Source organism: Macrotis lagotis, chromosome 2 (assembly GCF_037893015.1).
Source record: "Macrotis lagotis isolate mMagLag1 chromosome 2, bilby.v1.9.chrom.fasta, whole genome shotgun sequence".
NCBI lineage: Eukaryota > Metazoa > Chordata > Mammalia > Peramelemorphia > Peramelidae > Macrotis > Macrotis lagotis.
Genome location: NC_133659.1, coordinates 190110762 through 190343998, shown reverse-complemented (window position 1 = coordinate 190343998; position 233237 = coordinate 190110762). Strand labels below are relative to the sequence as shown.

The following is a 233237-nucleotide window of genomic DNA, read 5'->3' as shown; positions in this document are numbered from 1 at the left end:
TTTTTAATTTCCAAATTCTGTCCTTCCCTCTCTTTCTCCCTGTCTGACAGTAAGCAATCTGATATTAGTTTATTCATGTGCAATCATGTAAAACATTTCCATATTAATCATTTTAAGAGAACTCAAGAAAGAAAGAAAGAATGAAAGAAAGAAAGAAGAAAGGATAAAGGAAGAAAGGAAGGAAGAAAGAGGAAGGAAGGAAGGAGAAAATAGCATGTTTCATTCTATATTCAGATAGTTATCACTTCTTTCTCTGGAGATGGATAGTATGCTTCATCATGAGTCCTTTTGGATTGTCTTGGATCATGGTATTGCTAAGATTAGCTAATTCATTCACAGTTCTTCTTTATATGATATTGCTGTTACTTTGTACAAAATTCTCCTGTTTTTTCTCACTTCATCATATCCTGGTTTTCTTTTCAAGAGTTTTCTGAATCCTACATATCATTTCTTAAAAAACAATAATATTCCATCACAATCATATATACCACAACTTGTTTAGCCATTCCCCAATTTATAGGCATCCCCTCAATTCCCAATTCTTAATTAGTTCCATTCTGTTACTTTCTTTAGAGCAGCCAAGTGGCACAGGAGTTGGAGAACTGGACCTAGAGTCAAGAAGACTTGAGTTCAAATTGAGACTTTAATACTTAATAACTGTGTTACACTTATTCTCTGTCTCAGTTTCCTTACTTGTAAAATGGGAATAATAATGCATCTACCTCTCAGGGTTGTTGTGAGGATCATATGAGTTAATACTTGTAAAACACACTGCAAACCTTGAATCACTATGTAAAAGCTAACTATTATGATTGTTTAGCACACCTACTTTTGAAATGAGATAAATACATTTGAAACATCTTATTCTCCACCTTAAATTTCATTTAGCACCATGATGATTTTCTTTATAGGTAATAGCTGATGTTAGGTAAGCACCAAGAAACAAAAAATAAAGTAGATATGAGGTTCCCCAAACCTATAATGCCTTCTCTATTTTTTGTGTATTAAAATTCTGCCCATCTTTCCAGAAACGGTTTAAATTTGTCTCTTTCGTAAATATTTCTCTGACCACTCCAGTTAGAGTCCATCTTTTCTTACAATGAACAATAGTGTGCATTGTTAGTACTATTCAGTTGGCATTTGTTATGGACACTGCCTTGAAATATATATTTATTTTTAATATGGAGAAATCAAATATCCCAGAGGGCAAACATTAGGTCTTATAATTCTTTATCTTTTCTAAGTATCTACTATAGTGTTTTGCACAACACAGGCTTTCAGTAAATGTTTTGGGGTTGATTGATATTTCAATTCCAGTCTGTTGATTTACCCTTTACCCACATTGCTAACTCTCCATTCCTTGGTGGATGGGCTACGTGAGTCATCTATCACTCATCCACTGACCTGGGGTTAAACCCTTCTGAATTTAGGCAGGCTGGCCCTTGGAAAACAGACTTATAGCCTCTATTAAAAGCTTTTCCAACTAGGTAGTCTCTCCCAGAGCTTGTGGTTTAATGGGCATAGTCTTGAGAACCCAGGATTGTCTTCCCTACTACAATGGGGATTTCAGTGCCCTGGTTGATAGATGTGAGATCATTGTAGATGTCCCTAGCTGGAAGGTGGGACTCACTTGGATGTGAAGGGTATTATGTCTCCAAGCAACTATAAGTACAACTTTCTTCCATAGCAAGTTCAAATACTGATGGCAGTGTTATAAGACTGGAGGTCTATTAAGGTCTCTGGGGTGGGAGATGAAACTCAACAGAAAGGGGAGGAGCATTATATCAATTGTTTATAGGCAACTTCAGGTTTTTTGTGTTACTTTGCATCTCTACAGTAAAATCAAGGTTTCCTTGTCTCTGATATCTGTTGTCATTTTGTAAGTTTGCAGAGAAGCTAGGGACCTTTTTATCCATATCTGAAGAGGTTTGGTCTCTATTTTGAGATTTCCAAAGGAAACTCTGGGTAGAGGCAAAGAAATATGATTAGGAGGTGTCAAAGCAGTCAACCTACAAGATTAAACATGAAGTGCTGGGCCATGGTACGCTTCAGTAAGTATCAGTTAGTCAATTCACAAAGCATTTATTAATTACTTTATTATGTGTTTCAGGAACTATAGTAAGTGCTAGGGAGGTAAAATAGATGCAAAAATACAGTCTCTGCACACATATTGTTAAATGGGAAGACAATATACAAATAACTATATACATATAATATAGATACTGTTATTGGAAGGCAATTTGAGAGAAAAAGCATTAGAGTGTGCACACTTCTCTCTCTCTCTCTCTGTGTGTGTGTGTGTGTGTGTGTGTGTGTGTGTGTGTGTGTATGTGTGGTCAATGAAAAGACAAAAGAAAGAGTAAGGTATCAAGAGCAGCAAGAAGGTAAGTGGCTCTGGATTATAGAATATGTGGAAAAGACTAATATGAAAAGAGATTGGAAGGGGCCTGATTGTAAAGGGCTTTTACTGCTAGACAAAATATTTTATATTTGATGTTGGAGATAATAGGGAGTCACTGGAGTTTACCAAGTAGAGAGGTGACCTCGTCCAATCTTTTATGTAGGAAAATCACTTTAGCAGCTGTCTGGGGGATGGATTGGAGTGGGGAGAGATTTGTGGCAGGGAGATCAAGCAGAAAACTATTATATTAGTCCAGAATAGAGGAAACAAGGGCCAACACTATGCTCTATAGTGTTCCATAATATGAAAGTATTTGAGACTTCCTTCCTTCCTTCCTTCCTTCCTTCCTTCCTTCCTTCCTTCCTTCCTTCCTTCCTTCCTTCCTTCCTTCCTTCTTCCTTCCTTCTTTCCTTCCTTCATCTCTTTCTCGGCAATCGAGGTTAAGTGATTTGCTCAGGGTCACACAGCAAATGTGTTTGGGTCTAGGTCCGCCTGATTCCATGATGGGTGTCTATCTACTGTGTCATCAAGCTTCCCCACAAAGGTCAATATTTCAAAGTTTTATGATTTATTCGATGTAGAGCAGTACAATATAAGAACTGTGAAATAATTAGATCTGGTGTTGCCAAGGCAACCGCAGGCAGGATTCGAAATTCAATAAATCTAGGAGCTGTTTTGGAGAGAATTAATTAAATGTTTGACCAAATATAACAGGCTAATTTTTAAATTGATGATTTTGTATGTCCCACAAATGATGCTATAAATATCCAAATGGCCCTTGGTAGATAAAAAGTTCCCCACTCCTGATGCAGAGTCTTCTTCCACTGACACATGTCACAACTCTCCAATGGTTTTTTGAGAGGGCAGTTGCTGCAACTGAAAATTTACTATGCTGGTGATAGGTCTCTCCAAATCAGCTAGGCTTGTTGAAAAAAAATAAACACACTGAGCCAGGATTTAAAATCTTTCCAGTTGTGCAAGGCCTTCATAGCTTACATTGATTTTAATGAGAGATACACCCTGGAAAACAGGCCCTCCTCCTCATGCCCTTAGTACAGAATGGGCTTCTCAGAAGATTGGAAACCTGAACTGTAGAAACTAAGTTGTGGGCTTCCCTGGCAATGATATTAAAAACAGAGGGTGTGGTACTCTGGCCCTGAGCAGAGTATCCATGTGATTAGCACAAAGGCCATTTTTTCCTGGTTTCCCACATAAATTGGGAGCTGTTAGCATGGGTAGCCTGGGATCATTCCTCAAAACAGGCTGATCTAATTCTCAGGAATCAACCTCTAGCAGTTCCATATTGCCTGCCCCTCAGTTGAAGCTTTCAAGAGCCCCTATATTCCAGCTCCAACTTAACTCTCCCAACTTACCTTACTCTACTCCTAGGGTCCTATCCTTTTAGGGGGAAACTGGAATTGAACCAGAGATCTCTTGATCTACAATCAAATGCTCTACCACTACTACTACAGTGATGACAACAACCAAGGCCCCTAGAGGTCATTCAACCCAATCCCTCATTTTACAGATGGGTTAACTGAGGCATAGAGATATTAAGTGACTTGCCCAGGTTAAGCTGGGATTTGGACCCAAGTCTTCCTGATGCCAAGTATAGAATTTTCTCCATCACATCAGCTGTCTCTATGTGTCTCTTCCCATGTCCTATTTTCTAGTCAAACTGAGCTACTTTGTATTCTGATTTTGCACTCCTCTCTTCTATCTCTGTGCCCTGATTCATATTGTTTTCCATACCTAGAATAAATTTCCTCTTATTTCTCTCTGTTAAAAGTTTTCCTTCCATCAAAACCCAGCATGAATTTAGAGCCAACTCCTCCATGAAGTCTTCCCACATGTTTTTGTTGTTCAGAATTTTTCAGTTGTGTCTGACTCTTTGTGACCCCATTTTGGTTTTCTTGGCATTTCCTTCTCCAGCTCATTTTTCAGATGAGAAAACTGAGGCTAATAGAGTTAAGTGATTTGTCCAGGGTCAGGCATCTAGTGGTTTGCCATTTCCTTCTTCTGCTCATTTTACAGATGATGAAATTCTCCAGGGTCACACAGTTAGGAAAGTGTCTGAGGCTGGATTTGAACTCAGAAAAATGAATCTTTCTAACTCCAAGAGTGGTATTCCATTCATTGTGCCAACTGATTACTAAAAAGTTCACCCACTCTCCCTATGCTTATATTATCTTGTTTAAAAATTATATGTATGTGTTGCTATTCTAATCACTTTCTACATTACAAAAAATAAACAAGGAAAATTTTTAAAAAAGAATAAGCTGAATATGAAATAATATTTGATCCTAGAGCACTAGAATTTACTGAGTAATGACATGACATGATTGTGTTAGGAAAACCACTTTGGGGCATGCTTGTGGGTGAGATTGGAGAAACAAAAGACTTGAGGCAGAGATGACAATTAGGAGACTGTTCAGGAGAGAATGGATGAAGACCCGAATGAATCACGGAGACTGTGTGAATAGAGAGAAGGGGATAGTTGCAGAAGGTATTATGGAGGTAGAAAGAATGAGATATCTGGCAGCTAAAAAAAAAGTTATCTGGCAGCTGATTGGATATGTGGGTAAGGAGTTGAAGAGAACACTAATGCTAGCAATCAACATGATTGAAAGATTGGTGATATTCTGAAAAAGAAGGATGAATTTTGGTGAATTCTGCATCTAGCCATGTCTGTTCATTTTGTGTGATTTACTTTGACCTACCCCCAAAGGAAAAGAGAGGCAGAGAGAGCAGAATTTTCTATTTGCTGGTCATGGCCTGGAGCAAATGGAGGCCCAAAGAGTGACCTGGGGAGCAGGTATGTTGAAGGAAGTGAGATTTCCCCAAGGGCACCTGTGCAGCTTCTACTGTGGGTGTCCGTTTTCAGTTAAGTTATAAATGCTCAGACATGGTAAGGCCTGGATCGGAAAGGTGGAGGCTTGGAGATTTCATAGTGGAGGAAGGGGATAGAATGATGCAGTACAAGAGAATAAAGGTAACTATGGTTAGATTAAGGCAGCTAGGTAGCACAGTTGTTAATATGTCAGGTCTGGAGTCAGAAAGACTCATCTTCCTGAATTCAAATATGGTCTTGGGCACTTAATAAATGTGTGACCCTGGGCAAGTCATTTAACCCTATTTGCCTCTCAGTTTTCCCCATCTGTGAAATGAGCTGAAGGAAATGACAAACCACTCCAGTATCTTTGCCAAGAAAAACTCAAATGGGGTCACAACTAAAATGATTAAAGAAACAATGGTCATATTTGGAGACAAGCTCCATGACTAACCCAGGGTTAACCCAGGGTTACACAGCAAATAAACAGTGAAGATTTTGTTTTTTTCTGACTTCAGATTCAGGACTCTTTTCACAAGGTTCCTGTGCTAGATGAGTCCATAGTCTATCAGTAGAGCAAATATTGGTCTTACAGCTTTAAATCTTTGATTTAATGGTCTTCTATCCTATCTAGAATAAATGGAAAAGAGAGTCCAGAGTGCTGGGAGAAAACTTAAGAAACTACTGAAGTGGACAACTGGCATGAGAATTAATAATTAGTAGTGTGTCAGTAAACATGTCACTAGGGTCCAAACTACATTTATCAAATACTTCATTGATTTATTCATTCATTCATTCTTTCTTTCTCTCAATGGGCATTGCCTCAATCAAACTGACACCTAACTTAAAAAGGTCAGTCTCCCTCTGCATCTGGGACCATCTCCAGTTGTTTTGATCTATATCCTGCCACTGGATGCAAGTGGATTCAAAGGAGAAAGTGAAGCTGGTGATGCCCTCACTTAAATCCAATTCACTTGTATATCATGGCATTACCTCCCTGATATCATGATACTCTAAGCACAAACACCACCACCAACAGCAACAACTTTCAATAAGCATTTATTTGGATTTTTGCAGGGTTTAAAAAAAACACAACAAAATGAATGGATATAAAGAGAAGTTTGGAAACAGAGAATTAAAAAGACCATTTTTTACCCCCATCAGTGGATAACTTCTGTCTTCCAGGCTCTGTTGTCATTGCATTGTGTACTGATAGAAAGGGAAAGATACAGAGCTGGGCAGCTGATGCAAATTGTAAAGGAGGTGTGTGTTTCTTAATTCTCTTCTCTCACCATCTTCTCTATAGAAATTCCAATGCTCCTTCTATAGACAAATAGCATTTCATAGCAGAACAAGGGGTACCAAACCTAAGAATATTTTCAGTTTTCAGTTGGTAAGCAAGCTCTACCAATTTCACAGAGAAGTGAATGTTGTAATGAAGAAGAGCGAGGAATTTATTAACATTTCAAATTGTTCCTCTTTCTTCCACCTTTTCTTTTTCCTTTCCATTTCTGTTCCCCCTTCCCTCCTCTCCCTTTTTTCCTTCCCCTTCTTTTTCCTCCTCTATTCTCTGTCTTTTCATTTCCCTTTTTCCTTCCCTTCTCCCTCCTCTCATTTAACTTCCCTCTTTTCCCTTTTTCTTTCCCTCTTCTCTCTCTCCCCTTTCTCTTTTTCTCTCTTTTGCCCATCTTTTCCCCTTCCTTTATTAGTTTCCCCCTTTTTCCTCCCTCAATATCTTCCCACCTCTTTCTTCCTTCTGTCTCCTACTCTCCCACATTTCTTTCTACCTCTTTCTCTCTTCTCTCCTCTCCTCTCCTCTCCTCCCCCACCTATTTATCTGGTCTTTATCTCCACCCCCTCCCCTCCTGTGTCCTTTGGCTCAGTGAGCCCATCAAAGTATCACTAGAGAATCTCCCTTTCTGGGGCTTTTAAAAACAGTGTTCAACCTTAAGCAGATGGGAACCTGTCAGAGCAGCATGGGGATAATTATACTTTCAAACAGTGGGAGGCTTCTCAATGAATAGGAATTTAGGCACTTTCCTGCAGCTGCATCAACAAAGCCTTATAATTTAGTCAGCTCACACTAGGCATGCAAGACTCACCTGGCTCAGTACATGGACAGAAGACAATCAATCTAGCCCTAAGGGACTCAGAGACAAGATATTAGTTTTCTTAGACCTGGGGGGCTCTGTTAAATGTTTCGATTGCCAGTGTTTCTGTCCTTCAAATTAGACATGAACTCATCAAAATTTTTATTTCCCCCCAAAATGGTATAAACACTGATGCTATCCACTTCTTCTGTAATGCCCTTTTCTTCTTTCCCTTACCACTCTTCCCATTGTCCAAAACCTAGTCCAAGCTCTATTTCCTCATTTCCCTAATTCCTCCAGTATTCATAGATTCTACTTCTTTAAACCATATATATATGGTTTAATTATATATATTATATATATATATATATATTGATTTACATCCTCGATTTTTTTTTTACTGATGGAGCAAGTAATCAAAAGAGTTTAGAGACCACTGCTATAAGCTATAAGGTGGACCATTGGAAAGTCTACCGTATAAGGAATAAGAAGACAGACTTTCAAATCCTGATTCTAGAGTCATTTCAACTCTCTGGGCTTCAAGTTTCTGCATTTAGAAAAGAAATGCTGATTAACCTCTAAGGTTTCTTCTAGCTCTAATTTATGACCCTTCTAAAAAGTGCTCAATCATTACATCAGACATCCTGAAAAAATGATTTGACTATGATAGCTGAGGATCCTAAGATTTAGAATTGGAAAGTACTTAGATATTATCTGGTTCGTTTATTTCTTTTTACAGATGAGTAAACTAAGACACAGGTGAGTTTTCACATAGTTATTAAATAATGTACCTCTGAATCCAAATCAAGTATTCTTGCCACTATATCACATTGCTTTAATGCATTTTAATTTATTAAGAAATATATCCTGGGGGTGGCTAGGTGGCGTAGTGGATAAAGCACCGGCCTTGGAGTCAGGAGTACCTGGGTTCAAATTTGGTCTCAGACACTTAATAATTACCTAGCTGTGTGGCCTTGGGCAAGCCACGTAACCCCATTTGCCTTGCCAAAAAAAAAAAAACCTAAAAAAAAAAAGAAAGAAATATATCCTGAATGATTTATGGAATCTGATGCTGAGTAGAACCAAGAAAACCATGTATACATCAACAACAACCTTGTGAGATGAACAACCTTCATGGAAGCAGCTCCTCTCAGCAGTCAATTGAACTAAAACAACTATATTAGACTGGCTATGGACTATGTCATCCCCATCCAGAGGAAGAGAAACCAAACAAAACACAAACAAAAAACTCATCCCTTCAGAATCTGATGAAACTTTATAAAAATTATCTCTTATGTATTTCTTTCCCTTAAACCTAATTCCTCATACTGAAAATTACTAATCTGTAAACATGTTTATCAAAATATGTATGTACAATGCTAACCCGACTGTTCGATGCTGAAGAGGGTTGAGAAGGGAGGGTGAAAAGAAATTTTGTAACTTAAAAATATACATGTGCATACTGATGAAATTAAATAAATAAAATTTTTAAAAAGAAATATATCCTGAATTTAAATACCAAAAATAGAGCATTTCCCTATTCAAAACAGAACACAAAAAAGAAGATCTCCATTTTATGCTGTTTGGTTTTTTTAAGGGGTTACTTTCAACTTTGTATTTATCTTTGCTTCTTTCTGAACTTTCTTCAGTTTTCCTCTGTGTGTTTTAAAAGTTTTATAATTTTCTCTTTTTTTGGAATCCTTATTGCTAACCCTGCCCCTTCCATCAGTCTCTTCTTCCATTAAAGGAAGGAAGGAAGGAAGGAAGGAAGGAAGGAAGGAAGGAAGGAAGGAAGGAAGGAAGGAAGGAAGGAAGGAAGAAAAAAAGAAGGGGAAAGGAAAAAAATGAAAGAAAGAAGTCAACCAAAACAAATCCAGAGTGTCCGTATCAAAAAATGTATGTCTGTTTCTGCATCTTCTGTCTATAACCTCTCTGTGAAAAAGTGGTTTAGTTAAGATTTCATTATCAGTGTTCTGGAATCATAGTAATTCATTGGATGATCAGAGTTCTTAAGTTTTTCCAAGTTTTTTTCTTTATACTTTTTTTCCTGCTATAAAGTATTTTACTGATTCTGCTCATGCCTAAATACATTTTAACCAAAGACCATGATAACTGTGAAAAATTCTGCTGTGAATGATATTGGTCTAATTATCTGAGCTTTTGTTTTTATGGAAATTATAAATAACATTATGGGAGGTGTGTTTTTTGTCTCTAACACAATTTAGCAATGAGGTACTGACTTGTTCTCTCTTTGTGTCCATGTTTTAATCTTGTCTCCTAAATAGATTATAAAACCTTAAGAGCAAATGCATCTCTTTAATTCCCTCAATATCTAGTAAAGAATAGGTGAGTACATAATAGGTCCTTGATGAGGATTTGTTAGGTGATTGATAGATGACTGCAGAGTCCCAACAAGGGTGCATAAGGATATTTTACCTCTTTTAAGTGTTCTTCTTTAGAAAGTCTACTTTTTCAATTGGATGGTTAAAGCCATTCTTCAACTTGAAATGTTACCTGAAGTTTATAGCTGTTAAAGAGCTATATAGTTCTTTCCAAAAGTGACTTTATGTTAATGGGAGTACAACATGGTTCTTCACGTATTAGAAGGAGAAGTGGGATTCAAGAGATCTGGGAACAAAAATCCTATGTCTGCTGCTAAATCACCTTGAGCAAGTTACTTACTCTTTAGGACTCAGTTTTCTTTTCTGTGAAATGAAGGGGTAGGGCTTTAATCATCTATGTGGAGCTATTCTAGGGTTTTATTCTAATAAGCAACTGAAATTGATACTAAGATCTTTGAATTACTTTAAGGAGAAGTAAATGTTATTCATATAAACCTGTAGAAATCCAAACTCTTCTAACACCTACTTGTTGATCCATGTTCTTGCTACAAAGGAAATAACAAAAGAATTTTAAATGCAGTCCAGACTGGACTGGTCTCTGGCTGGTAAATGGATGGAACTGAACAAAGCGGACCAGAGGCAGGTGAGTCAGGAATCCAATAGCAGTTTAATGCTATTCAGAGTGAGGAAAACAGGTTTGCAAACTGAAGTCCTTCCTGTTGAGAAGAAAGGTTTGTGGCTTGTAGCAGGGATAGGATTTTTAAACATGAAAACCACAAAAAGGCAGGCCTCAACAGTCATTCTTAGGTCTTAAAAAGGCAGGTCCTCAGGTAGGTCCATGTATGTAGGCATTTTGGGGATAATAGAGGCATTCTTGGGTACTGGGGGAACAGTCTCTAAGTCGATTGTGTGGAATCTTAAAATTTATTGAGTAGTGATTTTTCAGTGGGGTTCAGAACCAGAATTAGCATGATGGTGATAGGAGTGCAACACTTGGTTTGGTTTATTTAGCAGTTGCAATCACAGGAAGTTTTCAGAGTGTTGGGAGATATGACTGATCTCTTTCTGCTACAGCATGTTATCTGTAGCTCTTGCTCTCAGGCCAGAATCTCCTGGGAAGCAGGAGAACTCCCAACAAATATAAATAGTTATTGATTAATATGAAAATTATAAATTCCTCATTGATCCCCTGGAGCTGGTCAAAACAATACATTTTGCCAAAGTGAGATCATTCAGAGGACAAAGAGAAAGGATTGTTGTTATGCATGGTCTGCTTGCTCTGGAAGCCACTCTGGAAAACAGGGTGTCTCCTAATATCTTGACAGAAGAAAACTATATACTAAAGAGTACCAGTCATTTATAAGGTAACAAAGTTGGCCTCTATCCAACATTTTAACTGAGGATCTAATCAGAGAAAGTAAAGTATTCACAATGAGATGTTAAACTAATTATAACCATGACAAGTAATCTTTCAGAGGATGAATAAATGGTCCTTGATTGAATTGGAAAGGATATGTTATTGATCAAAAAAGATTACCCACATCTCCCAGAGGACTCTTAAAGGATAGTCAAACTGTTCTAGATTTAGCTCTGGGGAGTTCTAGTCAGGAACATATTTGTAGAAATGGCCCCTAGGTCTATGCTAGAGGGTAGTAAAGGGGGAGGGGATTTATTTATTTTTTGCTATCCTTTATTTTCATTAGACATGGCCTCTAGCAGCAGAGCTGTGTTTCTGGTGTGAGACACTTCATCCATATTTCAAGAATTAGTGAAGACAAATTAAGGCACAATTGAGCCACAGTTTTCAGGGAACAGATACACAAACCCTTCAGGCAGACATGGATACAGAAAAATAGTCACTCTGGCAGCACAGAAGAGCAGATTGGGAGTTCAAAAGAAAACTAACTATAGCAGTAGAAAATCGAGCAACATTGAGGACTCAACAAGGATTTCTGTTAAGAGGTTTGTTTCATATGATAGATGGGGAAAGATCAGGAGACTTTAGAACTGTGCCTGTCTTCTCTCTGCCATCTTGGCTGGAAGTCCCCCCTTGGCTGGAAGTCCCCTCAACAAGGAGAGAAAGAAAATAACCTCTGCAGTACAAGAAGTTTGATTTTTTCTTAGCCATATATTTTCCTATTTTTTTGCCTTTTTACCACTGTTCTCTAATCTTGTGATCAGGCTTCGCAACAATGCTATAAACTTATGTGAGAATAAGTTACAAGTTTATGGGGGGGAAGGTTTGTAATTATTGCTTTTATTATATCATTTTTGTAAAAGCTTTGGCTTTCAGTTAATTGTATTTAGCAGATAGTAAAGAAAAAATTCATCAATAGGGGCTTTCATCTGGATACGTTTACACAGTGTTCCCTAAAATATAAAAGTAGCAGCTGCTAGCTGGATAAAGAGTTTAGAGGCAATGTTATACTTTACTAACCCAAACTGTCTATGGTAGAAATGGGAGAAAAACTATTTTTAGAGAAGGCCTTACAGAATTGAAATGGTTTTACAAAGAAAGCTAAAAAAGCCTTTAATAAAGAAAGAAAAAGGGGCAGCTAGGTGGCGCAGTGGATAGAGTAGTGACCCTGGAGTCAGGAGTACCTGAGTTCAAATCCAGCCTTAGACACTTAATAATTACCTAGCTGTGTGGCCTTGGGCAAGCCACTTAACCCCATTGCCTTGCAAAAACCTAAAAAAATAAAAAAGAAAGAAAAGATGAAAACTCCCTGAATTTTTGCTATTGCTTAATTACATTGTACTCCTCCTGGTCACACTCTTTAGTCTGCATTTTTTTTTCCTATTTAATAATATTAAATTAAGATCAAACTGAGGAATCCAGGTTATAAAGAACAAACTGACTATAGGGTTTTCTTTTTTAAAGTTTTTCTCTGGCTCTTGGCTTCCATTTCATTGTATGTTCTTTCCTTGCAATTTAGTGGCTGAGTCATCTATTTGGGTGTTGAGGGTTGAGTTAATTCATGATCTTTTACTAAACAATGAAAGTACTTTTTTTGGGGGGGAGGGAGAAATATTCTTGGGTTCTCTACTAAAGTGTGGGCTAGAGGGTATGTCTACCTTTTTCTTTTCCTCAAGCAAGATGGGGGACTCTGGTTCTGGGTTGTCTTATAATTCTATAGGATATCAGGATTAGAGGACCCCTGTTATGTTGCTTAGAGTGTCTGAAGTTACTTTACATCAGATGTGAGGAAGGAGTCAATGCATCTATAGTCTGTTATAATGAAGCAGCCTTGTGCTAAATCTTTGTTTTATCTTTGCATTTCATTTCTTTGGTAAGATATCTATCAACTAACAAGCATTTAGTTTAAGTACTTGCTCTCTATTAAGCCTCGGGGATACAAATAGAAGAATGAACCAGTCTCTACTCTCAAGGACTTTATGTTCTAATGGGGACAACATCATGAACATAAGAGTATTCCAAAAGTCTTCATGCAGTTTTAAGTTTTTGTTGAAAGCTATGCTGACTCAGTTACACATTAGTCCCAATCCTGCTTATCAAACAGTTTTGGGGGAGACACTAGTGGGGAAAGAGACATTGTCTGCAACTTTTTGTATTGCCTGCTCTTTGTCACATACTCTTACCTGAAAATTGTTGAATTCTTGCTGAAAGAACTGAGATTTAGGGGCCCCACAACTTTCGCTGAGGTGAACTTCTCTGGATTATCATAAAGTTACCTCTAAAAGTTATCCCCATCTTGAAGACATTGTTGATTTCCAGTGATCAATCTGTCAATGAATTGCTACCTTGATGTATTTATAATAAACTCCTTTTAATTCTCTGTCGTGAGTTTTGCTTCACTAATCAGATCAAAGCCCAAATGAAGAATTTTCATTTCAGTACTTTGATAACTTAAATTTATTAAGCTTGATCAGCTTAAAAACTGAACTAAGGCTTTTTAGAACATCCTGTTTATAAATGTATTTGTAAGATATACAAAATTAATACAGAGTAATTTTGGAAAGGGACTCGAATCAAGAAAGACTTCATGCAGTAGCCATGAATTCTAAGAGGCAGACACAAGGAGGGCACTCATGATAGACAGAATATCATTTGTACTACAACCAAAAGACCAGTATAAGGGTATGTCAGGGGTAAATTTTTAAAAAAAGCCCTGTGCTAAGGGGTGTGAGTGTGGGTAAGAAAGAAGTACAATGATACACTTTTAAGCTTAATTTGTATTAATATTTCTTCATCATTTTAAGTTTAGATAAACAACAAAACAATAAGTCAAACTCTTAATTTATAGCCTTTGCTTATTTCCAACAAATACTTGCTCACATTGAAAATTTAACAATCAGCTCTCAAGGGTGCTCCTGCACAAACCCTGAGTAATGTGTAAGAAGAATGGGAAAGTAAGAAAGGAATAAAATGTAAAGAGATTGAAATGTGAAGTAGAGGAGCTTATATTTCGTCATAGAGGCTATAGGAAGTCTCGGAACTTTATTGGAGTGGGGGATGGGGCCATGATCAAACCCACGCTTTAGTTGAATCACTTTGGCAGCTATGTGGAGTGTGGTTTGAAGTGGAGAGGCACTTGGAGTCAGGAGGAACAATGAGGAAGCTATTTCAATAATTGATTAGGGTCTGAGCCAGGGAGGGGGTTGTGTGAGTAGAGAGGAGAGAACTTATACAGGAGAAAGATGAGGTGAGAATGAGTTGAAGATGTCACTAATGTTGCAAACCTACGTGACTGGAAGGTTAGTGGTGTCTTCCACAGTAAAAGACATTTCAGAAGAGGGAGAAGAGCTTTTCAGGGTTTACCACTGCCCAGATTTTTACAAACACCAAAACCACCTGCTTTTTGTAATCCCTTAACATATTGTTTTTTTCAAAACAGTAAGAGAAATAATTAATGTAATTGAGCTTAAGGAAAAGGGGAAAAAATTCAGTGTCTGGCCTGACCTACTTACAAGACCATCAACATGTGATATTGAAACCCTCCTCCTTTAAAATGAGTCACTTAGGAAATTCTCCATGGTTTGAGTTTTGGAGAAGAAATTCTGGAAAATCTTTCCCTTGTACTCTAAGTTCTAAGAAAGATAAGAATGAGTTATTGTTTGCTTTTTGTTGTTGGGTTTTTTTTTAACGAATGATTGTAGAAAGATAAAAGTGAGTAAGGAACTATTTTTAGAGCTTCTCTCCTTCAGAATAGTGAACTCCAGCCTAGCATTTATGGCAAGGGTCCTGAATTTGGAGAGAGAAATCCCTGCATTTGGAATAATTACAGCTAAGACAGTACAATAAATAGGATGCTAGACCTGGAGTCCTGAGTTCAAATGTGGCAAAAGACCCCTACAGCTGTGTGACCCTGGGCAAGTCACTTAACCTTTCTCTAACTCAGTTTTTCCATCTATCTAATGGGGACTATAATAACACTTACATCCAAGGGTTGTTGTGAGGATAAAATGAGATAATAGTTGCAAAAAAATGCTTGCTATTATTAAAGCCTGAGTTTAAATTCTGGACATTTCTTCTCCTGCTCATTTGATAGATGAAGAAACTGAGGCAATTAGGGTGAAGGAGCTTGTCCAAAATCACACTTAATAGGTGTCTGATACCAGATTTAAACTCAGGAAGATGGGTCTTCCTGACTTTTGACTTGGCACTCTTTGCACCTAGCTGCCACCTAGTTGTCAATTCACTGGGACCTATCCCTTAAATCATAGATGGGAAGGAGAAAGGGGCTTCCACACTGGGAATTACTCATTCTGAGGAAAGTACAGATTCTTCTGAGATTTACCTATCAGTGGTCTGATTAAGTTTCATAGCACATGTCCAGAGAAGTTGATGTTAATTTCCATTCAATCATAGTAGTGGATAGAGCACTACCCCTGGAGTAAGGAAGACCTGAGTTCAAATGTGGCCTCAGGCACTTAGTAATTCTTGGGCAATTTACTTAACCCCATTGCCTTACCAAAACAAACAAGAAAAGAGCTACTTCAAAAACAATACATTCTTGTTTTGATCAAGGACAATACTAAAAGACTTGTGATGGAGAATGCTATTCATATCCAGTGAAGAAACTGTGGAGTTTGAAGGCAGACCAAAATTTACTATCTTCAATTTTTTTTTATAAAAGTTCTCTTAAGAATTATTGCATTTTTTCTCTCATCTTTTTTTCTCTTTCATTTCTATGTGATTCTTCTTTCACAACATGAATAATATGGAGCTATGTTTAGCATGGTTGTGGATGAGGAGCTTATATTATATTGCTTTTTATCAGGAGAGGGGAAGGGAGAGAGGGAGGAAGAAAAATGTAAAAAATGATTGTTGAAAACTACCATTACATGTAGTTGGAAAAATAAAGAAATGAACAAAATAATATATTCTTTGCTATGATAATATACATATACAGTTATTAAAAGTACATAATCACATGTATATTATTAAATATATAACATAAATTTGTATATTTGTACATTATATTAAAATAAAAGTTTCTTGTGTGCAGAATCTTTTTCATTTTTGTTTTTGTGTCCTCAGTGCTTAGCCTAGTCTCTGACATTGCTTAGCTTAGTAGGAACTTAATAAATGCTCATTGAAGCATTTGGTATGAAGTGGTATGAAAGAGAGATTATAAGGAGAAAGAGGGGCTAGTAGATAAGTTGTTATTGTTGTTTGTTTGTTCTTGGTATAAATCCCACCTGGTTATAGTATATGATCTTTGTGATATATTGCTATAATCTCTTTGCTAATATTTTATTTAAAAGCTTTAGTGTATAGATTTCTTTCTCTGTTTTAGTTCTTTCTGGTTTAGAAATTAGCACCATATTTATGTCACAGAAAGAATTTGATAGGATTTCTTCTTTGTCTATTTTTCCAAGTAGTTTATGCTGTATTGGAATTAGTTGTTCTTCAATTGTTTGGTGGAATTCACTTGTGAATTCATCTGGTTCCAGTGGTTTTTTTCTTAGGGAGCTTATTGAATTTCCTTTTTGAAAATAGGGCTACTTAAATATTCTATTTTCTCTTCTGTTAATCTGGGCAATTTATATTTTTATAAATATTTATCCATTTCACTTAGATTGTTAGATTTATTGGCATATAATTGGGCAAAAATAGTTCCTAATAATTGTTTTAATTTCATCTTTGTTGGTGGTGAACTCACCCTTTTAATTTTTGGTGCTGGTAATTTCATTTTTCTTTTTTTAAAATCAAACTGATGGTTTATTTATTTTATTGTCATTTTATTAGTTCAATAATCTTTTTAATTTTGATTTATTGGTCTCTCTCCTTTAATTTTCAGGATTTCCAATAAGGGTGTTTAACTGCAGATTTTAAATTTGTTCTTTTTTTGGTTGCATTCTCAATTCATCACTCTTTTCTTTGTCATTTTATTGATGTAAATTTTTAAAGATATAAAATTTCCTCTAAGTATTGCTTTGGCTATATCACATAAATTTGTGTATGTTTTCTTGCTTGCACTCTTTTTAATGAAATTATTGTTTGTTCCAGTGATTTTTTTATCAGAATTTCATCAGTATTAGATTATTTAGTTTCCAATTAATTTTTAGTCTGTTAATATGACCCTTTGTTGGATATAACTTTTATTTTATTATGATCTGAAAGGGATATGTTTAATATTTCTGAGTTTTTCGTTTAGGAGTTGTGAAGTTTTTATGCCCTAATACAATGGTCAATTTTTTTATAGGTGCCATGTGCCGCTGAGAAAAAGGGTGTATTTCTTTCTGTCTTCATTTGGTATTTCCTCAAAGATCTATCATATCTAATCTTTCTAAAAATCTATTCATCTCTAACTTCTTTCTTGCTTTTTACTGTGGGTTTTTATTTGTTAGATATATCTAGTTCTGAGCAGGGAAAGTTAGTCCCCATTAGTATAGTTTTATTATTTCCTTATTTTCCTTTCCTTCTTTAAGATTTTTGACACTCTTCCATTTGATGCACATGTTTAGTATTGACATTTTTATTGTCTATGGTATCATTTAGCAAAATATAATTTCCTGCTTATCTTTTTTAATTAGGTCTATTTTTGTTTTTGTTTTGTCTGAGACCATGATTAATTGTTTTTAAAAATTTAAGCTGTAGGGGCAGCTAGGTGGCACAGTGGATAGAACACTGGCCCTGGAGTCAGGAGTAAATGAGTTCAAATCTGGCATCAGACATTTAATAATTACCTAACTGTGTGGCCTTGGGCAAGTCACTTAACCCTATTGCCTTGCAAAACAAAAAAATTAATCTGTAGCTTATTAGATTTTGTTCCATCCCCTTCCCTTAACTCTGTGTGTCTCTGCTTCAAGTGTATTTTTTTTTTGTAAACTGCATATTGTAGGATTATGTTTTTTAATTCATTCTGCTATGCTATGGGTGAGTTTATCCCTTTTACATTTATGGTTATGATCACTAACTGTGTACTTCCATTCATCCTGTTTTCCCCTTCTCATTTATCCTTCTCCCTCTCTCTTCTTTCACTCTGTTCTTCCTTATAAGTGTTTGCTTCTGACCACTGCCTTCCTCAATCTGCCCTCCCTTCTATATCCCCCATTCTCTTATCCCCCTCCCCTCCTATTTCCTTGCAGTATAAAATAGATTTCTATACCCAACTAAGTGTATATTTTATTCCCTCTTTGAACCAATTTTGATGAAAATCAGGTTCAAGTATTGCCCACCCATCCCTTTTTTCCTCTTTTCTGTGATGATGTTTGTCCTTCCTTTTTTTTTTTTTAGGTTTTTTCCTTCATTGACCTTTTTGTATATCTTTTTTTCTATTTGGCAAATGGGGTTAAGTGGCTTGCCCAAGGCCACACAGCTAGGCAATTATCAAGTGCCTGAGACCGGATTTGAACCCGGGTACTCCTGACTCCAGGGCCAGTGCTTTATCCACTGTGCCACCTAGCCAACCCTGTCCTTCATTCTTAAAGAATGCCATGTCATCAGGAAACTTGAGTCCATGACAAGCACATGAATTAAATTTGAGTGAAGGGGCACTGTGCTAAATTATAATCCTCACTTTCTCCAGAATCATCTGGATCCAGTGGCCAAATGTGAATCAGGATGGCTGGAGATGGCCCTGGTTGTGAAGCAATAAGGGTTAAGTGACTTGCCCAAGGTCACACAGCTAGCTAGTGTTAAGGATTTGAGGCTGACTCTAAGACCAGTGCTCTACCCACTGTTCCACTGAGTTGCCCTTCCCTCTTCTGTAAAACCATTTCTCAACTCTTTTATGTGAGATGTTTTAATTCATTTACCTCTCCCCTCTTCTCCAGGTGCATCACTTTTTTTACCCCTTAATTTTCTGGGGGGATATCATCCCATGAAATTTAACTCAAACTTCAGTTTTCTGTTTACACGCCTTCTAATTGCCCTTATTAGGAATTACAAGTATCATCTTCTCATGAAGGAATATGAATATTGAACCTTATTGAATCCTGAATGATTTCTCTTTCGTTTACTTTTTTATGCTTTTCTTGAGTCTTGTATTTGAAAGTCAAATTTTCTATTTAGCTCTGGTTTTTTTTTTTTATCAGTTCTTGAAAGCTCTCTATTTCATTAAATAATTCATTTCCCCCCAAAGGATTATATATATAATTTTGCTAGGTAGGTGATTCTTGGTTATATTTTTAATCCTTTATTTTCCAGAACATCATATTCCAAACCCTCTGCTTCTTTAATTTAGAAGCTGGGTTTTTTTGTATTATCTTGATTTTGGTTCTATGATATATGAATTGTTTCTTTTTGGTTGCTTGCAAGATTTTCTCCTTGACCTAGGAACTCTGGAATTTATCTATAAAATCTGGAATTTTCATTTTGGAATCTCAGGAGATTATCAATGGATCCTTTCTATAGCTATTTTACTCTCTGGTTCTAGGATATCAGAGCAGTTTTCCTTACCTATTTCTTGAATTATTATCTAGGTATTTTTTTGATCATGGTTTTCACGTAGTCCAATAATTCTTAATTTTTCTCTTCTAGATCCATTTTTTCAATGAGATGTTGAACATTTTCTTTATTTTCATTATTTTGATTTGATTTGATTGTTTCTTGATGTCTCAGGGAGTTCTTAGTTCCCATTTGTCCACTTTTAATTTTTAAGGAATTGTTGTCTTCATTGACCTTTTGTATATCTTTTTTTTTTCTATTTGGCCAATTCTTCCTTTTGAGATGTTACTTTCTTCAGTATTTTTGTGCCTCCTTTATCAAGTTACTGACTTTTTTCATGATTCTCTTGTACAACTCTTATTTTTTTTCCTATTTTTTCCTCTACCTCTTATTTGATTTTTATTTATTTATTTTTTACTTCCCCTGATTTTTTTACTTCCACTGTTTCTTGTAAACAACATAAGATTTTGGTTTTTAATCCATTCTGCTAGCTGCTTCTATTTTATGGGAGACTTCATCCCTTTCACATTTACAGTTAAAATTTCCTTCCATACTATCTAAGCTTATTCATACTTTTCTTTTTTCTTTCCTCATCTCTCCTCACCAATGTTTTGCTCCCTTTCCTCTTAAACTATTCTTTTTAATTTTTGTTTTAACTTTACTTTTATCTTTGCCTTCCCTTTGATCAGTCCCTTCTTCCCTTTTCTTTCCCTTCTTCCCTTTTCTTTCCCTTCTTCTTCTCCCAATTCCCTGTAGGATAGGATAGATTTTTTTTTTGGCAAGTGGGGTTAAGTGACTTGCCCAAAGTCACACAGTTAGGTAGTTATTAAGTGTCTGAGGCTGGATTTGAACTCATGTCCTCCTGACTCCAAGGCAGGTGCTCTATCCACTGCACCACCTAGCTGTGCCTGTTATTTAATTTTTAAAATCCTTTTTGAGCTCTTTTAGAGTCTGAGACAAACTCACATTTTTCTATGAGGTATTTCATGTAGCTGCTTGATTTCATTGTCTTCTGAATTTGTGTTTTATCTTTCCTGTCATAATAACTTTCTATGGTCAGGTGTTTTTTTGTTTGTTTGTTTGCTCACTTTCCCCTTTTAAATATATGTTAAAGTTGGGTTCTGCTCCTGGGGTTGAAGGGGTATTGTCCTAAGTTTCAAGTTTTCCATGCTTCTGTCTTTAGAGCTAGTTCTGGGTGGGGGTGGGGGGGGTGTCTATATGGTTTCAGTTCTTCTTTTTTTTTTTTTGCAAGGCAAATGGGGTTAAGTGGCTTGCCCAAGGCTACACAGCTAGGTAATTATTAAATGTCTGAGACCGGATTTGAACTCAGGTATTCCTGACTCCAGGGCCAGTGCTTTATCCACTGCACCACCTAGCTGTCCCCACTGAGCCACCTAGCCATCCCTATGGTTTCAGTTCTACCAAAGAAGCATGATGTAAGGAGAGGTGAGGTTATTGCTCTGGTCTATGAACAACCTTAAGTTATCTTTTCTGTTCTAGAACCATGATCAGGGTCCCTTGTTAATGTTCTTCCTTACCCTAAAACTGTGACCCAGAAACACATATAGGCACTGCAAAAGAATCCTACTTGCATTACCAGCAATGGGTCCCCAGTAATCTCCTTCTGACCAGTTGTTTGACCCCTTATCATCTGTGGGCTGAAAGCCACCTGCCACTGATTTGCTTGCCTGTTCTCAACCCCACCTCCACCCCACCCCAAGACCTGCTACAGCTTCCCTGGCTCAGCCTGCACTGGTGTGACCTTCCACTGGACTGTACTCCACTCTTATCCCAGTGAGACTTTCCTGCCCACCTTCTAAGTTCTAAGTTGACTTGTGATGGAAAATTGTTTAACCCTCATTCTTCTATTGTTTCTGCCATTCCAGAATTTGTTTTGAGACTATTATAACATTGTTTGGAGGAGAATTTAGGAGACCTCAGAAGAGTCTTGATGTCACCATCCTGTTAACTATGGGGAATTTGTTAGTTTGTTAAAAGGTATTTTTATTATAAATAGTTATATTTATATGTTCATATTAGATTTTTGTTATACAGTGTTTCCTCCTTCATGTTTGAGCACTCTTCAGTCTCCTTTGATGGCTGATCCTCCATATCATGGTCCTTGTCTATGGGTATTCCACAAGGCTCTGTCACGGGCCCTCTTACCTTTCTAAACTCATCTCTCTTGGTGATTTTATTAGCTCTAATGGGTTTAATGATCATCTTTATGCAAATGAATCAGTGATTTATATATCTAGCTACACTCATTTCCTGAGTGCCAATAGCAGCACATCACTGTTTATTGAACATTTTGAATTCAATGTCCCATAGGCATTTCAAATTTTTCATATTCAAAACAGAATTATCTTTCTCCTCAAACTCATCTCAATTCCATATTTCTATTCAAGATGTCATCATTCTTCCAATCTTCTAGGTTCATAACCTCTGCATTGACTTTAATTCCTCACTTCTCTCACACCTCACATTTCTAATCCCTTGCTAATCTTTGTAATTTCCCTTGCATCTAGGCCCTTCTCTATATAAAGCCATTATTGTAGTGTAGGCCCTTATCACTTCCTTTCTAGGCTCTTGATTGGTCAGCCTGGCTCACATCTGTCCTTATTTCAGTATATCCTCTGCAGTGAGTTTCTATAAATATAGATCTGATCATACATTATTAACCTTTCTTTCATTACTTTCTTAAGTCTAGTTGCTCAATAAAGCAATAAATCAAGCTCTGATTTTTAGTATTTGCCAATGCAGATTAAACTTAAAAATGTGTAGTGCATACATTTTCTCTCAGAGAACTGATTATTCAACATCAACATCAGCACATCTCTGCTCTTAATTATGATGATTGAGGATAGGACAGAGAAAAAAGGACTAAAATTGTTTCTTGAAAGAACTGAATTTAATCTTATCTTATTAAGAAATGTGAAAAGAATTCTGGAGGATTGGTATCCTGAGATAGTTGAATGACAGTACTATGTTTTCAGAATGGACGAAAAAGTAGTTGCAATGATTAAAGGTGACTTGTGCCATCCAAAGGTAATTTTTGCCATTCAAAATTTGTTTTGAGACCTTATCTTGATATTACTTGGAGGGGAATTTAGGAGAGCTCAGGAGAGTCTTGATTCTACCATTTTGCTTTTACCCATGGGGAATTGGTTAGTTAGTGTTTATTCAACATTTACTACTAGCACATCTCTGCTGTTAACTAAGATGATAAATAAATATTTGTCTTTGTTTTTCTGTTTGTTACGCTTTGCTTTTAATAAATAGGGTAGATAGCAACCTTGTTTTTATTTAAATCTAGGAGATTAGGAAATTTTGAATCAAAATGGAGATGAGCAAATGCTTATGGGAAAAGAGGTTTTTCCACTTTATTAAGTTAATACACTGGGGTGAAAGCTTAGAGCTAATTATTTAATTAATGAGAAAGATGCAATTTTAGTAATTAGTGTTGAGATATCAGAAAATTCTCCTTCTTTGATTACTTTAGAGTTTGAGTTGAGAATGAATCAGGAAAATTAATCAGTAGCAGGTAGGGAAGAGAAGACAGAATAAGCATTCATATATTCCCTTCACTGCCAGGCACTGTGCTAAATAGTTTACAAATATTATTAACTCATTTGATTTTCACAACAACCCTGAGTAGTAGGTGCTGTTGTTATCCTTATTTTATAGTTGAAGTGTTTCTCCTGTTAGTGGAAGCAACTGGCAGGCACATGCTGGGGCCAGATGGAACTTACTCTTGAGAGTCTATTATTAAATTTTCAGCATGCACATTTATACTTTGGAAATCAGAGATTGGCAAACATTACAAATCAGGACTTGGTTTATCATTTTTCTGATTGTTTAGACTTAAGGAAGTGATAAATAAAATGTAAATTATACAGATAAACTTAAAAATATCTCCTGAATACATTTTTTTCAAAGAGCCAGTTGTTAAATATTCACTAGCATACCACTGAAACTTTCTATGATTTAGATAGCATGAAACATTCAGAAAAAATCCTTAACTGGACTAGTTGAGCAGCTGCAGTGTTACAGGGAAGGGTTGGGAACAGAGAGAAAGTTTTGGACTGGAAGAAGGGAGAGACCACAGGTGCTAATCTTATCTCAACCATGATTTGATGCGACTTTGGGTAAATTTCTTTGGTTCTCTGAGCTTGAGGTTCTTTCTCTATGCAACTATCCTACAATGTATAAAATGATATCTAAGTTCCCTTCTCACTCTGGAGGTGGTGTGGTTCAATGGGAAAGGTCTAAGGAGATTTGTAGGTTGGGGAATGTGACATATAGAAAGATGATCAAAGGTTTAAGGGAAAAGAAGTTTCTTTAGTTGATTAAAATAATAAACTGGGGTACAAGGCTCTGGAGACAAAGAAAGTGGATTCAAATAATCTAATAAGTGTTGCTTATTAGATTTGGCAATCATAGGCAAGTCATAACCTTTCTGGGCTTTAGTTTCACTACAAAATGAAGACCAGATGGCCTTTGAAGTTCCTTCTAGTTCTAGATTTTTGCTCCTATGTAAGACCTGATAGGATTTGTAATTTCTTAAGCTTTTCCTACCAAGATTACAACTATGTGCAATTTAATAGATAAGCATTAGATAAAAGGCAACTAGGTGGTGAAATGGATAGAACTCAGGATTCCTGAGTTTCAAATCTGGCCTCAGACACTAGCTGTGTGACCTTGGACAAGTCACTCAACACTGTTTGCCTCAGTTTCCTCATCTGTAAAATGAGCTGAAGAAGGAAATGGCAAATCATTCTAGTATCTTCACCAAGAAAACCCTAAATGGGGTCATGAAAAGTTGAACATGACTAAAACAACTGAACAGTTACAGCAGTGGTTCAACAATTACCTTCAGAGAGAGAAAAGTGACTTGCCCAACATCACACATTTATATTATCAGAGGTCCAATTTGAGCCCAAGTCTTCCTAACTACACCTTCAATAGATTATACTGATTTTCATTATGAATAAGTTCATTTGTAGGATCTGTGATAAGGAGTTTGTAGGACAGTTGAATTCAAGACAGGGGCAATCATCATTTTTTTTTTTAACTTTCCCAACTCTTCGTTTGCCTGTAAATCTTACCATATTTTTTGGAATTATCTAGAAAGACACCTACTTTTTCATCAGATCCTTTCATGGATACATACTGCATCCAAATGAAGCTAATTACAAAATGATAAAGTTAGAGGTTAGACCTGGAATTTCATTTGTTTAGAGAATTTTTCTTATCAATGCAAGATGAGCAATCTCTTTTCTGCAATTTATAATCTTAGAAAGCTGTGTAGGGTACTAAGAGATCAAGTTACTTTTCCAAGCTCACAGTTAGTTCAAGTCTGAGTCAGAACTTGAACTCAGATCTTACTGACTTCAAAGTCAACTCTCTATCCATTATACCATGTTGCTCCTCAATAATGAAGTAATAGGAATTTCTGAAGGAAAAACCTCCAGGAGGATGAGTTCATTATCCACAAAGCATTCTTTTTTTTTTAATTTTTAAATTTTTTAAAAATTTAATATTTATTCTCATTTTGTACAAATAATGTTTTTTATACATTAATAAAATATTCTTGTTTAAGAGTAAACAAAATACCCCCCCCAAAAAAATAGGCCCCCTTGAGTGATAAAGTAAAGGGGAGAGAAAAAAATTAAAATTAACAAAAAATAGTAATAATTGTAGGTATGGCCAGGTGGCACATTGGACGGAGCACCAGCCCTGGAGCCAGGAGCACCCAAGCCCATATCTGGCCCCATACACCCAACAATCACCCAGCTGTGTGACATGCAAGCCACCCCAACCCCACTGCCCTGTAAAAACCAAAAAAAGGAAAGGAAAAAAAGATCTAAGATAAAATAAAATAGTGACAATAGTAGGGGGTGGCTGGGTGGCAGACAGAGTACCGGCCCTTGAGCCAGGAGCACCCAGGTCCAAATCCAGCCTCAGATACCCAATGATCACCCCACTATGCAGCCCTAGGCAGGTCACCCAGCCCCATTTGCCCCCCCCCAAAATAATAATAATTAAAAATGTGCTTCAGTCTGTGTTCCAACACCACCAACTCTGTCGCAAAGGATCACATTCTTTATGATAAATCCATCATGAAAGTTACTTCCATATTTTTCCAACGTTGCCATTGCTGATAGCAACTCCCTCCTTTCATATTTCTCCACTACCATGTACTATATTTTCTCTCTCCTTTCACTCTGACTCTGCTGTAGGGTAGCTGAGTGGTGCAGCAGACAGATCCATGGCCCTGAGGCCAAGAGGCCCCGAGCCCTTATACCACCCCTTAGGCCCAGCATCCACCCAGCCCTATGGTCCCAGACAGGCCATCCGATCCCAGCCCCTTCCAAGAAGTAAAAAAGAAAATGTGTTATATCTGACCACTCTCCCCCCATGGTCCATCCTCTCCTCCTTTATTCACATCCCCACTCCTTCCCCCTGCTCCCCCGCTTCTTACTCCAGATGCCTATACCCCATTGAGTATATATGCTGTTTCCTCTCCTAGCCACCTCTGATGACAGTGAAGATTCCCTCATTCCCCCCTTGCCTTCCCCCTTCCATATCATTGCAATAGCTCATTGTACAAAAGAAAAATCTTATTATATGAAGTATCTTGGCCTATTCCCCCCTCTCCTTTTTCTTTCTCCCATTACATTTTCCTTTTTTCTATTGACTCCAGTTTTACACCATATTTTATCTTCAAATTCAGCTTTCTCCTGTGCTTCATCTATAAAATCTCCTTCTTCCTGCTCTGTTAATTGAGAAGGTTTATATGAGTATTATCAGTGTCATTTTTTCTGTATAGGAATACCTGAAGTTCATCATCATTAAGTCCCTCATATTTTCCCCTTCTCCAATCTCTATCCTTCACTTGAGTCCTGTATTTGAAGATCAAACCTTCTGTTCAGCTCTGGCCATTCCAACAGGAACATTTGAAATTCCCCTGGTTCATTGAAAGTCCATCTTTTTCCCTGGAAGAGGACATTCAGTTTTGCTGGGTAGTTGATTCTCAGTTGCATTCTAAGCTCTTTTGCCTTTCGGTATATTATATTCCAAGCCCTATGAGCTTTTAATGTAGTTGCTGCTAAGTCCTGTGAGATCCTGATTGCAGCTCCACGGTATTTGAATTTTGTCCTTCTGGCTGCTTGTAATATTTTCTCTTTGACTTCCACAAGGCATTCTAAGAAGGAAGTTCAATGTAATGTATTTTCTGCCTCTCCAGCCCATTCAATTTTATATGGAAATAAAAATACAAATAAATCTACTATTTCTATAGATAAAATATAGAAATATGTTATGAATATTGGTAAAATTGTCATACAGATAAATTTGGGGGACTCGAATTTGATAACTTTCTGGGATCCTACCATCCAAATTAAGAGTTGTACCCTCCACTCTGACATTTTGAATGAAGTTGATATCTTTTATTCAGATTAATAATTGTGAGGTTTTACAGAGAACCTTTCTGAGTTTTTCTATGGTGACTGGAGTGGTGAAATGAGATGATAAGAGATGATTATTGGTAGAAATAACAATCAAAGTTTCTTGTCCTTGAGATAGAGATCAGGGTGTAACCAGGGTGAGGTGACATTACCTTTTCCCTGGGACATTTACATTTGGGGTTGGACATGTTTCCTTCAGATGGCAGTCCAGAAGCTGACATTCTTCTGCCCATCAAGGAACAAAGGTACAGATGTCATACAGAGGGTCCTATTGCTAAGGTGTTCCTCTCCCAGGGACTTCTTTCTCCCTGTGTCCCCTCAGGGGCCAGTCTCTCTGAAGATGGGATAATTCTACATCTGCAGTTAGACTGTCATTTGTCCACCCACCCAACTGACCTCCTGTTCTATCAAACTATCATCTACCCTGTTGCTGTTCCCTCTAACAATTGTCCTTGTGCTATGTGAAAAAGAAAAATTCTAGTTACAGGTCTGGTGGAACTATGTATTAAGCTTAAAGTATAATTAACCACTTCATCTTGAAGCATAGATGCTTCTCAGTGGTAATCTCCAAACTAGCTTGATATTTAGTTTTATTAAGTAGAATTAGTTGTCTTTTCTATGATACCTGAGGATGACACAATTCTCAATAAATTTCCATTTTTTTATGTGGTAAGCAGCATATTTATTTACAAATGATTCCAAGGTTGGAATTTGGCAATAATGAATTTGGCTCAGGAGACCACAAACTTTTCTCTTACTTTGGGTTTGTTTAACTAGATTTTTTGGAACAAAGAAACAGATTAACCCAAACACTGTTTAGTTGTGCCAGCCTATCTTACCAGGCTGATTATACAACATTCCCTTTCACATACTCTAGGGATTCTGCATTCCAGCCAGATTGGCTTACTTGCTATTCTCAGTATCCAGCATTCTATCTTCTTTCTATGCCTTTGCCTCCAATGACCTTCTTTAGGGCTCAGCTTAAGGGGTCCTTACTACAAGTCTCTTCCTGATTTCCTCAGTTGTAGTGAAGCCCCATACAAGATTATATTGTATTATTTATATTTGCTTATCAGTGGGTACCATTTCACCCCCAGTAGTAGATGGTAAAGCCCTTGAAGGTAGGAAAGATATTGCTTATCTCTTGTATCCCCAGTGACTGGCACACAATACTTGCTTAATCAATGCTTATTGAACTGAATTTTTTAAAAATATAAATGCATTGGAGAGGGTTGGTCTGGAGTTCTTGGGATCTTATCATGATTTTAGGTTCCTTCAGATGAGTTATATTCTCTAGTCTCTTGCTAATGGTTACATTAGAACAGCTCCTGAATGATTCTTTGTTTCCTCTGATGGGGATGTCAAGGGGATTGTGTCAAGATGATTGGTGACTGAACCAGAAACATTTGCTCATTTTTGAGGTTACAAAGGATTGAAGAGAGATGGGTTCTGGCCTCTTTTGATATAGCTTCTTTTTTCAGATATAGTTAATACCAACCCTCCTTTGGTCTTTCAAAAAGACCTGGAGAAGGTTTCTCTCCCTTTCCCTCATTCCAAGCAACAATGATAGCTGCATGCACATGGCAGGAATAACATGTACTTTCAGAGGCCATCCTGAAACTTGACCTCGAGCCACTGATTGGTTCTCCTAGTTTTGAATTTCTTTCCCTGAGCCCACATCAGTGAATACCACTCCTCAGAACTGATTTTTCTTGGACCCAACTCCCATGTTCCCAAACTAACCTTGTGAGTTTAAGAGGTTGGCTACACAGTGGAAGGTGTTTACTGCAAGAATGTCTTTTTTGGAAGAGATGACCACCATCTGGATAATGTTATATATGAAAAGCATGTAGATATATCCAATAGAGTTAGATGCTTCTAGACTAGCTGGTTCAATTAGGAAGATAACTTCTGCGAGTTGCTCTGACAATTTAGAGTGTTCTATGATGAATGTATAGTATTGTTCAGCAGTTTCACCAATCTACCTTTGGGAGAGTATAATAGAAATGATGGATTATTGTTTCCTGTTTTTAATATTTTTAATACCCAACTGGGAGTCTTTTGACTATTAAGCCTTTCTTAATAGCTGTCCAATCCTGATATGTACCACTTCACACAGTGATTGTAAAGCTTTTATATTAACATATTTTGGGGAGACTAGAGAGAAACCATATCCAACCTTGTTTTAAAAGATTGCTCCTTGGGGCGGAGCCAAGATGGCTACAAGAAAGGATAGCATCTTAGGCGCTCTCTGATAAAACTCATAAACTAAGGACTCTAACTAAACTTTCGAGAGACAGAATCCACAGAGGGACTCAGTGAGACAGTTCTCCTACTCAAGGTAACCTGGAAAAGAGCAGAAAGGCTCTGCTCCCCAGGGTTGGGGGGGGCAGCCGGCCAGAGGGGTGGCCCGCCAGCGTGAAAGAGCTTCAGCCTCCCAGAGGCAGCCCCAGGGTGCTGGGAGCCGCAGCTCACAGCAGCAGAGGAGTCTCCTGACCTACACCCCAGGAGCACCAGGCACAAATTGGGGGAACAGCGGGGGACCTCTCAGGGCACATAGGGAGCAAGGTGGCAGATAAGATCCAGGAAACAGAAGCAGGCAGAGCCAGTAAACAGGAGCCCCCAGGGCATGATCCCATTGAACCTAGGGAGGGGAGTGAAGAGGGAGACTGCAGAGCTCTGTCCTCTGCCCCTGGAATAGGACTCTGAGGCTCTGACCGCATTCAGATCCTGATTGCAGTCTAGGCCCCCCCATAGAACAGCAGGGCCACCTCCACCTCAGCCCCATGGCAGAGGGGGGTGCATATGGTCATTCACAGACCAGGAGGGAGGACAGAGCCTCACATACTGAGATCCTTGTGGGAGTGTCCCAAAAGCTCAGGAAGCACCCCAAAACAATGCTCAGGCTGGGAAAATGAGCAAGCAGAGAAAAAAGAGGAACACCATTGAGAAATATTTTGCAAATGAGCTCAAGAAGGATCAAAATACTCAGTCTGAAGATGAGGAAACACAAGCTCCTGCATCTAAAGACTCCAAGAAAAACAGAAATTGGGCTCAGGCTATGACAGGGCTCAAAAAAGACTTTGAAAATCAAATGAGGGAGTTAGAAGAAAAATGGGGAAAAGAAATGAGAGAGATGCAGGAAAAACATGAAAATGAAGTCAGCAGCCTAGTCAAGGAAATCCAAAAATATGCTGAAGAAACTAGCATGCTAAAAACCAGCTTAGGTCAAGTGGATAAAACAGTTCAAAAAGTTATGGAGGAGAAGAATGCATTAAAAAGCAAAATTGGCCAGATGGAAAAAGAGATAAGAAAACTCTCTGAGGAGAACAAATCCTTCAGACAAAGAACAGAATTCAGGGAGATCGATGAATTTACTAGAAATCAGGAATCAATACTTCAAAACCAAAAAAAATGAAAAATTAGAAGAAAATGTGAAATATTTCATTGAAAAAACAACTGATATGGAAAACAGACTTAGGAAAGATAATTTAAAAATTATTGGAATACCTGAAAGTCATGATCAGGAAAAGAGCTTTGACATCATTTTCAAAGAATTACTACAGGAAAATTGCCCTGATATTCTAGAAGCAGAGGGCAAAATAGAAATGGAGAGAATCCACCGATCCCCCCGAGAAAGAGATCCCAAAAAAACAACCCCTAGGAATATTATAGCCAAGTTCCAGAACTCCCAAGTCAAAGAGAAAATATTACAAACAGCCAGAAGGACACAGTTCAAATATCATGGAGCTGCAGTCAAGATCACACAGGATTTAGCAGCAACTACATTGGAAGCTTGTAGGGCTTGGAATAGAATATACCAGAAGGCAAAAGAGCTTAGAATGCAGCCAAGAATGAACTATCCAGCAAGGCTGAATGTCCTCTTCCAGGGAAAAAGATGGACTTTCAATGAACCAGGGGAATTTCAAATGTTCCTGTTGGAATGGCCAGAGCTGAACAGAAGGTTTGATCTTCAGATACAGGCCTCAGGGGAAGCATAGAGATTGGAGGAAAAGGGGAAAATATGAGGGACTTAATGAGGATAAACTGCATGTATTCCTGCATAGAAAAATGACATTGATAATACTCATATGAACCTTCTCAGTTAATAGAGCAGGTAGAGGGAGCTTTTATAGTTGAAGCACAGGAGAAAGCTGAATTTGAAGATAAAATATGGTATAAAACTGGAGTCAATAGAAAAAAGGGAAATGTAATGGGAGAAAGAAAAAGGAGAGGGGGAATAGGCCAAGATATTTCATATAATAAGATTTTTCTTTATTACAATGAGCTATTGCAATGATATGGAATGGGGAAGGTAAGGGGGAATGAGGGAAACTTTGCTCTCATCAGAGGTGGCTAGGAGAGGAAACAGCATATATATTCAATGGGGTATAGACATCTGGAGTAAGAAGGAGGGGGGAGTAGGGTGAAGGGGGGGATATGAGTCATGGAGGAGAGGATAGACCATGGGGGAGAGTGGTCAGTTATAACACATTTTCTTTTTTACATCTTGCAAGGGGCTGGGATTGGATGGTCTGTCCTGGACCATGGGGCCAGGTGGATGCTAGGCCTAAGGGGTGGTAGTGGGGCTCAGGGCCTCTTGACCCCAGAGCCGGGGATCTGTCTGCTGTGCCACTCAGCTACCCTACAGCAGAGTCAGAGTGAAAGGAGAGAGAAAATATAGTACATGGTAGTGGAGAAATATGAAAGGAGGGAATTGCGATCAGCTATGGCAATGGTGGAAAAATATGGAAGTAACTTTTGCCATGGACTTATTATAAAGAATGTGATTCACCCGCGACAGAGTTGTTGGTGTTGGAACAAAGATTCAAGCACATTTTTTATTATTATTATTTTGGGGGGGGGGTGCAGGGCAAATGGGGCTGGGTGGCCTGCCTGGAGCCGCATAGCAGGGTGATTGTTGGGTGTCTGAGGCTGGATTTGGACCCAGGTGCTCCTAGCTCAAGGGGCCAAGGCTCTGTCTGCCACCCAGCCACCCCTACTATTATTAATATTTTATTTTAGGTCTTTATTTTATTTTATTTTATTTTTGGTTTTTGCAGGGCAGTGGGGTTTGGGTGGCTTGCATGTCACACGTCTGGGTGATTGTTGGATGTGTGGGGCCAGATGTGGGGTTGGGTGCTCGTGGCTCCAGGGCTGGTGCTCAGTCCATTGCACCACCTGGCCATACCTACAATTATTACTATTTTTTTAATTTTAATTTTTTTCTCTCCCCTTTATTGCTCAAGCAAGTCTATATTTATGGGGGGAGGGGGTATTTCATTTACTCTTAAACAAGAGTATTTTATTAATGTTAAAAAAACCATTATTTGTACAAAATGAGAATAAATATTAAATAAATAAAAAAGAAATAGCGTAAAAAAGAGAGAGAGATTGCTCCCAAGATTCTGGGGATGGGGCATTATGAGCCCTCAGAGTAATAGAAAAAAATTTGACTTCTCTCTTTGGAGTTAGGCTCTCCAAAGACTTTACCTGGTTCATTTTAAGTCTGGAACAGTAGCTCTCCTTATCTGAGAACTGAAGGTAACACAAAATTTAAAAAAAGTAACCACAAGGACTTAATCAGATTTATTTTATCTCTTGATAATAGTGCAGAATCCATAAATTACTTCTAAGTAATTATAAAGTATATTGCTGCAGTACATTTCCAGGCTGCTATCTTGTAAGTTAACAAAAGTCATATGTAATCAATAGCCAGAAGCTTACTTAAATCTTTTCCAAAGTCTAATACTTAGCATTGGAAGGATGTAAGAGATTAGAAATGACCAAGAGGATTGTATACAGAGTAACAGAATGTCTTCCATAATCATTTATACTTTTTATTTGGAAAGGAAGGCAGTCCAAGGGCAATGTCAGTATTAACACTGAATTATTATCAATTATTATTAATATAACATTGGATTCTATCTACAATAAACCAGGACACTTCATGACAAGGGACCTTCCATCCTCAGATCCTTCCAGCTCTGGGAATTGAAATAGGTGGAGACTTGCTTCTATTAGGAAAAGAATGACTTAGTTTTGTTTTGCTTTTAATCCCAAACTCTGATGAAGATTATTGAGTCCTGAACCTACAGACAAGTAAGAAATTTAGGATCCTGTTCTAAGATTCTTTTGTAGTCAAGCCCTCAGTCCTTGCAAAGATCTATAGTCAGATATTTCTCCATTGTCTTGATTTAAAGAACTGGGTCACACAGGGATCTGAGCACAGCTAACAGCCCAGGCCAATGCAATCTGTGGAGTTAATTAATATATACATGTATATTACATAGTCCCTTTAAAACTGGACTTTAAAAAACCAACCAAAAGCAAAAGATTAGGTATCTCTAAATGATCCTGGGGCAAGATGCTTCACCCAAATCTTTAGACCAGGTTTTGAAGATATTAAAGCTTTAATCACAACTGGCCTTAATGGAAAACTAAAGAAGTGCTTCTTCTGGTAAACATACTATAGTCACCGACTCACTCATTCACTCAATTATACTCATGATTTGACCCCAGAAGTTCAGGATGCTTTTTGATGTATATTGTAGATAACCTGATTTTTAGGTAAAAATATTAAGTACTGAATTGTAGTAAAGATTATTAATAATTTTACTGTTTGAATCTAGCTTTACATGAGAAGAAAACATATGTGTATTTCCTTGAAATCAGATTAGTTTAATACTATATAACTTAGGTCCCTGGGTCACATTAACCCCAGAAAATTTCAAGAGACCCAAAGATTGATGTTAGGCTTTTCCAATTAATTTCTAGTTTTCCTTATAATTAAATTTTAATTACTATATATGATATTTGACTAATCTATTATGCCCTAGTTGGAAAATTTATTACATGCTAGCCAATCTACTGCTTCTTTGTTCCTTTGTTTGAATCCTATATAATGTGCAACTTTAGAGACTGTCCCTATGAAGGACAACTTAATAAACTTCCTAAATTTCTTTTATTTAGAAATCTTTTGTTCTCAGTTCAAAATTCACAGAGGGATGGCTTGCCTCCTGAACATTTTACTCCTTTCCCCTTAATAGGAGTCTAGTATTGTTCAGAACTGATTTTATCTCTGTACTGACATTTTCCTAAGAGTTTTTGGAATGTGGAGGGCCTTTTTCTTACAAACAATTCTTATTGAAGATTTCCCAAGGATTTCTTGGTGTTACTGGGACATAGGTTATTGTTTAAGAGAAAGATGTCTCAGACCTGATGCTTTGTTTTCTGCGACAAACCCTTAATACCTCCAAGTCTGGGACCACCATGAGAATACCCATCAGATCCTTAGGAAAGCAACTCAATATTTCTTTATAAAGAGGAAAGCGAGCTCATTTGACTTCAGAGAAAGAAGTCCCTGTCCATCTCTGACCACTCTCAACCAAATCCAACTCTCCTCTTAAATTCTGTCTTTAGGATTAGTGTGGTGAGATGCATATCAAACATTGGGCTTGGCACCAGAGGACCGAGGCAGAAAATGAAGCCCTGCTTTTTACGCAGTGTGTGTCCTTGAGAGGGACTGTCTTATTATTTTTTGTTTTTATTTTTATCTTTAGCACTTGGCACATAGCTAACTAATGCTTAATAAAGATTTGTTATATGTTTGCCTTCCTGAGAACCAGATATTTCTGAACCCTTCTCTGGCCTCAGTTTCCTTATTTGTAAAATGAAAATGTTGAGCTAGTGATCTCTGATATTCCTTCAGAATCTTAATATGTGATCCTATTTCCTTAGTTTCACACTTATGGAATTGCATTTTATGAAAATAACACCAAGAAAGCTTAAACTTAAAACAAAGCCACAAAGAGAAGCTGGGAAGTTTTTGGGAGCCATTCAATATACCAGAAACATAATGTACTCAGTAAGATCAAAGAATCATGGCACTGAAAGGAACTTCAGGGTCCCCCTTCCTTTCCATTTTATAGATAAGAAAATGAAGGCCAAGGAAAGATTAGTGATTTGACCAAGGTCATATAGATCATATCAAAGGAAGGATTTGAACAAGGATCCTCTGACTGGAGCCAGAGCTCTTTCCATTGTACAAGGTGACTTTCCATAAGTGGTCATTTCTAATTGTCAAGGAATAGAATTCTGAGATTAAGAGGAAAAACTCAAGTTTCTATCATGTCAGTGGTTCTCAACCTGAATTACTCCCTGTACCTTATTCATATGACTTACTTTAAGCTAAAGTCTGAAAAGAGGTGGTTTGAAAAATGGAGAATGTCCTGTTAAGGATGTCATAGGTGGTGGGTAAACAGACAGTTCACCCAATCACCTCCTGTGTGTAGAGAGCACAGTGATAGATTTTATGAATGAATATGTCCTCTGTTCTTTCTTTAATGCATACAGATGGGTAGGGCTGGCATGTTGCCCTATATCTCAGTTTTCTCTGACCACAGGCATAGCAGATGCTTTGCTTAACCTGGAGTGGATGGTGTCAAGAACCTCCTGGCTCCCCTGTGGAACATTATACTTGGCAGAGTTCCTCCATCAACTCATTAATCCAAAGCTTGAGGCTCTTACCTTTACAGAATCTAGAATAGTACTATTCAGATTGGAAAAAGGCATACTGGAGGATGTGTGGACCAAATGATGGTTCAGATCATTCAGGGGATTACATGCCGCTTTTTGAAACCCTTGTCAGATTTCCATACCTTCCATGGTGGTCACCGATGCCTTGCTAGTATGGCATTAAAAAAATCAGTCAGTTAGCGGAGCCCTGCCCTCCTACTTGATCATTTGAAATGCCTTAGTTGTTCCTCTAATGAATATTGACTTCTTAGATACTCTTTTTCTTCTTTAGAAGCTTGAAAATCATCCAACTTTCTCTATTGCCTTTGTTTAGTTGGGTTTTTTTTTTGTAATTTAGTTATGCCCTCCCTACTGTTCTGCTTCATTAAACACTAGTACCAAAAGTCTGCCACATTTCCTCTTTTATTTGTCAGTTGCTCCTTCACTGAGGATAAACCATGTAGCTACTGGAAAAAATCAATGTTTTTTGTTGGATGATTGTTTCAGTTTGTCTCCTCCCCACATATATCTTAGAAAGCTCTGCCAATGGATAATGAGCTAAAATCAGAATGAAAAGCAGGAGGAGTCTGGGCAAGGTTGCTTTTTGAAAATTACAAAATTCTTTTAATGACCATAAGACTCACCCTGAAAAAATGGTCCATCTTATTTTTAAATACCTGTTCTCTTCCAATGATATTCTATGGCTGCTGGTCAAGGAGCAGTATAGTTTCAGAAGAGTTAAGATTACCAAGGGCAACAAGGAGGCTCATGGTGGGTGGGAGATAGCTGCAGCACATTATAAGTCAGGTATAAAAAGAAATTGTTCAAAAGGATGTTCTTACAGAAGCATATGATTGAAAAAGATAACCAGAAATGTGTTGAGAGGGTGGCATATCCAACTTAAAGGCCCCATGATATAACATCAACAGAACACAAAACATCAACAGAAAATAAGGAAGACTGGATGGAAGGACAATAGCTATATAATGAGTGTGTATTTATAGGAAGATGCCAGGAATGGCACTTGAATCTTCATCATTAGAAGGAATGGTCACAATGTTAAAGTACACGTCCATACCTAAATGAGAATGGTCTTACTGTTTCTTTTTTTTTTTTTTGGAGGCCGGATTTGAACCCAGGTACTCCTGACTCCAAGGCTTGTGCTTTATCCACTATGCCACCTAGCCGCCCCCCTGTTTCTTTAATGACAACACCATGAAACAAACACAAGGACATTGAAGACTTTAATAATTGTCATTAAAAGGGTGAATGGTGAATTTGTAATTTTGATGCTCCAAGGAGGGTATTACCATCCCAATTAGGACAATCTTTCAGATAGAATTAGGACCTGGATTCTTGCTGCCAACAAAGTTCATTTATCTGAGAAAAGTTATATCAGTTTTTTTGGTCAAGTTATTTTTGGCAAAGGTCCTTAAAGAAACTTGGAAAGGAAACTTGAAAAATAGTTCATGAGCTGATTCAGTACAAAATAAGTAGAAACAAGAGTACAATTTACATGATGACCACAATAAGGTAAAAGAAAATATATGTCTAATCAAATGAATGACCAATCATGACTTCAGAGGATTTATAGTGAGACACTACCTTCTTTTCTTAGCAGAGAGGTGATAGATTATAGATGTAGAGTGAGGTATACATATGGAGTCATTCATGACCAATGTGTTTGTTTTGCTTAAAGGTCTAGGATAAGATGCTAGGGTAAGGTTTGAGGGAGTAGGATAATCATTGGAAAGCAAAAAGTATCAATAAAACACTTATAGAAAAGGGGAAAAAAAGGTCTTCATAAGTGAGGCAGCAATTTAGCCTCTGGTTGCCCCTGCTGAGATAATGACCAAGCTATGGTGCCCTGTTATCTCACCATAGCTTATCCTGCCTCCTTGGCCCCAGCTACTTTGGCTTTCTAGTTTCTGAGTAGAATTCAGCAGAGGTTCCCTGGTGGGTTTATTTCAAGAAGCAAGCAATAGGAGGGAGGTAGGGGTGGGGCTGAACATCTAGCCACCATATTTATCTTCAATGGCTCCATGAATGTGACCAAAGAGAAAGAAAATATCAATTAGGCCCTGCCTTTGGACAGAATCACTGGCAAACACAGACAGTGGATAAAATTTGAGTCAAAGGTGGCCTCAGCATAAATAGCCCCAAGTAGGAAAATATGACCTTGGATTCCTAATTCTTGAGCTCATGATCCACATCCTACAGAAAGCCTTTCTTAATCATCCTCTTCTTTATTACCTTCTTCCTTCTCCTCAAATTGTCATGTACAGTTATCCCTTTCACATAGCAGGGATTAGGGGCATGGTGCTCCTGCAATATGGAAAATCTTCATAAAGTTTCTTGGTCCTTCCTTGGTACCAGAGAAGAAGTCTGAATTATTAGGTATTAAAAGATAAACTATGTTGATGTTATTCAATACTATACATATATTTTATGCATTTCTGAATTTCTAAACTTTATTTTGTATTGTCTGCTGGCCTTCACATATCATCTGCAAAACTTCCCCCAAATTCCCATTTAATTTGCTGACCTGATATGAAATCCTAGAGGAGCAATGTGGAAGGGATAAATATATATATATATATATATATTTGATGTATCCTCCTCAAATAAAAGGTAATCTCCCTCAGAGTTATCTGTTTTTTCACATGGTTTTTGTATCTCCATACCCTTGCCCCAAATGGGAATTTAATAAATGCTTATTGGGTTGGATAAGATCATCAAATCAGAACTAGTAGAAACCGCAATCGTCTTCAAGTCCGGTCCTCATTTTACACGAGGAATTTGAGGCCCAAAGTTTAAATGACTTCCCTTGGATTTACAAAGCTAGTAAGGAGTTGAGTTGTTATGATACTTAGTTTCCAATAGTCTCCATCCACCAAACCGCATTCTCAATAGGAGTGGATTTTTTGGGGGTGGAGGAAGTGAGGTGTAAAAAACAATGTTTCATATCAGATCATGGCATGAGGCATTTCCCTTTCCAACTTTTTCAAACTAATCTTCTGGAAAGGAGTCATTGGAAAGAAAGGATGGGAATTCCAAGAGAAGTCCTCCCTGCTCATTTTGCCCTTGTTTGACATCCTGCTCTATTTCCAGTGTTCTGGTAAGAGCACTGAAATGCAGCTTGGGTTTAGCAGTTGAAGAGCAATGCCAGTTTCTGGCAGGCTGATCCAAAGAAGCCAATTATGTGCTGGATCCATTGCATTGAGGACCGGCTCTCAATCTATGGATTATAGAGACCCAGCACCATTCAGTCCTAATAATATTGTAACAAATTCTTGAACCAAGAGAGGTTCTGTAGGGTTTACAAACCCTCTCCATTCCTCTGCAGGAAGAGGATGGAAGAATGGTTGCAAACTGACATATTTCAAGACTCAGATGGGGTTGCTGCTATACATCATTGATTCCCCTGGGAAAATGAAGGCAGACTATTATTATTCCCCACAAGATTGAGTGAAGTGCATCATTTCCTGTTTCAGCTTCTGTGGCTTGGCTGTCATGTGGTTGATCTTGTAAATCCTTCCTTGCCCTGTCTTCATGCCCCAGGATATGTTAAGAGGAGTTTAATAAAAGAGGAACAATATGGTCTTGACTTTAGGATCTCATTGGATCTTCCCATCCTCAAGAGAATGGAGCTCATCATGAAAGAGAGAAGACTCCATAATCAAGGCCAATGGTTTGGGGTTTGTGGGCTTTGTTTTTGATAGGAAGTGGAAGGAAGGAGAGGAGGAAATGCTACTTTCAGCACTGCTCTGCCTCCATGAAGCCTTCTTTCTCTTGTCCTGAATGTTCAACTTCCGTGTAGGTCCCATGACTGGTTCGGTTGCGAAATTTCATGGCTGGCCAGTGATGAGGTCTCCGCTGCAGAGTCAAAAAGACACACACACACACACACACACACACACACACACAGACACACACTCAAAGTCAGAGCACAATCTGTGGAGATCCAATCTCAATGGAAATAGCAAAGGCTACTCAGGGAAATGAGACAAGAATTGGGAGTGTTTGGAAATATCAGAGAGAACATTTATAGCATGATTTCTTAATGGGGCAAGAGGGGTGGGCAGTCTGGACTCCTTTTCATACTAATAATTTTAAGTGGATGAAATAAAACACATAGGTTTCCTCTGTAAAGGAAATAAAGTTGAAATATAGTTATTAAAATAAAAAGTTCACAGACACCAGATTAAGAAGTCCTGCAAGGAGTCTGAAAAAAGAGCTAATTTAATTTAACTAATTTAATAATTTAACCAATTTAATATATTTAATATTATTTATATTATATTATATTTATATATATAATTTAACTAATAATTAATTTAATAATAGCTAATGTTTAACTAATACGTCAAGGTTTGCAAGGTTTACAAATATTATACCATTTTGCCCTCACAATAACTATTAAGAGCATACTCTTATTATTCTTATTTAACAGATCTCCAATTTAACAGATGTCTGAGGTAGGATTTGAACTTGGGTCTTCCTGAATCCAGTCCAGAGGTCTATCTGTTCTGCCATGCTGCTTCGGCAAATTGGAATGCCAACAGAAGAATCAGAGATGGTTCAAAGGAAGTTGAGGGAAATAACTAGGTTTTTGAGTAATGGGGAGAGTTAATTGATGATTATTGTTTAGGGATTTGTTGGAGGCTAAGATTTTACACATTCACTGTTTTGAGCAAGAAGAAAATCTAGGTTGGATAAAGGAAGCTAAAGTTAGGACAAGCTAAAGAGAGAAGAATTTAGTTAAGTAGTTCAAAGTGATCAGGAATGAAACATTTTTTAGAGCTACAGTCTATGTATTCATTGGAACTGTAAAATAGCATAATCATCAGTATTGTTATGAATGTTATTTATTATTGTTGTTGTTCTTTATATTATTATATCTGGCATAATGGGTTAGTGTTGGGCTTGAAGGCAGGAAGATCTGGGTTCAAATTCAATTGCAATTTGATTCTTAATATCCTACCTAAATCATTCAATTTTATTTTGCCTCAGGCAACTCCCTAGAACAAGTAGACAACAGGTGGCATAATGAATAGAGCACTAATCCTGGAATAAGGAAGACATTCTGGGAGGGAGATGGGGAGATTAACCCCATTTTACAGTTGAAAAAAACAAAGATTAAGTGATTTATCAAGGGTTCACAGAGTTGGTGAGCTTCAAATCTTAAGAGTCATGAGTCTTCCTAACTCCAAGTCCTCTGTACCACAGAGCTACTTACCTAGTTTATGCTTTCAAATCAACCAAAACTTGTTTTTGAGCCACTAAAGGTGCACTTTAAGGGAGAGACAATTTCCTACTTCCTTCTTGCCTGCTTCTCAGGGTGGCTAGGTGGCGCAGTGGATAAACCACCAGCCCTGGAGTCAGGAGTACCTGGGTTCAAATCCGATCTCAGACACTTAACAATTACCTAGCTGTGTGGCCTTGGGCAAGCCACTTCACCCCATTGCCTTGCAAAAACCAAAAAAACCCAGTGCTATGACAGATTTAGTGAGGGTTTCTTATTTTTATTTTAATAGTAATATGATGCTCAGGAGTTTAGGAATCAGGAGCAGTGGTTATGAATGGTATTATCTGCTCTGGTCCCAAATAGAATATGGACATCTGATATTTAACCTGCTGTTAAATCCCAGACTTACCTCAATGAAGAACAAGGCAGCATTAGAAGTAGGATGAGTGTTGATGTAAATCCCAGTCAGGATAATGACTGCAACTAGTAGAACAGCCAGCACAATGCCCACAATGGTCCCTGCATGCACTGGAGGACCTTTCCTTTTAGGGGAAAGATTTTCCTGTAGATCTACAAGGAAAGCAGAATAGAAAAGGTTTATAAAATGGTTGGAAGGGTACCGGTATTCTCAAATTCTACATTTTTTTGTATTAACCTATGAGATTTCATCCATATAGGAAAAGTATTCCTCTAAGAATAGACCTGAAGGTAATACCACTACTAGGTCTATACCCTGAAGAGATGATGAAAAAGGGTAAAAACATCACTTGTACAAAAATATTCATAGCAGCCCTGTTTGTGGTGACAAAGAATTGGAAACCAAGTAAATGTTCTACAATTGGGGAATGGTTTAGCAAACTGTGGTATATGTATGTCATGGAACACTGTTGTTCTATTAGAAACCAGGAGGAATGGGAATTCAGGGAAGCCTGGAGGGATTTGCATGAACTGATGCTGAGTGAGCTGAACAGAACCATAAAAACATTGTACACCCTGGGGCGGCTAGGTGGCGTGGTGGATAAAGCACCGGCCTTGGAGTCAGGAGTAGCTGGGTTCAAACCTGATCTCACACACTTAATAATTACCTAGCTGGATGGCCTTGGCCAAACCACTTAACCCCCTTTGCCTTGCAAAAACCTAAAAAAAAAAATTATACATCCTAACAGCAACATGGGGGTGATGATCAGCCTTGATGCATTTGCATGGACTCGTTCATTCCATCAGTGCAACAGAGACAATTTGGGGCTGTCTGCAATGGAGAATACCATCTGTATCCAGAGAAAGAACTGTGGAGTTTGAACAAAGACCAAGGACTATTACCTTTAATTTAGGGGAAAAAAAAACTTGATATCTTATTGTCTGATCTTGCAATCTCTTATACTTTATGTTTCTTCCTTAAGGATATGATTTCTCTCTCATCACATTCAATTTGGATCAAAGTATACATAGAAGCAATGTAAAGACTGACAAATTGCCTTCTGTGGGGGGTGGGGGGAAGAAAGTAAGATTAGGGGAAAAATTGTAAAACTCAAAATAAATAAAATCTTTATAATTCAAAAAAAAAAGAACAGATCTGAGGGAGGAGTTACAATGAAGCCACACCCAAGAGGAGGCAGCTGGAAAGTAGTTGGGAAGGAGCAGCATAGGATGAACCTCCCCACATAAGAGACCAAGAAAAAAGAAGGAACAACTCAGTTTCCTCAGTCCAGTTGTAGTGGGAACTTCGGCCGGCAACATGTAGCTGTTTGGCTAGTGGCCTGTGTAATTTCCATCCTATGTATACCTTGGCTCAGACATAACTTGGGTTCTGCAAGCCTGGTGGTTTGAATTATTGAAAGATTAGAGATGGGGAGGAAAAGTAGGGAGGAAAAAGGGAGGTTGAAGGGGGAGGAGAAAGTTGTCAGAAGTGCTCTCCAGAACTCCTGCTGCTTCAATTCCTGATTGTGGAGGTGGAAGTTGTTTTTATATTCTTTTCATGTTTGTATTACATGTTTTATTGGATTTTTGGTTGGATTTTTATGATTCACAAGTATATCCTGCATTTTAAACAAAAGAAAGTCTTGAACCTTAGGCACAAAGACAGATGTAGACTTAGCCCATAGAACTGCTACCAACTGCTTAACTAGGCAAGGACTGAAAAGATTAGAGCTTCTGGAATGAGCCCTCAGAAGGTTAATAAGCCAAGCAAAAGGGTGGATATTTACCCAGGATACTTATAAACATAGACCTAAACTATATGTTAAAATACATATTTAGAAAGAGATATGGTCTCTGTTTTCTGGAAAAGGGTATTTTAACTTTTTTTGTGTGTCTTGGACCCCTTGGGCAGTCTAGTGAAAATAATGGGTTCCTCAGAATACTGTTTTTAAATTCATAAAATAAAATGCATATGATTATAAAGGAAACCAGAGGTTAGTGAAAGAAAAGATTTTAAATTTTTTTCCATTCAACTTCATGGATTCTCCTAAAATCAATATACAGATTCCAGGTTAGGAATCTCTGTCAATATAAATTAACATGTGATAAACAAAAATACCTGTTCACCTCTACATAAATATTTGGTAGGATAAGAAAAGTTAAAAGGACACACTTTCTATGTGATCTATCATTGAAGTGTTCAGGTAGCCAGAGAGCTGGGTCTAGAGTCTGATTGACCTGTGTTTAAATTAAAATTCAGACTCTGTGTTACCCTGGACAAATCACTTAGCTTCTGTTTGCCTCAGTTTTATTATTTTGTAAAATAGGAACCTAAGGCACAAAGACAGATATAGTCTTAGTCCACAATAGAGCTAACAGATGGGTAAAGATGAATCATCCTCTTTTAAGATCAAAGGATTGGGGGCAGCTAGGTGGTGCAGTTGAATAGAGCACTGACCCTGGAGTTCAAATCCAGCCTCAGACACTTAATAATTCTCTAGCTGTGTGACCTTGGTCAAGTCTAACCCCCATTGCCTTGCAAAAAAAAAAAGATCAAAGGATGATAAATTTAGAGCTGCAAGGGAATTTAGAAGCCACCTATTCCTAAACCCTTGTTTTACAAAGGGACCAAGTAAATTAAATGACTTTCCAAAATCACAAAGGTAGTAAGTTATAGTGAGATTCAGATCCAGACTTTCTGACTGTGATTCTTGTATTCTTCCCCAAACCAAAGCTGTCTCCCTGAGGACTCCTATTTGTTGGTCTCCTATCTCTGCCAGATATTATGCAAATAATAAGGAAATCTCAGAACCCAGTTCTGCTCTGGTCCCCATAATCTATGATTCCCACCTTTCTAAAGACAGTTCCTGATTAGCAGCTGAGAGAGATTACTGAGTCAATTCTCCTAACTACTTTCTCTTGCCTTGGCTAGAAATCAGACATTGTGTACAGAGTTTCTGACTGTACTATCCTGCCTCCTAACCAGAGTATGTGACTGAGGAGAGGATCTGGTTAATTGCCCTTGCTCTCCATTTGTTATGATCCTGGAGACCTGTTTAAATGATCCTGTATCAACTACTCCCTTCTCAATTTTGGGAATCCAAGATAATAGTTCTTCATTTTGGGGGGTTAATTGACTGACTGTCAGTCAGGTTCTATGTGCATTGAGAGACTCCAATAAGGAGGTGACAAGCAGCCTGGAACTGGATCCTATTCTGCTCAGGTGTAGTATCCGATTTAAGGAATCACTCATCTTCAAGGTGCTAACTTTCTAGATAATTATTAGTGGGTACATGGGTACTAGTGGGAAGAGTAAAGAGTGGTCATTGGGTCCTGGGCACTTATCCTTCAAATAACCTTGCAGATTGCAAGGTTTTCACATTTACTGCCAACACAGATTAGGAACTGAGGGAATCCTCATCTCCTCTAAAGAGCTAAATCTATATCCTTCATTGATTGAGATGTTGGTGCTGATGAAAACCCATTAGCCATCTGCCTAGAAATGGCAAGAGGCAATCTTATCCCATCTTATTCAATCTGCCTTCTTTTCATTCTGGAGCTATACATATTCAATCACACAGAGGGTCATGAAAGCAGAATTATTAGTGAAATTTAAAGTAGGGAAATTAGAAATGACCTCAGTGGAGTAATCTCCTTAAAGTCCCTGGGGGCATAGCTTCAGGAAGACAGACAGAAGGTATCCAGAGGATTTAGTCCTCTCCAGACTTTGGGGGAAAAGGCAAAAGGTGTGTATGCACCTTGGGTACAGCCCCAGTGTTCCAATGTTAGCAGAATACAGAGGAATTAATCAACCCAACAATAAGCACTAATTAAATAACTATACAACATTAGATTCTAGGAAAATAAAGGCAAAAATTTAAAAAGACTTTACCCTTAAGGAACTTATATTCAATTGAAAGGAAAAAACTGTGCATGTCCATACAAAATATATTTAAACCAAACACAGACCAATAAATACTTACCCTCTCTTCCTCCATATGGATTCAGCTTTGTGTCATCTTAAAGAAAGGGACAAGAAATAATGAAACAATTATATTTTATTTTGTAGATTTAAAAAAAAATATTTAAAGTGTCAATTTCTTGCTCCCTACTCCCAGAGAATGATTTTTAAAAACTGTGCTAGATTTAGGTCTTGTTTTTTTTAGGAATGTAGGAGATTCACATAAATGCATTTTCTAGATACTTCAAGTTTATTCCTCTAAGTACAAACTTATTTTTAAAAAATGTTCTCTCTCATATGTATATATATATATATATATATATATGTAAATACATATGTATATATCCCTCTGAGTTTTAAAATAGAGAATACTGAATATAATTTAATCTGGCTTTTATGGAATCATCATTATAAACATTGTATGTTTTAAAGGCTGCATAGGACTGACAGCACTATAATGCAATGATGTCCTCGGGGAATTGCCATAAACAGGGGACACAAGGCAGCTGAGCTGTGGGGCTGGAAGGCAGCAGCTGCTGCTAATAGTCTAATGTGGACACCAGAGCTCTCCCATTCCGAGGCTGCCTACGGGCAGAAGAGCAATGAAGCCAAAACTTCTGGGATGGTGTTTCTGTTGGCCCACTAAATTGCAGCTGCACAGCCTCAAGTGTTGAAAGACACAAGAACAAGAGAGCCACTACTTAAGATCTCTGTACAGCAGAGCAACAGGAGGGTCCTAGAGACCTGGTGTCCATGGAGAAGTCTTGCATGCCAGATCCTGGTCTTGACCAGGAAAAACAGCCACTGTGATCTAAGTAATACTACCGAAGACCTCTGTTATTTTGTGTCTCCCTTTGTCAGAGGTCAAGGGGTCTTTGTTGTCAGAGGTTGAAGTTTATATATCTGTATATTTGTGTGTATATGCATATGTATTTATATGTAAATTCATACCCCTATGATATATGTATACACACATATATATTCAAATAATGTGTATTTGCATATATTTTGCAACTTGTTTATGTATTATACACACACAAACATATTTATGTATGCACATAAACACATTTGTGGACACATATTTATGGAAACAATATTTATGTATACATGTATATTTGTATATACATATACAACTGATATTTATATATGTACACATATAATTTATGGAGATGTGCATATTTGTTTATGCACACACATATACATTTATATATACTTCTGCATATATGTATAACTTATATACACACATACATATCTTTTCCCATAACAAATGACCCCAGAATGCTATTCTTTTAATGCTATTCATTTTAATTTCTTCTTCCTCTGTCAATTGTCAGTTCTTACCAATATCCAGCATAATCAATCCTGCTGCTTTCATACCCAGTTAACTGAGTGGAAAAGATCTTTCTGTGTCTCAAAGCAATGACCAGTTTCCAGTTATTTGCCATTTAGTGGTCCCTGGTTTGGCTGGCTCACATAAGTTACTTCTCAGAGAAGTGATCCTAAGACTTTCCCATCAACTGGCATCAAACTTTTTGCCTCTTTGAATGGTCAGATGCTAAGGTAGACTCTGTATCCACCCAGCTGTATCCTTCCACCCAACTGTATTCAAACAGTACCCTTCCACCTCTTCACTCTCCTTCTCTGCAGTCCTTCAAAGCTGAATTCTCTCAAACCCGAAACTTTGTAACTTCTATACACATACAGAAGGGGCCTGTTGAGTGAGATATATGTCACTGGCTCCTTCACAAATCTAACTTTTTGTCCTATTCATAACACATGGGAAGTTGACTAAATACTTATTCATTAACCAAGATTCCTTGAAAGTTGGGGGGGGAGTGGGAATAATAATTTAAAATACTTAAAAAAGTAATATAGTCAACTATGATATTTCTTTTGCAGGATGAATATAGCTTAATATTCATTACTGCAATTTGTAACTATTATTAGAGATCTTTAGCAATGAAATGGGAGTGATACTTCTGACTCCAGGATTCAGAAGAAACCTAGGAACAGATTAAAAATGAAATGTACTATCCTTTGCTGGTGGAAATGATTATACTGGTCCATTGTCAGCAGAACAAGCCCTTTTCTTTGTCCATTTGAAGGAGTAAGTTTATAATAATTAGCCCATACTTTCTCTTTTGTATCCCTTTTCAAGGTGGTTGGCTGGGGTTTTAGTGCAGACCTTGGTTTTCCACAAAGGATAATACTAATCAACTTACAAAATAGTAAAACCTGTGTCTTTGGCCTTTTTCTAATTTTTTAAAAATTCCAAACATCAAATAAAATGAATCTCTATCTATCATCTATCTATCTATCTATCTATCTATCTATCTATCTATCTATCTATCTCTCTCTCTCTGCATATATGGGTAAGAAAAGGTTAGAATAGCAAAAAAAGAGAATTTTACATGGAACTTGGAATCTATTTTGCACAGATGTTTCCTAGGTACATAGCATTTAGAGCTTAGAGATTAATTTGTCCATCTGGTCATTTTACAGAAGAGTAATCTGTGGCACAAAGAGGGAAAGAAACTTGCTCAAGGTCGTGCAACTCATTGATGATAGAACCAAAAAAAGAACTCAGGTTCTTTTATTCCCAGCCTGATCTATTTTCCATCATATGCATACTAGAAGGGCAGCTAGGTGGATAGAATAGGTGGCCTTGGAATCAGGAATAAGAAAGTTAGAATCTAGCCTCAGATACTTGCTAGTTACTAGTTGTGTGGCCTTGAACAAGTCACTTATCCCTATTGCCTCACATCCAGAGTCATCTCCAGTTGACCTGATTCATATCTGGCCACTGGATCCAGATGACTCTAGAGGAGAAAGCGAGGTCAGTGACTTAGCACAGCAATCCCTCACTCAAATTTAATTCATGTACTTGTCATGACATCACCTCCCTGATGTGGCCTTTCATTCGAGAATGAAGGACAAATAAGGGCAGCTAGGTGGCACAGTGGATAGAGAACTGGCCATGGAAGAGTTCAGATCTGACCTCAATACTTAGCTATGTGACCTTGGGCAAGTTACTTAACCCCACTGCCTTACAAAAACCAAGAGAGAGACAGACAGACAGAGACAGAGAGAGAGAGAAACAACAATACTACATGCTAGAAATGGAGTCAGAGTTTAAGGATTTATCATCCCCTTCCTTGGAATTCCTTCCTTCTTCTCAACCCCCCTCTCCCTCTACTGAAATCCACTGAAATCCTGCCTACCCTTCATTCTAAGTCTTCTCTTCACTGAACTGTCACTGGGTTCATAGTCAGTAGCACACAGATTAACAAAGATGGTATTCTAGTTGGATAGTATTCTATTCAGCTAGTTTGCAAGATATTTAAAGGGAAGGCACCATGGCATATAAGCTTTTGTGCATCCCCTAGAATACCTAACACAGTGCTCTAAGGAGCCCTCAGTAATTATTTGTTGCTTAACTGACGGACTTCTTCACCCAAATGAGAACTCAACTCTTTTGTTAGTTCCTCTGGCTAAGGATTATTTCCCAAGCAATTAATCAGTAATTCTGATGCCCAGAACAAATTTTAGCAGGGGGAAAAAAAGATGAGGGGATTGGAGGTAAGAAGCATGAAAAAGCTCAAATTAATTTTTTAAAAAACCAAATTCATTTAGGGAAAGCTGTGGAAATCTCTTGGACCTCAGGTTCTTCTCTTCAGGTGAGAGACCCCAGGATATAGTTGTTGGATGAAGAAAGGGAGCAGAGCAGGGTTGGGTTGGGGCAAGCAGGGGCTTTCATGGGATGCTTCTGCTTTGGGAGCCAGAGGAGGGAAGGAATTATAGTTATTCTAGTTAATAAGGTGCTATATTGAGTTGTTTCTATATACCATAATATGTTTATATGTGTCTGTGTCTCTGTGCGTGTATGTATGATTGCAGAATATAGAAACATATAGAATTCCATGTTTCTATAAAGAGTGTCATCAGTGCCTTCCACATTTTAAGGCATTAGGATGAAGTCCAGCTAGCCCTGCCCTAGTTAGCCTCTAACATTTTCTTTTTCTTGTGTCTTTCCCCATAGTACTTAGAATAATTTTTTGTGTTTAATTTATGCTTAAGCCCTAGTTATTACTGGGGAACTTGATGGAGATAGAATACATTAATCACTTACATCATCTTCCTCCCCTCTCCCATCTTTGTCTACTATTTTCCTCTACCTAAAATCAATATTTTTCCTTCTTTATTTCAAGTATTAATGCTGTTCCAATTGATTGATTGATCTCCAGGACTTGTGAAGATGTCCCTCAGATAGATTTGAAAAAAATTTCTGGAGTATGCATTACCCTGCTATTTCTCAGATTCCAATGATAAATCCATAATTCAGATGTCACCTCAGTGATTCTCTCTTGGCTTTGCCCTTTACAATTTTCTGGATGCAGGTCAATTTTGCTGCTGAAGGCAAACCTCACAAAACCATGTCTAGAGCAACTGGCATAAAACAAGCTCTCAAAGCAACTTTCAAAGATAATTTTCATTGGGTAGAATGATGGTAAAGATTCTAGGATACAAACCTGCACAGAGAGACCCTAGTCATAGCCTCATGGGAGAGTGCTAGGTCTGAATTAGATTAAGGAAGAGAAAATATGTCATCTGGTAGCTTCCTATTTTAACTAAGTGATCTGGCTTAACTAGGTACTGAGCTCAGTTTGGGTTTTTTTTTTTTACAAGGATAGAATGTGAAAGCTATGACATACTCTAAATTCTGGTGACCTGGTCAATGCCCCATTCGTCTGTCCTAGCTATGGCTCTGCTTGGATGTACCTTCTGTGGTGAGGTGGTCAATGAAGGAAGAGGCAGAAGTAGTGAATTCTCCATCAAAATGGGTGAAGGTCTCAGAGGATGAGGTATAATGTTCTTCCTGGAAATCCTCACATGTCCTGCCCTCTGCCTGAAAAAGAGAGCCAGTCTCTGAGGATTCTCCTTTGCACAGTGGTCTCAATTCTGCTTAAGACAATGGGATTTTGGAGTTTAAAAGAGACCTTAGCAATCATAGGATCAGAGATCATAGAGAAGAATCCCAGAAATCATCTTGTTCAACATTCTCACCCATTAAGAGACTAATGGGGCAGCTAGGAAGTACAGTGGAAGGCCAAGTCAGGAAAACTCATCTTCTTGGATTCAAATCCAGCTTCAGATACTTTCTAGTTGTGTGACTGAGTAAGTTACTTAACCCTGTTTGCCTCAGTTTCTTGATCTGTAAAATAAGCTGGAGAAGAGGATGGCAAAACATATTTATGCCAAGAAATCCCTAAATGCAGTCACAAAGAGTTAGACATGACTGAAATGGCTGAACAACAATAAAGAAGCTGATTTAGAAGGGAAAATTACTTGTTCAAGATCATGCAGGTAGTAAGTTACAAGAGTCTGGGATTGGAACATAGGTCTGAACACCCAACCAATATGTTTTCTGAAGAATTCATGGGTAACTTCCCTTTTGTGTGGTCTGAGCTGCCAGAAAATCTAGGACCAGATTTAGTGCCTAAGGGCTTTCAGTGTCTTATTCAGCACAATTTCATCTGCCTTAAGTCATTCAAGAAAAGAGGTAAGGGTCAAAATCTTAAATAAATAGAACGCATTTAAAATACTAACAGCTGTAGTCTTCCTTAGAAATCTCCTATGCCAGAAATGACCTAATGTCATTCATATAGATCTTTAAACTCCAGAACAATCTGACGAGATAGATAACACAGGCCTTATTTTCCTATTTTACAGATGAGGAAACTGAGGGCGAGTGGCAGAATCAAAATTAGAACACAGGTCTTGGGGTGGCTAGGTAGAGCAGTCAATAGAGCACCAGTCCTGGAGTCAGGAGTACCTGAGTTCAAATCCAGTCTCAGACACTTAATAATTACCTAGCTGTGTGGCCTTGGGCAAGCCACTTAACACCATTTGCCTTGCAAAAACCTAAAAAAAAAAAAAAGAACTCAGGTCTTTAAAGGATTAATAGAGGTGGAAAGAGTGGGGCATTTAGTATGCCACCCCCCCCATTTTAAGATGAGTACACCAGTTTCAAAAAGTTTAAGTAATTTATCCTTGGAATCACACAGCTAGTAATTAATCAACAACAATTTATTAATAGATAATTAGAAACCGGGGATACAAATACAGACAATGAAATAATTCCTCTTCTCAAAAAGCTTAATAAATGTTGAATCGGAATTTGAATCCAGGTCTTCCTGATTCCATGTCCAGAATGCCATCTGCTATGCCACAATGTCACTCAGTTCATTTTGATAGAAGAAAAGAGGTAAGATAAAGTGAGGTCAAGTCAAGAATCTGAAGTCAAGACCTGAGTTTCAATTTTGCCTTAGATCCTCATTTCCTGTCTGAGCCTAGATAAATCACTTAATCACTATCTCAGTTTCCTCATCTGTAAAATGAAGGAATTGGACTTGATGGGCTCCATGGTCCCTTTTAGCTCTATTTTATTTTATTTTGCAAGGCAATGGGGTTAAGTGGCTTGCCCAAGGCCACACAGCTAGGTAATTATTAAGTGTCTGAGACTGGATTTGAACTCAGGTACTCTTGACTCCAGGGCTGGTGCTCTATCCACTGCACCACCTAGCTGCCCCCTCTTTTAGCTCTAAACTGATGATCCCGTGATAGTTAAGGAAGAGGGCACTCTCAATTTGTTTTTAATCTTATATTACAAAAGAAATGTGGATGGTTCTGCCCAACTGATGCCTTATATTTGAATGTCTCTATCCTGGGATATGGTTGACTGGAAACAAGGTTCCAGTATGTACACAGAAACCTTTAATTTCCTCCTTTCCCCTACTCTAAATTTGAGTGACCCATCTGAAGATTGAGTCTATGACCTCTGATTCCTGACCATAGTTGCCATCTAACCAGCTGAGTGCCCAGTGTACTAGAAGACCAAGTAAGTTTGATACTGGTCAAGCTGCAGTCATGGTCTCTTGGTCTGCCAAATATGATTCAGAATCATTCCTCTCCCTCCTTCCAAGCTCTCTGGGTAAATTTTCAGCATTGGACTATAAAATGGAATATTACTGATGATGTTTCTTTGTTCCATGGAACAATAGAATCATAGGAATTTCAGTGTTCCAATCTCTGTAGATCTGATTGGCTCCAAGACAGCCTATGAGGCAAGTCATAAGTGGAGATATAAATTTAAAAGCAACTAACAGAATCAACCACTAAACAACCTATCAACAAACCTCTTCCTTTCCCTACATTCCAACCCAAATGGTCAGGAGTAAATCATTTCTCTCTCTCTCTCTCACCTCTTGGGCACAGCCGTATGCCAACCACTCCTCCCGATAGCGGTCAAAGCCACTGGAGCACCTGTAGGGAAGAAGATGCCACAGAAAGATTGTTGCTTATCTACTCATATAGTAAATGAATTCCTCTTTCATTTCACTTGAGGCAGAGAGGCCAACACAGTGAAAAATGTTTTCAGCAGACCGAAGCTAGGGTGGGGTGATCTTCCCAAAGGAAGTTGGGGCACAGACCAATGATAGGAAACTACTGGCCACGTGCAGGGATTGAGGCCACTGATCCAGTCTTCCTCCTCTATCCTATGAAAAAAAAGGCAAAAAAGAAGTTATTGTGTTCCTTACCTCTTTTCTCCCACCTAGAAATAGTTCAGTTGCTATCCTTAATATTCCATGAATTCCATGGGGTAATTATACCCTAGTTTACCTAATAAACCCATATACCAAATCATTTAGCCTTTCACCAAGTTAGGAGAACCTATAACTGCTTTATTTATAGTTCTTTGTTGCCATAAAAGTATTACTATGGATAATAATTTTTGTTTTGTTTTGTTTTGCAAGGGGCAGGACCCATTGCAAAGTAATAAAAATATAAAAAATAATTTTTAAATTTATTCATCCATTCACTTACTTATCCATTCATATATTTTTATTTGTTTAAATAAATATTTATCTATTTGCAGGAGATTTATTTATTTACTAAAAGACCAAAAGCTTCCACCTTGTGGAGAGATAAATGTGGAGCTGTGAGGGAACTTATCTAGGCACTGAAGTAAATACCAGACTCAAATTCTGTGGCCTGATGTTTAATTGAAGTTCATTGCATGAGTATATTATGAATCATAATCTTGATCTTGAAAGGCACATGGCATAATGAATTGGTCATTGAACTTGGCTTCAAATCCCACTGCAGATACTTAATAACTGAATGACCCTGGGCAAGTCACTTAATCTTTCTGTTTCTCAGGTCCCTCATCTGTAAAATGAGGGACTTGGACTCAATGGCCTCTAGAGTCTCACCTAGCCCAGCCCTATAATTCTGATCCTATGAGTTGACAAGGAATCCTTCACAGAGGATCTAATGTTTGTCCTTCATTTTTGAAGGAGACCACGACATCAGGGATGCCATGGCCAGTATGTGAATTGGATTTGAATGAGGGGAATGCTGTGCTAAGTCATCAGCCTCACTTTCTCCTCCAGAGCCATCTGTGTCCAGTGGCCAGATATGAATCAGAATGACTGGAAAACAGCCCTGGATGCTGGGCAATCAGGTTAAGTGACTTGTCCAAGGTCACACAGCTAGTAGGTGGCAAATGTCTGAGACTAGATTCAAACTCCAGACCTCTTGAATCCATTGCTTTCTCCACTGCACCACTTAGCTGCCCACCCCAGAGGATCTAATCTGGATGCTTTACCCTTGTGGCTCAGTATGGGGAGAAGTAAATTTGTTGACTAATCTAAGCTGGTTAGAACTACTTATTAAGAGATACCCTAGAGGTGGTGGCTAGGTGATGCAGTGGATAGAGCACCAGCCCTGGAGTCAGGAGGACCTGAGTTCAAATCCAGCCTCAGACACTTAATAATTACCTAGCTGTGTGGCCTTGGGCAAGTCACCTAAAACCATTGCCTTGCAAAAACCAAAAAAAAGAGATACCCTAGTCTGAGTTAATAGTAATTTTATTATAAAGAATAAATTTATTTATATAACAAATATTATAAAAATACAAATAATTTAATCATTAAAAATTTATGTACACACACACACATATATATGTATATATATATACATATATATATATATATATATATATATATTCTGGACTGATTAGAAGATGTTGGCTCAGGAGAAGAAGTATGGACTTGGAGTGAAGACCTAAAATTGAATCCTGCCACAGACTCTTCCTAGCTTTGTAATACTGGGAAAGTCACTTAACCTCTTTCAGCCTCCATTTTCTCATCTGTACAATGAGGTTAATAATAACACCAGGACTAAGAATTCTAGGATTGTTGGGAGAATTAAATGACATAATCTATGTAAAGTGTTTTGTGAATGTAAAAGTACTACATACATGCTATCTAGAAGGTGCTTCTCTCATTGGTAATGGGGGTACACTCTGAATTCTTTTTCTGGGTGTGGGAGTGGGCTATACAACCATCAACACTCTTTTTTCAGGCATACTGGTAACCATTGGTTCATATCTGCAAGGTGTTTGGTTAAGGAGGGAAGCTTAGGTTGCAGCCATGGGAGAGGATGGGAGATGGGGGAAAAAAAGTAAAACTTCTTTTATCCCAAGTGATCTGTGGTGTGGCATTAGTCCCACTGGTAAATGGGTACTAGGCTGGGCTGGGCTTCGTTGCCCAAAGCAGCTTAAACCTATGTCGCTTAAGAGTCAGTTTAGACAAGATGGTAGTGTGCCAAGAAATGTTGAATATCCACACTGAGGCATCTAGCTTCCCCAGGAAGTATTAAAATCAAATGAAGTTTGAAAGGGAAATGAGGCTGTGTCCAAGGTTATATTTTGTACCTTTCAAACCTAGCTCAAGACTATAATCTAAAGTGAGGCTTCTCCCTGCTTTGGCTCAAGTACATAGTAAGTTAAGTACAAAATATGAGATTGCTTCCATAGCGATGTTTGTTTGCAATTTCCATCAAGAATATTAATTGTAGATTATTACCTTTAATTAAAAATGTTATCTTATTATATAATTTTGCTATCTTATATTTTATTTTTTCCTTAAGGATATGATTTCTCTCTCAACATTCAACTTAGATCAATGTATATCATGGAAAATGTAAAGACTAACAGACAGCTTTCTGGGGGGAGGGGGGAGGGGGAGGGAACCAAGATTAGGGAAAAATTGTAAAATTCAAAAATAAATAAATAAATTTTTAAAAAGAGAGAATATTCATTGTAATGAATTATTATTGTTCTATAAGAAATCATAAGGGGGAGAAACTAGAAAAGCCTGGAAAGACTTGCATGCACTGATGCTGAGTTAAGTAAGCAGAACCAGATCATTTTACACATTAATAGCAACATTGTGTAAAATTGTCAACTATGATGACTCACTCATCTCAGTATTACAATAATTAGACAATTCTAAAGGATTTGTTTTGGAAAATATAATCCACATCCAGAGAAGGAACTATGGAATTTTAAAACAAATTTTTAAATTTGTTTTATATTTTATGAGTTATTTTCCTCTCATGGTTTTTTCCCCTTTTTTGTTCTGATTCTTCTTTCACAAATATGATTAATATGGAACTATGCTTAACATAGTTATTCATGTATAACATATTAGATTGCTCTCTGTTGGGGGAGGGAGAAAAGAAGGGAGGGAGGGAAAAATGTGAAACTCAAAACCTTACAAAAACAATTGTTGAAAACTATCTTTGCATGTAGTTGGGGGAAAAAATAACTATTCATGGATAAGCAATTCCAGAGCTGTAACTAGGCACTTTTTGTTTTCTGCACTTAGAACAAATTTGATAAGCTGTGCCCAGAGCAAACAACATGAAGTATGTATGCAGTCGCCCCAGGTAGGTGGGAAGTAGAAACTGGTAGGAGGAGAGATTTGAATCCAGGAAAATATCTAATAGATTTCCATTTTAATTATTCTTGCAAACTTCACTCTAAACTCAACTGTATCCCCACTACTAAAGTACTAAATAGGCTGTCAAAACCCTCTAAATTCAGTCCCCTGGGACAAAGTCCCAGTTGACCTGTCCTAGTTACAGTTCTGGGAAATTCAAGTTCATAAGTGTGTCTCGTGATCTCAAATCTAAAGGGACAACCAGAAAATGAAATCATTGAAAGCTTTTAAAAACAGCTACACTGTACTTTTCTTTGGAGGAAGAATCCCAATAAGGCTGCAGGAACTTAGTGTATTCTTCATACCTTCCCATAATAAGAACAATCCTGCCAAAAAAGAAAATGTGCCATCACTCATTAGTAACTTGGGGGAATTAGCTCACACTTCTCCCCAATTCTCTGACATTAATGACCAAAAATAAGAGTTGTGCTGGGAAGGATGAAAAAGCTGGAAATCAGAGGTTCCCACAGAGACCATTCATTAGTCCAGCTGTGTTGGAAGGCACCAAAAATGAGGATGGAAAGGTGAAGAAGATGAGACAAAATGAATAAAAAATAATTCTCAAAATCATAATGTTGAAATTTCTTTTCTCTAATTTTTGATGCCAGGGAAATCCACAAAGTCTGTGTTTGGGTCCAACAACATCTGTGCAGGGAAAAATAACAGGAAAAACCAAAGATCTAAGAAGTGATTATGAGTAAGAAAGCTCCATACATACCCTGCAGTTTAGAGCTTCAAGATATTCTTTCTCAACAGGAGCATTCTGATTATGCTATCTGATGATAGCTCATCACTGGGACATGTGCTGGGAGATGTTTTTTCAGGAGTGCCAAGACTCTGAAGTCATTCCTACAATCTCTTTAGGTCAGAAACACATCTATCCCAGTTGGAAGGATCTTTAGAAGTCATGTTGTCATCCAACCTCCTCATTTGACAGAAGAAATGAAGTCCCTTAACCCAAGGTTGCTGTCAGTTTGTGGTACTCTCTTGAAGCAGCATGGTGGAAAGAAAGTTCACCCCACCCATCACCTTTCCTATTTTGACTAATTATTCTAGGTGCTTAGCACTGTTGTTTCTTTGGTCCTGAAAGACTGCAGTCAGAGCTCTCTCTATTTCAAATCATGGGACAAAGTCCTAGTGACCTCTCCCTAGCTATGACTCTGCTCTTGACCTTGTTCAGTGGACTCTCTGCTATACTCTTTTGGTCCTTCTGAATAATGGTACACATTTTTGAGATGGTTGATTGGTCTTGACCACTGTCAGTATTTGAAGAGCAGGATTTTTCCTCTATGTCAGGCTATCTGTGCTTTCACAAGGATCAAACTTGCCAATTTAGTCTTACTGACATTATATCACACTGACCCAAACTGGAAGAAGTACTGAAGGAATGAAAGGAAGATACTTTAATATTGATGGAATTAGTTGAAATTAGGCTCTCATGATCTGACCCCAGAGTAGAAAGAGCAATAGATTTGGAGTTAAAAGAGCTGGGTTTGAATTTCATTTCTGCAGTCGGGAAAGACCTATAAAACCCCCAGTTTCTTTATGTGTAAAATGTGGCATTTGAATTAGATGACTTTTACATTCCCTTTTTACTTTAAAATCCATGATTCCCAGAATGAAAAGGAAGACATTTGAATCTGTAGTAGAGGGCAGATGAGATGAGAAGGCAGAAAAAGAACACATTAGAATGAGTCCATGCAATATTCTAAGAAATAGATGTGAGGAGAGACCATGTTGAGTATCTCACCCATGCCACCAGATTTGTCTGTCCCTTGGTTTTCCATTCTTTCTTTCTTTTTTTGAGAGTCAATTGGGCTTAAGAGTCTGAGGCTGGATTTGAACTCAGGTCCTCTTGACTCCAAGGTCTGTATTCTATTTACCACACCATCTAACCACCCCCACCTTGGTTTTCAGGAAACAGGATTTCCCACATCTTTATAAGAGTTATTGACTTGAGAGTAGTCACAAGAAGAGACTTGTATATCCCCCACCCCCACCCCAGGAGGGACAGAGAGTATGGTATCAACAGATTTTTCTATTTAATAGTAAACTTACAGCCTTGAATTTCTTCTGAGTGAATTACATTCTAATTATATTGTACTCTAGTTGAAAATGTAGGTCTCACAGAAGCCCCTCTCCTAACTATAGCCTGGCCAATTTCTCTCAAATTTGAGATTGACTCAAACCTCATTAAACTGTCATGATTTCTGGCTGAGTTTCTCTTCTTCTCCCTCTCCTCCTCACTCACTCCCCCACTTCCTCCATCCAACCCCCTCTCAGCCTTTACAAGTCACAGCCTGGGACCAGGCCTACATGTAAAATAGAAGTGTAAATAGTAGTTTTGCTTTGTTATAACATTGTATTCTGTGTTCTGTCACAATCACTTCCATCTGAGATGCCCCAGGCCAACATATATGTGACTTCAAGTAACAATATGATGCCTTAAAACACTGTATTCTCTGTCCTAATTATTCCATTACAGAACTGTACCATAGGAATATTCATCCAAAAACAGGGTGAGGGAAGACGGGGAAAGAGCCCAAATGGATTTGTTTAAATATATTTATGGCACCATTATTTGTAATTGAAAACAAAACACCTCAAACTAGAAACAATTGTCCAGCAATATGGAAATGCCTTAACATGTTGCCATATGTCAGCAGAATGGAATCTTATATCACAATTAGGAAAAACAAATATAAAGAACACAAAAAAAAATATAAAAAACTCAATGAAATAATGGGAGGTGAAGAAAACAAGGCTAGAAGATTGACTACAGTTACATAGAAGGAATATCAAAAAACAAACATTGGGTAAGGGCTGATACAATAGTTATTATCCATACATCATATTCTGTCTCCTGCCTCAGTATAAGGTATTTCTACATCTGGAAAGCTCTCTCTCCTCAGTTCCTCACCTTCCCTTCAGAGAATACTTCATCTCCTCTTTGGGGGAGCATTGTAGGAGAGGAGATTGGACCCCCCCCTTTCATCTCATCTAGTTGGAAGTATGGAATCCATGGGTTAATTTTTTTCTTCTTTTTTTTGCAAGGCAATGGGGTTAAGTGACTTGCCCAAGGTCACACAGCTAGGTAATTATTAAGTGTCTGAGGCTGGATTTGAACTCAGGTATTCCTGACTCCAGGGCAAGTGCTCTATCCACTGTGCCACCTAGCCACCCCTACATGGGTTAATTTCAAGAAGGATCAGCACCAAAGTGTTAACCTGTTTCAGTTTTCTGACATGGGCCATTTTGTCCATCCTTGGTCTTCTGTTCCAGGGGCCTCATCATATTGTTGTTGGACTTAGTGTGAATACTCAAACAACTTTTACCCCACTGTAGATCAGAACTCCTGAACTCAAGTGATCCATTTTGATGGATTCCCACTCCCCAGAAGCAAGGACTTGAGGTGTTCTAGTTTCTTTCAAAGCATAGCTCAGGTTTCACTTCCTTCATAATACCTTTCCTAATCCCTCCAATTATCAATACATTCTCTTGAGATTTTGTGGTTGAGTAGTTTTTCCATTGTGTCTGACTCTTTTGTTTTTTAGGTATTTTTTTTATTTTTGCTAGGCAACGGGGTTAAGTGGCTTGCCCAAGGCCACACAGCTAGGTAATTATTAAGCTTCTGAGGCCAGATTTGGACTCAAGTACTCCTGACTCCAGGGCCGGTGCTCTATTCACTGTGCCACCTAGCGATCCCAATGTCCGACTCTTCTTGATCCTGTTTGGGGTTTTCTTGGCAAAGATACTAGAGAAGTTTGTCATTCCTTCTCCAGCTCATTTTACAGATGAGGAAACTGAGGCAGAAAACAGAGTTAAGTGACTTTCTTAGGGTCACATAGCTGATGAGTTTCTGAGGCCAGATTTGACTTCAGGTCTTTCTGACTTCTGACCTGGCTTTCTACCCACTGTACTACCTAGCTTTCCAAAGAGTTGTAGATATAATTTCAATTCAGTACGTAGTTTTTGTTGTTTGCCCTTTATCTTTGAAGAGGACCAATGTGGGGTGGAGCCAAGATGGCAACAGGAGAAGAGACTCTCCTAGGTGTTCTCTCCAAAATATTTCAAAAATTTTAAAATTATGACTCTAACTAAATTTTTGAGAGACAAAACCCACAGAAAGATCCAGTGAGGCAATTCTCCAGACCAAGGGAACCTGGAAAATAATGGAAAGGCTCCACTCCATGGGGTTAGAGGGGTGGCCCACCAGAGTGAAGAAATGTCAGTCTCCTGGAAGCAGCCCCAGGGTGCCTGGGAGCCGGGGCTCATGGCAGCAGGGGAAGTTTCCTGATCTACACCCTGGGGAGCACAAGGCACAAATTGGAGGATCAGCAGAGGGGACCTCTGCCAGAGCGAGCATGTGAAGCCAGCAGCAGTAGATAAGGTCGTCCAGATTCAGGAAACCAAAGTAGGAGCCTCCAAGCAACTGAGCCTTGAGTGCTCAGTCCACCCAAAGTAGGTGAGTGGAGAGAGACTTCGGAGGTCTGTCCTCTGTACCTGGAACAGGACTCTGGGGCTCTGACCACATTCAGATCCTGATCATAGCCTAGGCCCCCCAACAGAACAGCCCCCCCCCACTTCAGCCCCATGGCAGAGGGGTGCTCTTGTGGTCATTCACAGACCAGGAGGGAAAGCCAGAGCATCACATATTGAGATCCTTGTGGGGGGGGTGTCCCAATAATACTCAAAAGCTCAGGAAGCACCCCAAAACAAAGCACAGGCTGGAGAAATGAGTAAACAGAGAAAAAGAGGAACACCATTGAGAAATACATTGTCTATGATCCCAAGAAAGATCAAAATACTCAATCTGAAGATGAGGAAGTACAAGCTCCTGCATCTAAAGCCTGCAAGAAAAACAGAAGTTGAAAAAAAACAAGAAAAACAGAAATTAGGTTCAGGCTATGACAGAGCTCAAAAAAGATTTTGAAAGGTAAGCGGGGTGGCTAGGTGGTGCAGTGGATAAAGCACCGGCCTTGGAGTCAGGAGTACCTGGGTTCAAATCTGGTCTCAGACACTTAATAATTATCTAGCTGTGTGGTCTTGGGCAAGTCACGTATTTGCCTTGCAAAGACCTAAAAAAAAAAATCAAGTAAGGGAGACAGAAGGAAAACTGGGAAAAGAAATGAGAGAGATGAAGGAAAAACATGAAAAAGAAGTCAGCAGCTTAGTCAAAGAGATCCAAAAATGCTGAAGAAAATAACATGTTAAAATCCAGCACAGGTCAAATGGATTAAAACAATTCAAAAAGTTATTGAGAGAAGACTGCTTTAGGTTTTTGCAAGGCAAACAGGGTTAAGTGACTTGCCCAAGGCCACACAGCTAGGTAATTATTAAGTGTCTGAGACCAGATTTGAACCCAGGTACTCCTGACTACAGGGCTGGTGCTTTATCCACTGCGCCACCTAGCTGCCCCAGAAGAATGCTTTAAAAAGCAGAATTGGGCAGATGGAAATTGAGATAAGATAGCTCTATGAGTAAAACAAATCCTTCAGATGTAGAATGGAGCTAAAGGAAGCTGATGACTTTACAATAAGTCAAGAAATAATACTTCAACACCAAAAGAATGAAAAATTAGAAGAATATGTGAAACATCTCATTGAAAAAACAACTGATCTGGAAAACAAATTCAGGAAAGATAATTTTAAAATTATTGGGATACCTGAAAGTCATGATCAGGAAAAGAGCCTTGACCTCATTTTTAAAGAATTCCTACAGGAAAATTGCCCAGATATCCTAGAAGGAGAGGGCAAAATAGAAATTGAGATAATCCACAGATCTCCCCTGGAAAGAGATCCAAAAAAAATCAACCCCCCAGGAATATTATAGCCAAGTTTCAGAATTCCTAAGTCAAATATTACATGCAGCCAGAACACAATTCAAATATCGTGGAGCTGCCGTCAGGATCACACAGGACTTAGCAGCAATTGCATTAAGGGCTCATAGGGCTTGGAATATAATATTCCAAAAGGCAAAAGAGCTTGGAATGCAACTGAGAATAAACTACCCAGCAAAACTGAACATCCTCTTCCAGGGGAAAAGATGGACTTTCAATGAACCAGGGGAATTTCAATTGTTCCTGTTGAAACAGTCAGAGCTGAACAGAAAGTTTGACCTTCAAATACAGGACTCAGGTGAAGCATAGAGAGTGGAGGAGAAGGGTGAAATATGAGGGATTTAATGATGATGAACTGCATGTATTCCTGCATAGAAAAATGACACTGATAATATTCATATAAAACTTCTCATTTAATAGAGCAGGTAGAAGGAACTTTTATAAATGAAGCACAGGAGAGAGCTGAATTTGAAGATATATTGTAAAAATGGAGTCAATGGCTAAAAGTAAGTGTAATGGGAGTAAGAGAAAGGAGAGGTGGAATAGGCAAAGATATTTCATATAAGTTTTTTTTTTATTGCAATGAACTACTGCAGTGATATGGAAGGGGGAAGGCGAGAGGGAATGAGCGAACCTTTACTCTCATCAGAGGTGGCTCAGAAAGGAAACAGCATATACACTCAATGGGGTATAGATATCCAAAGTAAAAAGGAGAGAAGGGGGGACAGGGGGAAGGGGGGGATGTGAATGATGGAGAAGAGGATGGATTGTGGGGGAGAGTGGTCATATATAACACATTTTCTTTTTTACTTCTTGCAAGGGGCTGGGATTAAGTGGCCTGTCTGGGACCACGGGGCTGGCTGGTTGCTGGTCCTTAGGGGTGGTATATGGGCTTAAGGCCTCTTGGCCCCAGAGCCAGTGATCAGTCCTCTGTGCCACTCAGCTACCCTACAGCACATTTTAGAAAAGGGACAGAGTGAAAGGAGGGAGAAAATATAATATATATTAGTGGGGAAGTATCAATGGAGGAAGTTGCAATCAGCAACAGCAACAGTGGAAAAATATGGAAGAAGCTTATGTGATCCACTGGAGACAGAGCTGGTGGTGTTGGAACATAGACTGAAGCACATTTTTTTTCTTTCCTTTACTTTATTTCTCATAGGGATCTATATTTTTTTGGGAAGGGGATATTATGTTTACTCTTAAACAAGAATATTTTAGTAATGTATAAAAAATCATTTGTACAAAAATAAAAATAAATTAATAAATTTAAAAAAAGAGGACTAATGATATTATAAGTGATGTCTTGACTTATGCATGAATTGAAATGAAGCAAAGTTGCACAAAGTCATCAGCCTCACTTTCTCTTGTAGAATCATCAAAGTCCAATGACAAGACAAAAGTCAAAATGAATGATGATGGCCCTGGATGTAGTAGATGACCTTGGCATCTTTGATGCCTGACCAAGTTCTAAGTTCTCATTGGAACAAATTGTTCTCATTTACCTATTTTGATGGGAGAAGTCTTCAGATGTTTAGGGAAGAAATCTAACTTACTGACAGATTTGAGGTCTGTTCATTACTATCACCCAGGATTGCCTGTCTGCTGAAATTGTTTGCTAGGGTGTGGCCACTGAATATACTACAAGTTTTGGAACCATAGGTGGGTTTGGGTGAATTGAATGGACACCAAAAATGGACAAGTAACCCTGAAAACAACTTGGCAAGCCTTTATACCAGAGGTGCTACTTCCTGAATACCCCACATACCCTAAATGCCTAATAGATTTATTTGGATACTTCAATGGCTTTATGATTTCATCTATGAGGGTGCTCTCCATGCTTATAGATAATAACTCATCCATATTTTTTCCACATGTGATACTTTAAATTTATTGTTTTTTTTAAAGCTAACATAATCCTCTCCCCAACCCACATGAATCCAACCCATTTGGCAAACAGGCAAACTGTCTAATGAGGAAGAGTAAAAATGTACCTATTGGGAAAGGAATGCAAGTATACTAACTTGCAAACTTTCTCCCTCTTTTCATCTCTGGACTAAGGACAATGTCAGTGTTGTGCAAGGACAGCAGATTACAGAGCATTCAGTTTCTATTTATGCATTAAGATTTTGGAAAGGAAGAAAGGAAATAGTGACTGAAGATATGACAGCTTCATGGGAACTGTGACACTGTCAATTTGAAGATTGCCTAAAGGGTTTTTTAAAAGTTTCTATTGCTTTCCAGGCTTACAAAAAATTAGTTATCCAAAAAACTGTGTTTTTCCCCTTTCCCTTGTTTATAAAAGTAAATTCCTGGTCAGGAGATTAGGGCTTGGATTCCCAATCTGCTATGTAAGGAACTGGGTTTTGAATGGGAAAATGAATTTGATTTCAAGAGTTTTTATTCTCAAGCTTAAATTTCTTTCTGTGCTTCCAAAAACAAACCAATCAAAGTCTGTCTGCTCTTTTTCACTAACTTTTTGAGGACTGGCAAAATCATTGAATTGAAATAGAAAAACAAATAAAATAAATATTAGAAATATTCTCAGTAATATGCCTCTCTTTGTTCTTTGCAGATGTGGAAGATTATGGAGGTAGAACAGAGCATGTACTGTCAGACTTGAGTGATAGGTTGGTTAGTTTTACTAAACTGCCTTTTCTTCCCTCTTTTTTATTCTCTGTTGTAAGAAGTGACTCTCTGACTGGGGCAGTTGTTGTTCAGTCATTTCAAGTCATGTCTGACTCTTGACCCCATATGGGATCTTCTTAGCAAAGATATTGGATTGCCATTTCCTTTTCCAGTCCATTTTATAGATGAGGAAACTGAATCAAAGAGGGTTAAGTGATTTGCTCATGGTCACATAGTCACATAGTCACATAGCTAGTAAGAATCTGAGGTCAGATTTGAACTCATGAAGATGAGTCTGGTTCCAAGTCTAGTGCTCTATCTGCCGCCTAGCTGAGGCAGAGAAAAAGGACACAAAGGTGAAATATCAGAACAAGGGAATATCAATAAAAAATAAAAAAGGAAACAATCTCAACAACCATTGCTCAAATACGTGCATTCCTACTTTCTTCTTCCCTAGAGTAGTCTGAGAAAAGATTTACTTAACTTCCCCATTCCTGTTTTCTAAGGATGGTATATCTGCAGAAAGTCTGTTCCTTGGCATTGGTGAATCATAGCACAATAGAGACCTCTCTCAGAGACCAATGGAAGCCCAAGTTCAGATCCTGAATCAGGTTCCTGAGTAACTTCACCCTTTTCCTAGATGGTCCTGAAACAGCAGTCACTGGGGTTCTTAAACAGTTTATCTATTAGCTTGTCATCCTAACCCTGTGTTCATTCTGCAGAAAGTTCTTTTGTGAAGTCTCCAGGCTAATATTTCTGCTTTGGAAGTCTGTTAGATTTGACTCAGGGCAGGACAAACTCCCTCATACCCAAGTGGGCACTTCTTCATTACGCCAAGTAATAGGACAAGAGGAATTGGCAAGGGAGTGTTAAGGTCATGGAGGAGGTGGTGGGCATACCATTTTCCTCTCCCCTTACCCCTACTGCCTGCACAAAGAAGACATCAGGGCTCAACTTGTCCACGCTACCTCTGGAGGATGTGACACCAGCTGCAGTTGAAGGTCAAATCTGAGGAGATGCACACTTCACAGCTCTGATGTTGCAGACAGGCTGAAAGAGAGAAGGCAGAGGCATCAGTCCCCTGCTGTCATGATCACTTGAAGTGGGTCACAGGAGTTTCCAAAGCAGATTCACAGAGTTATCAAGTATTGGAGCTATCGATGAACATATGATACTGATAAAGAAGCTGGAGCTGTGGTGCCATGAAGCTGGTCCATTACTGTCAAAACTGCCTCCATATATCTGTTCTTCCTTTCAAATGATCTTTTATACATTTCTACACCAAATTTATTTCTATAGAAAGTCTTTTTAATTCTCCTTTGTTTGATTCAGTTAAGAATGAGGTTAATGAGATGCTCCTTCCTCCATGTTTGCATACACACTAATTGTATGAAGTAAATTCCTTCTCCCCTATTTCTTTCCTACTGTACTCCATTTCTCCTTCTCTTTTTTCCATCTCTCCTAAAATAACAAACCAAACCAAACCATCAACAAAACCATTTCCAATGTTTATATGCAGATTTACTCCCAGTAGAATTACTGCTAGGATCTTTGTTGTTTCTCCCTCTTTAATATGCTAAGAATTTCATCATCATTTAGCCCTTTTAGTTATTTAAATGTAATTATCTTTCCAGGTTTCTTATTTGTCCATTCCTGTTGGGTAATACTCAGTTTTACAAGGTGAGCTTTTTGTGGCTATTTCCAGTATTGCTTTCTTTGATTTGGAAGCTCTGAACTTTGACTAAGATGATCCTGGGTGTTTTCAAACTAATTTTTTAGGACGTTATTGTATTGTTTCTATTTTCACTTTGTTACTTGATTCTAATAGATTTGGGAAGTTTTAAAAATAATTTATTGAAATATGTTATTAAGATTTTTTGTTTAATCATGATTTTCAGAGAAACTGGTTAATTAATTTTATATAAATTTAATTATTAAAAATTATTTGTTATTAATTAATTTTTCCTTTATCTATTTTCCAGGATTGTTGTTTTTGATAATAGAAATCTTTCATTTCTTTCATTTTTCAATCTGTTGACTTTGTTTTAATGTTTTTGCAGTCTCATGGAGTCATTGAATTCCAAATGCTCTATTCTATTTTTTTTCAGTGAATCCAGCACTTGGCTAAGTTTTTCTACTGTTTAATTTTTTAATCTCTTCATTTTTCTATCCATTCCTATAGTCTTTACAATTATCCTCCCTCCCCACTTCCCCATTGTTTTCTTTGAGATTCTGCTTGTACTTGTTGTGGAATCACTTTTCCTCTTTGCTTACCATTTCAACTTCTCTTAATCCATAGAATTCATTGTTTTCATTTTTTTTCCTATTTACTCTTACCTTCCTTGGTAGGGCCCTTCCTGCTAAAGCTGAAAAGCAATTCATCCACTAGAACTTAAGTGCATTTGTCTGGTATAACCTCTTTCCCACTGATCTCTGGTCATCATTTTGTGCCATTCTAGAATGAATGAGAAGCTTTGATTTTTTTAAAATTATATTCTGCTTGGTGCCCTTTTTGATTATTTGTTAGGGTATGTATGGAATGTGGTATTTAAAAAGCTTGAGTTTTTAGGTAATTTGTAATTTTATTAATAATGCCAATATTTAAAAAAAACTCTTAAATGCCAAATACTCCTCATGGCAGGGAATTCACAGTTTATACATCCTTGGGAGAGCAGATATCAATCAACTCCCATTGGTTAACAATTAATGAGAGAAGGTAGCTAGGTGGCACAGTGAATAGAGCTCTGGCCCTGGAGTCAGGAGGACCTGAGTTCAAATTCAGCCTCAGACATTTTAGTTGTGTGACCTTGGGCAAGTCACTTAACTCAACTGCCTTGCCAAAATAAAAAAAATTAATGAGAGAATGAATATTATAATTAGAGGTAGACTCTATTACAATGCAGGTCTTGAGGATATATGACTTAGATCATCCAAGAATTGGTCAATGAATCTTAAAAATTTCTACATCACCTGTCCGAGAAAAGGGAGAATCCATATTTTCCCAGACCTGTCTGAGTAAATATCTTGAGAAAGAGTTAATCTATTAGCCTAAACTTCGACTTTCTTTTATTGTACTTGATTAGATCTCAACCATTTTGCCTGAGTGAATCCTTGAGAAAGATTTCCCATAATAGTTAATTTTTGGATGAAGAAGTGGAGAAGGAAAAAAAAACTTGATCCTGATTCAATAATTAATTATAATATTAGAGAGAAATACTCATTTCCCTTAGGGGTGATCTCAGCTCCTCTACAACCTTTCACATTTCAATCTTAACTGGAAGTGTGACATTGAATTGTTCATAGGGTCCATGAGGTGTGTTACAAGACAAAGGTCAAAAGTCCTGGATCTTAATCATCTGCTGGCTCTTGTGGACTGAGTGAGGGTGGGCAACATGATATATGGGATGGGATATAACAGAATAGAAAGAGGGTCTTCTGGGCCTTGGTTATATGGCTCCTGTAGGATGGATCAGGGACAAAGAACAGTCCAGGATATGTTAGACTTTTGTCAATCTCCCCACTGATTCCTTATGGACTCTAGATGAAGGGTGGGGAGCAATAGAGAATGTTGGACCTTGGATAGTAAACTCAGAAGCAGCCACCTATTAGCAAGGTAGAGGATAAGGAGCAAAAGAAGATACTGGGGGGCAGCTAGGTGGTGCAGTGAATTGAGCACTGGCCTTGGAGTCAGGAGGACCTGAGTTCAAATCCATTCTCAGACACTTAATAATTATCTAGCTATGTGACCTTCCGCAAGTCCCTTAACCCCATTGCCTTGCAAAAACTAAAAAACAAAACAAAACAAAAAAGAACCAACAAAAAAGATGTTGGTCAGTCCTGCTACTGTCTCCTCTAGGCTAGATGGGGTGGGGGTAAAGCAGGGAGTAGAAGGCAAGGCCATATTAGTCATAGGTTATAATTCTATGAACAAACTATACATAAGATAATAATGCTTTAAGGTTTGCAAAATTCTTTGCATATGATCTCATTTGATAATAGAAAAGATCACTAGATTTGAAGAGAACCTAGGTCACATTCTTGATTTCTGCTACTTATTATCTGTTTAACCTGGGGACAATATCCCCTCTATGGGCCTCATCATTAAAATGAGTTGGGTTAGATTCATTGACTTCTAAAGTCCTTTTCAGCTCTAAATATATGCTCCTATAATAATAAAAGCATCACATAGTTTTAATAAAATTCACTACTCTTTATTTCTGCTATGGGTTTCAGGTACCTTGTTGTTAAAGATTTACTTAATTCACTGGGGAAACAGATGATTTAAATGTACAGAGAGAATGTCCCAGAAATATAGTCTCAGGAGAGTTTGATTTATTCCTTAGTACTTATGTATGGAAATTAGTCTTATACATCTATGCCCTTGCTACCAATTGCTGCTTTTTTTTCTTTGAAAAAATAGGCCTTGTCACAAAAAAGAGGTCTGAGGAATAAGCTTTGTAGGATGACAACTAACACCCTCTTTTTCCTTTCTACCCATGAACTCCAAAACCCCATCTCCTCAAAGTAAAGTAATTCTATGAACTGATTACCTTCCTGCCTTCCCATTCCTGGGAGCTCAGGCCTAAGTTTCCCAATCTTTCCTGGGATTCCATGTTAAACATGTTTTTTTTCTCCCTTTTTTTTTTTGTTTTGATTGTTTCTCAATATATCCCTGATTCTGAAATGCTTTTGGAGATCTTTTTGGATTTCTGCAGTCCTTTTGGACAGGAGCCTGAGTAGATCAACAGTTTCAGCTGTACCTGTTGGTAGATTTCTCCTCCTACTCTGCAAGACAGAAGGATCATCACAGGCAGGAGGGTCCATGTGCTCTGAGTCTAGTAGGCATGAATATGTGCTTTCTGAAGGGTATGGGATGGAAACCAAATTGAAGCTAGAATCGTTCTCTCTTCCTTCTCCTCTTCCCTCCTTCTTCCTTCCTCTTCTCTTTCTCCTCCACTTTCTTTCCTCTTCCCTCCTCCTCTTCTTCCCCTTCTTCTTTTTCTTCCTTCTCCTTTTTCTTCTCCTTCTTCCTCTCCTCCTTCTTCTCTTTCTCCTTTTCCTTCTCTCTTCTGACTCCTTTTTCCTTCCCTTTCTCCTCCTCTTCCTCACTTTTCTACTTTTCTTCCTTCTCTTCTACTTCCTCTTTCTTTTTTGTCTTTCTTCTTCCTCTCCTTCTCCTTCTCCTCCTCTCTCCTTTCTCCCTCTCTTCTTCCTCCTTTTCCTTTTCCTCCTCTTCTTCCTTTCCCTCCATTCCCTCCCTCCTTTTTCCTTCCTCTTCCTCATTCTCCTCTTACTCTAATCTCACCCTTTCAGGCAGAATCTGGGGCCTGGAACAAATGAAATGATGCTGCACCCTTAAATACAATTTAAAAGACAAATGTATTGTGTGTTGAGGAGACGGTACTGTTGGGACTTTGTGAGACAGAGACACTATGGGGAGAAGAGAGGAGCTTCTTTGACTGCACTATCCAGGGGTAGGAAGCATTCAGTGTTTGTCAGATTATTATATTAATTAATTGTTCCTGCTAGCTAAATGCTTAGCTCAGCTGCTTCTATGCTGCTTGGAGAAGTAGATTTATTATTACTCTTTAAATTTTTGCCACTAGGGGCAAAGTCCTGGAAAAGGAGGTATATAAGAAAGAAATGAGGCAAAAAAAAAAAAAAAATGAGTCATGTTAGGATTAAAAGGGATTAGGAGAAATGTTTCTACCCACTTGGGCCTATGATGAAATTAAAAGCTATATCCAAATAGGAATGTTGCTTTCCCTTCCTTGCTCCCACCTTCAGGCCTGACTTTGCCATGAATATCCATCAGTGATGCAACAGCTTGGTCTTGTTTGAGTTGGGGATACCACCAGTTGTAACTATCATTTAGTAGAAGTTTAAAGAAAACTTGAAAAGTTAAGGGAGAAAGGAGAGATGTCTACTGACTTAGAGTTAGGCTTTGAGTTTTTCCTTCTCCCTCATGAATTCCCAAACCATATATCCTCAAAGTAAAGGGATGCTATGGTTCAATTGTTTTACTGGATTCCCATCCCTGGGAGCATCTTCTATTAGGATTCCATATTCCACTTTAATGGGAGTGATCTATATAGTGAACTCTAGGATAGCAGAGCTCCAGGCAAAATTCCTACTCACTTGGCAGTGGGGTAAATTCTACAGCTGATGTGCTGGTGACCTTGCTGGTGTCCAACTCAATTCGGTGATACTCATAAATTGTCCTTCGGGGAGATTCTGAAATAAACATAGCATTGATCAGTATGGGATCAGTCTGTAGAGAAAAGAACTTCCAAAAGTGTGCTAATTCTCTCTTTCTAGTCATGTCTCCATCATTAGTATGACCATATGTCTTCTGGTATTTTATTTCTCATCTTTAGACCATGGTTTATTTATAAAAGGAAGGGATTCCATAAACTGATTTTAAAGGTCTCTTCAAACTCTTTCTATGTTTCTTTGGTTAAATAAAAATATCCCATGTCCATAGGCAATTGGGGTATGTGTCTAGGAGTCTGAAAGGAAACTTACATAATTTGTACCTTTTTTCATTCATTCAACAAACATTATTTATTAAATGCTTACTATATATAAGGGCCTATTTCCAGCTTTGGACTTGGGAGAGATGCAAAGTTTTGGAATCACATTTCCTATTCTTATGGAGTTCAGATCCTAATAAAAGCTTCTTTTTTTAATTTTAATTTTTCATTTATGGAATAAAACAAGAATTTCCATAATATAATACAATAAAAAAGATTGTACACAAAACTGCAAATCTACTATGTACAACTTGATATTCCTTTCAAATGTACAATTATCATGTAAATTTCTTTTCTCTCTTTTTCCTTTCCTCTCCCCCCCTGCCCCACTCTAGAGATGGCTACCATTAGACACAAATAGGTATATTATACATATAAAATTATTCTATGCATGTCCTTATCAGCTTTTTCTCTGGAAGCTGATAGTGTTTTTTCCATATGCCTCTTTAAAGTTAATTTTGGTACTTATAATAGAAAAAATAACCTATTCACTCAAAATCATTCTTAAAATAAAACTACTGCTATTATATACAATGTTCCTTTGGTTCTGCTCAATTTGTTCTTCATTATTTTGTGCAAATCTTTCCATGTTTTTCTAAAATCATTGAGCTCATCATTTTTTAGCACAACATTTCATAACATCCATATACAGGCATTCTCTGGTTGATGGGCATCCTTATAATTTTCTGTTCTTTGCCATTACATAGAGAGCTACTATAAATATTTTAGAACATATAGGTTCTTTTCCTTTTTCCTTAATCATCTGTAGAAATAGGCCAACTAATGGTATTGCTGAGTCAAGATGTATAGTTACATAAGCCAATTAAGAGAACAAGAAATAGTCTATCTGTCAGATCTATTTAGAGGGGAGTAGTTTGTGACCAAATAAGAGATAGAAAATGTTATAAATTGAAAAATGGATGATTTTGTGATTTTAGCACAAACAAAACCACTGCAGTCAAGATTAGAAGGAATGCAGTAAGCTGGGAAACAATTTTCACAACTAGTGTTTCCGATAAAGGATGCATTTCTAAAATATATAGAGAACTGAGTCAAATTTATGAGAATACAAGTCATTCTCCAATTGATAAATGGTCAAAGATATGAACAGACAGTTTTCAGATGAAGATATTAAAGTTATCTATAGTTATATGAAAAAATTCTCCAAATCATTATTGATTAGAGAAGTACAAATTAAAACAACTCTGAGATATCAACTCACATCTATCAGATTTCTAAGATGATAAAAAAAGAAAATGATCAATGTCGGAGAGGATGTCAGAAACTGGGAACCCTAAAGTTTGGTGGTGGAGTTGTGAACTGATCCAAACTTTCTGGAGAGTAATTTAGAACTATGCCCAAGGGCAATAAAATTATGCATACCCTTTGATCCAACAATACCACTGCTAGGTCTATAACCCAAAGAAATCACAAAAAAGAGAAAAAGACTCACAAGCAAAAAAAATTATAGCAGCTCTTTTTGCAGTGGTAAAGATTTTGAAATTGAGGAAATGCCCATCAATAGGGCAATGGCTGAACAAGTTATGGTATATGAACATTAAAGAGTACTATTGTCCTATAAGAAATCATGAGTGAGGGCAGCTAGGTGGTGCAGTGGATAGAGCACTGGCCTTGGAGTCAGGAGTACCTGGGTTCAAATCTGGTCTCAGACACTTAATAATTACCTAGCCATGTGGCCTTGGGCAAGCCACTTAACCCCATTACCTTGAAAAATCTAATAAAAAAAGAAAAAGAAAAAGAAATCATGAGTGTAGGTGATGCAGGGCATAGAACACTGGCCCTGGAATCAGGAGGACCTGAGTTCAAATCTAGTTTCAGACACTTAATAATTACCTAGCTGTGTGACCTTGGGCAAGTCACCTAACCCCATTGCCTTGCAAAAAAGAATTTTTTTAAAAGAAATCATGAGTGGCTTTAGAAAAGCCTAGAAAGACTTGTATGAACTGTGCTAAGTGAAGTGAGCAGAACCAGGAGATTATTCTATACATTAATAGCAACACTGTGAGATGATTGATCAGTTATAATGGATGTAGCTCCTCTCAATAGTTCAGTGATCAAAGACAACCCTAAGAGACCTGTTATGGAAAATGACTTCCACATCCAGGTAATAAACAAAACAACACAACAATAAAACAACTATGGAGTTTGAATGCAGAGCAAAACACTATGTTCATTAAATATATATATATATATATATTTTTTTTTTTCTATATCTTCTCCAACCTTTGTCACTTTTCCCTTCTATCATTTTAGCCAGTCTGATAGATGTAAAATAATATCTCACAAATAGAAGTTTCTAACCTTTTTTGTGTCTTGGATCCCTAGTGAAGCCTTCAGCCCAGTGTCACTGACCTCCTTGTTCCATGAACAAAACACTATCCTTTGACTTCAGGTATTTTCTCTGGCTCTCTCCTATGCCTATAGTGTTTTTCCTCTTCATCTCTGCCTATTTTTTCCCTGGTCTCAATTAAAATTCCATCTTCAACAGGAAGTCTTTTTCAACCCTTGTTAATTCTATTACCCTCCTCTTTTAAATATTTTCTATTTATCCTGTACATCATTTGTTTGAACAAATTTGTTTGCTTGTCAATTCCTCCTTTAGACTGTAAGCCCCTTGAAGGCAGGGACTGTCTTTTCCCTCTTTCTGTTTAGCATTGTTTAGTACAGTGCCTGGAACACAGTCAATAAATGTTTATTGACTGAATTAAATGGGTAGTCTCCTCATCCAAATGCTTTAAAATTCACAAAATAAATACATAAGATCACAAAAGAAACCAATGCTATTGAAATACAGTTATCACAACATTTTTTCTAAAGTTCATGAACCCCAGGTTAAGAACCCTTGAACTTGTAGGAGGAGAAGATCCACACAGAAAAATCTTAGTGCAGTTTTATAACACTAAGGCTTTTGGGACATCTTGTGTATGATACAAACATTACTACCTGTTTATATAGAGCTCAGGAAAGTGACTATATTTGCTACTCCTAGACTTTCCCATTTGAAATGTACATACATAGGTAAAAAACACACATGGAGCAGCTAGGTGCGCCAGAGTGCTCAACACTCTAAAGTCATCTTGGTGAGTTCAAATCTGACCCAGACACTTCTTTTTTAGGTTTTTGCAAGGCAAACAGGGTTAAGTGGCTTGCCCAAGGCCACACAGCTAGGTAATTATTAAGTGTCTGAGACCAGATTTGAACCCAGGTACTCCTGACTCCAGGGCCAGTGCTTTATCCACTATGCCACCTAACTGCTCCCCCAAGACACTTCTTAGTTGGGTGACTCTGGGCTTATCAAGTAACCCTGTTTGCCTCAGTTTCTATATCTGTGAAATGAGCTGGAGAAGGAAATGGCAAACTACTCCAGTATCTTTGCCAAGAAAACCCCAAATGTAGTCACAGAGAGTCAGACAAGACTGAAACAACTGAACAATGATAAAAAATACACAATATATATATCCATATGCATATTTACATTCACACACATATATAAATACATAATTTATACATCATCAATAAAGTACTGTTTTCACTTTTCCACAGCTCCAGAACTATGATAGTTATTGCAGCCCACTCTGAAGACACTCCAAACTTGTATGCATCTCCCTCTGCCTTATATAAAGAGCAATGGCAGGAAATTACAATCAGAGGAATGTGGGATTAGTCAAGGACTGTCTGGAAATGGAAATTTTTCCACATAGATGGGCAGAAGTACTTGACTGTTTGGGACAAATGAGCAGAGGGTCACCTGGAGTCAAAGGGATGGACTAGACAAAGCTGTAAGGATTGAGTGATTTTTGATAGGCAGGCTGGGCAGTTGTATCAGTCTACTCCCTTCATGATGACTCTAAGGTCATGATACAATACCTGGACCAGGCTGACCTCCAACTTGCTCAGCCTTCTTGGAGTCCCAGGACTAAGTGATGAGATTCCTAGACTCAGGTCTTGTCCCAAATTCTTTCACAGAATACCAGTTTTTAAAGGGACCTCAGAGGACTAGTCCAACCACTACTCACTAATCTCAAAGATTTCCCCAACAAGTTATTCTCTTGTCAACACCTGTCTCCAAGGAGGGGTAATTCATCACTTTCCAAGGCAACTCATTGCATTGTGGGATAGTTCTAATTGCAAGAAAGTTTTTCATGCTAGATGACCCCACAGTGCCCAGAGATCTAGGCTTGGAATCATGAAGATTCATCTTCCTGAATTCAAATCCAGTCTCAGAAATTTACTAGCCATGTGATTCTAGGTAAGTCACTTAGCCCTCTTTGTCTCAGTTTTCTCATCTGTAAAATGGACTGGGAAAAAGACAATGGCACATCACTCCAGTATTTTGCCGAAAAAATCCCAAATGGGATTATACAGAGTTGGACATTACTAAAAATAACCAATGACAAATATGTGTGTGTATCTATTTCTGTCTATTGAAATTACATATAGACAGACATATATATGCATACATTTATGTATACAGACATATATACATATGTATTTTAAACATATATCTATAAGATATAATAATAGTATTATATACTGTTTTAAGGTTTACAAAATGCTCTATAAATTCATCTCATTTGATTCTCATACTACCCCGGAGATAGATGTTTTATTATCCCCATTTTACAGATGAAGAAATTTACCCATAATCACACAAAATAGTAAATTTCTGATGTCAGATTTAACTCAGGTCTTCTTGATTCTAGGTGCTACTTAGCTGCTTAATAAAGATTAAAACTGCACTAAGACTTTTGGTACACCCTTTTAGCACCATCTCACATGATTTGCATAACTATAGATAGAAGTTAATCTCAGAGGGAAGGAATTAGCATGTTTGTGGTGTTTTGGATTGGGTAGGGGGGGTGACATGGGAGGAATGAAGAATAAAGAAAGGCCTCCTGTTGAAGGCAGAATTTGGTCTAAGTCTTGAAAGAAAGCCAGGAGGAGAAAGTGAGAAGTGAGAGCATTCTATACTGAGGATATAGTCAGTGAAATTAGTATATGGAAGAGAGTAAAATGAAAGAAGCCTGGAAAGGCAGGAAGTGGCCAGGATATGAAGGACTTAAAAAAAAAATTAAAGGATTTTCTATTTGATCCTAGAGCCACTGGAATTGACTGAGTAGCAGCATTCCTTGATCAGGTCTGTACTTTAGGAAAATCACTTTGACAGCTGAGTAGAAGATAGACTGAGGTTGGGGGGTGGGGGGAAAATTTGAAGCAGGGAGAAAAATTAGGAGTCTACTACAATAGTTCAAATGTGAGGAGATAGATGAACCTGTACCAAGGTGGCAGCAGAACTGGTGAAAGATTGGTTTTAGAATTAGAGGGATTAGGTTTAAATTCCAGTTTTGATATTTGATACCTGATTGACTTTGGACAAGTCATTCACCTCTTTTTGCCTCAGTTTTTACATACCTAATATGGGAGATTGAACTCAAGGATCAAAGTGCTGTTCCATTCTAAATCCAAGTCTATGTTAATCCTGAGATAACAGGACTAGGATTTAAATGCAGGTTGCTAAAAGCAAGTTTCCCAACTATAAAACCAGTGCTATCTGCACAGTATTGCTCAATGTCTTAGTGAAGAGAAGTTTGCTGATACAAAGTCAGTTCATGTGCCCTATCTGGACGTGCAGTTCACTCACATGCCAACCTTCCTGATTTCTTCTTTCCAATGATGATCTTGGCTTTCTCTATCCCTGCTTCATCCTGAAATGTTTGTTTTCAATCTGTACTGACTGAATCATGTTGCAACAGAATCTTATGTAATTAAAAAAATAGCAAGCTAATAGGTCAACTGCCCACTTGCTGAAGCAGTATTTAAAAAAATGCCAAAGAATGAAGTTGGGACCATCCCATGGAATACGTGTTGGTGGTACTATTCTGATTCAATTGACCTACAACTTATAGCACAAGGGAAACCTTTTATTATGCTAGAAACCTATTACAAAATTGGCCCATTTTATAAGAATTAGTATCATATTAGTTTTTGTCCCCTAAAAGAAAAAGAAATCAAATAGGTAGCAAGAAAACCAGAAGAGAACAATGTCACATAGGTGTCAATTTGAAGAGGACAACTAAAAATGTCAAAGATTGCAGAGAGATCAAGGAGGACGAGGACTGAAAAAAAGCCATTTGGGGGAAAGGGGGCAATTGGCAGTTATGAGAGATGGTAGGGGTAATTCAAGACAAAGACTTGGCAGGACAAGATTGCCGCTAGGGTAAGGGGGGGCTAAAGTACTCTAGAGAGAAAGATAGTATAGACTTGAATTTGTTTATTGAGGGGTCAAGATGAAGAAAGGAGTAGCCAGTACAGAAGTGATGACTTGAAAGAGAATTGAGGTTCAGTGGATTGGGGGTCATGTGGAAGATAAGAAAAGGGTTAGTGATTATGGTTAGATAAGGGAATTTCAGAATTTATGAACCTGGAAGTAGAATACTTGTGCATGATGACAAGATCAAGGATATGACTTGGTGTAACTTACTTAGTATTAGCTTCCTTTCCAGGAAGAACAATCTAACAAATTGACAAAAAAGACAAAGTGTGTCTTTTAAAGTACCACAATGAATGGCCAAATAGTCCTGGCATGCTTGGAGGTGACTGAATGAATGAATGAAAAACTATAAGCTTAAGGCCTAAAGGTGATACAGATTAAAGTAATCAGCTTTCACACTTCTCAGATGTTACAAGAGCAGAGAAATTGTTCCAGAAGCTAGGCTCAGGTAGAAGGGTGGGTTTGGAATTTTTGTACTAAAGTACTATTAGAAAGAATGAGGGGTGGCTAAGTGGCACAGTGGATAGAGCACTGGCCCTGGAACAGAAGTCCCTGAGTTCAAAAATTCGGTCTCAGACACTTAATAATTAGGGGAGTCCTATTTGGGACCTGGGAAGTATATTCCAAGTTTGTTATTGTTAAGTTATTTCAGTCATGTCCAATTCTTTGTGACCCCATTCTGCTAAGCTGAGAGTATATTATTTCTCTGATCCTTTCAGTTGCTGCTATTTGTTTGTTGGCACTTATCCAACTGATTGACAAAGTTCCAAAGGTGAACTAATCAGGCTCTAGAAAATGTTTGTTTCAAAGGCAACCCTATTCAGTGAAGCAAATAAACATCATGATGCTTTCAGGTTGCAGAAGATGCTTCATGTATATCAAATATTTGAGAAATAAGCTTTCCCATCAGTGTGGTTTCTGGTCTATGATAAACTGATTCAGATCCTGCAGATTTTTCCATCAAGATACAGGGATTTGACTTCTCCTAGAGCAACTTTCCAAATAGTCAATCAATCAATAAGCATTTATCAAGTGCCTACCGAATGCCAAGGATTAGATTAATCACTAGAGATACAAAACACAGTAGTATAGTAATATTTCATTGCAGTCATTTCCCAGTCTGTGGGGGAATGCATTGATAACATTGTTAATGATGAAATACATTTATCTGAAATGTCCACAGTGCTTTCCTTACAACAACCCTGTAATAATGATGATGGTGGTGGTGGTGGTGGTGGTGGTAGTGGTGATGGTGGAAGCTATTCCCATTTTGCAGATTGAGAAACAGACTTAGAGATGTTAGGTGACTTGCCCAGCTAAGTGGCACAGTGAATAATGTAATGGACCTGTAATTAGAAAGATCTGAGTTCAAATTTGACCTCAAACATTTATGGACTGTGTGACCTTGGGTATATCATTAGCCTTTAAAATAGAACACAATGAACATGAAATAGTCCCCAAACTAGTAAAATTTCAGCATAATTTGTTCTAGTATAATTTGGCAATTAAGAATGATTCCTAATTGATCAAAGTTAAATTTCTATATGTGAGGTTCATTCTTGAGTTTTTAGGGAAGAAAATATTTTAAATTTGAAATGGTAAAAGCTCCTTCAAAAATCTTGATGGTATACATCTTCAACAATACAAATGGAAGTAAATAACAACAAAAAATTAATACTGTGTAATTATAATGATCAAATTTGGCTTTGGAGATGAGAAAATGCGTCTCTCTTCCTTCTTTACCAAAACGGAGGGCCATGGTTGAAGAGCACTACATATATACCAAGAATCATAACTGATTGTTGGCCATTTTGCTAAACTGCTTTTTCAAATCCTTTTATATTCATTATAACATGGGATGCTCATTGGTTAGAGTAAGGGACAGAAAAAGATTTAGAAATAGAAATAAAAATGAAACCAAAGAGGATAATAAAAAAGAACAATATATTTTTTTAAAAAAGCAAACCTTGATGGCAAAACTCATAAAAAAAATCAGGGCTTCTTCCATTACTGTTTTTTCAATAGAGGCAAGCATAAGGGTATTTAGAAGACAAGCATGAGATATTTTGGAAACAAGTATAGGATATTTCCAAAGCAATCAGCTCAGTTAGGTCTCTCTCAGCAATTTAAAATCTCTGCCCTTGTCAAATGTTTATAAACATGAGCACAAGACCCAGAGACACATTTCTTCCTATTGAATCATTTAGTGGATCTCTTAGAGGCCTTCATAACTCCCAAGGGAGCTGTGGAAATGAGACGAGACCCTCAGCCAGAATCATTGGAACAACCTTCAGCTATGTTGGCTAATTGGCTGCCCTCTTTCCCTGTCATTCACAGGCTTAGCTTCTGGGGCTTCATGACTCAGGCCCTATACCTCCTACTTCTCTGTGGGCCTCTAGTTCTCTGTTTTTTCTTTTTCCCAGGCTCCTTTCTTGCCTTGATAATTTCCCTCCATGTTACCTTTCCCAACTCTTCAGGGAGTTGAGATGCCAGCTGACAGGGCATTGATGGGATATGATGGAAGCATTTCCTTATGTTAATGGATTAAAGGGGAAGTTAATGTATCCATTAATCAGGTCATAACTACATGTAACCAATGACCCAGATTCCAAATCCTGCACTTATTTCACTGTACAACACTAGCTAATGATCACTTACCCACTTTAAGTCTCAGGTTTTTCAACTGCATAATGGGTACTTCGAACCCCAAAGACAACAAAACATAGTGAACTGAAAACTAGCCTCAATGTCAAGAAGACCTAGATTCAAGTCCTACCCCTGACAACATGCTGACTATGTAACTTACTGCTCTGTGATCTAGGGGATTCTCTAAGACTGTAGGTTGTAGAGAAAATGTCAACCCACATAGCTAAAGAGAGTTTCCTCACCAGCAAGTTCTCCATACCAGTTAAATTAAAGGGCTAGTCCTTATCCCTATTACTTTACCCATATGGTTGTTGTGAGATGCAAATGACAAAATATACAAAAAGTGAAACTATAAATCCATACATCAATGCAAGCTATGATAACTTCTTTAGGTTCATAGACCTAGAACTGAAAGGGACCTCAGAGGCCATCTAGTCAGACCCCCCCTCTTTACAGATGAAGTATCTGAAGCCCAGGATAAGTTAACTGATCTGCTTAAGTTTACACAGACAATAATTATTAGAAGTGAGATTTGAACCCTGGTTCCCCCAACTCCAAAGCTAGTATTTTGGAAAAATAATTATTTATAATTGTATTATAAATAATATGAGATAATTATAATGATATTGTAATTAATATAAGTTAATTAATTAAAATTATAATTTGGTTAAGATAACTCCTTATTTAAGTCAGATGGAAAGTAGTAGGGGCTAAAAAAACCCAGCCCTAGATTGGTCAGACATATATTTCTTAGATTATATCTCTTGAGGCTCCCCTGTTCCTACAACATCTGGGGATGAAAGCAGGACTTCATTCTTCATTCTTCTCCTTTCTGTTCCCCCCCCCCCCCATTTTCTATCCAATCTTAGTCTAATTCTCTTGGTATTCTATTCCAGTTGACTTGGCTCAGATTGAGTTTCTACTCCCATCTGCTCCATTCAATTTGACATTTCAGCTTCCTTCGGGCCATCTACTTACTCAATGTGATTTCCTTTTGATTGTTTCATTGATGTCTTCTACAAACACCAGCTTCTCACAGGGACTTCTATTATGTCTGGGCTTGGATCACTGGCTGTTAACCTCAGTAAGTGTATCAGAGCCCCATTGAAATAAGAGAGGTTACTATTAACCTCTCTTATTTCAATGGGGCTCTGATACACTTACTGAAAAGGACAAATAGGAAGAATAGCTTAGAGGGTGGAGCACTAAATTCAAATCTTGCCTGAGATACTTAGTAACTGTGATCCTGGAAAAAAAATTTACCACTTTATCTCATTTTCTTTATATATAAAATGAGGAGGTTGGCCTCCAAGGTCCATTTCAACTCCATATAGATGTTCCTATGAGCCTAGTTTCTGAGCACCTTAAATGCCTAAAGTGTCTGTGCTGGTGGAATCCTCTTGACCCCTCATCCTAACTTGACAATTAAACCTTACATCCCCAGCTGATCTAACTTCCATCCTTCCCTCCCTCTTTCCTTTCTTCCTTCCTTCCTTCCTTCTCCTCTGTCCTTGCAAATAGTCAGTCACACCCTTATTATGAATGCTCTGTCCAAATTTTGATTTGCTTATATTTCACAAGATATCTTGGATTTGGGAGCTAGATTTTTTTTTTCCCCTCCTTATTTAGTCTATCATTTTTTTTCCTGAAAAAGGAACAATTATCTCTTCTGTCCCCTAAAATTTAAATTTGTTATTTCTTGAAATATAGCTCTGCAAAACCAAGCTTTAAAAAGTCCCTTGGGATTCAAATAGGTTTCACCAGCAAACCTGACTATTCCTTTAAACTCAAATCACTGTGGCTCTCACTGATTGGCCAATAATGCATTGTAACCAAATCTCATTTGCTCATAGTCGGGGTTTTAATGGTTCAGTTGCTTGTAAATAGAAATTATTTTCGTTCTGACTGGAAACTGTAATTATTTTTCCTCATTCAGAATAATTCTTTTGAGAAGATAAATTAGGCCATCTTTTGGCTCAATTCCTATCTAGGGTGTTGCCTCAGACAAACTGAGATTTGCAAAAAGCCTTAACCTAAAAAGACCATTGCATAGGGACATTACCACTTGTCCTGACCTATGTCTTGCCACTGAACTCCAATGATTCTGGAGGGGAGAGGGAGGCTGGTGATTTTGTTCAGCCCCGCCTCATTTAAATCTAATTCACTTGCAAATCAAGATGTTGCCCTCCTGATGTCATTGGTCCTCTTTGAGAACAAGGACAAACAAGCTTCCCTTCCAAACCCTAACCCTGATGGCATTTCAGAACCTTCATTGATTTTGATGGATCCTCCTGCAAAGTTAGGACAAATGAAAACAGTTTTACTAAATAAAGAGTAAGTGGAGCTGAAGTCCAACAGGTTTCTCTCCTTCTTTCTCAGCAACATCCAGACTGATTGATTGAGAATTTAAAAGGGACTTGACCTTGGCTAGCTAGAATATAGATAGAATATCTGAGATGTGACAGACCAAGGTCTTCCTGTTTCTCCATCTAATGCTCTCAACTGCTTCTTTTGTGATTAAAAAATTTTCTCATCTGAAAGGATGAAAATGTACATTTATTAAGCACGCAGTATATGCCAGACACAGTATCATGCCTTTTTATACATTTGATTTGTGTACAAGTAGATACAATACAAATATACAAATTTATGCATTGATTCTTAAAACAGTCATGAGGGACAGATGTGCTACAATCCCCATTTATAGTAGAGGAAATTGAGGCAGACAGAGATTTAGTGACTTGTCCAGAGTCAAACTGATAGTGTGAAGTTAGATTAATATTCACAATAAAAGTTAGCATTTAATTAGCACTTTCTTCTATATGCAGACATTTCACTAAGAGCTTTACAAACATCCCATTTGATCTTCTCAGGAGCCCTGTGAGGTAAGTGCAATTATAACCCCCATTTTACAGTCAAGGAAACTGAGGCAGTCAGTGGTTAAGTGATTTGACCAGATCCAGCTAGTGAGTATCTGAGGCTGGATTTGAACTCAAGTCTTTCTGACTCTAGACCCAGAGTTCTATCCACTACATTATTTACCTGGTAATGAATGGTGCCTTCCCCAACAAATTCCAGCTAACCAGAGACCTCCAATGACAACTCTTCATTCATTTATTTATTCATTCATTCACTCAAGATGTTCCAACTTTTGTCTGCATGCACATGTTCTCAATGGCTGCCTTCTCTCCTCTCCTCTGCCTCTTAAAGTCTCTAGTTTTCTTCAGAACTGGGTTCAAATGTTATCTCTTATAAAATGAAGCTTTCCCTGATCCTTATAACTCATTTTTATTGCCTCCTCCCATTATCTTAAATTTATTTTGTTTATACCAATATCTGTATAATTTGTTTCCCTTGATAGAAGATCCTTAAGGGAAGGGATTGCTTCATTTTTTTCTTTTTATCCCTAAGTAAGCAGGCAGACAGATAGGAGGGAGAGAGAGAGAGAGAGAGAGAGAGAGAGAGAGAGAGAGAGAGAGAGAGAGAGAGAGAAATATGGGTAGATGAAAAGAAAGGGAGAGATGGCAGACAAAGAGAGGGAGGGAGAAAAGAAGGAAAAGAGAGAGAGAGCAAGCAAACATTTAAGTGCTTATATGCAGAGAGCACTGTGTCAAGGGCTAGGCACCATACAAATAAAATCAATCCAGATAAGTCCTTCTCAAGGAGCTTCCAACCTAATGGGGAAGAAACCATGAAAAGGGGAGCTGCATGACTAGAGATTGGGGAAGTGGTCTGATTTGGCCTCAGTTACAGGTAAGAGAAGGTAAAAATTCATCCATTAGGCCCAAAGTGGTTCTGAAGATGGAGTTCAAGTGTTTGGTAGAGAGGAGGCAATAATGCTGATCAAAGTGAAGGTACATAGCAGGGATTTAATAAATGCTAATTAACTGCTGGGTTAATAATTATTAAAAATATCTACTAAAGGGGCAGCTAGTGATGCAGTAGATAGAGCACCGGCCCTGGAGTCAGGAGGACCTGAGTTCAAATCCAGCCTCAGACACTTAATAATTACCTGGCTGTGTGTCCTTGGGCAAGCCACTTAGCCCCATTGCCTTGCCAAAAAAAAAAAATCTACTGAAGAGCTTTAGTGGGGTGTGGGGTGTGTGTGTGTGTGTACACACACACACACACTATCTGGGGCTAAGGAGCTTGCCAAGGTGTATTTGATAATTATATTATTATACTGAAAATAGGGCAGCAGGTGGTGCAGTAGATAGCATACCAACCCTGGAGTCAGAAGGACCTGATTTCAAATCCAGCCCCAGACACTTATTAACTCTATGACCCTGGGCAAGTTATTTAACCTCAATTACCTATCAAAAACAATAAAAAAAATTTTTAAATAACTATTGAAATTAATTTGTTTTCTTCCTTATATACAGAGGCATGGTAAATACTAGAGTTTATTTCCTTTCATATTGAATGGGAAAGTTATATGAAAAGCAAATCAAGAAGGGAGAAGCCTGCAAAAAGGGAGAACCCCTGATCGCCTGTGTGCAGAGGGTCACCTTAGGAGTTGGGGGAGATGAAGATGAACAGAGATTATATTGGTTTATGGGGGCCATCCCATGGATCATACTCAGAGTTGTTCAGAGTTGGTTCTGGTCAATTGTGTGTTCTACAATTGCTATGTAGACAAAGCATTATCTATCTCCTCAAAGAACATATAATTAAAAAGGAGAATAAGACACAATAGAAGGCTAATTATTCCGAATTGCAAAACCAAGTGCTATGATACCAGGTCCAAGAAGAAAGTCAATAATGACTTAACAGATCATGAAGGAGAGAGCTTTTAAATAGTTGACCAACTGTAGTCTATTGTAAAGCCCATATACAGTCTTTCCTTGGCAGAAATAAATGTTTTTTTCATGCTCTAACTCAGAACCAATGGCCACCTCCATGCAAGGAGGGCATTAATAAAAGAGTTTATTCATACTAAAGTGTCAGTGATGGAATCCTTGTCTGTGAACAAGATTTAATAAGGGAAAGGTAGGAACAAGCCCCCTCCCCTCCCTGTTTGGAGAATCTAAGAGGAGAGTAAAAAACAGACAGAACAGGTTTGTTTTAAGGTGCTGAGATCAAACTTTCACTCCTATTATTTTCAATGGCCAGTCCTGTTTCCAGAGTTCAGTGGTCTTTAGCAGCAGGAACCTTGTCTGATAACCAGCCTGCTTTCAAATTAAAAAGACAAATGTTCTCTTTCAGTTTCAGACACTTGCCTGATATACTTTCCTAAGGACAGCAGTCCTGGATGAATCAACCCCAGGCTGCCCTCCCACCCAGCTTCCCTCCTTCCCAGCCAGCTGAGAACTGAATCAGTCATGATGACAAAGCCCCTTCAAGTGTTAGGAGGGATAATTTGGGGGCCTAATCCCATCCATGTGTTCTCCCTAAAGGAAATCCATGACTACACAGAAGACTATACAAATAATAAGCTGCCTTGATTCTTCCTGACCTGCCCATCTCAACATTTTCCAAATCTCAGCAGGAAATGTGAAAAGCGATTATTTGTCATGGGGCAATCTTAATTCACAGTTAATACATTTGTATGATAATGTCTGTACCATGTGGTAGTCAAGTTAAGAAGCATTATTAAGTGCCTACTATTTGCCAAGGTTACATAGACTAATGGGGGGGGTGTACTATGGGTGGGGAGAGAAGGCAACATGCAAACAACTGTGTATTAACAAGATAAAGGGGTGGCTAGGTGGTGCAGTGGATAGAGCACTGGCCTTGGAGTCAGGAATACCTGAGTTCAAATCTGGTCTCAGACACTTAATGATTACCTAGCTGTGTGGCATTGGGCAAACCACTTAACCCCATTGCCTTGCAAAAAAACTAAACAAGATAAAGTAGAAGTAATTAACAGAGAAAGGGCATAAATTTTTAGTTGGAACTTGAAAGAAGCTGGAGAAGCCAGGAGGGGGAGTTGAGAAGGAAAAGAATTTCAAGCATAAGGGACAGTTAATAAAAATGCAAGATGGAACATCAAGGAAGTCGGTGTCATTGAATTACATGTGGAAGAAGATTGGAAAGGAAGGGATCAAGTTGTGAAGGTATTTAAAAGTCAAACAAAGAATTACTAAGAGGAGGCAGGTGTTGGAAGGAAAAGAGGGCAAGACATCTGAAAGGGTGACAAAAAATCTAAGAGTTGATACTGCTTGGGAGGTAAGTGGAATTTTGGGAGTTTCTAAAAGAGAAGAGTGAGTCTCACTGACTTTTCAACCTCATGGAATGTCCTAGGCTAAGGCTCACTGACTTCTTTAATCTGGAGTAAGGTTGGGTATTGCTCATGGATGGGGCTAGCACAAATGTTGGGAGAGGAAAATAAGCAGAATAAAGAGAAATAAAGAATGAGAAAAGTTAGAAAGAAAGAAGAAAGGAGAGTTAGGAAATGATAGAGTGCCATAGATTGTGCCCTCAGTTTCAGAGGGTCAGGAGGATCTGGGATAGTGGTATCAATGTTACCCCATAATCCTTTTTAGGTTTATACCAGTTTTCACTTCCTAATGCAATTGTAGGAATAATTGATATTAATAGCTCATATTTTATAACACGTTCAGATTTACAAAGCACTTCCCTTATAACAACTCCACCTAGTAGGAAAAACAGATATAATTATCTCCATTTTAAAAATGTGGAAACAGTTTCAGACAGGTTGAGTGATTTATCTAACATCTAACAACTAGCAGGTATCAAAGCTGGGTGCTACCTAATCCATTGGCTTTATTTTTAGGTGAAAGCAATGATGTCCAGGGATCCCCATTAACTGGTACCACCCCACCATTATTCTACATACATTTGCAATTACTATATTTTATTGTTGCTATTGTTCAGTCATTCAGTTGTGTCTGACTTTTAGTGACTCTATGGACAATAGCATGCCAGACCCTTTTTTCCTCCAGTATTTCCCAAAGTCTGTCCAAGCTTATGTCACTATCTATAACACTATTTATTCATCTCATCCATTGTCATCCCCTTCTTCTTTTGCTTGTAATCTTTCCCAATATCACAACATTTTCTAATAAGACTTGTCATCTCATTATGTGGTAAAAGTATTTAAGTCTCAGAGTCAGTATTTGACCATCTAGTGAACAGCCTGAATTAATTTCTTTAAAAATTAACTGATTTGATCTCCTGTTATCTAAGGGACTCTCAAAACTCTTCTCCAGCACCATAATTCAAAAGCATTGATTCTGGAGCACTCAACTTTCCTTACAATCCAACTCTCACAGCCATACTTTACCACTAGAAAAATCATGGCTTCATGGCTTGTTGACTCTGCTTTTTAGCATGCTATCCAGATTTACCATATATGGCATAGGATGTTTCAAAAGTCTTAGTGCCATCTTTAAGTTTTAAAAACTTATAGATTTTGTATTTATTTGTAAATCTCAACTTTTCCTAATCTTCCCAACCACTAGTGTCTTCCTTCCCCAAATACCTTGCATTTAATTACTGTCTTTGTATTTGTGTGTGTGTGTGTGTGTGTGTATAAATATATATCTATTTACATTTGTGCTTCAAACATTTATATCTATATACAGCTAGATTCTGATTAGTAGTGCAAATGATGACTGTAAAGTGGTTGCATTATTCAAATTTTCACTGTATATGGACTGGAATCAATGACCATATATTATATAATTATAATTTTAATACAATCTTTTATAATTACAACCATAATAGTAAGAATTTAAATATGTGGGATCACTTTGTGGGATTCATTCTGCATGCTAATCAGGACCTAACTGTACCTGCAGTCTCCCTTCTGTGTAAATTCTTTGAGAGTAGGGATTATTTCATTTCTTGTGACTATATCGCCAACACTAGTACAGCGTCCACTTACTGATTGATTGCTCTTATACTTCTTTTGAAATATTTTATTGCTTTTTTTGTGTATTACAGATAAGAATAATATGTTGGTCACATAATGAAAAGATAGGACTCATTGGAAAAGACCTGGATGTTGGGAAAGATTGAAGACAAAAGAAAAAGGGGACAGCAGAGGATAGGATGGATAGATAGTGTCACTGAAACAACAAACACCAACTTGGACAGACTTTGAGTGAGAGTGCAGGATACAATGGCTTGGCATTCTATGATCCATGGGGTCACAAAAAGCCACGCATGACAATAACAGGTGCTTAATAAATATTTGTTGAAATAATCTGCCCCAAGGTCGTAAAACTGGGACCAATTTCCCTGTCTTCCAGTGGGGTGCTCTTGCCTTCCTACTACTTCATCTTTCCAGTCTGATCATATATTACTTGTCCTCACACACTCTACACATTAACCAAAATAGTATACTTGATATTTCACTTCCTGTCTTTTCACCTTGCCTCTAGAAATCCCATCCTCTTCAAGGTTCTCTTCAAGGTTCAAGTCTAATGTCACTTTCTTCAATAGTTCCTTTCTGATTCTGCAAGTTATTATTGCCCCCCCCCCCATCGCTTCATACTTGCTTGGTATAAATGTTCTATTTGCTTTTTACATAGGAAATAGAAAACAACCTAATTATCAGATTTTGATTGGGGATCCCTGACCACCTAGGGTGGTCCCCAGTCCCATTCAGATGCCACCACTTGAGTAAGTGATCACCTTCCCACCCTGGGGGGCAAGGGGGAGACCAAGCCCACACTGTTGTACCCTCTTTTGGACCCTGAAGACTCACCTGGCATGTCAGGGACTGGACTAAGAATCATGAAGGCATCAGACAGGCCGGCTTTGACAGGGTGCTGAGTGGAATTGATATCCATGACAGACATTGGGATCTGAAAGGGGGAGAAGATACTGAAGACACCTGGGCTGGACTCCACTAAAACAAGTCTAACAAATGGTCAACCAACCATTACTCAAAGACATTCAGTGAGGGTAATCCCATTTCCTCCCAAAGCAGCTCATTACCCTTTGAAATAACTCCAATTGTTGGGAAGTTTTTCCTTATAATAAGCTGAAATTTGACTCTGAATCTTTGACCCATTGATCCTAATCTGCCTTCAGGGCCAAGGAGAACAGTCTTGTCCTTTTTTCATCTAGTCTTGAAAATATTGAAAGGTAGTTGTAATGACCTTTCTCTTCTCCAAGTTAACCATCCTTGGTTCTTTCAATCGAATTTCAAATAGCATGGACCCAAGGCCATTTTATCATTCAGTTTAACCCTTTTCTGGAGATTTGCCTATTTATTAATATCTTTTTTAATGGAATACCCAGAAATGAACTTATTTACATAAGATCCAACTAGGGCAAGGTACAAAGGGATCATCATCTGCTTATTCTGGAAATTAGACCTTTCTTATTTCAACTCTACATTGTGAACCAAACTCCCCCGATCTTTTTAAGATGGACTTCTTTCTAGTCACATCCCTCCCATCTTGTACTTCTGAAGTTGATTTCTCGAACCCAAGTGTAAAACTTTATTGTAACCCCTAATTGAATTTCATCTCATCTGATTCACCCTGATTTTCTAAACTGTCAATATCTATTATCTGTTGTGTAGACTAGGTGTTGCAAGGCAAAGAGTGGTGGACTTGGAATCAGTTTTCTACTAGGGTTCAAGTTCCAACTTTGACACTTATTATCTGTGAGACCCTGAGCAAATTATTGAACCTCTTTTAGTCTCAGTTTCCATATCTGTAAAATGGGGATTACAAGAGCACTTACCTCACAGGATTGTTATGAAGACCATTTAAAGTACTATATAAATTCTAACTATTATTATTATTATTATTATTATTATTATTAAAATCCTGGTTCTACTACTCATGCTACCTGTAAAACCATGGAGAAGTCACTTAACTTCTTTCAACCTCAATTACTTCAGTTGTAAAAATGAAGATATTAGACTTTGAGAGTTTTTTTGAGCCTTAAATCCTTTGATCTTATGACATCCCAAAATAATCTGTTTAGAAATTCCCTTTTCCAGGAAGCCCTCCATGATTAACACCATTACATTGATCACTTCTTTATTCTGTACCCTCTTAGATATCCCAAGTTATATGGGGGGGGGGGAGCAGGGGGAAAATATCCAGGATTAAGTGGCTTGCCTAGAGTCACATAGCTAGTAAATGTCTGAGGTTTGATTTGAATTCTTGGGCTAGTGCTCTATTTACCCTAACTGCCTCTCTCCCAAGTTATTTTTGCATTTAATTTGTTGGAATTAATTTGCACATGAGAGTATCGCATGTTTGTTTTGATAGCCAGAGCTAAATCTTATATGACATTTTGGTGTTCTCTACAGTGTTCAGCAAGTTCAACAAACTTCCTAGATGTTGCTCAAGCACTATCCTTGGCTTTCCAGGGTCACAGAATCACAAAATATTGGAGCTGGAAGAAATCTTAGCCAGAAAACACAGACTATTAGAGCTGGGAAAAATCTTGAGCAAATCTAGTCAAATTCCCATATTTTATATTTGTAGAAACTGAAGCCCAAGGATATGCCTAAGGTAGTTTGTGACAGAATTATGACCTTTACCTTCAAACCAGTATTATTTGTATCATACAGTCTTTCTTATGTTTTAATCTTTGGCACTCAGTAGAACACAGTATTAACATGCTAGACTTGATATCAGCAGTAGAGTTTGAATCCTGCTTCAGACACTTAACCATTCTACAATCTTTGGTATGCTAGGTGGCTTAGTGTATAGAGTGCTGAGTCTGGAGTCAGGAAACCTGAGTTCAAATCCAGCCTTGGACACTTACTAGTTGTGTAAACCTGGGCGATTCACTTTCACCCTGTTTGTCTTGGCTCTATCATATGGAGCAGACAATGGCAAACCACTCTGGTATTTTGGCCAAGAAAACCCTAAATGGAATCATAAAGAGTGGGACATGATTGAATCATAAGTTACTTATTTAGTCTCTCAGTCTCCTCATCTGTGAAAGGGGGATATCATTGACTTCCATTATTTATCCTTCAGGGTTAAGAGGAGTATATTTTTCAAAACCTTAAAGCATTATATAAATTGGAATTACCATGTTTAGATTTCATTCCCTGCCAAGTTATACCATTTGTATGTCAGTTCTCAATTATCTGTTTTGTGGACTGTCTATGACAAATCTTTCATCCTTTCTGCCAAACAACACAGTTTGGGGGCCAGCTGCCATGTGCCTACAGAATGCATGAATCTTTCCATGTCATTTTGTGCCAAAAGTAATTTGGAAGATAAAGTTACACCCTTCTCTCAAAATCATTGATTGCATTCCAAAGCTAAATTAGATTGCAGTTTTGAATTCATCATGCAGGGTTCTCCTCCCCATGTGTGGTTAATTGGGAGTTGTGTATGTCTCCTCCTCTATCTCCGGCCTAGCTCTCTTGGTCCCCCATTCTCACCTCAATTCAGTTGCTTCATTGCTAATATAAATGATAATAATTGTTATAGCTGACATTTATTGAATTCTTTGTCTTCAAAGCTCCTGACCACTTGTAACTCTAACCCAAGCTTTTATTCCTTTGAGCCTTTTAACAACCCTGTGCATACACATAAATGCTAAAGTGGATGGATCTATGATCTCATTGATGTGGACATCTCATCCATCAAAGCAGATCACAGCCTATACCTGCCCCTCTCATCCTGTTTGACTCTCTAACCCATACCCTCCAATAAATCCTCCATCAGGAATTCAGCCAACATTCGGGAAGTCTTTCTTCAGGTCCTCTTATGTTACATGCATGCTAATAATTCCATGGACACCAATGCAGACCAAACTTCTTTGCCTCTTCCCCTGACCCAGATTCCAGTTGACTTGACCCAAGCTTTCCATTGATGTCAGATGGAACTGATTTAGCCACTCTTGTATGGTCCATTCTTGAAGAAATTTGAGGCCATAAGAAGGCAACTTCTCTTGTCCTAATACTCTTTCTATCAATTTCACTTCTGCCTCTCTGGTCAACCAAACCAACCCTGAGCACCTTGGAATGGGGTCCAGATTCTCATGCATCATTTGGATCTATCTGTTCAAAGAAGACACAGTTTCCAACCAGAATTCTTGGTCACAGCCCTCCAAGTGGCATCTTGTGTTTCTGGAAGGAGAAAGAGGAGGTTTGGAGAAGGATGGTCATGTTGACCAGCTTGTCACTCCCCTTGGAGAATGTGGTTTCAACTAGATGGGCTTACCAAGGACCATTGACTGTGTTTGCCTTTGTATTATTTGTTTCTGATCTTAAGTAAATGCCAAGGATGTGTCCAGGACTGGTAGTAATCTTGTAAATTCTAAAGGGTCCTGGGAGACCTTCAAAGAGGTGACTATGAAGTGGCAGTGGCTAAGGTAGTAAGAAGACAAACATATCAGCTTCATTGTCCTTGATGAAAAACAAGAGTTTGTTATAAAAATCTTTGCTAATATCCTGTATCAGAGAGATTGGCAGAAAGAAAGAAAGAAGACAGAGCTTAGTTATGTGATTAAAGTAGAATGGCTAATTAGCAGTCCTGTAAACTATTTTATGACCTAAGAGGTTTAAATATTATCTTCTCGGACCATTATTACCATGGTTATAAGTTAAAATCCTGAATGCCATCTACCTGAGTAATTGTATTAATGTGTACTGTGATCCTTCCATGATTAGCAAATCTTTCTGTTTGGTATAAATTATTTATTTTATGACTGAATGATATTATACTTTGAGTACCTCTTTTACTTCACTCTTCCCCACCTTTGGGGGATCCCTTAGATTTGAAAGCTATAACTTTTACTATATATGTCCCTAAATGACAGGATTTGAGTTTGTTAGTAGAAATAATAAGTTTTAGAATAGAAAACCTAATTCCTCTAATTAAAGGTCAGACTTCCTTAGTTATAGAACTCAATCCAGTAACCAAATGTCTGGATCCAGATGTGGTTCTTCAGTACTGGACAAGAATATATAAAATAAGTGCAAGGTAATTTGATAGGGAGATACATATATAGGAAGTGATGTATGAACTGAATTTGCAAGGCACCTAATGTTTCTTAGAGGTGAAAGTGAGAAGGGAGGGCACTGCAGACATGAGGGGACAGTTTGTTCAAAGATATAGTGGCAGAAGAAATATGTAATATATTACACAATGTCAAAATGTACATTATACAAGTTGCAAAAAATAGACATTAAAAAAGGATGCAAAAAGATGAAATAATATTTGATTCCAGGATTAACAGAGAGCCACTAAAGTTTACTGAACAATCATATGTGAGAACTGTGCTTAAGAACAGCAAAAAGGCTGGACCATTGAGCATGTGAAGGACTGTTCAATTCTTTTTTCTCCCCATTAAAATTTTATATTTTAGGGTGATTTTTTTCAGTTACCTTTACAATTCTCTTGGAAAGGTACATTAAAGATAGCTGATGAAGATTTCAAAAGCCAGAGAAGTTGATGATAAAAATAATTAGGAACCACTGGAGTTGTGAAAAGGGGAAGTGAAACCTCTCAGACTGGCCAATATGACCAGAAGGGACAATGATCAATATTGGAAGGGATGCAGGAAATCTGGGACATGAATACATTGTTGGTGGAGCTGTGAATTCATCCAACCTTTCTGGAGAGAAATTTGGAATTATGTCCAAAGGGCAACAAAAATGTGCATACTCGTTGATTCAGCAATGCCACTACTGGGTCTATACCCTGAAGAGATTATGGAAAAAGGGTAAAAAGTACAAAAATATTCATAGCAGCCCTGTTTGTGGTGACAAAGAATTAGAAATTTAGTGAATGTCCTTCATTTGGGGAATAGCTTAACAAACTGTGGTATATGTATGACATGGAACACTATTGTTCTATTGGAAACCAGGAGGGATGGGAATCAGAGAAGCCTGGAAGGATTTGTATGAACTGATGCTGAGTGATAAGAGCAGAATCAGAAAAACATTGTACATAGGGTGGCTAGGTGGTACAGTGGATAAAGCACTGGCCCTGGAGTCAGGAGTACCTGGGTTCAAATCCGGTCTCAAACACTTAATAATTGCCTAGCTGTGTGGCTTTGGGCAAGCTACTTAACCCTATTTGCCTTGCAAAAAAAAAAACCCTAAAAAAAAAAAAAAAAGAAAAACATTGTACACCCTAACAGCAACATGGGGGTGATGATCAACCTTGATGGACTTGTTCGTTCCATCAGTTTAACAACCAGGGACAATTCTGGGCTATCTGCAATGGAGAATACCATCTGTATCCAGAGAAAGAATTATGGACTTTCCATTTTCTTATTATGTAAGTTTGCTATCTCATGCTTTATTTTTCTTCCTTAAGGATATGATTTCTCTCTCATTACATCCAACTGAGATCAATGTATACCATGGAAACAATGTAAAGACTAACAGAATGACTTCTGTGGGGGGTGGGGGAGGGAAGCAAGAATGGGGGGGGAATTGTAAAACTCATAAATAAATAAAATCTTTCTTAAAAAAAATGCAGGCAGCTAAGTGGTGCAGTGGATAGAGCACCAGCCCTGGAATCAGGAGGACCTGAGTTCAAATCCTGCCTCAGACACTTAATTACCTAGCTGTGTGGCCTTGGGCAAGCCACTTAACCCCATTGCCTTGCAAAAAAACCTAATAAATAAATAAATGAATGAATGAATGAACAGATAAATAGTTAAATAAAAAAAAGAAAGGGGAAGTGAATGCTCAATGAGTAATAAAACTGATCATACCTTTTGATCCAGTAATACCAATATTAGACTTATATCCAAAAGAAATTATAAAAAAAATGGGAAAAGTTTCACATGATCAAAAATATTTGTAGCAGCTCTTTTTGTAGTAGTAACAAATTTGAAATTGAGAGGATGCCCATCAATTGGGGCATAGCTGAACAAGTCATGCTATATGAATGTTATAGACTATAATTGTTCCATAAGAAACCATAAATGGTCAGACTTTAGAGAAGCATGGAAAGAATTACATGGAAAGAAAAGAAAAGAAGTGAAATGATTAGATCTGTACTTTAGGAATATCATTCTGGTGACTGTATGGAGGATGAAAAGTGCCCTCCCCCTTTTCAAATACCTTGGGAATTTATCTCTTGATGCTGTCAAAATTGTATCCCTTCCAGGACAAACTTCTTTGTAGAATAATGAATGAAAAGCACCTATTAAGTGCTTATTATGTACCAATCACCCAACAGAGTTACAAATATAAAAATGAGACAGACCGTGTCCTCAAGGAGCTCATGTTTGAATAGGTGAAGGTCAAATATAAAGAAAAGTGATGACCAAGAGTGGATCTTTCAGTCTGGGAAGGTCCAGCTTGCTTGTATGATCTTTCAGTGTAATTTCTGTTTCCTCAGGCTGTATAATTAGGACTGTGTTGGAATAGAATAAATGTGATGATTTTACTGTGTTTGATGGTAAAAAAGAATTTGTCATGAAATCTTTGCTGATCTTTCCCAATATTTGTCTGTTTCCTTCCTTCATCTGCAATTACTTTAGGGATCATCTCAACAAGCTTCCTTTAAATCTGCTTCTTTCACTGCTCACTTTTTAAAAATATGACTTTGAACTTTCTATCATCCTTCTGCATATGTTTTTATAAATTAATTTATATTCTCAATCTGTGTTGCCCTTGGGCACCATATCCTTTTTGCGTGGCAAAAACATCAGTTGAATGAGGCAGCTTTTTGACTCTTTTGATCTCCCCATGGCAAATGTGCCTATGTGCACTATATGTTGATGTTTGGTCCAAAGTATGCAATCCTGGTATGTGATGCTAGGCATATGCATCTGCATGTGTTCTGAATATTGAGTTTCACAGGTTCTCAAGGTTGGAAAGTCTCTTTGAGGTCCTAAGAAAAAGACTTCCAGGTCTAATTCATACCCAGCAAGCATCTCTAATGTAGTATGTCTTGCAAATTACCATCTTACCTTTTTGGTTAAGGACCTTCAGTGAGAAGAAACCCACTTTTTTTTAAGGGTTTTTTTTTTCAAGGCCAGACAGCTAGGTAATTATTAAGTGTCTGAGGTCAGATTTGAACCCAGGTACTCCTGACTCCAGGGCCGGTGCTTTATCTACTACGCCACCTAGCCGCCCCTAAAACCACTTCTTCTTAAGGTGCATTATTCCATTTTAGGAAAGTTTTAATTATCAGGAAGATTTTTAGATATGTTAATAGTGAATAGAACAAAAAATATAAAGTCAGGAAAACCTGACTTTGAGTCTCACCTCTGATATTAGATGTGTGGCCATGAGTAAAGCGCTTAAGCTTTCTGAGTCTCTGTTTCCTCAGTTGTTTAATGAGATACTTCTACCTGTGGTACCAACCTCACAGGATTGCAGTGAGAGCCTCAATGTATATAAAACTTTTTCAAATTTGAAGTGCCAAATAAATATCTGTTATTGATTCATTATCATTGTTATATTATTATTATTATTATTATTATTATTATTATTATTATTGTTATTATTATATCAAGCCTAAATTTACCTCTTTGAAATTTTCCCCCATTGCTCCTACTTCTATTTGGGACCAAACAAAACAAGATTAATTCCATAAGGGAGATAGCATTGTGTGGTTGAAAGGACTTTGGACTCAATGGACCTGAGTTCAAATTTCAATTCTATCCCATCTCCACAATGACAACCTACCTTCTTCTCTGCTTTTATTAGGTTTCGTTGAATTTATATAAGGGAAACCATTCCCGAATCATATTCCAGTAATGAATCTAATTCCACCAAATTTAAAGATACTTATGAGGCCAAGTTTATCTCCTTGTCTTAAAGTTCTCAGCTCATCTAGTTAACAAGATATATACACAAATCCCTGGTTCATCTAGCTAATAGCAGAAACCATATTTTGTGACAGGCATCTGAGGCCTTTGCTTCTTATTATTGGATCTTTTCTTGGCTTTTATCTCCTATTAACTTCTAGGTAGCTCCATTGATATTCTTCCTACAGTTGCAGTTTCTCTATGGTATCTAGATGGTGGATATACATAATTACTTTTCTCCTTCACCTTTACTTTTCATATTAAAGTTCTTTACTTAAATTTTCAAGAAAAGGGACAAATCTATTCTTTCCAAATAGATGTATACCATCCATGGCCAACAGGCTGTCATTCCTACATTGTAAGCCATAGTCCAAAAATCCAAATCCCATTCTCAGACATCATCTGAGTTTTTCTTTTTGATATTATTGGACAGCACTGAAGATTTCACCATCTATACCGCTAAGGTCTTTAGGTTCTTTCCCCAGACTTTGTAATTGTTAGCACTGCTATTTAAATTATCTTTCAGCTTTATAATTTGTACCCACATGAATTACTACAAGTGGGTAATAGTCACAGGAATGGATAAATCAGGTTCTCTGTTTTGGCTTGGACACATGCCCTAGGAAGGCAGAGGCTCTGTTCATTATTATCAGGTTAACTGATAGCCAAGTACCCTCCAGAAGGAAGTCACTAATCACCACTACTTGTCTCCTCCCTCTGAACATTATAGAAAGATTTCTCTCCTGAGGTCACTTATGCATCTACATTACTTTTTAGAATAGCCACTTTCTCTTTATAAGCACACAATTTTCTTCTTTTTAAGGAGATCTTCATCTTTATTTCTTAAGATATTAAATAGTCCTTTTCCCCTTTCTTCTTAGCACATGTTATTCCATCCTCCAACTTTCTAATACAAGGTAGAGCTTCCCTGTACAGATCACTTCCCTTTGCAGATCACTTTTTCTTCTTTTTTCACAATGAAGCCTTTCTTCTTTAACTTTTTGATTTTTCTATTTTTGTAGATAACCTATTTCTCAAATAGATAGTAGACTTTTGACTGTAGAAGAACTAAAACCATCACATACTTGGTGCAGGATTTTCCCATCTCTACTTGCTGTTTGTAACAACTATGTCCAACCTAGATAAGATACAACTATGTGCCATGCAACAGCATCTGAGATATATGTTGGTCTATCGTATATAGCCATGACACATTAGGTATATTAGGCACTTGCAAGTGATCTTCCTGTGGTCTATAGTGTACAGTTTTAATATAGACATCATTTCTTGTCATATCATGTTACTAGAATCTGTATTCAATATAATCTGCAAGAAATTCATTTTTTTTTGAGTCAGAAAAGAATATAACAGATATATCTGAATAGTAATATGTTCCCACAATGCCTCACTCATTGGAGAAACTTCAAGGACTCCATTTCCCATGAGACAATGTATCAATGGCACAGCTAGAAATTAGGAATCATAACAAGAATTATTCAGATGAGAGAATAGGAGTTTTTTAAATATACTTAGTTTAAATTTTTTTGTCTATCAGCAAAAATTCACCTCCTCCCCAGGAATGTATAGGCAAGCAAAACAAACTTCTGCACTGATCATGTCCCAAAAGAATACTTCTCAATTTTTACTTTTTAATTTTCATCTTGTCAGAAGGTAAGTTACATGTTTCATCATTAATTCTCTGGAACAGGGTTGTTAATTATACTGATCAGAATTCCAAAGTCTTTCACAAAATTTTGTGTCTTCACACTATTCTTGTTTTTGTATATATTGTTTTCTTGGTTCTACTCACTTCATGCTGTGTCAGCTCCTAGATTTTTCTGAAAGCGTTCCCTAAATAATTCCTAAAACACAACAGTATTCCATTACATACCATAACTTTTTCAATCATTCCCCAACTGCTGGGCATCACCCCAGGTTCACAATTCTATGCCACTGCAAAAAGAGCTGCTAAAAATATTTCTGTACTGTTCAAAATTTATTTTGTTCAGAATTAAACTATTTATTTTTGGTTTTTGTAAGGCAGTGTGATTAACTGACTCAGTGGTTGTTCATTTTCAAAGAAGACCTCAGGAGGTGATACCATGACAAGCACATGATTTGGATTAAAGTGAGAGGGTGCTGTACTAGGTCACCAGTCTCACTTTCTCCTCTGGAGTTATCTGGGTCCAGTGGCCAAATATAAATCAGGATGACTAGAGATGGACCTGGATGCAAGGTAATCAGGGTTAAGTGACTTGTTCAAGATCATATAGCTAAGTAAGTATTGAGTGTCTGAGACTGGATTTGAACTCAGGTCCTCCTGACTCCAGGACTGGTGCTCTATCCAGAGCCACCTAGTTGCCCCTTAAACTCCTAATTTAATCTCCCTCTAATTTCTTCTTTTTCTCTCTTTTCTTCCTTTGCTCCTATTTCCTGGTTGAGTGAAATGTATTTTTGTGCCAGTCCTGTGTGGGTGTGTTTGTGTGTAGGTGTGCATATTCTTTACTATTTTGATTACATGAAAGGAGACTACTGAGGCTCAGGTATCAATTGCTTCCTCTACCCTTTCCTCTTTTTTCATATAGATTTTTGATTATGTAATTTTGCATCTGATTTTCTCTCACCTTAAGAGGATAGGATTTTAATACAAGTTTCTGCTGATGTTAGGACCAGGAAAAAGACCAAAGGGCCATAGAGACAGTGTCAAGAACCCAGGAATCCCATCATGTCCCTGAAGTTTCAAAGACATCCGAGTTGACAGCAAAGGTGTAGGCACTGGCCGACAATCCCAGTGGAAATTCTACTTCCATTTTGCATGAGCTTTCATTATCAGAGCAGTGAGTATAAAGAGTCATGTTTATCAAGCTACTCAGGGGGAATATGATTGTAGTGGTCAATGATTGCCTGTGATACTGATTTTGTTTTTTGAGTCATCCAAACTCACTTAAAAATTTCTTCCAGTTACAGTTAAATGTTTTATTGTTTCAATATTGGGTCTGTTTGTATGATGAGCAACTGAGGTAGACTGGAGATAATTTCAGAAGTTTGGGTCTTCAACTGTTTGGTTGGCAAAAAGGAGACAGATGAGATGAATTCCCATTAAAAGTCTCCACCGACTGCCATACAGGGGCAGTGGTCAGAATCAAAACAAACTTTTTAGGAGAGAGAGAGGGGGGGGGGGGGATGAAAAATGAGAGAGAAGAAGAAACAGAAGAAAAATATGGAGGAATGGAAAAAATAAACAATAATCATAACAGTGGATGTGAATGGGATGAGCTAACTCAGAAAATGGAAATGGATAGCAGAATGGTTTAGAAACCAGAATTTGAAAGAGACACTTTTGAAGCAGAAAGACACACAGAAAAAAAAATTAAAATAAATGAAAAAATAAAATGAAGCAGAAGCTAATATGCTTTAACTGCAGTAAAAAAAAGGTGGGGGTAGCAGTTATGATCTCAGACAAAGCAAAAATAGACCTAATTTCAAAAGATAATCAGGGAAATTACATTTTGCTAAAAAAAAAAAGTACTATAGATAATGGAGTAATATCCAAATTTTTTACAAGTTTCTCTGATTTCTCAAATATATAGGGAACCAAGTCAAATTTATAAAAAAAAAACCCATCCTTCAGTTGATAATGCAGTTTTCAGAAGAAGAAATCAAAGCTACCTATAGTTGTATGAAAATATACTCTAAATCACTATTGAAAGGAGAAATGCAAATGCAAATTAAAACAATTCTGAAGTACCTCACACCCATCAGAAATGATAAATGGAGGGGATGAGAAAAATAACTACATTGTTGGTAGAGTTGTGAATTGGTCTAACCAATTTGGAACTGTGGTCAAAGGTCCATAAAACTGAGCATACCCTTTGATCTAGCAATACTGCTTCTAGGTCTATCCCAAAGAAATCAAAACATTTATAGCAGCTTTTTGTAGTGGCAAAAAATTGTATACTCATCAGTTAGGGAATGACTGAACAATTATCATGCTATAAGAAATGATGAGGGAGGTAGCTTCAGAAAAACATGGCAATACCTATATGAACTGATGCAAAGTAAAATGAGAATAACTGGAAAATCATTGCACATAGTAATAGCAATAATGTAATAATTATCAACTGAGAAATACTTGAATACTTCGATCAATAAAATGATCCAACATCATTGCAAAGGACTCCTGAGGAAAAATGCTCTCCACCTTCAGAAAGAGAGAACTGATGAATTATGGGTATAAATTGAAGTATAACTTCCTTCCTTTTTTTTTTTGCTTTTTGTCATCTGTACAGAAATATGTTTTGCAAGATTTCACATGTGTCATTGATATCACATTGTTTGTCTTTTCAGTAGGTGAAGAAGGGGTGAGAAAGAGGGAGAGAATTTGGAACTCAAAAATTCAAAATAAATAATATGTTTTTTAAAAAGTTTCCACAATTTGATCTGGAGTCCAAAAGGGTCCCCAATAGGTAGAACCTGTGTAGTACACCTGTATAATAACCAAACAACAATAAATACAGTGGGCTCTTGTATTCTCCATATTTTCTAGTGCTTAGCACAGGGCCAAGAATATATCAATTAGGTTTTTAATAAATGGTTATTGACTGACTGACTGACCTTTCAGACCATTGTGTGACTGTAAAGATGTGATCTCTTGCAGAATAGGCATAGGAACTGAACTTGTGATTTTATTGTTTTAGGAAATTCCTTCTACCAAAGCAGGTCAGTACATTCTCTAGGACTTATAACAATGGGAAGTTGCCTAGAACTCTGAAAAGTTAATTGACTTGCTCAGGGTCATTCCAGGGCTTACCATAGTGCCTGACACATAGTAGGTGCTTAATAAATATGGACTGATTGATTGATATCGCCAGTATGTGTCAGAGTCAAGATTTAAACCTAAGTCTTCCTGGCTTTGAAATCTGCTCTTTCTCTACTGTATCAAAACTTTCTCCTCCTACTCTTTTTGTTCCTCCTCCTCCTCCTTCTTCTTCCTCTTCCTCTTCTTGCTCCTCCTTCTCCTTCTTCATATATAAACTACTCACAAAAAAGGATTTTATAGAGATGAGATGGATCAGTTGTTATTGATATCTCTATCATGTCCTATGAGGGTAGTAATAATATCCTTGATTTCCCTTAATTATTCAGCATTGTTAACATATCCTGAGAACTGATGCTTCAGTGACTGTAGAATTACATCCCCTCCCACATAGCTCTCCTCTGGGAGTATCTATTCTTCTCAATTTTATTTTCTTTACTGCCATTTTCATTTCCTCATGAAACACATTGGGAATTGGGATAGAATACTGCAGGTATTATTATTATTATTATTATTATTATTATTATTAATTCTTACTCCAATTTTATAGATGAAGACACTGTAGTTCAAAGAGACTGATTTGCCCATTTCACATACTTAGTAAGTGTCAAGAGGCAAGATTTGATTCACATATCTCAATTCCAGGTTCAATATTCTTTACATGACACCATATTACTGTCAGATTGGGCAGCCCAGTTCTGTCTTTACTTACCTCCTTGTAACCAAAGACAATCCTTCCATCAATATGCAGAGCTGCCTGGAAGGTGAAGCTTCCTGTATTCTCATGGCCCTGGAGGTAGACGTGATCCCACTGTACCACAAAGATTGTCCCTGAGGAAGAGGAGCAGACACCCCAGCTGAAAAGGGAAGGGAAGATGGCAGTGGGGAAGCTGAGAAAGGGATCCTGCAGAGGGTTTGGCCAATATATACTGAGGTCATAAGATCATAGATTTTAGAGTTGAAAGGGACACTGGAAGTCTAGTTCAACCTTCTTTTTATAGATGAGGAAACTAAGATTCAAAGGGATTAAATTATTTGCCTGAGGTTACAGAGATAATAAGTGGCAGATCTGGGATTCAAATCTAGGTCTTCAGATGTCAAATCCAACACCCCTTTTCATTCTCCACACAAGGCATGAGTCAAGGGTGTACTGGAGCTAACTTGACCTAAGGAGAATCTATTGTCAACTTTTCCATGTTATAACTTAGAAATTGGCAAATACTACAAATCAAGACCTGATTGATTATTTTGTTCACTGTCAAGCCTTAAGAAAGTGGCAGAGAAAATGTTAATGCAGATTAAACTTAAAAGTGTGTCATATATAGCATCAATGTTAAACATTTACCAGAACATCCTGCCTTGTCTTTTTCTTCACACTTATTCCCACCCACTGATGAGAAAAGAAAGAAAACTTTATTTTCTTTGGAACAATGCCCAGGAGATAGTCTGGGGAAGAAAAGAATTGTCTGCAGTTTGGGAATAAAGACAGGGAAATAGATAAGTCAGCTTCAAAAGGAGTAAGGGATGGATAGGGTCCCACAATGCTTCCCAACTTAAAATTCTTTGTAGTTTTCAGGGGAAATATGTTGGGGGAGTAAGGAGCATGAATGGGGAGTTTGCATGTCTCACCATTGTCAAAGTAAGTGACTGTGGAGTTTGGGGAGTATCCAGGGTTGAAGTTGGCCATCAGAGGTGCCACATACTGAGTAGCTGTGAGCATACGATGGATGACATCACCCATGAATATGAAGCCTGTGAGAGGGAGGGGAAAGGAAAAATATCAAAAATAGATCAACCAGAGGTGGCTATTGTGAAAAATGTAATTACATATTTATTTTGTAATTTTAAAATAAATTCCTAATTTGGTGTGATTACAGAGTTAACATTACAAAATGATTTGAATTTGTATTATGGAAAATACACTGCACTTTTTACTAAATAAACATTTTTTAAGCTTCCACTATGTGCTAAGCCCTGGAAATAAAAAGAAAGGAAATAAATCCTAACCTCAAGGAATAACAGTCTATTGGGTTTTATTTTTTTGTTTTGTTTTGTTTAGTTTTTGCAAGACAATGGGGTTAAGTGGCTTGCCCAAGGCCACACAGGTAGGTAATTATTAAGTGTCTGAGCCTGGATTTAGACTCAGGTACTCCTGACTCCAGGGCTGGTGCACTATCCTCTGCCACCTAGCTGCCCCAGTAACAGTCTATTGGAAGAGACAACATACAAAAAAACAACTTATGTACAAACAACTTTTAATATATAATAAATAAGAACTAATCAATAGAGGAAGGCAGTAGAATTAAGAGACAGGAAAAGGCTTCCATTATGAAAATAAAATTTATTATTCAGTCATGTCCAACTCTTCATGACTCCATTTGAAGTTTTCTTGGCAAAGATACTGGAGTGGTTTCCTTTTTCCTTCTCCATCTGGTTTTACAGATGAGAAAACTGAGGCAAACAGAGTTAGGTGACTTGCCTAGGGTCATACAGCTAGTAAGAGTCTGAGGTTGGATTTGAACTCCCAAAGATGAGTCTTCCTAATTCCAGGTCCAGCATGCTGGAATTCAAAAGAAATCAGGGAAGCTAGGAGGCAGAGAAGGGAAGGGAGAGCTTTCCAGGGGACAGGCTTGATTAATTGAAATTCATCAGTCTTTTTAGCAGTTATGATCACCTTTTTTTCTTTTTCTTTGTTATTACTCATATGTATTGTTTCCTCCTAGAATGTGAGTTATATCTAGTCCCATTCCTATTAGTCCAAATTCTGTAATTGGACATAAGGTGACTTCTAGATATGTGAATTATACCTAGCTCCATTTCTATTGGTCCAAATCCTGTAATTAGACATAGGATGACTTCTAGAGCTGTCTTGCTATAAGATAGAGTTGGAGAAATGGTCACTTAGGTGGCCCCCTGCCTGGCCCTGAATCTGGATCTTACAGAAAAAGGTTCTCTGAGTGCATGGACATAATCATTGTAGGAATTTGTTTTACTTTGACTATACCTATTTGCTTTAAGGATTTTCTTTTTCTTTTTCAATAGGGAGGAGGAGATAAGAAGGAAAGAAAGTGGATTTTCATTCATTAAAAAATATAATTTACCAAAAAAACAAAAGGAAGGAAGGAAGGAAGATGAGGAATCATTGAGAGTTTATCTCTGGGTAAATCCCAACTTTCTCTTCCTGACAGATCTTGAAAGGAACATAGGGCACAGGAAATATTCTTTTTTAAATTTTTTTTATTTCTTATTTTTTTATTTATTTTACACAGGAAATATTCTACCAGGTTCTAGTCCCCTCCACTTAGGTGATATGTGGAGAAAACTGGGGAAACAGGCATAAATCAAAAATGGGTTTCTTATTTTTCATTCCATTTGCAATACAAAAGAAGGCAAAGGTGCAAGGTTCCAGAGAAATATGTTGCTCAATGAATTTTATATATTCCCTTTCTCTCCTCATTCTCATCCTCCCACCACTTCCTACCATATGCACTCACAAAGATATATAGACAGAAAGGAGATTAAATTAGTCCATACTTAAAGAAATTAATTCAGACTATTCACTGGAAGGTCAAATACTAAAGATGAAGCTTAAAAATTTGGCCACATAATGAGTAGATGGAACTCATTGGAAAAGACCCTGAGGTTGGAAAAGATTGAAAGCAAAAGAAAAAGGGAATGGCAGAGGATAAGATGGATAAATAGTGTCATGGAAACAACAAAAATGAACATGGACAGACCTCAAGTGATAGAGAAGAGAATGAACAATAAAACAAAAAATATAGAACTACATATACATTGATATTCAAACATAGAAACATGTAAAAACCAACTCTTTCTCAGAACTCTGAAAACTAATCAGAGTGCTCCCCTGAGAATTTACCTCCTCTCTGTCCCTACCTTCCTTTTCTTTCTCCTTCTCTCCCTCATTCCTTATGTCGAATCAAGTCCCTGAAGGGACCAAGCTTGCACCCTCCCCTCTGCTGCATATCTATTATAATACCTCTTCAGGAGAAGTCCCTAGAGATAGGCTAAGGACCCCCAGCCCCCACCCACCTACTAGCTGCTCCCAGTCACAGCCTTACCTCCGGTTGCTATGGTGATCTGCCGTAGATGATGGCCATAGAATGGGAAATCAAAAGACAGGACCACTCTCTGTGGGGGATGGGAGGGAGGGAAGGAGGGGGAGAGAGATGAGAGAGAGAGAGAGAGAGAGAGAGTGTCAGCATGGACAATAGACTCCAGGGGCAAAGAAAAAGACCAGTGGCCCTCACTTGCCCCAAATCCCATCTAACCTACAAAGGCAGGAAAGGTGGCCTCTCTACAATTGGGCAGGGTCACCCTTGTGATGCCCGATCATGGGCAAGAATGGGAAAGAAATATTCAGGTCTTTGTTGTGCCCTTCTTTCTATGATAGACCAAATAGCACCAGAATCTGTCTTGCCCCAATGGTTGCACAACCAAATATGCTGATGGAAACACTGTTCTTTCTACTACTCATGGTAAAGAAAGATATTTATTTTAAAACAGGGACCAATAATTAATTGTCATATCCTGAGTAAGTTCCTCAGATTGTTTCATACTTGCTGTGTGACCTTGGGTTAATAACTTGGCTTACCATTCTGCATTTTCTAGTCTGTATAATGGGCATAACAACGTCTATTCTACTAAGTTAGGGAAGAGAGTAGGGTTAGAGTCGTTATGAAGAAAGTGCTTTGTAAAAACCCTGTCATCATCATTATCATTATGTTTACAAAGTAAAGTTGACACGGTGCTTTACATTCTTTATTTCCTTTGAGTCTCATAATAACCCTGTGGCTGTAGGCATTATAGTTGGGAGAAAAGAAACTCTAAAGTCAAATTCTGAAATCAAATTCTGTCACTGACACATTTCCATAACCGTGATCTAAGGCAAGTCACTTAACTTCCCTGGGCCTTCATTTCCTCAAAAGTAAAATAAGAGGATTAAAGACCTCTTTGGCCTCTTCCAATTCTAAGGCCATGATCCCGTGATTTCTATTTTACAGATGAGGAACATGAGTTTCAGTAAGTTTCAGTAACTTGCCCACAGTCACAAAAATTAAAGTAGTGTCAGAAGTGGAATATTACCTAGATCTTCCATTGCAATGATTATTATTGTATACTGCTCAATGACTTGAAATTGAAGAAAGAATTTTATTTAAAAAATTTATTTTATTTATTGAAGGCAATGGAATTAAATGACTTGCCCAAGGTTAACAACTAGGCAATTATTAAGTGTCTGAAGACAGATTTGAATGCAGATACTCCTGACTCCAGGGTCGATTCTCTCTCCACTGCAACACCTAGCTGCCCTTCAGATTTCATTTTTTAAAAGACACATGAAAGGAAACAAGTTCAGAAGAGGGCAAGAAAAAACTGGACAATTCCATTACTACCATATAAAATGAAATATGCACACTATTTAAAGAAACTATTCAATGAACTAGGCATGGTTTTATATGTGGAAAAATACAGGGAAACTTGAATTACATTCTGGTAGCAAAAATTTGTTAGCATTGTAACATTAAGCAAATTATTTTACTTCTGTTTGTTCCAGTTTCCTAATCTGTAAAGAGAAAAATAAAAATGGCACCCACCTCCCAGGGTTGTTGTGAGGATCAAAATAATATAATGATTGTAAAGTGTTTAACACAGTGATTGTCATAGAAGTACTATATTAATATCATTTCTTTAACTGAATGTTATTGTTCCATGCTTGATAATTCTAAAATGGGTTTAAAATGCCAAAGGTATTAGGAGTAATGATTTTTATATGGGTTAATTTGGAAATGCAATTATGTCATCTGAAGTCTTATTTCATGTTTTAACTACAAGATATTGCTTGTGTTATTGTATTTCTAAATTGTCTTATATTGTAAAATTTGAGAGATCTTTATAGATCTTATCTAACAGAAATGCTGCTAGACAAAACTACTTCCCTTTTAATCTGGATGATAATAGATTATGAATTGTATTTTTTAAAAAATATGATAAAAATTAGATATTTGAAAAATAATATTTAATGAGGTTTATTTTGTTATACTGCAGATAATGATAATTTAATAGTGAATTTTTATTTGAAATTCTTGGCTATTATTAAAGTGTATGCGGTGGTTTAAAGATATAGCTTCATCTTATTAAAGATGAATCAACTATCAGGAATTTGCTGAATGTCTGAAGCACCAGAATGTGGGTAGTTTTAATTGATAACTAATGTATAAATGAAATGCTAACTGTTAGGGAAACATCAGGAAAAATATTAAAACCCTAAGTTGTGGCTAGTGAAATTTTGCTAATTAAGGTAAAAATGCTTGGGACTGTAATTTCCTATTGCTTCAAGCGTTGTAGATACTTGTCTGAATTCTCTTGAAGTCAATAGTTAAAAATGGCAAGTGCTGAAGTCTGGGAATTGCTAAAGGTAGCCTGGTCTATTATTGTTGAATTAAGTCTGACTCTTCATGATCCAATTTGGGATTTTCTTTTTTTTTTTTGACTTTTTGCAAGGCAATGGGGTTTAAGTGACATGCCCAAGGTTACATAGCTAGGTGTCTAAGGTCAAATTCCAGGGCTGATGCTTTATCCACTATGCCACCTAGCTACCAATTTGGGATTCTCTTGACAAACATACTGGGGTGATTTTGCCATTTCCTTCTCCAGCTCATTTTACAGATTAGGAAACTGAGGCAAATTGTGTTAAGTGACTTACTAAAGATCACACAGTTACTAAGTGTCTGAGGATGGATTTGAGCTCAAGGAGATGAGTCTTTTTTACTTCAGGCCTGAAACTCTATCTACTGTACTACCTAACTGCCCCAGATCTACTGTACTGGGAGTCAGAAGTATATTCTAATTCTAATTATATCTCTTAATTAATTATATAATCTTTGGCCAAGTCATTCCCTTCTTTGGGTCTCTGCAGGAAAATGAGGGAGTTGGTCTAGGTCAACTCTAAGAACTTTTCCAGTTATATTCTCCCATGTTTTATAATTCTTGGCCTTATTGCCTGGGAAGGAAGAGAAGGAGACTATTCTAATATGCCCCCAGAACAGGGATGAGGATCAGGGATAAAAAGATGCCTCAGGAGTACTCACCGAAGCTTGCCGGTGGGTATTGGAAAGGATCCCATGAACTATGACTTGACTTCTGTTGGCTTCTGCCACATCTACCCATAATTCTCGCGTCCGGGGTTCACTGGGGCCGTACATTCGAGAAATGTAGTAGCTGTGATTGTCTTCCTGTCAACAGTCCAAGAAACAAAAGCATTCTGGATGTACATTCAGAGAACCATGGTTCAAATAATTGGTTTTGCCAACTTAACCACCATATGTCCTTAAGCAAATCACTTAATGAATTGCTTTAGTCTCAGTTTCCTCATACGTAAAATGAGGAATTTGGAATAGATGATTTCTAAATCCCTTCCAGTTATAAAGCTATGATTTATGATCTTAAGGAAAGGAGCAGAGAAGAGCAGAATAGGTACAGGTGAAGAGCAAGCAACAGTAAGAGAAGATCCCCAAACAATAAGTAAAAGACATGCCCCATTCCTTTAGTGCCTCCTTCTCAAATTATTCTTTCCCTCCTTCTGTCCCTCCCTCCCTCCCTTCCTTCCTCCTTTTTTCCCTTTTCCTGCCTTCCATTCTCCCTCCTTCCCCCCCTTTCTCCCTCCCTCTCATCTGCCCTCTCTCTATTTACCCCCTTCATTTTCATTTTTCCTCTTTCCCTTCTCCTTCTTAGATATGGCATTCAAAATGAAAGATAATATTCTAAATGTGTTCTAAGGCAAAGTATAATGGGACTCTATTCAATTGATCAACTAGAATTTATCAAATATCTACTATGAGTCAAGTATCATGAGGTAATGGAGACACAAAGACAAAAGTGAGACAATCTGAACCCTCAAAAATTTTAACTTTCTATTGGGAATATAACATACACAGATACAGGTTGTTGGGGTGGCTAGGTGGCACAGTGGATAAAGCACCGGCCTTGGAGTCAGGAGTACCTGGGTTCAAATTTGGTCTTAGACACTTAATAATTACCTAGCTGTGTGGCCTTGGGCAAGCCACTTAATCCCATTTGCCTTGCAAAAACCTAAAAAAACCAAAACAAAAACAGATACAGGTTGTTCCAAAAGTATATACAAATAACTCCTCCAAATATAAGTTAATTGCAGGGAAGGCATTAGCATTTGGGGGGAAGGGAGAGATTATCAAGCTATCAGAAAATGTCACTTAAATTGAGATTATTTGATGTTGTGGCTTATTTGTGTCTGACTTTTTGTGAACCTATTTGGGGTTTTCTTGGCAAAGGTCCTGGAATGGTTTGTCATTTCCTTTTCCAGCTCATTTTAGAAATGAGAAACTGAGGCAAAAAGGGTTAGTTCACACAGGTAGAAAGTGTCTGAAGCAAGATTTGAATTCAGAAAGATGAGTTGCTCCACACTGGGTACTCTATCCACTATCCCATCTAGTTGCCTGAGAGTTGGTAAAAGCTAAACATTCTAATAGGAGGTAAGGAGGCAGTCAGGAACCAGGTTGTGAAGATTTTAAAAGCCAGAGAAGGTTGTACCTGAACCTAAAGGGAGTCATGGGAACTAATTGTGAAGGGAAGTGATGTGGTTAGATGCATGCTTTAGAAATATTATATTGGCAGCTATTTGGAAGATGGGCTTAAGAGAGGTGAGATTTAAGGCAGAGACTATTAGGAGTCTCCTGCAATAGTACACAGGAAAGAAATGATAAGAACTTGAATTAGGGTAATAGTAGTAGGAGCAGAGAGAAGAGGATAGTTTTGAGGAATATTATTGAGGTACATTGAGGCAATTGATTACATATGGTAGGTAAGGATGAGTGAGGAATAAGATGACTCCAAAATTTAAATCTTAGTGACTGGAAGGATAGTGATATACCAAAAAAAACAGGAAAGTAAGATGAGGAGGGCAGCTAGGTATTATAGTGAATAGAGTGCTGACCCTGAAATCAAGAGAACCTGAGTTCAAATCCAGCCTCATTTACTTAGTAGCTATGCAACTTTGGGTAAATAATTTAACCCTGTTTACCTAAAAAAAAAAAAGGAAAATAAGGAGGGATAAGGATATTCCTTATCTCCCTTCCCCCAAATACTAGTATCTTCCCTACAATTGCCTTATATTTGGAGTTGTTTGTATATACTTTTGAGACAACCTGAATCTGTACATGTTATATTCTCAATAGAAAGTTAAATTTTTTGAGGGTTCAGATTGTCTCTTTTGTCTTTGTGTCTCCATTACCTCATAATACTTGACTCATAGTAGATATTTGATAAATTCTTGCTGATCAATTGAATAGAGTCGCATTATACTTTGCCCTAGACAGAACACATTTAGAATATTATCTTTCATTTGGGACAAAAGAGTGACTTCTGTTTGGACAGGCTGAATTTGAGATACTTACTAAACATTTAGTTGAAAATATTCAATACTTGAGACTAGGGCTCAAGACAGATCAGGACTGGATTTCTGAAAAATATTCCTTTATTCATACAGCCTAATCTGGAATTCACTTTCATGGCTGCCATAATACACTTGACTCAATCCCTTAACATGTTTATATGATTTTCAGAGGAGCTACAATCTAGCTACACTTTCAATTTCTCTTGCCAACAGCATATTGTCTCTCCCATATATTGGACTAGGACCTCTTTGAATGTGGGATCTCTTGCTTTCTTATCAACTTACCACCCATTTTATATTTAGGGCATTGATTCTTTGAACCCTAGTAAAAGACCATATTTTTCTCTGTTAAATATCTTCTTATTAGATTTGGTACAATAAGGAATGATACTAGCTGTGGACCAATACCCCTAGCATGCTGAGTACAGTCTCAGGATACCAGGCTATTTTGTTAAGGATTTTGTAACTAAGAATCTCCCCCTTCCTCTGTCGGAGAGATGCAAACAGGAAGGTTTCTCTCAAATCTAGAAAGGGAGGCTGATGACTTAGCCCAGTCCCTCCCACAATTCATAGGCTTGTCATGACATCACCTCCCTTAGGATGTGATCTTGTTTGAAAATGAAGGACAGAGGACAGAGCCAAGATGGCGACAAGAGAGGATCCTGTCTTAGGCGCTCTCTCATAAAGCTTCTAAACTAAGGACTCTAAGTTTTCGAGAGACAGAACCCACAGAGGGACCCAGTGAGGTAGTTCTCCTACTCAAGGTAACCTGGAAAAGAGCAGAAAGGCTCTGCTCCCCGGGGTTGGAGGGGCAGCCCACCAGAGGGGTGGCCTGCCAGAGTGAAAGAACTTCAGTCTCCCGGAGGCAGTCCCAGGGCGCTGAGAGCCACGGCTCACAGCATGGGGGAGTTTCCTGATCTACACCCTGGGGGAGCACTGAGCGCAACTTGGGGGAACAGCAGGGAACCTCTGCCAGAGTAGAGCACGTGAAGCCCAGCCCTCAGGGCACACAGCAAGCAGCATGGCCAAGGCAGTCCAGATCCAGGAAACAGAAGCAGGCAGAACCAGTAAGTGGGAGCCCCCAGGGCAGGAGCCCATTGAACCTAGGGAGGGGAGTGAAGAGGGAGACTGCAGAGCTCTGTCCGCTGCCCCTGGAACAGGACTCTGGGGCTCTGACCACATTCAGATCCTGATCACAGTCTAGGTCCCCCCCTTAGAACAGCAGCCCCCCCACCTCAGCCCAGTGGCAGAGGGAGGCGCTTATGGTCATTCACAGACCAGGAGGGAGGACAGAGCCTCACACACTGAGACCCTTGTGGGAGTGTCCCAAAAGCTCAGGAAGCACTCCAAAAATAGGCTAAGGCTGGGAAAATGAGCAAGCAGAGAAACAAGAAGAACACCACTGAGAAATATTTTGCCTGTGAGCCCAAGAAGGATCAAAACAATCAGTCTGAAGATGAGGAAGCACAAGCTCCTGCATCTAATGACTCCAAGAAAAACAGAAATTGGGCTCAGGCTATGACAGAGCTCAAAAAAGACTTTGAAAATCAAATGAGAGAGATAGAAGAAAAACTGGAAAAAGAAATGAGAGATACCGGAAAAACTTGAAAATGAAGTCAGCAGCTTAGTCAAGGAAATCCAAAAAAATGCTGAAGAAAATAGCATGCTAAAAACCAGCTTAGGTCAAATGGACAAAACAGTTCAAAAAGTTATGGAGGAGAAGAATTCTTTAAAAAGAAGAATTGGTCAGATGGAAAAAGAGATAAGAAAGCTCTCTGAGGAAAACAAATCCTTCGGACAAAGAATAGAACTCAGGGAGATCGATGAATTTACGAGAAATCAGGAATCAATACTTCAAAACCAAAAGAATGAAAAATTAGAAGAAAATGAAACATCTCATTGAAAAAACAAGTGATATGGAAAACAGATTTAGGAAAGATAATTTAAAAATTATTGGAATATCTGAGAGTCATGATCAGGAAAAGAGCCTTGACATCATTTTCAAAGAATTACTACAGGAAAATTGCCCTGATATCCTAGAAGCAGAGGGCAAAATAGAAATGGAGAGAATCCACAGATCCCCCCGAGAAAGAGAGCCCAAAAAACCAACCCCCAGGAATATTATAGCCAAGTTCCAGAACTCCCAAGTCAAAGAGAAAATATTACAAGCAGCCAGAAGGACACAATTCAAATACCATGGAGCTGCAATCAGGATCTCACAGGACTTAGCAGCAACTACATTAAAAGCTCCTAGGGCTTGGAATATAATATACCAGATGGCAAAAGAGCTTAGAATGCAACTGAGAATCAACTACCCAGCAAAACTGAGTGTCCTCTTCCAGGGAAAAAGATGGACTTTCAATGAACCAGGGGAATTTCAAATGTCCCTGTTGGAATGGCCAGAGCTGAACAGAAGGTTTGATCTTCAAATACAGGACTCAGGTGAAGCATAGAGATTGGAGGAGAAGGGGAAAATATGAGGGACTTAATGATGATGAACTGCATGTATTCCTGTACAGAAAAAAATGACACTGATAATACTCATATGAACCTTCTCAATTAACAGAGCAGGAAGAAGGAGATTTTATAGATGAAGCACAGGAGAAAGCTGAATTTGAAGATAAAATATGGTGTAAAAATGGAGTCAATAGAAAAAAGGAAAATGTTATGGGAGAAAGAAAAAGGAGAGGGGGAATAGGCCAAGATATTTCATATAATAAGATTTTTTCTTTATTACAATGAGTTATTGCAATGATATGGAAGGGGGAAAGCAAGGGGGAATGAGGGAATCTTCACTCTCATCAGAGGTGGCTAGGAGAGGAAACAGCATATATACTCAATGGGGTATAGGCATCTGGAGTAAGAAGGAGCGGGGAGCAAGGGGAAGGGGTGGGGATGTGAATAAAGGAGGAGAGGATGGACCATGGGGGGAGAGTGGTCAGATATAATACATTTTCTTTTTTACTTCTTGCAAGGGGCTGGGATTGGATGGCCTGTCCGGGACCATAGGGCCAGGTGGATGCTGGGCCTAAGGGGTGGTATGGGGGTTCAGGGCCTCTCAGCCCCAGGGCCAGGGAACTGTCTGCTGCTGCGCCACTCAGCTACCCTAAAGCAGAGTCAGTGAAAGGAGAGAGAAAATATAGTACATGGTAGTGGAGAAATCTGAAAGGAGGGAGTTGCGATCAGCAATGGCAACAGTGGAAAAATATGGAAGTAACTTTTGTGATGGACTTATCATAAAGAATGTGATCCACCTGCAACAGAGTTGGTGGTGTTGGAACACAGACTGAAGCACATTTGTTATTATTATTATTATTATTATTATTATTATTATCATTATCATTATTATTATTTGGGGGCAGTGGTACAGGGCAAATGGGGGCTGGGTGGCCTGCCTGGGGCCACATAGCTGGGTGATCGTTGGGTGTCTGAGGCCAGATTTGGACCTGGGTGCTCCTGGCTCAAGGGTCGGTGCTCTGTCTGCCACCCAGCTGCCCCTACTATTTTACTATTTTATTTTATTTTAGGTCTTTTTTTTTTCTTTTTTTGGTTTTTTTGCAAGGCAATGGGGTTGGGGTGGCTTTCATGGAGTCACACAGCTGGGTGATATTTGGGTTTATGGGGCCGGATTTGGGCTCGGGTGCTCCTGGCTCCAGGGCTGGTGCTTCGTCCACTGTGCCACCTGGCCATATCTACAATTATTACTACTGTTTTTATTTTAATTTTAATCTTTTTCTCTCCCCTTTACTTTATCACTCAAGTGAGTCTATATTTTTGGAGGGGAGGGGTATTTTCTTTACTCTTAAGCAAGAATATTTTAATAAAATATAAAAAAATTGTACAAAATGAGAATAAATAAATATTAAAAAAAGAAAGAGTTACATAAAAAAGAAAATGAAGGACAAATATCATTATCATCATCATCATCATCATTATTATTTATTATTATTATGTGCCTAGCATAGGTTCCTATGTACCTGGTGAAGCTCAGCCTCTCTCCTCATCTCCTTCTAGTGACTTCTTAATATCACTGAGCAGACATGGGAAATACCTTGGTTTGGTAAGTTTTTGGGGGGTTTTTTGTTTTTGTGTTTTTTAGATTTTGCAAGGCAATGGGGTTAAGTGGCTTGCCCAAGGCCACAGGGCTAGATAATTATTAAGTGTCTGAGGCCGGATTTGAACTCAGGTACTCCTGACTCCAAGGCCAGTGCTCTATCCACTGCACCACCTAGTCGCCCCAGTTTGGTAAGCTTTACATCACAGCTGATCTGAAAACTCTTCCCAATCATTCCTGGGGGCAAGGTGAACTTGTATTACATCTAAGTCTTTTCTTGGCCTCAGCATGGTTCTGCCATTCAGTGCTAGGTAAGAGGAAGTGATTCTTTGCCTCATTTCTTACCTAGCCTTAATCACTGAATGGGCTTTGCCTTAGTCAAATTGAGATATGTTAAAAAAAAAATCTTAGCTTAAAAAGACCAAAGTCTCCCATGCATCCAGGGCCATCTCCAGTCATCCTAATTTATATCTGATCCCTGGACCTGGATGGCTCCAGAGAAGAAAGTAAGGCTGGTGACTTTGCACAGCTCTCCCTCACTTAAATCTAATTCATTTGTATGTCCCTAATATCATGGTCCTCACAAGAACGAAGGACAAACAATAACAATGACAACAAAAAAAGGAGAAAATGTAGAAAAACCTCTGAACTGGAACACAGGAGAGCTGCATTATTTCCTTGAGCAAGTCATTTTTCTCTTGGTATTAGTTTCCCCCTCTGGAAGACTAATAGGTTGGACCAGCTGATCACTTATTCTGGCATTCTAGGAAAGTATCAATAAATATTCCTTATCCATTTCCCAACACCCCATCCTGAACACCCTCTGAGAGAGCTGCAATTCCATAGTATTTGGCTTCTTGTAGTTCTGGGTCTAAGGAAGGAGCTTCCAGTTTGGCAACAGAAATAAAGCCCTGACCTAAGGGACCCCCCCCCCCCAGGTTATAAGGAGAGACACAGTATTTGCTTACCCTCAGGGAGTTTATTGTCTGAGAATGAGATTGGTAACATGCTCTGGACCCAATGATAAAATCATTCAGACAAAGGAACACTAAGTACAGACTGCAGGCACCAATGCCAAGGAAATGAAGAGGAAGGAATAAGTAAAAAAGATTGGGGTTAATCCAAGAAGTCTTCTTGGAAGAGGGGGATCTCAAAATCAGATCTTATGAGAGAAGATACAAGTGAGCAGAGAGATAATGGGAGGATTAGACTGAGCATGAACTGGGAAACCAGATTCACATGGAGGTAGAAAAGAGAAAGAATCTCATGACTGATGGAGGGAATGCAAGGAACAAACTTTCCAATATGGGTCATTAATCAGGTTGCCAGAAGGTGGCTGCTGGAATCAGCATGGTAAGAGAATTGAGCCAGGGCAAGCTTCTCTCCAGAGAGACAATGTTCTCACTGCCAACTTTCATTAGTGTAATCCCCCCCTTGTCTAGATCCCTGTGGGTGGCTAGGCCTTCCCTAGCCATGGCAGCAAAAATGAGCTTTTGGAGAAGCAGAAATTCCCTCTCAACCTTTATCCATTAATCAGGAAGGTGAAAGAAGAAAGAAAGAAAAGAGAAGAAAGAAAAGGAAAAAGGAAAGGAAAGGAAAGGAGAGGAAAGGAGAGGAAAGGGGAAAGGAAAGGGGAAAGGAAAAAGGAAAAAGGAAAGGAAGGAGGGAAAGAGGGAGGGAAGGAGGGAGGGAAAGAGAGAAACCCTTTGTGAAAAATGGGATGCTGAGTGAAGTGAATTAGCTCTAGGGAGGGAAAGGGAACCAGGACTTGCATTTCTCTAAGGCAACACTACTGGAAGCAATTTTAGATATAAAATTTCTTCCCTAAAAAATACTCTGATCTTTTTTTGTTACTCACGATTGTCAAATGGGACTCAAACCCAAGTCTTCCTGATTCCAAGTCCAGTATTCTCTCTTCTACACCAGAGTGCTGCCTGTTTTTAGGATGTCTCAAACCCTAAACTTTTCCCCTCTGATTCTACTAGGCATGGACTACTTTGAACTATTTAGTCATTCATGCCAAGTCATAACTAGAGTGAGGCAGTTGGGGCTTTGTCCCCAGAAACCAAAATCTGAGAGTACTACTGGCATTTTCAGTCCCTCAGTAGTACAGAAACAAATGAGCTTAGCATCTAGTCAGGGGAAGTCATCAGAGGGCTCTGAGATTTTCTTCAGCCTGCTTCATCCCATCCCCCTTCCCAACCAACCCAGTGGCCTCCTCAACAGAACATTGAGGTCACTGAAAAGAATTTTACGCTCCTTTCTCTGATCTAAAAATTGCTAGTTACAGTTCTACTTTGGTTTTTACCAGCTTTCTTTCCCTACCCCATGCCAACCCATGTCTTTTCCCTCTTCTTTCCCAATCCTAATTCATAACTCCCCCTATTTCCTCCAGGAAAATCTTCCAGGACTAACCTTGTCCAGTTCAGATCACCACACCACTCTTCTGTCTGTCTATCCTGTAACAGCTGCATCCCCTGATTTGATTTCACCAAATCCCTCAGATTCTATTCTCTCTAAGCAGAGATTTCCCAGGTCTATAGATCCTAATCTTTCCTGAATTCCAATACTCCATCACCAACTGCCTATTCCAATTGGATGTACTGTAGGAATGTCAAACTCAATACTTCCCAAACAGAACTCACTATCTTTTCCCCAAAATCCATACCTCTTCCTCATTTTGCTATTTCTGTTGTGGATATGATATAGAGTCATCCTCAAATGTTCTCCCTCTCTCACTCTTTAGTGATTCTACCACTGCTTTATTCCTTCCCCATTTCAACTTTTCCCATCACAGTTTTGATATATCATGGGCCAGAATTTTGGGGAAGTTTTATGGAAGCCATAGATGACACAGAAAAAGTTTAGAAACTCAGAAATGCATAAAATATATATATGGTATTTAAAACATCATCCCAGGGCAGCTAGGTGGTACAATGGAGAGAGCACTGGCCTTGGAGTCAGGAGTACTTGAATTCAAATCCAGCCTCAGACACTTAATAATTACTTAGCTGTGTGGCCTTGGGCAAGCCACTTAACCCCATTGCCTTGCAAAAACTAAAAACAAAACAAAACTAAACAAAACAAAACCCATCATCCCAAATTTTATAGTAAGGTACTATTAACATCCCACCAAAAAAATAAAAAATTCAGACTTCTTCTCTGGTACTTTTATATACCCTCTGGTCTAGCCAAATTGACTTCAGTCTTCCTTTTCTGTGCCTTTCCCCACTAATATAATCCAATACCTTCATTTTGTGGAAGAGGAGACTGAAGCCCAAGAAGCAAAATGAATAAGCCTTGAAAGGGGGAAGATGTGAGACATGAGAGGGAGAAACATAGGGAGGGAGAAAAAGAGAGGAAGAAAGGGAGAGGGAATGAGAGGAAGGGGAAGAAAGAAAGAGGAAATGAAAGAGAAAAATGAGAGATGAAGGAGGGAAAGAAAGAGGTGGGTGACTGGAAGAGGACAGAGGGAGGAAGGGAAGGAGAAAAAGAAAAAGAGAGGGGAAGAGAGAGAAAAGGGGGGAGGGAGTAAAAGAAAGGGATGGAAGAAAGAAGAGAGAAAGTAAGAGAGAGAGAAAAGAGGGAAGGCAAAGGAGAGGAAGAGAGGGGATGGCTGGAAGGAGACAGGATGGGAAAGAAAGAGAGAAAAAAGAGGGAGGGCAAGGGGAGAGGAGGGAAGGGAGAGAAGGAAAGATAGCTGAGTCAACATTCAAATCCAGATCTTCTCCTTACAAATCTGGGTAGAACTGAATTTGTCTATCCTCACCAAAACTGGTCTGGGCAGAAGACTCCTAGATTTAGGGATTCTCTTTTCCTTCCCCTTCCTCCTGCAACCCAGCAAAGAGAGGCTGCAGCCTGTTTCAGCATCTCTCATCATCCCTTCCCACAGGCAAGACCTTTTCTTGCATTTTTGTTACTGTGTTTCTGGAACTTGGTATAATGCTCTACACATAGTAAGACATAACCTACCATATCAAAACACACACACACACACACACATACACACACATACACACCACATATACATACCACACATACACACACACACACACACACGCGCGCGCACACACACACACACACACACACACACGCACGCACACACACACACACACACACACACACACACACACACACACACCACAGACACCATGTCTCTCAAGTCATCAGGATTAGCCTCAACTGAAAAAAAAAGCTTGGAAAGCATGAGTCAAGGCAGGAGTTTCTGGTTTCCACCAGGGATGTTATAGAGGGTAGGTGGGTGGGTAGGAGGGAACAAAATCCTGGGAAACAGATCAGTTCAGGGAATGACTCAAAACCATGGTTAATCATTAGGAAAGAAGGAGTTATGAGTGTTGGAACTGGACGTGTTTATGTGTGTGTGTGTGTGTGTGTGTGTGTGTGTGTGTGTGTGTGTGTCAGGATATGGGACATTAAGAGTTTCAAGGAGAAGAGGTTACCAGAGAGAGTGAGAGAGTGACCACTAGCTCTCAAGCCCATTCATTCTCCCCACCACACAGAGGTAGCATGCTGGCTTGGGAGCCAGATGATAGCATTTTAAATCTTAGCTCCGGGAAAATCGACCTGTGCGATCTTGGACAAATCACTTAACTTCTTGGCCTTAATTTTCTCTTCTGTACAATAAGTGGATGGTAACAAATGACCTGAAGTCCCTTTTAACATAAAATTTGTGATTCTAGGACAAAAAAAAAGACTTATCTTTGAAGGGTATTCTAAAAGCACTCTGCCTTTAGACAAGAGAGATTCTAATATCACAGGGAGTGGGGTCCAGAGATGATGGGCCATCTTGCCAGGGATGGCCTAGCATCATAGGATTTGGGGGATGATAGGTCCTTAGAGATCATTCAATACAAACTCCCATTTTTACAGAAGAGGAAACTGAGGCCCAGAGAGGTGAAGAAACTTGTCCATGGGCATAAAAAGTATAAGTAGCAGAGCTAAGATTAGAATTTAGCCTTCTGTCAATAAAGTCAGTGCTCTTTCTCACTTCAAACTGTTTTTGAAATGGCCCCAGAAATCTTTCTATTTTAAACAACATTTAAATAGATTGCCTCAAGGAGGACATGTCACCTGTCCTGGTAGACGTCACATTGTCCTGGCTGCTTTGAATGAAACCAAGAAATCAGATAGTTTTCACTCATTTAAATATTTTTTAAGCACCTCTAGTGTACAAAATCCTGTGGTATGCTGTTAGAGCAAAAACAAAACCTACTAAGCCTAATTTTTGCCCATGAGGAATTTGTAAGCTAGTATATGCAAGGAAGAGAAATATGGCCTACTGGAGAATGTGTTGAATTTGGAGTGAGAAAGATCAGAGTTCAAATCCTCCCACTGGTACTGACTAGGTATAAACAAGTCACTTAACATTCCTGAACCTGTTTCCTCACATGTAAAATGTGAAGGGAGCCGCTCTTCAACACATTTGCACCCTATCATCAAATGTTTTTCTGAAGTTCAAATGAAATTATAAATGTAAAATATGAGGCATAACAGAAATGTCAAATATATATACTATTAGAAAAAATACAGATAATTAGAATACAAATGAAAATAACTGAGATCAGAGATGTTATTAACTGAACCTGCACCTGAATTGAATTTGGTTGTTAGGGAAGGAAAGGAGAAAAAGGGACCTGGAAGCATAGAAAACAGTTTAATGGGGTTTATAAACATAGGAATACAGAGGATCAACCCACCAAGACTATGATCACTGTCCAGATTGTCCCCAAGGGATGATTTTTGTTCCTAGGTCTACAGAATAGGTTGATGATGGGGGGAGAAAGTATGAAAGGATACTGTCCCAAGAAGGGAGCTGTCCTTCAACACATCTGTGCCCTGGAACAAAGACCTGTTCACTTGGTACTAGTTGGAGACCTTCCCCCACCTCTCTGCTCTACCTTATTGGAGTTTTATCTGAATTCTGAAGCCCAAGTTTAATACTATCTCCAGGAAACCTTTAATTTTGTTTTAAATATTTTAATGCAATTAGCCTGCATTATTTTGTATCAAGATTGTGTATGTGTGCCATATTTCCTGAGCAGATTATAGCAGATTATAGAGTTCATTAAAACAGGAACTGATGTTGACTTCTGTGTGGCTGGGTTTGGGATTTCAGGGACTAATCCATTAGGCATGTCTTGAGCAGTCTTGGTTCTTTCTATCTGCTTCAGTGTTGAAGTCTCGGGAGATTTGTCTTCTAAGATGAAACAATTGTCTTATCTGGTGTCTTGTCTCTGTGATAGCAGCAAAGGGGTTTGGGTTTATCTATACATATCAGGAGGTTTAGCCACTGACTAAGGAGGAATGATGTATTCAGTGTACTTGAAAGGAGGTGTCTCCATACCTAGTATGCTCTCTGCTACTCTCTCAATCTACACAGCATACTGGAACTCTTCAAGTTTCTCCCTGGAGAAATGGGGAAGGGGCTGGTGCCCTCCCCAACCCTAGTGAAATGGCACACTGCTCACATGTGGCAGTCAGTTCATATCATCTACATGAGTTTGAGATTGGATATCAATTCCCTAGTTGCCCTTATGGTTTTGTGTTTCTTCCCTGGGTATAGGTAGCAATCCTGAGATGAAAATTTCTAGCATCAGAGGCTATTTTGAGAGTTCAAGCTAGCCAGTGTTCTTCATTGAGAAGTCAGACAACTATGGCAGCATTTATTGAAGAAGATGATTGTTACCAGAGTACAAGGACTTGAAGGGAATTATCAGCACAAAGTCTTGCAAGATATTTCATGTTTTAATGTTATACTCAAGTGAGTGTATAATAGTAGTTACAATTGATGTCTATCTTAAACCTCAGCAATACATCTTGTGAGTCTTTTGTATTTAACACTTCTTTTGCAAAGAGGAAATAAATAACTGTACTATACTTGATCTACACTGTATTTTTCTAAAACCCAAGTTTTAAATGTTTTTCCCCAAGGTTCCAGGATTGGTTGATTCTTGTCTTTCATTATTGAAGAAGACCAAAATGACATCACTATGTTTGAGCCAAATTACAGTGTGTCCTACGGTAGTTGATCAAACCATTATGAACTCAGAATGCTCTATCATAGGTTGTTCACAAATAGTCCATGTGAACACCTGGGGTAAGTGCTCTAAACTGATATATGTCACATTTCTTTTGAGCTTCAATTCAGCCTTCCTCATAGAGAACAGCACCCTCAGTGATGAGGACACGCCATGCTGGGTGGTCCTGTGCCTTTTTCTCCCATGCTGCACAATCAATTATAAACTTCTTCATTGAGACCTTCAGGGTGTCTCAGTATCACTTCTTCTGATCCCCTTGTAAGCACTTGCCCTGTGTGAGTTCTCCATAAAACAGTTTTTTTGGCAAGCAAATGGCATTCTAACATGTCCAACCCCTCCTAGTTACACTCTCTGTAGTAATGTTGGAATGCTAGGCAGTTTAGCTCAAGAAAGGACATCAGTGTCCAGTATCTTCTCCTGCCAGATAATCTTCAGAATCTTCCTAAGATAATTCAAATGGAAGCAATTCAGTTTCCTGACAGGATTCTGGCAGACTGTCCAGATTTAATAGGTATATAGCAATGACGTCAGTACAACGGTTCTGTAGACCTTCAGTTTGATATTCAGTCTAATATCTCTTTCCCATGCTTTCTCTCAGAGCCTCCCAAATACTGAGCCAGCTCTGGCAATGTGAGTGTCAATCTCCTTATCAATGTGTACCTTCTTGGAAAAGACACTGCCAAAAGCAGTGGTCCATAATACTCAAAACTTCTCCATTTGCTGTAATTGATGGTTTCACATATGGGTGGTGTGGTGCTGGCTGATGGAGCACCTGTTTTCTTGATATTAATTGTTAGACCAAAATTAGCACAGGCAACAGAGAATCAATCCATACTTTGTTGCATCTCAGCTTCAGAGGCTGCAATGAATAAACAATCATCGGCAAACAGAAGATCATGCACCAACACTCCCTCTGCTTTGGTCTTGGCTTGTAGCCTTTTCAAATTAAAGAATTTGCCGTCAGTTGAGCCATGTTCATCCTTATTAAAGGTGTTTAATAACATGGCTGAAAATATCATGCTAAAAACATGGGAGCAAGTACACATCCTTGTTTCAGTCCATGGGTGACTGGTAAATCTCGAGAGCATCATCTACTATCCAGAACCCAGGCAATCACATGAAATTGATGTACAATACTGACTAACTTTTTTGGGCAACCAAATTTTGGTCAGTTTATTTATTTATTTATTTTGGTTTTTGCAAGGCAAACTTCTCTAAGGTCACACAGCTAGGTAATTATTAAGTGTCTGAGGCCTGTCAGGTCCTCCTGACTCCAGGACCAGTGCTCTATCCACCCCATCATCTAGCTGCCCCTAGGCAACCACATTTTGACAATTTTCCATAAGCCCTAATGACTGATAGTATCAAAGGCCTTGGTCAAAACTACAAATATTTTATTCAGATCTCTGTTCTGTTCCTGGTATTTTTCCTGAAGTTGTTGGACAGCAAACACCATATCGACTGTTCCTCGAACCTTTCTGAAGCCACACTGGCTCTCAGGGAAGTGACCATCTTCCAGGTTAAGGATCAGCCTTAACCACTCTGGCAAGAATCTTACCAGCAAGGACTAAAAGAGAAACACCCCTGTGATTGTCACAGGATGATCTATTCACTTTACCTTTATAGAGATGGATGATGGAGGCATAATCCTTAGGATAGGGAGAGTATAAATAGTAAGTTCAAACAAGAGTCTGACTCCTTTCTTTAGGCTCCCCTCCAAGATCGAAGGTAGGGTGCATGCTTAGCAGTGAGACAGGCCCCATAGTGGTGAGGAAGAGGTTGAGTTCCCCAGTCCCACTGGGCTCAGGGGCAGGTCTATGTGTGGTTTACATTTATATCTGCCCCAGAGCCTAGATTATTGAATTCCTGAACTGAAGACAGTATCCTAAGTGTGTAGAACATAGTCTGTCTCTCAGAGTCTGCCCTTTTTCCCTTTCCCTCTAACAAAGGAGTGATTTGGGGGGAATGAGCATATACACAAATGTCTGAGGGGTAGAAGGGCACTAAATGGGGAAGGGATTGATGTCCTCCCTAACCCCCCCAGGCAAAGTGTTTCTGTGTATTAGTTCCTCTTAGAGGAAATAGGAAAAGAATTGGGTTATTTGCCAGAATATAAGGAAACTTTCCCCAAAAAAGCAGCACCCCAATCCCTCCCTCACCTCATGTCAGTGGTGACCTCTTACATCACCTAGATTCCACCTCCACCTGCCCCCGTTCTATCCCTGCTCTCACAAATACAGCCCATGCTAATCTCCAGATTGGGTTTCATAGGCCAGAAAAGTTGCATAACAGGAAGAGTTGCAGCACTCTAGTCTTTGGGTTCCATAGAATTTATTACTTATGGGGGGGAGGGGGATGTAATCTGGGGCAAGGGAGAAGAGGACAAGGGAAAGAATCAGGGAAGGGGGAGACAAAAGTAGTCTGTGAGGAGAGAGCTAGCAGGGAGTGCTGTTAAATGTTTAACAAACAGCTCTGGTGAGGTGTTTTGTGGAAGGCATCATTTTTTTTTAATGCTTTTGCAAGGCAAATGGGGTTAAGTGGCTTGTCCAAGGCCACACAGCTAGGCAATTATTAAGTGTCTGAAACCGGATTTGAACTCAGGTACTCCTGACTCCAGGGCTGGTACTCTATCCACTGAGCCACCTAGCTGCCTCAATAACTGAACTATTAACATTTTCCTCATCACTTTCTTAACTCTAGATAATTTACAAATCAAGTCCTGATTTATTATTCAGTCATTTTTCAGTCATGTCTGGCTCTTTGTGGTGCCATTTTGGGATTTTCTTGGCAAAAGATACTGGAATAGTTTGCCATTTCTTTCTCCAGCTCATTTTACAGATGAGGAAACTGAGGCAAATAGGTTAAGTGACTTGCCCAGAGTCACATAGCTAGTGAATGTCTGAGGTCAGATTTGAACTCAAAAAAATGAATCTTCCTGACACTAGGGAAGTCTGCCCTGTGGGGCTACCTACTAGCCTTTGATGCTGACGTTGAAAATTTAACAATCCTCTTTTCCTATTGGAGCCAGCACTCCTGTAGGCTGCTCTGATCAGCCAGGAAACAGAAAGAGTGGTGCCAAAGAAAAGAGCTCTGGAATCCAAGGATCTGGGTTCAAATTCTTCTTCTGATGTTTACTACCTGCATGACCTTGGATAAGTCATTTAACTTTCCTAGGTCAGAATTTCAGCTGTAAAAATGATGATTCTTTTCAACTCTATATCTGTGTCCTAGGATCTGGAGTGAAAAGACATGGGATAAAATTTCAATGTTAATCCTAATTAACCATATGACTTTGGGTAAATATTTGAATCCTTCAGCTTCCCTAGAATGAAGGAGTTAGCTTAGGTGATCTCTAAGGTCTCTTGTGGATCTTAAAGCTTATGGTCTAGGATTTACTTGTATATCCTTGGGAAATACAGGAGGTATAAGATATGGTCTTCGACTTTGGAGAGCTTATAGAAAATCTTCATAAAAAAGGTTCTATGCACTGATGGGAAGAGTGACTAGGTGGCACAATTGTGCAGAGTGCCAGATCTGGAGTCAGGAAGACTCATCTCCCTGAGTTAAAATCCAGCCTCAGATACTTCTAATCTGCATTTTTAGGAACTGAGCAAGTCCCTTAACCCTGTTTGCCTCAGTTTCTTCATCTGATGAAGAAAATGGCAAACCACTCTGGTAGCTTTACCAAGAAAATCCCAAATGGGGTCACAAAGGGTCAGTTGATTGATGATTAATGTTTGTCAATGGAAGAAGACCATGATATCAAGTGATACCATGACATGCAAGTGAATTGAATTTGGGCAAGGGGGTCACCTTTCTCCTCTGGAGCCACCTGGATCCAGGGATCAGATATGAATCAGGAGACTGGAAATGGACCTGAGAGACCTTGGCCTTTTAAAAACTATATCTTGGGGCATCTTGGTGCTGCAGTGGATAGTGCACTGGTCCTAGAGTCAAGAGGACCTAAGTTAAAATTTGACCTCAGTCACTTAATACTGACTAGCTATATGAACTTGGGCAAGTTACTTAACCACATTGCCCATAAAAAAAAAAAAAGAAAGAAAGAACTGTCTTTCCTGGTCCCTGTTTGACTGAGGCAACACCCACTCTGTCATTAAAATTCGGACACACCTGAAAAATGACAACAATGATTGATGGGAATTTAAACATGCATTTCTTATGAAATTTAATCGCAGAAGACCAAAAAGACCGACAATATTCATGGCATATAAATATGAGCTAAGGGCACTCATGTGTCACGGGCTTGAATTGTGAATCTTAACGCAGATGTATTTAATATAGTTTGGGAAGTCCAAGCACTCCCCTACTTTGCTCACCACCATGAAATCCAAAATACACATACACACACACACACACACACACACAGACAAAAATGGGAAGGCTAGCACAGGTGAGTAGTGGTGATAGTGATAGTGCTGTTGAGGCAGTAAACCAGGACTGAGCTCGTGGCTGAGCTCTCAGCTGCATTGACTTCACTCTCAGCCTCTCTAATCCCCTCCAATCCTTTTACTCCCCATTCTCCCACTCCACAGCAGCACCTCAGAGGACTGAGCTTTTTTGCTGCACACTAGACTTAATTAGGTTCTTTTCTTATCGACTGTCAAAGCTGTCTCTGGGTGCATGTCCCTGTGGCCAAGGGAACCTCTCTCTTTCCAATCCCACCTCCCTTCTATGAGGATATTAGTTAAGTAGACAGTAAATATTGACCCACTAGCCAGTCTGAAGGGTTCCAGGTGGATATGGTACAGGAGGGGCAGTGTGAAGAGAAGGGCATGGTTTAAGGGAGACAGAGGATCAGAGCTAGGAGAGATAAGACTTGGATGTTCCTGTCTCTCAAAAGAGAGATCTAAGAGAGAAGGCTACAAACCCAAAGGGGCAACCCCCCATACCCTATCTACATTGGATATTTCCAGTGTTCAATATTCCAGTGCCATGCCTTGGAAATTCCCAAGTAATACTTTCCCCTCCTTCATAAAAAAAGTCTCACCCATGCTTCCTATATTCTCTGAATGAAGGAAAAAAGAGAGCTCTTTGAAAAAGTCATGATCCCTAATGATTTAGATTGCTGAGTTTTTTCAGATGACTATAAATTATTTTGATTTCTCCATTGAATCCCCAGGAATCAGAAATATAACAACCACTTCAGCATTCCCAGAGACAGAACAAGCTCTTGTCCTTGCTAACATCAGGGGAAAATGGAAGAAAAGGACACCAATTTTCTCTCTAGTCCTGAAATGCTCTCATAGGCTTTAAAAAAAAATATTTAGGCAATTAAAATATATGTCCCAGGACTAAGAATGTTGCCTGCTGACTCTCTGGAACTGGGTGAATCAATCTTATTGCTGCTGAGTATTAAAGACACAGGGCCCTGATTCAGGCAATCCTGAGAGACCCGGAAAGGGCTCAAAGTCCCAGTTACTATGATCTCCCTCTTTGCATAATTTCCTTCTTTGAGGTCACTTCTAGACTTGACATTGTTTTTCTGCTCTCTAATGCACTTAGGTAATGTTGTGAATAATAGTTATCTGTATTTGTGTCTCATCCTCTGCTAAACTGGAAGTTTCATGAGGGAAGGGATTATATCTTACTTAGCTCAATTTTATGTTTCCCCATAGAGTTCTGTGAACATAACAAATTCAATAAATATTTATTTGAGCATCCAGGTGGAGTGGATAGAGGGTCCAGGCTGGAATCAGAAAGACCTAAACTCAAATCTGGCCTCAGATACTTACTAACTCTGTGACCCTGGGGCAAATCATAATTCTGTCTTGGTTCTTCATCTGAAAGACAAGCTGGAGAAGGAGAAAACCTCAAATGGGGTTTTACAACTGAATTAAAACTGATGAACTTACAAGAAGAATTATAACTGAACAACAACTAAATATTTATTGTACATACTAAGCAAAACACACAACTCTAGGACCCTAATATAGCCAACCAGTCTAACATTTTTATCTGCAGCAGGGGTGGAGAATGTCTAGCTCTAGAAATCATTTTAGTTTGGTACTGCTGCCATGGTAACCACAGGCAGGACTTGAAATTCAATAAATCTAGGAGATTTTTCAGGGGTGAACAATTAAATGTTTGACTAAATAATAGCGGGCTAATTTTTAAGCTGATAATTTTGTATGACCCACAAATGATGTTATAAATATCCATATGGCCTCAGCAGAAATAAAGTTCCCCACTCCTGATCTACAGTGTATAGACATTAGATAAAAGAGTGAGTGAGAAAATGTTGGTATCAAGACTTCCTTCCCTACTCTGACTTCCTGGATGTACTAACACTAGGCACATATGGTCAAAGCGAAGGAAAGGTGCAAGTGTGCAAGGCACAGATAAACTTTGGGCAAGATGCCTCCTTTGCCTACTGTGTATTATACTAAGTAAGCATTGGGGGAGATTTAAAGTTTAACTAAACAAGACAGAGAATCTGCCTTCATAGAATTTTCCACAGACAAAAGGACTGAAATGCAAAGATCTAGATAACAAAGGGCATTACATTAATGCCTTAGTCAAAAGGTTGGAAAGGATATATAGCTGTAGTTTGTGTCTATCAAACATATAATTCCAAGATCTGGGAGTTTTTTTCCTTCCTTGTTGCCCCACCCCCCACCCCTCCTCCATCTCATCAAGCCATTTTGATAGTCTGGAAAGAAATAGGGTCAACAGTCTTTCTGGGAAGACTGTTCTGATGTTCAGTGACCCACTTACCACAATCTTTGTTTCATTATCCGGGAATGTGTCGATAGCCAAGGTGCCTCCACGTTGGTCCTGGCTCAGCCGTTTCCTATTTGGTTCAGGTGCCCTACCGGTGCTATCTCGGACCCTCCTCCTCCAGCCCACCATCGTTCTTTCTTCACTCCACGCATCCCATCTTGAACCTCTGCTTAGTGCCTGTCCTGGGAGTGAAGGAAAAACAGTCATATCAGTCCCATCTTGTGTCCAAACTGATCTTGAAATTGAGGAGGCAGAGAGGAAATGTATTCTTTTGAAATGATAAACTGACACCGCCTGCTCAGTTAGAGCAAATATAACTAAAGAAGCTGAACCTATTTAAAAAAAACACCTCACTTCTGCATCTCATTATGGCACAGTGAAAAGAACAGGAACTAGGTAGAAGGGACTTGAACACTAGTCACTTTCACTAATTAGAAGTGAGAAGTGGATCACTTCTCTCTAGGCATCATTTGGCTCATACAAAGTGAAGATGGTTTGAGTAGCCTCTCATCCCACTAGACTGTCAGTCCTAGGTCATTAGACACAGAAATATCCGAGAAAGTTGGAGAAGTCCTTTGTGACCACCATCATGAGATAAATGTTTATTGGGTGCATGTCCCTGTGGCCAAGGGAGCCTCCAAACCTCAGATAGTTTACAACTTAGTCTGACAAAAAAAAAATCACCAGAAACTTCCAACAGTCAATATAAGGGAACACATATGGGAAAAGATGCTGAGGATGCACCAGAATTTCTGAAGCCATAACTATCCTGGGATAAAACTCTTCTGGAAACACCATTGACTCTGCAAACACAGCAGAAAGGCCAGTTTAGGATGTGGCCTTTTTACCTTTTAGCTACAGGACATTTCAAGAGTGGGAGAGAGAGACTAGTGCCTGCATCAGGAGTTTTGGCAGGACCTGCTACCTTCTTTTTCCCAGACAGTGTTAACATATCTATTCATTAAGGTTCACATTACAAACTCGATAGTCACAAGGATGATTGTGTCTTTGACAACACTTTTCAAACTTTCCCCTATCCTCTTGAACCTGTGTAAGATAACCCAGGACCCTGACAATCTATCAACCAGTTGGCTATGTCAGCCACCTTTATTTCGTATGAGCAAGGTGATGCCTACAGAGAAATGATCACCTTCTTTTCCATTATCTTCTTCCTTCTTTTTCTCCTATTCCTTTTCCTTCCTATGTTGTAGCAGTTTTGATATCCTGCATCCTATATGCCACAATCCCTTCTAGATCCAACATTTATTTTTGTGTGCAAGCACATGCCTATAATTTCTGCTATGAAAGAGATTGAGTTGGTAGAATGGAAATTCTGAGCTAAAATGGTTAAACCTCCTTGAGGTTACCAATCCTCACCAATATAGTAAAGCCTCATCTAGTGAGGAACCACAAGGCTGCCTGAGGAAGGGTGAACTAGCTCAGGTTGGAAATTTTGTTTTTTAGTCATATTTGACTCTTCATGGAGCCATTTGAGGTTTTCTTGGCAAAGATACTTCAGTAGTTTACCATTTCCTTCCCCAGCTCATGTTACAGATAAGGAAACTGAGGCAAACAGAATTAAGTGATTTGCCAAGGTCACACATCTAAGAGGTGTCTGAGGCCAGACTTGAACTCAGGAAGATGAAACCTCCTGTCTCCAGGTCCAGTACTCTATCCACTAGTTGCCAGAAATGAAGGTTGGCAATGAAGTCAGTCAAAGCTTCCTCCCTTACTATCAGAAGTGAGATTGGGTCTATGAGTGGCTGTTTCCCTTCTAGACTGGAAGAGATAGGGAGACCTCATTTCAAAAATAAACAAATGAATGAATTCTATATCCCACTTCATTATCTCTCCAATTAAAACAAGATTTCCATGCTATTTCCTTTTATGGCACAACATACCTTACCATATGTGCCTCTCACTTATTCTTTGATAGATCTGTTTATTGCAGTTAACTTAAGGACCAGGCAGGTGAATCAGAACCTTGATAACAAGTACTGAGGTACTTCTAATTCATCTAACAACCTTTGCTTGAAATTGAGAAATCAGAGCCCTATGTAGCCAAAATACTATTTCTTTTCTTCAATAGGTGGGGACTGGACCATGTAAAGTGTCATCTCTTTGGAGATGATGAGGATGGGGACCCAGGAGCCAGGAATATGAACAGGAATGGGGATGAGCCTGGTGGGGAGAAGATAGTGTTCCCCACTGTGGGGAACATGGTTCATCATTAGATATTTTATTCAATTAAGTCATTCTTGGCGGATGGTGGCTGTTGGGCCCCTGCCTGCTGGTTCTCACTTCTCTCCTATAATCAGAACCAGATGCTCCCCAGGAAAGGACAAGACCACTCTGGAGAAAGGAGAGAGAAAAGATGGAAGGAGGGAGAGAGGAGGTCTGGGATCCCTCTCCCCTAAGATGCTCAGGGGCCATCCCTAGATGAGCTAGGGACCAACCCTGGAAAGAGTGATGACTTATCCTTTCCCAATTTCCCAAAGGTGCTCACAGGCATTAGAGGGGGCTCTGGCTCTGTGCCTTCCCTCTGGACGGGGATTGAGCCATGGAGCTGCCTCCTAAGCTCAGGGTCAGCCCTGCCCCTTTGCTCCTCCCAACTAGGACTGTTTGTGCTAAGGAGCTGGCTGAGCTCCCTTGCTCAGCTCTAAAACTTGGGTGTTAGCCAGAGCAGAAGGGAAGCATGTGCAGAGCACCAGGGGAAGGCATATCGCCCAGGCCGGAGGAAGGTGGGATGGGGAGAGGGCTTCGAAGCCACTCTGGAGACAACCCAAACAATGTAGCTCCAAGATGTCTGTGTTGAGGACCTGCCAGTATGGGCAGAGGCCAGCTAAGAGTGGAAGGGACAGAAGAGGAAGGAAGAAGCTGAGAAAAATACTAAGTGCTGAATGAAAGGAACAAACACTCACCCTTACAAAGAGCTTTCTTTACAAAAGAAAAACAAACAAAAAACAAACCTTGTGAGGGAAGTGGATTTCTCCCCATTTTACAGATGAGGAACCTTTAGCTCAAAGAGAGTTAAAGGACTTACCCAAGATAACACAGCTAATAAACAGCCAAACCCAGACCTAATCCTGAGTCTTAAAATCATACTGGGATGAGGAGAGACCTCAGGAATCATCTGTAGTAAATTCAGAAAGGAACAAGCAAAGCAGTATTGGTATCACGTATTACATTTAATATATACTTTTTAAAAATGCATGTAATAGACATTCATGGTTCATATATAATCTTCTTTTATGTTCTTTTCTTGCATATTGAAACATTCACATTTGTTGATGTTTATGTAATAAGGAACTGACCCATGAGGGTTCAGTTCTGGGAGCATGTCCAGGGTACCCATGTGGAAGTTTGGAAAGGACGCTTAGGCTCCCAGGGCTGAGCCTTCATTGGCTATGCCCCATCATATGTGCTAAGTATATAATAAAAATTCTAAAAAGAAATGATCTAGGTCAACTCTCTTTTATAAATAAGGAAACTGAGGCCTAGGAACATGAAATGGTTTTGCCCAAAATCTCACTTAAGTGAATAGGCCAAAACTGCAATCTCGGTGCCAGAGGACATCTGTAGGCACATATGTCTGGCATGTGTACACATAGACCCACCAGGCTTTTCAGACCATTAACCCATGGACAAAACCCAGGGTCTCTCTGCTCTCCCCAGCACACCAGTCCCCATAAGCCATTCCTCCTAATCCCCTGCTCTATCTCCCTCTTCTTGTCCCTTATACTATCACCCCAATGTGGGTATAATGGAAGGAGCTGAAATTCAATGGTGTGAAGCATGAAACACAATGTCTTTCACCACCAGCCACAAGCATATTTCCCTTGGACTGAGATTCCTGAGGTGGACCTAACCCAGACACAGTTGGGCCTATTTGCAGGGGAGAGGGCTACTTTGTCCTTCTCCAAGGAGCAGTAGAGACTTGAGAAAGGAGCAACCCTGTCCAGTGGTCTGCCATCCTAGAAGTACATCCAACTGGCTTTGGGGCTTGATGTCTCCATCCTGATGACAGTACCACCCACCCACCTCAGAAGTCATCTGCCCCCCATTGCAAGAGAAGTCTGGCAGTAGGCTCAGACCCTGCCATTTCAAGCCCAAAATCTATCAACAGCTCCTTTCCTCATCCTTCATACAATTCACTACTCAGCTCTGCCTTTATATATCATACCAGCTGGACTCAGAATAGATCAGAAGCTGAAGAAGGCTCTCCCTTCTGAGTTTACCTTGACAACCAAGTTCTCTGAACCAAGAATTAGGAAATCTGGGTTCTAGGACCAATAAACTGGATAAATCACTTACTCTCTGTGTCTCAGTTTTCCCCCACTATAAAGCAAGAGGATTGGACTAGATGACCCCAAAGCTTCCTGAAAAATTCCTGTGATCTTCCAGCCCTGACATTCTATCTGTGCCTCCTCCACGGGGCCCAGGTCAGCCTAGTCAGCTTTGACAGTGGGTCTCTTTACTTCCTGACTTCTAATTTAGTTAACACAGGAGAGAGCTGCACCCCACCCCTGTAATCCCTCCTTCTTCTTGGGTGAGTTTGCATCAGCTACTATTTGTTTTCAGTCCCATCCACAGATTAGACTGTATTCTTCCCTTTAACTCTTCTGCTCTTTATCCAGACTAGACCTGGAGGCCAGGAAGAGGAAAATGATAAAGGATGAGAAGATATCTGGTTTGAAGAATAGAAGGAAAGTCTAAAATGGTGTTCTAGAACTAAGAGATTAAAGCCCTGGAAAGAAGGGCACAGGTTCTTCCTCTTTCCCCCATAGAGGGTTTTTAGAATATCCCTATTTCTTTAGGTAACTAGACTGGACCAGAATTGGAAATACATGAATTTTTGATGCTTTGTATTCATATTTGACACTGAATCTGAATCCCCTCATTCTTAATACTGAGTTTCATCCCTGACTCTAAGCCCCCATTTCTGATATTGAAATGTCATTTATGAACTCCCTGTCCCATGCACTGAACTACCTCATCTCAGATAGAGCCCTCTTATTCCCAGTGCTGAGTTCCATCCCAGACTTTACCCCATCTCTTAATATTGAGCCCTCATCTCTGACACTGAATGTAATTACCATCCTTGACAAGAAACCCTCAGTCCAAGATATTGCTCCCAATCCTTGATCCTGGCTCCCCTACAATCTTTGACATTGAGCCCCTCCCATTTCTGATTTTGCACCCTCATCATTAGAACAGAGATCATCAAAATCTGTCTTCCAGAGAAATACTGAGGGTTCTGTTAAAGTCTTCCCTCCCATTTAAGAAAGTCCAAGTCCAATTCTCCTGCAATGCCCCCCACTTACCTCTTGGAATTCATAAATATGGAGAGAAGGAAAAAGAGAAAGATTTGATTGTTTTAAAGTCTTTCTTACCAGAAGAACCTGGAATCTCAGGTCACTTCCTGAGTAGATAGAAGGATTGGGAAGCAATGGTAGGAAAGGGAGAAGCATCAGGTCTTAATGCTTTAGCCAGCTACTCTAACCCAACTTACTGGAAACATAAAACACTCAATTATGGATCTTTCCCCTTCTCTCCCTACTCCTTGCCCATCCTCATCCAACCAACCTCTGTATGCATCTATCACCCTGTCTCTACTTATCTCTCTTACATTCTTCGTCTTTCCATATCTTTATGTTACCATTTTAAAGAATCACAGGACATTAAACATAGAAGGGACCTTAAAATCTTCTGGGCCAAACCTTTCATCTTATGGATGAAGAAATTGAGGTTCAGGGAGAGAAAGTGACTCACTTTCTCCACCTCAAACCATGTGACTAAAGGAAAATCTCTTCTGTTTACAAACGCATTCTACTTCAATTGTCTTCCCCTTGGCCCAAGAAGGTGACTCCATCATTGAAACTGAGTCCTTACTCCATTCCAGACACAGAATACAGTACTACCATCCCTGACTCTGAGCCCTTTCCGGTATCTCCTGCCCTATTTGGGTCTAACCACAATCCTTCTCATTCATTCCCATTGGCTAGAATCCTCAATGCTGTGATGGAATTACAGGGTCTCCTTCTCTACACAGCTATGATTAAGTAACCTTCAGTCTTCTTTTTCAGACTCAGTCATCTTTTGGCTCAAGCTATTACCCACAATGCCTTCAAACATCAACCACAGGACTTCTCATCCTACCTCTTAGATACCTTTATCCAGAAGGGATCAATCCCTAGGGTCTAAGGCAGCATCTTGGGGGGATCTTTTTTTCTGGTCTCACCTTAATCTTTGTCCATTATCCCAAGGCTCTACTTGAAACACAGACAGGCTATCTATAATCTCAAACCTTCCATGACAATGAATAGACAGCTTTGATGACAAGAAAGGGGGATTTGAAAGCAAAAGGAGAACTGATGACAGAATTTTTAAAAAAAAAAAAAGAAAAGAAAGAAAAAGGGACCATTGTCACATTTTTTAAAAATGCAGAAAAGAGAACAAGGAGGAGGTTCAGAAGGAGACATAAATAAGTATGATTTCTTTTAAAAGCAAAATCTCAAAGTTATTTTTGTTTGCTTTTCTTTTATAATTATTGATTCAGACAATTCTTTTAGAAGGTTGTAGATAGCTTACACTTCTACTGAAAACTGACTGTCCATATCCTTTGATCATTTAGCTATTAGGATTACTCTTGTTCTTATAAATTAAATTTATTGTGTTCTTTTTAAAATGTAAACTCTACATAATAAATATTCAGGATTTCATTTTTAATCCTCTTTTTTCCTGTTATATGTATATGAAAATGTTCATGTTAGCCAATGCCCATCAGGTACAGAATTTTTTAAATGAATTACAACTTAAGGTGCAGCTAGGTGGTACAGCGGATAGAATACCGACTCTGAAATCAGGACGACCTGAGTTCAAATATGACCTCAGACACTTAATAATTACCTATTTATATGATCTTGGCCAAGTCACTTAACCCCATTACCTTGCAAAAAAAAAAAAGAGAGAGAGAGAATTGCAACTTAGAAAACACATATTTCATCTCTTCCTACCCAAAAGAGTATCTAGGTAGTTTTATGGAAGATAGAAGACCTTAACGATACACATTGGCAGCCATCAATATAGGAACCTTTGCAGTCTTGTCCAGAGAGGCTTAATAAAATGCTTGCTAAATTGACATTGGGGCTAGGGGCAGCTACAACAAGAAAAGGCTTTTGGGATGAAAGGGTCTGAGCATCATGGAATTTAGAGTTGAAAGAAATATTAATAATCATTTAGTTCAATCACCTTATTTTCAGATAAGAAAACTGAGGTGCAGAGAAGTTCTTTTTCAAGAAGACAAAAGTAGAAAGTAGCAACTAAGAAATACAAGGAGAAATAAAAAGAACTCTAGAAACACTTTATGAAATAATGCACATTTTAAAAAATAACCAAAGAAATGAAGGACATACTAATACTGTGATGCTATCAGGCAAAGTGAATGAGAATAAATATAACAATTTAAGTGGACCTAAGAAGTTAGTTTAAAAAAAAGTATGCTATATTTTATACATGGAAATTAATTTAAATGTAAATAATTATTGAGCAAGTAGAGATATGTTATTTCTAATGAAGCATTTTTTTTTTGCTAAAATAACAGGATCTGAATCTAACTTCCATTCCGTGAAGCTACCTCTCAAGGAAGAATATATTGAGTCTTGAGGGGGAAGGTCTATGACAAAAGGGAGGAGATGAAATACACAGGAAAGGCTAAAAAGGCAACTTCAACTTAACAGATACTTATTATAAAGTACTTAATATGTGAAACAAGTGTTAAACAAATACTACTTTCAAAACAGGGAAGGAATTGTTCAGAAATTAGGTTTAGATCAGCACCTTACACCATATGCCACAGCATGCTCCAAATGGATATAAAATATACAAATATAAAAATCATTTTAAAATTAAAGAGATACCATATACAATTATGAGCAGAAGACAAATTCTTTTTTTTTCTAAGAAGATAGATTCTTGAGAAAAAATGAAAGGGGGATAGATGTAAGATCAAATAAACAATTTCTATTATATAAACTGAAAAACTTTTACACAAAAACATCATGTAGAATTAGAAGATAAGTTGGTAACTGGAGAAAATATTTGTAGTCAGTTTCCCTGGTAAAGGTCTGATATCCAAGATAATAAAGCATTGATGTGTCTTATAAGAATAAGAGTCAGTCACTGAGATAAATGGTCAAGGGATATGAACAAGTAGTTTTCAAAAGAAGAAATAGGGGTGGCTAGGTGGCGCAGTGGATAAAGCACCAGCCCTGGAGTCAGGAGTACCTGGGTTCAAATCCCGTCTCATACACTTAATAATTACCCAGCTGTGTGGCCTTGGGAAAGCCACTTAACCCCATTTGCCTTGCAAAAAAACCCTAAACCCCCCCCCAAAAAAATGCAAGCGATCAACACTCTTACAAAAGAATGCTCCAAATCAATCAATAGAAGAAAAATGTAAATAAAACCAACTCTTGAGTTTAGCTTCACAATCAACAGATTGGCTAAGAAAGCAATATTGAAGGGGTCATGGGAAAACAATCACAGTCATACACTGTTGGAGCATTAATTTGTCCAACCCTAGAGATAATTTGGAATCACATTTAAAAAAGTCACTAAAGAATACATACTCCCTAACACAGAAATACAGCTACTAGACATAAACTCCAAGGAAATCAGAGACAGAGCTCCTTTTGTATTGACATAGAACTGAAAACAAAATAGGTACCTATCATCTAAGAAATGTCTGAACAAACTGAGACATATGAATATAAGGAGATATGATTACATCATATGAAATGACAAATATAAAGAAATTAGATCAGATTTAGAAGATTGATATAAGCAGAACTCAGAGAACAGTCAGTCAAGCATTTACTTATTAAGCAGTTACCATGTTATATATCAAATTGATAGCAACACTGGGATCCATCCAATGGCTTTCTGACTCCATGTTCAGGCCTCTTGCTGCCATAGCTCTATTGCTTCTCCATCTATCTATCTCCCTGCCCTTTATCTAGGTGGCAAAAATGAATAGAGCACCAAGTCAGACAGTTTTATTTTCCTGAGTTCAAATCTGGTCTTAGATACTTCCTACCTGTGTGACCCTGAGTTAGCCACTTTACCCTGTTTGCCTTAGTTTTCTCATCTGAAAAATGAGTATCTCTGCCAAGAAAATCCCAAATGGGGTCACAAAGAGTCAGACATGGCTGAAATGAGTGAACAAACCAACAACAAACTCTTACTATGAATCAGGAGTTAGGGGGAAAAAGGTGAATGACAGTAAATTGTTGCTTTCCAACAATTTACAAGATGACCACAATAAAATAAATGAAAAAACTAATGAACCTATATTTTCTGAAGACTGCTGGAGAAGCAGGTCTTCCCAGCTCTTGAGAGAGGTGGTGGACTAGAATTTCAGAATAAAGCATGCATGTTCTGACAATGGGTTGATTTGTTTGTTACAAGGTATCCCTAAGACTGTTGAGATACCCTATCTTTATTTAAAAAGAATGGCTCTATACAGAGATATAATGGAGGAGAGGAGAAGAGGAATGCCATTGGAAATAATATAAGAAATATATTATTTAAAAAAGAGAAAATCATTAATAGAACTTCTTTAAAATTAAAGTATCTACTATTTCAAGGTATTATGGTTCAGAGAGGAAACAAAATGGTCCATGCCCTCAAGGAAATTTTCTCTCTCCTGGAAAGATATAACATATAGCCAGATAGATTAAACATAACAATGCAAGATAACTGGAGGAAGGTGAGACTGCTAACTACTGGAGGGAGTAGAAGAGCTAGCATTTGAGATAAGCCTTGAAAGAACCTGCCAATTCTGAAAGGTAGGAGTACATTTTAGGGACAAGGAAATATTTTCAAGAATGCATGAAGGGGGGGTGCAGCTAGGTGGCACAGTAGATAGAATCAGGAGGTCCTGAGTTCAAACTGAACCTCAGACACTTAATAATTGCCTAGCTGTGTCCTTGGGCAAGTCACTTAATGCCTTAAATAAATAATTTTAAAAAAGAGAATGCATTAAGGGCAAAGGGAGGATGCCCATCAATTAGGGAATGGCTGAAGAAGTTATGGTGTATCAATGTTATGGAGTAAGAAATCATAGAGAAGCAGAGAAAGAATTGCAGGAACTGATGCTGAGTAAAGGGAGCAGAACCAAAAGAACATTGTGCACATTAACAACAACATTATGAGTTGATCAACTTTGATGAATGAAGCTCCTCTCAGCAGTTCAGAGAGCTAAGACAACCCTGGGAGATCTATTATGCAAAACAACATCCACATCCAGATGAAGGAAAAAAGCAAAACAAAACAAAAAGCAAGTTACAGAATCTGAATAAATATTATGTTTGCTTTTTTAAAATTTCTCTTGATTGTCTTTCCTATCCCATGGTTTTCTTTCTTTTTCCTTAGTCCTGATTCCTCATACAGAAAAAAAGACAAATATGTAAACATGTTAAACACAAATGTCCATGTACAATGTTAACTAGACTGTTGCTGAGGGGAGAGGGGTGGGAAGGGAGGGTGTGAGAAAATTGTGGAACTTATAAATATGCATGGAAATGAATGTTGAAAAACTTTCTAAGTATATAACTGGAAAATAAAATAAAATATCAATAAGAAAAAAAAAAGAATGCAAGAAGGTGGGAGATGTATGTCAACTTTGGCAAAAAGCTGGTGATCTGAATTGACTGGAATATAGCCTACCAGAAGGGAAGAAATTGAAATGAGACTGAAAATACAAATTGGAGAAAAACTGTGGAAGGCCTTGAATACTGGGCTAAAGGGTTTATATTTATCCTAAAGGCAATGGAAAGTCATTGAATGTTTATGAGCAGAAGAGTAAGGGTGCTTCTTAGAAAAATTTTGTTGAGAGAGATTGGATGGAGACAAGGAGGTAAGAAGTTTTTCTTTCCTATCCTATGGTTTTCTTACTTTTCCCTTACTATGTAAAGAATTGTAGGAAGAACAAGAAGATATGCTTGGTTTCTTTCCATTCTCCTGACTTCCCTCCCATCTTCCTAATGGGAGCCTTTCCCTAATTGCAGTTCTAACTAAGGTGCTTTTGTGTCTTTAAGAAAATTCAAGAACCTAAAACAACAAACCTCAATTCTCTGGGTATAACCCCTTCTGGCTCACACATACCCCTCCACTAAGATTTCCTTGTGCCAGAAATCAGAGAGCATGAACCCTGAAAACTCTTTCCAAGACTTGGGGAATGGTGATGGGGAGGGTAGAACAGACCAAAATCTAGGATCATAGAAAATTTGTCTTTCTAGAATTAGTTCAATTTCAGAGCAGCCCAGATTCTAAGGGTGTGATAGGTCCCAGGGGAAAAATCTGAGAAATGTGCTGGAAATTTGATTTAGGAGATCTGGCTTTGAATCCTTCCTCTACCACTGTCTCTGTGATTGAAACTCTGGCTTCAGACTCCTCATCTGTACAATGGGAGCAAAACAAAAACAATCTTCCTCATGGTGGTCATGAGTTAAGTGTTTTTGAAACCTTTAAAACACTATTAAAATGTTTTACTGCTATTTAGCCCAGAGGCTACTGAAGGTGAAAAGGGTGAGAGAGAACCTAGTCAACGATGTGAAAGTATTAACAGAAATAATATGTAAGGTGTAGTTTGTGTTTTCCCCTCACTGGGATAAGGAAGCTGAGAACGTAAGTGCCCTCACTGAGATGGTCCTGAACAAGGTCAGTAAGTATATCGATTAACGAGAACAATAGAATCTCTTTCTTTGGCATCTTCCTATCCTCCCGTTCTTGCTCCCTTCCCCCCATCACTACAAAGAGCCTCTCAATCGTTTTATCCCAGTCCTTTCCTTGTGGTCAGAAAATCCTCCTTAGCTTTAATCTAATTTGGAGAAAGGTTAAAAAATGTGAAGGTTCTTTTGGTGGAGAGGGTAGTAGAACTAAGGCTGACTTAATGTTCCCTCCCTTCCATCCAAAGACCCACTTCAGCTGCATCGGGAGGGGAAGAGGAAACGGGAATAGTGCCAAGTGGTCCATTACTACCCAAGTCAAGGGAGAGCTGTCTTAGTTAGCCTTAGCTGACCCACACCCGCCCCTGAACCCATCTGGTGTCCAAAGGTCCCAGTGCGCTCTTCCCACCTGGTCCCCAAATCTTGTGCCTTAGAGAAATACTGGGTCTCTGATTCTCTTCCCTTGCACCAATTACCCACAGTAGGAGAAGCTGTGGAGGGGCAAAGCACAACCATGGGAGGGAAGACATCCTGATTTAATCCAGAGCTGGGGTCCCCACAGTGACCCCTCTTTCTCTTGTCCTAATTCCAGTGTCCTTCCTATGGGATGTGGGACCCCCTCAACTTCAGCTCCCTTGGTTTAGTCTGGCACTTGCAGTCCTACAGAGTCTCCAAGCTATTAACCACAAGAGTCTCTCCACTTGGCACCCATTCCTCCTCCTCCTCCTCCTTCTTCTTCTCTCTCTCTCTCTCTCTCTCTCTCTCTCTCTCTCTCTCACACACACACACACACACACACACACACACACACACACAGACACTGGGAGTCCCCTGGGGAACTCGAGGTCTGCTTTATTGCAGCTAATCCCCAGATGTCCTGTGCCCATGTGCCCACATATATGCTCACCTACCAATACCCAGAGTCACAGAAGCAGAACATGCCAGAGCTGGAAAGAACCTCGAGAAATCCCTTCGTTTGAGGAACGTCAAGCTCCGGGAAGAGGAAACGGTTGGTGTTCTCCCCCTCTCCCATCTTACCCCCTAAGCACCCTCCGGAGCCAGGATGCTCACAAATGCATTCATGGGCTAGCATGTTTGTACATGCATGTAAGTCACCAGGAGCACACACGCGCTTACACACACACACACACACACACACACACACACACACACACACACACACCTGCGCGTCCTCTTGCACGCCCCAAACAGCTCAGCGCTTTCCTTCCAGGGACTCCCTCCCCACCTGCCCCCGGCCGCGCCAACTTTATCCCCTCCTCCTACCTGCTCCCTGATCCGGGCTCAGCCCACCGGCTGCCTCCCTGAGCAATGCAAGCAGGAGCCAGAGATCCCCCCTCATGGTGGAGTTCGGGGTCTGGGGCCCCGGGACCTTAGTGCCCCAGCTCCTGGGGCCGGCGGGGGTAAGGGAGGACGGGAGGGAGGGGATGGCCGGGCTGGAGGCAGAGGCGGGGGAGCGGGCACCCGCGGCGAGGTTCCCTTCCCCAGCTAGGGACAGGAGGACGGGCGAACTGAGAGGGCCGGCCGGCCAGGAGCCTGCTTGCTGTGGGCTGGGAGCGAGGGAGCCGAGCAGCCAGGGAGCGAGGAGGGAGGGAGAGCCGCGGCAGCTGGGAGCCGGGGGGAGGGGGCGGAGAGCGGAGCGGGGGAGGGGGGAGGAGGAGCTCCGGCCCACTGCCCGCTGCCCGCTGCCCGCTGCCCGCTGCCCGCCGCCCGCGCCCGCCGCCCGCCTGCAGGGAGCCCGCGGGCGGCCTGCCCCTCCTGGCCTCCCCGGGGGCACCCCTGGCCGCCGCCTCTAGGTCGGATCACGCAGCCCACTCCCACGGGGTCAGGGGGAGCAGCAAGCCCCGGACCCCATTTCTAAAGCGCTTAAAGGGTTACGAGGAAGTAAGGAGGTGCGCTCTTATGCCCATTTTACAGATGAGACAAATGAAGCTCAGAGAGCTGTGACTTAGTGCAGCGAAGGAGTCCTGGGTTCGAATGCTGACTCTGCATCTTACAAGCTGTGTGACCTTGAGCACATCATTTCACGTCTCTGGTTCACTCGCCTGGAAAAAGAAGGGGATTCTCAGTCTGTAATCCTTTAAACCCATTACTTACCTATGTTCTTAAAATCAGTGATACCAGCACCGTCCTTCCCAGGGGCGGGGGAAAGTGGGAAGTAACGGTGGGTGACTCCAGTCGCAGAGAATTTTGTACCCACTCCAAGGCAGTTTAGCCCCATCTCTCTGACATTATCTCCCACCTACCCAGGATATCTTGCAAGAACCTACACATACACATACATGCATATTCTTATATATGGTTGTCTGATATTCTTTCCCCTAATATAATGTAAGCTCCTTGCTTCTTTTTGTATTCCCCAGGGCTTAGCAATGTCTTAGCAGGGACATAGTAGGCTATAAATAAATGCTCATTAACTGACCATTTTTTATTTTGCTTTTAAAAGATAATTTTTTTCAATTAACAAGATTTTCTTTTCTCTCCCTCCTACTCCCTGCTCCATCGAACAACAGCAAGAAGAAAATAAAAATCAAACCATCATGACAAATATTCATAGTCAAGAGAAACAATTTTCCTTAGTAGGCCATATCCAAAAATGTCTGTCTCATTCTATAATTTGGGTTCATCACTCTCTGTTAGGAGATACATAACCATGCTATCCACATCCCTCATCTTCTCTTTGCTGGAATCCTGGTTTGTTGAATGACTTTTAACCACCACCACCCCAGCTGCTTCCCTGAAAGGAAACTGAGGCAGGAGGCAGGAGCCCTTCTGAATGTTTCTAATTTACCACTCAGCCCTCTACCCCAATTGATGGATCTTATTTGCATTTCATTTCACTAAACTCTGCCTTCTGTCTCAAGACAATCTCTGAGCTATAATATTGCTCCTGTCGTTCTGTCTTTGTCATCTTCCTCCTAGTCCAGGAATCTGACCCATTCTACAAAGAGTCCCGAGGTTGGTCAAATCAGATCTCTGATTTGAAGTATCATTCATGGTGCCTGTTCCTCCAGTTTCTCTCTTTGGGTCATCCAGGCCAGCAAGCCAGGAGGAGACAAGAACAGGAGAGTGATGGTGATGGGAAGACTCTAGGTACAAATGCTCTTGGAAAGCTTCCTCCCCCAGAAGGCAAAACTAGTTAAGATGCTATCTTTCCATGCCAGAACACTGGGAAGATAGGGGCAAGAGCTCTGTTCTAACTTCTGACCCAATATCCCAGGCAGAAGCTGAGAGAGAGAGAGAGAGAGAGAGAGAGAGAGAGAGAGAGAGAGAGTGTTCTTTCTGCATTCCCTCTTTCCCTGCCCCCCTACTCTCCCCCCTCCCACCTGTCACTACCTTATAATAGACTCAAGTGATAAATCATCTTTCTCCCCTTTCAGGACAAGAGTAAAAATATCCTCAATTTAGGAGACTTAATAGACAGTTGGGAATCAGGTCAGGACACTGAAGTGCCTGTTTCTTCCACCGGCCTACTTAAAAATCATGAAGGAGGAGCTGGGCTAGAGTGGGTGCTGAATACCATTGTCCCCCAGGAGGTATTTGGGAGAGTGTGGGAAAAGGAGGGACAAAGAAGTATAAGAGAGAGAGACTGGAACAAAAAGGAAGCAGAACGGTTCTGGGAGGCTCAGAGAGAAAGAGAGACTCGGTGGGAGAGTTATAAAGGAGGGCTGGGGCCTTGCTCGGATTTTCACACGAAATGTAGAATTTTCCGGGGCCCCCACATGCTCTCCTTTCGCTCCAAGCCAGTTTTCTGTTCCAGCACCCGGGCTCTGCAGCCCAGCTCTTCCAAAAGGCCTTTCCTGGTGGCCCCAGGTGCTAGCGCCGCCTGGAGCACTGCCCCTGTGGCACACTCTCCGCAGGTGGAAGTTTCCCAGGAGCAGAGCGCAAGCTCCCCGAGGCAGCGCCTGCCCCCCGTGCCCACGCAGTCCCCGGCGCCCCCGGCGCCCCCGGGGCACTACTCGGAGCCACGCGGACTGAGGGGTCGCTCCCAGCTGCTGAGCCCCCGCGCGCTTTTTGCCCGCGAGCCGGGAGCCGACTTGGCAGGGCGCGGGGGGTGGGCGCCGCAGACGGGGCGGCCTCCTGCTGCCCCCTGGTGGCTGCTCGCGGGGTTGAGGCCAAGGTCCGACCCCTGAGGGAGGGAGGCAGGCTCTGCCCTGGCAAAGAAAACCTCCCCGCGCCCCATCCTCGAGCGTGCAAATAGATATGAAGCCCCCCGAGTGTCAGAGTGCAAAAGCGGCAGAAGAGCCGACCCCCACAGGCCAAGAAACGGGAGCAGGGGGCTAACGCTCCGTTTAAATTAGAATCCCGCAAAATGTGGGGAGTTTAATCTTTAAAAACAGAAAAGGAAGGGGGCACCCGGATTTGAACCGGGGACCTCTTGATCTGCAGTCAAATGCTCTACCACTGAGCTATACCCCCTCTAACGGACGAGCTGTGTAGAAAGAGAACTCTTAGAGGCTCGCTCGGCGCAGGCGCCGTGGTCCCGTCTGGGAGGAGCTGTAATCGTCATCCAGTCCGAAGGAGAAGACTGAGGCGGGTGGACACTGTGGGGCCCAGTCCCCACCCCCAGAGAGCTCACCTTGTGCTATTGGGATACTAATGCTCAGTCTAAGCTAGAGGGAAAAGCTGTTTGCAGAGCCTGAGAGCTCAAGGATTCCTCCTGAGGATGGAAGATGCCTATGGAGAGGGCGCCCCCGTCCCCCCGGGCCCAAGGGGAGCCTCGGAGTGTCCCGGGGAAACCCAGAGGAGGGGCTCCTCCCAGGAAGAGGAGACCCCTTCCTCCCCCACTCTCGTCCTGCTCCAAAGCTTTTCCCTAAACCCTGGCCCCAGCTCCCCGCAGGACTCACGCCTCCCAGGCCCAGAGGCTCACTCCGCATGGGGCAGCCGCAGACAGAGGGTGGCATCACTTGTTCTGAACAGAGGGGCTTTTGACCCAAGCATTCACTTAACACACTACTCAGCTGCCCCATTAACCCAACTCCCCGGCCGTACATGTAAGAACACCATTCTCTCCAAGAGAGAGAAAACAAGTCAGCTCCACCAATTTATTCTACAGCACGCAACCTGGAAGGACTGGAGTTAAGGGGAACCGTTGAACAGAAATGCAAAGCAAATCTCGGTTCTGATTTCAGTCCAAGAGCCAACCTGGAAGGATAGAATTAAAGGAAAACCTTTCTTTAAACAGAAATGCGAAGTAAGTCTCAGTTCTGGTTTCAGTCCAAGAGCCTGCTGCTAATCCTAAATCACTTTCACAGTCCAAAGGCCAGGTGCTGCGAAAGCCAGAGTAAAACGTTCTTCCAGGGGGCACCCGGATTTGAACCGGGGACCTCTTGATCTGCAGTCAAATGCTCTACCACTGAGCTATACCCCCACACACGCAAACTTCTTCTCTATGTATTGACCTTTGTAAATCAAGGGGCGTGCTAGCTTTCCTGGTTTTTGGTGTGTATGGACTGAGTCCATACATCCATTTTCGCTGAAAAAAAAAAAAGGAAGGGTAGACTGAGGAAAGCACAGGACTAAAGAAGAGCCGCCAATTTAGAGGCCAAAATTCATTCACAAACCACCAACCTGGGAGCAAGGGAGAGGAAAGACATACCGAGAAACGACTTGATCAAAGGAAACCTCAAGTCAACTCTATTTCCTTTATCCAGAATTGATGCTGCTCTGTGTGGAATGGGTATTAAGAAGCTCTCACCCTTAGGGCGCCCAGAGGTTATCTGAGTTCCCAGGACGCCCAAAGGCAGTCCTGCCCCTGTCTTACTTCCTGTTCTGTCTAGACTGTGGGTGTATATAGCCTGAAAACAAACGCTCTGGGAAGAGACCCTTCATCCCTCAGGGATGAGACAAGTTCAGACCCAATCTAGCCTCCTCCCACCTCTTCCCAAAGTCTTCTTAGGTAGACTGTGAGCCAACAGTCCAAGCAGTGTCACCTCAGCCCCCCAAGGACACTAAGCTGGCAAAAACCTGGACTATGAGTATTGCTCATATTTCTCTAAAGGTTACAAATCTAGGCAGAGAGCCAAGCCCTCTGTTACAGGTAACTATGTAACTTAGAGTTAGATACTCCCAAGATTCTTTCTGACATTGTGTCAGAATTTAAGCCAGAACTAAAGATAAGTTGAGTCAAAGTTATTATTTTTTTATTCATCTAGCCACATTCCTGTGTTTATTATGCATATCTGGCAGCAGTTGAATTTTGGCCCGCCAAAGACTTACCGCAAAGTATTTCACAAAATCATTGAGAAATTACTTCTCTGTATTCCCACAATTTAGCACAGTGTCTGGTACTTAATAAAGGCTCATTGATTGACCGAGGTAGGCAAGGGAAGTGTTAAGACCCTCTTTTACAGATGAGAAAACTGAGGCTCAAGGAATGCCTTGCTCAAGATCACATAGATAGTACCTGTCTGAAAAACACGATTTAAGTTCAGTTATTTTGGTGACATTACACTAAGCTGAGAGGAGCTGGGAGTCAGCCTAAATGAAGCCTAGCAAGCAACCCCAACCTATCCTTGCCTCTTCATTTTCTGAGACTTGTCCACTCCATCTTGTAATGTTGGCTACTCAGATCTTGAAATGTAGGATCTACCAGCATCTCATCCTGGAATGCTTCTAGTCCAGGAACCAGAATGTATAAGGAAAGGCATGGTTTGGGTATGGTTTAAGAAAGAAGACATCCTAAAGACATTTATTACTCCCAGGATATGGTTTTTAAAAATAACCAATCAATTTTTAAAAATCACTACAAAAAGATGGATACACAAGACACTGAAAAGACTTGGGTGGAAGTAAGGAGTTGAAAGGAATAATTGACTGGGGGAGGGAGAGGGATGGGATTGAGAGGAAAATGGCAGATATAGAAGGAAGAGATTAGAGGATAAAGAATATAGTTTCTACCAAGGCCTCCCTGATCTACCTTCCTGAAATCTCCCTGAGATTGGGAAAAGGGAGTAAATGAAAGATAAACATGAAAATACTTTTATTATACGCTTACAATATTCAAAACACTGTGCTTAGAGCTGGGGTAAAGGATGAAGTTTGAGAGTTCTGAGAGGTAAGGAAGTGGTCCAGTGAAACCTCTAACTGCCCCTCTGCTCTAATTCTTCTCTTCCTTTCTCCAAAAAAGTATATTATAAAGATTCTTAGAACTGGTGTATGTGGGGGGGGGGGCAGTAAAGTGTTTAATTCTCATTCTCCATCTCCTTGCTCTCAGCCCTGGCTTGCCCAGTACCTCTTAGAAGGGCACTTATTTCCCTTGGGAAGAGAGAGATTCAGTTTCCCTCTTCTTCCTCTCTCAGAGTCTGAGGATAGGTAGGCAGGCAGGTAGGTTAACAGCTAACTTCCAAGAAATTTCATGTCTCATTGTCCAAAAGCCAATCTCTATCATCTGCCCCCAAAACCCTCTCTCAGAAATGTGGGGGAAATTTTTTTTGCTATTTTTCTTTCACATTGTCCATAGACAAATAGAAAATTCAAATCTCTATTTAACCTAAGAGCTCAAAGCAAGAGGAAGGCTGCAAACTAGACATCAGTTTAGCAGTAACTCGAGATTTCATCCACTCTAGCCTTCCTGGAAGCCTGGAAGAAGAGGCAAAGGACAGCAGTGAAATGCAATCCTCAGAATGATGGTGGGTGTCCAAAGCACTACTTCAATAACTAAATTGTTTGGCTAGGTTTCTTCCACCAGGCCTACTTCTCCCTCTGAGAGGAGTTCTTCTCCTGTCTGAACACATTTAGAGTTTTCTTAGATAATGGAGTGGTTTACCATGTCCTGAAGCAAATAGGGTTACTAAGGGACTTACCCAGGGTCACATAGCCAGTAAGTGTCTGAGGCCAGATTTAGACTCAGAAAAATGAGCCTTCCTAACTCCAAGCTCAAATGTATCCACAATGCTCAACTAACCAAGAGCTTTCTTGGGAAATATCCAGTTTGCCTTCCTGCCCAGGCTGGTACCCTTGCCTCAGGGACCCTGTAGACTTAAGCTCCCCAAACTCTGAACCAAGTACTGCTTACCAGAACACCCATCCATGAAAAATAATTGATTGATCTCCACCAAGTGGCAGTCATACCAAAGTCTATCACTGATGGTACCAGTAAGGTCATCAACCTCACTTGCAACTCTGGGTTAGGTGCCCACCTTAGTGACAATTGGATATTCCAATCTCCTGATCTGAGCATTTAAAAAAGCCTAGGTTAATCTGGTACTGGCTATACATGCTTTGTCTAGATTTCCCTATACTGGGGGTGATCTGGAAGTAAATGCCAAAATCAAAGTCACTACCTTAGCCTCTCGTTAGAATGGGTCTATCTCTCATTATAATAGTTATTCTCATTAATTGTAAACCAATCATTATAATATTTATTCTCATTGATATATATATATATATATATATATATATATATAATTATATAATTTTAGGCTTTTGCAAGGCAAATGGAGTTAAATGGCTTGCCCAAGGCCACACAGCTAGGTAATTATTGTCTGAGGTCACATTTGAACTCAGGTACTCCTGACTCCAGGGCCAGTGCTCTATCCACAGCACCACCTAGCCACCCCTCTCATTAATTTTAAACCAATCAGATTAGTACCCTCAAGAACATGGGCTCTTCTAAGTACATATAAACTGTGCACCATGATTTTTCCTTGGTTTTCCAGAGTGTTATTAATTCATTTTAATGATAATATATTAGTACTGTTAATAAAATTACTAATTACCAAGAAACTATGACTCTCAAATTTCTAAAATATCACAGGGGTGGCAAAGGTATGACCTCTACCCAAGGAATACCATGGATAATAGTATTCCAAACCTTGTTCCAAAGACATGAAAGTAGAGTTCCCAGAAAAATGGGAAATATCAAATCTTGGACATCAATCAAATGACTGGCCAGAAAAAATGGACAAAACTCAGCACCACAGGATTCCATCATTTGCCTCCCAGCTTGCCCTCAAGTTGTGAGTAGGGAAGGGTGGGGAGGGAAAATTGAGTCAACTGTAGCATTCCAGATTGGGGGGGGAACTGACTCAAGGAGGACACCACACTAAGATATGCTTTTAGTTTCACAAGCTCAAGATGAGTGAGTTGTCATTAGGCAACAATTGTGAAAAAGTTTTAGTGGTCTGAAAGCTCAATATGATTCAGCAATTCTATGTAGCAGTCAGATAAAAGCTAATTCAATATTTGCCTGTGTTAAGAAAAAAAGGCAAAACATCTAAAATGAGAGAGGAAGAGAGCCTCACTGCTCTCTGAAAATTGTAGTCTATTCTTACTGCCACTTTTTAGGAGGGATATTAACAGCCAGCCAGAGAATGCCCAAAAAGTAAAAAGTATCCAGCATAATGAGAGGACTAGAGAGTATGCCATAGTTGAAAGAACTGTGCTGAAAGATGGGTGAGTGATCTGATAGGCTGTAGTGTTTGGTTCAGAAACTCTCAGGACTAACTGTAAAGGTTTCCCAGGAAGAAAATGGGGGATGGGAGGGGAGAGGAGCAGGAAGAGAGGATTCAAGTGTCTGAATAATTTATGGATGAGGAATTAAATTTCTATTACTTGGGCTTCAGAATGTCCAAGTAGTAATGATGATAGAAGACACAATGAGGTAAATTTAGGGTTAATTTAAAGGGGGGGGGAAGCACCTAACCATTAAAAATATCCAACTATAGGCCCTCATCACCACCCATCTCAATAATTTCATTAACCCAAAATATAAAAAGGTGCTTCTGCTACTGCTGCTACTGCCTCCTGAAGATGCCTCCTTATTATCTGTCTTCTATTGATGTGTCAAAAGAATTATATAAAAGATGACTGATCATGTACAGGCTGTACTGGATGGCTTCTAGGGACCTTCACCTTTTAATTTTTTTTTTTTGCTTATCTCTTCTTGTGATTTTTTCCCTTTTTGTTCTGATTCTTCTTTCACAGCATGACCACACACACACACACACACACACGCACACACACACACAAACACACAATAGAAGGAAGAAAACTTTACAAAAAGGAATGTTGAAAATTATCTCTTCATATAATTGAGAAAATAAACAAACAAATAAATGAATGAATGATTAAATAAATAAATAAAAAGAAAATACCCCACCCCACCCCAGGGCCAACTAGATTGGAATAGTAGGTTTTCCAAACAGAACTAAAACCTCCTGTCATCCAGTCAAGAACTGAGTCTTGTGTAGAATGGCCTCTTCCATGTTGCTGCTCACATTAGGAGATGTGTGTGCCACCTCATTCATCAAAATGAAGAGAACAGACACCCTAATTGTGGGACTTAGATGCTCCTAAAGCCCTGCTCTCCCTGACTTGGCCATTTTCCTAGGTCACAGGAAGTTTCAGACTCTTTTCCTTCTGGAAGTTGTCTTCAGGGCCTTGACTTAGAGATGAAGAACAACTGGATAAAGTAGAAACTCAGGGAGGAAGGTCCAGGAAGGCCCTAGAGATTTCTCCAAATGCCCCAACCCTCTTCTCTTTCCCCCTGGGAAAAGACAGCTCAACTGGTAGAGAATGGTAATTTTTCCTACATTATTCATTCCTACCATGAATGATCACTTTGAGGCAAAGGATAAGGTCAGTGCTGGGATTTTGAGTAAGCTTCCCTTCCTTCTTCACCTCCTCTAGAGTGGGCTCAACTTCCTCCTTCACCCAAAGACAAACCAGGCACATCCAAGAAATTTCTCTCCTCTACCGCCTGAAGTCCTTTCAGGAGCTCAGGAGCTGAAAAATCTCTTCCCTCCCCATTTTCCACATTTGTCTTTCAGAAATCATTAAGAGCTAGGACACTAGTGTCCCAACAGGGTCATCCCCTTCCTGTTTCAGACTAGGACTTTCTTAGACCTTAGCCTAGCTCTCAGGGAAAGTAGACTTTGGATGCTGGGAGGGGAAAGGAGGAAGTAAGTGGTGAGGTGTTTGAGGAAAGCTAAAATCTCAATCAGAGGAAATCAGACCGCATTTGACAACGTTGTTCCAACAGGCCTGCAGTGGCCGAGATGGGGAGGGTAGGCGACTAGGGGAGAGCTGGGGAGGGCAGGTGGCGCTCCTATCCCAGATTAAAGCAATGGGCATGAGAAACTGTGGGGGCAGGGTGCCCTGCCTTTCCCAAGTCTTGGCCTTCCAAAGATACCCTTTAATCTGACAATTAGCTGCCCCATTCCGGGTTGGGGGTTTAGAGATGGGGAAGCCCTGAGGCGGGGGTGGGGAGAGATCAGTTCCAATCAGGAGTCTTGCGTCCCGGGGGTGTGGCCTAACCTCTGATACCTTGTCTCAGTTACCTGCGTCATGCAGTGGGAGGGGTAGTCTGGAGACAGTGAGCTATCCATGCTAGGGGAAGAATAGCTAAATTTGGAATTGGTATTCCCCAGCTATTCCTTCCCTCGGGTCCCGATTCACGCAATGACCTCATAGAGACGTCTGTCGCTTGCCCTGATGTACGTTTGGGTTGCATGGTAACTCCTAGCTTCTTACCTCTTGCAGTGCCTGACACCCACTCCCTCTCCTCCCACATGCAGAAAGCTACCTGAACAGTCTTGAGAGCCCTGCTTTTCTTAAGGCCCTCAGTCTGATTTAAACTGAACCAAATATGGACAGGCTATATCAGTCCCATTTATATGTTGAGATGTGGTATTTAATGCTTGGAAGCACCTGTGATTTGCATTTCGCTCCCTCCCCTGATGCAGATGCTAACCTAGCTGCATCTTCTCATTCTGTCCTTCCATAAACCCTCTATAGGGAGTCAACCAAAAAGATTGGATCATTTAAAAAATGAATTAATTTGTATTTCATTTAACAAACATTTATTTCCTCTTTCTCCCACCTAAACTACAGAAAAAGAAAACCCCTAAAACAAATAGGAATAGGCAAGAAAAATAAATCCCTGCAATTGGTCATGTAAAAGTGTTTATGTCTTCTGAAACACCTCTATGTCAGGAGGTGCATTCCATTCTTTTTTTTTCTCATTAGCCCTCTAGAATTCTGACCTTCTGGGTGAGCTTTAATAGTCACTTCCTACTACTGGTTGGGATTCCCAGGTTTTAGCCTTCCAAAGATATCCTTTAATCTGACAATCTGCTGTCCCACCGCAGGTAGGGGGCCCAGATATTGGGAAGCCCTGAGGCAGGGGTGGGGAGAGATTTCATAAAGAAAAGGGTGTATTCTAGAGTCGGGGAATAGCACTTCAAAGTGTAAAATGCTGTCTCCTCCCATAGAAATTAGAGTAGGCTTTGTTTCTTTTAGGTCAACCACCTAGCTTTGTGTTAAGCAAATAATAGGAGTTTGATTCAGGCTTGCTGATTGATTGATAGATTGACTGATTGAATCATAGCCAGTTCACTTCCGGCTCCAATCTTGCATGCCCTTAACAGTGATTTTTACCCCTCATTTTATGGCACTGCTGAATGAGGAAGTTCCTTCTGATTCTGTGGTTAATCATCTTTAAAATACCCCAATCATAAGATCCTAAAGACAAATCAGGAGTTTCTGAGACACATCTATAGAAAGTCTTTTCAGAAAGAGGTCAAGCAAATACCTAGCTCCATGGGAAATACCCCAAACCACTAATACTTCCAATATATATATATATATATATATATATATATATATATATATATATATATATATATATATATACACATTAAATAAACATGTTTTGAGTATATATTGCATGCAAAGCTCTTTATGAAGTACTGGTACAGATAGTGGTGCAAGTCCCGGTGTAGAGATAAAAAGAGAATTCTGGGCCATATTAACAAGGTGGAAGACTAGTAGACATTGTCTCTAAAAAACAAAAATTATGGGTCAAAGACAAAGCAACTTCAGCTATCTCCATGATCTAAAACACCCAGAAGTCAATAGAATATTTTTTTAAATGAACCAATACTCACTACTCTTGAGCTGATTTCATATCTCTAATTCACCTCCCATGCTACCATGCTCTAACCTGCTGGTACCAAGGTACTCAATACCATTGTACTAGAAGAGCAGCTCCCAGAGCTCCTAGTGACTGACTGGTCAGGGAATGAGAAACAGAGAGAGTGGGGCAAGTAGAACAGAATACCTCGTGTGTATAGGGGTGGGGGGAAGACTGTGCTACACTCCATTAAACCTAAGGAAAAGAATTCAGCATCCAGTTGGGGCCAGTTCTGTCCAAAAGGTACTTGGGGCAGAAATTGAGGCTAATGAATCATGAATTGGTCAACATATGAGGAGTGAATTGCCCAACATGTGAGGAGACTGAGACCTTTGAAATCCACCCCAAAGAAACCATTATTATTAGAAGATTCAGTTAGGAAAAGACTGAAATTATCAAAGATTGCAGGAAGACAAAAACTCAAAGACCTTGAACATAAGTAGATAAATCAATAGGGAAAATATCAACAATAAAAGGAAATATGATCTTCCTATCTAGTAGTTTCTGGGAATAAATACTGCAAAACAAAGGAAACAATCTAAAACTTAATGAGAGAGAGGTTCCTGTGGAATGTGGAAGGCAAAATGGAACCATTGTTACTGTATGGTTTAAAAGAGAAATGAAATTTTAAAAACTAATGAACAGGACTAATTGAAGGGGAGGAGAGAAAGGGGGAAGTCTACTGAAAAGGGAAAAAAAAGAGAGGCAAAGAACTATATGACAAAATAAAATCAGGAAAGAAAAAGCAACTAATAAGCAAAACCCCAAATAGAAAAGGGTGACAAATGAGCAGAAAGAATTAGGGATGAAAAGAAGGAGACAGAGGGAATAGGACTAGCTTAAAAAAGACTAAGATAAGGTAAATGAAAGAATATCATACTTTTTTATAGCAGAAGAGGGCAAAAATTCATAAATTAGAAAAAAAACCAATTTTACAGACAGTGAAGAAAATATAAATCTAACTCTCATAAATTAAATTATAAATGGGACTAAACCATCTAATAAAATGAAAAAGAGTGACAAATTGGAAAACAATTTGATTGTTCATATAAAGTGAATAAAATGTCTATGCTTGAAGCTAGTGAGAAAAAGAAAGTCCTTACAAAATAGCTGTCCTTCAATTGGGGAATGGCTAAGCAAATTGTGGTGTATGAGGATAATGAAATATCACTATGTGTGTGGGAGAAGACTGTGATAAAATAGTAGAATAAAGCAGGAAATTACCTCACTTTCCCAAATTTACCTCTGACTTAAAATTATGTCTCAAATTTAATTTTAGAGGGGCAGAAATAGCTAAAAAAATTAAGGTAAAGGGGGGGCGGAGCCAAGATGGTGACAAGAAAGGATCAAGTCTTAGGCGCTCTCTGACAAAACTTCAAAACTAAGGACTCTAACTAAACTTTCAAGAGACAGAACCCACAAAAGGGACCCAGTGAGGCAGTTCTCCTACTCAAGGTGACCTGGAAAAGAGCAGAAAGGCTCTGCTCCCCAGGGTCAGAGGGGAGGCCCACAGGAGGGGTGGCCCACCACAGCAAAAGAACTTCAGCCTCCTAGAGGCAGCCCCAGGGCACTGGGACCCCCAGTTCACAGCAGCGGGGGAGTCTCCTGAGCTAGACCCCGGGGAGCACCGGGCACAAAGTGGGGAACAGTGGGGACCTCTGCCAGAGCGAACACTTGGAGCCCAGCCCTCAGGGCACACAGCCAGCAGTGTGTTCTTTCCACAGCCCAGATCTGGAAACAGAAGCAGGCAGAGCAGGTAAGCAGGAGCCTCCAGGGCATGAGCCCATTGAGCTGAGGGAGGGGAGCTAAGAGAGAGATAGACTGCAGAGAGCTCTGCCCCTGGAACAGGACTCTGGGGCTCTGACCACATTCAGATCCTGATCGCAGTCTGGGCCCCCCATAGAACAGCAGCCCCCCCCTCACCTCAGCTCTGTGGCAGAGGAGGGCGCTTATGGTCATTCACAGACCAGGAGGGAGGACAGAGCCTCACACACTGAGACCCTTGTGGGAGTGTCCCAAAAGCTCAGGAAGCACCCCCAAAACAGGCTAAGGCTGGGAAAATGAGCAAGCAGAGAAATAAGAGGAACACCATTGAGAAATACATTATCTACGATCCCAAGAAGGATCAATATACTCAGTCTAAAGATGAGGAAGCACAAGCTCCTGCATCTAAAGACTCCAAGAAAAACAGAAATTGGGCTCAGGCTATGACAGAACTCAAAGAAGACTTTGAAAATCAAATGAGGGAGATAGAAGAAAAACTGGGAAAAGAAATGAGAGAGATGCAGGAAAAACATGAAAATGAAGTCAGCAGCCTAGTTAAGGAAATCCAAAAAAATGCTGAAGAAAATAGCATGCTAAAAACCAGCTTAGGTCAAATGGATAAAACAGTTCAAAAAGTTATTGAGGAGAAGAAGGCTTTAAAAAAGCAAAATTGGCCAGATGGAAAAAGAAATAAGAAAGCTCTCTGAGGAAAACAAATCCTTCAGACAAAGAATAGAACTCAGGGAGATTGATGAATTTACGAGAAATCAGGAATCAATACTTCAAAACAAAAGAATGAAAAATTAGAAGAAAATCACTGAAAAAACAACTGATATGGAAAACAGATTTAGGAAAGATAATTTAAAAATTATTGGAATACCTGAAAGTCATGATCAGGAAAAGAGCCTTGACATCATTTTCAAAGAATTACTACAGGAAAATTGCCCTGATATCCTAGAAGCAGAGGGCAAAATAGAAATGGCAAGAATCCACCGATCCCCCCAAGAAAGAGATCCCAAAAAACCAACCCCTAGGAATATTATAGCCAAGTTCCAGAACTCCCAAGTCAAAGAGAAAATATTACAAGCAGCCAGAAGGACACAATTCAAATATTGTGGAGCTGTAGTCAGGATCACACAGGACTTAGCAGCAACTACATTGGAAGCTCGTAGGGCTTGGAATAAAATATACTGGAAGGCAAAAGAGCTTAGAATGCAGCCAAGAATCAACTACCTAGCAAGGCTGAATGAATGTCCTCTTCCAGGGAAAAAGACAGACTTTCAATGAACCAGGGGAATTTCAAATGTTCCTTTTGGAATGGCCAGAGCTGAACAGAAGGTTTGATCTTCAGATACAGGACTCAGGTGAAGCATGGAGACTGGAGGAGAGAAGGAAAAAATGAGGGACTTAATGATGATGAACTGCATGTATTCCTGCATAGAAAAATGACACTGATAATACTCATATGAACCTTCTCAGTTAATAGAACAGGTAGAGGGAGCTTTTATAGTTGAAGCACAGGAGAAAGCTGAATTCAAAGATAAAATATGGTGTAAAAATAGAGTCAATAGAAAAAAAGGGAAATGTAATGGGAGAAAGAAAAAGGAGAGGGGGAATAGACCAAGATATTTTATATAATAAGATTTTTCTTTATTACAATGAGCTATTGCAATGATATGGAAGGGGGGAGGCAAGGGGGAATAAGGGAACCTTTGCTCACATCAGAGGTGGCTAGGAGAGGAAACTGCATATATACTCAATGGGGTATAGACATCTGGAGTAAGGAGAGGGGAAGCAGGGGGAAGGGGTGGGGATGTGAATAAAGGAGGAGAGGATGGACCATGGGGGGAGAGTGGTCAGATATAACACATTTTCTTTTTTACTTCTTGCAAGGGGCTTGGATTAGAAGGCCTATCCAGGACCATAGGGCCAGGTGGATTCTGGCCCTAAGGGGTGGTAAGTGGTCTCGGGGCCTCTTGGCCCCAGGACCAGGGATCCATCTGCTGTGCCACTCAGCTACCCTACAGCAGAGTCAGAGTGAAAGGAGAGAGAAAATGTTGTACATGGTAGTGGAGAAATAAGAAAGGAGGGAATTGGGATCAGCAATAGCAATGTTGGAAAAATATGGAAGTATCTTTTGCGATGGACTTACCATAAAGAATGCGATCCACCCATGACAGAGTTGTTGGTGTTGGAACAAAGACTCAAGCACATTTTTTTATTATTATTATTTGGGAGAGGATGCAGGGCAAATGGGGCTGGGTGGCCTGCCTGGGGCCACATAGTGGGGTGATCTTTGGGTGTCTGAGGCCAGATTTGGACCCAGGTGCTCCTGGCTCAAGGGCCAATGTTCTGTCCGCCACCCAGCCACCCCCTACTATTATTACTATTTTATTTTATTTTGGGTCTTTTTTTTCTTCTTTTTGGTTTTTGCAGGGCAGTGGGAATCGGGTGGCTTGCATGTCACATGGCTGGGTGATTGTTGGGTCTACCAGGCTGGATGTGGGCTCAGGTGCTTGTGGCTCCAGGGCTGGTGCTTCATCCATTGTGCCACCTGGCCATACCTACAATTATTACTATTTTTTTATTTTATTTTTTTTCTCTCCCCTTTACTTTATCGCTCAAGCAAGTCTATATTCATGGGGGGAGGGGGTATTTCATTTACTCTTAAACAAGAATATTTTATTAATGTAAAAAAATTTGTACAAAATGAGAATAAAAATTAAATTAAATTTAATTTTAAAAAAATAAGGTAAAGCAGTCATCCATTTACCCTAAGGCAACTTGTGAAGACATTAGTAAAACTCTGACTTTCCGGTGTAGCTACCAACGTATCAACAAACAGTGGGTCTTGGGAGGAAGTGGTATAGGTTGGTGACTTGACTTGGGGAACTTTCACCTCACAGACAGTGAGAAGGGAAGTTGGGGAGCTGATCAAGGGAAATTTGAAAGGGTCCTCTGCTAGCACTGGATGTGGATGCCAGGCATGTTGACCAGTCTTAGTTCCAGACTGTTGCTACAGGTTAGGAGGCATGAGTACAAGAGGTGATTGCTATGGCAGAGAGGTAGAATCCCTGTTCTTGAAAATTAATTATAGTCATTCACAGGAAAGCTGCATCCCCAGTTTCAGTTCCAGGTCAGAGGTATGAACTGAGGCTTGGGGCAGCAGGACAATGGAAACTGATGGTGCTTTTCCAGAACTGCAGGGACTGACAACATTTGTAGTGGCAGTAGTGGATGGTCTTGGTTGTTTCTTGGGGTGGAGAGAAGTACCTGAGGCCACTCATAGACCAAGGTGTGATCTGGAAGATCACCTTGGATCATAGCAAAATGAATGAATGGACCAAAAAGTAAAAGACAATCAGATAGATCTCTGAAAACAGTAACATTAAAAAATCTGAAGCATTAGATATCCCCCCACACTTTGGGAGCAGAACCTGACTCTAACATAAAATTAACAGCCAATAAATGTCATTAAAAATGAGTGAACAATAGAAAAAGAACCTGACTATACATAGCTACTATGGTGATAGAGAAGATCAGGGTTCAAACTTAGAAGAAGAGAATGAAGTCAAAACAGCTACTTAAGCATAAAAGAAAAATGTAAAAGGATCACAAGTTCAAAAAAAATTCTTTGAAGAGATTAAAAAAGAAAAAATCACCAATTGACAGATGGTCAAAGGATATGCAAAGGCAATTTATAGATGAGGGAATCAAAGCGATCCCTAGTCATATAAAAAATTGCTCTAAATCATAAATTAAATCATCTCTGAGTTACCACCTCACACATCTCAGGCTGGCCAATATGACTAGAAGGGACAGTGATCAATGTTGGAAAAGATGTGGGAAATCTGGAACACTAATACATTTTTGGTAGGGCTGTGAATTCATCCAAACTTTCTGGAGAGCAATTTGGAATTACACGCAAAAGAAATGTGCATTCCCTTTAATCCAGCAATACCACTACTGGATCTATACCCTGAAGAGATGATGAAAAGGGGTAAAAACATCACTTCTACAAAAATATTCATAGCAGCCCTATTTGTGGTGGCAAAGAATTGGAAATCAAGTGAATGTCCATCAATTGGGGAATGGCTTAATAAACTGTGGTATATGTATGTGATAGAACACTATTGTTCTATTAGAAACGTGGAAGGATGGGAATTCAGGGAAGCCTGGAAGGATTTGAATGAACTGATGCTGAGCGAGATGAGCAAAACCAGAAAAACATTGTATACCCTAACAGCACCATGGGGGTGATGATCAACCTTAATGGATTTATTCATTCCATCATTGCAACAATCAGGCACAATTCTGAGATATCTGCCATGGAGAATACCATCTGTATCCAGAGAAAGAATTGTGAAATTTGAACAAAGACCAAAGACTATTACCTTTAATTTAAAAAAAAAAAGTTATCTTATGTAATTTTGCTATCTCTTATACATTGTTTTTTTTCCTTAAGGATATGATTTCTCTCACATTACATTCAACTGAGATCAATGTATGCCATGGAAACAATGTAAAGATTAACAGCCTGGCTTCTGTGGGGCGGGGGGAGAAGTGAGATTACGGGGGAAATTGTAAAATTCAAAATAATTAAATAATTAAATAAATAAACAAATAAATTTTAAAAATCAAGTAATAAAAATAGAAGAAAATCAAGATTATGAGAAGAGAATCAACCAATTAGAAAAAAGAGATCCAGAAACTAACTGAGGAAAATAATTCTTTAAAAATTAGAACTGGAGGGCAGTTAGGTGGCACAGTGAATAGAGCACCAGCAGCCCTGGAGTCAGGAGTACCTGAGTTCAAATCGAGCCTCAGACACGTACCTAGCTGTGTGACCTTGGGCAAGTCACTTAACCCCATTGCCTTGCAAAAACCTAAAAAAAAAAGAAAAGAAAGTAAACATGAAAGACTAATCATAAGTTTAATAAAGTTAAATGATTTACTATCCTATATGGGAAAATATTTGTAATTCTTAAGAATGTTATCTCTATTAGGATAGCTAGAAAGAATATACATAGATGGCTTGGATTTGAGTTGATTATGATGGAATGATCATAACAAATTTAAATAGGGAGAAGTAAAATGGAACAAATTGTGCAATATAAAAAAGGCATTAATAGAAGAACTTTTACAATGGAGGGGAGGGGAGTGTGGAGGGTGGGTAGCACAGGAACCTTATTGGAACTGGGTTACCAACCAATTTTTTGCAAGATTTTGAGTTTTATAATTTCCCCCCTCCCCCCAACAGCAGTATAATTAGGCTCTACTGGAACTAGTTTAAAGAGGGAATAATATATATATATATATATATATATATATATATATATATATATATATATATATAGATAGATAGATAGTTAGGTGTAAAAGTCTTCTTACCTTACCGAGGAGGGCAATGGGATAGAATGAGGGAAAGATTCTTAGAAGGCTGTATTAGGAAGGCAGTGGTTGAAGTAAATTAGGCTTTTTGAAGAGGGAAAAGGGAGAGAGAAAAAGAGAGAGAGAGAGAGAGAGAGAGAGAGAGAGAGAGAAGATTCAGGGTAGGGAACAGGATAGAGGGAAATACACAACTAGTAGTTATAACTTTGAATTGAATAAGATGAATTCATCCATAAAACAGGAACAGATAGCAAAATGGATCAAAAACCAGTCCTTGACAATCTGTTGCTTCCAAGAAATGCATTTTAAAATGAGAGACATATGGAGTAAAAATAAAGGGTTGGAGTAAAATTTAATACATTTCAGCTTAAGTAAAAAAAAAAGGCAGGGACAGTAATCATGATCTCGGATAGTTAAAGCAAAATAGACTTAATTAAAAGACAAAAGCAGTGAAACTACATTATGTTAATATTATGTTATTGCATAGACATTGAGATAATATCAATGCTAAACATTTATGTGTCAAATGCTATAGCATCTAAATTTATAAAGGAAAAAGCAAATGAATTACTGGTGCTAATAGCAAAACTATAATAGTGGGGAACTTCAACTTTCCTCCTTCAGAATTAGATAAATATAACAAAAAATAAATAAATAAGAAAAATGTCAAGGAAATGAATGGAATCTTAGATAAGCTAGACATGATAGGCATCTGGAAAGAAATGAATAGAAACAGAAAGGAATATACCATATTTCTAAGTGGTACATGGCACCCTTACAAAAATCAGCCATATATTAGAACACAAAACTCTAATAGTCAAATTCAGAAAAACAGAAATATCAAATATATCTTTTTAGATCACAATGTAATAAAAATTACATTTAATAAAGGGCTTATGGAAACTCAGATTAAAAATTAAATAGAAACTAAATTAGCAAACTAGGTATAGACCAACAACTTACACCAAGATTATGTCAAAGTGGGTGCATGATTTAGATATAAAGGATGCCTATTTAGACAAAAGCAAACTAGGAGATTAATGGAATTGTTTACCTGTCAGATATAAAGAGAATAGAAGAATTTATGACCAAACAAGAGAGAGAGCATTACAAGATGCAAAATGGATAATTTTGATTAAATTAAATTTAAAAGATTTTGCATAAACAAAACCAATGTAATTAGAATTAGAAGGAAAGCAGAAAGCTGGGAAATAATTTTTACAGCAAGTGTCTCTGATAAAGTGTCTGACTAAATCTTTATAGAGAACAAAGTCAAATTTATAAGAATACAAGTCACTCCTCAATTGATAAATGGTCAAAGGATATAAATAGGCTATTTTCAGATAAAGAAATCAAAGCTATCTATAGTTACATTTTTAAAATGTTCTAAATCATTATTAATCAAAAGATACATATTAAAATAACTCTAAGTCACCATACCAAATCCATTAGACTGTCTACTATGACAGAAAAGGAAAATGATAATAGAAGATGTGGGAAAATTGGGACATTTATTCACTGTGGATGGAGTTGTGAACTGATTCAACCATTCTGAAAAACAGGGCAATCAAACTATATATACACTCTTTGATTCAGCAATACCACTGCTAGTTCTATATCACAAAGGAATCATAAAAAAGGCAGAAAGACCTTCATGTATAAAAATATTTGTAGCAACCTTTTTTGTTGTTGCAAAGAACTGGAAATTGAGGGGATGTCCATTAGTTGGGGAATAGTGAGCAAGTTGTGTGGTATATGAATGGAATGGAATGGAATGCTATTGTGCCATATGAAATGACAGATTTCAGAAAAATTCTGAAAAGACATATGTGAACTGAAGGAGAACATTATACACAATAATAACAACAACATTGTAGGATATTCAATTACGGTTGACCTAGCTCTTCTTAGCAATACAATATTCAATTATAGCAATACTAAAGTCTAAAAGACTTTTGATGGGAAATGATATTCATATTCAGAAAATGATATCCATATCCAGATTGATGGAGTCTAAATATAGGTTGAAATGTACTATGTTCATTTTCTTTATTATTTTGTGAGGTTCTTTCCTTTTGCAAACTGTACATTTTTTATTGCAAAGTGTTTCTTCTTTCACAACAAGATTTTACATGATTGCATATATATATTTATATATACATATATATATGAAACTTATATTAAATCGCTTACTGTCTTAGAGAGGGAGGTGAAAACAGAGAGAGGGAAAAAATTTGGAACTCAATGTGAATGTTAAAAATTGTCTTTAAATTTAATTGAAAAAATAAAAACTAAGGGGTGGCTAGGTGGCATAGTGGATAAAGCACCGGCCCTGGAGTCAGGAGTACCTGGGTTCAAATCGGGTCTCAGACATTTAATAATTACCTAGTTGTGTGGCCTTGGGCAAGCCACTTAACCCCATTGCCTTGCAAAAAATTAAAAAAATTAAAAAAATATAAAGTATGAGACAGTAAAATTATAAAATAATATAACTTTTTTTTCTAATTTGATGGTAATAGTCTTTGGACTTTGTTCACAGTCCATAATTCTTTCTCTGGATACAGATGATATTCTCCATTACAGATAGCCCCAAATTGTCCCTGGTTGTTGCACTGAAGGAATAAGCAAGTCCATCAAAGGTTGATCATCACCCCCCCCCCCATATTGCTGTTAGGGTGTACAATATTTTTCTGGTTCTGTTCATCTCATTCAGCATCAGTTCATGCAAGTCCTTCCAGGCTTGGGCAAGCCACTTAACCCCATTTGCCTTGCAAAAACCTAAAAAAAAATGAAAACCATTTAAAAAAGAAATTAAATAACCTTATCATAAAGAAGTGGGTCAAAGAACAAATCATAGAAACAATATATATCTTCATTAAAGAGAATTATAATAATGAGACAATATAGCAAACTTATGGGATATAAAAGAAATGGTAATTAGAACATTTTTATATCTTTAAATATTTACATCAACAATATAGAGAAAGAGCAGATCAATGAACTGGGTATGTAATTTTATTTTTTTTTAAGAAAGATTTTATTTATTTTGAGTTTTACAATTTTCCCCCCATTCTTGCTCCCCTCCCCCCACCCTCCACAGAAGACATTCTATTAATCTTTATATTGATCCATGTTATACATTGATCTCAGTTGAATACAATGACAGAGAAATCATATCCTTAAGGAAGAAAAATAAAGGGGGTGGCTAGGTGGTTCAGTGGATAGAGCACTGGCCTTGGAGTCAGGAGTACCTGAGTTCAAATCCGACCTCAGACACTTAATAATTACCTAGCCGTGTGGCCTTGGGCAAGCCATTTAACCCCATTGCCTTGCAAAAAATAAAAAAAATAAAAAAATATAAAGTATGAGATGGTAAAATTATAAAATAATATAACTTTTTTTTCTAATTTGACAGTAATAGTCTTTGGACTTTGTTCAAAGTCCATAATTTTTTCTCTGCATACAGATGATATTCTCCATTACAGATAGCCCCAAATTGTCCCTGGTTGTTGCACTGAAGGAATAAGCAAGTCCATCAAGGTTGATCATCACCCCCCCATATTGCTGTTAGGGTGTACAATGTTTTTCTGGTTCTGTTCATCTCACTCAGCATCAGTTCATGCAAGTCCTTCCAGGCTTCCCTGAATTCCCATCCCTTCTGATTTCTAATAGAACAATAAATAGTGTTCCATGACATACATATACCATAGTTTGTTGAGCCATTCCCCACTTGATGGATACTTAATTTCCAATTTTTTTGCCACCACAAACAGGGCTGCTCTAAATATTTTTGTACAAGTGATGTTTTTTGGGTATGTAATTTTAAAAACTAAAAAAATTAAAAATTAAAAATCCTCAATTAAACACAAAATTGAAAATCCTGAAAATTTAAAGATGAGATAAATAAATTTGAATGCAAGAAAATGTTGATTTAATAAAACAAGAAGATGGTTTTATTGGGGCAGATCATAAAATAAACAAATATGATTTTAAAAATATTTTTGAAAAGAGAAGAAATTCAAATGATTGGTAATTAAAAATGGAAAAAGAGTGAATACATCGTTAATGAAAATTAAATTAAAGCAATTATTGAAAGTTATTTTATCAAATTATTTCCAATAAATTTAACAATTTAAGGGAAATACATGACTACTTACATAAATATATATACTAACCAGAATAACAGAAGAAGAAGAAATTGAATAACTAAATAAACCTATTTTAGGAAACGAAATTGAATAGGCTATAAATAAACTTCCTAAAAAAAAGAAACAAAAACCTTCAGGATCAGATAATAATCAAATAATTTATTTAATATTGAAATTATTTGATCTTTAAATATTTGGTAAAATTCATTATTTGGAATAATAGGTAAAGAGGGATTCCTATCATACTCCTTTTGTGAAATAATATGGTACTGATATCTAAACCAGGAAAAGCAAAAACAGAGAAAGAAAATTATAGACTAATTTACATAATGAATATTGAAGCAAAAATCCTAAAAAAATACTAGCCTGGAGACTCTAGAATTATTGATCAAAGCATAACTATGAATGATTTATTTAACTATTCTGAGTAATGTGATCATTCATATCAACTACTAGGGACTTAAAAAGGAAAATGCTATCTACCTTCAGGGAAAGAATTGAAATGTAGAAGTATGTATTGAATAATTCCACATATATATCTATATCAAATGTTGGCCTTCTCTATTATAGGATTGAGAAAGAAGGAGGCAGACAACTTAGAGCTCAAAAAGTAATTAAAACACCTTTTTAAAAAATAAATGATGTGGGCAAGCCACTTAACCCCATTGCCTTGAAAAATCTTAAAAAATAAATAAATAAAAGTAAAATAAAAGTAAATGATGTGTATAACGAATATAGAGAAATATGGAAAGATCTATATGACTGATGTAAAGGGAGGAAGAAGGAAGGAAGAAAGGAAGGAAAGAAAGAAAAGAAAGGAGAGAAAGCTTTATAACAAAAATATGTAGTTAAATCAGGAAGACTCATCTTCCTATATTCAAGTCTGGCACAGATACTTCCTAGCTTTGTGACCCTGGGAAAGTTACTTAACCCTGTTCTCCTCAGTTTCCTCATCTATCAATGAGCTAGAGGGGGAAATGTCAAACCACTCTAGTAATTCTGCCAAAGGAAACTAAAATCCCAAATGGGCTCATGAAGAGTCATACCATAACTGGAAAACAACAGCCAAAAAAACCCAATGATACTCAGGAGAGTGGCATGATTGGACCCATGCATTAATTAGGAAGATTCTTACAATGTTAGAACTGAAAAAAAAAACCTTTGGATGACTTTCTTATGGATTCCTTATAATCTAAGCTTATTGATAAGAAATGGTTTTGCATTATACTACATTTATGGATCTACCTGTTTCTTCTTGGTTGCCTAAAAGTCCAATCAAGTTTCCCAAGCTCACAGCCGTAATTCATTCTCAACTCTTCACCCTCTGTCATTAATATATCCAAAGTTGCCCATTTTTGGGCATTCCTACATTCTTAGTATCTCTCTCACATGACCCATCCCCTCTGACCCTCGCATAGCCACCATCTTAGTTCATTCCTCTCTTGGTCTATAGTAAGGGCCCCTCTTTCTCAAGTTTCTCTCCAATTCATTCTTCACACTGTAGCCAAAGTGATTTCCTTTAGGGCAAGTCCCCTACTTAATAAACTCTAGTGGATCCCTATTGTCTCTAGGACAAAATGGCAACTATCCTGGTTAGCTTTTGAAGCCCTTCACAAAGGACTCAGTATAGAAATTATTGCTGTTCAATCATTTTTCAGTCTGACTCTTCATGGCTTTATTTGGGGTTTTCTTGGCAAGGATACGGAAGTGCCATAGGGCAGCTAGGTGGCATAATGGATAAAGCACTGGTCCTGGAGTCAGGAGTACCTGGGTTCAAATCTGGTCTCAGACACTTAATAATTACCTAGCTGTATGGCCTTGGGCAAGCCACTTAACCCCGTTTGCCTTGGAAAAACCTTAAAAAAAGGATAGGGAAGTGGTTTGCCATTTCCTTCTCCAGCTCATTTTACAGATGAGGAAACTGAGGCAAATAGATTGAGTGTCTTAAGTCAGATTTGAATTCAGAAGATGACAGAAGGCCCATCTTTCTATCCACTCTCTATCCAACCTAGCAGCCGGTTATAATAATACCTAATATATAATCTTATTTGACCCTCAAAACAACTCTGGGAGGCAGGAGTTATTACAAATGGGAAAACTCTATCCACTGTGATACCTCACTACCCATATATGTCCTTAATCCTAGGGTTTCCTTATTGGACAGGCATTGAAAAGTACTTTAGGGAATCTTTCACTTGTAGCAGGAGAACTAATGGTTAGGTGCTCCTAGGGTAGGTCATAACCCCCTTTCCCAGGTTTGACTTGCTTTCTACTTCAAAGGTTGGGAAGTTAGGTGGCTGATATACAGAGGGACCTGGAGTTAGGAAGACCTGAATTCAAATATAATCTCAGACATGTTACTGATTGTGTGCCTCTGGGAAAGTCACTTAGACTATTTGCCTCAGTTTCCTTATCTGTAAAATGGGAATAACAATAACTTCTATTTCCCAGGTAGTTGTGAGGGTCAAATAAGATAATAATTACAAAATGCTTAACATATAGTAAGTCCTTAATCAATGTTAGCTATATTATTCAAGGGTCTAACTCTTTGCTAGGTCTAGAGTTTCTGCTTGCCATAAAGATTCTCCTGCTTATGGAAGCCTCACTTGCCACCATGGTGTTTGGAACTTCTAGAATTCTCATCTGCCCTTTCTTTTTTGGAATCTCAGCAAAGGGGGAAGTATCTTTTTGTAATCATAGGATATAAACTTTTCCCCAAATCTCAAGTCATGCCACAATAGACAAAGATTTAGTGGCAGTTGGATTTTCTCTTCTTTATGGAGAGAATAAAATGATTGTGAAAGAACAGTGAACAATGCAGGATGGCGGGCGGAGAGGAGAAACCTTTCCTTCAGAGAAGGCTATGGAGGCTGGAGATGCCAATGTAGAATTGGCTGCTCCTCTTGAGTTCCTAAAGGGAGAAAATAACCTTCCTATCTTAAAGGAGACTAGAATTTAGAGCTAGTCCCTTTTTTTTTAACAGGTTAAGTGAAGGAAATGTGGAAATCCTTTTTTTCCTAGTCTCATCCTGCTTACTTCTTCAATTTTCCTTAGCTTCTAACTTTGTCAAGGAAAAGGGGACAAAGGAGGCAATGGTCAGAGATTAGGACCATTTTTCTCTACTGAGGTGGGGAGCAAAAATAGTTGTTGCTTAGGCCTTGGGGTCCTTTTCCTAAAAGCTTCCACCATCCCACAGTTCAAAGACACTTCGTTTCTATAATAATACTTTCCAGACAGGGGACCAGTGTAAAAGGGGGAGCATATTTAAAATTCTGGGAGGAAGCACTTTTCTGCTCTAATACAGTGTTGGAAGTAGAGGTAGTAGGTATAAAAAGGAGTTTCTTTAAATGAAGGAACATTTCTTTAAGTGTTTCTTCATGTTCTGATTGGTTAGGACTGATCCCATTTATGTTTAGGAAGAAAATAGGCTGGATGGAAGAGGAAAGGAAAGGGAACCTCCAAGAGGAAGATCAAAATGTTTGGGTATTTGTTGCCATCAGTTTTCTGGTAGGGAGGATCATCTATGCTCACCCTTACCTACTCTCCTTCGTGGCAGAAGTGAAGATGAATATCCCTTGTCTATATCAAAAACCATTAACTAAATAAACAAGCAAGGCATATGTAGACTGTATGGGACACTTTAAGTAAATATATATATCATGGAACACAGGTCACTCTAGTAATATTGTGGTACTGAGGGCTCAGATGCTGACTTCCTTTCTGTTCCCAGAAAGACAATGTTGAAATCTTTGGTCTTCCTAAGAATCTGTAGCCCCTTACTCAATACTGAAAACTCTCCCATTCATAGGACAAAGATACTTATCATACTGTGTCCACACAGGAAAGCCATTACCATCTCTTGAAACCCCTGGGGTCAGGGGTAGCTAGGTAGCACAGTGGATAGAGCACTACTGGCCTTGGAGTCAGGAGGACTTGAGTTCAGATATGACCTCAGATACTTAATAATTTCCTAGCTGAGTGACCTCGAGCAAGTTACTTAACCTCATAGCCATAAATAAAATTAAATTAAAAAAAAGAAACCCCTGGGGTCTCTTCAAGATTCATTTGCTAACCTTCTTTATCCTTTCTTCCTCTTCCCCCCAAGTATGAGTGTTCCTAACACTCATTTCTAAGGAAATTACATTGTATTTATTCCGTCTGTATTTCTCCTCAGTAGAACATAAGCTCCTTGAAGGCAGGCGTTTTCTTTTTTTTGTTTTGTATCTCTAGTGCCTAGCACATGGTAGACACAATGTTTGTTGAATTGAATTGAATTCAGGCTTGCTCATAAGGACCCAAGTATCACAATAGTTGCCTTCTGGGTCCAAGGGTCCCAGAACCATAGGAGACAGAAATAGTAGAAATTCTCATCCAAAGATGACTCTCATCCACCATCATCATCAATCCCAGGGATCAGGCTACCAAAGGTAACAGAAGCCAAAGTTTTTGGGGATGTAGAGATTGAGAGCTGAGTTTTTGTTCTAAATTTAGGGTGCCTTTTCCTCAAATAATTTGGAATGAGGATGAATGTGTTTTCTGTCTGGCTTAGGAGAACCTATCACTTGCTATTTATTGACACAGGCACTCAGGCACAAATCTCTACTTCTGCACCCACCACCTACATCCCTAACTTTTCTGTACTCGGAGAGATCAGCCATGGAAGCTAATGCCAACCCTCCCTTAATTCCTGTTATTCAGAGTTGAATCTGCCAAATAAGACTGAGGAGGAGTGAGACAGAGGAAGAGATAGATTGGATAAGAGATTATAATAGCCCCCCCCAGTATTCTCATTCCTACCCACCTATTTTAGATTTCCTAGTCTATCTGTTCCTCTGCCTTTGTATTCCATGTGACCTTCAATCCTGCTTCCTAGCCCCCTATTGTTGAACTTTCCTTGGTCCTTTGCTTCTTCCTCCTCTTTCTCTCTTCTGGTACTAATAGAAATCTGGTTCTTTCTGAAAGACATTGCTCCTTGCCCATTCATCCTTGACCAGTCACCTAGAACTGGATGCTCCTTCTTTCATGTCCCCTGACACAATGAACCAGAAGAAGGGATAAATGCCTCAGTCTCACCTTAAAGGTCTTTACAATCTGTCTCCCATCATCATATACTCTTTTCTCTCCTCCTTTGAAGTTCATTCCATCTTTCTCCCAGTCCAGATCGTTGCCAAAATCATCTGTTGGGCAGCCAGGTGGTGCAGTGGATAGAGCACCAGCCCTGGAGTTAGGAGGACCTGAGTTCAAATTTGACCTTAGACACTTAATTGCCTAGCTATGTGATCTTAGGCAAGTCATTTAACCCCACTGCCTTAAATAAATGAAAATTTTAAAAAATAATTTTCTGTCCCCCAGGTCATTTCCCCTCCTTTCTGAAGGAGTTCAATGACTGGCTCATAGACTTCCTCTCCATCTCAACCCCAGCCTTCAAAGTGGAAGACAACAGTTTAATCCTCATCTACCCTCAAAGATCCTTTCCAGTTCATCAACTTCCTTGATTCTCATAACCTATATCTTCTTTCCATTTCAGCCACCTGGATAGGAACCATCCCTATTTATAGGAATGGGTCTCTTTATTTCCTATCGTTGTGTTTAATCCATGAGTTATAACTCTAAGATTCTACTCTCAAGAATCTCTGTGGCAGATATAATATCCTATGAACCTTCCCATTCTGGTGAGGCTAGTTTTTCCTTCAAAAACCATCCTTGAGACACTGTCCTTGGGAAGCTAGGTAGCCCAGTGGATAAAGCATTAGCCTTGGAGTCAGGAGACCCTGAGTTCAAATTTGGCCTTCAGACACTTGATACTTACTATCTGTGTGACCTTGGGCAAGTCCATTTAACCCTGCCTCACCAAAATAAAAAAAAGAGAGAGAGAAATTGTCCATTAAGGCAGCTGATGGTACAATGGATAGAGTACTAGGCCTAACCTCATTTGAGTTCAAATTTGGCCTTAACCACTTACTAGCTATGTAAATCTGTTTACCTCAGTTTCCACAACCATAAAATGGGAATGAAAGCACCTTGTTGTGAAGTTAACATTTGTAAAAGTATTTAGCCAAATGCCAGCACACAATAGGAAATGATAAATGTTCACTTCCTTCTCCAAAGACTTAAGTGGTCCTATGGACTATGACCCAAGACTGTTGGAGGTCTAAGTCCCAAAAAAAACCAAAAAACAAAAAACAGAAAATGAGGTATCTCAGACTGAAGAATGCAACTGAATCAATGCCATTTCCTTGTTGAATAATCTTTCCCTGATATGCTTAACCATACTATTAATGAATTTCTCATTTCATTATAACCTAGAATTTGAACTACCAGAGTAGCCTGAGTTCTTCTATCTCATCTTCATCCTTATTCCTTCAGTTCTTTTCTCCATCACCATTAAGCCCCATATCTCTACTCCTTGTTATTCATCCCTTCTGTTCATTTCTTTCTTCTCTTTTCAGTTTTGATCCCAATGGTTGACCAGTTCAACTGTATACTGTCATCTACCATTGAGTTCCCTTGTTATGTCATCTGTTATGCCTTGCCAAAATCCAAATCTTGCTTGTCCCCATTATTTGCCTTCTCTATAATTGATTGAGTATTGCTAAGGACAAGTGTGGACAAGGTCCAAGGTATGTTACCTATTCTCAAGATATCCTCACTGCCAAAAAGATAGCTGTCTTTCTTTTAATTCCTCCCTCATTGACTTGCTATCATATTCTCTCCAATGGCTACTTAAAAATTCCTTTTTTTTCTGCAAAGTCCTTATACTTCATCCCCTTCTCCCTCAGAAGAGTACTTCATCTCCTTCTTTACTGAGAAAATAAGAGACCAATGATATAAGCTCCTTCTTCCCGTTTTCCACTTCACACTCCCTCTCCATTGATCTCTTCTCTCCTTCTTGGCTCCAGTCTGTGAGGAGAGGCACTTTTTACCAAGATATACTCCTTATACTTCTGCATGCAAGAGTATACCACTCCCCACATCCTTTCCTTTTCCAACTCTCCTAATTCAATGGCCCCTTTTTCTGTCATCTACAGATACACTTAGGTCTCCTTCATCCTTAGAAAGATTCCCTTGTGCCAACATCCTATCTCTGCTTCATTTCAAAGCTTACTTTCTAAAATGAGCTGTTTGTTCTGAATTCCATTTCTTCATTTGCCACTCACTTTTCTTTTCTATCCCTTGCAGCCTAACTTCTGATGTCACCACTCAACCAATCCTGCTCTAGTTATCTATTATTATATTCAGGGACTTTTGGCACTAACTCCTTCAGGACACTCTTTTCCCTTGGTTTCCATAATATTCTTTGTCTTACATGACTGATCATGCCTCATCAATCTTCTTTGTGGGATTTTTATGATCCATTCCCACTAAATGTGTTCTCCAAGGTTCTACCTCTTCTCTCCCTCTATATTTTCTTTTATGGTAGTCTCAACTCTCGTAGATTGTTATTTTTTTCTCTACTGGTGACTTCCAAACCTAGTCCTAACTTCCCTTCCAAACTGCTTAACTGCTATACCAGTCCAGTCCTTCATCATCTCTTGCCTAGACTATTACAATGTAGTCTTTTTTTTTTTTGGCAAGGTAATGGGGTTAAGTGACTTGACCAGTCACAAAGCTAAATATTAAATGTCTGATGTCTCATTTGAACTCAGGTCTTGTATTCTTATCCACTGTGCTGCCTAGCTGCCCCTATAATATAGTCTTTTTTTTTTTTTTTAGGTTTTTGCAAGGCAAACAGGGTTAAGTGGCTTGCCCAAGGCCACACAGCTAGGTAATTATTAAGTGTGAGACCAGATTTGAGCTCAGGTACTCCTGACTCCAGGGCCAGTGCTTTATCCACTAAGCCACCTAGCCGCCCTATAATATAGTCTTAATTGACCTTGTTTCCAGTATCTTCTTTTTTATTATCTATAAACATTAAACTTCTACCATGGTTCATAAACTGTGCTGACATTCTCCATACAGCTGCCAAACCAGTATAACTAAAACATAGCTTTATCATTCTCCAGCTCAAAAAATCTTCAGTGGCTATTACCAATAGGATCAAAATGCTGACATTTTACATTACTCTTCTTCATATACTTCTTCCAATCCAACTGATCTATTAATTATTCCTCAAACAGTCCATCTCCTAACTCTATGCCTCTTTACAGGCTTTCCTATATGAAGGAGATAGACTTCTGCCTTATCTCTTAGAATCAATCCCTAGATTGATTGAATCCTTTCATCAGTCTGTTGTTTCTTTCCAGGCTCAGCTCAGGTATTAGATTCTACATATAGTCCTTCCTTCATACTCTTAAGTTGTTAATGATCTCACCCTTCTGAAATCACCTTAGATTTACTTATTTGTGTGGATATTGGGTACCCCCCTCTCCTTTCCCAATGGAATATAACTCCCTGGTTACGAGTGACTTTATTTTTCTTTATATTCCTCCACATTCAAAGGAGAAAAACCCATGTCAGAATAATGAATTTTCCAGACACCTATCCTTATAGGGACTTGGGAGTAGAAAGGAAAATGCATATGGTGAGGAGAAATGAGGGCAAGGAAAAAGTCCTTTCTATCCTAGGGAAGGTCCCATGGAAACAAAGTACACATCCTGTCAGCTGTGGGCAATTAGGTAGGGACTAATTGGACACCCAACATCTCCAATCTGTTAGGTCTCTCATGGGGTAGGATGCTCCCTTACTATTTCCAGAAATTATGAAATCTGACTAAACACCCAGTTGCCCCCCCAACACTCATATCCATATCTGAGTTCCCTTCCCCCCAACAGTATTTTACTCCTGGGGGGAGAAGAGGGAATATAAGAAAGTAAAACATAGAGTTTAGTTGATCTGTGAGGGATAGCAATGGTCAAGAATTTGGATGTAAGGCAGACAATTCTTCAGGAGAAGCAGCCAAGATCCAATTGTATTTCCAAGAATGCCATTTCAGAAATTGTAAAAAACTGTGTCTGGTTCCTTCTGCATGTGGCAATTACCCTGCCCCACTTATTGCCAACCCCCCTTCCCATTACTTTTCCTTTCTCTGTGCCCATAGACTTGAGTGAAGAGTAGAGAGCTGAGGCAAAGCCCAGCTGGGTCCGCTCAGGCCTAGGCAATTTCTGTGCTTCTTGAATGAGATAAACCTTGGGAAATGAGCTGCACAACAATATGCAAATGAGGTGACTTTCTCTTTGAGTCAACAGCTCTGGCACTTTTTATTCATAGCTCCCACCCCTCCCCCTGCCAACTATGTTCCCACGCACCCCCTCCCTCTCCCATGCATGTCAGCTCACGAGTATGTCCATGCACGCACCTGCTCCCACATGCATGGTGGTGAAAAAGGACCAGGCTTGGGGAGGGGACAGGAGTTTGGGGGCTGGGGTGGGAGGTTGTTTAACTATGTATCTGGTAAAGTACTCAACCAAAAGATGGGTCAGAAAGATATCCAGGAGACAGACGCTTAGAGGGACAGAGAGAAGGCGGGGAGAGGCTGGGCAGTGGTGTCTTCCAACGGGTGAGTTGAAGCTATGTCCCCACCTACTCCCTCAAAGTGAGTGAGGGGTTGGGGGAGAAGTTGGCACAGGAGGTGGTGAGACAGGCATGATGGCGCCCATCCCTGAGGCAGGCAGGGCCCAGACCTCATTGGCACAAATGGTTCTCTTCCCCGGAGAGAGCTGGGGGGATATTACAAACACCAAGTCAAGATGACAACCCTAAGTGGATTGGGAGAGGATGGTGGTCTCAAATGAGGTCTGGAGCCTCTCCTCAGAGCATTGGGGACTTGGAGATGGAGTAAATAACATAAGAGGCAGACACAGAGCAGCAGCGAGCAGGAACTCCAAAGGGAGAAGCTGAGGTCAGTATGGGGCAATGCCCGTTGAATGAGGGCCCTGTCCCAATGCCAGCCATGGCCCTGGTCTCTTTTCTTGCTAAACCTGAGCCAAGGAAATAGGATTGGTCTCCAGGGCAAGAATAGGGAAAACAGTTTTTTGGTTTCCAGAAGAGACAGGGAATAGCCTTCCACGGGTACCAAAGCACAGAGGCAAGGAGTTAAGGGTGCAGGGAGAGGCTTGGCAAGAGGGAAGTGTACTGATGATTGGAAGCAAAGGTCATGAGAGAGGGGAACAGAGGCTGAAGCATGGGGGTGGACAGATAGGCCCCAAGAAAGGGAGAGGCTTCCATTTTCCTTCTCCCTTAAGTGATGGAGGCACCGGATTCAGATCCAGACCCACCCCCGGGGGATCTGGGATCCTGTAATCATGAACTTGATGCTGGTTACTTCTCATATCCAGAATCCCTCCCCAGTAATATGAATGGGACAGAACTGCAAGCTCTGTCCTTCACCCCCAACTCCTAACAAAGCTGCCAAGAAACTGGAGAATGAGGAGGGAGCTGGGTCTAGGGCTCAAGGGAGGAGATAGGTCTCATGGAAAGAATGTTCTGTGCATTTCTCAATCCAGGAAGAACCCTTCTCCATCTTTCCTAGCTCCCCAAGAGTAGTCAGGAGGGGTGCCAACCCTATCAGGACTTTCACTTATGACCTAGGCTGAAAGAGTTAATGAACTTTGGGGAGAAAACACCCTAAAGTGAAAGTAAACAGCCTAGAGAAGGGCTCTTACCTCTTTCCCTCAAGTGACCTATCTCCCCCCTCCCCCATGCAACATAATATTCTGCATGTGGGTGCTAAGCCATTTCTCCCCTCCCCCCCCACTTCCCAGGAGGTGAGATGATATCCCACAAGAGTGAGCAAAGGCATCCAAGAAGGGCAGGACTATCCCTCTAGAAGTGAGATACCCATCCACAGAAGGATCACTCCCCCCCTTAGGAAATGAGATCACACCCCACAGAGTAGTTGGAGAATACTCTATACCTGTACTCTTCTAAAAAAAAAAGTGGAGTAAAGGCATCCCAAAAGGGTTAAGTGATACCCCTAGAGGGTATCTCCCCAGAGGTGAAATAACCTCTCAACGAAGGGTGAGGCACTGCCTCCAAGTGGTGAGATAAACTCTTCAGGGGTTAGGATAATTCCACCCTATCCCTCCAGGTGAGATACCCTCCCCCTAGAGGGAAAGCTATTGCTCCTTAGGCGAGGTGACTACCTATGTGGGGTGACATAATGCCCCCAGGAGATGAGCCACCCTGCTCTTCTCCTAGCTCCCCAGGTTTGTCAATATTTGCCCTCTTTCCTTACCCTGAAACCTATCTCCTCCCCACCCCTGCCCTCCAAACTCAGCGGTTATAGACACCCCTCCCCCAGCCTTCCAGCTCATTCTTGTTTCGGCCCAACATAGCCCCACTCCCTTCTGAACAATACTGGGGTTTGGCAGGACCCCGAGGTGTGGCCCGATTTCGGTTGTCAGGTAGCTCCTCCTCTTCTTCATCTTCCTCCTCCCATGAACCTTGTCGGGCAGATGGAGAGTTGCCCCCTGCAGGGTCTCCTGGTCCTGGGCCCTCAGAGGGATCAGTCTCCATGTCAACACAAGAGTCCCCCAGTTCAATGTAGGCAGAGTTACGGTTGCCTGAGGCATCAGCATCAAAAGTGTCCTGGCGGGACAATGCCCGAAGTGTGCCTACCCGGCCTGGAGGGTGACTGCTGGAGTGGAGGCCCTGGGACTGGCCCAGCTCACCCTGGTACTCATGTAAGCTGGTTCGCTCTCCCACTGCCCGCTCAGGTGCTTGGTCCCCAGACACACGGTAGGCTCCCTGGTTAGCAGTAAGATGGCACACACCATGCAGAACAGGCAAGAGGTAAGAAAACACAAAAGCAAGGGAAAGTTAGTGGCCACATCAAAGCACCCAGATTAGCAGGGGGCATCCCACCAACCCTCCCACCAGTGGGGATATAGTGATATTGGACTGGAGAAGGCAGAGTTTTCTTTAGTGACTCTCCAGGAAAGGTTGGGTACATCTGCTTGGCACTGGCTCGTTGGCTGGCAATGGGTTCAGTTAAAGAAAATAATCTATATTCCTTAAGGATAGGATGTTGTAGTTAAGGCTGGCTAGCAAAACCCCAAGATTCTACACCCTGTGAAGACTGTCTAGGGGTTGCTCCTAGGGATTTGTCCCTTTTGCCAGATGGGAAAGGGGAGATGTTCAATCTAGGTTTCTATCATTGATGAAGCACTTATAATTGTTCATCAAAGTCATGAATAAATTCTATGAATTCATTGGCATGAATAAATAGCCAGTGAGCTAGTGACACCAAGCTTGGTTAGTTACTATGAATAATCATTAATTCTCTCTTAGCACTATCCAATGCTAATGTCTCATTTATGTTAATAATCATTGAAAAAATCTCTTTGGAATTACTACTCATTAATACTTAGTTGGAGTTAATAATTGCTCCATTAGAGTGACTAAATGCTCCATCTTTACAACTACAGTCTAGTGAACTACTTAGTTAGAAATGGTCATTTTCCCTTAAGGGACCAAAGAATTATCTGGGGTCCTTTACCCCACAACCCTAGGTCTCCTCCTACCAGTCTCCACCCAAACCTCCATCACAAAGTCCCCATGCAATTCACATACATTCACATGCCAGAATTAAGGGTGATAAATCAATCCTAAAGTCAACCCCATTCAAGGAACTCAAAGCATGACTTGGGAAGGTTCTGATGCTTTTTCCCTAATGAAGATCAAGCACTCAGATACTCAGAATTCTGTTGACATAGAGATGTTATGCTATGTCTGAGAAGGGATATGGTCCTAAGAGGGGAATCTCATAGAGGGATAGCTTTCATATTCTGGATGTGAATTATCAGGGAAGCTGGAAATGTGGGATGCAAACCAGGGACAAAAGGATGGTATCAGTTCATAGAATTCATCAGTTTAGGGAGCCCAAGGTCCCTTTATTGCAAGGGTTCTCAATGTTTCTGTATCATGATCCCCCTTGAGTTGTCTGTTGAAGTCTATGGATCCCTGGAATTTTTAAATAATTGAAGGAAATACTAGATTTCATTGAGAACTCAGTGGAAACAAAAATATATTTTCCCCCTTCCAAGTTCAGAAATATCTTGAAATCTGTCCTTGAACTATAGACCCCAGGTTAAGAGCTCCTGCTCTCCTGTGTTTCTGAGGATCCTATTGTATAGCCTGTCTGGGTGCTGGGAAGAGTCTTTCTAAATGTCTTTCAGAATTATTTTTCCTGTGAGATTTCTGCCTGAAGTCTTCTTTATTGGTAACAGTGACAGAGGATAGAGTAGGAAATCCAACTCAGTGCCCTCCTTCACAAAGTATGAAGGCCAGTGTGTAGTAGGAAAAAACAGTGGATTTGATGTCAGAGAAAGCCTGGATTTGAATCTTAACTCTGTTCTCATTTCCTCAGGTTAAGACACAATTGAGTTCCTCATTGGTAAAATGATATGGTTAGATTAAATGATCTCTAAAGTCCTTTTAACTCTAAATCCTATGATCCAGATGATTCCACACTTCAGTGGTCTAGGGTTGGGTACCAAAGTCAGGAATATAACCAAGGAATCTGTTTCCTTGGTGGGCCATAACTAAACAAAAAGACAAAGACAACAGCAGCTGCTTACCACTTTTTTACAAAATAAAATTCTCCCTGCGCCCATGTCCACTGCTCTCAGATCTCACACTGCTGTTGCTGCTGGAATGGGTGAGTTCCTGGGCAATAGTGCCCACTAGAGAGCATGCTCTTGCAGTGGGGATGCACCAGGTTGGGGGGCTTCCTGCCCACCCCAGAAGCTGAGATTGCGCTTGAGGGAGGTGAGCACCTGTACCTGGAGGTTGGAGACTGGGGCAGGGCTGGCAGCCAGGGCTGCGGTGGCCATGGTACGGTTGAGCAGTGGGTTGGGTGGTGTGCTACTAGGTGGGTGGGTAGCTTTCCAATAGGCCTCCAGGTACTCTGCCAGATGCTCGCAGGCATCCTCCAATTGATTCTCATCTAGTATGATGTCAAACATTTCCTGCAGACAAGAAGAAGAATTGGCTAGGATTAGCTAGCAGTGGAGCCAAAGAGGAATGAGCTTAGAAATAAGGCTAGCCCAAAGCTGTCACTTTGCAGGTGAGAAAACTGAGGTTCCAGGATGTCAACCGACCAAGGTTACATGTAGAGAAAATAACAGCTTGGACTGGAGTTCACACCCTCCTCCAAAGTTAACAATATTTTACCTGGGGCACAGTTAGGTGGCATAATGGATAGAGCACTTGTCCTAGAGTCAGGAGGACCTGAGTCCAAATTCAACCTCAGACACTTAAAACAGTATTTTACCACACCATGTTTGTGTGACCAAAGGACTGGGCATGGTGGGGAAGGATTGGGAGTTGGGGAGATTGAGTAAGAGAAAAGGACAAAGAAGGGTCATGGTGAGCCCAGAGGGAGAAACCCAAGTGAACATCTACTAGCTGATCTGAGCTAGAAGAAGCATCCTGTGCCCATCAACAAGTCAAGTTATTTAGCACCTACTATATAAGCCAGGAACTAAACTAATCTCTGGGAATATAATGAAAGGCAAAAGTCCCTGCCTTTAAGGAGCTTACAGTGTAATAGGGAAGACGACATGCAAATAACTACGTACAAACAAGATAGATACAAAATAAATTGAAGGCTATCTCAGAGGGAAGGCATGATATTAAAGGGAACTGAGAAAGTTTTCTAGGTCAGTTTTATTAGACTTATGGTCAGGTTAATTGATACCCAGCCCCAAAGGATATCAAAATACTTTGCATATCTGGGCTACTGTGACCTCCCAGAAAGACTTCTATCCAAACTTCTAACCTCCTATCTATCACCTACACTGGTGAAGTGTGAGAGGAAGGGGGGAGAGGAAAAAAGTAATACTCACAGGTGGGCATTGTGCCAATTTTTCTGATGCTGCTATCTGAACATTGAGGTGTTTGGACTGAGACTTTCCCCGGGACTTAATAAGACGCTGGAGAACCTGTATTTGGAGAAGGGAGGAAAGCAGGAAAAGAGGAAATAGGAGGTGAGACAGGCCATAGGGGAAGAAAGTCCCTGGGGGGTTAAGTACCCTGACTGGAAGGAACGCCAGGTATTTAGAAGAGGGCCCAGAATTAGGACAAGAAGAGAAAGGTGGGGAAGGAAATAAGCATTTCTATCTCACCTACAGTGGGCCAGGTATGATGTGAAGTGCTTAGAAATAGTGCTTATCAAATACAGAGAAGATGCTTATTAAATCTTATGACTGAGAGAGAGAACCAAGGAGATGATTTTTTTTCCCAACATCTCTTCCAATCCCAACCTTTATGCCCAACTGGATAAGATTCTTAAGAACTAAATCATGGGATCTTTTGGCCAGCTGACCTAGAGTCACACCAATCCCCATTAGGAAATTTTGGCTTGGGATTAACAAATTCCTCTTCCTGTGGCTATAACTCCCTTTTCTGTGGTGTTCTCTATGGCAATGAGAAACAGCAAGATCCTCATCTTCTTATAATGATGTCAAGTCTGCAAGGACTTTCAGGATGTAATTAAGCTGCCCTCTTATTTCATCTTTTTCAGGCTGAAGCACTCACCTCCTCTAACATAGATTTATAGGTTTTACTCTCTACCTCTCCCCCTTTTGTCTAGGTCAGTCATTTTGAACTCGATTCCATAATTATGATTCATCTATTGTGTGCAAAACATTATACTAGGTTGCAGGAAATACAAAGATCATAAAAGACAATATTTCTGTCCTCATGAGGCTTACAGTTTAACAGAAGACTATGACACATACATCTACCAATGTATCAAAATCCCTCTAATAAGGGGGCAAAGGCAAGGTTTGAAGTTCACTCTCATATGAACTAATTCAAAAAAGGAAAAAAAAAAAAATATATATATATATATATATACACACACTCAATTTGGTATAGAAATCTATTTTATCCAACAATAGGACAACAGTAGGATAAGTAGTTTAGAAAGGGGGAAGTGCTGTAAGATGGAGGGAAAATTGATAGAGTATCTTCCTCCTACCAAAGAAAGAAATATTATTATTTTGCAGGATATCTTGTTTTAAAATAACCATTTGCTAGAAACTTTTCTGTGTTCCTTGATCAATTTACAACTTGATCTAATTCTGTTATCTTTGAAATGTAAATCTTACAAGCAAGCTTTGAAATGTAAATTTTTGCCTTTTCTTTCTGGATAGATTGTATCTTCCTTTTTCTCTGATATAACTAGAAACTACATAAACTTTGGGAAAATTTTTATTTTGTTTTCATTGGCCATTTTTAGAAACCTTGAGTCTATGCTCTGAGAATACCAAAAAGAGAGATTCTTAATTTAAAAAAATCCCTCTAAAATCTTTATAAGGAAGAATTTAAAAGCATTATTTTTGCTGAAAGTAAAAGAAGGACATTTAGGATGGAATACAGATAACATGAAGAATTTCCCTAGTGTTAGTGGAAGAAACTGGGATGGAGAAGGAAAAGGCCAAATTCCTAGAATCTTTCATCTGCCTGAGTCATTATGGCAAAGGACTTCTTGCCTGGCAGGGCAAGTCTAGGAAATATACAGGATGACCTGAGAGTGGAGTTACTAAGACCCAAAATGAGGGGGAACACACCTTGGGGGAGGTAATCTTGATGTAAACGATGATAGGGGCCAATGAAGTCTTGGCCAGTTGGGCAGGATGGTTGATGGTATCAGCATCCAGGGCAACCAGTTGTAAGGTCCGGGCCAGCTCAAAGATCCGTTCAATCTCACTTTGTACCTCAGCTAAGAGATTAGGGAAATCATAAAAGGGAGGTTAAAGGGTATATACAGGGATTGAGTGAGAAAACACCAGCTTTGATAGGGAACAGTAGTGATTTAAAGTTTACAAAACTCTTTTCCAAAAACAATCCTTTAAAAGGTAATGTCATTCTTATTATCCCCATTTTATACATAAGGAAACAAAGAAACTAAATGACTTGTTCATGTATATGAACCTTGTCATGAGTCCTTAAAATTCAGTTCTGACTCAAAGTCCAGGGTTTTTCGTAAAATGTCCCAATGTGGAAAGATACACAAAGGTCACAAAGGAATATATACTTTGGAGGAAGGCAACAGAATCCAGGGATGTGGACATGGAGAATGAGGTTGGGGAGAAAGAGAAAGGTGGGAAAGGCTTGGGGAAAAGGACCAGGGATTGTGTAGTGAGAAGCATAAAGATAGTAGGGGGAGGAAGAGAAAGACTGAGATTAGATGAAAGTGTCTGGACACTGAATAGGGAGGGCAGCTCTGAGACAGATGGAGAAAAGAGCTATTGACCCACCTCAGACAAGGTGGGTTGGGTAGCAAAATTGACTTCTAGTGTCTTAGAAGCAGGCAGAAAGCCAGCACACTGGAGGGACAGTGGGGGAAACAAGATCTATCCCCAAACCTGACTGCAAACCCTGTTTCACTGCTGTTCTGACCAAATCTTTCTGGTCTTTCTGACTCCAGCGCTGGTGCTCTATTCACTGTGCCACCTACCTGCCCCTGACCAAATCTTTCTGGACTCTGCTGCCTATATCAGGCAGATAACCCCCCTTCTCCTTACCCAGACTGGAGCGAGTGTTGGAGCGCTCAACAATGATGTGTTTGCTAGGGTTGTTGAGGACAGAACGTTTGGCAAGAGAGATGTCAGCTGTTACCCGAGTGATGGAAATCCTGGGAACAAGGAAGGAGGAAGTGATCGGTAGTTTGCCTCCTTCCTCCCCTCTCCCAAACTCTAGATCCTTCCACCAAACTTATCTTCCTCTGGTTAACCTTCTATTACTGGACTGAGTTACATAGCACTCCTAACACTCCCCCAAGTCAGTCTTCGAGGATAGAGAGAGAACACCCAGGGTCTCACCTGCCATCAAATCGATGCTTCAAGAAATCAAATAAAGCCTTCTGCATCATATCTGTGACCTGGAGAAGGGGAGGAAAGAGGAACAAGGGCAACTAAAAAAGAGAGAGGACTTTAGCTTCTGTCCTTGCTGTCTCTCTTCTGCTCCTGACAGTTCATAAAAGGACTGGCACCCATTTGAAATAATGCTACAGATTACTAATAATTTGAAAAAGTGAAAACAAAAGCAATTCACAGATTGCACATCATATTGGCAAAGATGATGAAGTGTAAAATGACAAAATGGGAGGGGCTGCAATAAAAGTGGTCATTTAAACACACTGTTGACAGAGTTGTGAATTGGTCCTATGATTTTGAAAAGCAATTTGGAACAATGCCTCCAAATTCATTAAAATGTGAATACACTTTGAACTAGGCTTATATATTAAAGAGATTAAAAAAAGAGTTCACATATACGAAAATATTTATAGGTGAAGAACCAGAACCCTATCAGTTGGGGAGTGGTTCAAAAAATTATGACATAGGGAAGTAGTAGAACACTATTTTATTCTACTATTACACAGTTATAACATAAATAATAAGGAACACTATTGTATTCATATACATGGTGATAAGGATGGTTAAAAAGAAGCTTTCACATTATTCAGTTTCAGATTTCTTGTGACCCCATTTGGAGTTTTCTTGGAGGAGATATCAGAGTAGTTTGCCATTTCCTTCTCCAGCTCATTTTACACATGAAGGAAACTGAGGCAGAGTTAAATGACTTGTCTAAGGTCATACAGCTAGTAAGTGTCTGAAGTCAGATTTAAACTCAGGAAGAACTTCAGGCCTGGCTCTCTATCTACTGTGCTACCCAACTGCCCTCAGAGAGGCTTGGGAAGATATATAAATTGCTTCAAGCCAGAAGAACAATTTGTACAATAATAACACTATTTACAACAAGCAACTTGAAAGACTTAAGAATTCTGATAAATGCAAAGATCAGTTACAACTCTAGGGGACTGAAAATGAAGCAAGCTACTCCTACCCATCTCTGACAGAGATATGATAGACTCAAGATTATAGAATCAGTTATATATTTTTGGACAAAGTCAATGCAGAAATTTGTTTTGCTTAATGAAGCGTATTTGTTACAAGGGTTTGGTGTTTCTTTTTTCAATTAGGGAGATAGAAGGGAAAATAATAAATGCTTAATAATTGAATTAAAAAAAAAAGACAAACTCCTGCTTCAAAGTGGTGTCAGATGATAAGGGGTTCTTCTGAACAGTCTTTTCTGAAGTCCCATCTGTGGGATCTCATTGGGAAATCTGTTTCTCTATTATAGAACTCCAACTTCCAGTGTCCTGGTCTGAAGTTCAGGATAGAGGGAACACTCACCTCATAACCCTTGAGTGATGGTCCTACCAGGATAATGGGCCTCATGGAAGGTACCACATCATAAGGGGGAACATGTTCTGCCTAAGAAAAAAGAAAGGCCCTATGTGGGAGACAGCATTAGCCCCTTCTCCACCATCCTGGGGGGGAGGTTCCCTCAGTGATCCTTCCCTTCCTTTTCCCATCCCTTGGTCCCAGGGCCCATATATGTCAAAGGAAGGAGAAAAGAGGAAGGAGTGCCCATCCACTGGAATGAGAGCAGGAGAGAATTGGGAGGTGGGGATTAGGAGCCCCACCCTTCTTGTTTTGTCCCAGTGGGGTGGGAGGAGACACAGAGAGCCATTTTACTTACCGATTTCTGCTTCTGTTTGGCTGGGTCCAGTGATTGCCAGCATAGGGTGGGGATAGGGAAGGGGAAAGGGTGGGAGGGGGTACCCAGGCACAGGGGGCAAAGGACAAGGAACCAAGGGAAACAGGAGGGTTGTAGAGAGCAGGGTGGATGAGAAGAAATAACAAGGCATGCGTGTTAGTGACAAGCAGCTAAGGGAGAGGGGCAGGGACCCCACATGAAGGCAAGCCTGCCACTGGTCCCCATCACCAATTTCACTCCTTTTCCCCAATCTGGGGCTCTGAGATGAAGATAAGGAGGAAGGAAATGTTCCTATCCTTTTGGGGTCCTATTGGTGAGTGACCAGGCAAGGTCTCTGAGATGGGTCCCTAGAAAAATCTGAAATGTTTTATCTTTTCCTAAATAGGGGAACTAGAAATGAAACTGGAAAGTCCCATTGCCACACAAAGATTGGGGGGAGGGGAGAAAACTATGAACAGTGATCATCATGGTCCCATCCTCTTAAGGCTTCAAAGGTGTGTCAAAGCATTTCATGCACAGAAATAGAGACCATGTGATTACTGGAATAACTCCCTTCTTGGACACACAGGAGTAGATGAGGATCTGAATTTGCTACACCACCCCCCCTTAGAGACACCCTTCTCACACACCCCTTACTCCTTACCTCATACTCTCAAAGGATCAGGTTGGCATAATGTCTGGGCAAGGGCCCATAGAAGTCAAATAAGTCTCTTTCTTCCCCCCTTTCCACCAGACCTATACTTCCTACTCCCTCTTGGTCTTTGCTACTTTCCACAAAAGGACACAAGGTTGAAAACAAAAAACGAATAGAAGGATTACCTTCTTAAAGAAGGGAATTCGCTTGCCATGGGGAGATGGGGTGGTGATACTGCTAACACTAGGCTTAGGAGAGCCAGTATGGTCACAGAGCTCAGCTTCTTCCTCCTCTAATTCTAGGGGATCTAACTCAAAAGCTAAGTTAGTCATATCATTACCTGGGTTGGCGAAGGAGAAAGTGAGAGAGCAAAACAGAGACAGAGACAGAGACAGAAGGAGAATGCAGGAAAAAGAAACACCAGCACACGCACACACACACACACCCAGCACACATACACACACACACACACACACACACACACACACACACACACACACACACACACACACACATACACACAGATAGACATAGAGGGTCATGGGTAGAACAGAATAGAAAACAGGGATGGGGAAAGGGGAAAAAAGAGAAAGAAGAGGTGAATGAAAGATGCTAAGGAGAATGAATATGAGATGGGTGAGGGTGAGGAAAATGGAGCCACCAAAGAAATGGGAGGAGACATGAAGGGGTAAGGGTGGGTGGCAGGCATGGGGTGGTGTTAATGTGCCCAGCCTGAATTTCTTACCCTTTAATGGAAAAGGGACAACTTTAAGGGGATGATGCGAATGTTGGGAGTGGTCAAGGAGTAGAGGGTACTGGATGGCCTTTCCATTTTCTAGGTGCCAAAGGTTGGAGCAAATATGAGGAAAGGGAACTACTATTATGGAGCTCCAGACTAAGATTCATTTCTCCAGGAAATCTCCCTCCCTGTCACTCCCTGGTCCCTTGAGGAAGGGCAAGGCGTTCTTACCGCTGGCAGGGGGAGTGGGTCTTCGGGTGCCAGTCACGACATCTCCCAGACTGGAGCTAGAGTTGTCGCCTGATTTGCTGCAAAGGAAGAAGGATGAAGAGAATGAACTCATAAACAAAGAATCCAGGGAACCATCTGTTAATAATAACTAATATAAGGATAGGAATGGAATTGTGATTTCACTCTAAGGATGCAGATGGGTGATTTCTGTGTAACTCATGGTCTTAGGAGTGTTGAAAACACTGAGAGTTACATCATTTGTGCCCAGAGCCATACAGTGGAGGGATCTTAACCTGGGTCTTCCTGACCTGGAGGCCAGCTCTCCATGCACTAAACTATGATTCTTCTTTTACATTACAATAATAGGACATTGAACAGAAAGAAATAATAGCATGCTATCAACTTGACCTAGGACTGTTTCTATCTGAATCCATCCAAAAAAATTAGACAGCATAATAATGTAATAGATGAGACTCTAGGATGAAAAAAATGGGAATATTAATTATTATGAGAAGAATGAGAAGAATAGATGACTTTTAGGTAGATTGAACTTGAGATTTCATTGATATAATGTGGTCAACAAACTCCTGAGGGTCTCTGAGATCTTTTCACAGGGTCTTCTAGATCATAACTATAATAATTCTTAGATGTTATATGCCCATTAAAATAGTCTTCCCTTTTCAAACTAATATTAATGTGAACCTGGATTTTCTTCCTATACCTCAACTGAAACAATATATCTCAACAGATTAGAAGTAGATAAGAGAACAGAAGTGCATAAGAGAATCTAGCTGTCTCCTAGTAAGTGAAGTATTAAAGAACTTTGAAAAATATGTGAACCTGTCATTCTCTCTAATTTTTTTTTTGGAAAAGAGCTACTTTTCATTAAAATGCTATTTACATTTTTATATTATGGGTTTATTGTCATTTTCAATGAATTAGTAAATATATTTTTTTAATGTATCACTTTTTTTTTTTAGTTTTTGCAAGTCAATGGGGTTAAGTGTCTTGCCCAAGGCCACACAGCTAGGTAATTATTAAGTGCCTGAGGCCAGATTTGAACTCAGGGACTCCTGACTCCAGGGCTGGTGCTTTTATCCACTATACCACCTAGCTACCCCAATGTATCACTTTTAAATTCTAAATAATATATGTTGGTACATAAAACCCACATAAAGTGAAGCCTTCTGGAGTCCTCAGTGATTTTTAAGAGCATAAAGAGTCTTGAGACCACTGGTGTAGGGAACTCAGTTTGAAAATTACATCCACTGATATGGATCACAAATTTATCTGTAGCTTATAGTCTTGGAGAATTGCCTGGGGTATTAAGAGGGGAAGTGATTTGTGTGTGGTCACCTGGTTCATAGGAATCTCTGACTCTCAAGACCAGTCCTCTAACCAGTAAATCACTTTGCCCCTCAATAGCTGACATATGGTACTTTCAAGGTTACAAATTGAGTTAAAGATATTGTCTTATTTGACTCTTCTAACAGTCTTGTTAGGTAAACCATAATATTTTACAGATGAGAAAGGAGAAAGGTGAGACTTGGGAACCAAGTTGTAACTTGTCCATGGACACCTAGCTACCAACCAAAAGAAGGGACCTTGGTCTTTGAACATGGTCAGAACTGGAAACAGAAACCTTTCCTCCAGGTCTAGTGCTCTAGACCGTGAATTCTATGTGGGCCCTCCTACCCTCCAGGATCTCAAGCACCATGGTAGTTTATACTAAACTCTGCTCCATATTTTTGAGCAATCTGCAGTAGTTAGTTTTGGACTGTTCATAAAGTCTCCCAAACCTAACATCCAGAATATGGGGATAAAGTAAAAGCTTAGACTAAGCCATCAGTAGGATATTGCCTTTGGGCCAAATTAATGGACAGGGCCAACCCATGGCTGTGCCCAAGCACAAGTACACATATTTCCTCTCCCCACCCGGCAAAGGTACCTGGAGCTGAGGCGATTCTGACGCATTTTCTGTTCCTGTACCATCCGTAGGCTGTCCAGTTTGACAGGGCTGGGGATGAAGCCTACTTCACAGCCCTCCTTTACCAGTCGTCCTATCCACCAGTCATTATTGTATTTCTGCTCATGCAAGTGGAGAGAGGGAGGATAGGCTGAGGCAGGGATTGGGAGGAGAGACTGACCTACAATAGGTAGGCACAACAACCCTTCCCCAAGATCAGGATAGTCCCTGCCTGTCACTCCTTCCCCTGTAGCTCATAAGAAAGCTCTTCAACTCCTAGAACACTTCTAGTTTCAATAACTCTGAGGAGATGCTCCTCAAAATATATCCTCAAATCACCTCCAATTTTGAAAACTTACTAAGAACCAATCACTCCCCTATGTCTTACTGTCAGTCTGAGTACCTACAGATTTGCTGTCTAGGGCTCCTACTTCTCTTTTTTGCAAAAATAACCACCTCACTCCCATCCCCTATACACACACACACACACACACACACACACACACACACACACACACACAGACACACCTTACACTTAAATATTTGTCACTCTGAAAAGCCTTACACTCTACATGTGACTTTTTAGTCCTGGAGTTGTTTTACCCCACCTTATCTTTATGTGCCTCATTTTCTCTGGCACCTACCTCCTTGATATGCAGGAAGTCCTTGGGTTCAAAGGTGATGGCCAGGCCCTGGACAGGCGCTTCATCCCCTCGTGATGGGTTGTAGCCCACATTTGTCCTCACTGCAAATGCTACTGGCTTGGTCTGGGCAAGAGTGAGGGAAGTATAACAGAGAAAGAACCCCCTCTTTCCCTGTACCAGAGTGTACCATTATGTCAGCCGCTCTTTGAAGGGAAGATTAGAAGCAGAGGAGGTTTAGATGGAAATTGAGGATTGGTCAAGGAGAAGGTTAAACCTTTGGTGGGATGGAAGCATAATAACAAAGCCCATCTATCTCCCATCCCTAAGCCTACCTTAGCTTTCTCAAGCTGTGCCAATGCTTGGCGCTCTGCCTCCTTCCTCAGGGCTTCTCTGTCCTCCTCCAGTGATACATCTGAGTCTGAGGGTCGACTGGTATAGGACTCTGCTGAACCCTGGAAGTGAAGAGGAAGGACATCAGAGTAGTTTTTTCTCCTCCTCCAACTCCACAGGTCCATCTCCACCCCTATCAGATTTTCACTGAAAATGGGTAAAGGGACCAAGGACAACCAAAGTGGAGATTTTAAAGAATGAATCAGTTCTATGTAACACAATAGTGATTGAGAGGAAACAAATGGAAGATGGGTATATGGGGAAGAGTTGAGGCTGAGGGGTCTTCTGATGACTAATGGAACACTGAGATGGGAGTGACAGAGTGAGGGAGGCCAAGAAGAATGGAACTGAAAAGATATTGGACAAGAATAGGGAGATACTGGGAAAAGAGTGGTCAGTGTTAGAATTGATATGCAAGAGGAGGTCAAAAGCTGGGGTGATGTGAGGGCAGAAGAGAATCACTAGGATGGCAACTATGGAAACACTAGGGAGAAAGAACAGGGATTGGGTTCAAGGATGGGGAGAAAGTGTGTGTGGCAGGGTCAGGGTCACTGAGGGAAAGGGGTGGCACTTGTCTGGATAAGATTAAGGTGAGGAACAGCTGTTCTGGGGGCCAAGGGAGGGGAAGGAAACTTGATAGGGAAACAAGCTCAGGGGAGCAATTCCAACATGAGCGTCACTGTAGCCTCCTAACTCTCCCGTCTTCACTGCATCTCCCCTCCAGTTGAGTCTGACTAATTCATATCACCCTTGGTATCCTTTCCAGTCAACTGTAGCTTGTCCAGCTCTGGAATTGAGTTTCCTGCACTATTAGAAGTGGGTGCCCCAGCCTGGCATGGGGAACCTTGTTGCAACAGATGCCAAAAAAGCAAAGTTGTACTGTTTCCTATTAATCTGAGGGGTAGAATTCCTTGCTCCCTCCAATCTAGCACCACAACCATGAATAGGACCTCCTACCAACTGAAGTCATCTTCCCTAGACCCAAATGCCTTCTTTGAAGGCACTCATTGGATCTTCCATCATAGCCCCCATTTTCCTTTTTTCATCTGCTTTCTGCCTTGGAACCCAAAATGGGAAAAAAATTTTGAACACTTCTAAAGATCTAAGGATGAGGGCATGAGAATGTTCAAGCTAAGGTGCACCTTCCCTGGAAGCTCTGCCTGTGGCCATTGGTATTGACTAAGATGCTCAGCATAAAAAAATTTTTTCTGTATATGTCCATGATTATTTGACTTCGCACATATGTAACTGAATGAATGTTTCTATGTATACATGTATGAGCACAACTGTGTATTATGAAATAAAATGAGAAATATTAAGACAGAGAAAGAGTGAAGGAAGGAGGCAGAGAAAAAGAAAAATGAGAGTGTGTGTGTGTGTTAGCTCTATAGATGCTTGCAGTCTGTGAGTGCCTCTGACAGCGTGTGTGCCTGATTGTGTTACTGCTTGTGGGTGTGTGAGGGGAGCAGTGAGGGTTGGGTTTGTGCCAGTCTGTGAGGGGGTGTTTGAACAAGGGTGGGAGTATGTTGCTCTGAACATGGTCAGAACTGGAAGAAACCTTTCCTCAGTCTATCTAAGAAAGCAGGAAGAAGTTCTACCTGCCCAAGATGGTCCTTTGTTTTTTCTGGGAAGGAATAAGTCTGGCAAGTGGGGTAGGGAGAGGGGAGAGTGGGAGTGAGGGGACTAGAAGAGCCAAGCTAGTCTTAGAGAAGAGGTCCAGGCAGTGAATTAATTTAAGTGATGGGTAGAATTTGTTCAGGTAGTGAAGGGATTTAAGAGATAGGCATAAAAAGAGAAGAGAGTGAAAGGCATAAAAAGACCCCCTCTCCTCACATCCAATCAACAAACTATTTAATCAATCAATCCCTCCCACACAGACAGCAAAAGTGGAGGGAACTGGGTGAAGGGGGAAGACTAAGTATAGAAGAATGAGGAGGGGAAGGGCTAAACAAGATTGCAGAAAGATAATTCCAGAAAGTCACAATTACCCTCCCCCTTCCTGAACACCTTCCCACCTTCCCTCCAGACTGGGCCTATTCAGAATAGGAGTAAAACACAAGAGAACCCAAGATGAGAAGTGACAAGAGACATAGGAATATACATTTAGAAACAGAAAGATGGGAGAAAAGAAAATGGGAAGATCAGGGTGAAAGGAAAGGGCTCAAAGGAGACAGGTCATCCACACCAACCCCTCATCTCCCTCTAAGCCCCTTGGAGGGGCTACATGCACCCACACCCCAGTGCTCACCACCACGGCCTCTCTGGTCCGGCCGGGTGTCTCCATGTTGGTGCCCTCTGTGCCCATCCCCAAAGGGTGGGCAGGGGCTGCCCTAGCTGCCTGCTCCCCCCAGGGGGCTCAGGTTACAAGCAGAGTTGCTACATTTGCAAACTGCTAGGGTATATTTAGCCCAGAGACACAGCAGGAACTGGGCACCATCTCCTACCAAGAGTGCAGGGAATGGGGAGGAGCTGGAGAACTGGGGATATGGTGTGTGGGTGTGCAGGGACAATCCTGACTCCCCCAGTTTAGCAAACTCTGTAAGACCTGAGAGTTCTTTTTCTACCAAAAGATACAGCCCTGGGCACAGCTTCATCTTATATCCCTAGCCTAGCTTTGCAGTAGCAAAACAAACAAAAGGACTTCCCCATTGTTGTGGGAATAGAAGATCCTGGCATAAAGGTTTATCTCCCAACCTATTCTCTCTGGTTGGTTCTGGGTCCACGATAGGACAACTTGTTGTAAAGGCAGGAGGCAGACAAGAAAACTACCTTGAACTGGAACAAACCTTACTAGGCTCAATCCTCTCCTGGACTCAGGAGGGATGACCACTGGAAGTATATCTGGCACCTTCTCATCTGTTCATTCTGGCCATTCACACCCTCTCCATTCTCCAGCAGTGCCCCACCCCCACCCCCTACCCCCAGCACCAGGAACTCTGCCATTGGAGCACCATCTATTCTGGGTACCAGGTCCTTGTCAAGATGCATGGTTGCCATGACAACTGCATCGCCTTTCTTACTGCTTCTCACTGGGGCCTAGGTTTGGTTGGTTGGGGTTGGGGGTGGAATGAAGTAGAGTATGTGGAAGGGGAGCAGAATGGAAAAGAGACCCATAAACTACCTTTCCAAGTGTTACTCATCATACCATAGCCATAGCCAGGATGTCAGGTTTAAAGCCCTCTACCTCCAATTTCATTGTCTCTCTTCCCTCTCACCACCCCACTCCATCCCTAATCTAGTTCTCCTCAAAGAAGTGGTCTAGATGGATTTTTCTCTAGCTATATTCAAACAGAGTTTTCCAGGGTGTCCTATTCCACCTATTCCCCCTTGGTCCCAGGGAGCCCTAATGACCTCACCTCAGTTTAAAGAGACTAGTAAGTGAGGTGGAAAATAGATAGAGGTAAAAGCCTGTTCTAGCTAAAGAAAGGCAAGGTGTTCCTAAATCTAGATGACCCAGGTGTGCAGGGGTAGGTGCCAGTGGAACTGATTAAAGGATGGGGGTTATAAACCAGTGCCATGAATGTGATTCCAAGAGTCTAGATAGTTAAGGGTGAAGACAGAAAAAATGTTGGGGAGGAGAGAAGTTCCTAGACTAATAACAAATGTTATCTCTGGAAGCAGAATATTGGAGTAGACAACCTCCCTTCCTGATTCCAAGCCAAAGTTCTCTTTCAGGATTCTCATATCACTACCCTCCCTCCCATCTCCTGACCTTTCCCACTTACCTGGCGGACAAAGCTGTTAGATGTGGTGTCTGAGGAGGTGCTGCCATCGGAGCGTTTAAATCGTCCCTTCCTTTTGCTGTATTTGCCCTGCTAATTGGGGAGGCAAATAAGGGTAAAGTCAGAGGGAGGGGGTCTAATCACCTATCCCCCAAACCTGACCAAGATCTGTAACTACAAATTCCCTTTTTTCCTATTGGCCTTCCCCTCTACTCCCACTCCATAGCTCTTTCCCAGGTGATATGGCCTAAGAGGCCTTCTTCCTGAAGGCATGGACCAGGCCATGGCCATTTGCTGGGGTATGGAGGTGGGGCTGGGGAATGCTGATGAAACATAACACATTCATGCTGGAAAGATCAGGAGGAAGGAGCACAGGAGCCACCCCAACTCCCCAGAGTTAGAACCAGTGTCTAGTTAGCTGAAAAAAGCTAATTAAGATGCTGAGCAGACTTCAGCAGCCTTTGGGAAGACAGGAACTCTGGCCTGTGGTTATGGGAGAGTGGAGAGAGACGGAGGAGTGGAATCTCCCCCATAACTCCCTCTGCAGTGGGAATGTTCTGTATTAGTGTTCCCCAGAGAAAGGAGAAATTGAAAACCCAGTGTGTAGACTCACACAATCCTTTTAGATTTTCCCTTGCTTCTCTCAACTCCTCATCAGAACAATGTCCCCTTCTCCCAGTTCTTCCTGGGAGCCAAGGGTTGGGGAGATGAGGGTCAGATCAGAAGATTTTGGGAAAGAGGGAATCAGATCCAAAATAATCCTTGGAAATACAATTGGGAACTTGAGGGAAAATGGATGTAAGAGGATTAGGGATCTGATTTAGGAAGAAGGCAGGGAATGGGGGACATGGAAAGTTCCAACCACAACTGAAAAACAATATCCTTTCCATACCCCCCCCCCAAAAGAAGAGGAGTTAAGGAGCCACTGACAAAGTAAACAATCCAACTGGGACTCTTACTTCCATTGACAGCATATTTCCCCTCCCATCTTCATTGGCCTGCTCCTCTATTCACTGGCAATGATAAATTCTCAATAGAATCCCCCATAGCCCCAAGATATATCCTGGATTCACCTATCTCCATAAGAAAAAATTCCCATCCTACACCTCATGCCACCTCTAATACCATCTTTCCAAATAATTTTTCATGTTGCCCATCATCTCTCATGTTATACAAAATGATCCCTCTCCTCTTGGTCCTCTACCCAGATTGGACTAGTTGGAAGACAGAACCCCCATAATGTATACCCTCAACACTACTGTGGAGGAGCACAAGATGGCTCAGTTAGGGCTAATATTCTTCCCTCCAAATTTAGTGTAGGAGACATGACTATTTTGGGTGATAAGAGGGGTTTCTCATCCCCCTTTCCCAAACCAAGACCAAGCTAAAACCTTCCTCCTGACCTACCTTCAATAAACCAACACAATAAAATTTCCCGTTTTGCAGTGGGCAAAGTAGCAATGCACTCACCCTGTATTCCCCCAAAGAGTAGATGATATTATCCCATCTACAGTTGAACAAGTCATAAGGTCAAACAAACTTAGTTAGAGTCAGGAAGACCTAGATTTGAATCCCAACTTAGATACTAACTAGAGGTATAACCTTGAGGAAGACACTTAACCTCTGGAGCCTCAGTTTTTTCATATGTAAAATAATGAAGTTGGGCTCAAGGACCTCTTAGTTCCCTCTGGCTTTAAATCTAAGATTCTATAACAACTTTAACCTCTGCATTTAAAGGAGGAGGGAATTAAAGTGTTAAGATAGCAAGTCCTAAGTAGGGGTGGTAAGATTTAGGGGGAAGGGAACATCTAGATACTCCCCAAAGAAGCTCTGGGACTCCCCTACCCCCAAGAACCACCACTACTCCAAAGAGACCTCTCAAGGGCTAAGTCTAGAGAGAAAAGGAAGTGGAAGGAATCATATTCATAGTTTCAGAGCTGGAAGGAACCTTAAAGAGCATCTAATCCCCACTTCTCGTGTTACATTTAAGGAAACTAAGGTCCAGAGAGGAAAACTGACTTGTCTAAGGTCACATAGTGAGCTAATGGGAGGGAGTCCTCACCTCTTCCTTGACTTGTCCCCCACCCCCACCACAGGCAAAGGAAGTAGGGAGTGGCATAGAGGAAAGACAGGGGACAGCTGAGGAGAAGGCCCAAGCCAGCTGCCTCCTGGCTCCAAGGGGCCTAGGGTAGGAGATGGGGGGATATTTTTAGGTCTCACACCCATAGAGCCACATTCCCACAAAGGACTTCCTGGAGGCCTACAGCAAAAAAAGAGGTTAATGTTAACTCCCCCCACCCCACTCTTTAATTTTAGATTAAGGATGGGAAGAGGCATTTATCACTGAGTTCAGGGTTGAAATAGGTAAATTCCTAATCTTGGGAACTGCTCAGTTTGGTACTGCCCCCTTGTGCCCCACTGTCCAGACTGCTGGTCTTCACAACAGCCAATGCCTCATGGGGGGGGTAACATGCCTAGTAATACATAACAAAACTCAGGAAAATATATGTTTGGTGGGGAGGGATGTCATGAGTACCCTCTCTTAGGTGCTATTGTACCTCCTATATTCATAATGGGTTGACATTTACCCAACTTTCCAAACTTTGGGGGGGCCTTCTATACCTCTAGGATATTTTCAGTCTGTACTGGGGGTAGTCTGTGTTCAGGGTGTGGACTGAAAAGTGGTGAGGGGAGATCCTTGACTAAGGTTAGTAACGGGAAATAATCTCTAGTCAGGAACTGAAATGACCTGGTAGTGCTGATTGCTGCTCCACTGCCCAGGTTTGGGGCCTCCATCACCCTGATCGCCTGTCTCTTGGCAGCAACTTATTCATTATTCTGCCCTTACACTATCTTAAACTACCCTAGAGAATTGGTGACCAGGTTGTGGTGTCCAGTTGGCACCATCTTCAGCCCTTACACCAATGCCTCACCCATTGCTTCTGCTATCTTCAGAGCATCCTCTTCATCCCCTGCCTGGCTCCCCCAGATGCTCACAGAAAGCTATCTCCCTCCACACCAACTGCCTCTCCAGTCTCCCTTCCTAGTCTCCATTCCTATTCCCCCTCCCCTCCCCACCCCCACCCTAAGCCAATCCCCTAGATTTTTAAACCAGCTCTTGGGGCTCCTTTAGCAAGGACCCCTTCCCACACACCGACACAGACACATACACACACACACACACACACACACACACACACAGACACAAGACACACACGGAGACACACACAGAATGGTCAGGGCACCCGGAGGAAAGAAGGTGAACAGCAGGGACCCTTGATACCAACCCCCTGCCTATTTCCCCACCTCTGCATCTATCTGCCTAAGTGCCAATCATCCATCAATCATTAACCCATCAGGTACGGGGGAGGCAGTGAACAGCACCCCCTGCCTTAAGCTCCTTAGAGTTTTAACTCCTTCTTCTCTGGCATCCCCTCTCGGGTTGGTCTTTCAAAGAGGTCCCTCTGGACCTGCCCTGGCTCTGTTTGCCTTCTTCCCCCACCAACCTCCCCCGTCTCAGCCAGACAGCCGTCCCTCACCCCATATCTCACCTGTAAACTGGGGTCGAAGACCTCCATCGGGATATCCTGGGTGGGTGGATAAGAGGCCCGAGACATACTGGTCTTTTGTACCATGGAGAGGCCCCCCACCCCGCCCCAGCCCCAGCTTCAGTCCAGCCCAGCCCAGCCCAGCCCAAACCGGCTCACTCACAGCTCATGGGAAAATCCAGTGGGGAGAAGAGACACCCAGCCTCCAGATGCCCCTTTCCCTCCCTCCCTTCCAACGCCTCCTACTTCTCCTCCGCCCCGGGAGCCTCAGCATCTCCCCCGCCCCAACCCAGCTTGCTCCTCCTTCCTGGCCCCTCCCCTTGACTCCCCCCTCGCCCCCCCACCCCCAGCTCGTCTCCCAGACAATGAGCAGGCAGCCTGAGGCAGTCACGCCCCTCTTGGCGCTAGTGGGGCTGAGCTATAGATGAGGGCCCCTTGCCAATCTTTTCTTCCCCCCATCCCCCCCAACTGGGGAGGGCAGGGAGGGGGTCGGTGGAAAGGAGTGGAAGGCTCAGTCTAGTGGTAGCCTCTATATATTGAGTGTGTTAGTGTGCGTGCACCTCCTTCTCCTTTGGGGTCAGGGCAAGCAGAAGCTCACATCTGCGGATTATTAAAGGAAAATGCCCGGTACCCTCACCTCCTTTCTTAGTGCTTTCTTCTGAACCAGTTCCTCTTTTTAAGTCCCTTTCTTATTCAGTTCCTGAGTGTTGGAAGGTATGTGGGGAGGCACAATTCTAAATCTCTCAAGAACACCAGATTTATCAATGTATAACATGGAACCAATGTAAAGACTAACAGAATGCCTTCTGGGGGTGGGGGGGAGGGAAGCAAAAATGAGAGAAAAATCATAAAACTCAAAATAAATAAAATCTTTCTTAAAGAAAAAAAGAAAACTAGATTTATAATCCAACCATCTGTATTCTAATCTTGCTTCTGCTCCTCCTGGACATGTTACTTTCCCTCTTTAGGCCTCAGTTTCCACTAATTTAAAATGATGAATTTACTGAGTTTACCCTTATTGGAAGTGATAGGTTTTGTTGGGAGAGTAGCCTTTGAATGGTTCTGAGAGAGGGGAAAGGCCTGAAAGTGGGGTTAAAAGAAGTAAGGGCTGCAGCCTAGGGATGATTATCTCAAGGGCAAACAGCAAAAGATTCCAGAGATCCCTGCATCTCTCCTGCTTATTCATCCAGTTTCCCATTTTATTGGGACTAAATTGAAAAGGCCAAAGGGAAAAAAGGAACAAGAAAAGGACAGGTTCTCTTCAAGATTGAGTAGAGAGCAAGAGAGGAAGGAAAGAAGTTTAAAGAACATGGCAAGAGAGAGGAAGACTCACTAATTTTAAGATAAATCTAACTTCATAATCTATGGAGGAAGGAGGGAAGAGAGGGAGGGAGGAAATTATGAAATTCAAAATCTTGCAAAAAAAGATTGTTGAAAACTATCATTGCATGTAATTGGAAAAATAAGTAAATAAATTTTGTTTAAAAAGATAACATCCAACTTTTCTGTGCCTCAGTTTCCTTTTCTGAAAATAAAGATTAGACTACATAATTTCTAAAGTCCTTTCCAGCTCTGAATTTTATGATCTCATGACCTTTGATTTGGAGCACAGATTTAGTCAGCCTGAGAGCCCCTAAGCATCAATTCACTTGAGGAAGAAGAGGTAGGAAGGAAAGTAATAATCTGTCTGCCTCACAGGAAAGAATTTTGTAAATTGTAAATGATAGACAGGTAGTGGATAGAAGGGCCTAAACAGGGCTCAATTAATTTGGGTTGCAGAGTGGGGAAAGTTGGAGAATATTTAACAGATATTCTTCTTTTCATTTCAATAGAACAGCAAGAACTTTTTCTTTCTTTTGGGGGTTGGTTTTGGTTTTCTACTTTATATTTATTCCCAGTATCTAGCACTGTTTGGCACTGAGTTGGCACTGGAAGTTTTGGTTAACTTGAACTGAATTGACCTACTCAATAATCAAAGCTCTTTTATCCAAGGTCTAGATTAGCTAGCGATTGGATTATTCAAGCACCTCTGTTTTCACTCTTATTGGTCCTTCCTTTACTAGGGATGTTTTAGGGCTGGTAGAATACTGAAAATCTCAACAATAATCACATCCAACATTATAGCAAACTCATTTTAGTAAATGAAAGGTACTTTGATGTTATAGAAAGTGCCCCACCCCCCAAATCAGAGGTTTGAGTTCTCAAATACTCGATTTTGACATTGGCCTAATTTGTGACCTTGAACAAGTAACTTCTCTAAATTTCACTTTACTTATCTGTAAAATGGAGTTAGTAATATTTGGTCTATCTTCTTGTTTTGTGGACAGAGGGCTTTCAAATCTTCAAATATAATAGTATTGTTTTATCTTAATAATAACTGCCATTTGTACAGAATTGTAAAGTTTGTAAATTGCTATACGTGGGTTATCTCTTTTGAACTGAACAATCCTGAGATAAGTGTTTCTTATATTACCTCCTTTTACAGATGAAGAGAATGAAGCTCAGGAAGGTTATAAAACTTATCTCTGGTAACTGTAAGAATCAGAGGCAGAATTTAACTCCATGGCTCTCAGTCTCAGGTTCCATCACTCCAACTACTACATTATATAGTGCTTCCCATTTCCTGTTTCTCATTGCTTCTTCTTCCTTCTCTTCCTCTACAGAAATGCTATTCAGATGCTTCAAAGATTCTGCCCCACAGGACAGGCTCTGGAAAATCATGTTAAGATGGAAAGACTTTGAACCTGGCTTCAGTAAAGGACTGCTGCTCAAAGACCACCAAGCTAGGTCCAAGTTAGATGTCCAAACTAACTACGCATGTAGAGGTTCATTATCAAATTGGTGTCATATTTTGGTTTTTTTATTTTTGAATCAAAGAAACTATTCCAGGTTATATACTAATCCATAGAGATTGGAGTCTATGTATACACTATTAGACAGTAGTCTTCTAGAGGGTAGGAACTTTGTCATCTTTTTTTTGTTGTTGTTGCTTTTTTTCAAGGCAAATGGGATTAAGTGGCTTGTCCAAAGCCACACAGCTAGGTAATTATTAAGTGTCTGAGACCAGATTTGAACCCAGGTACTCCTGACTCCAAGGCTGGTGCTTTATCCACTACACCACCTAGCTGCCCCCCCAGTTATCTTTTAAAGATAAAAAGATTTGCTATCTTTGAATCCTTAGAGCCTAGCAAAGTATCTCCTGTAAATAAAAGGGTCTTAATAAAAGATAGTTGATTCTCAAAATTTGGGGGAGGATGGGGAGGAAGGACTAATCTATACATGAAAGAAATTCCCATCATAGCAAATCCAGCAAATGGCCATCCAACCTCTACTTGAAGATTTTCAATGTAGGTAGATATAGGAGGCAGCCTGCTCCACATTCGGATAATTCTCATTATTAGGAAGGTTTTCTTGAAATCAAATCTAAATTTGTCTTCTGCAATTTCTACCCCTTTTGGGGCCAAACAAACAATATCTAATCTTTCTTCTAGAACAGTGTTTGGTACACAATAAATACTGATAAATGCTTTTTCATTCATTCTTCCAAAAAAAGCCTTTAAGATCTTGAACATGAAAGTTTTCCTGGGCTCTTTTCTTTTCTGGACTGAACTTCCCCAATTCCTTCAACTATTAGCTAAATGACATGAATTCAAGACTCTTCACCTAGGTCTTCCTTTGCATTATATTCTAGTTTGTTACTTTCTTCTAAAACCATGGCACCCAAAACTGAACATAATATAATCAGACCAGGGCAGAGTAAGTAAGGGCTGTCTACCTCTTTACTCCTGGAAACTTTTTATTCCCCCTTTTTTTTTTTTTTTTTTTTTTTTTTTTTTTAGGATTTTGTAAGGCAAATGGGGTTAAGTGGCTTGCTCAAGGCCACACAGCTAGGTAATTATTAGGTGTCTGAGGCTGGATTTGAACTCACTCAGGTACTCCTGACTCCAGGGCTGTTGCTCTATCCACTGCACCACATAGCCGCCCTGCTCCTGGAAACTCTTAATGCAGACCAAGATCACATAAGCTTTTTTGGCTTCCTCATCACAATGTTGACTCATATTGAATTTTCAGTCAAGTAAAGCCACCAGATCTTTTCCAAACAAACTGATGGTTAGCCATGCCTTCCCTAACTTTTATCTTCGATTGTGAAATTGATTCTTTGAACCCAAGGGTGAGATTTTACATTTATTCCCAGTGAATTTCATTTTACCATATTCAGCCCAGTGCTGGAGCCTGTCAAGATCTTGTTGGATCTTTACTCTGTCATTCAGGGCATTTTTTCTCTCTCCCAACTTCATATCATATGCAAATCTGATAAATGTACCACTGATACCTTTATCTAAGTCATAAAAAAATTAAACAGCATATATACACTGGAGACCATCTGCCAAGTTAACATGTAAAGGGAAATGAAAGGAAGGAAAAGAAAAAAGCTGTTGTCACAAATGGAAGTTAGTGACTTTTTTTGTGTGCTAGTAAGAATTGGAAACTACTGGGGTACACATCAATTGGTGAATGACTGAAGAAGTTAGGGTATTATCACATATCACAAAGATGATGAAACACTGAGATATCTTATAAGATATGATGAGGGAGGCAGTCTTGAAGAAACCTGGAAAGATTTGTATGAACTGATGATAGAGAGAAGCGAAAGAACCAAGAGAACAATGATTACAATTATAGCAACATTGTAAATATAAACACCTTCAAAAGACTTGGGCACTTTCATAAATATAATGACCAACCACAATTCCAGAGGATTCCAGATGAAACATTACACACCTCTTGATAGAGTAAAGATTGAGAATTTTGGGGGTAGAATGGGTAGAATTGATGGGATATGATCAATGTGGGAATTTTGTTTGCTTGACTACTCATGTTTCTAACAAAAGTTTTCTTTTTTTAATTTCTCAATTGGCGGAGGACGTGGGTAGGGGATGAGAATGTGAATCCAAAAATACAATTTAATATAAAAAACAATAAAGATATTGGATTCTTTTTTTTTTGAGACATTGTATTCTTTTTTTTTTTTTTTGCAAGGCAAATGGGGTTAAGTGGCTTGCCCAAAGCCACAAAGCTAGGTAATTATTAAGTGTCTGAGATTCCAAGGCAGGTGCTTTATCCACTACGCCACCTAGCCACCCCAAAGACATTGGATTCTTAATGAGAAATCATATGATAAAAGATTTAGAGCTGAAAAAGACATTAAAAGTCATATAACCTATGAGAAACTGATAGAGAAAGAAAGCAGCTTACCCTAGGTTTCATAGGGAAGATCTGAGATTGGAACACAGGTTTTGAGACTCTAGTTCTGTTGGGTTTTTCATTACACTATTACAATGCTAATGTGTTGCTTATTTTTAATCCTTTTGTATCTCAAAGGACTTTAACAATGATTCTCTAAAACCATAATTATAGTAGCTCCCAAAGTGGGGTCAGGCAGCATTATTTTTGCTCATTTAACTCCCATACTTTAAGAATCAAAGATTTGTTCCTCCTCCATGGTAAGGACTATCTTCTTTTACCCCTTCAGTTCAGCAAATATTTATTATGTGTTTATCATGAGGAGGATATGGGGAAGATACAAAATTTGGACAGTTCAGATAAAACACTAGATCTCAACCCTCAAGGAACATATGGTCTATGTCTCCTAGAAGAATATGATATAAATACAACTATAAATTCATTGGAGAGATACAATACATATGAGTTCTGAAGAAAAAGGTGATTAGAGTTATATATCATTTTACATAATTTAAATCAGCACATAATTATTATAGATTAGTAGCTAGAAGGAATATTACCTTGGAGTCTGAGATAAGGTCTATATCCCTTGTATCAACCTTGGACTAGGTACTTAACCTCTGACCCCAGCTGACTCTGGGATTATATTCATAGATGAGCTATCTTTCTATATCTATGGAAGGAGATTCCATACTGAGAATTCCCACAAGAGGGACTGTGTCATTTTTCATCTTCCTATTCCCAGTCTTCCAAGACTGCACATAATAAATGCTTGCTAATGAAATGTCTTAAATGTTTTTTCTGGATTCACTGTACACTTTGGGGGTACAACTTAAAAAAACACAATAAAAAATAAATAAAATTAGAACACAAAAAAACAAAACAAAACAAAAAATACAAACTCCCTGCTCTCAAGGTGGCATATAGGTTATTTCACCAAGGTGTGAGATTTCCCAGTATGGAATCAAGAAAAGTTGATCATTACTTTTTGCTTCACTTTATAGCTTTAAAGAACTTATATCTGAGTGACCCGTTCCGTCACCTTCCTAGTATGGGTCTAAGGCAGAACTGGTCAACTGTATTCACTAAACCCCAGTGTTTTCCTTCCTTTGCTGAGTATGGAATCCATTAGGGGTCTACTTCAAGAACCTAACTTTGTTGGAGTTTAGATTCTTTTGACAGACACGTATTATTATCTTCTCATTCCATAGAGGTCATCAGTCAAGGAACTAATGCTTTCCTGTACTCCTCCCCCTCCTTGGAAGGATCTATCTGAGGATGAGTAGGGATGGCATGTAGGGGATATAGGGATGGAGCATATTACTTATTAAGCATTAAGTCAGGAATATCTCATCCCTCTCTAACCCACTTGGCCCCAGAACTCTTATCAACCATTCATTTGCCTTGACTGTCAGGCAGAATCAGGGACTGCACATCTCTGTATCTCTTCTTCCCCACTCTCCCACTTTCTCAAAAACTGAAAAGCCACATTCCCCCGTTGTGAAATGCCACCCTTTCTTTCACTCAATATCGAAGCTTCAAATTTAAGTGGGCCAGGCTGAAGCTTCCATCCTAGCTCCCCCAAATTTATGTCAATCCTAACCTGGCTCTCCATCTGATTCTTCCCTACCCATCCTTTGAGCCCTCTGGAACACTAGTTCTATTGTTAATAAGCTATGCTTCCTTCTTTCCAAAAATTAGTTTGGAGTTAACTTTCGTGTAGATATTTTGTTTCCTACTAATAGAATGCAACTAGCTTGAGGGCAAATTCTGCTTATTTCATTTTCTGTTTCAAAAGCCTGTCCAAGTTTATGATAAATGGTTGTTTTTCCCCAAGCCTTTCTATTCCCAAATCCTGGGTGGTCCTGGGGAGAAGAGAGTAGCAATTAAGAGGTGTAAGAGGAGGAGATGTTGGAAAAGATAGTCATCCTGGGCGCTGGAAAAGGCTTCAGCCCCCCACCAGGGCGCCCCCAACGTCCTGAGGTGGCTTGAATTGGGGGCGCCCTGGTACTGGCTTCCACTCCTAGACGCAGTGTCAGCACTGCGCTCCGCCAATCCCCGCCCCGATCCCTGCCACGCTTGCGCAGTTCACCGCCTCGCATTTCCGCCTACACCAGCCTCTCACGCCACTTCCGTACCTCCCCAACACCCGCAAGCTTGGCCCTCTTTCTGCGCAAGCGCACTACGCACCCACTTCGGACCATACCACTTCTCCAAGAGGGGAGGAGTAACTTTCCTGTTGTTCTTGATCAGCATAGGACTCTTCTTCTAGTTCGACCTCAGTCTCGGACTGACTGAGAGAGAAAAGTGGGGTTTGTATCGGGGAACAGTAAAAGAGGGGCGGAGCTGGCAGGTTGGGAGGGGCGTCTAATGGGCTCTCCCCTACGCTGATAATGGGAGGGGCCGGGCCTGCGCCGTTCTCTCTCCTTTCCTTTTCCGCGCTGCGGCCGCAGCCATGAGGTGAGCTCCGCGGTGGTCTCTGCCCCCGATTTTGAACCCTTTTCCCATCCGGCTCAGCCTGGCCAAGCCCGAGGCACCGGTTCTGGGTTCTGCATCGAGAAGGGGGAGGCCGCGGGAGGAAGCGCGGGATGTGCGGGCCCGGGGTCGGGCGGCACCGGGAGCTGTGGCAGAGCAGGCCTTGGCCTAGGCCTCAGACCAGGCCTCAAGTCTGGCTTGGAGGGGAACGGGGGGGGCTCCCAGTAGCGAAACGGGGTGAACTCAGGCCTGGGGAGGGCTGCGGGGTGATGGCCGAGCCAGGACCAGTCTTCACCCCGTTTTCCTGACTTTGGGGCTGTTTTTCTCCGTCGGGGGAATGTGGTAGCTGCCTTTTCTGCCCCACGAGGTCGTTTTCCGGGACGGTCCTAACAATTAAACTCTTCACAATTGGCCCCGGGTTTGAAATTTTGACCTGAGTGAACTCTGTGAGTGGGTTGGACTTGGTCATATGATCTTCGATTGAAAAGTGATCTGATCCATGGACTTAATTAGAGCACATTTGGAAGCTGAGGTCTAGTTTTTTTAAGTCACTTTCTTGTCCGTGGCATAGCCAGGATTTAAACTTAGTGTTTGGTTGCAAATTCAATGTTCTCTGAATTCTAAATTGAGTTTTAAGTTTTAAGATCATGATCAAGTGAGACACTGGTATTTGTACTATTTATTAAACTGCCTCAGGAGGAGATACTGAAGATTTCAAGATAATAGCGCTGCATAACTATTGTGTTTTTCTGAAAAAGAGTGTACAGGCTCTGTTTCATTGTGTCCCCTGAATTATTCTGAAGAGCTTGTCAGTCCTCTCCCAAATCCTCTCATCAGGCTAAAGCTCTGACTGAAATGAGGGTAACACCATAGTAAGAGTCTCCAGACCTATTAAGACCGAAGGAATAGTGAGTGTAGCAACTTGCTCGCTTACTTTTGGTTGGTGCCTGTACTATTTTTCCTCCATTTGGGAAAATTCTTTTTTTTCTTTTTCTTTTTTTAGGTCTTTGCAAGGCAGACAGGGTTAAGTGGCTTTGCCCAAGGCCACACAGCTAGGTAATTTTTATTAAATGTTTGAGGCCGGATTTGAACTCAGATACTCCTGATTCCAGAGCCAGTGCTCTATCCACTGCACCACCTAGCTGTCCCTCTTTTTTCTAAAATTGGTACTTGATAAAAAATTTAAAAGTTTTGTTTTGCTCATCTGAGAATCATTTAGCATGAAAAATAGGATCACCTTTTTGACTTAGGCTCTCTCCATTTACCGATTTTCAGTATGCTCAGGCTTCAGAAGAGGCTTGCCTCTAGTGTCCTTCGATGTGGAAAGAAGAAGGTATGGCTTGACCCCAATGAGACCAATGAAATTGCCAACGCCAATTCCCGTAAGTGGCCCCTGGATCTCCATGAGATTGATGGGAGCTTTTCTGGGTGGTTATTAGTCACATACTCTATTAAGTATCTTTAAACTTGATAATTCTTTTGGACTTGTTGTCTTACAGTTGCTCACTTTTATTTGGAATTGAAGGATTAAATAAAAATATTGAGAAAATCCTTAGGACTCTCCCTTTCCTCCCACTCTAATCTCAATACATGTATGTAAAATGGAGATGTTTGATATCTAGTATCTGATAGTTGTGATTCAGATGGGAATCTGGATTTTATAATGAATGACAAAAAGAAGTTAAAAATTTGTGGCTAGTAACTTCATCATTGATGTCAAAAGTCTTTTAATTGTTGTTTGTAAGTCACAATTTTTTTTCCCCAATCCAGTCCCCATGGTGATCTTTCTAAAGCACAGGCACTTTCTTGCTCAGTACATTTCAGTACATATTCTTTTGAATCAAATGCAAATGATTGACAGATAAAGGTCTTTAATATCTGGTTCCAGTCTACCTGTCTGGGCTAGCTCTTTTTTCTATCTTCATTCACTTAGACTCATAACCATATTTGCTTTACTATTAGAACACACAAGACTTTTGCTCCCTTTGCTATGCTTTTACATGAGTGTTTTTCCACACCGGGAACACAAACTTCTCACTTCTTAAATGTAACCTTTACTGATTCCCTTTAAATTAGTTTGAATATACTTAGTGTATGTGTATGTGCATCTTCCTCTAGAGAAGGAAGTACCTTGAAGGACTTTTGGCCTTTATATCTTCAGTGCCTGTCACCTTAGCATGTGCTTAATAAATTCTTGAAGAGTTCAGATGTAAAACCAGTTCAAAATACCAATCTTAGGGAAGAGTTAATAATCTTTGTCCTTCATTTTCGAAGACGACCACAACATCAGGGAAGTGATACTGTGAAAAGAACCTGAATTGTATGAGTGAGGTGTACTGTGCTAAGTCACCAGCCTCAATTTCTCTTCCAGAGCCATCTGAGGGCAATGATAGCTGTGAATAAGAATGACTGGAGATGGCCCTGGATAAGAGGCAAATAGGGTAAAATGTTTTACCCAAGGTACATATAGCTAGTAAGAGTCAGGTGTCTTGAGGCTGGATTTGAACTCCCATCCTCCTGACTCAAGACCAGTGCTCTATCCACTGTATCACCTAGGGAAGGGTTAGAGCAATTTGGACTTAAGTGTGTGCTTATTGGATTGTAGCTCTGTATCAGAAAGATTAAATGATTGAATTAAACGGTAGAGTACCTAAGGCTAGGGAAGATAAAATTATAGGTAGAATTTTGGGCTCTTGAAACTATTCTAATAATGAGATTAGACATAGCTTGTAATGTCCTATTAGACAAATTCTTTGGTCAACCTAATCAGAAAGACAATTGGAAAGTAATGCTTCAATATAAAATTGATGCCCATAGAGTCCTACTTGCTATTTCTCGAGAACTTTTTTTTTCTAGTATCAGTGATTACCTAATTGGGGTCTATATGTGTTTGAGAAGGGGTAGATTTGTTAAAGATGCTCTATATCCCACATCCCAGTCCCCTCACACTTTAATTCTAATTTTATTTATTAATTTTGCCCTAAGGTCAGCAGATCCGGAAGCTGATTAAAGATGGGCTGATCATCCGTAAGCCTGTTACTGTGCATTCTCGAGCCAGATGCCGAAAAAATACTCTGGCTCGAAGGAAGGGCAGGCACATGGGCATTGGTAAGTACTAGAATGTGTCAAAGGTGGATCTTGAACTCAGGTTGTCCCATCCTTATTTTGACATAGAGTAACTGAGGCACAGTATCTTTAGTTTTTGCAAGGCAGTGGGGTTAAGTGACTTGCCCCAGGTCACACAACTAGGTAATTACTGTGTGTCAGATCTGATTTGAACTCAGTTCCTGACTCCAGGGCCAGTGCTCTATCCACTGCACCACCTAGCTGCAACTTGGTTGTATTTCCCTTTTTTTTTTTTTTTTAGGTTTTTGCAAGGCTAGGTAATTATTAAGTGTTTGAGACCATATTTGAACCCAGGTGCGGGTGCTTTATCCACTATGGCACCTAGCCACCCCATTGTGTATCTTGAATCAACTTTTTTTTCTCTTGGGTTGGGAGAGTATCATGGATCTAAGAAAAAAATTGTTCTGCCCTCCAAAAATCTGACTGACACTAACTTTTCTCCAGGTAAGAGAAAGGGTACTGCCAATGCTCGTATGCCTGAGAAGGTGACTTGGATGAGGCGAATGAGGATTCTGCGCCGTCTACTCCGAAGATACCGTGAATCCAAAAAGATTGACCGCCATATGTAAGCACACGATCCCTTAGCAGCTGGTCCCCCTTCTGTTCTAAGTGGGTAAAATCCAATTTATTTAATTGCCTTCTTTTACTTTTAGGTACCACAGCCTTTATTTGAAGGTGAAAGGAAATGTGTTCAAGAATAAGCGAATCCTAATGGAGCACATTCATAAACTGAAAGCAGACAAGGCCCGGAAGAAGCTCTTGGCGTAAGTTTTTTCCCAGATTTGATTTCCTTGCTCAGTTATCCCTTGAAGCAGACTTTCTAAGGGCTGATAATAATATTGCATGTTCTTGAGTTTTTTTAAATATTTAAGTTGGCTTGTAAATTTATCAATCTCTTAAGATTAATATAGGAAATAAGACTTGTATCTTAAAAAAAATTCACTCATGCGCTCCCTTAGGATATTTAAAATAGGCCTAAATTTTTTTTTTCTTAAGAAGTTTTGAAACATCTGTTGGGTTAATTATGAAATACCAGTACTAGATTACCCACTCTAGAGTTAATTGTATCAAGATATAGGGTAGAATTTAGGAGATTTTTCTCTTATTTGACATAACTGTGGAGCCTCTGGTTTGGAACCCTTATGACCTAGCAGGGCCACCCTGTGTTTGCAGGAAAGGGAAGACGGTAGTCAGTAGGCACCCCTAGTATTTCAAACTGCTTTCCACTGACCCCATCTTTCTTGTCTTATCCCTTCAGTGACCAGGCTGAAGCTCGCCGGTCCAAGACCAAAGAAGCACGAAAGCGTCGGGAAGAGCGTTTGCAGGCTAAGAAAGAGGAGATTATCAAGACTTTGTCCAAGGAGGAGGAGACTAAGAAATGATTCTCCCTTATCTCCTCTGTACATAGTACCTTTCTATTTGGCTCATAAAATAAAACTTGACAGGCTGTCTTGGATGTCCCGTCCTTAAGTCTTATTATTTGGCTTTTATTTCAGGATGTTTTCCATTTGATTCTGTGACCTATCCTCTTCAGTTGAAGGACCATTCCACTCTAGGTGTGGGAAAAGACAATTTTTAACATTGTCAGGCATATAATAACTGATAATGTTTTTTCCATTAATTAAGTGTATGCTATGTGTGAGGCCACAGTACTGGGCTTACAAAGAAATTGATCCCTGTTCTAGTTGAATTTATAATCTAAGAAGAATACATATGTGTGTGTATATAAGCACAATGCAAGGTAAAGTGGAATAGGTCAAAGGAGAGACCACTTTCTAAGTTAATGCAGATTTTCCTCCCAAAGAGTTATCCAGAAGTGGTGGAGGGATAATTTAGGAAGCTGTTAAACCCTAACTAAGGGGTGATAAGGTTTGGAACCATGGTATTTTGAGTGCAAAGAATTAGATCTCAAGTTAACATAGATTAACCCCCAGACCTGGCAACTGACAAGACATAAAGGAAGTCTGGGATAGCTGAAATTGTGATATTTTGAACAAGAAAGAGGGAAGAGTTTTTAGGAAAAGGGAATGAGTTTGGTTTTGGACAAGTTGACTTTGAGATGTCCAATAGGCCATTGAGACAGGATAAAACAATGCAGTCTAGATATATAAATCTTACGTGAAAACTTAATGGAGATGATAGTTAAGGCAATGAGAAATGCTGAGGTTACCAAGAGGTGTAGGAAAAAAGCAGACCTAGGATAACTTTGGGGAATACCCAAGTTTGTAATGATAGGAATGATGAACCAACCAGCAAAGGAGACAAGTGTAATGTCATGAAAATGCCTAAAGAGTGACTAAGACATGAGGGTTAATTGTCAAATATAATAGAAAAGCCAAGGAAGTAACAGAAAAGAGACTTGGCGAATAAGGTAACTGGAGAGAGTAGTTTTAAGGTCGGTGTTGAGCCTGGATTACAAAGGAGTTTAGTGAGATTTAAGACGCTAAAAGGGAGCAGGGTCTAAAAGGTTTCTAGGGATTAGGGAGATGGGAAGGAACCACTAGAGCTTGAAAATGAATTTGTGGAGTTAAAAGGGGATTAAGTTCACATGGAAAGAGGTCAAGAGATTGAGAAAAAGGAGGATAGAATAGAACTCAACTTCAAAGGTTTTGGGTTGAGAATGGAAGAAAACCTAAATTTCAGTCAAGTAAAAGGTAAGGTCCTAAACTGAGAAGGGAGATGGAGAAATTGATGAGAGGCTTGAGGAAAGAAGGCTTGGAACAGCTGTGGTGGGTGAAATGAAAGCATTGCCTTACTTCATTGAGGGCCTATTTCAGATTGGATACGATGGATTTAATATGTTCAATCATAATTAAAATCTTTCAGCTGTGTTCAACAAAGTCATAAGACTGAGCAGAGGATGAATGGTGGGAATCATTTAGGACTGAGGTTTGGTAAGGGATCTGAGAGCAAAGAACTAGAATTTTTTTTTTTTTTGCAAGGCAATGGGGTTAAGTGGCTTGTCCAAGACCACACAGCTAGGTAATTAAGTGTCTGAGGTTAGATTTGAACTCTGGTACTCCTGACTCCAGGGCCGGTGCTCTATCCACTGAGCCACCTAGCTGCCCCTAGAATTTATTTTTTTTAAGAAAGATTTTATTTCGAGTTTTATAATTTTTGCTCCATTCTTGCTTCCTACCCCCCACAGAAGGCATTCTATTATCTTCTGTTAGTTGAATGTGGTGAGAGAAATCATCTGTAAGGAAGAAAAAGTATAAGAGATAGCAAAATTACATAATAAGATAATGGGTTTTTTTTCCTAAATTGAAGGTAATAGTCTTTGGTCTTTGTTCAAACTCCACAGTTCTTTTCTCTGGATACAGATAGTATTCTCCATTGCAAATAGCCCCAAATTGTCCCTGATTGTTTCACTGATGGAATGAGCAAGTCCATTAAGGTGTATCATCACCCCCATGTTGCTGTTAGGGTGTACAATGTTTTTCTGGTTCTGCTCATCTCACTCAGCATCAGTTCATGCAAACCAGAGGACTAGAATTTGAATGGTTAATTAACTTGGTTTGAGATTGGAGAGGAAGGAGTATCGGGCCTGGAATCAGGAAGAGACATCCTTATGAGTTCAAATTTCGCCTCAGACTAGCTATATGACTCTGGGCAAGTCATAACTGTGTTTCCTCTCCTTAGTAAGAGCTAGAGAAGAAAATGGCAAATCACTCCAGTATCTTTGCCAGGAAAATTTCAAATTGAGTCACAAAAAGTTGGTCATGACTGAAAAATGACTGAACAACACAGGGAGAAGTGGAATGATAGGAGGTTATGGTCAGATAGTGGAATGTCAAGAATTTCTAATTAGGGAAATGGAATGCTGTAATGACATAATCTGACTGAGGTGGAGTGAAGGACTTAAGTCATGGGTTTTTTTGAGGAGGCTGAGGAATTGGGAGGTCAGTGGGGTTGAGGTTATATCTGATCTACATCAAAGGATGAGTTGAGGGAAATGGAGAGGGAGGGAAGAGAGGAAGATGGGTGCACTAGGTGATGAAATCCTTGAGAAAGGAGAGGATGACCCTAGAGGAATGGATAGAGCAGTGTCATAACTAGCATAATTTAGATTGGATGGAAGATTTGAAAGAGTGACAGGTTAATGGAAAGACTTCAAATCCTACCTACATTTTGCTTACTACCTGTAACCTCATTTGGAAAATGAGGGCATCAGTCTAGGTAACCTTTCCTCAGCTCACACCCATATATCTCTGTGTTTTATTCAGAGATAAGACAGAATGAAGTTCATCTTTGGAAGGCAGTTTAGGGCTGCCTTATAGGAAGACTTGAGTTTGAATTCTGCCCATATCACTTGTTTGTGACCCTGGGAAAAAGCACACAAGCTTATTTAGCTTCAGTTTGCTCATCTATAGGGCACTTAGGTGGCACAGTAGAGTATGGAGCCTAGAGATTAGAAGAGTCATCTTCCTAAATTCAAGACAGTCCTTAAATACTAGCTGAATGACCCTGGGCAAATCACTGAATTTTGGTTGCCTGTAAAATGAAGAAAATGATAAGTCTCTCCTGTATCTCTACCGAAAAAAAAAAATCCAAATGAGGTTACAGAGAGTTGGGCATGACTGAAAAAGGCTAAACAATTCCTCTTCTATAAAATGAAGGTGTAAGACTTGACCTCCAAGGTCCTTTCTAGCTATAAATTTGTGATCCTTTGAGGAAGCAGACCCAGACTTGGGGGAGTGGTTTGTGCTAGATCACCCAGTGACAGCCTCAGAGTTGGAATCAGGCCACATGGGGAGTGTTCACAAGCTCATGAGAGTGTTGGATACCTCTGGTATAGTGAATCCTAATTAAACTATAATTGAGAAATACTTAAAATAAAAATACAATAAAACATAAGTAATGTTAAATGTCTGCAGGGATCCTTCTGTATATTTCTATTTGAATTTGATCCTACTATATTACATTTCCATGGCCCAGGAGAGCAGTGTATGAAGTAAGGAATAGAATTGGGGCCTGGGTAGAAAGAGATTGGATGGGGAAAGAAATAAAATTACTGTCCATTCTTTCTTGGGAGAGGATAAATATAGGTGTCTTTTTGCCTCTCCTTGCTGCTATGACTGGGAGGGGTCAGAATATGAAAAGAATTCTAACATCTTATCCCCACCCTAATGTGAGTTATCAGACAATGAATAAATCAGCCTTAAGAAAAGAAATAAGTACATTAGATTTGGCATAGAACTGGCATTTGACCCTTTCTGAGTCTTTAAAAGAGATATGAAGGAATGTAGCATTGGGTTTGAAGTATGTCTCCCATCTGTTCATGATCTCCCTATTCTCCTTTGTTTGTTTGTGTGTGTGTATGTGTGTGTGTGTGTGTGTGTGTGTGTGTGTGTGTGTATGCATGTAACACATTTTCTCCATTACTCAGCATGGGAGAGGTTTAACTTCTTATTTCCCCTCTCTTCTCTTGATGTTTTTTGATGCCTCAGGAACAAGGCTGTTCCCTAATCTTTGTTGGTGCTGCAAATCAAGAATACTTCAAAAAAAGACATCCTGTATTCCTTAAGTGTGCCCTGGATGTCTAGTCCACTTTGCAACAGCACACAGAGGTATGATCTGATCTCCCAGCCCTGATGAATCAGTTCTTAGGCATTGGACCAAGCAGGGCAGCTGGATGGCACAGTGGGTAGAGAATCTGCCCTGAAGTCAGGAGGACCTGAGTTCAAAAGACATTTACTAGCCATGTGACCTTGGACAAGTCACTTCACCCTGATTACTTCATATCCAGGGCCATCTCCAGTCGTCTTGATTCATGTCTAGTCACTGGACCCAGATGGCTCTGAAGAAAAAAGTGAGATTGGTGACTCAGCACAGTTCCCCCTCACTCAAATCCAGTTCATGTGCTTGTCATGGCATTGCCTCCCTGATGTCATGGTCTTCTTTGAAAATGAAAAACAAAACATTATTGGACTAAAGCAGGAGATTCAATTCGACCTTTTCCTTCCTTATTTACATCAATTTCCCCTCTTGTTGTAAAAATAAAAAGAAAAGGGGGCTACTAAGATTGGCCTCTGCAATACCTGGGGTCCCTGTCTTTGCAGGTACAGGACCAGGTTGTTGAAGATTAGTGACATCATCAATTATCCAGTTATTTCTTTTCCTTTCTTCCACCTCTTAAAAAAATTAAATGAAAAAATCTGGATTGTGATATCAAAGCTCACTCATGTATTTTATAAGTAGAATGTCTTGTTCTGTCTTTTGAATTAATTCCTTATATTCATTTCTTTCTTTTCCCTCACCACCAGACCTCTCTTCCCCCATCCCCCTTTCCCTTAGAGAAGGGGTGAGGAACCTTTTTTCCTGCCAAGGGAAATTTGGATATTTATAACATTATTTGCAGGCCATACAAAATTATAAACTTAAAAATCTAAAATCCTAACTCTAGAAAGCTCCTATATTTATTGAATTTCGAGTTCCACTTAACAATTGATTTGGCAGCATCAGATCAAATGATTTCACAGACTTTATCCTCCTGGCAGGGTCAGTTAATTCTCCATCACTACCTTAGAGGAACAGTGGGCCTGGAGTCAAGTAGAACTGTATTCAAATCTGGACTCAGATACCCACTAATTGTATAACCTTGAGAAAATCACTTTATCTACCTAAGTTTCCTCACTTATAAAAATAAGGAAAAATAAAAGCACTATCTCTGCAACTTTTTTTGAGGATCAATATTTGTAAAAAATTTATGAAAGAAAAAAAAACCAAATGCTCCTATGCTCACCTCGTAGGTACCCATTGAATCCTTATAGCATAAACCTCTAGAAAATTGAAGCCATTTCTTGAACTTGTGACAGAATAGAGGGGAGATGTGTGAGGAAGTGGTGAGTGAACTGCATGGTAGCTCATGGAATGAGGGGAAATGTGCTCCAATAATCTATAGAAACAACTACCACCACCTTCATATGTATGCACAAAGGAAACCAAGGCAAGGAGGTGCAGAAATAGGGTTCCCACTGGTGCCAGGAGATGGCAGTGCTCCCTCACTGGCTCATGCTACTGACCACTTTTGCCCTTGTCCTCTTCCTCCTAATAACTAACATTGCTAGTCTGTTATTTGAAAAATATGAAACATATTTTCTCATCTTGTTCTCACAAGTCTGTGAGGTATAAGTGCTATTATTCTTCCTATTTTACAGATGAGGAAACTGAGGCTTGGATTGGTTAAGTATCTTACACAATTGAGGCAGGATTCAAACTCAGGTTTTTTCTGACTCTTAAGTCTAGAACTCTATTATATATATATATATATATATATATATATATATATATATATATATATATATATATATATATATCACCTAGCTGCCCTCCTTATCTAGTTTCAGGTCCCTTGGCTTCAGTTCCACCTTCTGTTTATTTAGTTTTATTATTTAAGGGGGCAATCAGGGTTAAGTGACTTGCCCAGGGTCACAAAGCTTGTGTCTAAGACCAGATTTAAATGCAAGTTCTGCTGACTCTAGGCTAGTACTCTATTCATTGTTCTACCTAGCTGCCCCTCAATTTTCTGTTCTTTACCAACCCTCCTGTCCTTGGAATTAGTAGGATTTAGAACTAGGAAGATGACCTTCGAAGTCATCTAATACAGTGCATTCTTTTATAGATGAGGAAACTGAGTGGCAGAGACATTAAGTGACTTTCCAAGGTCACCCTAGTGATAAATAGCATGGCTAGACTTTAGAATTAAATCCCAATCCATTGCTTCCAAATTCAATATTCTTTCTAAAGGTCATTAAATTTCATCTTATGTCTCTCTTTACCTATCCACCTCTGCCTTAACCCCATTTTTTTGTGGTGTGTTATGTTCAGTTAAGGAATACTCTATGTCCATGATAAGCAGGTTTGTTTTTTGGACCCTCGCCTTCTCTAGCTGCTGTCAGCATCTGCAGGACCTGACTTTGGGGGAAGCCTTTCCCCCATAGGGAGGTGGTGACAGTGTTCAAACTTAACATCCACTTCCCAGCCATGGAATTTCTTATTGGAGAATTTTTGTTGTTCAGCCATTTTCAGTTGTGTCTAACTCTTTGTGACCCCATTTAGGGCTTTCTTGACAGAGATCCTGGAATGATTTGCCATTTCCTTCTCCAGCTCATTTTACACATGAGATACCTGGGACAAACAATAATGGTTAAGTGACTTTCCCAGGGTGATACAACAACAGCCTGGGGTTGGATTTGAACTTAGGTTTTCCTGACTCGGGCCTAGTGCTCTGTACACTTTGATACCTAACTTCCCCAGTTTAGTTGAAGAGCCCATTCCTATCACTGCCACAAACTGTGATTTTGAGGTGGGTCATGACCCTGGACAAGCCATTTAACCTCTGTCTGCCTCAGTATCTTCATCTGTAAGGTGAAAATAATAATAGATTTTATCTTCCAGGATTGTTGTGAAGATTAAATTAGATAATATTTGTAAAAAGTTTAGTTAACTCAATGTAGTTACTATTAGTACACAGTAAGGGTATAAAAAATGTTATTTTCTTTGAAGGTCTGAGAGAAAAATTCTACAAACCAGACAGTTTCTTCTCATGTTCCAACCCCCCCCCCCCCATCAAAGGAACAAAGTGATCAGTGTTCTGAGAAATGGGGAATTAGGATTTGTCCTCTATGCAGCCCCCCTCCCCCCCAATGTCTGCCCCACACTGGGGACAAGGTAAGGGGGCATCTGGTTAGAGATGAGAGGAGAGAGCTGAAGAGTCAAAATTGAGAAACAATGAGGAGAGAGAAGGCAATTGGGTGGGTGGGTGGGATAACCCTGAAAGAACATGAAGTCTCAGGAGGGACCTCACATTTTTCCTCTCTGAACCCTGAATCCCGTCTGCCCCCGTCCCCCTCCATCTTTTTATATCCCCATCTTTCTGTTTCTATTTCTATCTCTCATCTTCATCTCTGACTCTCTCCCTATTCTTACTTCTTTGTCTCTCTTCCCTTCTGGTCTCTCGACAGCTGTCTCTTCCCTGCTCCCCATTATTCTCCATTTCTGTCCCTTTCTTGTCCCCCACATCTCTGCCTCTCCTTATAGGATTTCATATTTACTGCTGTCTTAAGTCCATTTTTGTCTCTCCCTTTCCTGGCTCATATCTCTGAGTTAGTGGCTTTAGCTTTCTGCCTTCCTTGCCCACCGCACCCCCCAGTATTTGTCTTTCTCTCCCTCCTCCCCTTTCTTCTTCCTGGGATCTCCCCTTTTTCCTCCCATAGGTCCCTCTTCTGGTGTCCCTGTGTCTGCCTGTGTTTCCTCTCTCCAAGTTGCAGGGTTTTTGAGACTAGCCCACGTCTTTCCTAGGGATGTTTGTTATCCATGGACCTGGTATAAGAACCTGGATGAGAGGGTGTTTCTCACTGTGTTGGTCAGTCTTTTCCTCTTTGTTTATCTTTTCTTTTTTGAAGTAGCAACTCAGATTTATTTGTATCTAAGACCAGGGGGTAAGCAAGGATAACGACTTAAACAATTCATAGGATGCTTCCCCTTTATGACAAGTGGAATACATGCCATTTGTCCAGTGGACCATGGCTAGGTATATACTTGATCCCACAGCCATCAGGAATGAGATGTTTTTCTGCTACCATGTGCTCAAATTCATCTGTATTAAACTTTGTGAAGCCCTACTTCTTTGAGATGTGAATCTTCTGGCGACCAGGAAATTTAAACTTGGCCCTGTGCAAAGCTTCAATCACATGCTCTTTGTTCTGGACTTTGGTGCAAATAGGCATGATCACCTGTCCTATATGTATGCAAGCAACAGTACCCTGGGGTTTCAAAGACACCCTGCATGCCTGTTTGGGGTCTATCAGTACCACCACAGGATTACATTTTGTTGATTTGAATAACATGGAAAGGGTGCAGTCAAACACGAATGTGGAAACCATCTTTGCCACAATTCTTCACCATATATTTGTTGGCACAAATCTGTGCAGCCTCCAAGGCTTCAGAGGAAAGTTGTTCATATTCATAGACACCATATGACCACAGAGTTGGAACTCATCTACTTTAGCCCTTTTTTGACCTAAGTCAAATATCTGTATCTTGCGTCAGGGACACCTCGGAAGAAGCATTTTGGATTTTGGATATGGTTTGTTCTTTTTTTATATTTAATATTTATTCTCATTTTGTACAAATAATGTTTTTATACATTAATAAAATATTCTTGTTTAAGAGTAAACAAAATACCCCCTCCCCCCAAAAAATATAGACTCGCTTGAGCAATAAAGTAAAGGGGATCTTTGTGTATCTTTCAGTCTGCTTGTGTGTCTAACTATTATTTGCAGCCCTTTCCCTGTTGAGTTAAACAGGACAGAGGAACCATGAGAAACAGAGCAGGGATGACATGCTAGACTGGTCTCTCTCTGGCCCCCACACCCTGGCTTATCCCCTTCTCCATGCCAATGGCACCTGTGCAAGAGTTGGCACAATGGGGTGAGGGAACGATTGCATGGATTGACATGGAGCCAGAAGTTGTCTTCCCCCTCCTCCTTGGCATTCTTACCTCCCCATGTCCCACCAGCTGAGAAAGCAAAGTCAGCAGCTCATCCTCTTGGAAAAAATGCTGTGTTTAGTGGGGTGAAAGTTGGGGGAGGGAGGGAAGAATGGACAGAGGGAGAGAGGCACCTAGTCTAGTTGGCTCTTCCCCTGACTTTCAGTGGGGTGAGGGGTGGTAAGTACACATACAACTCAGCTGGAGCAATGCCATGTAACGGGACAGAGAGATGTGGAGAGAGAAACTGAAGTCCCTTGAAGGCCCCCAAACCACTCTGATGACTGTCCATCTGTGCCAGTCTGTCTGTAGATCTGTCTGTGCTGATCTCTGAGTCTGTCTGCCCAGGTCAATCTCTGTGCCTATGTCTGTCTGCATGTTTGTTCAGACCTACCTCTGTGTTTTTGTCTCTGTGCCAATCTGTCTGTGAGTCTGTCTTTCTGTCCAGACCTATCTCTGTGTCTCTTTGTCTCTGTGCCAGTCTGTCTTTGAGCCTGTCTGCCTGCCCAGCTCTATCTCTGTATCTGGCTGTCTATATATCTGTCTGTGCTGATCTCTGAGTCTGTCTGTCTGTCCAGATCTATCTCTGTGTCTCTTCATCTCTGAGTCTGTCTATCTTTGTCTTTGTGGGCCTAAAGTTAGCTTATCCACATGTCTGTCTTTTGTCTGCCTACATGTTGATCTCTTTTGGCATGTATATTTGCCTGTCTGTATCTTTGGGCAGCTTGAGAGTTTAAAGCCCTTTCCTCACTGACTGGGTTAAAAGACTCCCTTTCTCCAGGTAGAGCCTGGAGGAGAACCCCCAACCGCAGAGGGCAGCTTCCTTTTCTCCGCACTTGCCAGAGCTTTCCCTACAAACCTCTTGACCCCTCACCACATACACACACACACACACACACACACACACACAGGAGCAATTGGGTGTAAAGCCTGTTGTGATGAAAGTGACAGGAGGAGGGAAGGAGGAATGAGTGAGAAAAAGAATCCCAAGGGTCCCTGGTGCCAGGCTGTTCAGTGTGCCTCCCTGGAAAACAAGAGTCCTACTATCATGAAAGAAAAACCCCTCAGGGACTAAGTTCTCTTGTGCAAATTGGGATAAACTCAGTCCTATGGAAATCCTGCCTGGGCTACAGAACCCAGGGTCAGACTGGCACCAGGGGTAAAGAGGTTAATCTGGGGACAAGGGTAGGGGAGTAGGGAAGGGAGGGGAGCAAGGGGGAATTTTTTTTGTCAGGACCCCTTTGCCAACTCTAACCTTGGCATCTTGGACACTGGCATTGTCCTTCCCCCTCAACCCAGGCAGCTTGCCCTTCCCCCTCCCCACAACTCCAGCCTATAAATAGCTCCCTGCACCCGCTAGTGATGACGTGGCTTGGGAAGGCGGAGAGGAGTCAACTTTGCAGAGCCAGTGGGCGGGCTGGGGCTGGGGGAGGGGAGCACCCCTTCCCCCTGCTGGGCCCTGGGACTGATGACGGGCATGATTGAGTCATCTTTTGGGGTCCGGCTGCCCCACGTCACTGTCAGCTCCTCCAGGCACTCTTAGGATTGACTCTGAGCCATGGTGGGGAGGAGAGTGTAAGATGGGAGAGGGGATGAGAAAAACCCAGAGAACAAGTCAGCTCTGAACTGGGCATGAGGAGATCTATGCCCAGCCTTCTCAAGGGGCCAGATTTTGGGCTTCATTAGGTAGCACAGGCTGGCCTTGGGCATTATCTGGGATATTTTGGTCTTTGCTTTACCTGATGAACTTACAGGTGCCCTCAGTAATTAGGTTTAATTGATACTGAAACATCCCGACTGGCCAACATGTCAAAGGATTCCTATTTACCCATATCCATCCACCCACCTCACTCTCTACCCTCTGGCTCCCCAGCCCTACAACCTGCCTGTCCTGCACCCCGCAAGCTTTAAGAAAAACCTAGATCCAGATGTCATCACCCCATTTGCTCCTTTCTTTTTCCAGGAAAAATTGACACTTTGAGGTTGGGGGTCCCTCCAGGCTGCTAGGGAGGCAGTTAAGGGAAGGTCGACTTGGATAAGTGTCCCTTGGATATGAGATGATGGATACCACTCACACTTAGTGTGTTACCCTTCTCCATCTTTCCAATATTTCATCAATTTCCAGCCCTCTCCCCCAGTATTGCTTCTGTCCCCATCCCCTCTCCATTCAATATCCCCCCAACTCTTTTCTTCAAGTCCCTGCCTCTCCCCCATCTAATCTCCACACTTCGTTTCCATATCCGCTACCTTCCCCTCAGACCCTACCTCCTTCCCCCCATCCCATCTCCACCTGCAAGCTGGTCAATCAGAAACACAGAGAAGACACATCTGGGTGACAGGTACATTTAATCAGTGAGTCTGGGGGGCCCAGCAGTGCCCAAGCCAGACCTGTCATGCAGCCTCTATGTACAGTGGGCATCATGCCTGCCCCAAGGAGTATTGCTGGGGCAGCCTTGTGGCAGCAAACAGGGCAGTGTGGCTTCAGCCTCTCCCTGCCCTAAATCTGGGAACAGAAGGGAGGGGAGGCGAGGATCTTAGGGTAAGGATCTGTGCCCAGAATAAGGGAGGCATAGACTGGCATGGTGAAGGAGGTTCTGAGCGTGAGGCTGAGGAGTTGGGACCCAAGAGGAGCAGTCCACTGGTGAGACCCCACAGTATGTCTCCTGCAGTCTGGAATGCCTACACTTCCTCCCTTCGTTGGGAGTCAATAGGAGAGTCTTAACTTCTTTCCATCACCTGTCTCCCATTTTCCCATTCCTACCCCAGGGGTCTGTGAAGGGGGCAAGGGGGTGCAATCAGAAAAATGACTACTGTAATACAATCCCTTATCTTGAGTAGGGGGTGAGACCACCTGAAAACATTTAGCCTTTGGACAGGACTATTTTTAAAGTGCTCTCTTGTTCTCTGTACCCACTCCTGCTTTGATTTAGGCTTACTCTGTTGAGAGGATTTTTCTAACTGTCCCCTTCCAGCTCCTACAGGCTTGCCCAGATCATAGAAGAAAGGGAGAACAGGAAAATAAAACCACCTGTCAGCAGTTTTGTAATCTGGGTAATGGGTTTAACTCTGATTTCCTGAAGTCTGTGACTGGTTTATGAGGCAGGTGTCAGACAACAGGCAGATTTATGAGTATTGTTGTCTAGCTCTTCTGACCTCACTAGAGCTGTTCCCAATAACAAACAAGCAACTTATGGTTTACTCTTTGTGTTTGATCTGGACTGCTTTTAATGGAGTGACTGTGGCTGAAGGGTGGGACAGTCTGGGGATTTCTGACCTTTGATGAACCACAGTTGGGCTATTCTTTTCCCTAGTATAAGGGTGAGTAGAGGTGGAATGGAGAAAGGCCCATCTTGGCCCTCTCCCCCCAAAATAAAAGAACAATCTTTGTTCTTTCTCTTTCAATCTTCCCTCCTCTGCCAGCCCAGGTTTCAAGTTATGGGAGAGACCAGTGAAACTTTCCTGAGAATTGAGCGAGTGAGAGACAATGATATCGGGGAGGCAGCAGTAGGGACCACAGGAGCAGAGAAGGCCCTTCTCTATCTCCCACTCCCTTCAAACCCTGAGGGGGGTGCAGGCATTGAGAGGGGCTCAGGAGAAGGGGACATTTTCCCTCCTCCAACACCTCCCCCCATGCCCAAATGGACGGAGACAAGAGAGATAAACAGAGAGATACACACAGGCTGGGCTGGGGGGGGGGGGAAGTAGCCAAGGCATGCAACAACTGGGAGGCTAGAATTGTGGGAAGAAATCCCAGCAAGCCCTGGAGGACAAATCTGCCACTCACTGTGGCAGCAGGGCACTGGTGGGCACAGGAATTGGCACCTTGGCATGGGGTCAGACCTGCCTATGGCAGCTGATCCCTGTCCTTAACTTGCTCTCCAATCTGCCCTCCAGAGAAAAAAAGAAAACCTTCATTATTGGAGAGCTTCAGTGGTGCCCAGCAGCATGGCAGCAAGTGAGCAGGGAGGTGGGTAAGGAGACCCTGCTCCATTCCCTGGAACCGGAAGCAGGGAACAAGGGGGCAGAGTTGATATCTGGGTCATATCCTAGGGGTGGGGCACTATCTTCTGTGCCTACCAGGTCTGATTTCAGATCTCAGTCAGAGCATCAGCAGGAACCAGACCTCTCTTCTTGCCACTACTAACTCGGATGAAGCCATCAGCATCCTTGCTTCTGCCCACGCCTACACAGATCTGAGAAGGAAAGAGGTGGGCCTGAGAGCTCAGAACCTGCCGAGCAGCATGGCACTGCCCCTTGCATTGGCAAGATACTAGTACCCACTAGTACAGAGCCCAAATAATTATAACTCCCCCCCCCCCACCGCTTTCCCATGCTAGTTACTTCCATAGCTATTGCTTCCTTCCCTATCCTGTCAGGGAGGGTAGGGAAAGGGGAAGAAGTTTTACAGCCTTAAATTAAGATGGTTGCTAGGGGGGAGTCTGAAAGGGACACAGAATGTGCCAGGTGGACCTGGACCCTCCACTTCTGAGTCCTCGCTGTTTTGAGGTTCCAGGTTGACCTAAAAGCATTTATTTCACTCCACCTGCCTCTGTATCCTTCCCCCCAATTTTTGAGGTAGGAGTTTTGTTCTAGGTCTGAGGAGAGGCATGGAGGGGGCGGGGGAAGAACACCCTCTCCACAGCCCTGCACTTCTTGTGTCTAGCAGCCTTTCTTCCTACTAAAATGCTGATGGAATTCTCTTCCTGGCACCATCTGAGAGCTTGCTCCTGTCCTCCACTCTGAATCTGTCTCCTTTCCCCAGCATCTCTCACCCTTTGGAAGGCAGAACAGCCCTAGGTCACTCACCTGGCTCTCCTTGAGGCTCATGTAGCCCTGTTCCTTATTCCCAGAAAAAGACTGGCAGCATCGCCACACACTTTCTCCTGGCCTCACCCGCTGTACAAAATTGGCAGGGAAGAAGCCAACCCGGTCACCAATCTTGCCCTGTTTGACAAATTCAGTAAGGTTGAGTGAGGTAGGCTTTCTTCATGACCTCAAGCTCCAGCTCAAAGAGCTCACCTCCAATTTTCATTTGGTTTTGGAGACCTCAAGCCTGAGCCACCATGCCACCAGGTCCAGTTGGACTTAATCTTTCCTTTATTTCCTAGACAAACTTTTATTGCCTTGTACTTGGGGTAGGAATGAACAAGGAGAGTTCAAAGAAGGGGAAAGAGGAAGCTGGGCTATTTGGAAGGAGACGATGGGAGAAACCTAAACTGTGGCAATGGACTGAGGTTTGAACCTCATTGGCTGTTGCTCCTGTTGGGGCATAGCTCAGAGGGTGATTTACCAGGCAGTAGTATCTACTTTAGTGAGTTCTGCAGTTTCTGCCAGGTTATGATTCTGCCCTCCCCTTCTATCTTTTCCCCCTTGGACTGGGCACGGAGAGGAAAACAATGATTTTCCCCCACCCCAACTTCCCTTTCCCAGATGCCAACCAGCTTAATCACCTTCCACCAGTCCTCATTGGAATCATCCACAAGCATGATACGGTCTCCTGGCCTGGGGGAAAGAGTAGACTCAGGGCAATCCCTGGGGAAAAGGGAAGGATCTCTCCCCAGCCCCACCTTGACCCAAACTGTGGCATCCAACTGCCCTCCTCAACTGAAGGCACATGTTCAAGATCCTTTTGGTAATATAGTGGCACTGCTACCACCAACAGGCCTATGCCCAATCAGGAAAAGTGACACCCAGGGGAGAGAGAAGGAGCAAGGGGCCCTGGAAAGATACTTACTGCAATGCCAGGTCATTATGCTCCTGGGGCAAAAACTTGTAGAGAGCAACATAGGAATACATGGGGCCCACATCCTTCCGAATGGTGCCCTTGGAAGCCTGGGATGTCAGGGTAGAGAGATGAACATAACTTAAAACAGGAATTAGAGATCAATTCACCTAACACTCTCCTTTTCTTTTTATAGAGGAGGAAACAGAGAACCCAAGAAGGGAAAGTGCTTGCTTAACATCATACAGTGAACTGATAAGAGGTCCAACAATTTAGAGCTAAAAATGAATCTTTGACACCATTGACTTCAACCACCTCAATTTTCAGATCAGCCTCTCCTGGTACTCTTCCCTGCCCTCCGTCTATACCCCAATGGCACAGGTCTTACCTGCTGCTGTCCGGGACTTTTCTCCTCAGGGCCTGTCACTTCATTCTCAGCTGGTGATGTAAAGACTATAAAAGTGGGAAGAGGGTGGGGTGAGGATTCTGGGATTCAGGGGCCCCCTCCCCTGGCACTGGAGTACCTCCCCCCAAACTCACCACTGTCACTGGCACCCTCCTCTGAACTACGGATGCTTCCTTCCCCATCCTCTGTCAATTCATCTCGCTCACTCTGGGAAACAAAGAAATGGAAAGAAAGGAAGACTGACTTCAACCATCTCCCCCAGTGTGCTCCAGTGTGCCTCTTAGTGTCCCCCAGTCCCTATCCTTCTTTCTCAATCTCCAAGTCCCAATCCCTTCCCCAATGTCTCCCCTCCAGTGTCCTCCAACTCCACCCCTCTCTTCCTTGATCTTCTAGCCTTCCCTCATGGACCTCATAGCCCAGCTCTTTACCTTGATGTGTCCCATTCCTAATGCCTCTTCTCCCCAGTGGACTTCAACCCTAGTCTATCCAACCCTCATGACTTTCCCCCATTTCTGAGTCAGTCTGTACCAGGCTTCGGGTAGGAGACTCTGAAGTGCTGCTGAAGCTTGAGCGGTTCATTAATGCCAAGGAGGTGCCATAGCGGAGGGTCTCATAAATGGGATCCACTTTCCCACTGGCACCTGTAAAGATTGCACCTTCAGGAACTTGTTGCATACCTTTTCTTATTTTCCAAAATCTAAATACTAGCAACTGGACATTTTAAAAGCTGGTTCAATGCCCTGAGTGGGTAGTGCCTATGCTCACTCTTTCTGTGATAGTAACCCTACTATAAGAAGACATTAACTCCTCAGTCTGGGAGCTGGAGGCAACTTTGCTCATTACTGTCTGAAAGGATTGGGAATAAGATGCATACTTACCAGCTGGTGGAGACTCCCGAGTACAGGCTGGGGGTGGCTCATGCACCAGGAGAGGGGAGCTGAAGTTGCGTCGAAAAGAGGTGGACTAGGAGGCAAGAGCAGAGAGGCATCATAAGGAGCAGAGAGTGTGTCTTCCATTGCAAGGAATTAGCTCTTTGCAATGAGGGAGGAAGATGCAGTACTCTCCAAGGTACCAAAGGACACTAGTAGGCAATTGGAAAGCATCTAGATGGGCCCTTGCTCACCGTTTTGCCTGGGCACTGCTGGTGGGAGATTTCCTCAGAGCACCAGAGGTGGACACTGGCTTTGCACGTCTTACATCGTAAGCCCTGCTTGGAGTTGCCTAGAGAGTAGTTTGGAGTTTGAAAGACAAGGAGAAAGATCCCTCCTCCTCCTCCTTTTCCCCTCCACGCACACATGTACATTGTTTGGGAGAATAGAAAGAGTGATAGTGGGCTGGGGGTAGATAGAAATAAAGATGGGAGACATAGGTAGAAGGAACAGAAGGAAGCTTCTGGTCATGTCTATCCTTCTGGATCTATGGTTTCTCCTGGAACTACATAAGGTTAAATGAACATCATAGAGAATAGTAGTGCAAGGTTGGGAAAGAACTCTTCACTAGGCATCCCATAAAGACAATGTTGGCATTGGAAGGCCAGGAAGAAGTGAGTAATAAAGTAAGCAGATCCAAGCTATGCATCCTTCCCTCTTGCCACCTTGGCACTCCCATCTATGCCCATCTCAGTGCCCTGGCACCTACCTACAATAACTTGATGGCAGAGTTCACAAGGGCTGGCACGTTTGAAGACATGCTCTTGGAAGCTGTGGGTCCTCAGGGGTTTGAGAGGTGCCAAGGGTCGTTGGACTGGACAAGGAGATCGGGCAGAGGGAGGCAGACCTGGATCAGTGGACACAGGTGGAGGTGAAGGGGGTGGCAATGGGGTTGGGGGGGTCAGCAGCACCTCCGTTGGACACTTGAGCTCAGTGCCTGAGCGAAGGAAGAAATTCTCCACACTCTTGCTTCGAAGGATAGTCTTGAGGGAGAGGTTACGCTTGAAACGCTGAAGCTGAAAGAAAGGAGGCCATGGTCATGGGGGACTGGAGTCCACAGAAGGGTAGGCTCTGCTCTGGTTATATCTAGAAGTACCCCCTACAACCAAAAGCACTAAAGCCCTAGCTGGTAATCTCAACTAATGTCAGAGGCAGCTAGGTAGCACAGTAAATAGAATGCTGGGCTTGCAGTCAGAAAAACCTTGAGTACAAATCTGGCCTTAGATATTTATTAGCTGTGTGACCCTGAGCAAGTCACTTTACTCTGTTGGCCTCCCTATCCTCATCTTTAAAATGATCTGGAGAAGGAAATGGCAAACCACTCTAGTATCTTTGCCAAGAAAACCCCAAATAGGGTCATGAAGAATTGGACATGACTGAAACAACTGAACAAATCGATGTTGAGGCTCAGGACTTGGTCTTGGGAATCTAAGCTGATGAAATCGTAAGGGAAAGGAGGCAGGCAGGTGCTAGATGAGGATCTGGTGTTCTAAATCCAATTGATTTTCAGTGTTGACAAATCCACACATTCCTCCCTTCCAGCCTCAATACCAGAAAGTTATCCTGTATTTTCCCTCCCACTCGTACTGAGAAGTCCAGAACCCTCACTGTCCTACATCTATCTCATGGTCTCATTCCTGGCAATGTTATGTCTGACTCAACCTGCCCAGATAGACTATGGAAAGGGAGACAGCAGGCTGAAGATATGGGCACAGAGTCTGTGCCACCCTTGGCCAAGGCTCCCAGATGATGATCTGGACAGCATAAGGTACCACAGCTGCCAACCTCCCAGTCCTGCCAGGGGAGGAGTGGAAGCAGCTGTTGGTTCAGAGAACGCAGACACAGCTTCTCTTGCCACCCCCAGTCTCAGGAGGACAACAGGAAGCCAAGGTGGGGGTCTGGGAGGATGTACATTACAGACCCAGGTCTGCCAATCACAGAGCATGAACTCTGTAGAATGTCTGGCTTCCCTAGTAGTTGGCATCACTGGATCTCTGAAATATCTTCCAAACCCTGGCTTCCTGGATAGCACTGTTGGATCCTGCCTCTGCAGGTTCCAGACAGGGCAGATAATAGAATCAGGGGCCCCAAGATCCCTGAGGAGATGGGAGAGGATAGTGACAGTACAGAGAATCATCTTCAGAGAGTTTGAATGATATCATTTGGGATCAGAATATGTCCTAGGATCATCTCTGATGGAGTGCCCAAAGATACTTGAGAGTCCTTCTTCCTCATGCCCTGGAGTTTTTTGGAGGGAGTGGTGTACCCAATCTTTATGTCCAATATTGTTCTGAACTATCCTGGAGTTTTGCCATATGTCTTGCTTGTCAGGTCAAGCCTTGGGGCAAAGAAGGAGAGAGAAGCTTGTCACTCCCCACCTTGGCATGACCAATGCCAACTAACTTGTGCCTCTAGGACAACCTTGTCAGAAGTTGCTCTCTCCTGGTCCCCGAGGGGAAGTTTCCTGAACAAAATGTTCCCTCAGAACTTGTATGAAAGGGACTGTCCTGATTCCAGACTACTGGCACTTGATCCTAGGACAGGAAGAAGGGCCATTGAGATGAGGAGTCAAGTCTTGCCTTAGAACCCTAAGGGAGAGAAGAGCTGGTGGAGGGCAGGAGGCAGCCTCCCTGCCAAGTGGACCAGTACCTGCCTGCTCCAGAAACAGCTGATCCTGATACGCACAGCATGCATTTTTCTGGGTTCCAAACCAAGACCCGTTTTCTCCAGCCTGGGTGGGGAATGACATGTCTGGATGTGACTCATCACATTCTTATTGACATAGAAGTATTTTTCTCTTCTCTCCCTTTCACCATGGAGGCAGGAGAATGGGAAACTTTGAATAAGGGTAGCCAAAAGGCAGAACTTCAAAGCTTCTTTCTTCTATCCTTTTACTGTCCCTTGGACCTATTTCCTGGGGGAGATGCCACTTTGAAGTAGCTGGTAAACCTATCAGGCATCTTGTAACCTCTCAGGTATTTCCCTGGTTCCTTACAGCCAAGTGACTGGAAGACAGAAAACACTTGGTTTGCTTCTTCTGCCCACCTACTTCATCCTTTTAGGCTGAGAACAGTGTAGATGTCAGAGCTGGAACTGACCATCAAACAGACAGTGAGATGGGAAGAGCCTTAGAATGGAGAAATGCAAGATGGAAGACCTGGTAGAAGCAAAGATCTTCAGACTTCATTTAGTCCAATTTCTTTTTTTTTTTTCATATGAGGTAACAGAGGACTATAGAGGTTAGTTATACTGGCCAACATCACACAAAGTAGTAAGAGGTGGAAAGCCAGAAAGATCTATAATACTAAATTGCTTCTCAGGGACCTTAGAGGTCATCTAATCTAACCCTCTTATTTCCCAGAGGAAGAAACTGAGGTTGATTATGCAGAAGTGGATCAATGAAATAATAAATATAAAAAGCCATTGTAAACCTTCAAGTACAATCTTGATGCTTATCATTATTAGCATGTGATTGATAATTACCAACCCAAATCACCCAGTTAGTAGCATGGCTAAAGCTAGAACCTAGATCTAACCATTTCCAGTACAGGATTCTTTCCTCTTGTCTCCTTTTTCCTTTTCTCCCTGTCCATCTCTTTCTCTCCCCATCTGAGGCACTCCTCCTTTTTCCCCAGTTCCTGAAAGGGCATGAAGCAGCTGCAGGGTAGGCGGTAGTGGGCACCAGTGCCAGCTGACTCAGATGGTGGTGCTGGCATAGAAGGGTCCCATTTCCCCGGGAGGATGAAGCCAAAGGATGGTGGGGAGAGGGGGTGGGGATGTCCCATAATGGAGAAAAGTTCCTTTTTCAGTTGCTTGACTCTGGAAGTGAGGACAAGAAGAGGAGAAATGTTTGAAATTCATCATAAGCCCTAAATGGGCAGGTTAGCATTGCAAATTGAGCAGGATGGAAGTCATCATAGGTTAGGTCTATCATGTGAATTTTTTAAAGCCGGGTGCCCAAGAAAAAGTTGCCAATGTTGGTACTTTATATCTATATGGGCCATGAATTGATGACAAATAGGATTTTAAATACTGGCATCAGTGTCTGCCAGTTACTCAGCCCTCTCTGTTGTACCTGCCTAACTTTAAGAACCAGACATGAAAGAAGAGCATCATGGGCAACAACCAGACCCTCCCACTTTAGGAATATGAATGAGCCTTCTCTGATTTATCTCATCATCTCTCACTCTACCAAGATTAACTTGGGGCATATACACTAAAATTTCTCCATCCTCTTTGCCCACTTCTACTAAGAGGGAAGGAGCATTATCTTGGACAATCAGTAAGGAGTAGTGATGCTAAGCATGGTCTTCCCATGGCTGTTTTGCTATTGCATGGTTGCTAAGTTTATAGTGTCTTTCACAAGAGTAATGAGATGAGGTTAGCGACCCAGAGAATGAGGTAGCCTCATGGACAGGATGGGGTCAGGATGGACACTGCCCAAACCAGACACCCAACCCTTTTCCCTATCCTACAGGTAAAATTGTTTTCAGAACTGTCCTCAGAATGAGAGGGGGGGAAAGGATAGCAGCCTGAATCGGCTGACTCTTCTCCCTCCCTTCCCAGTAAGCTGAGCTTGCAGGTTGGCCAAGTTGCTGAGGTGGCACTGATACCGCAGGAGCATCCCCGCCCATCCCAGCCCTAGAGATACTCAGAAAAAGGAGGGGAGACAGTTTCTAGAAGGGGGAACTTGGCTTGGACTGGGTGAACTCCCCTGAGAAGTACTTTGAGATCTGGGGAAGACAGGATACCTGGGAATGGGTGTCTACCCAGGTGATGATTAAGAAGGAGAGTAAGAGAGATAGGGAGAGGATTGGTACTCTGTTATACTACCTTTGACTGGATTTATCGATCACACCTCTCCCCTTTTCAGTTTTATTCCTTTTAGTTCTAAGATACTCTCACAGATATTCCAATAGCACAATTGGATCCCCTCTCCACATTCCTGACCTAACAGTCACTTATCTCTCCTCAGGTTGAGTTAACCCTTTGTTAGGAATGGTGGGTTAGTCATCCCCATTTCTGGAGGTAGGTAAAAAGGTCAAAAGTATATGGGAACCCTAAGAACTGGGAGGTCTGGACATTGGAGTCCCACTGGCTCAGTCTTCTAGGATGACCCTGATCTTGGGGCATAGTCTCTCTGTTCTTAGTAAACTGACATTGTCTGCCTTCCCTAAGTGCAATTAGCACTGCTTGATTTTGACCTTGAATTAACCTCTTCTATCTGGGAAAAGGTATATTTTTTTGGGGGGGGGTGAAAGTAGGAGATAAGAATTTAAACCTCCAGACCTTACCAGTGAACTTCAGAATCCGGGATGGGGGGGGCGGATCAGAGTTATTAGGCACCCTCGTCCCCCCCACCCCCTTCTCCAGGCCCTTTTTCCTATTTTTCCCCTTCTTTCCTCCCTAAATATTCTAAATAGATACGAATAGAAGTCTGGAGGAACTAAAGATGGGAGATCTAACACACTAGGCTTAAAGGAACAGGCGCTTATAGGTCAGTGGTCTTTTAACCTGAACAAAACCTCTTCCCCTACCAGCCAGGGATTTCTATCCAGAAGCTAATAGGGAATTCCTGCGGCTAAATTTCCGCGGGATCTGGGCCGAAGCTCATCTACGAGAAGCTGCTTCCCTGCTACCCAAGTCTAAAGCTCCTGAGGACCCCGCCCTCCTTCACTGGGGGATAACTCATTCATTGTTCAGCTGACTTGTTATTCCCACGGGTAACAATCATGAATAATTAGGGTTAATTATGACATTAATTATGATGGCTTTTCTGTTTCTATCTTCTATACCAGGTGAAGGAAAGGAGAAATGGGAGGGAGTGGCTGCTGGTGGCACTGCTCCACTCCCCTCTATGCCCCCCCACCCCCAAGAGAAGGAAACCTTCAGCGCTGCCGCAGCCCCCGGAGCCCAGGAGCCAGGACCCGACCCCAGGACCTCCTCCCTGCAGCCCTCCCCTCCGGGGCTCGCGGTTCCCTTGAGACTGCAGCTGGACAGAGACATAGAGATCCAGAGAGACCAAGGGAGACGCAGAGAAGAGCCAGGGCCATACACCGGGACTTATATTCCCGGGAAACACACACCTGCGTAAACACTCACGCACACTCACACACACGCGCGCACACACACACACGCACACACTCACATTCATACACACACACACACACACACACACATACACACATACTCAAACACCTCACGGCTCCTCCCCAGGCTCTGCATTGATTCCCTCCAACAAGAGTTACAACCACAACCTTCCCCCAGGAGAGTCGGGAGAGAGCTGCCCTGCCGCATGACTGTGTTTCTATGTGTGTTTGTACATGAGCTCATGTGGTGTGGTGTGTGTCTGTGTGTGGTGAGTGTGTGTCTGTGTGTGTGTGCGCGCGCGGGGAGCTTGGGGTCACTTGCTCCCTCCCCTCCTAGTGTGCTCCCAGCCCGGCCTCTCTAGGCTCAGAGCTCTCGGACTAAGCTGGACAGCGCCCGCCCGCCCTGTGCTGGCGGTGGGAGGGGGCGAGCTATCGCCACCGGCTCGAGACCCGATCGCTGTACGTATCGCTATGTGGCGGCTGTGCGGGGACCAAAGAAGCCCGGGTCAAGGAGAGGGTAGGACGGAGGCGCTGACCGAGGGCCGAGGAGAGGAGAGCTGCAGGGCGGGAAAGAAGGAACGGGCAGGAAGGGGAGAAAATCACGACCCCTCCCCAAGTTACCTTGGTTTCCTGGAGGGTGGAAACGGTCCCAGGGGAGGGGTGGGTGGCAGTGTCCTCGGGTTCGTTCTCCTTCTCGCTCATTTCGGTCATGGTCGTGGTCCCGCAGCTGGGGCGCTGCGTGAAGGGGGTAGCGGGGGCGGGGGGCAAAGGCTGGGTTGGAGGACCGGGTTAGATGTGAGTGAGGCCGGATGGAGAGAGAAAGAAGATTCTTGTTGGGGTTCTATACCCCCTTCTTCCCAAGCTCTAGAGTCTGAGTGCCCCCTCAGAATAGATCCAAGAGGAACCCTCCCCCCCCCCAAAATGCCGAGCAAATACCCTAATTTGCTCTGCAGGAAGAGAAAGTTCTGGGGCTGCCCCGCAAGGAGGAAAAAAATTAAATGAATGAGTAATTAAAGGCAGATTGGGGAGAGAGGACCCTCTAGGCACTGAGGGCTTGCAGAGGATGCTGTGTAGTAGAGAGAGGGAAGGAGGAATGAAGGGATGGAGGGATGGAGGGAGAGAGCTCAGGGCTGTGTCCGGTCGAGCCCCACAGTCCTCTGAGCCCGCCCCCCACCCCCCTCCCCCCAGCCCCTGCCTGGGCACTTGGCATCCCCTCTGCCCAGTCCTCGCCTCCCAACTTTGATTTAAGAGGTCGCTTGGTCCCACCCCTTTCTTTTCCCTGCTCCCCCGCTCCACTATGCAAATTAGGCAAATAGCCATTGGTTGCCGTTCTGACGGGGGTTGGGGGGAGTAGAGTAGGTGGGGCCTGGAGGGATCAGAAAAAGTGGGAGGGCTTTTTGGGGGGACCCCTCAAAGAAAGAAAGGGAGGAGTCGGAGATGGAGAGTAGGGGCTTCCAAGCTAATCTTTCAGTTACGATAGATAGGGTGGATAGATAGGAGGCAAAAATGGATTGAAGATGCAGCTGGAGAAATGAGGGTTAGACTGAAGGAAGGACTTCCTACAGTGAAAGGAGGGAGTTTCGTGGAAAGTAGTGAATAGTGCCTGAGGATGGGGCTATCTCATCTAAAGGTCAAGAGAGATCCCATATCACCCCTCTCTACTTTTAGAATCGATAGGTCAGTCCTTTCCCTGAGAAAGAGCAATGGACAAGAACTAGCCAGCAAGAGACCATGCCAGTTTTAATGTGTACAGAGAGTAGAAACCTGGGTTTCTATTCAGATTATCATTTTGTAATTTTAAACTTTGGTTCTCAGCAGTCAAGTTCTGTCAGACCCCCTGTTTACAGGGTCCCCAAATCCATCTAAAAAACTCACTGCAACCAAAGACTTTTTTGTAGGTTGCCTTGATTTAAGGATTGAGGAGTGTTGGGACATGGGGGAGAGGTAGAGAATAGGGACAGTGAAAACATCTCTCTCCTGGCCCCCCCTCCTATGAAGTTGCCTGACATCTCCAGATTCTTGTGACTGCCACTTGTCTAGAGACCAATTTCCCAAATACACTCCTCACAATTTTTCCTTCCATTGTCATCTTGAGAAAGGAAAATCTCTGACTCCTTTTCTCTTTTTTACTTAGTTCCTTGCCCTGGTACAGGCATTTCTCTGGGTAAGTTGTAGGATCTTCTTTTGAGTGAGCAGGGGACCCCAGGTAGGATGAACTCCAATTGCTCTCATCCATGCCTCCTTGCCATCTGTGATGTGATTCTGGGAAGCACTTGATTAGGTGGAAGATAAAGGGGGAGCGCTAATTTATTTTTACAAGGCACCTGAGAATACAGTAATGAGATTACTGTAGGCTCATTTTTCCCCTCCCACTACCAGTGTTTCTTTGCCATCCCCCTACCCTTCCTGTTTGTCCTATCATCCCCCTTCCCCCCCTTGTCCAACCCATGATGATCTCATTGCTTTCCCCATCAGCCCACTCAGATTATCAAGTCCCAGGGCAGAAAATTTATTTGCAAGTCAGGAAAGTAGAACAAGGAGAGACATGAAGATTAACTCTGGGAGGCTCTGGACTATCCAACTAAAAACACACATAACCCTTCATCTAGAAGACTACCCTCCATCTCTGTTCCTCCAAGAGGCATTAGGCAGGGAGTAGATAACAGAACCCAGCCCTCAAGTCACTTATCCTCAAAAATCA

General features: G+C 40.4%; 4 protein-coding genes, 2 non-coding genes and 1 pseudogene across 13 annotated transcripts; 1 reads left to right on the top strand and 6 right to left on the bottom strand.

Annotated features, from left to right (window-relative positions):
* Positions 1 to 32572: 32572 nt before the first annotated feature.
* Positions 32573 to 141994, bottom strand: PLXDC1 (plexin domain containing 1). 2 transcript variants are annotated; one of them, XM_074224065.1, is made up of 14 exons: positions 141718 to 141994; positions 128699 to 128886; positions 108513 to 108656; positions 105486 to 105555; positions 103033 to 103155; positions 102116 to 102234; positions 88591 to 88690; positions 70584 to 70679; positions 65414 to 65495; positions 52394 to 52454; positions 49911 to 50037; positions 45154 to 45189; positions 41163 to 41323; positions 32573 to 39381 (listed from the first exon to the last, which is right to left on the bottom strand). In XM_074224065.1, exons 1-14 carry the CDS (start codon positions 141791 to 141793, stop codon positions 39262 to 39264), a joined length of 1503 nt encoding a protein of 500 aa, XP_074080166.1. In that variant the 5' UTR covers positions 141794 to 141994; the 3' UTR covers positions 32573 to 39261. The 2 variants fall into 2 exon arrangements, with proteins under 2 accessions (XP_074080166.1, XP_074080167.1); XM_074224066.1 differs by lacking the exon at positions 141718 to 141994 and adding an exon at positions 131748 to 136092.
* Positions 141995 to 144798: 2804 nt separating this feature from the next.
* TRNAC-GCA (transfer RNA cysteine (anticodon GCA)) lies at positions 144799 to 144870 on the bottom strand. Its single transcript has one exon. It is a non-coding gene; the product is annotated as a tRNA-Cys (tRNA).
* Positions 144871 to 145750: 880 nt separating this feature from the next.
* Positions 145751 to 145822, bottom strand: TRNAC-GCA (transfer RNA cysteine (anticodon GCA)). The gene has a single exon. It is a non-coding gene; the product is annotated as a tRNA-Cys (tRNA).
* Positions 145823 to 175866: 30044 nt separating this feature from the next.
* On the bottom strand, positions 175867 to 203624 carry CACNB1 (calcium voltage-gated channel auxiliary subunit beta 1). Of its 6 annotated transcripts, XM_074224061.1 has the most exons (15): positions 196217 to 196258; positions 196057 to 196092; positions 192509 to 192598; positions 188726 to 188845; positions 188394 to 188516; positions 187732 to 187868; positions 185784 to 185860; positions 184999 to 185153; positions 183813 to 183893; positions 182439 to 182497; positions 182142 to 182251; positions 181185 to 181336; positions 179457 to 179552; positions 178392 to 178577; positions 175867 to 176355 (listed from the first exon to the last, which is right to left on the bottom strand). In XM_074224061.1, exons 2-15 carry the CDS (start codon positions 196081 to 196083, stop codon positions 175882 to 175884), a joined length of 1887 nt encoding a protein of 628 aa, XP_074080162.1. In that variant the 5' UTR covers positions 196084 to 196092; positions 196217 to 196258; the 3' UTR covers positions 175867 to 175881. The 6 variants fall into 6 exon arrangements, with proteins under 6 accessions (XP_074080162.1, XP_074080161.1, XP_074080159.1 ...); XM_074224060.1 differs by lacking the exons at positions 196057 to 196092; positions 196217 to 196258 and adding an exon at positions 203488 to 203624; XM_074224058.1 differs by lacking the exon at positions 196217 to 196258 and having other exon boundaries at positions 196057 to 196140.
* A 36-nt stretch (positions 203625 to 203660) lies between these two features.
* Positions 203661 to 208354, top strand: RPL19 (ribosomal protein L19). The gene is made up of 6 exons (XM_074224064.1): positions 203661 to 203757; positions 205048 to 205154; positions 206758 to 206880; positions 207343 to 207463; positions 207552 to 207662; positions 208157 to 208354. Exons 1-6 carry the CDS (start codon positions 203753 to 203755, stop codon positions 208278 to 208280), a joined length of 591 nt encoding a protein of 196 aa, XP_074080165.1. The 5' UTR covers positions 203661 to 203752; the 3' UTR covers positions 208281 to 208354.
* An 8032-nt stretch (positions 208355 to 216386) lies between these two features.
* On the bottom strand, positions 216387 to 219489 carry LOC141512058 (large ribosomal subunit protein uL16-like; annotated as a pseudogene).
* Positions 219490 to 219726: 237 nt separating this feature from the next.
* STAC2 (SH3 and cysteine rich domain 2) lies at positions 219727 to 231675 on the bottom strand. 2 transcript variants are annotated; one of them, XM_074224057.1, is made up of 11 exons: positions 231158 to 231675; positions 225157 to 225463; positions 224642 to 224739; positions 224397 to 224481; positions 224047 to 224159; positions 223653 to 223725; positions 223501 to 223565; positions 223125 to 223222; positions 222841 to 222892; positions 222197 to 222334; positions 219727 to 221583 (listed from the first exon to the last, which is right to left on the bottom strand). In XM_074224057.1, exons 1-11 carry the CDS (start codon positions 231245 to 231247, stop codon positions 221479 to 221481), a joined length of 1224 nt encoding a protein of 407 aa, XP_074080158.1. In that variant the 5' UTR covers positions 231248 to 231675; the 3' UTR covers positions 219727 to 221478. The 2 variants fall into 2 exon arrangements, with proteins under 2 accessions (XP_074080158.1, XP_074080157.1); XM_074224056.1 differs by lacking the exon at positions 231158 to 231675 and adding an exon at positions 227984 to 229708.
* Between the last annotated feature and the right edge of the window lie 1562 nt (positions 231676 to 233237).

Excerpts from the sequence above, each read along its gene's own strand:
- STAC2 (XM_074224056.1), bottom strand. The coding sequence starts at position 228,232 with ATGGGACATCCCCACCCCCTCTCCCCACCATCCTTTGGCTTCATCCTC. Across the intron at positions 224,740-225,156 it reads CTGCCATCAAGTTATTGTAG|GCAACTCCAAGCAGGGCTTA; the intron begins GTAGGTGCCAGG and ends ACTACTCTCTAG. Across the intron at positions 224,160-224,396 it reads TCGGGAGTCTCCACCAGCTG|GTGCCAGTGGGAAAGTGGAT; the intron begins GTAAGTATGCAT and ends CAATCTTTACAG.
- PLXDC1 (XM_074224065.1), bottom strand. The coding sequence starts at position 141,793 with ATGAGGGGGGATCTCTGGCTCCTGCTTGCATTGCTCAGGGAGGCAGCC. Across the intron at positions 108,657-128,698 it reads ATAATGAAACAAAGATTGTG|GAAGACAATCACAGCTACTA; the intron begins GTAAGTGGGTCA and ends GACTGTTGACAG. Across the intron at positions 70,680-88,590 it reads TCCAGTCCCTGACATGCCAG|AATCTCCCCGAAGGACAATT; the intron begins GTGAGTCTTCAG and ends TGTTTATTTCAG.
- CACNB1 (XM_074224058.1), bottom strand. The coding sequence starts at position 196,140 with ATGGTACAAAAGACCAGTATGTCTCGGGCCTCTTATCCACCCACCCAG. Across the intron at positions 185,154-185,783 it reads ACCCACTCCCCCTGCCAGCG|GTAATGATATGACTAACTTA; the intron begins GTAAGAACGCCT and ends TCGCCAACCCAG. Across the intron at positions 178,578-179,456 it reads AATTGGCACAATGCCCACCT|GAAATGTTTGACATCATACT; the intron begins GTGAGTATTACT and ends TCTTGTCTGCAG.
- RPL19 (XM_074224064.1), top strand. Across the intron at positions 207,464-207,551 it reads AAAAAGATTGACCGCCATAT|GTACCACAGCCTTTATTTGA; the intron begins GTAAGCACACGA and ends TTTTACTTTTAG. Across the intron at positions 207,663-208,156 it reads GCCCGGAAGAAGCTCTTGGC|TGACCAGGCTGAAGCTCGCC; the intron begins GTAAGTTTTTTC and ends TTATCCCTTCAG.